The sequence below is a fragment of the Mangifera indica genome, chromosome 1 (assembly GCF_011075055.1).
Source record: "Mangifera indica cultivar Alphonso chromosome 1, CATAS_Mindica_2.1, whole genome shotgun sequence".
NCBI classification, from domain to species: domain Eukaryota; kingdom Viridiplantae; phylum Streptophyta; class Magnoliopsida; order Sapindales; family Anacardiaceae; genus Mangifera; species Mangifera indica.
This window is the reverse complement of record NC_058137.1, coordinates 3125085-3407047: the sequence shown is the minus strand read 5'-3', so window position 1 is coordinate 3407047 and position 281963 is coordinate 3125085. Positions and strand designations below refer to the sequence as shown.

The following is a 281963-nucleotide window of genomic DNA, read 5'->3' as shown; positions in this document are numbered from 1 at the left end:
ACAATACATTGCATTTTAGGGTTCTAATGCATGTGGAGGAACGTTAGGGTAGCGATAGGACTTAAGACCGTGGTCACCCTGCCGGCGATGGGGCCTGGAGAAAGCCTAAAGTCATTTGGGTGATAACATAGCTTGTAGTTTTTCACACTTTAAGCAAGTTCCTTACAAAGTTATCAAGCATGCAAGAGCGACCAATGGGGCTTTGTTGCTAATTCAGAGTGCGAAATAGATTGAGATTCTCCTTGTTTATTTCTTGAATGTATATCTTATTGACATGCATGAGATCATAGTTTGAATGACTAAAGATATTTTTAAAAAATTATAATTAATAGAGAAAAAAAACATTTCATTGGGAACATATTTAATAATTTTTCATAACAAAGAAATTCGATAATACTAACACAACGAAAAACAATTTAACATCGTAACGATAAAAAAACTTATTGAACAAATTTTTGGAAGAAACTAAATCAATACAATAAGGAGAAATCAGATATCCAACAAGAGGCAAAAATTAAGTAATTAGAATAATATTAAACTAATCATCATTGCTCAAAAGATGTTTAGAGCAATGACATGCGGTAATTAATATGTTAATTAGCTTGAACTAATTAATCATGAGCCTGTTTGTGTAGAGAGAATATGGATTGTATGTTGAGTAAAACAAGAATAACGGCCGCAAGAAGTGACATAGCGATGGATTTTACTGCATGACCACAAAACTTGTCATAAATAGGGCATACTTTTGACCATCCAACATGACCATCCCCCTTCCATCCAACATATCCCACGGCACCGGCTGCTCCTGTTGCTGAAACTACCACCCCAAAAATCAACTGCATCCAAACCCAATTTAACAGTATTAGTTAACTTCACAGTTAAATCTTAATTGTTTTCGTTTGTTGTTCCTTGTTATCAACAAATTAAGCATAACATAATTTTGGCATTTTAATTAAGTTTGTGCGATGCTTTAAAATCAAACATTTGTTTACTCTTCCGGGATTATTAATGCATATGTTTAAATTCTCTTTACAATGTTTGAAAAACAATTGTGATTCAGGGTTATAATATTTTAAGTTAGGCTTACCAAGTCCAACAATGCAAAATGTAGTAAAAAATTTTTGAGAACGTAGGCTTGAAAATCTTTAAGAACATCACAACTGTATTTATGATACTGTATAAACAAACAATCGATAAAGCTATCACGAGATATCTGCATAAAAACAAACAAAATCAGTTAATAACTAATGTTTATACTCTCATAAACATGATTAAATGTAACCCTTTTTCATTATTTTTAAATATCTTTTGTGATGCTTAGAATTATGCTGATGAGAAAATAGGCTTGTATCAAGGCATTGGTAGTATAGTTTGACCACTTTGGTCTTTACAAACTTCAGCATTTAAAAAGAAAATTCTTACTCTCTTTTTTTAAGTTTCTTCTTTATATTTCAAAAGAAAATTTGCCTCATGTGAATGTTATTATGCCTTTAAAAAGCATGCATATCATTGTAGTTAAAGGTATTGAAAAGAACATTTTGTTACTTAAACTAATATTATACTTCTTTTAAGAGAAATTAAAGTGGTTGATTATATTTTGTTTTCTTAAAAATGTAAAACATTTTATATCCAAATATTTCATGTGCACTTTTGATTATCACAACTAATTAAAACACTTCCAAGTGGTTAAATGTTTCATAATAAGCTTTAAAAAGCAATTCAAAGTAACTATTCCTAAATACAAATTTATCAGTTAGTGAGAAATTTCTCATACTGTGGTACCAAATTTTTATTCTAGATTTTCTCTTATGGGAGATCCCATTTAATTAACTGAAGGTGAAAAACTATGCAGCTAATCTTCTAATTACATGCATGTAACAAATACATGAGAAAAAAAAGTAATAACTTAAATCTATTACAGCTCACGACGTTAAAAGGGAAAAAGGGACATGGTACTCCTTTTAAAAATAAAGCTTAAAAGTACTCACACAAAGGCCGGTTCTTGATTAAACTTTGCTGTAAGTGGAATCTTCACTCCCACCGGAGCTCCTGGAACGGCCACAAGCTCTGTCTGCTTGCTGGTCACCATGAAAACAACTCCAATGACTGTTGCTGCAAATAGTGAGACCCTAAGAGCCATGTCTCCGATAAAGAACTTTACACGACATGTGCCCATCGATGGACCTTCAGATTCTAGTGAGGTAGAAAATTTGTCGGCTGAATATTCCATGGTTGTTTTTTGGGTAAAATTGTTTGTTGTAATTCTAAGAGTAAAGGTGTTGAGTGACAGATTAAGCCATGAGTGTGAGTTTATATAGAAGAATTCGGGTTGTAACCTGAAGTGAAAAACATGTTTTGCATTGGATATATATATATGTATTATTATATGCATGCTATTCTACTTGGTCAAATTTAGACATCTTCACAAGATAATTGGTTTTCAAATGGCTCGTAGTGTTCTAAACAACCAACAAATGCAAAATGTGTATAGAATGTGTTAGAGTATATAAAAAACATAATGCAAGATTCTTAAAGGTGACAATAGTTTACTCTGTGGGGACTTATTTGTTCTTTAAAACATTTTCTTCAATCATCAATTTGATGAAGAAACAATAAAATATCAAACTATCATGTTGACATGATCAATCCAACCACCACCATTTAACCCAGAAATTATTTCCACTCAAGTTTGTTAGTAATAAAGAAGAGCGGAAGAGCTGAATTGATTTCGATCAAATTTGCCTGACCAGATATATTATACAACGTTGTAGTTCATCAGCACAAGAAATACAAAATATGCATTAACTTTTTGTGTTTGCGATGTCTCAATGATCAGACTTGCTAATCTATTTAAGGTGACATGAAATCATTGTTTACATCTGGGTTTGTTTGTACTAAGTAAGAAGTTATGAAAAGAATGTACGGAGTTGTCATTTTCATTCTAGCAAAGCTGAATCAATGAGCTTTCGTTCCAAATCAAAATGGTTCACGTTTGGTCCCAATGGTTCACATCCATTTACAGGGACTACCGCTAGCTTTCGGATGATTTCCTACCTTCTTAAATTAACTAATCACCAATGAAGCGTCCCATGACAAGGAGCTTGCTATAGGACCTTGCGACGTTTGGGTTTTCGGTTCTTTCCATCTCTGCAGTCTCTATGGCTCAAGACTATGGTAGTCGGCCTTCTCTTCTCAAGTGGACTCTGCTGGAAATCTCAATATTTAGAGGTTGATTAGTCACCTGATTTGGCTTCAATCAATCGGTACAGTATGCAGTTCATGGGCCCATATCATAAAATGCACCCAAAACAGAAATCCATTGTTTTTCTTCTTTCAGTATCTTATAATACTGATTAATTTTGATAAAAATGACGCCTAAAGACTTATTCCCACCCGAGGTATCCCAAACATATATTTATCAATTTTTAAAAATTTAAATATTCATTTATTACTCAATTTTTATTAAATTTTTTTATTAAAACTAAAAATAAAACTATTATTTTATTAAAAATATTTAAAAAATTATATTTTTATCACATCTTTACCCTCAAGTTTTAAAAATTGATATTGCATCTCAGTCTCAACTTTTTCAATTTTAAAAAGCAACATTTTCTCTTCAAAATCCCTAAGTTTCATTTTTCCTCTCCAATGACAATTCAACTACGACAACTCATTTTCAACAACCATCCAACTACAGTGACTCATCTCCAACAACTGTCTCTTTATCAACGGAGACAAAGAAACAACTGTTAAAGATGAGCTGCCACATATGAATGGTCACAGGAGATGAATCACCATAATTGGAGTGTCACCAAAGAGAAAAAAACGAAACTAAAGTATTTGAAGAAAAAAATATCACTTTTCAAAATTGAAAAAATTAAAATTGGGATGAAATATTAATTCTTAAAACTCGAGGGAGAAAATAAAATAAAATTAAATATTTTTAATATTTTGTTATAAAATAACGATTTTACCTCTAACTTCAACATAAATAATAGTGAATAAATATTTAAGTTTTAAAAATTAACGAATATAAATTTGGGATTTCACTATACCTTTGGTGGGAATTAGGGTTGGATTCGAGCCGAGCAGAGCTCGGGCTCGACTCGGTTTTTTAATGGCCGGCTCGAGGAATTCGGCTCAGCTCGTTTTCAGCTCAGTTACGGCTCGACTCGACTCGTTTTTCATATCAAAACGACACCGTTTTGTATATATATATGGATCAAAACGATGTCGTTTTGTATAAAAAAAATTTTAAAAAAATATACCGAGGCAGCTCGAGCTCGATCGAGCCGAGCAGAGCCCGGCTCGTTTCGGGCTCGAGTCCAGCCCTAGTGGGAATAGTCTTTTGGCCTAAAAATTATCATGCGTCTGCAAGGCCCGTTGGTTAAGATCTGAATATGGAACAGAAAAATGGGCAATAATGTTTAAAATATTGCTAGAAAGTTGAAACTTAAAAAGAGACCAAAATGCAAGAAAGATACTAAGATTAGTGACTATATTCACTTAGAGGTAAATAAATTCTACAAAAAAAATTGCAGCTCTGTCCTGCATATGCAGAGTTAGGAGACCATTGGACAGGTCAATTAACTAGAAAGAGAAAAATAATTAAATGAAATACGAAAGGAACATGCAAGAGCTATGAAGAAGTCTCAGGTTGGAGTATTGACGATCTGCCTTGTTTTCTTTGATATGAGTACTGTGATACGGTAACATGTTGCAAAGGAGGATGTCACATACCATGATACAGTAACAGATTGCTCAGCAGAGAGACTAAACAGTAAACTAACTGGCCTATTCACAGTGAACCACACACATCGATGAAAATTTACTCATACTGTAGCATAAAACCGAGCTTGCCACGGCGACAAATGCAAGCTACAGAATCTCAGCATTCTGGGGTTATCCCAACCAGCAATAGTGCTTATTTAGAATCAATAAATCTGTTAGCTAAAATATATAAACATCACAGCTAGAACATTGAGCAGGGGCAGCAGAAAAGCAAGAATCAACATGTCTGAAATCTCCTCTGACATGTGCATTGTTCAACCTATCCCAATGTTAAATGCTCTCTCAATCATGGAAGAAAGAAGAGGTAATGAAATCACAGCTAAAACAACTTCCATTCAGTCATCAAAGTTCCACATCTCAAAGAAGTTATAAGCACAGAACAAAACAAGAATATACTACGTTGGATCCATCATTCCTGACACTAAACAGCAGCTCCTCACAATAATAAAAAACTGGAATCGACAGACTAGTTGTGATCATTAATCAAGGCAGCAAAGGTAAAACCATGTTTCAGTACCGTTCAAAAGAAGGACGACCCCCACCTCTAGGACGGTCATAGGGGCCAGGCCTATCCCTATTGCTGCCCCTGTCATAGTGTGCTGGCCCACCACTTCCATACCTGTCACCACCAGCTCTAGGACCTCCATCCCTGTAATAACCTCTTTCTTTACCATAACCAATCTGAGATTCCTGGTCCACGTATCTATCACCTACAAAGCGATCACCACGAGGCTGATACCTATCATCATTATAATGATCACGATTCCCATACCTGCTGTGTCTGCTATCCAAATGCTCCCTGCCTCCAAAGCGCCCCCCATCAAAACGATCAACATAACGGTCTACATCAAAGCGATCTCCAAAGCCACCACCTCCACCAAACCTAGAATGTGAAGAAAATCTGCCTCCACCACGACCACCACCATCAGCAGAAGGACATTCTCGAGCAAAATGTCCAGGATGGCCACACTTGAAGCAGTCAGATCGCCCTATCGACCTATCTCCTCTATAACTGTCCCTGCCACCTGGTATATGATCCCTACCATATCCAAAACCGAAATCTTCACCACCCAATTTTGGCTGAGCCTTGTTTACTGAGATGACCCGACCATCTAACTCTCGGTGATGCATATCCCTAATTGCATCATCCATTGCCCAACTATCAGCAAAGGTTATAAATCCAAAGCCACGAGGCCAACCAGTATCCCGATCCACCACAACCTACATAGATGCTAAATGTCATAGCATTGAAAAGCTACATAATCTCATTAAATTAGTACCATGAAAATGGACATATTCAGCCTGGAAGAGTGTGCTAGAGATTTATGTATTAAACTTAGGGAAATATGTATTTTGCTCCACTCAAATAATAATCACATCCATATCTATTATATTGATAACATAAAAAGTAAGATCTCACTAGGAGCTTAATCTAAGAACAAAGAAGTTATAATATTTTATTAACTCCTAGTTACAAGGTTTAAAAGCAATTCAAACAAGTAGGACATGCTTCCCCATCATACAGTTAAAGAAAGAAAATTGTATTAGCTCAACTTAATCTCACATGACAAGCAAATTATTGCATTCCCAGCTACACCAAAAATGACTGATGATCAAATGACAACCTAGCTCAATAGCACTCCAGTAAAACAGTACATGTACCATAAAAAATGCAAAAGCACCAGTCCATTCACCATAAGGCACAAATCAGGCTCTCTTTCAGATACCTAAATAACTCAGAAGCAAACTATATATCACTGTGGGTTTTAATTACAAGACAAAATAAATAATTAAAAAGTCTGAAGCATCCATTAGTTTATAACATCCCTACACCCCCACCTCCCCTTTCTTTCTTTTTCTCTTAAGTTTGTAGGTGTCCCACACTGTAGCATCATAAACCATCATCTCATCTCATCCTCACATTTACCACAGCTATTTGAATCCTGTGTCTAGTGGTAGCAGCAGTGGTTATATAAGATTTCAAAACGTATGATAAACAAAGATCTGTAAATAATCAAGTCAGAAGCCTCAACCATAAGAAAAATATCAGTAGACCCAGTTGGTATACTCTGAGGAAGAACACGGACAAAACAAATATAAGATATAAAATGCAAGGCCTCTAAAAAATGCAGACATGAACAATGATAAAAATACATGCATACTGTTGCAGCAGTAGTCAGTGCACAATTACTGAAAGAACTTTGCATGTTTATACAAAATACTGCATAATTTTCTTAAAAACCACCAACAGTAAATCATCACTGCAACAAATATCTCATGGGGGATAAAATTGTGCTGATAATCATTTTCCCATAGACAACTAAACTTGTTCTAAAGTCCATATCTCAACACAAGAAGACACAAGTGACAAGTGAACTGCATGCTGGAGTGGACCTACCCTTGTCAGGGGTAGGCTCAGGCCTCACCTCAAATTTAAAAAATTTTGAAAGATAGGTAGACTAGACCTAACCTCAATTTAGAAAAAAAATTATTACCACTTCCCAATTTAATGTATAATGCAGTCCAAAACAGTGCAACCCAAATTCTCTAAAATCCCTCGTTCACTCCTCACCTCCAAATTGTCAATCTTGCTTGCTAAAGTCTATTTTCAAAGTGGAAAATGTCAGACTCCCGCTGCTATATTGCTTTGTTTCACAAACAGTGTTTTCATTTTAAATTTTCTACAGTGGATTCATAAATTAATAAGTGATTTATGCATTTTTTTTATGTCTTTATTTATGTTTCCCCTATTTTATAGAATGTTATACAAATATGTATATCTTGATTATCCAATTTATAAGAGTTGCTTGCAATTGTGCTCCATCATTGATCGTTTTCTTTATCTTTTCAAATTACAAAAGTCATATTCAAAATAAGAATTAAGATTTTGGATACATCTCTTCATGTGAGAAAGACATATGAGATTTTGTCAAGAGACTTTTTAAATAAAATTTAGTTGCAAGTGATTGACCATTTGACAGAAAGCATATCAATTTTGTGAAAATTTGGATTAGCAATTTGTAAAATGTCTATGTGAATTGGAGTATCATGAAATATAGATAATATTTTTAGTTTGGTGGTGTGCATGCAGCATAAGAAGTGGAATTGTGGTTATAATGGGGGATGTCAGCCACCATCTCATCTCTTCTCTTAAAACTTATACATTTTTTTTTTTTGAAGAATCAATCACTCACCTTAGATGTACCATATTATTTCTTTTTTCATTTAAAAACTATGATATCTAATTATTTCATGAGAATAAGTTAAACTGCTTCTATGGTAATTTTGATCCATCTAAGTTGTGATTGATCTCCAAATTTGTGTGAAATCTTTTTGGTGGATTGTGGCTGCTTTAAACATTTTTTATTATATTAGATTTAAGTGGACTATTAGATCCTTGTAGTTTTTTGCTCTCTTCTCATTGAAGAGGTTTTTCCACAAAAAATTACTTGTGTTAGTGCATTTTTTACTTTCAGCACTTTGATATCGTATTATTTCTTTTGCTTACGAATTGAAGATTTTTTAAAAGTTTTCGTTAGTTGACTGACAAACAATGGCAGCCCCCAATGGCAAAATTCCTAGATCCGCCACTGACTGCATGCCCTAAAAATGCATTACCTACACCGTGGAACAAAGTCTCCATTAACTGACAAGGCTTACTTTGACTAATGACAATAGAATTCCTAAAATTTGTACTAATGCAAATAAATTCTCTAAATCGAGCACTGACACAAGTTCTTGAAATACAAACGTTGTTCTCAGCTTTTACAACTTTGAATTCCTTTATTTTACAATATTTTTTCCTTTAACAAGAACATCTTAAAAATACCCAAGAGTGAAAACAGAGTGTCATCAACATCATTCAGTGAGGTCTTACTCTTTGTTATCATTCCAATTTCACATCAGATTCAACTCCGCACAAGAAAAATACTAAAATTACTAACCCACAAACATTATTCAAAACGAATAATAAAACAGTTACAGACAAACATTGAATAAAAAGAAAACGAACCGAAGATTGAAGAATTTTGCCATATCGACAGAAAGCATCTTCAAGGTGTCTCTCCGTGGTAGTGAACGCCAGCCCACCTATAAATATACGATTCTCGTCTCTCCCAGCCATCTATACATTAAATTCATTAGAAATTATAGCATGTAATTGAACCCAGAAATAGAAAATAAAAAATAAAAAATTAAGTGGTGACGAAGACAAACCAAGAAGAGACAAGCGAGAGGAAGTGAGTGAGTGTTGAAGATTAAACCCTAGATAAATTTTAGATAGAACTGAGAAGCTTCAAGGGAGGGATTCAGCGCATTTCATTAAGATTTTTTTCCCAGATTTGCTTGGGCCGTGTTCGGTTGCATCAGGCTTTCTGCATGCGTTTACCTTTTTATTCTAATTTTATTTAAAAATAAGTTTATTTGTAGATATTTTTTTATATAATTTAAATATACACTTAATATGCTATAAATAAATTCTGATTAAAAAGGGTTTTAATTTAAGGTTTAAAATATGCATATTATATTTTTCAAATATAATATTATTCAAAATTAAATTAAGGGTTAAAATAAAAAATACTTTCTAGAAAGGACATTATTCTTCGACCCGCCCCCCCCCCCCTGGATATTAATACAATAATAATGCTCCTCTTTAATGACGTCATCGTCCTAGCCCTTTGATGACCTCATCAACTTTTAATAATGTCAGATATTTATCCTTAAAAATTAGAAAATGATAAACTTTTAACTTCCCTCATGTTTTATTTCATAAATTCAGGTTCTGTTCCTCTTTGACCTCTTCTTTCCATACTCTTTTATTTTTTTTTTCTTTTTTAGTAATAGAAATTCAATTAATTTCTTTTAAATTTTCTTTCTATCCAAACAATTGTCACCATCAACAAGCTCAGAACAATTCATCACCAACAACAAGCTCCGCCAAAATCTTAATTCAAATCAGATTAATTTAATTTTAAACTGAAAAAAGAGGAAAAATTGGTAAAGGTTGAATGTTGGTTGGAGTTCAGTAAGTTTCTGGTCAGATGCACGACCACCACTACTTTCAGTAGCAACAACACAATCTAGTTTTACGGTTGAGCTGATTAGGTTGTTAAGATGGAAATTTATATTATATAAAATTATTGACATTATAAATATAAAAATTTATATTTATATTATATAAAATTAAATTAAATATAAAAATTAAAATTAATATTACATTAAATTAATTAGATTATATTAAAATTTTTATTTAATGTAAGATTTTATAATCTTTAAATAAAACTATCATAAACTGTTTGATTATAGTATCCTTTATAAGTTAGCCCTACCCACCCATTTGATGGATGGAAGTATTTAAGATTAAGTTAAGGTATCTACGATCAAGTTAAATTGTTAGGCCCACCCAAACAATATAGATGGGTGGGGCTATCCAAGATTGAGTTAGGGTATTTATGATCAAATTAAATTGTGAAAACCACCCAAAAAATATAAATGGGTGGGGGTATCCAAGATTAAGTTAGATTATTTAGGATCAAGTTAAATTGTTAAGTCTACTCAAAAAATATATTAAACTTATAAATATAGAAAAACTCATATTATATAAAATTAATTAATTTATATTAAGGTCTAATATATTATATTTATATATTACTTATTTATATTATTTTTATTTAATGCAAGACTCTTTACTCTCTGCCACTAACCACTGTTTAGCTATATTGATCCACTAAATAGTGATAACCGGCTTGGCCCATAGGGCTTATGAAAACTAGCCCCTGCTTCTATTTTCAATACTAGCATGTGTTTTCAATGTTATGAAAACTATAGGGGTTTGTGTGGAAACCCTTAAACTAATCAGTATTTGAGAAAGCCAGTCCTATCTTGTCTTCAAGCCTTTGGCAGTTAACATAATGAATGGCCACAAAAGTATTGCGTAAATTTATATTATTAGTAATATTTTTTTGGCCCATGACCATATGAATTCGTTTTTTGCAGGCACTTTGAATAGTAAGCATGGCATATGGGTGACTTGCAGGCCAATATCACTTCTATACTGAGTCGTCTTCCCTCTTCGACACCAGTTGTAATTAAAACTACTGAAAATGTTGGGTGACTTGCAGGCCGAAGTCTTTATTCTATATATAAATTGCTTCTCATATTCTCTTGGATTCCAGCTTGACTCTGAGTTCACCCAAGAGTTACCGGCATCCTCTTGTCAGATTTTTTACTTTCATTTTTTTGTTTTTAAGTTGATATAGTATGACAAAAATTAGATTTTTTTTTTTATACAAATTTTGTTTAGGTTAACCCAATATAATTTTAAACTAAATCGATTGTGTTAAGATTAATATGAAAATAACTTAAATTAATTTAAATTAACCTAAATATATAAAAAATATTAATATAGTAAAATCAGTTAGTGATAAATTAAAAAAAATATTGAAGTATAAATTTCCATAATAATTAAAACACTTATATATTGGATGCAATTGTAATTATTTAGATTATTTTTATTTCTATCTAAAATTTGATTTTATTTTTTTGATAATAAGTATAATATTTTATTTTTAAACGATTTATTATGTAATTTTTTAGATTATTTATAAATAAAATAAAATAGTATATTAATTTTTTGTTAATAATAGGTAGAGATAATTAGGTGAAGAAATTAAAATATTAAAAATGTTTAGTAAAAATATTAAACAATTTTGAAATAATTCAAATTATATCAGTTTAATTTAGACATAGTTTAGATTGGATTATAGTTAAAATTTTTGTTACAACTTTATAAGGATCTGAGTTAAAATTTGGAATTTTTGAGCTAAATTTAAACAAATACCAAATTGTCAGCAATGAGTAATCATGGATTAATCAGCTGATTCATTAAATATCTAATATAATTAAAGGCTGTCTGTTTGATTGATTTTATGTCTCGTTTTGACCTTTGATTTGTCCGATTACTATCACAGGTTTGTCTCACTTTCACACCACGGAAGCCAGATGCCCAATAATGCCGGCCGTCTCATTTTAATTTGCGTGTCTTATCAAAGCACCACTATTAGTATTATCATCTCACCACAAGCCATCTAGCTTATCTGAGAGTTTGGCAAGGAGGGAGAAAGGTTTGAACATGGCTGATCCCAGGAGAGTGGAAGAAGGGCTAGGCCATGAAGATGATAGTAAAAAAGATGATAAAAGTAACTTCGAAGATGGCATAAAGAAGGAGAAAGAGATAGAGAGGAGTATCGTTATACAGGATGAAGCTGTTGAGCAGAAAGAGGAGCAACCGCTGAAGCAGAAGAGCAAGAGAGTTGCAACCTTGGACGCATTTAGAGGTCTTACTATAGTGGTAAGTTTTCTAATTATCCATGCATGTTAGTGGGGTTTAACCGAGACAGTCTTATTACCTTCTATATAAGTTGTTTCTTTCGAATGCATACTTGTATATGTTTTTGAATGTGTATAGACATATTAAAAGAGTATAGAGTTGATATAGTGTTTGGGTCTATATATACCGAACGAATGTAAAATAATGTTTTACATACACAATATTGAATATCAATTTAATATATAAATGATATGTTATTCTATAATTGAATTGTGTCGTACATAATTTTATTGACAAGTAATGATGTTGTATAAATAAATGTATGTAGGTGATGATATTGGTGGACGATGCTGGGGGAGCATATGAGAGGATCGATCACTCACCATGGAATGGATGCACATTGGCCGACTTTGTCATGCCTTTTTTTCTCTTCATTGTTGGGGTGGCAATCGCCCTCGCTCTCAAGGTCAACATTTTTTCAACCTCATTATTAACTCTTACGTGAATATTTTAATTAATTTATTCTAAATTCGGTTCATAATATTCAATATCTAGACAAATAGTATCTGACAGATGGTAAGTAGAAATAGATTCAAAACTTCCATCCTCCTCACCTGTTTGTTGCCAATTGACACAATCCTTTAATTAATCCAAGTCATGTCTGTTTTGGGTTTAAAACATATGTATCTTAATCTTTCAGAGAGTTCCGAAGATCGGTGATGCAATAAAGAAGATAATTTTGAGGACACTGAAGCTTCTATTTTGGGGAATTCTATTGCAAGGTAAGGATAATCTGAAGTTTTTAATATGATAATCTGAAGTGAACTCTCATGTTAATGGATATCAAGAGCTTGTTAATTACCTTGGTGCGTGTATAATAATACACTCAGATGGACAAAACAGAGAAGATAATCACATAAACAAAATGACTAACTACATGAATTTTTTGTGGGTGTGTGTGGTGTATATTCTCACATAAATGCAGGGGGTTACTCTCACGCCCCTGATTATCTCTCTTATGGAGTTGACATGAAGTTCATCAGATGGTGTGGGATTCTACAGGTCTTTACTTAACCGCAATATTTCCATTAATAGCTCAAAATATTCTTCAAATATGTGATCAATAATAGAGGTCTACACGTTGGGATAGGTCCAGTTAATTAAAATTTGAATTTGTCTCCTGATTTTGGCTATGTAATTGTGTGTTACAAGCAGAGAATAGCAGTGGTGTACTGTTTTGTAGCAGTAATAGAGGCTTTGACCACCAAGCGGAGACCAACTGTACAGGAACCTGTACATTTCTCTATTTTCACAGCATATAAATGGCAATGGTAAAAAAATCTTGATCAACTGCTTAAAACAAAGTAAATTAATTCAAAAGAATTTGTATCTCTAGTAAGTTATCAATCAATTTGCCTATCTGGAATTTAGGCTCGGAGGGTTTGTCGCATTCCTTGTTTACATGATCACTACATATTCCTTATATGTTCCGGACTGGAGCTTTGTAGTGCGCAGCGATCATGAAGCAAAGAGATACACAGTATGTGCTAAAGCTTGCTGCAAGACAAATATTATAACCGCCATAGCTCATGTACTTATAATTGCTTATGAAATTATACAGAAATTTCATTTCTTGCTTATTACAGGTCAAATGTGGGATGAGAGGACACTTAGGACCTGCCTGTAATGCTGTTGGTTATGTGGACAGAGAAGTTTGGGGCATAAATCATTTGTACTCCATTCCAGTTTGGTTGCGCTTAAAGGTTAGTCCTGATTAAAATGCTAATTGCACAAATTATCATTGATTTAATTTTGCTATTGATCTTCTTATAAACTTGTAGGCTTGCACTCTTAGTTCTCCAAATTCTGGCCCTCTTCGCGAGGACGCTCCAGCTTGGTGTCGTGCTCCATTTGAACCAGAAGGCCTGTTGAGGTTTGTTGAATAATCATTTGCACAAATGAATTTAATTCTTGTAAAATAAAATATTGATAATTTCAAGAAAATATAGAACAAATTTGGGGTTTTTTTTTTCAGTACAATTTCAGCTATCCTCTCTGGTACAATTGGCATCCATTATGGACATGTTCTGATTCATTTCAAGGTTAGAAATCCCATGATGTTGCATAGTTCTTATGAGTTGGATATGAAGTTCTGCCATTTTGAAGGAAACTGAAAGTGGGATCTCTTGCAGGGTCACTCTGAGAGGCTGAAGCAGTGGATCTCCACGGGGATTGTCTTATTTATCATAGCCATAATTCTTCATTTTACAGATGGTGAGCTTCCTTGATTAAGTTTCTGATCTCTGTTACTGAAATCAAAAATGTTAGGAAGTTTCTTTTCTTCAATGCTTTGCAGCCATTCCTATTAACAAGCAGCTCTACAGCATCAGCTATGTCTGTTTCACAGCCGGTGCAGCTGGAATTGTGTTTTCTGGATTCTACATTCTGGTAAAACATCTAAGTGCAGTCAAAATTATACAGTGAGCCATTGTCAATCTAAGTTCTCATTAATCCAAGGAGTTTTTCAACTCTAATATATCTGTTATGTATGAATTGAACAGATTGATGTTTTGGGATGGAGGACTCCATTTTTATTCCTGGAGTGGATAGGGATGAATGCTATGCTAGTTTTCGTACTCGGAGCACAAGGAATCCTTGCAGGATTTGTGAATGGATGGTATTACAAGAACCCTGATAACACACTTGTAAGTAACTCTTTCTTCTTTATGGTCAAAAATCTTATCATACAGATCATTTTGTTTTTAATTTGTTGCAATATCATCTAACTAGTTTGCAAAATTGAAAATGATTGCAGGTTAACTGGATTCAGACACATGTATTCATCAATGTTTGGAAATCAGAGCGACTAGGAACCCTTTTGTATGTGATATTTGCTGAAATTACATTCTGGGGAGTTGTAGCAGGCATCTTGCACAAATTGGGTATATACTGGAAGTTATAAGAAGCACATACTGCTCTAAGTATACAGAGGAATGGCGTGTTGATATATTAGAATATTCACACATTAATCTTAAGAATTCAAAATGCTATTAGTATTTCTCTGTGTTGTCTTTTAGAGTACCCAAAATATTACAGTGGCTTTGTTTAAAATATTGTGAGAGTTCAAAGGAAGTTTTGGGCACAAGTTTGCAAAAGATCATATAAAACTCTTTTCATTTTAAGTCCAAGTGGGCAGTTGAATGACAAAAAATTCATTGGCTTCAATCCAATTGTCTTGAGAATTCACTAGAAAATATATTCTTGGCAATTTATTTTTCACTAAGCGAAGCATACTGTTGTATGTTCACACTATAACAAATTAACAAGGAACCCTATTACTCATCCGTCCTTGGTATATCGAAAATTTCTCTTATACGTGTAATCAGAACCTGTTATCAAAACATATAATCCCAAGTTCCAACCTTCTCTTTCTTTTTCATTGCATTATTAATACAATGTTGTGTCGAAAATCATCTGCGTTTTCTGTATTTTGCTAATGGCATAACTGGAGAGTAAGCAACAAAGTTTCTCTAGTAACTCAAAAATATCAGAAAGCTTTTGGTAAAATCTGTGTCAGCAGTTGAAGTAGCTTGAAGTTCAGATAATATCTTGAATGATTAAGATCTCCAATTATGTAGTTGGTCCCCATAGTTCAATCAAACTCAAACCACCCCTGATAGAGATTAAATATGCATAATCTTCATTTGCAAAATGACAATTCGCAGACCAGTACATATCACAGGAAAAATCATTCAGAATAGACATGACTGATGTGATCGCAGATTTTTATATGGGGATATCTACTTTGTGTATAATAGATGACACCCAGAAAAGAATCTACCTCTCCTGTATATATGTTCATCTATACCAATGATTGCAAAGTGGAAACAACAAATATGGATATACGATAAAGATTCTTAACACAACAATACACAAGGCTTTCTATTACTGATAACATTGGCAAGCCATATTCTTTTCACATGTACCATGTACTAAATTTATAAACAATTAAAACTGAAGTCAGTAGAATCTATTCTTGAGTAGGAAGATGTTAACCCAAATGCCCCACAACTGCCTAATAGTAGCGTTCACTAATATATTTATCAGAACATAAAGGAAACAACTCCATATTTACCTCTGTGCTCGATCTTTCAAGTGTACAATGCCACAGTGCGCTTCACTATTAATTTCTGTATCTCCTCACTACTAACTTCTCATTCTTATAATACAAAGTTAGTCTCACAGATGCATAAAGATGGGAAACCTGGCATTTTAACAGCATAGCTTGTAATTTACATCAAAGTAATACTACTCATAAACTTGTTGAATATAGTTTCATTACAAACTAATGTGGTAACAGGAGTATCAGTAACTTGTTAACACATTAGTTTATAGACAAGGTTAGCAACAGGTTTGTGAGAAAAGTATTACTTTTTACATCTAAGTGGCAAATCATGGTAGGAGAAGGAGACCATAGAATAGGCATAGCCATCTAAAGGAAGTTATACATAATCATAATCGCTCCCAGCCCATCAACATCTTCCATACTCCTTTCTCGATCTTGTTTCTTGGGACAGACAATCCATCCCCTTCATCCAGAAGGACTCTATAAACTTCATATTCACGGTCACCAATCATGTGCCTCCCAATCTCAGCCTGAAAAATTAAAAAAGCACCAAACATGATATTTACCATTTCAGAAAAATGTTTTGAAAAATTTACAAAACAAATGAAAATAGCAATGTCCTATTCAATCACACAATATTCACAATACATAGAAGAGTATGTTTAACAAGGCAATATTTACTTCTTGAAGCAGGCATTGTACCATTTCTCTTAGGGAACTGATAATGTACATTTATATATCATACCAGTGAACCAAAGAGTTAGGACTCAGTTACTAAATTGTAACCTATCAGCATAATGATTTTTACATAGCTTATGAAAATCATGCATAGAAAACATGCAATTTATAATGTCATTAACCTGTAAGGCATTGTCAATTCTATAATTCCAGCAATGCAATCTTGTTTTAAATGACAAAAAAGTAACTAGGATCCAGGGAAACCAAACATATGTAAGAAGTTTTTCAGTTGATAGGGTAAGCAAAAAAGTGCATACCGAAAAGATGCAAGTATCAAGCATCTTCAGGGCACGGGTAATATCATGAAAAACAAGAGGCCGGCCCTTGCCAGATAACTCTACAGGGTTTGCAACCAAAAGCTCAGTATCAGGACCCCTGCTGACCACTGCTACTCCGAGAGGCTGAAGCAGTTCCATCCGCAAACGAGACAATAATGAATTCTGCCTGCTCGGGTCAACTATCTTTTTCCCATCAGATTGCATAACAAACAAGTCAATCTCACAATTTTCTTTTTGTCTTGTGGAGAAGCGTCCATACGAAATCTGCATAAATGATAAGATTTTGGGACGAATATTATGGAAGCAGACATCTTCTGTCAATCTATTTCTTCCTCGGTATTTGCTTTAAGTAGAACATGCTTCTACCTTTTCTAGAAAGAAGCATGAAAACAGAATGCGAATACTACATGTCACAATTAGGACTCTCAATATTTATACAAAGAACAAATCCTACAACTCAGACTCAGCAGGTTTATGGTTTTACAAAAAAATTAAAAGTCCTCGGAAAAATAATGGACTCCAAAATACTGAAAATGCAAATGCCAACATTATAAATATTTTAAGAAAGAATGAAATGAAATCTAATGAAGACATCCACACATGAAACTATAAATTACATAAAACAGCTGCACAATGTTTTCAAAAAAATCCCCACATTTTAAGAGAATCATATTAGTAGTTCATCTACCTGAATATTGTAGTCTTTTAAAGTTCTCATTATGTCATAAAGAAGACCTTTGTGATCTTGGCAATGGATTTGGACAAGAGTATGACCAGGACTCAGCATGTTGTCGATTGTGACAGAAACACTGTTGGAAGTGAAGGATCCGCTCGGAAGTTCATTAGGCATTTCCAAGTGGAACATGTCATCAGTGATTACAGATGGAAGAAATGAAGATGCCTGAGAGCAGGCAGTAATTCCAGTGCCTACCATCTCAATATCACAGCTTATCATGTCATCCCCCATGATAACTTTTAAGTGCTCATGTGTATCCTCCTGTCTCTTTCTTGTGTGCAGAAGTTCCCTGATAAAGACATTATTGAGAAAGTAATATCAGCATAGAACAAAATATTATCAACAACAGGAACTCTTTTACATAAGAAAATCTCTATGGATTTTATAAAGGGACATCCCTACAACCTTCACATCTGGGTTAATTTCCATTAATTTAAAAAAAAAAAAAAAAAATCTGTCCTTCTACAGCCAAAAGGGGCATACAGATGTTTATGGAACTCTAATTATTCAACTGCAAATAAACTCAATTCTGAAGCACCCTTTCCAGCCCTCTTATATGAAAAAAATAAAATAAATAAACACGCACAAGCAAAAGGAAAACAAGAGTGTCTGTTGTGGTAATTTAAAAGTTAAGGCGCTTACTTTAAGGCTAACAAACCAAACTTCAAAATTCTAAGTTGGTAAAAATCTAAGTATTTAATTGGCCTAGTTCTTTTATAGATTGCTTGCACTCCATGATTAACTCTTTCCCAAACAAAGCACTTGACCAGGGAGAATATTCATTAGCATCAAGCAGGCGCTGCTAAACATTAGTCAATTGGACTGTGGTCAGTCAACATTAGATCATTTTATATTTGGAAAGAGAAATTGAGTGATAGAGAAACATATCAAACTCATATATGGAATATGACGTTACATAGTTTTAGACATTCAAAAGCATCAATGAAACATGGTAAAATATATTAAGAATGCAAAACCTGGTGTCCGTGACGAAGAACAGGTCTATCACTCTCCCATCTGGGGTGGTAGATACCTTCACTTTCTTTATGGTGAGCTCAAGCTCACAAAGAACCCTCGTCACATCTGCCCATAAAAAAGAAAAATCACTCCTCCAAAACTCAATGATCGGCATAGTTCTCAAAATGTCCTAGCATCCAAATTCTCCACAAAACCACACCAAAGGCAGAAAATCAGATAATTTCACATCCAATTTGACATAAAGGAGAGGAAAAGGAAGATCTCTTCATTTTAGTCGTTTAAAAAAGATAAGACGCATTCAAAATTTTGGGATCCATTTAAAACTAAAGGGTTTAAGTGGCTACTGAGAAATTCCAATTTCTCTTTTCTTTTCCCCTCTTCTCCAACAATCAAAATATATGAATAAAGTATACAATAAAAACACACCACCAAAGTTATTATCGGCAACCAAAACACGCATTCAAGATCAGATTATTCTACACAGAAGAAAAAAAATAAAAAAGGAAATTATCGAATATAAATCATCAAGACAAATATGTCGAGTAAGATAGCCATACACATGGAATTTAATCTAAACCAGAAATTAATTGAAAGAACCAAAAAAAGTACCATGTAAAAGCCCTTTTCGATCAAGACAACAAAGCTTCAAAAGAAACACATCAGGAGGCTTTGGTGACTGTAGTTCTGTGCCGTAATATGAAATCCCAGAAGCTGACGAACAAGAAGGGCATGCACCCAGTAGTCTCTTCTTCAATAAACTCCATCTAGTATTTGAATTCCCAATCACCCAAAACACTATGTAGCACCATTTTCCATCCGTACTCACATCTTCACCACACAAATTCAAGCAAACATACATCAAATATCCCAAAAAAAAAAAAAAAACCCAAAAAGTTAAGTCAGTTTTGAACCTTCACACGGGAAATTCCTAAAATTAAAAAATTCTTGTACTTTCTGAAGAACCAAACAGGGAGAGAAATAGTTAAAGAAAAGCTTACCGCCTCTAACAATGCTAAGACCAAAGAAGAGAATGATGCGGCACAAGTCACAACCAAGACCCGTTTTATCAGGGCAGTTAATGGTTATAACAGTTTGGCTTTCGTCTTTCTCAGATTGGCTGATGACCACAACGTCGTCGTACAGAAAACCCATGTCTCTCTCTACCTGTATCTACTTGCTCTGGCACAAACTGAGAGAGCCTGACACCTCACTCTTTCTTTATTTGTTCCTTGATTTGCTCTGCTCTGCTCTGCTCTGCTGTTGGTGGACACAGAAACACAGATGAATTTATCACAGGTAAAAAAGAAGACACAAAGTGTCAGCTTCTTCGCTTCTGCTTCACTTATTGTTGTTGTTGTTGTAGTCGTTTGTTGGTCAATTTTAAATATTTTTTCAGGGTGTAAATGTTAAAATTTAAAATCACATCGACGATATGTTGGAAATTTATCAGAGATTTTTTAGCACGTTTCTTTTAAAAATCAAATGTTATTTGTAAATTAATTTCTATCATTTTTATATTTTTAAATACATATTTAATTAAAATATAAAAATTCTGTTAAATAAATTCAAAAAAGTCCGTTTATTAAAAAATTTTCAATTAATTATCATCATTCACTATTTGAATGTGTCAGTAATTTGTTAATTAGAAAAATTAATCTATGATAATCAACAAATTATTTTGTTAAATGCAAATGATTAGCATGTTAACAAATTAAATAATCCCACCTTAGCTATAATTAATTAATACTGTTTTAATTAATTAATAACATGCGTATCTTCCTTCCTTCTTATCTGCAATGCGGAACAGTATGACGTGGCTGTTAAAAAATCCAACATTATTGGACATTCTTTAATCAAAATTGTCGGTCCGAATTTCAATTTGTTTATCTCGTATACGGACACTTTGGAACAACCTTATATCGTGATAAATTGGCTAGACGAAACACAAAACGTAGTTTGATGTGTCGCCGGCCGCCAACACGTGTGTGATCTGAGAATGGTTCCCACACGTGAGGAAATGAAAGGACATTTGAAGAGAAGTTGGCCCCCCAGCAATTACCTTTTTGCGGTTGAATATTATTAATTATCTAAATTTAACGCAAATAACGAACCATCAGATCTAAGAGTAATACTATGTATACCGATTTTAGGTACATAAATATATACACACTCATATATGTCATCATATGATTGGTTATTGTTTTATTCTTAATTCAAAATCATCCAATCACATGATGACATATATAAATGTGTATATATTTGTGTGCCCAAAATAGATACACATAATTTTATTGCAGATCTAATTCAGATCTACAAACATCAAGAATTATTTCTTGTTGACTGTAAGATCTGAATGGTCATTTATAATTAAAAATAATTATTCAATATTTTTGAAATAATTTATAAATTTAAAAGGTTGTAATGTGCAAATAATGATTGATAAAATAATGAAAGTTAATAAATATGATAATTTCGCTGTAAAGTTAGAGTTTTTAGTCTTATCAGGGAGGAGATTTCAAATAAAAATGAGAAATGAGACAAAAAATATTCTCATAATCAGAGATAAAAATACATGTGTCTTTGTCTCTGTCTCTATTCTTATCTCTTTTATATTAATATTTTTGTTTAAAATATTAATATATTCTTATAGTTTTAGGTTATTAATATTTTTAAATTTATTTATATTTTTATTACGTATATAAAATAATTAATATATAATAATTGTAATATTTGAAATAATAATTAGTCTTAATTTTAATTAATTTTATTATTTAATACATTTAAGTTATGTTTAAAAGATGCAAAAAAATGATTTTTTTTTCCCTACCAAAATGAAGACGGAGATAAGAAAGAGGTTTTTTTTAACGAAAAGAGGATAACAAATTTTTATTATCCTCATAATAAAAACAACCAAAAATTGATATCCCCTGTGTAGTCCTCATCCTCGTCGCTCCTCATTGCCACCCCTATAAGTTATATGGGATACTCTTGTCAACTGTGGAGAGTAAACATGAAAGGGATAAAATGATAAATAAAAGTCATGTTGAGAGGTAGTGAGGTGTATGTCCCTTTAATTTGAAGGCATTTTGCATAGTGCACACCGTTCACACCATGCCTGCCTATAATTAAATATAATATTGAAGGCGCATGGCATTTCCTCTTATAATCTTCTACGTAGATTACATTACCCCCTTCCCTTTCCCCCCACTCCACTTACGCCTCTACTTTCGAATAGCTTAAGAGGTAAAAGATGAAATATTCAAATATAAAAATATGAATTCGAAATCCGTCAATAATATATTAAGATCAAACATTTGATTTGATTGTTATTAATAAATTTATGAATGAATACTTACTAATATCGCACGAGAAAAATATAACTACAGGGCACTATCAACAATAATTATGCTAATGCATTACTAAACCTAAATTTAAGTCATTGGACATTAGATTTACTTATGTATCTCACACAAGCAACTTTTTACCTAGAAATTATAAGTAAACATAAACCTTTACTCAACATAATGTTATAAGTAAAAAAAGGTAAAATTATTTGCCATGTAACTCTTAAATAGGAATTGCGTGCTCACCTAATAGTTTCCCTGCTATTAGGCTTTTCTTAATGAGTATTTTTCTATACATTTATATTATATGTATACAAATAATAACATATCATCATATAATTAGATAATTTTAAATTAGAGATAAAATAACATTTAATTACGTAATGATATATTATCATTTGCATACATTGTTTGTATATATAATATTATTTGTAAAGAAAAAATAATATTTAATCACATAAACATATATCAATTATAATATCTCTGGTCCAATAACTTGATTCACTGTTAAAATATTGTCTATTTTGGACACATAGTTCATCATAGTTTGTCGACAAATCTCACATTAACAAAGCACGGGAGAGATGTTCGGTGTAACATCCTTGGTCCAATAACCTAACCCACTGTTAAGATATTGCCACTTTAGACACACAGTCATCATGGTTTTGTTTTTAGGGTTTACAACCCAAAATGTGTCGTAATAGTTTAAAGAGCTCACGGGGTATTTAACCAGTCAAATTCTTCCACCACTAACCAATGTGGGATACATAAATAGAATACAAACAGACCCAGTGTGATACTCTTAAGCAAATCTCATATCGACAAAACACATGAGAGATTATGGGTCTATTTGTATTCTGTCTATGTATCCAACATCGGTTAGTGGTGGGAGAATTTGATTGGTTAAATAGTTTGTGAGATTTTTAAATTGTTAAGACGCGTTTTGGTGGTAAAGCCTAAAAGCAAAATCATGATAGACTATGTGTCTAAAATAGACAATATCTTGACAGTGGGTCGAGCTATTGGACCAAAGATGTTACAAATGGTATCAGAGCGGTTTTGCGTGTCCTTTTGAACAATGATGAGACAAAACTCAAAGAGGACGTTGAGTCCCGTAAGGGGGGTGTTTGTGATACTCTTAGACAAATTTCATATCTATAAAACATGAAAAAAAATATTAGGTCTATCTGTACTCTGTTTATGTATCTCACATTGGTTAGTGATAGGAGAATTTAACTGGTTAAATAGTCTGTGAGCTCTTTAAGCTGTTAAGATGTGTTTTTGGTTATAAAACCTAAAAACAAAACTATGATGAATTATATATCTAAAGTGGATAATATTTTAATAATAAACTAGAGTATTGAATCAAGGGTGTTATATTAACATTAATATCTTGACCGATAGTTATAAGTATACACACAATATTATCCTAATTTAATAATGAGTAAAAAAATAAAACAAAGTTTTTGGGTAATGGCCTTTTGTTAACGTCCACTATAAAAAAGATGGATTGTGACAATCAACCAGCAAATGAAAACGAAGAATAGCGGTTGTTTCCTTTCTTCGTCAAATCATCCCACTTTTTTATTTTTTATTTATGACGTCACCTTGTGACCTCATGTTTTCGTAATCTTTAATTTAACCCTCCACTGATACATAACCCACAGTTACTTTCCAACTTCAAGGATTGTGGCAATCCCTCACAGAGCATTTGTCACGGCCCTATGTTTCTGTTCAGTATCAATTTAGGACATTTATTTTAAATATTATCACTTTAGCCCTTAAATTCGTTGAAGTTAGTTAACTTTTAATTAACTTGAAAATTAACCTTGTAGAGAATAATAAGAAAAAAGGATTGTACAAACAATACTAGTGTGTAATCTGCCCCTTTCAGAATTGTGATTTTTAGGTTAATTTTTCAGTCAATCACCGATCAAAGCCAAACCCAAAGATAAAATATGTTATTATTTGAAAGTAGTAGACCTCAAAGACATGGGCAAAAATGGAAATTCACTACAATCCTTAAATTTAATTCTTTGAACAAATCAACTTCAATGGGACAACTTAAAAATTAGAAACAAAATAGTGAAAAGGATGGAATCCAGTTGTTAAAGTTACAAGGGTTGTGACTAGTGATGGTTGTAGTTTCATAGTTTTTTTTTTTTTTTTTTAAATCTTGATAATAGGAAACTTTATTCAAATTACTTTTTTTTTTTTATTATAACTTGAATCGAACAAACCAATTAAGCGAAATCTTAAATTTAATGATGGATTGATATCTCCAATTAAGTAAAACTTTAGATTTAATGATCAATTGTAATATTTTTAGTTCGATAGTCTAATCAATTATCAATATATTAACCGTTTTAAAGGTATAATTTATCATAATTTTATTTCTGAGTTTTGTAAAGTTTATAAACTATTTAACCAATTTAATCTTCTTTAACTCTAAATTATGTAAGATATATAGACAAATCCAATATTTTTTTTATATTTTATTTATATGGGATTCACCTAAAAATTTTACATCGATCTTATAAGTATTATAATCACTAAATTAAAAATTTAATATTAATATATAGTTAATAGATTTGAAACTTGTATCCTTTTGGTGAATGTCTTCCAAACTTTAACACTGAAACTACTTTTTACAGGGTTAAAATAAAATTAATTCTAGATATCACCTTCAATGGTTGAATTAAAAAATGAGAAATGAAGGAATCCAGTTGTTAAAGTTATGGCTGTTTTAAAGTGAAACTCCAGCCAAGTTGGAAAAATAATAAGCGAAAAGTCCGAAAGAAGGGCCACAAATCCGCTGCTGATTCGGCCGGTCGTCTTGTCTTTGTCACTAGTCACGCACGCCATGGGCCCTCAGCCTAACAACTGCTGCCGCAAGTTGGACTGTGACTCGGCCTCCTGGCAGCTGGCTTTTGCTTTGTATTTACTTTCTTTCTACAATTTGTATTCAAATTTATTTTTTGCAAATTTAAATTGAATTTCAAAAGAATTTTTTTAATCAATTTCAGAAGGGCCTTTTATAGTAAACCTCATATGTTTGTCCTTTGTTTTTTGTAATGGGTATTAGTTGGTTTAAGAAATGTCATTAATTCAACTTTAAAATTTATAAATAATTTTAACAATTTAAAAAACTGTCATTTTCTTACAAACCTCATAAAAATATAGAGCTTAGGGGGGCAACATTTCTGAAACCACTAGGCATTCACCGCCAAAAAAAGTCAAACACATAATCTGGGGATAGCAATTTTGACCCTTCAACCTAGGGCCCCAGGAGGGTTTCCTAATAAAAAAAAGATAAAATCAATGAAATCTTCGCCGTAAAAAATAAGAAGGGAATGAATATATTATTAACTTTTATCTGCTTTTATATATCTCATAAATCTTTAAATTTAGAATTATCTTTACAAATTTTAAATTATTATAATTATATTTTATTATTTTTTTAACAAGAAAGAAAAGGAAAATGAGAAAAGAAATTTTCTCACGAGGATGGGCAGGAGATCACATGAATTCTCTGTTATCCCCATTTTAAGAACAAGGTGTAGATAAGAATAAGGAATACGGTATTCATCTCCTATACAATTCATTGCCATTACTAACACAATGGTTAGAGATTCAGGAGACGTTTGATTTAGACAATTTTTTATTATCAAAATTGAAAAATTAAAAAATTACTTTTAAAATATATTATTTAGAAAATTGTTAAGTATAAAAAATTACTATATTTGATAAATTTAGGTAAGTATAAATAATTATTGTGTTTAATTAGAGATAATAAAAGAATATTAGTAAATTATTTTACTTAAATACCTTTAAGTAAAATTATTCTAATATATATTTTTATATTACTTATTACATTAATTAAAAATAAGACTATTTTTTCCTAAAAATTAATAAATTATAATATAATTATAATAAAATTAAGATTACTTTAATAATTTTTTAATATCTAAGATAAATATGATAATTAGAATATTACATTTATTACCTACTGTAGAAGATTATTATAATCTTTATTATTGTCAAACCAAACAAGATAATATAAGTAATAAAATATAGATTATTAAAGTAATATTTATTCTTTATAAATCAAACAATCCCTTAGAGTGGAGTAGTATTTTTGAAACGACTACATGTCCACTACAAAAAGTCTTAACACATGGAATTGACTTAAATAACCTTTCAAAAAGTTTGGTAGAGATTTCAAAAAACATGAAATAATAACAAAACGTGAAATTTAATATAAGATTGTGTGAAAGTGGCAGAGATTCTAAGTTGAATGTTGGAAAGAGAGCATTAGCCAAGTTGGCAAATAAAGAATTGTGAGGCTTTGAAAATTAGTGGGTTGGAGGTGGAATTCAGGGACCTCAGAGGTTGATGAGTGGCCAAGGATTCTATGTATGGATGGATAGATACCATGCATATTCTTATTTTATTTGTCTTTTTCTCCTCATTTGTTAAAAGTTAAATTTTATTTTTTCAAAGTTGTCACTCTCTTTGCAATGACAAAGAAATATATGATAGAATATTTTTATTAAGTTGTTTGCCTAGTCAAATCCCCGACTGTTTGGAATTTAGGTGAACAAATTTGTTTGACTTGAGTGATAGGATTTTTATCTAATCAATTTCTGTAACTGATGTTGATTTAATTATAATTTTATATTTTTTTCTTTTATTATTCAATAATAGCAATAAAAGAAAAAAAAAATATTTGCCTGAAAATTCATTGAATTGTGTTAAAATGAATTATATAATACTTTCCAAGTAGTTGAGGGTAAACTGCATATTGACGTTTGACAGAATCATAAATCTTAGGCAGAGGAGTTGAATGAGCTGTTAAAATTTAGGTGATCTAATTTTCAACATCCTCAGGTAAACCATCCCATGTAGCTCTCAAATTTTTTTTTTTTAAACAGGGTAATCTTACTTGAGTTAAACTGTTCATTCAAGACCGGCCATCCACATCAAACAGGTAAAACATCGAATCTAATGCACTTATTTAAGTCTCATCATGTTTCATAAATCTACCACTGCAATTTCACCATAATTGAAACTGAAACTGTCATGTTCTGGCAACATTAAGCTAATATGAGACATGGGCTTCCCTCACATTTTGTTCTTTCTTCATTCTGTAGAAAACTCGATATCAACATATACATCAACCTATCCTTTTTCAATGTACATCGAGTTCTATACAAGGAGATTTAGCCTAACAAACTTGGTAGTTGGGGAACTTATAAGAACTCTTACCTGTACAAAGCATTTCTTATCATGAAAAGCAATTTTGAGACAAGTTCCTGACGCTGAATTTTAACTGTGAATGCCGAAGCAGATGGGAAACCTTACATCTGTCCATTTTCCCTTTGAACAGAATATCATTGCCCCAGGGGAACTGACACAATTGCTTATCAAATACCAGAACATAAATTAATAATTGACTTCCAAATTAAAGAATGAAAACAAGAGCAATAGAATTATGAGGTAGCATGTGAAGTGCTGCAATGCTGCAACTGGCATATTCTTTTTCACGCAGAATGTTCTTTTCAAAAGTGATGTTAATTTTAAATATTCCAAAACATGGTCTAATTTTTGGATTTTGAACATAAAATCAGGTCCCAGAGAATCCTTATGACAAAAAGACCTCACGACATTTACATTTATTTGTCTTCAAGAACGTAATTGAACTTCAATCCTGCTTGTCATCAGTCGAGCCTGCCTGCTTAGAAACAGATTCATGTGAACCAGGTTTTGTTTCTGTCACCACCTGCATCAACATGGGACTTTAGTACCATTCAAGATGGCTTGAAAAACAAACATGCCCAGCAACTATGAGGAAGAATAACAGACATAAAAAGCTAGCAAGCCCAAGAGTCAACACCATCGCCAACCGAAAACAGGTGAACTATGAGCAGTTTAGCAAACAGCTGTGCAAGAACGTAAAATTGGGACAGTAGGAATCTCCAAATTCATGCCATAAAACAATATGAAGTTAATAAAAAGTCAAAAACTAAAAATCAAATATAAACACAACAATAATCATATCCTAGAATAATTAAACATATAATAATAATAAGATGAGGGACCAAGACATTCAACTCATGGAGGGATAACAACGCTAAAACATGAAGAGAAATGATTTCAAAAGAAGATTCAAAGTAAGAGGAAGGTTGGATAGAAAAGACAAATGACGAGAAGAAAGAATCATAGTAAGAGGATGGTAAGGTGGAAGATATTAACAATATTGAAAACTCACGACAAGAGGGAGGAAGGGTGGATGATGTGTACGACATAGCTAATGTGGCGTGATGGCATGGCATAACATGGCAAGGTGATATGGCATGATAATGTAAAGTCATGTACCTATGGAATTTCTAAACTTTGTGGGAAATTTTTAGTTAGAGTTTTAATTTAAGTTTTTTATTTTTATTTTTTAAGTTTTTCCAGTTAAAGTGAAAATTATATTGTTATGGAGTTAATTAATAAATCTTAAGAGTCCAATTTTAATTTTCTTATTACAATAAAAGAACTTTTAAGAGTCTTTATATTTTTAGGAAAGCTCTATTTAATTTAATTAATGTTATTTACGTAAAGTTTAAGTTTCCTAGAGTTGGAATTAATTAATGAGCAATGTAATGTGTACATACTTTTAAATACACAATTGGTATATAAATGATGTATCATCATATAATTGAGTGTTTAATTAATATTTTTAATTTAGTTAAACTAATGTCTTAGTTTATTAAGTTATCCTAGTCTAGTTAAGAAAAACTACGCCTATTTATAAGGGGTCAATCATTGTAATTCAATCATCAATTGATAAAAATAAGAATTAAGTTTATTTTCTTAAGATTTTAATGCATATTGGCATTGTTATCTTTTTTTTTTTTAAATCTAATTGAACAATATCAACAATTCGTATCCTTGTGAACGAAATCACAAACAATGACAATAATGATCAAGTTCACTTCTGTCATTTGCATCCTTAAATGAGGAGCATTGGAATTAGCCAGAATGTAGATTTCACATGCATAGAACACTTGCAATAGAAATTATGAAAACATGCACAATAAGTATGATTCCTCACCCCAAAAAAAAAAAGAGGGAAAATTCTACTACTTCCGTGAAATCACAATTTCCATCTTTTAATTGCTTTTGGATTATACAACTTGCCTTGCTGATTTCAAGACTTGTCACTATACATTTTTAAGTAATAAAATAATAGTGATATTGAATAAAGGCAAGTAATTACCAATCGAACAAGGCATGGGATTTATTGCAACTTATAACCATGCAAGAAACGTAGTATATTACAATCTCCATAGGAATAACAAATTCATTTTGGCTTCCTAATGATTTTAAGAAAAATATAAAAACATAATAAGCTTATGTTAATGTGTGTTGTATGGCACGTGTTAAAGAATGTATCTAACAAAAAACAGACTTCAAAAGGACAGGGATCTGATAGACACTCACTAAATCTAAAAAGGTTAAACATTACTAACATTTTTAATCTATTTTTCGCCAAAAAGAACTCTCAAATGGACATAGATACACAAAAAAGCTTATTTATTTTAACATTTTAGTTGAATATCAGATAAACACATCTACATATACTTTGAATCATGATACAAAGCATAATACCATAAAAGATCAGCTCAACTCTTCTCATAAGGAACAACGATTAAATGATTCTGATATAGCCATGACAACCTCCACGTTGCACTCTAGCTGGCTTCAGGTAACCATATCCTAAATCACCATATCAAATGACAAACATTCAAGTCTCTTTCTCACTAGTCCCAGTCCCTCTTCATGAGAAGCTATTATGAGCTACAAACCATTGTACTAAGTCGCTGGTGACCCTATTCACAAGTCACACAATTTACTAACTCAGTGAACAACAACACCATTGAATCAAATTAAGGTCACTAAATGCACATCAAACCATAGCCTGGTTTGCACAAACACCATGCCTGGTATGCAGATATGTGCTTGGCTCAATCAAATTCACATGGTCACACATGTTTGAATTCAAATTGTCTTTGAGTGAGTTGTAATGTCCTTTTGGATGCAAGTGATTTGATGCACACACCCAATAATGGTTTCATGATCAATTCATAAAACTGGGTTTGAGCCACTTAGTTTGTGCACATGAGAGCCCAATAGGTTTCTTTGTTTCAGCAATCTTAGAGAGATTTTGTTCATATAAACTTTCAAACTTATTCTTTTCCAATGTGAAATCTGAATATTTGAACTACAAACTTGCATCCAAACATAATAAACTTTCTCAAATAACATGTTTAACAAAGAATGGCCATAGTTCAACATTTCAAATATAATAAACTTTCATGCAACAATCCATTGCCATTGAACTATTTATACACTTATTAAACTACATCCAAAATGTCGTAATAGTCTTAAAAAAGAATAAACCAAAGTGAACATTACTTGAATAAACACAGAATCAAAAGTATAAAATAGCCTATAAAGATAATCTGAATTTTTCCATAATCAATCGGAGGGTCAAGCATCAATATTCTTCCTAGAAAAGAAAATTAAGCACATAAAAGAATAAACCATAAAATCAAGCATACTCACTTTGTGAGTGTCATTATCTGGTTTGGCTGCAGGCTTATAGGGACACGCGGGAGGAGCCCTTTCAGGTTTCCTGTACTCCCATCCCAACATTCCATAAATTTTGCCCTGAAAAATCAACCATCAGTTCAACATTCAATTAAATTACTAAAAGAACAAATAAATGAAAAAGGAAAAACTAGCAATCTCACTCTCTAGCTTACCATGATATAATGAAAGAGTAGGGGCAGCAAGTTGACGATTGGGACCAAGAAAAGCGGCAATAAACAAGCAAGGCAAACCTAATTACAAGAAATCAGAAAAAAAAATGGATCAAATATGGACAGAGAAACAAACAGCATGAACAGATGGGATCGTTGGAGCAATTACTTACCATTTTCGAATTGCAAATCGATTGGTTTGGCGCAAACGATCTGTTGAGAACAGTGGACTCGGCTTTCTATTGAAAATTTACGCGAGGTATCGCTTGTTTAGAACAGCACAGTATGACGTGGCACGATCTTATTGAATGGTTGTGAAGAGTAAATATCAGAGCCATTGTTAAAAGTTACAAATAACCATGTTAATGCGGATAATTTTTATATTGATAATTTTATATATAAATAATAATATATCATTATATAATAATATATTATTATTTATATATAAAATTATCAATATTATTTTTATTGATAATTATAAAATCAAAAAAATTATTCTTATTTAAGGTTTGATTCAATTTTAAACTATTATTTGTATAATTTTAAAAACTTAAATACTCATATTTATATTAACATTTTTATTATAATTAAGATTAAAAATATTATTTAATTAACAATATTTAAAAAAATCAAAATTTTATTATATTTTTTATTAGTATAAAAAATTATTCATTTTTTATATCTAAAATTAAAAAATTAATCAATTTCTCTTTAAGATTTTTTTCTCTTTTTCTATTATCACCATTATTATTCTGATGGTAGATCAACTTTTTTTACATTTCTTCTTTTCTTGTTAAAATCTGAAAATCAATGACGATTTTTATCAAATAAAGATGATTTAATCGGAGAAATATGATTAACCTTTGTTGGACCGAAAATCAGCAAATTAATCTTGATTAAACCTATTAGAGTTAACTTTTTTTAACTCTTTTATAATTACGAAAAGGTAAGCACCAAATAATAAAGATTAAATTTGCAACACTGCCTGCTAGACCTGGCCACGGTTCATGAACCGCCGGTTTCGGTTCGGAACCGCCGGTTCACGGTTCAAAAATATAAGGACCCTGAACCGAAACCGTAATAGGACGGTTCGTCCACGGTTCGGAACCGTCGGTTCCGGTTCATGGCCCCGGTTCGGAACCGACGGTTTCGGTTCGAAACCGATATTGAACCATCAATTCTAATACATTCTATAATTTTCACTACTTGTCATTTTTTGATAATAAATAAAATTAATTATATAAATAAATTATATGATTAATTATAAAAGATAATAAATAAATAATAAATAAAATTAATTATAGAAATAAATTCTATAATTAATTATGAATTGTATAAAAAAAATTGAAATTGAAATTAATAAAAAATTAAGAAAGAATTTAATTAAATTTAAGAAAATTTGATTGAATTGAAAGATTGAGAGAATATTAAGAGTTTAAAGAATGAGAATGAGAGTTTGAAGGATTGAGTGAGAGAGTAGAGAGATTGAGATTTGAGAGAATAGAATTTAAAGGGATATATATAGAAAAAAAACTTTTTTGAAAAAAATTAGAAATAGGGGGGTGAATTGGAATGCCAAAAATTGCAGGGGACGTCCCTGAACTTCACTGAAAATTGCAGGGGACCGTTGGTCCCCTGCAATTTTCCTTCAAAAGGCAACGGTTCCCTGCGCAGGGAACCGTTGCCTTTTTAAATAAAATTTAAAAAAAAATCAAAACAATTTCAAAAAAATTTCAAATTTTTTCTGATTAAGCACAGTAAACCTCCGGTTCATAAACCGGTGTGAACCGGCGGTTCCACGGTTCCAATTTATGTGAACCGGAACCGAACCGTAGAGCTACGGTTTCGGTTCCGGTTCAGTCCGGTTCCGGGTCTGCCGGTTCCGGTTCCGGGTTTATCCGGGCCGGTTTCGGTCCGGTTCACGGGCCAAACCGGCCCGTGGCCAGGTCTACTGCCTGCCTCATGACGCGCAAACTGAAGGCCCACTCAGTCAATAAAGCCGTGTCAGTGTTGGAATTAAAGACTTCAGGAAACTAACTTTTCCGATAATGCCCTCATTCCGTTTTCAGCAAGTAATCCTTGACCTTTTTCTGGTATTGCCCCGATATAATTAAGTTTACACATTGCGTAATTTGCATTGCTCAATCACCTTGTTTAACGCTTCAATTGTCACACCAAAGTTCAAGGTATCAAATTCTCCAACTTATTTGTTTTTTTCTTTTTTTCCTAGATGTGTCTTTTTCTTTCATCTATTTTTGTAAATTTCTGAAACTTATTTTAGTTCTTTCTTTTTCTTTCACTTTGATAATTAACTTCTTCCCCTCTATATATTTATGGTTTCTTAAGCACAAAGTAGGGTTAATCAATTGTTAAATTAAATTAATTTCGAATTCCATTCTCAATTATGGATAGCTTTAGGTTTGATATATAGGATTTGATTTATAGCAATAATCCTTTGATATAATTTAATACAAAAATCCCACTATATTTATAATAATAAAAAAATTTCCCATGTTGTTAAATAATCATGAGAAATTAGTTTCCTATTTGCAATTCAAAAAAATAATTAGAACATAATAGAAAGTTGAATTTGGGATTAAAAGCCATATAAAAAAAACTAAAAATTGTAAATAAATTAGCCTTCAAACAAGAAGTTGACTTGAAAAAAATAATACTCTTGAATGATTCGATGATGACATTATCCCAAGTTTTACTTATTCAGTTTGATTAGTCAAGCCTCAATATGGATGCATTGACTCGGATATGATTCTTCGTCGTAAAATAAATAAATGAAGTCTTACTAACTTAATTCCTTGGGTCTATAGTCAGTCTCATTTGCATATGCCAATTCTGTAAAAGCTATTATCATCCGAAGACTTGTCTAACAATAATTTATGCTTTTGCAGATGAATCCAGCTGGTTCTGAGATTACGGAATGTTATTTTGAATGTATTTGTGAGCCGAAACATAGAGAAAAAGGAAGCAATATGTTCAAGCAACAAGATGATTATCAGGCTGAATCGCCAGTTCTTTCGTTGAAAAAAAGAACACAACTTCTCCGAGAAATAACCTTAAAACTACCGGAAGATTTGATGAATAAAGTAAAAGAAATGGCAGCAAACACTCATGAAAAGGATCTCATGTTGCCAAGCATGGAACAATACTTATGGTGGAGCAATGGATATCCAACATTTGAATGCCCTTCTTATGTTTTCGAACCCGAATGGATCGATGGAGGTCTCATTTCAATGCAAAGATTAGAGTGCCGAAATCCTGAACAACTGAAACATTTACCCGGAATTGTAACGTATGCAATCTCATGTCTAGACTATTACGCTCCAAAATACCTAACAACATACATTTCATCAACATTGCTAGAAAGATCAAGAGACGATCCTTTAAAAGTTTATTATCCTTATCAAGTGTGGGAATTTCGGCCTTCTTGTAATGTGGGTTCAGGATTTGGTATCAGGTTACCTGATCCGTGTAATGATAATGCGGAGAGGTGGCAGAATTACTGGTCTGCTCCTTTGGATTCAAGAATTCAGAGAGCTTGTGCATTTGTGGATCAACTGAGAGAAAGTTTAAGGAAAACAGATAGAGCATGGCTGCTTTTTGATGGAAGAAGAATAGTCGTGCTGCCTAAAGAATGGGTAGTTTCCATTGACAGGAGGAGGACCAGGATTAAAGGCTGCAAAATGTTGTTGAGACAATTTCAAGAAGAACCCCGGAGTTTGAATTTACCCCCATATGTCATAGATGAATACATAAAAAGGACAAAAATACATACATGAGAGAAACTAGCGTTTTTCTTTTTAATACTGGCAACTCATATACATTTTGTACTAATTTTTAATTACCTTTTCCATCTAATAACATAAACTCTTTTCATCTTCAGTCAGCTTCATATTCATTCTATCTTTACCATATCTCTCCATTTTCATTTGATCTCCTTTCGAGTTAACAGAAGATTTTCAAATGAAATTACCCTTATTGACTGCAAAATTTCCTTCACCAATTGCTGAATACAATTGTACGAACACATAATCTGAAGTCTTATAACACATATTTACAGTTGGTTGATCAAGCCAGATATGACTACAACCGCATGGGTTCCAGAAACGAGTTCATCTTCAACAAAGGGGATGGTTTTCCACACCCTCAATTTCATTGGGACACTCATTTTAACTGCAAATGAAGAACATAAATTTTAACAAATTATGCATGCATTTACATTAATCTTAATTTAATTACATTAGAATTTGTATCATACCTTCACTGGATTTATCCTCTTCCACACAAATGGCAGCATAATGAGAACAATCCAAGTCCAAGAGTGCAAATTGCCAATTGCTTGTGAGGGTCTCAGGGTTGTCAGAGGATTCAAGGATAATTTCAGATGCCTGAAAGCATGATTAAGAAAATGGATTGTGATCAGCACTCGAAATGTTCAGTATTGTAATCCACTCAAACAATTTTTGCAAATAAAAGAAATACATAATCATGTACGTTATGACAAATAGGGATATACCATAATAAGATCCTGCTGTTAATAGATATAAGTTCCCCATCATTGATAGTCAAATTGCTTCCTCATTTCGACATCATTTTAATTTAGTAGTTGAAATTGATAAAAACTGATTAAAAAAGAAAATGAGACATTATAACGCTTAAGCAAGCAATCAGGATGGTTTTCAGGATTGTTGAGAAAACGGCATGCTTTTGATGCCTAAGATTCTAGTATTCTGACTTCTCTATGTCAAGCTTGTCTCCGGTAAGCTAAAGTTTTTCTAATTTTATGGGCATTTTTTAGATAATCTAAACATTTTTAAATGATATGAACAGACACACACACAATGATAAATACACAAAATTATAATCTGACTTGAGTTTGACATCCATAAAAGTCAAGTTAAGAAATATACATACGGTAAAACATCTTCAACTTCATTTTTATATTCCCTTCTTATTATGAGAACATTTTTGACATTATGTTTTTGTTAATACCAAGCAGAACTTGATATGAACGTAAAAATAAAAAACCTAAGTTTTGAAGGCCACTGAAAATAGGTCACCGTTACCTCAACATGCCCTGTGAACTGTTATACTTTTTATCACATGCTACACTAGACACTCACTAGAAATTTGGTACAAACCTCAGAATCTAAAGTCTTTGAAAGATGAAACCCTCCTATAGTTGCGGTCCTAGACCCAAGGGTAAAGGTCTTGAAGGGTGCAGCTGAGAAACCCCTTCCCAATGCTTTCACATAAGCCTCCTGAAAAGGAAATTTATCTTAATGAAAGACAAAGAAAAGCATAAATTGCAATCGGATAATCTGACTTTTATGATCCGGCCATAAAAATCTTTTCACTTTTTAGTAGTTCAGAAAACCTTGCTTACCTTGAGAGTCCATAACTTGATAAACTCCTGACGCTGAATTTCAGGGTCTGACATTGCAGTTAAAAATTTCACTTCCTCCAGAGAAAAGTACCGTTTTGCAAAAGCTAAAATATTGCTCTTAGTTCTTCGTTGTTTCTCTTCTACATCAATACCAATCTAGAATAAGAAGCATACACAACAAAGTTTAAAAAGTGTTCCCATTACATTATTCACTTATTTAGTAAGCATATTTAGCCATTATTTAACCATCACATAAATTGATCTCTGTAACTCCTAAAGAAGAGGATACTTACTGGTACATCCAAAGTCACTCCACAGGCTACTAGAGAAGATGCGTGTGAGATATTAAAATGCAATGGCAGCATACACCAATCATTATCTTGCAAGTCTACCTATTACCTCATAATATAAAAATAAAGCAATAAGTGTATCAAGATAACAAAATGCACTTAAAAAATACAAATTGGAAGGAAAAGCAAGTAAGCTCAACAAAAAACAGATAGCTAAGCCATCCAAAATAGAACTAACCTCAGGCTTCCCATAGATGTTCTTCCGGAACTTCAAATCTCTTGGACTTACTTGACAATGTGTTTGATCTAGTAGTAACAAGTATTGCTCAATGCTAAGTATACAATATACTATATCATTCAAAGAAGTATATATAACATATATACATATATAAAAGTTAAAAAATAAAAAAGGGTTTCTTTTCCTAGTGGCTCCTTGACAGAAATAAATTTTCAAACAAATATATAAATAAATAAAAGTTAGATGAATCAAGATAAGATCTGGAACTTTTACTTACTAAACTTTTGCAAGACTACTGCTCCTTTTATACAACCATGAAGTGTATTACAACTAATTCCCTGAATAATTGAATCACACAAATTGTAACTAAGACTTATTAAATAATAATGCTAACTAAGCAACTTACTATACTGCACAGCTTGTTACTGTAACATCTTCCCACCATTTATTTCAACATCTTTACTTTCTAATAGTCAGTGAGACTTTTGTTTTCCATAAGCTTTAACTTTCTCTTGAGTGATGAGATTCTATGGAGTTTTCATTTGAATGGAAGGTGTCAACATATCCAAAATTATCAAATGGTTTTATATTCTAACATTTTAACTCAAACTTTCTACATCACATACCTCTATAACTTTAAAAACTTAGAGCAATTGCAGTGCACTAACATATATTCTCTGACTAACTGATATGCATGTTAATCATAAATAAATTATTGATATAACAATTCATAAGAAAATTCTCCAACTAAAAATCTAGTGCTGACACAGTGTCCATATATAACAAGAATATCAAGTTTAGTGACATATCGTGAGCTTGATTTCTGTGTCCAATAATAAATGTAATGAAAAATGAGGAGTGTTTCATTAGAAACATCAAGTACCTACATCTGGCAATGGTTGTGCGAACTAAGGCCCGAGCTAGCAGGGCAGTTTTCTTGTGCTGATCTCCACGCAGTCGATAAATATTTTCCTTCTCCCTTGGTGAAAGAAGTTCTAAGTAATGATTTAGGAGAGATGTACTCTTCACCTCATCAGGTACAATATACCAAAGGTGGGTCTCCCTGCAGGCCAAAACATAAGATAGAAACAAGAAAAAAATTCATCATTGATACAGATCGCAAAGCTTCAAACACATATATCTACAATAAAAAATCATATCAATGCTAATAACCCAAATGTTATGAAATGCGTAGATGGATTACAAAAATAATGTAAAAAATAGGATGGCTGATACCTTTGAGATGGTAGTTGGACAGGCGGCAAAGCAGCTGAGAAATTCCTCTGAAAGCAATATATATTCATTGCGAATTTGAGAGTTTTGTGTAGAGGCGAGAACATTCATACATAGAACAGCTGAACATATCTAATACTCACATACACAAACCTTAAAGAAAAGCAACTGCCTTCATTAATAAACAATTAGCAGAAACATAAATTTGAATGAAATTTGAACCCAAAGCACAAGGCATTCACAAAATATCCAAGATTCTATGTTACTTTGACTAAAACAGTGTTATTAACAAGATGAAAAGGGCAAAAATTGAAAGGGTTCGTAAATCCGAAGAATAGAGAGAAGAGAGAATGCCTTCGCGTAGGAAGAAACAAGAACTTCTGCGTTTGGTTTGGTGGGTGGGTAATCCAAGGCCGCCTTCAAGTTAACCCAAAAAAAATGACCTCCTTTTCCTTATTTTATTTTATTTTATTTTTTCTTAAACCTTGAAATTATCATATAAATATTTGGGAAATTAATTAATTTAATTTTTCATAAAATTATATAATTTTAATTTACTTTTTATACACATTATAAGCATATAAGTAAGACCCTAATTTAGTACGCAACTTTCATCCTTAAACTTGAGAACTTTATTCTCTCAAATAATATAATTAAGGGAAATTATAATAAATGCCTAAAACTAAAGAGTGTTAAGTGAAATTGTCCAAAACTCTAAAAATTAAGCAAAAGTGTCTTTAATTTGAGAAATGACTAAACTGCTCTTATATATAAACTCTACATTTTCTATGGATTTACTGTTTAAATTCAAAGAAAAATTGGAATCTCCCATGGGTATTCCACAGCACAACGGGTTTCGGTCTTTTTGACAATTTTTCGTATTTTTTAACAACCAAAAATGATAAATAAGGATAGTACATCATTCCACTTCTTATTTGAATCAATTTATTATTAGAAGTATTGAAATTTGAGAGAGATTTTGAGGTTTGAATGTTCAGGGTTTCGATTTTGAACAATACATAAAATGTTTTGATTCTTGATTATTTTACTTAAATTTCTTGAGGTGTTTTGTGTTATTAGATGTGTAGATTGGATTTGTGTTGAAATGAAAAATAAGGATAGTATATCATTCCACTTCTTGTTTGAATCAATTTATTATTAGGAGTATTGAGATTTGAGGAAGATTTTGAGGTTTGAATGTTTAAGGTTTCGATTTTGAACAATACATAAAATGTTTTGATTCTTAATTGTTTTACTTAAATTTCTTGAGGTGTTTTGTGTTATTGGATATGTAGATTGGATTTGTGTTGAAATTAGAGGCTAAAATGACAAGTTTTGACCGAAAAATAGGTTAGATCTATCGGTACTACGTTAATCTCCCACAGGCGCCCATGGGGTAGAGGGAATTTAGAGTTTTCAAAATTTTAGGGGGAGGGGGAAGAGGAGGAGATCCACGGGGGTCCATGGGAAATTTTACACTGAACCGTGAAAACCGTGGGTAGGGTGGAAATTGATTTTTTTTTAACTATAGAGTCTATAGGTGATAAACTTTGAACAGTTATAACTTTTGATCCGGGAGGAGTTACAGGGCTTATAATATTTCAACGTAAAGCTCGTTTCAAGCTCTACAATGACAACTAGCTTTTCTAGTTGCATCCAATTTGGAGGCCCAAATAAAATTATTTCAGTGTGTATTATATAGTTTTTTTGTTTTACTAAATTTAGGATTTTCGATTTTTATGATTTTGAGCTTGTTCATGACTGGGCTAGACTTTTTTGATATATAGTTTTTAAATTTGACATCTGTTTCTTTAGTTTTATGTTTTTTGATACACGTTTTATGATGTAATTACAAAATTTCAGATCGATTTTTTGGTTTTCTCATTCTTAAGCTATTCGAACGTGTAATTTTCAAAATTTAGATATGTTTTTTCAGATTTTCGAGTGATTTTTTTATTGTTGACATTCTAAAGTATTTCAATATATCTATTTATTCTTAACATGTTATTTAAATTTTTTATATATTGTGTAATATCAAAATGTCCTCCATGTTTTTCTAACATTTATTTAACCATTAAATTATTATCAAATATCCAAATGCCCATTTTATATGACATATAAACTAGATTTAACAAATAAAATTAAGTTTTGAGTTAAAATTCATATAAATATTTTTTTTTCACGAATTGATTTTTTCGACTCAAATTCAGAAATACGAACTTCTTCCTTTCGAACGAACCCATAATAATTGATATTAAGTAAAAATGAGAGTGAAAGTGAGTGTTTAAGTGATATAAAAAATGTATATAATGAGAGTGAGAGTGAGAGTGAGAGAGTTTATATAGATGTGGTGAAGGGTAGTTTCGATATTTAAAAAAAAAAATTAGGGTATTTTTGCTTAGGAATAGGAAAAATTGATATTTTTGCTTAGGAATTAGAGAAATGGGCATTTTTGCTTAATAAAAGGGTAAAATGGATATTTAATATAATTTTCCTATAATCAAATCCTAATTACTGGTATTATGATAATTTTAATATAAGATTTTTTTTAATTTTTAGATAACAATATAAATAAAAATTGTTTGAAAGTTTTAATAATAAAAATAAAACGGTATTAAATTAGAGTTTTAATTATATTCTTACAATGAATTAAAAAAGTTAAAATTATATAAAATTAATTAATTCCCCTAAAATATTTTCTCAACCTCAAGTAAAGATGTTCCTGTAATTTTGTGTAAATTTTCTGAAGAGAAATTAAGATCCCACCTATTTTTTGAATTAAAAATTGAATATTATTATATATATATTTATATGTATAAATAATATATTATCATATAATTTAATATTATTTTATTTTTAATTCAATTATTCAATCGCATGATGATACTTCATTTGTATACTCTAACTTAAATTAGAGTACTTGTCAGATTTACTTATTAAAAAGACAATACTTCTTTTCATATTTTTCAGGTATCCAATTTTCACTTATTAGACAATTACGTTCTTGAATGTTTAAGCAGTGTGACTCTAAAATGGCTGTCTCATCTTCTTAATTCATGAAGCTGGCAAAAGAACACTCAGGCAGAGCCCAAATCACAAACATATAACACATTCTAAAACATCCGGTAGTAAATACCATTGTCCAAAATACATTCTATAAGTGATGATGTTGTATAAATTATGATAGATGTCATCACATAACAATGTTGTTTTTTTCACTTTTAATCAAATTATCATTTTGAACTCTCTCCCTTGCAGGGGGCATCAGTGCAGTGACAAACAGGTTTACCCGAAGCTTCCCAGCCATTGAATCCACGTTCAAGGATGAAAATGTTCTTGATTCCAGTATCTTCCACCTTTTCATCCAGATAATTAGCCAGCCTCCTCGCACAAGTTGGTCCCCGAACCTACAAAGTCATCCACAACATTTTTAACCCGTAAACCTTCAAAAAGTCAAGTATCTTAGTTTGTCATTGAACAGAAACAGAGAAAATTGCAACACAACATTTCTTAAGTTGAAAAAATTATAGCATTTATAACTAAGGAACAATAAAAGAAAAACTGTTATTAAAGGAACAAGTCTGTTAATGAAGACTAATCAAAATTCCAGACTAATGCTGGATTCGAACTGAGCTCGTTCGAATTCGAGTTTGAACTCAGCTCAAACGAGCCCGAAATAAGCTAACCTCCAACGAGCTTGAGCTCAAGCTCAATTACATGTAAATTGAGTCAAACTCAAGCTCAATTCAACTCAAATCCAACCCTGTTCCAAACCACTAAGCTCAAGACCTCGTGAAGAGTCATGATATAATTTTGCAGGTTATCAAAAGCTCATGATCAAGTATTTTGCTAAGAAGTTTAGGAGGCGTCGCATTATGGGAATTAGACAAATCAAAGACTAAGTTTCAAAAAATATACTTTGCAGACCCAATAATTTGACTGTCTATAAAAGACAAAAAATCTCCTCCTAGAATGGCATCTTTCAAAAACTGCTTTCACAAACCATTCATAAGGGTGCCACTTCTGAAAGGAAACAAGAGCTTGCAGAGCACCACTGAATCATTGCTCATAAAATTTTTGTTAGGTTCACTGGATGCTTTACAGATACGGGATAACAATGCTATATAAGCTCTACCTAACTTGCTAGCATGGTTGATTTCCTTAAGTGATGGTGGGCAAGTTTTCCTTACCAGATGCATGAGCAAGTTTGACAAAGGTATTTAAGTTGAATAAATATGTTCTATTTATAACTAATTCCCCAAACATTCAAAGGAATGACATTAAAGTTCACAACAAAATCCAATATTCAGACAAACAATTGAAAATATAGATCTAATGATTCAAATAACAGACAGATGGGAGATGTTTATTAACCAGAAAAGTATGCATATACACCAAAATAATAATCTCATAAAAGCTCCAGCATAGGCCTCCAAACCCAAAGTCTAACCGTCCATGCAAACCACAAACAATATTCCAAACACAAAGGAGCAGCTCTTCAAAGAAGATACTACTCATAAGCAGAGAGCCGTGACAGTTTACAATTGAGGTAAACAAGACAGCAGAGCAATACCATGGTTTGAGCAGTACAGATATTAACATATCTTTTACATTAGTTCAAAAGTGATCCTCTGAAAATTTGAGCAGTACAGATATTAACATATCTTTTACATTAGTTCAAAGGTGATCCTCTGAAAATTTGAGTTATCTATAGTTAATAATAAAATACCTAATTTCTTCAGCATTTTGACTTGCTTTTGAAAAATACTTGAAAGGAATTAAAGATTTTAAACAGTCAAAATATGTGGGTACTTAGAGTTAGTGGATGGGTGATCTCTAAAGAAGTTTTCTAGGCTTTGATGCTGTAAGTTTGCTTTTGAAGTAGTCAAGAGGTTAGTAAATCGAGACAGTCTTAGAATCATGACAAATATAAATACATGTTCTCTTATGAAATTTGAATATTTCTTTTAAAGTATATATGCTTATATGCCATAATCATGAACATTTAATAAGTATACCTTTTGTTAGCCTGGTTATGTGATGTGCTTTACTGCTAATTAAGAAGTGCATTTAGAAACATGATCTCTCCATGTGCATATTATTTGTGTGTCTCTAGGGAACTTGAATATGTTGCATGCTTAATAACCAACCTATATCATGAGTAGAACCAGAGGTGGTATTTTAATGTTATGTTTTCTCTACAATGAGAAGTGTTCATTAGGTACCTTTAGGACTAAATCTTCACATGTGAGCCAACACAATGGTCCTTGTAAGAGGACATAGTGAATATTAAAATGAATGATTGAGGGTCAAACTATAAAATTCAAATATGAATGTATTTTTGTTAACAAAAAACCCGGCTTATACTTGTCTCATGTATGGTAAATCAGCAATGTGCTCGTCTAATTTGTGATAAGTAAGTCTCTCTAAGTAATAACTGAATGAAGAAAATCCTACTGATGTTTTGATGGAGAACAAAAATTAGCACCATGCTTAAATGATTAACTTAAATAACTCTATATTTCACATACTAAATAGTGTACAGTACAGAGCTTTCACCCAACAATTCTTCCAATCCATACTTTGATGTACATGTGTAGCAGATTATGTACTTCTTTGGGTTCCCTGAAAGCATCTTTCTAACAAAATGGCTTTTTTTACTCATTAGTGAAACCCAGCTGAACTTTAAACCTAATCAATAAACACAGTAAACATAAAATTGAATCGAGAGAGCCATTATATATATACACACAAATATAGTCAAACAGATCAACAGAAAGAGCAGAAAATTAAAAAAATAAAAATCCTCAAACAATTAATATCCTCAAAAATAAGCAAGGGTTAAAAAAAAAAAAGAAAAAGAGGAAAAGCAGAAAAACCTGGCTTAAAGCGCAATGGAAAACGAGGGTATCTTTGCCCTTGACCTGTTGAATTAGATTTGAGATGTTATCGGTAAAATTGCTGCTGGCGTAGTGCAGAGAGCCGGTAATATGGCCATCGTAACTCCTCTCATCGTCCCTTCACAAAAATACCATCAACAAATTAAATAACGAATCTTAGCTACTTAAATTCGTATTGCAACGAGTGTGGTTGTACCTGACATCGATGACGGCGATATTTGGGCGCGGTTTCAAAGAGAGTAGCTGAGAGCTGGTTATGTAGGAGATAGTTCGAGCCATTGCTTTCTCCTCAATTGTTCCCCTTCTTCCAGCTTCCAAATTCCAATAACTCAAAATTTTAAAAATAATAATAATAATAATAATAACCCTCAACTCGCAAGGGCATTAAAAAAAAATAACAATAGAATCCTCCACGTCTCTATTTGAAAATATTTCAAACTCTCAAAACTTACCATTTTTCATATATGTTTCTATCATATTTTTTTTAAATATATATCAATTTATATTAATAATATATATATCACATTATACAATATATTAATTAGATCATATTATATCACGTTAATTTAATATATTTTATTATACATATCATTTTTTATTTATATTGTATCGTATTTTAAAAAATATATCATATATAGTAAGATATAATAACTATGTCTACCGCATTTCATTTATTGCAAGTATATACACATATTTGTGAGATGCAATACAACATTTTCATTCTATACAATTTTGACATAAATAATGAATCATTATATTTAGGTATGTGTTTCGTAGATTATTTTGAAGAGTATTATATATAAATTACTATTGTATTTGATAAAATTAACATATATATAAATAATTATTATATTTAATGATTAGTAAAAAAAAATACCAGAGATATATTCTTTTACTTAAATGTATTCAAATATGTTAAATTAAAACAAAAAGATGAAAATGGAGAGAACTTATAACAAATTAAAGGTGGGAGGTTGGAAAAGAAATATATAAGGAAAATGGTAATAACTCAGAAGGTGAGGGTTTTGTGAGAGTTTGGTCGATGTTGGTGCTATAGACAATCCATGGTGTGTGATAATGAGTCACAACCGATGGTGGGTTGAGTGACTTGTAATTTTAATTGAATATATTAGGGTATGGGTAAAATAGTCACAATCGAATTTTAGGTTTGGTTTTTATTTTAATTTAATACGAAGAAGATTTTATCCTATAAATTAAATAAGGATCTAAGTGTAACAAAATTAAGATTATATTAATTTTCTTTAAATTTAAAATGAAAATAGTAATTATATTATCTCTTATAGTATATGTCATATTACTTTAAAATATTTTATTATCTAATTAATTAAACAAAATAATATTAATAATAAAATATAAATTATTAAGGTAAACGAAAAATCTTTTGAATCATCCTAAAAAACATTAACATATTCTTTGAATATACACTTTGTACAAAGATATTATATGTAAAGATGACAATGCGGAAAAGTGAGGAAGGAATTTCAATCCTCGTCCTTATTTTCATCTCCATCCCTATTGCAAGATGAAACTGAATCCTCGTCCGCTTTTCATAAAGAAAAATCTTGTTCGTATTTTCATCTCTATGAGAAAAAATCATTTTCTTGTATTCTCTAAATATAATATAAATATATTAAATAATAAAATCAACTAAAATTAAAATCAGAACACTATTTTAAATATCATATATTAATCATTTTAATATACATTTAAAAAAGATAAAAAGAAGAGGAAGTGAGAACGCTTGTATCTAAGTTTCTAATTGCTAGTAATTGTCATCTCTAATTTCATGTCCATATCACAAAAAGCGTCCGACCTGCCGGATTCGAACCAGCGACCTAAGGATTTTTCTGCTATCAACTACAGTCCTCCGCTCTACCAACTGAGCTAAGGTCGGTTTGTGGAAATTTAACACAACGTTCTCCACAATTTCATAATTGGGTTAATTTGTCCCCCTACCCCATGAAAAAAAACACTTAAAATCAAACATCTCAACTACTACTAAAAATTATTAAAGACATCCTTGATCAAGAGTTTTATGTTTATTGGTAATTTTAAAAGATTTTGGGGGAGCGAATTATATAAACCCTTTATATTTTGTAACTTTGTAATTGTGAAACAAATTCCTTTTCTTCTATCTTTTTACAATTCATCACATCAAAGTTTTGCTAACTACCATTCAAACCATAAATACCTTAGAAGTCTCTCTCGCAACCATTAATATGTATACACATTTTTTTTTATATATAAATTGAATCATAAATAATATTTCATTATATAACTAGATATTATTTTATCTTTAATTTAAAATTATCGAACCACATGATAATATATTATTTGTGTATATAAATTGTCTATAAAAAATGTATATGTATAGTTTTATATATATATATATATCATTAAATCTACCTTGTCTTTTAGTTGAATGTATTTAATCAAATGGTGAATATGTATGAACTTTACCAAATTTATATTAGGACATTAAACAATTATTAATATTTTTTTTTTTTATCATCACACTACATTATCATTTTTAGAAATTTTATTGTTTATAATGAATCAATTTGCCTTTTTCTATCTTTGATTGATGTTATGTTTGTGAAAAGTGATCAACAGACAATGTCCTGTCCATGTCAATGTGTCCCAACTTACCCGGTGCCTCAATTTCCTGATGAACAAAAACTTATGCTTTATTTAGATATGCCAAGAGCAAACACCAAGGCTAATGGCCCAATCTTCCTCTTTTTGCGTGGGCCAGTGAACCCATTTCTGCTTAGGTTGTATTCTTTCCCCTCGTGATTTTACCTTATAACAAAAAAAATTTATTTGAGTATTATATTTTTGAAGTTAAATCAATTATATTAAATAGGTAAAATCTTATATTCAGTCTCAGAATAACTTTATCTCATGATTTCCTTTTCTCTCATTCATTACTCTCTCCCTCTCACAATTTTTTAGTTTTCTCTTATCTATTTGTACACCAATACTTCCATAACAAGAATAAAAATTTCAATCCATTTCAGGACACCCTTTTTCAAATATCCAAAACAAAAATAGAGAGAGAAATACAATCAAAGAAAAAAAACAACAATTATTAAGTTTACTTTAATTTCCAACACTCTGGTGTTAAATAATGGTCTCTTTTGGGATCCTTACAATAGTCATATACCATATGATGAGTTTGAGCCCATCTCATTGCCCAATATTGTTGCCGACTTAGCTTGCCGGATAGGTATGGAGAGGCGGAGACAGGGTGACACCGGGCAGATGCATAAGCGGTGCAACCCTCTGCTTTGAAATTGGTATATTTAGCTACAAATGGTTGGTATCTATAATCAGCTTTGTATTTTCCATCTTCTGTTGCCCAAGATGAGGCATCCCAAATTGAACCATATACCCACATTGGCCTCATGGGAAATGTTGCTGCACTCTTCCTTGGATACCTCCTTATGGGCACATCGTCAACAAAAAATCTGAAAATTATTTGCATTATGGGTTTTGCCACTGATGCTTGGTATAAAATACATCACATCAAATAGTTATATTAATAATGCATCGAACAATTATTGCCCATGTCAGGTCCCCTGCCCCTTGAAAGATTATTATACACTTTGGTCAAATTATTAATAATTAAAGTTTAATATGATACTAGAGTTCCCAACCAAAGAGAATAAAACAAGTGAACAAGTTCAAGCACATTATGATATATTTTCATGCCAAAAATAACTTTAATGTGCTCATATTTCAAGAAAAGTAATATTATGTCTATTTGTTTTCAGTATACAAATAAATAAATATTTATATATATTATTATATAATTAAATATTATATTATCTTTAATTCAAAATTATTTAATGATATAATAATATATATCAAATATACATCTATTTATGCATATAAAATGGATTTGAATATAGAAAGAGTATATATCTTAGTTTCATGTGATGTACATTCTATTTATTTTTACCATGCCAAATCACTTGTCTAACCTTTTTCATATGATTAATAACTTTCAATTGGGTACAGATGTAACACTTAATTAACACAATTTTTTTTTCTAGATTAAGTATTAAATCGGTGTAACCAAAGAAAGATCTACCCCATTTTAGCCTTAAAAAATTATTTCGTGACTTTTTTGATCACATGATATGCTGAAAATGAAGTAAACTAAAACTTACATGAGATCTTTAGGACTCCATAGAATTGCATAATGGTGAAAATTTTTGGTGGGATCAAACCATAAATGGAACTTCATTTCTCTCCCAATGATTTTTCCATCTCCACTTCCTCTGATGTAAACATTTGTTTGTAATGTATAAGGCTTCCCAAATGTTGTTCCCAAAAACTCAATATCCACTTCATCATGTTGCCCTGGATGAGCCTCACTATTTGAAAGCTGCAAAAAGATTATATTAAAGTTTCATGTCATATTAAAGCATATAATAAGAGTACAAAAAATAAATGTTTCCAGGTTAGTGAAATTAATCTCACATAAAAGGCTGTAATAACTCCTGCTGTATAACCAGGTTGAAGCTTAATGGAAGCTCCAAAATAGCCTGACCTGAAAGGCTTAATTGACTTGAACCCACTTCCTGCAATCAAAAATCAAGAAATGGGATTAAAGAAAAGGAAAAGAAATAGATTTCTGAAGTAAATAAATTTTGAGTTGAGATTAAATTACCTGAAGTACTGTCAAGCCAGATTGTTAATGCATTATTGTCAACATATTGGTGTTGAGGACCCCAGAGATTTCTGAAGCCTTTGTGGAAGCTCATGGACCTGATTTTGGAGCTTGGCCAGTAGCCTGGAGAGGGGGGCCAATAGGCATTGGTGAAACGAAGAAGAAGAAGGAAAAGAAAGAGAAAGAGGTGATGAGCCATGAAGAAGAAGAAGAAGAAGAAGATTGAGCAAAGGGAAGTAGGAAGATTATGTGAATATAAATGCAAAATGAGACAGTTAGTGAATGATCAAAAGAGTATGGCCGTATAGATGCTGTAAATAAAAATATTAGTGGACCCTCCTTGGAATAGTAAAGAAGCTGTTGATGAATAGTTAATAGGCTAAAAATTATTTGCTGAATTGAAGGGCCATACAGGTGCAGAATAATTATAGACCTGCAAAATGTAGAAAGTACTTAATATGAGGTTTTCCCACCTTGGAAGTTCACAACTACTTCCATTCCCTTTCTTTATGAGAATCATGTTCACTTGCAGAAAACAAGGATTAAAAAAAAAAAAGTGACATGTAGAATATGTAGATGGGCATATTTTATATCTTTTTTTTTTTTTTTGAACATCTCATGCATTTTATCCAAAATAATAATTTAAGTGATAAAAAAAGAAAGATTGTAAGTACGAGAGCAAGGGTTGATATGAAAATATGAACCACTCTATTAAGTTTTCACATTACTGTGAAGTTCAAAAACCTTTTTCCCATTTTAAGCTAGGAGAGTCTTGGATACTCGGTGCTTCTTGGATCCTGGTTGTCATTTGTGACTTTGTGTGGACTTCCTGAAATTTGTGTCAAGTTTTCTTTCCTCGTTTAAGGCTCTATCCAGATGTGTCTAGTTCTTAAAAGCAAACAATGTTTGATTACTCTCAAATACTGTGCATTTAACCATTACATTTTCCTCTGAGTATGTCAGGTTTCCAGGCCATGGACGGAGGATCAATATGGTCAGATTCTGACACAGTCAATTCTTTGTGAGTAATAATGTGTATGTCAATCTCTGAGCTTCATTACCAAAGTGGGTCATCATGTATCTATCTGGGCCCTTGTGTTTGATTTCATTATTAGCCATTGATTCCCTCAACAAATGGAATAATTTTGTTCTAATGATCGTAAAAGTTACATGTGGTGTGAGATTTAGTAACCTTATCTCCGTTATAATTCTTTCCTATTCATTCATTATGATATCATTCTTGTACTAGACAATGGCAATTTTCTTTTCACAAGATAAACAACCACAGATCCATTTGCCTTTTTCTCTGACATTGAAACAACCCTATGTGAAATATTAATGATACATTAACATATTCAATGGAGGCCTCTCTAATGGCCGTCAAACTGTTCATGATATTTTTTGTCTCTGATAGATATATATAATTTAGAATTTTATGCCAAATAGGTTATGATAAGGACAATAAGGATTTGTTATTAATCTCAATATCCATTATAGTAAAAAATAAAAAAAACATAATGAAAATTTGACATAAAATGATTTTTAATATAATTCAGTTCATTAATTAAGAGTCTATGTCTATGAGTATATTATTAATAACTTTAGAAAAATATTCAAACAGGGTGTAAATAGAGATTATAAAATTTATGTTTAATAAATAACTAAATTTTGGACCTGGGTTTTAAAAAGAGTTCTTAGATTTTGATAAAAACCTCTTAGTTTATCTTAGAATAATCATCTTAAATGTTATATGTTAATTAAATGAAGTTATATATCCAATTTAGCATTCGGTTTTTCTCTCTCTTTACCTTTTCTCTTAAACTATTATTTATATCTCTATAACAAATGAAAGAATTACAATTTCATTGGTTACATTCAAATTTTAGGTTTAAAATTAGAGATAGGATCATGACAAAATTGATATTTTAACGTTAAAAAAATATTAATTGATAGATCAAATTATTTTCGATTAATCACTTTTAATAGTTATTCTCCGAATTGGAGTTTATGTTGTAACAAAATGTGTTGATAATCATAAAAAAATCTGTGGGCTGAGCCTAGTGACCTGTCTCTTTGTAATTCTCTCCTATTCATTCATTATGAGATCATTCTTGGCACTAAGACAATGCCATAAACAATCTTCACAAGTTAAGCATTTAATCAAAGGAGGGGAAAAAGGGTAATCAAAGTTTGTTACTTTCACTGTTTGTTTTTTAGAAGCATTTAATTTAGGGGACAAGTAAAGATTCCAAATTGTGGCCAAAAATCCATGAGATTGAATTTTACAGTAGTACTGATAAGACGTACAATGATGGACTGAAAATGAAAATTAACCAATCAAACCGACACCTTCTTCGCTCCCCTCTCTGTCTGACGCAACAACAGCATGGGGCTAAATTTTATCAAAGATTGAGCCTGCTTTTCAGTTATAAAAAATTTAACTATTGTGTCGGCCAAGCAGAAATTGACATGGCATTGGGGCCTTTTCACCGACAAAATACTGATTTTGTTATCATATTCTCTTTTTTTTTAATTAATTATCATATTATTATTTTTAATTAATTTTAGGAGTCATGCCAATTGAATCAAATGGAACAAAAACCTGACCCAAAATATGAATTTAAAATTTAGTCTAATAAGGTCTAATAAGATATTATAGTATATCAGACTTAGTCTATAAACTTTTTAGGGTAGAGTATGAATTTTAATATTATACCTATAAACCAACCCAATTTGGTCTATTGTTATATAAAAGAACAAAAATTAAAAAAATAAGACCACAAAAAGGTTTCTACCCTTCTATCAAAGCTAGATTCTGTCATAAAGGTAGAAGTTTTTAAGTTTTATTTATTTATTTTTTATATAAACCAATGTAGCTCTTCATTAATTTTAATTTCTCTCCATCGCAATTCTTTTATTATATTTTTAATCTTATTTTTTCTCATCAATTTTTTTTTAAATTATCTGAGTTCACAAATAATAATTATTTGTATTTATAATTTTATTTTTATTTCAATTTTATCATTATAAAATGTTACAAATAGATTCAATATCAAAAAAATTCAGAGATTTGAATGTTAAAAATGAGTAGATAAATAATATAGTATATTTTATTTATGTTTGTAATTTATACAGTATATAAATCAATTTATTTGTACTATATTATGAACTTATAATATTTTTTCTTATATAACTACAATATTTTTTCACCACAAACAAGAGATTATAAATAAATCAACTGATCTATTTAAGGTTAGGGTTGACCCATTTATATATAAGGTTAGACTTTGGGCTTTTAAAAATATATAGGCTAATCCAGCCCAAAGATCTATTATTGTATGGGCCTTAGGCCTGACACGGCCCATTACCATATCTAATTGTTAGATTGGGTTAAAATACATTATTTAATTAGATAATTCAAAATTTCATCTAAATATATCCAAAAAAAAAAAAAAAAAACTTAAACTTATATTTTTTTTATATATAAAATCTTATATTTTATTATTCAAATTATTTCATCGGTCAATCATATTGTTGTTTATTCGAAATTAATGGATGAGAATGGTGTGGATTTATGATCTAATTCTTGCATCAATTTCATGACAAGGAAATTAGAAAGAAAAAAGTATTTTTATTTTAGAAAAATGAATTAATTTAACATTTTAAAAATCATAATATATAATTTTAAGTATATTTAAGACCCCAACTTAATAGATGTTTTATCCTCAGTTTTTAACTTTGGGATCTTGGCCTCTCAAATTTATTTATATTCATACATCATATTATTTATTATTTTGTTTGAAAATTTAAAATTAAGAAATTGAGATTGTTTTATGTAATAATCAATCTTACTTTATCAATTTGTAGTTTTATAATTAATTATAAAAATATCTTATTACATCAAATTTACATTAAAATAAAATAATGTTTAGTTTTTGAAATATTTTATGATCAATAAAATTATATATATCTATTTTGAATAGATAAATATATATATATTATTATATAATTGAGTGATTTTGAATTAAAAATAAAATAATACTCAATCATATGATGACATATAAAGATATGTATATATTTATGTATTTAAAGTGAATACATAAAATATTACTTATTATTTGATAGAAAAAAAATAATTTATATTTGATTTAAATAAGTGTATTTAAAGTGAATACACTTATTTGGGCATACAAATAAGTTTATATTTGATTTGTGTTTTATATGATTGGAGGATTATGAATTAACAATAAAGTAATACCTAATTAAATAATAACACAAATAAGTGTATATTTATTTGTATATCCAAAATGGATATGTATAGTATTTTTCATTTGAAAATAATAAAAATATATGTATCTACTTTGGATACATAAATAAGTATACACTTGATATATGTTATTATATGATTGAATGATTTTAAATTAAAGATAAAGTAATGTTTAATCATATAATTATATATATAAGTATATATCTAAAATAGATACACATAATATTACGTATTTGAATAAGGCACTGGAGGATTGGTGTGAATTGAGAAATCAATCGAATGAAGAATGAATTCAATGGTAGAAAATTGAGAATAAATAGACACTGCAATTGGATCAACCCTATTGGGCTTCACTGTTCTAAATTGGACTATATTTGGGCTGCCTGTAGATGGGCCTTGATAGGGAAAATCAAATTTAAATCTTATCACTGTGGAATTTTTACGATACGACGGAGCTTTCACTGTCGGTGAAATGGGCCGACAGATTGTGAAATCCAAATTGGATAGTAGTCCTTTTGGCATTAAAAAATTGCTCCCTGTTAACTTTGCTCTCTAACATTTATAAAGATCCAAAAAGGGACCTAATGCTATTTTCCATCCGAAATTAATGAAATAATATTTATCACCTTTTATGCTTGAAAATCTATTTACTCACCTATTATTATTTTTTCTTGATTCGATGTCATTGAAAAGCTTGCTCTCAAATGTAACATGTAAAATGAATATCAACAATTTGATTGTTGATTTTATTACTCTCTTGATTCGAGATTTTGTTATGTTAATAAAACTTACCTTAAAAATTAATGGAAGGAAATTATAATGATCAAATGCCCTAAAATGAAGAAAAAAGAAAAAAATTTGAGGCAATTAATCCTTTGTTCAATTTTGGCGTGGATGGACTCTTACGACAAAAGGAACAATGGGAATGGAGGCAAGTATTATGGATTGGTATTATAATTAATAGGAAGGAGGCTCACTTTTTACTATGTTCATTGTTTTATTGTGTAACTTTAAGCTCCCGTTTGGGTGATGAGTGTAGAAGTGTGAGTTTTTGTTTTTGTTGTCCTTGTTTTATTTGTTTATATGGAACCTCTATTAGCTATTGAACTTGCACTTATGTCGATACCTACTAAGCTCTTCTTTGTCTACTTGTTTATAGGTCTATCTTAGAGGATTTCACTTGTTTATATAATGGATTGTGTATAGAATGAAAAAAAAAACTATATAATTAGATTACTTTCCTCCATCTTGACCAACTCACTATTTGTCTTTGCTATATCAAAGTTTGAACACTAGATAATAAAACTCTGAGAAATAGCATGACCCATCATCTAGGCCAACAATGATTGGGACTAGTGACAAAAATCTTGAATAAAGGGATAAATATTTATAGGCCTCAAGTATAGATTATGAAAAAGTACTTAACAAAGAGAAAGAGAAAGAGAATAAAAAAAAATGATATTGACATCAAGAGTGGTGTGAAAATCAAATCAACACTAAAGATGAATCACCAGAAGTGAGAATGACAACTAGGGTTTGGTGAACACCCAAATTGAAGAAGATAAGGGGTGAAAGGAAAAATGAAGAAAAAGATGCTAATAAAAAATTGATTATTTTTTATCTATAGGGTGAAGATGGCAAGATCAACATTAGGAGTGGTGTGGAAATTAAATCAACACTGGAGATGAGTCATATGAAGTAAGAATGATGGTTATTGTTAGGTGGACACTTAAAAAGAAGATGATGAATGTGAAAGGAAATAAAAAGAAAGAATGTTAATACAAATTTGATATCTATAACGATTTTTTAATTTTTGTTGGTTTCAAGTAATAAAATAATATTGATAATCATAAAAAGTGAAATAATTAGGGATAATATGGTAATTTAAACTTTATACACTATGTAAGGGTTCTATGATTAAATACTTTGATTATGGGTGTGAAAGTGTTTGATTTATGCCATGAAGGGGTTATAAAGTTTCAGCCCAAACCTTAGGTGGGAACATGTAGTTTACTCAATTTACTATTTTTATACGCAGGGGACCAACCCCACAACGAAGTCATGGTAGTTAAGTTTACTGTAGTGTTTGATCATCAAATTCTTGCATTAGCCGCTGAAGATTCAAGATCTTTTCCCTCGAGAATCTTCTTTTCCCTTTTCGCTTATCAATTTCTGGAATCTTAAAAATGATGTCTTTAAGCCCTTTCCAATATGCTTAAGCAAACTATCTTGTTTATTTGTTTTTCTGTCTTTTTAACTCATTACGTCATCATCTTTCGTCTCAAACTGGAAGCCAAAAGGTAGAGTCTTTTGCTCTTCTTCTTCTCTTTTAATTTGAAAAGTTTAATTTCTGCATATGGGTTTTCGTTTTAGAGGAGTTTTTGTGATTATGGTGTTTACATTTTTTGGTAATGCCGCTGAGATTGTTAGGTTTCTGTGTTTTGTTGTTTACTATTTGTAAACAGTTGGGTTTGGACAATAAATTCTACCAAGAAGTTTACTGCTGCATAATCATTAACACTCATGAATAGTGATATACTAAGCAACTTGTGTTAACAGATATTTAGAATCTGGCTCTGATATTTTTATATAATTAGACTTGCAGAAAGAAAAATAGCTAATAGGTAAGGAGCCTTTGTATAGAATAAATAGTATATCATAAGTGACCTTAACTTATGTGGAGTAACAGTATTGAAATTTGTTGTTGATTGTGAGATTGTCATGTCCATTGAAATTTTATATGAGTTGCCGGCACAGAGGCTCTCATGATACTATATTTTCTTGCTTTCATGTTTTTGCTGTGTGAATTTAGAAAAAGGTTATGTAAAGAATTGTATAGGAGTTTAGGATCATTAAGGAGGATATAGTCTTGATTGTTTGGCTAGATTTTGGATACTAAAGAATGGGGACATGATATGTTGGTTTAATTTAAAAAATGTGGAAGGTTAGTTGTTGCTGATATTGAGTTAATCTTCTATGGAGCTTTAGTTGGCAGTTACCATTCAAGGGCAGAATTGTTAGGTTTTTGTTTTATGTAATTATTTATCTTTACAAAGGCACAGTATTTTCCTATGAAGAATACATGGTCCCAGTTGGTGCAGAATTACATGAAAAATTTTAGCTAAATCATGAATTGGTAAATTAAGGCTTTTAGGATTTTACAGTTGAGTTGTTCATTCCAATGATCTCCATGTTGATTATGAAAGAAATTTCTAGTTTGGAATGATTGATCATATCTGTGGGTTTATTTTTCAGGGAAATTATGTCCCAGAATATGTGACAGCAAAAATCTTTTGCAAATTGAGCCTTGATTGAGGTAATAAGGTGCTGCAAGCATTGAATTTATTGTTGTTATATCATGCGTAATTGATGAGTTTGAGGCTATTAATATTTTAAGTTTGAGAAATAATCATGTTTAATCTCCAATTATAGCTCTTCTAAGAAGATGTTTAATTTTGTTGTGTGAAACACTCCTTAACTGCCTTATCAGATTTGATCATGCTTTATTTTCTGGGTTTATGAATTGACTGTCAGATGGTCTCTTCCTCTATACTGTTTGCTTTTGTACAGAACCATAGTTTAGAAGGTGATTTTTGTACATTCTGGAGACAATGGAAACCAATGGTAGTAATTCTCATTCCCATGAAAATCAAACTTCAGAGGCTAATAATGATGCTAGCAAAGACGGTTCAAATGAGAAAGTGGTCTTTGTAAATCATGGTAGGTTGCTTTCCAAAAACTAAAGATTGCCCTCAACAGTGTTTGTATTCAGTGATGAGTACTATTCTTGGATTAATTCTAAAGGCAAGCCATCATATGCTTTAAAAGACTCTAGAGATGGTCTAAATTAGGTTAACTGAATAACCTTTAACATGATCAAACTTTTTTCCTGAGCTTAGCTTTTCTTTGTGCACAATGATTTCACTTAAAGTATTTAAATAATTTTCCTGATTAAATGTTGGTACCACGGACATTTTAACAGATTTTTGTGGTATACTATCACAAAGCCACCTTTAAGGACAATTTTTTGTTACTGTTTCTCTTCTTAAGAGACTTTTGATTGTGCTCTTGTTCATTGAATTGATTTGAATGATTATACTTTTCAGCTGAGATAGCTTGGCATGAGGGGAGAAAGCAGTGGGTTGGTGTTCAGTCGCAAAAGTCAAAGAGATTGCATAGAGAACCAATTATGAGGTATATTGCTTGTTCTTTAAGCTTGTATTATACAAGTGGACATATTCATGATCCAGATCATAGGAATCATGCAGTCTTATGATCACACACTGAATAACGTCTTTGCTTGCCTCAAAAAAATTGCATCTGTGTATCATAGGATTAGATCACTGAATCTAGTGGTTAAATTTTTATTTGCTCTTCTGTAATCTGTATGTTAGCACCAGTTATGAGAGATTTAATTTAATGTACATCTCTCAATATGTTAGGTGAAAGGAATGTTCTTGAAATGATTGTATTGATCTTATTAATCATTTTGTCTGTAAATTTGAGGTTTATTCTATAAAATATTGTTAAATTTTTAATATCATCAGTTGTTATCTTTGATCTGATCTGAGAAGTACAGTCATTTCAAGGGAGTTTATGTGAGTGTCAAGTGGGTTGCATATGTATTTTTCCAGGGATAGGAGGATAGGCTATTTCTACATTTGCTTAGTAAATCACTCTGAAGCCTGGGGAAAATGAAAATTAAAAAAAATAATTTCAATGGAGGAAACTCATGATGTAAAAATTATTTAGAAACAGCTTATGAAACTGTTCTCAGGTTGACAATTATTTGTCACTGTGACACTGATAATTTTCATCTTTAAGTAGTATTTAATCCAAATGCTCTCTTGTGAAAAATCCGAATTATTTGCAGAAACCTTAGTTTGGACGGGGTGGAAGCATACTTCAGGGAATGGGAATGTTTCCAATGATCAATTAAGTTTAATATACTTGTAAAGGGCATGAAGTCTGCTTCCTGTGAAAATAATTGTTAAATCTTTGTGTGCAGCTGGACTGCGACATACGAGGACCTGCTTTGTTCTACTGAACCTTTTCAACAGCCTATCCCACTAGCTGTAAGTTTTCTTTAGGTAGTGTATTCTAACTTCTCACTGGTAGAAATATGTTGGATTTACAAACTCCCATTCGGTGGAATTGCAGGAGATGGTGGATTTCTTAGTTGACATCTGGCATGAAGAAGGCCTCTATGATTAGCTAAAGTTTCTTGAGGTGATTGCACAGTTTTGTTTGTGCAGATTGACGAAACGATCTCATAGGTTATACAGATCTTTAATCCTGAAAAACTGTTCAAGAACATTTGTGGTAGTTTACAGTGACTTTTGGAGAATCATGATTTTTGGATGATTCCTTTTATATTACCAAACAATTGTGTAGTCATCTAATTTTCTTAAATGAGATTGTTTCTGTTATGGATGTATGGAGGGGTTTGATTTTTAACCTAAATATGAACTTACAGCATAATCTGAAAGATTTTCCTTTTAAAGGGTTAATAAGGCTACTGACGCTTAACTTAACGCCAGTAATGCTGGACTGTAATTTGATATGTGAAGCTGAATGAAATCTCCCTACTCTAGCTGAGTTTAAATTTTAAAGGTTGAATCTAAATTTGATAGATGATGAAATGGGCTTCAATCAAAGGAGCTTGAACCAGCTGAGAGTAGTATATCAAGAACCCTAAAGTGTCAGTTATCTTAAAAATGGAGAATTCGGAGTCGATAGTGGCCTGCATTTCTTGAAAATGCATTGCACGAAAGGGCTTTCTGTGGGAAACTCATCACTACTGGTTCTTTTAGAATCATGCGAATCCCTCAAGCAAGCCCTTCAGATTCAGGCTCAAATCATTATCCATGGTTTTCACCATGACATTTTTCCCATTAGCAGACTTATCTCCACTTTTGCCTTGTGGGGTTCTAAAGATGGTCTTCTTCATTCTCGAAAACTTTTCTCACAACTTGATAAGCCAAATATTTTTATCTGGAACACCATGATCAGAGGCTACTCTCACAGTGATACACCTCTTCAATCACTTGTCCTCTATATGTCCTTGCTTTATAGAGGAATTGAGTCCCCAAATAACTTTACATTTCCATTTCTTCTTAACTCCTGCGCGAGGCTGTCAAGCCTCAGGCCGGGTTTTCAGATTCATTGTCATATAACTAAGTTTGGGTTTGAGTGGGACCTCTTTGTAAGGAACGCTTTGATTCATTTTTACTCATTTTTTAGGTGTACAAACCATGCCCAGAAAGTTTTTGATGAAAGTCTTGTTAGGGATATTGTATCATATAACACCATGATAAACGGGTATGCTCAAGCTCAGCAACCTTGTGCTGCATTGCAGTTGTATAGAAAGATGAAAGACTCTGATATACAGCCAGATACGTTCACTTTTGTAGCTTTGTTCTCTGCTTGTTCAGTGTTGAATGATCCTAGGATTGTAAAGCGGATTCATGCTTTGGTGTACAAGAATTTGATTTGTGTTGATTCTAATATGTTGCTTAAGACAGCTGTTATTGATATGTATGCTAAATGTGGGTTGATGAATGCCGCTGAGAGGGTTTTTGGTACAATGAGGACAAGTGAAAATATTGCAGCGTGGAGTTCTATGGTATCCGGATATAGTCAAGCAGGGGAAGTTGAGACTGCTAGAAGGCTGTTTGATCAGATGGATCAGAGAGACATAGTTTCTTGGACAGCCATGATAAGTGGTTACTCTCAAGCAGGGCAGTTTAGGGAAGCACTTGAACTTTTTGGAGAGATGGAATCTCTGAACATACAACCGGATGAAGTAACAATCGTTGCCATTCTTTCAGCCTGTGCAGGGCTTGGTGCATTGGATTTTGGTAGGAGGATTCATGGACAGTTCATAGGAAATGAGTTATTTGGTAGAAATATCTTTGTTACTACTGCAGTAATAGATATGTATGCAAAATGTGGTAGTATTGATACTGCTCTAGATATTTTCTATAGAATACCGAAGAATTTGAAGACTGTTTCCCTCTTCAATTCCATGATTTCTGGTCTTGCTCAGCATGGTTTTGGTAAGAATGCTGTAGATGTTTTCAGAGAAATGGAATTGATGAGGTTAAAACCCGATAGAGTTACATTTGTGGCAACATTGTGTGCTTGTAGCCATTGTGGCTTAGTTGAAGATGGTAAGGAGCTGTTTGAGTCAATGCTGAATGTCTATGGTATCAAACCAGAGATGGAACATTACGGTTGCATGGTTGATCTTCTTGGAAGAAATGGTCGCTTGGATGAAGCTTTTAGTTTGATTCAGAGTATGCCATATGAGGCTAACTCTATAATATGGCGAGCGCTCTTGGGTGCTTGCAGGCTACATGGTTACACAGAAATAGGTAAAATTGCGGGGTGTAAACTCCTTGAAGTGGAGCCTAATCATGGAGCTCACTATGTCTTGTTGTCTAATTTGCTTGCCAATACCAATCAATGGGAAGAAGCTAGAAAAGTGAGGAAACTGATGGACAGTAAAGGCATCCAAAAGCCGGCAGGGTGGAGCTATATTGAGTTTAATGGAGCTCTTCATCGGTTCCTGGCGAGCGAGAAATCTCACCCAAAAGCAAAAGAGATTGAGTTGATGCTCAAGGAAATGACTATGAGACTGAGAACTGCTGGTTATGTCCCAAACACAGCACAAGTGGTGTTTGATGTAGACGAGGAAGAGAAGGAAACAGTAGTTTCATATCACAGTGAGAAATTAGCACTAGCTTTTGGGTTGATGAATTTCAGACCAGAAGAAACAATAAGAATCATAAAGAATCTTCGCATTTGTGTTGACTGTCACTCGGCCTTTAAGCTCCTTTCAGAAATTTATGAAAGGGAAATCATGGTTAGAGATGCAATCAGGTTTCATCATTTCAAGAATGGAACTTGCTCTTGCATGGATTTCTGGTAAATTTTTAATCAATACAATGGCATACCTTGTTCTTGACAATTGACTTCAGTTCTGTCTCCGAACATTCTCTGGTTTCCTTCTATGTTTTTTTTTTTGGATGTGTTAAACTAATTCACCTTGTTCCGGGTCGATAATGTTTCTCTGGAAGTGTTTGATAAATCAAGGAAAGATTTTATTTCCTCCCAATATGTGAGTCATACATCGTTCATCTGTGAAGTGTTTAATAGAAGAGGAAGGTGTGTGGCACATAGAAGGCAATGCAATTTTTCTAGTGGCGCAAAAGAGCATGTACATTGTCTAATCATGGAGTGATCATTATTGTTTGAACTTGCCGTGATGAGAAAAAACATGTGATCTAATATGGAGTACCAAAGAACAAGATGATTGTAAATAATAGTGTAATTTGACAAGAAAAAAGACATAAAATACCCAAATAGTAGAAAAAATGGTTATTAAAAAAAAAATCATTAACTATTCATAACGACTTTGGTACCAAATGGGAATATAAAAAAAATAAAAATTAAGAGAGTAATATTTATGTATTGTTTCAATAAAAATGATAAGTTGAAAAAACTAAGAAAGAAAAATAAATTCATGATATAATCAATACAATTATAGGGTTTGACTATACTCATAATTTTGAAGTTAAGCTTTCTGAAACAAGTAATGGGGGATTTTTAAATTGTTTAGGAAAAGAAAAAAAAAAATCTTTATAAAGAGTTTGAATCTATAGAATTTCTAAGCAAAACCCAATTTAATTTGTCTAAGCATTTTAGTTTTCAAATTGTATTTGTAGACTTTAATCTAAGCACTAAAGTGCTTTTGAAAATGTTCCAAAATTTTTTGTTTTGTTTTTAAGGTAACTTAAGATAGACAAGACAAGGTCAAGGATAAGGAAGAATTGCTTTGGATCATCTTGGTCTTCCTTTTGATTTTCTTCTCATTGAAACTGTGAAGTTTCTTCTCCGTTTCATAATTTTCTTTTTCTTTTTTTAATTTTTTAATAACAGAAAAAATAATTTTAGAAGAAACATATCATTTTGGATGTAAAAACATATTAAAAAAACAAATATTAGTATCTTCAATTTCCCATTGAAAATTGTCTTATTCGGAGATCATGCCAATCATTCGGCAGCAACGGAGGGATAAAAGAATATTCCTAAAAATAAATATTATATGAATTTATCCACTGCATTCATTCTCACAACCGAGGGTTTTTTGATTTGTAAAATATTTTATTATTAAAATTAAGAAATTATAAGAAATATTATTGAATATCAATTATTATTATATTTTATTAAGTATAATAAAAAAATATTAATATATTATTTTATTTAAATATTTTAAGTATAATTATTTTAAAATATTTTTATATTATTTATTACATTAATTAAAAATATAATTATTTTTTTAAATTAATAAATAAAGATATAGTTATGATAAAATTAATATTTTTTTAGTAATATTTTAATATCTAAGGAGAAAGTGGTAATCAGAATATCTCTTATAGTATCTATCATATCTCTATTGATAATAGAATATTATTAAAATCTTTTATTACTTATAAACTGAATAAAATAATAAAAATAATAAACGAATAAATTATCAAAATAATCTTTAATACGTTTAACCAAATGTTTCCTAAAAGTATAGTGTTAAACTTTACAAATCCTCTTGTAGTCTCTCTAAAGTATGATTTAGATGATAAAGGGGTAAATTTTCAGGATGAAGTGTTTAAGTTTAAATCTCTCTAACGATATTCTAAGACTTAGTTGATGTAAGTGATTTGATTTTGAAAAAGTGATTCATTTTTTTTTAATATTATAATGTGATAATATTTTTATTTTTATTTTTGACACAATAAATAAATGAACCAAATTCTGCAAGATAGAGGCCACAATAAAGACGTCCTTTTTTGTTTTGAAAGATAAAACTACCCTGTGGCACCAAGAGCGCAACTTCGGTTATATATATAAAATCCATTATATCTTAAATTTTTCATTCTTCAAAGAAAGTTTTTGCATTTACTTGAGGTTTCATTGCAGTTTCCTATTTTTAAAGTTGCGACGAGTCCACGAGAGTCAGCCTATTAAAAGGTATATTATTAACTCGAGAAGCTATTGAAATCTTATCGATTTGAGACTTCCCATTTGCTTAATTTGGTTAAATATCCGATCTTTGGGGGAATATAAGGGTGGTTTTAGGCAAAAGAGTGAGCTTTTTTGAATTTAAGAAATCTCATTTGGTTTTAATTTGGTGTTGAATCTTGATTTGTGAGATTTTGTGTATCAAGGTCTATGGAGATCGATAAAGCAATTAGAGAAAGTGATGACCAGAGGCTCAAGACCAAATATAACAACGCCATATATGTTATACGAAGAGCTCTTGCTTTGTACTCGTGAGTTTTCCATTTTGGTTTATTTGTTTGATTTTTATTTTTGTATTTCTTGCAGTTATCTTATCTATAAATTTAATGTAAAGGGTTTGGATTTGAGCATTCATCTGGATGAGTATAGAGTTTCTGAATTGAATATGGAATTCTGAATATTATGATTAATTTTATTTGGATTTTGAGCAAAGCAATGTGGCTTGTTGGTTCCAAATGGTTCTCTTGAGATAGATTTATATTCAAGAAAATATTTTTTTTTGGCTTTACACTCAAGTTTTAACGGTCAGTAGACAAATTGGGATCGATTAAAGGATCAAATCTTACCTTGCAAACATTACACTCCTACCATCTATGCAATTGTTAACACTTATGTCTTCCTGGGTTTGCAATTCTATGATATCATCTTTGTTAACCGCCCATTATTCAAATGTTTCGAAGAGGCAGAATTATTCTTTCTACACCATATTTAATGAGAAACAGCCACCGGCTTCTAGCCAGTTAACAATTCTTCAGTTAATGTAATGAAAAAAATCTGTTGTCTCCGTCAAGTGCCGGAAAATTAAGAATTTTGATATAAATTACTGATGCCTGGGGCATTCCTAATATCTTTTCTCAATCAGTTGATAGCTCTCATTGCCTTTGTGAAGCCGTTTTAATCCTTGGATTGCTGCAGAATGAAGTATCAAAGTCTGAGACTGAGTTTTCCATACAACTACCAGTTTTTTTTTCTGAAACATAATTATTATGTAGTGGTGATCCGAGTTCACAAATGGGCTGCTCGAATCAATGGTTAGGCTTCTTGCTACAGTTAAAGTGTCTGTGCTTAGTCTAACAAATTGGGTGTGGTGTGACCTGTAGTAGAGCAGGTACAACCGTTTGTGTCAATGTGACCTATTAGTAGGCAAGATTTAGTGCAACCATATAAGATCAGTCGAGTAAGAGGTACATGACACGCATCAAGTATCTATGACTAGGGTTTGCATATAACAGTTGTACTAAAGTGCGAGAAAATCTGTGCTACAAAAGAGTGAGCTAAGAAATTAGATCATAGATATAGAGAACAAATAGTCTTTCCTTCACCTTGTAATTTTCTTCATTATATTAAAACTTTTCTCCAGTTACTGCTTGTGGTTTTTCCCAGGTTTTTGTTAGGATTATATTAATTACAAAAATAAAATCAATAATTAAGTTAATATTAATTGATATAATATTAATATATAAATTAGGGAGATAATATTAGACTTCAATCAAGAAGATAATATTTGATTTAGGTAATGTTTGATGTGATTATATTTGGTATTGGATTGATCAGGATTGGTGTGAGATTATATTATTATAAAGGAGGGGTTGATAGAAAAAAGGGAAAAAAAAATTATTGTTATTTGGGGTTTTTGGGCAGCCTTTGACTGATCGGGAACAAGGGCACCTTTATTTTCCTTGGAGGAGTTGATACCTCTTGTTGCCAACTTTATTTAGGTCCCTAACAGTTTTCCACGTAAAATCTTGTGTTCTTTTGTTGCTTATTTTGTGCTCTGTTTGTCATTTATTCTCTAGGTTTTATAAATAAAATTTTGCAGCAATATGATCCGCTTATTCTTCATTTTCAACTTTGTATTGCTCGATTATGCCTGTGTTGTTTTTCACTGAAAGAGGAAATAAATGTGAAAGTTAAGTGCTATAAAAGTTATCGTGTTCTCTGTACTGCATGATGATAAGCATTGTTTGTAATAATCCTTTGGTATTGGTGAGTTTACTAATTTCTTGACAAGTACTGAATTTGTTCCCACAACAGCATTGAAGAGGTTGCCTTCAGCTTCAATGGAGGAAAGGATTCAACTGTAAGTTCTCATATGTATAATTTTCTTGAGCATAACCTGAGGTTTCTTTTGTTTCCACTGATAGTGACGGTGACCTTTTATTGCTTAGGTTCTGTTCCATCTACTTAGAGCTGGCTGGTTTCTGCATAAAGGAGAGCAGAGTTGTTCTAATGGGACTCTTAATAACTTTCCAATCGGGACAATATATTTTGAAAGTTCATGTGCATTCCCTGAAATCAATTCATTTACCTATGATACGGCAAAACTGTAAGAGAATCTCTTCCCCCTACACCTGTAAAAATAATAATTTTAGGCAAGAATAAGGTATTTCTGTTTGAAGCCTATTGTATGGGAAAACATCTAGTAGCTTATTGATTTTCTTATACGAGCAGATATGGTTTACAGCTGGATATCATTCGCTCAGATTTCAAGTCTGGTTTGGAGGCTTTACTAAAGGCTAAACCAATCAGAGCTATTTTCCTTGGTGTCCGAATTGGTGATCCTACTGCGGTATTTTCCATGTTCCGTTATGAAAAGACAATTATAACTTGTTTATAAAATATTCTATGGATCATAAAATTTTTTTTTTTTTTTTTTTTTTTTTTTTTTAATCTTGCAGGTAGGCCAAGAACAGTTCTCCCCTAGTTCACCTGGATGGCCAGCTTTCATGAGAGTGAATCCTATATTGGACTGGTCATACAGGTGCCTTGATCAACTATAAGCTCTTTGGTTGCCATGGCTACTGAATCTAATGATTATAATAAGTTCATATCAAGTAGCTGATGGTTGACATTTTCATTTTATTCTAAATAGTTGCTGTTAGTGAGATGAGAAACACAAAGAGTCTTGGATACAACACTAGAAATATGTTACTTCTTTGTGTTTGCTTTTGTTTTCTAACGAATGTTATTATTTGATAGGATTTATTCATGAAAAATTTTAATAAACCACTAGTTGCCAACTTGCTGGCTAGAAAACATAGAAGTTGTATTTTAAGCAGTCAAAGGAAAGCTTCATGCTATCATTTTGTGTAAATTTACGTAATGTTGGGAAATACGTTCATTACTTGATTTTAGTAAAAAAATTGATGAATTTGGAGTATGACTTCTTTTGGCATGCTAAGATTGGCATATTTGTGGTACATCAGAAAATATTGTCATTGTTAAAAGTTTTCTTCACGCATGCTTGTTATCATGATCATGCAGTGTGCAGAAGTTCCTTTTATCATTCATTTTCAACTTAGGATGAATTTCAAGGTCTTGACTTATCAATGTTTCTTTGACAGAGATGTGTGGGCCTTCATTTTAACTTGCAAAGTGCCGTATTGCAGTCTCTATGATCAAGGGTAATGAGATTTCTCTATTAGTCTTGAAATATAAACCGTGTTTCTCATTTTTGTAAGTTCAGGCCATGACTCTTGAAGTTATTCCATCATCAATTTGCAACATGCTTGTATAAATCAACTAACTTTCTACTTCATCATTTTCAACAAATTTAATTTTGAGTAATATCTTCATTTTCACAGGTATACTTCAATTGGAAGCATATATGACACAGTTCCAAATGCACTATTGTGTGTCAACAACTCAGCCAGTAACAAAGAAAAATTCAAACCTGCATATTTGCTTGCTGATGGAAGATGTGAGAGAGCAGGTAGAGCAAAAAGGTTATCTCAACCAGTTTGTGATCACCATCCAGCAATAGCAAATGGCGTTGAGAATGTTGATTCACATAGAAGCGGCATGTTCACAGCATCAATCATTGCTGTGGGCGATGAGATTCTGTAAGTCCCTTGTTGGCATTATCTGTTGTTATTGGAGATGTCTGCAGGCTGGAAAATGCTTTTAGCACTTAAAAGTTGGTTATTTGTGATATGTGCTTTATCCCAGCTCTAAAGTTTCTCTAATGCTGAAATGAAATTGACATGTCTGTTTAATGCCTTTTGATATCGGTCAGGCATAGACCATTTTTGTGTATCATAACCTTCATTTCTCTCCCTGGTTTCCCTCTATCAGTTGCTTTTGCTGAAGCTTCTAGTATTCTTTTTATGTGTTCCATAGCTCAGGTTTGGCACTGTTGAGGATCAGTTGGGACCTTTGTTGTATAAAAAGCTACATAGCATTGGTTGGAAAGTAAAACAAACCGCTGTTGTCCAGAATGATGTGAGTTACTATTTTTGAAATTCATCTCGGTAAACAATTGTTTTTTGTAGGAAAATTGTTTAGCAGTATATTTGCTTGTGCAATGCAGACAAGGCAGGACCCTTCAGTGATTTCTGTACTTTTTGCAGTGAAATATCTTTATAGTTTAAAGAGTTTTGAAAAGTAAAAGAAATAATTAAAGTTTCGGAAGTGGCAAAGGATTAATTTCCCTAAAAAAGTGGCAAAGAAATAAACAAATGGATCATCAAAAGCATTTGATTTGTGAAAGAAAGATTTAAATAAAAGTTTCAAATAGATTGAGAAAAATAGGGGACTTGGTGAAGCTAAAAAAGATTTGATAATCAGTTTTATTGGGTTATGTCTGTGGATTCATTTCTGGAACTCTACAATCTGTAATTGTTAATATACTCTTACTTTATTTTTTGTGACTTTCTTTTGGATCAGGTAGATTCTGTGGCTGAAGAGGTTGACCGACAAAAGTCTGCTAATGATATGGTAAAATTTGCATTCTGTTAAAGAGCTCTTTGATAATTATTGTAGTCAAGGGTTTTGTCTTCCTAATTTATGATTTTTCTTCATTGTCCATATTTTGCTTGATCCTCTTAGGTTTTTATATATGGAGGTGTAGGCCCATTGCATTCAGATGTTACATTAGCTGGTGTTGCGAAGGCTTTTGGGGTTCGCCTGGTGAGTTATTTTCTTTATGTTGAATTTTGTTTACAATTTTTTATTTGCTTTTTTAATAAATTTTCTGGTTTTGTTGCCTTGTTCTATTGTATTCTTTGATAGAGTATGGCACTCTATAGAAAGGAACTTTCTAACCACTTTTTCTGCTGGTGGGAAGATAAAAGACTATCAACTGGTTTTGTTATTTATTTAATCCACTAACTCTATGCTGGTTAATTGTCTTTAATTTAAGGCTCCTGATGAAGAATTTGAAGAATATCTAAGGCATCTTATTGGTGAACACTGCACTGGTGATCGAAATGAGGTAATTTGATGTCAAGCATTGATTGTTTCTGCATTGTGATAATTTGCTACTATAGTGCATCTTGTTAGGAATGAGTAGGGAAATTCATTTGATAATATAATTATTGAAACCGGTAGCCAACAGTATTATGGATTGACTGGTTCAACCGTAGGCATGATGTTTTGGAGACTTGGCAACTGTAAAACCACTTAAATCCAACGCTGCTTCTTTATAACATGAGCCTAGATCATGGCCACCCCATCACACACTTGTCTTGTTTTGGGGAAAATAGGATTTCTTACGCGATTGTGTTTATACTTTGTTCACAGCATGACTCAATTAATGCTTTGCCTTTTTGTTGGAGGGAGTTTCATGCCCCCATCTTACAGTATTTAGGTGGTTCATTTGTAGTTCCAGGAAAATCATACACGTCTCCCATCTGCTGTTGTTCATTACTTTCCTGGAATATGCAGCTCCATCAGCTTTTATGTTATTTTCAGATGGCATGAATATACTAGTATGCAAGCCTTTGAAGCTTGAATTTGATGTTATTCTTGGGTTTTCTGTTCAGATGGCTCTGTTGCCCGAAGGTATCACTGAACTACTGCATCATGAAGAGTTGCCTGTACCTTTGGTATGTGTTTCAAAGGCTTACTTGTAATGAAAATACTTCTTCATTTACAATGTCAAGTAGGGCTTCAATTTCATATTGAAGAATGATATTGAAGCTTTGATTGACAAATTAGGCCACGATATTAATCCTCTCCGCTTGATAATCTCTCTCATTTTCACATAGCTATTATAGTGCTAGTCTGAGTTGCTCATTATCCACTGAACTTTATTTGTTTATCTGTTTTTGTAGATCAAGTGTCAAAATGTAATCATCCTTGCTGCAACAAATGTCACTGAACTGGATAAGGAGTGGAAGTGTTTGATTGAAAAATTAAAATTTAGTGGCTTGTCAGTGATGGAACCATATACATCAAAGTGCTTGTCAACAAATCTATCAGATGTATGTGAAACTATGCCTCCTTAAAGATTACTGTTACTTATTGCCGTTAATACATTGACCTCCTTAAACTTTGGCTACAGTTGCTGGAGTTCCTGCTAACATTGAAGATTTTGTTTGCCTACTTACCGCCCACACGATTTCCACATTACTAAATTATGCCTTAATATTTTTGGAGCAAGCTTTTTTTCCTTATCCTTATGTGCCAATGGCAGTATTCTGTGTCATCAAGCAGAGCATACCTCCATTTTCTCTGCTTCCAAATGTTGCTGCTTCCATTCGAAGTTGTGAAATTATCACTTACATATAAAACGTCATGTCCTGGACTAAACTGTTATTGAATTTACCCTTTTCAATTTTTATTTCGTATATTGTCCCTACAGCTAGTTGACATATTGATGATTTGCCCATTGTTAGTGCCTAGACACCGAGGAGCTATGTCAAGAATTTATTTACTGGATCAACCTGTGGAGAGGATATTGTATTTTTCATAATGTTGTCTCTGATGTACATCGCCTTTTTCCTTATTGCAGGTAGAAGTCGCTCAACCTCTGTCGAAACTTTGTCTTGAATTCCCAGACCTTTGTATTGGTAAGATTATTTGTCATTTCTATAAGTTGTCTTGAGAATATATTACCCTTTTTTGTCTCCTAATTCTCTTATTCCCTGTTGTGCAAATATTAAGCATGCTATCGCAAATCAAGACAAGGGCCACTTATAATTCGATTTGAAGGCAAGGTATAAGATATCTCCTCATGGATATCAAGCTTTTTCTAGAAATCTTGTAAAGTTTCCTTGCGATATTGATTATATCAAAAAAATCATTTCAGGATGAAGCACGAATTGAATCAGCTATTGAATCGTTGGGCAAGAAGTTCCATCCCGGGACATTCTCAGAAGTTGCTTAAATTGGCCAATTGACCCATCTTGAAGTATCGTCTGTCAAGTTTCAGGGGCCTGGGAGCTTTTATTCGGCATCTGCCTTTCATCTACTTATGCAAGTTAGAAGCACAATTCTCTCTGGATTCAGATGGGACTTCAACTGGAAAGGGAAAAGGCATAAAGTTCTGATGAAGATTGCCGAACATGCTGCATAACCGAGCAAAGCCCCTTACAATTACATAATAAATAAAAATAATATAAGCTCTCGTGATGAATTAACAGATTAAGGGAAAAAGGATCAATGATTTGTATTGGTTCTTAGCTAAGATGGAATGAATCTAACGGCCTTTTTCATAATTTTCATATTTTTTTTAATGGTAGAATTATTAAACAATTTCTCTTTCAATCATATGTGTTCATCTTTGCTTTATTTAGAAAAGTAGATAGAGTTGATAATTTTGAGAACGACACATAAAAAAAGGAATTAGGGTTGAGATTTTTTTTTCATGAAATATAGTTTGAGTCATGTTCAGGTTAATCTGAAACTGAATTGGGTTTTGTTCGGATTGACATGAAACTATCTTGAACACTCGCCAGCACAAACTTTTTTTTTAACTCATTGCTGACTTTAAGGTAATCAGTTCATTTCTTTTCTAACTCATTTCTTGGATTTTTTGTTCTCTCTCACTGGAAAATTCTCACTTTTGCAACCAGTCTCAAACTTTTCTTTCTTTCCTTTTATTTTTTTTTGGGTTTCAACTGTTGAATTGAATTGATCATCCTGTGATTGCCTGGAATTTCATTTGATTGCATTTTTGGGATGGCTTTATGGTTAAGTTGTATGTTGGATTTCTTAGTATGTTTTCTTTGAATTTGGTTGCGAACGGATCTACTGGATGAAGATTTGTTTCTGACTGATTGTTTATATTTTATTGAAAAGGGACTGTATTTTTGTTGTAAAAATTATCTGGAGAGTGAAAGGGTTATTGATGCAATGAGATTTGCGGTTCAAATCAGGAAAGTTATGTATTTTCCAATAAGAAGTTACATATAAATTTCTAATCATCCGTTCCTTGTGGGTTTTGTGATGCTTCTGTATAGATCATCTCCTTTTTATCTTTTCCCTTTTGGTTTTTGCGTCTCTTGTTTTGGTTTGTACTGCAATGTTGCTTAGTTCTCCTTTGAGTTTTGGTAAACCAAACATACCAGAAATTGAGAAGGAATAGAAAGTTACCAGTCATGAGGTTGTTTCTTTTAAGACTGGGTTTGTAGAAGAGAGTAATGTTGTTCAGGGAGATCTGAAGAAAGTAATGAAAGAGAAACCACCTCGAACAAGTGCAGCACAATTGAGCTTAAGTTTGAAAGTTCAACATTTTTGAATTCAAGCGTAAATTTGAACTTTAAAAATGTTAAACTCGTCAAATTTGCAAAGTTCAAAAATCTTATATAAAAAGATGTTATTTTGATTAACATATATATTAATAACATTGTTTTAGCACTGAATCAAGTTTAAAACTTGATTCAAGTTTGATTTTGATTTTATATGAAATGGGTCGAGCTTAAATTTAATTTAATTCGATTTGAATTTAACTCTAATTGTATTAATTCAAATATGGTTGAGCTTAAATTAGAGTTAATAAACTTTGACATAATTTTGATCAGTTGAAGGTCTTTTGCGCCGGACCGGGTAGCTTTTGATAATTAGCTAATTGTCCTTTTCAAGACAGGTGTGAGCACTGCAAAATTTCCCTCCTTATCAAGTAAGGACTAGATTTGCAGAAGTGACTCAAATTGGCAATGGAGGGCAACGAAGAGAATAAAAAGAAAGGCTTGGAGGGCACTGGCCTTGATCTTCCAGCGAATCGTCATGGCAATTTGAAAAGTGCTTCCACCGACCAAAACCTCACCGATATTCTTTACCATATTAAGTCTTCCAAAACCTCTGTAACCCACCATTCTTTTCCGCTTTTTCTTTCCTTATTCACCTTCTTTCATTTATTGATTATTATTTCTTTCGATTTTGCTGTTGCAGGCAGTTATTAATTACGGTGCATCATGGTACTTTACTTACTGGCTATACAATTCACATAATTTTTCTCTGTTTCATGTGTTGTGAGAATCATATATGCTCACAAGGTGTTCGATGAAAAACTTATTTACAGTTTCTTTTTTTCTTTTTCAATTCAAAGCGTAATAATATCAAGAAATGGTGATACTTTTTGGGATATGTTTCTGGGTTGATTTCTTTTTAATATGGCCCATTGAAACTACTTAGTAGTAGATAAGAAGAAGCTGTTGAAGTGGTTTCTCTTTCATATTCATGATCAGTGTACAGGTAGATTGCATGGATTTTAGGGTTATTGATAGCAATAAAATCATGCGGATATATTTTGAGTAAACAAAATGAGTATATCGATGATGATGTAATATTATGTGATTGAGTAATTTTGAATTAAAAGTAAAATAATATTCAATTATATATAGATACATTATCTATATACTATTTTGTGTATTAAAAAATATGTATATATAATGTTATACTAGGATAAAGAAAAAAAGAGAGTAAAACATTATATCGATCGAGTTTGTTTCAAGCTTCTGTTGAAAATGCCCATTCATCTTTTCCAATGGAGAAATTATATTGTGAAATTGTTATGATTTGCAGGTGCAGAGTGTGCAGCCAGATTCTGCCAGCATTTTGTAAGCTGAGTAACAGCTTCCCTAAGCTTTCCTTCGTCTATGCAGATATTGATGAATGCCTAGAAACAACTCAACATATTCGCTACACACCCACATTTCATTTCTACCGCGATGGTGAAAAAGTCGATGAGATGTTTGGTGCCGGAGATGAAAGACTTCATGATCGGCTGTGGCTGCACTCCTGAATAAGAATCTTTAGCTTAACATTGCACTTCTGAATACATATCTTTTGCTTAACTTTGTAAACCATTTGATGTCAATGATTTACCTTTTCAGGCTATGAACCTTCTGACATTATAAATCCAAATTTTGATGAAATCAAACGAACCAGATAATATTCTGGGTGAACAAACTGTATGGCTCATTGGCTCCTGAAACAATAACTAGCTACAATAAATAAAATGGAATCGAAAGACAAATGACAAATATAACATGTCCCCAAAATTTGCTAATATCTCAGACTTAAGCCTTTTCTTTATTTCTTCCCAATGATGGCTACCATTTTAACCATTTGCCAAAAAATACTTATGCCTTGGCCTTTGGCTGAAGAGGCTCAACAGTCTCCCAGGTGAAGTCTGGGTCATCCCGACCAAAGTGACCATAAGCGGCAGTTTTCTGGTAACCTGAAGTTGCCTCCTCTTTTCAAATCAAGATTGATAGCAATCATTCTGGGCCGGAAGTAAAAATTCTCCTTTAATTAAAGCCAGAATGTTGCTGTCTGGAATTTTTCCTGTCTTGTTAAGCGTCAACAAACCCTGAAAGTGGCACTGGTATGCCAATTGCGTATGATACCTGCACAATACAACGACGTGCAAGCCCTGAAGACACCACACTCTTTCCTGCCTGCCTAGCAATGTATGCTCCAATCCTTTCCACCCTGGTGGGATCTTTTCCTGAGAAGGCACCTCCACCGTAGGCACCCCACCCACTGTATGTATCGACAATAATTTTCCAGCCAGTGAGTCCAGCATCTCCATGGGGACCACCAATAATAACCGGCCTGAAGGAATGAGGTGGAAGATGGTGTTGTCATCAAGATACTGAGCAGGGATAACAGGCTTAATCACATGCTCTTTCAAGTCTTGAGCAATCTTCTCGTTGGTAACACTCTCATCATGTTGTGTCGAAATGATAATGGTATGAACTCGAACTGGGACCATGGCTCCGCCTTTGTTGCAATACTCAATAGTCACCTAGGTCTTACCATCTGGCCACAACCATGGGCAAGTTATGTTTCTTTCAGACCTCAGTGAGTTTAGCGCCAAGCTTAGTAGCAAGGACATGAGTTAGTGGCATGAGCTCAGGCATTTCATCAGTGGCATAGCCAAACATGTGCCCTTGATCGCCAGCTCCAATTTCCTCAGGTTTCTTGCTGAGATTCCCATGAACTCCTTGGGCAATATCAGGGCTCTGTTGCTCATTATTGACAAGAACCCTGCATTTATCAGCATTAAGGCCAACTTCAGCCAATGTGAACCCAATAGCTCTGCAAGTATCGTGAACTATTTTCTCATAGTCTATTTTAGCCTTGGTTGTGATTTCACCAAACACCATAACCATATCAGTCTTAGCACAGGTCTCACAAGCAACTTTGCTCTCAGGATCCTGCTCTAAACAGGCATGGAGGATAGCATCTGATACCTGGCCACAAAGCTTGCCTGGCCACAAAGCTTGTCAGGATGACCATCATTGACAGATTCAGAAGTGAACAGAAAAGTTTCCATTCCTTAACTGAGAGATCATTAAAATGTTAGCAAAAAGTTCTTAAATTGCCAACACTCCCGTTCAAGATCAATCAGTCAAATTAATACTCAAAACCGATAGATTAACACTATCAAACAAATAATATTCTTTTAATCAAAACATCAAGCATTTCTACACTCAGAATGTAGATCATGCGACGCTCAATCAATACGCCATTGATTCACAATGCAACAAAGATCAAGTTATAATATCTGAAAACAAACACATAAAGGCTAAAACTTTCAATAAACCCAGATGCCAAAACATTTGTATTAAAGAATCTGACAGTCTATCTCAAGCACCCAATTGAAAATACTAGTCAAAGAATATGTAAATGATCTCGAAGAAGGTACCTTCAACTGAAAAGTGAGTTCAGTTCAGTAGATAGATCTGTGAAGCGAAGAAAAGGGTTGTTGAGAGAGAGAGAAAATGATTTATAGAAAGAGCAGTTTCGAATGACTCGCTCTCGTTCCCTCACTTCCTGAATTTACTTTCCCCGCTCTTTTCGCATTCTTCTACTCCTGCTTTTCCAATTTTAATGGGCAAACAGCAGCTTATTCTTTACGACTTGGAGTAGGTTTTCGGTTGACCTGGACGGTTGGATTTTGCTGGGTTTTGTAAAATGGAAAGCCTACGGTGATGATGAAGTGAATAGACGAGCGTGATTCCAGGTGATAGAGGCTTGAAAACTGCCCACCAGTGCCGTTGGTTGGTAAGAGAGTCCTGTTCGCACCAGCTTGGAAGATCGGAGGAGCTTTTCAACCAATCAACTGCTCAGATCTTGCTACATCTCCTCAGGGCCCTCCACGTGATTTTGTATTCTTACAGAAAGAACTAAGTTGATGGGCATTATCAAGACTCAGTTTGATCCAATAATCCTATTAATACTTGATTTAAACGGAGTAAAACTTAATCCAACTTCAAGTTAATCAATCGCAGCTTGTCAAATTGGTTTCTGTGTAATCTGTTTAACAAGTAAAAGCTATTTTCCCTGCAATAGCAGGCTTGTTGGGAGGTTCAGTTTTTGCATTCAGGCTCTCTGACAGTGATTTCTGGATTATAAAAAATAATAATAAATGCCGTTTGCTGCAACAAGGAAAAAACCATTCATTTTGTAAATCACTTCATTCAGTTGAACAACATTGAATTGATTGCAGCTTCTGTAAAAAATAGCCACTTGCATTTGGCTCTTTATGCATCTCTATTACATGGTTTTGTATGAGGCCTTCAGGACAGAAATATCAATCACAGATATATAGTAGCATCATTGCCCTGTGAATTTTTCTGGAAAATCATCATAGGTTGTGTACCATCTCTTTTGCCCATGTTCATTATGTGTAGGAATGGGAAAACAAAAAATCACAAGGTCGTAGGCGCTAGTAGCTGAAGCCAAGTTGAAGTCCGAAGGCAGCATGGACCAGAAAAAGCGTCATGATACCGCTACCTAAGATCCCATGAACATTTCTTAATCCAGGATTCCCCTGCACCATGATTGTAATTGAAGAAGAAGAAGAATTGAATATAAGAATCATCTTTTTTTGGAAGAAAATGAAGGTCCACTAAATTATCAGAACTTCTATTATTTTTAGTTTTTGGAGCAAAGACTTCAACTATTACCTCAAATAATGTGGGCAAAATTGTTTGTATGGTCAAGAGAGCAAGGCCAGTGAAGCCTGTTACTGCATGAGGACTACAAACAAACATATGAGGCTATCAGCTAGTTTGTGACCAAATAGAAAGAAAAAATTCTCTTCATTGCCTGGGGAAAATGTACCTTTCGAAGATGGGTTTGTCTGAAGTAAGAAGTGATGTAATCCCACCAGTTGCACCAAGAGCAAAGAAGAAAAACATGCCACCGAGAAGTTTTGGGTGCAAGTCTTTGGCATTGGCCTTCTCTTCCTGAAGTGATCCAAAGTATACTATGTTAATTGTGATAATGAAAAGGCTGCTGCTAACTGTTAAGAATATTTTACGATGAACTCTCTTACCACATCATCAGAAAAACGTATGCGGAAACCCAGATACGTTCCATAACCACCCATGGCTAAGAGCACAACAGCCTAAGAATTTAGAACACATGAATATATATAAGAAACTGTTAGGACTTAATAATAATAATAATAATAATTAAAGATAATATTATATTAGGATAAAATATATGATTAAGATAAAATATTTAATATTATGATAAGATTAGGATATTAGAATAATATTTAAAAAGATCTTATTAAGATACTATTTAATGAGTTATATAAAGGGGAGTGAAGAATGTAATAGGAAAGGAAAAATATTTGTTATTTGGGCAGCTATTGGCTGATAGGGAGGCGACGACCTTAGAGAAGGAGCTCACATCTTTTATTTGTTATCAATATTTTTTTTTTATGTAATATATATATTAGGTCTTCATCAAAGTAATATTAGAGCAATACGATTCTAAGAATAAGGGTAGTTGATATGATGCAAGATGAAAATGGAAGATGGAGGTTGTTTGACAATTAACGCAGTTGGAGATCCGAACAATGCGGGCGAATGGAATTTGTCTTCGTTGTTAAATAATAGAAAAACTCAATCACAACTGTGAATGTAGGTCATAGGTGGTTATTATGGTGGAAAATGATGAATTAGATGAAGATGACATCGTAATTGTATTTGACAAGAAACAAGAAGAAAGAAAAACCCATTTGGTTAAAAAGGAAAATTCCAACAAGGAAATTAAGGGAGATAATGAGATTGAAGCTTTACCACCATCACTGCTGTCTAAGGAGGAGGAAGGTGAGGAAGTCATAAAAAATTTTGTTCAACCATCATTGTCGCTATCTGAGAAGATTTGAATTATATGTGGTTGTACTTAAGACAAACGATATCAGAATAGTGTTTTTGACAATGGCGAATATGAAGCTGACTTTTCTGACCACTAACAACAATTGGATTGGTAAAATGGGAAATTTTTTTTCAAATTGGGTAGAAAGAGATGTAAAAAAAAAGAAAACCTCAAAATAATCCCCACCCCAAGGTGATTTTTTAAGGGCAGATAATGTTAGAACTTAATTATAATAATAATAATAATAATTAAAGATAATATTAGATTAAAATAATAATATTATTATTAATTGATTAAGATAATATTAAATTATGATAGAATATATGATTAAGATAAAATATTTAAATTATGATAAGACTGAGATATTAGGATAATATTTAAAAAGATATTATTAGGATAATATTTAATGAGTTATATAAAGGGAAGTGAGGATTATAATAGGGGAGGAAAAATATTTGTTATTTGGGTATTTGGGCAGCCATTAGCTGATAGGGAGGCTATGGACTTAGAAGAGTAGCTGGCACCTTTTATTTAATATAATATATCTATTGAGTCTCCATCTGAAACTTTCTGTATACAGCATATTCTATTAATGAACATGATTAGATGAAATGAAGGGAAGCTGAAAGAAGGAATATACCATGTTGCCAGGGTGACCCCAGTGCACAAGCCAGTCAGGAAGATTCCAAGACTTCACAAGCTCAACAAAAGGCCCAAAGAGAGACCTAACAGCCCCAGCTGTTCAGATGATTTGAGTGATAATGAGTACTTGAGTGTAAAAGTTATATTAGAGATCAGATTAAGTTGGAATCAAGTTAATGTCTGCCTAATTATGCAACATGAGGTTAAAGCTTTACAAGCAGAAGCACAGTGTACTGAGCCAGTAAATGATTTCCAATACTCGATACTTACATTGATCAAATCAAACTCAACAAATCACACTCAAAGCTTGTATTAGCAATTAATTCTGGATTTAAATTTGTAACTGTAACTGATACCTCATCTGAAATTTACAACAGACTCTCTTTAATCCCTCTAGGCTCTGCAAAGAAGGCTACAATAGATTTGTTTGTTCCGGAAATCAGTAATGAGTAAGCAGTAGTTCAATTAGCATACCCTATTCAAGATTGGATTACTTTGATTTATAGTAAGCAGTATGAACAAATACTGGCAAATCACTGCTAAGATGATTAATTGAGCTGCCCTGGATCAACATAAAGCTCAAAACGCACAACGAGACTTTGCATTGACCAGAACACAGTAAATTCATCTCCAGAACAAAGACAGATATTAAGAGGTGCCCTAAATAAAGAAAATCTATTATACTTAAATAGAAATTACTGAAAATCTGATAAATGAGAATATAAAAAAACAGAATAATATGTGAAACCTCCAGGAAGTGCAGCCACACATAGCAACGGTAGAGGAGAGAGAGAGTATAACACTGTCTCATTAGGCTCTTGCAGTTCTTCTTCTACTGTTTCAGCTACTTCATTAGCTTGAACAATCTCATTCTTCAATGCAAGAGACTGACTGAAGATATCCCTTCTTTGTCTTGAAGCAGACCATGCAAGAGGCAAAACCCCAGTTGAGATTCCATAAGAAGTTGGTGGAGAAATGGGAAATGAAGGGGTGGGAAAATGAGAAGAGGTCTTCAAGTTCAGACTGGCAGCTCCAAAAGCACTTACCACTGCCATATCTGAAAAAACTGCAGGAACCTAGAATTGTAAACTAAAGTAACTCAACTTCTAGTAAGTTTTCCACTCACTCGTTCCTCGTGTGGCGGATGATGTTTGGCAGTGAGTGTTAATTGTAGACAGGCAGGAGAAGAAGCGAGAGAGGCGAGGAAAGAGACACGCCAAGACACTAAATTAAATACCTTTCCACGTGGCCTCTAGTCTCTCAACAGTCTCTCCTATCAATCGGTCAACCCTTTTGGTGCTTTACCATAGTATGCATTTAACATTCGAAAGCTTTCTCTTCCATCAATGTTGCCTGCTGCTTCATGAAAAAAAGACCAAGATGATCCGAACCCATCATCCACTGGCTACCAATGCACAATTAATTTCCATCTCAGAGTAATTTGAGAAATAAAAAAGTAGCACTATATATATAAATTTAAAAATTTTTTGAATACATTTCAAAGTCAAAATCTTAACTAATATAATGATTAAAAATCTGATCAATAAACTCGAAGTTTTTGTTACTCGATATAATTGGTCCGTTCAAAAGATTAAAAAGAACAATATTCTATGTCCAACGAGATAATGACACTAGGTAGCTGATTCTAGAGTTCTATGCAATAATAGAGAACTTTAGAGAGAAAAAAGTTCATTCTTTTTTTTTCTTTATAACTCGATTCCTCTTGATAAATTCAAGATTGGAACTGAAGTACCACTAGAAAGTAGGTGTAAATTTTTATAATGTAAATTATCCTAAAATGCCGAAAACTGAAATCTTTGAGATGCAGAAAAATCATTGTCCACCAGAAGTTATCTGCAAAAACTCGAAGCTATAGAAGAATATAGACAAAGTACTACAATTAAGCAGAACTACATTTTATGTTTCTTATTAACAGATGCCGTCTGGCTCAAATGTAACATGTGAAGTTTGGCAACTCATTCTGCATTATGATTTCCTACTCTTCACATAACAGTTAGACTAAGAGTTCTTGTTATTGTGGCAGTGGAAGGAGCAATAAAATTGACAACAAGTATAAACATTTGACAGAAACACTTCCTAGAAACTAATCTAACTTCTGTACATTGGCAGCGCAACAGAATAAGTGCTAAAATTTGAACTCTAGTCTCCTCTTCATCAAAAAGTCTCATAATTCTTGAAGCAGAAAATGCAGAAAAATATAAACCTAAAAGTACATATATTCATACATTGTGTACAATAAGCTAAATCCCTTTTGCGTTTTGTACAAAATAGCAGGCATCGCTCCAAAATCTGTGTAGATCAGGATACGTCAGCCCCCTTTTTACCATGTGGAGAGCAAGCTTAAGTGTTTCTAATTCAATGGCACTGAACATTAAACTGATCCATCTCTGCTTGCAGTACTCCGAACTTGATAACTGTAAGTGCTGTTTGTTGTGCACCTCAGCAGTCTAGAACTTCACAAAAACATACATAAACAAGATATTACAGAGATATGAAAACCAACATTATAGATATTTGGTGACGGTGATAATTTTGAAAAGCCATTTCAATCAAGGAAAAGTTGACGTTTGAAATTTTATTACAACAAATACTACACTTCTCCATTTTAATACGAATTGTGATGTAGCAAATGACTCATGGATTTGGGAGTTATCATTAGTGAACTTAAGCCATCACACCAGAATTCATCAAACACATACCTGATTCCACTGCATTGGTTTGCAATTTAAAATCAAATTTTTTATATAGTGATTCTTTTTCTTTGTTCATTTTTATACCTAGAAATCAATTGACATTCCTAAGTGTTCACTAATTTCTAGACTACAACCTACAACCTGATCCTGCATAACCTTAGTCATCAAGAAGTTATTAGATTGAATATCCAAGTGGAAATCATCAGGAGAGTTCAAGCACATGATTATATACTATCATAGTTGACAAACATAAAAAAGGAGAAGAAATGTTAAAAACTACCTATAGCAGTTTATACAAACTTTTATGCATAATTCTTGTAATCAAGACTCTTCTTAAGACAACAGAATCCATTATCGGTGCCTCAACTTAAGACTAATCTGCAATACAATACCTTTGCTAAAGAATGATACATTCACCATTCGTGAACTGAAATTTGGAATCAATAATTAGGATTAGGAGCTTTGAGAGGTAAATGATTAAGTTACCTTGCAGATAAGGATCACACCAAAAACTCCTCCCACCCAAAATCATGTCATCTGTTCACACGGAGAATATTGTTCAATATGCCACCCCGGGTAACTGACTCTCTCTGGGGATCAGTTTTCCATTCACCATCAACAACAAACTTAATCTACGGTCAAATGTCAAAACAAAATATTACATTTTATGTCATAATAAGCACAGAAAATCTTTATAACAATACAACTCATCTCTAGAAGATGTTTTTATATGTTTAAAATTACAAAAATATTGAATTAGAGAGTAGGAAGTTAAAAAAAAGAACAGATATATTAAAGTCCTTTCTCCACAATGACAGCACCACATTCAGAAACATGCAAGCACTACACTCCTTTGCCTATATTTCCTGTCTACCCTCCAATAGGAACTCAAGTATCCTAATAATGAATTAATCATAAACAAGGATTTCCCTTTCATTGTAATATGTTACTAAGAATAAATGCAAAGTACTCAAAAAGTGCCAGATGGATAAATGCCCTAAATCTAAAATGTAAGCGTCTGGAAGCAAATTTCAAAGACTGATGGCTATTGATCACCAGTGGACACAATCTGTAGTTGCAATATTCTTTCCCTTTTAAATAACATTTGCTTTTACTGCTTATAGAACGAATGACAGACAGCTGAAAGGAAAAAACACTAAAAGAATGGCTGAAAAAATTTAATCGTCTCAAGTTGAACTAGTATAAGTCAATGCCCCAACACCAGTTGTACTCCATCTTTTGACAATTCTGGTACTAGACCTTGAAACAGCTGCATCACAGCCAAACTTAGCACTTGGCAGTGCTTGGACAAACGTTTTAAAATAGTATCAGTAAAGCACACTCATCTTTCAGTCCTTCCACTTTCTCAGACCCCCCAGTGTCAGGACCAGCACTAAATGAAAGCTTCTTTCAGAACTGCATACCCATTGAAGCAACATACAGAAAAAAAATAAACCATGGCCAGAACAAGAGGAACTCATAGCTGATGTTTATTCAACCCCCTTTCTTTCACCTGGCATCTGGATTTATTTTCATAGGAAAAAAATGGCATAATATGGTAATCCGGCCAATAAATATGCAACAACATCAACAGGAAGAGTCAATATTGATCATGGTTACTGTTGTCAGTAAGACAAACTCCTAGTTGCATTACATACAAAGAAGACTACTCTTATCAACTGTTAAACCTCTGAGATGGACCAATTTGATTCAATTTGAGCAGCAATTAGAATTTTTTAACAATCCTCACTTGCACAGGCATAATAATTATTATTTGAATGCAAATGCTCACAAATATAATATAAACAGAAAGTAATTCTCACTTCATATTGGTTGCAAAATAATTGAAAAGATAAATGGAAAATAAAATCTTTACAATATGGCAGTAGATTTCCACACCTCATACATCCCAGGATAGAGCCACAGGACAGTTGACCAAGTTCTGGATTTCCTGGAACGTTCAAGAAGAGAACATGCATAACCCATGAAAGGCATAAAATATTATAAATACTTTCAAAGTAAAAACACCACGGACTAAAACAATCACAGAACTTACAGTTGACATTTTTTGCACATTGATGATTGACAGACAACAACTTACAAAATATCCAGACATCAACATCCATGACGCTGAGTATCCTGTTCTACAGATCATATCATAGAACAGTTCAAACTTTAGAGCCCTTGATTGTAGGAAAAAGGCAAACAGGCATAGTGATAGAAACTAAGGAGCACAAGAAGGCAAGACGAGGGATTAGTGTTGTGTGGTGAGGTGGAGCGGACAGCCGTAAGAGAAGCAAAAAATTGGGGCACTGAACAGAAAAAAGGAGCAGTATATAAAGGAGGGAGGAGAATGAAGGGCAGCTGATTTGTGGAGAATATCTGGGAGAAGGCTTCTGCCTGGGGGAGGATTGGCACCTCAAATTGCCAGATTTCTTTTCTTTTATTTCTGTTTATTTCCATTTCACCTTGATTTGGTTGTTAGTCTGCGACTTGTTGCTTCTAGAATATACAAATATCAATATATTGTTAGTTCAGTTCATTTTCTCTCGTGCTCTGTTGTGTTGTTTGCTGTGTCAGAATCATTAGAATGTGCAGTCATCTAACACACAGACTTTAGACTCATTTACACTGTATTTGATTAGATTGATTTGCTTTTTATTTGTGATGTTTTGAGATGCATCATATAGGTCGTAATCAGCATCACATTCCAAAACAAACCATGCCTACATTAATACCAAAAAGAAAAAGTTGACAGAACAAAAGTACTATCTAAATTGAGCGCTATCTCTCTGCATGGTTTACTAATTCCTTGATGGGATTTGGGAAAGACAAATGCCAATTTACATCACACTCAAATTCCGCATGCATGGAATATCCTAAGACTGCCAAATTTGACAGAGTTCTACCAGAAAAGCCAAATGAGCAAAAGCACCCAGAATTTTGGGCAGAAGATAGATGGAACTGCTGCTGAAATACAACTACTAGCAACTTCAATGCTTCAATTGAAGGAGGGAATAATTGACCAATAGCCAGACACATCTGACTAGAATCAACAGATTAAATATCTATGCTAAAACAGTCAAAAAAGTTGTATATAAAAGGAATATTATAAATTTAGGTACTTTTTCATGAAATGCTTAAAAAAAAGACACAAGATCCAATTTGTTCAATTTAGGGACACTAAAACAGTAACTATGTTTAATTTAGAGACAAAACCATTAGAAGTTCCAATATGTTCAATTCAGGGAGACTTATAGGAATTTTGTTTAATCTAGGAACAATCGTTATTAATTGCAATTACATTTAATAAGAAACGAGGGCGAATCAAGCCACCACTATGGTGTAGCCAATAATATTGCCCTCTACCTGCTCTGTCATTGGCATGAGGAAAAGCCAATGACTTTTCTTTTCTTTTTTTCTTTTTTTATTTATTTTTAGTTTTAAATTTAAAAATAAAAATATTTGCACTTTATTTAATGCAAAATTTTGTCGATTCTTTTTTAAAATTTAAAAAAGGTTTTCGTTTTCTATTTAAATTATTTTATTATACAATAAAATTATATGTACACAATTTGATACATAGATGATACGTTATCATATTATTTAGTGATTTTAAATTAAGAATAAAGTAACATCCAATCACATAATGATATGTCATTTGTGTATCTAATTGTGTACTCAAAAATACGTACGTGTTGCATTGCTCTTTATTATATTTAGTGTTTCTCATTTTATTATTATTACTTTCATATTTAAACTTTGAAATCAAGCAAATTTTCTAAATCTTTATATCTTATTGTTTTCTTTAGTTTGTAACTATAAAATTGGAAGACTAAAACCAACAACTAAGGGATATCTAAGTCTTTCTATTGTTTTCTTTTAAAATCAACATCAAGTGTTCCTAATGCAAACAAAGTTACTGATTAGTATCTCTAAATTGTACAAATTGGATTAGTGTCTATTTTTTTTCCCTAAATTGAACAAACTTATCATTTAGTATTCCTAAATTGAGACTTGTGTCCCTTTTATAGCGTTTCACAAAAAAGTTGTACCTAAATCAATAATATCCTTGCATGAAATATCAAGTGTGGTCCTCGAAGGACAGTAATATGAAAAAAGAGAGAATGATGAACACCTTGATCCAATGTTTTCAATGATGCTAGAAGATGGCTTAGGATCCATTTTGATTAGTTGATGCCAACCATTGAAGCTGCCAGCAACCTCAACAATTTCACCATCTCCAGAGTATTGGATCTCAACCTGATGAAATCAATCAATCCCTGTTAGTTTGCATTGGCAAAACAGTAAAGCCAAAACGTGAATGTCAATCAACTCTATCTGTCAATCTAAGTCTCAGTTACATTACTCATAACCATTTGCTCTGAGATCTCTAACTTTGTTATCATTCCCAGACATAAATATGACAACTCAAAAATGTCATTTAGCTGTGAGATCTCAGAGCAAACTTTCAAAGTTGAAAGTAGACTTCAAAGAAAAGTTATTCATATATAACTTGACAGTTATTAAAAAGATACATGAATATATCTACAACACCTAAAGTTGACCTCCAGACATTGCTCGATGCAGGGAAGCACCTCACTCACCTCCAAGATGGCCAAGCTAAGTAAATTAGACATTTAACAATTTAACATGAAAAGATTCTTACAAAAAGACAGAAGTCATACCTCCTCTAATCCTGAGAAGCTTTCTTCAACAGCATTTAGTTCAGCATCTTTTGCAGAGATAAGTTGCTGAGCTTTAGTGATTTCTGTCTCAGCTTTGGTTTGCAAAACAGACAAAGCATGCTGAAGTGAAAAGGAAAACAGCAATTAAGAAATTTAGTAGTTAATGCCAATAGGAATTGCAGTTGTGCCATTCAAAATTACACATCTATGATCAAGCAGTAATATTCAAAATATGCAATTAGGCAATGTCCATGTGTACGACAACAAGATTCAGGAAACAGTCACATAACACTACCAAGAAACTAAAAGTAAAGTGGAAGTCACATAACATGAATTTTCAGGGGATTTTCAAGATGTCCTCGTGGTTTTACACAAATTTATGCAAAAAGACACATTGAGACATGGTGGGAGGCCTGGTCTTCAAAAAAGTATTCAGAATTCTAATTCAACAGACATTCCAAACTTTCATCATTCTTACAAGTTCTGTTTTCCAGAGCAATGCTCAAATTAGATAACACAGAAAAAAAATCTGCTTTCAGCATTCCCAATGGAGACCATCCTCTGGTGAATTGGCAAGTTTAAAGCTCAATCATTCAAAACCTTAACTTATATGCCCTAAACAACTGGTTGACACAATAAATTTGTGAACATTCGTGATTGAACGATTCTTATATGCTTGATTTCATGTCCTCATCAATAAATGGAAGGAAACTTTGTTCATCAGAATATCTGAATGACAAAGGGAAGATAAATGGTGAATAATCTAGATGTTTTGAGCATGCTGGACCGTGAGAAAACTTTAATGCAAGCCCCCTAACAACACATGCATTAAAAAATAGCACATACTTGCTCCTTCTCAATCTGTTCCTTCAATCGAGACAATTCGAACTCCTTTTGTTGCTAAGCACACCAAGAAACAAAGAAAATATAACTAGTTTATCCATTTAACAAAGCTTAGCACTAAGAAGAACATTAAACTACCAGGCCACAAAGATATAAATATTTAATACCAGCATAGATTTTAGATTATCAATCTCGAGTTGATTCTCAATTCTGCCAGTCTGTCTCATAGAAATATGACGGTCAAGATATTACATACACAAAAAAATATCACTAAGTAGAAATTACAATGAACTAACACAGAACATGCAATGACCTCAATATCCAAATCCTTGTCAAAATCAGCACTAATTAGTTCTTCAGCTGCCAAACCATCATCCCTGCAAATATTTAAAAATACCTAGTCAACAAATGGAGCCACCAAAAATTAAAAAAAAATGAAGTGTATAACTACTGCTTTAAGGTAGATTGAAATCCAGCAGCATCAGACCAAAAAAGTGTTCAATTCCCTAACAGAATAACCAAGACAAAATATATTGTAATTTTGGACTGAGACTAGTTAGAAATCCAGTAGAAAGGCCAAAGTTTTTTGTTCTTTTCTCCTCCTTAGTGAATGTGTACAATAAGGAGTTACAGACATTAATGCACCTGAGCTTTGATCAAATAACAAAAATTCCCACAAGGTTTCCAAAATAATAGAAATCAAAATCTCCTATTGTTAAGTTTTAGATGCTACTATAAGCAGCAGGAGGGTTATTCAGAGTTGACTAACTCATAATCATACAAGTTCTAAGGACTTACTAATGGTTCACTAACAGCAAGGTACTTTTGTTCTTTCAAAAACCTCAGGGGCTATTTGTTATTCTATCATACCTCAAGGGGGTCAATGTCTATTAACACTAACCAGAAAAAATGATTTCAAACATCAGAATCATCTCAATATATATCCATACTACATGCCAAATATTCAGCCATATGATAACAATTTCATGTGACAAGAGAGATGCAGATAATAGAGCAAGCAATCAAGAAGTACGAATATTGCAGAATTCATTTACAACTATATGAAAAGATTCATGTTGATTCTAACAAGAAGTTTAAATGCAGACTATAGAGCAATCAATCAAGAAGTAGGAATATTGCAGAAATCATTTACAATTACATTAAAAGGTTCATGTTGATTCTAAGAAGTTTAAATGCAACTAGATCACTAAGTTCATAAGATAATATCAAGGCAAACAAAAGCAGAAAAAACTAATTTTAACAGTTTCATTTTTCAAGCAAATAACCAACAAATATATATGAGTTGATCCACCAAACACTAACCTAAGAGGGTGATTTACAGTCTCAGAAGAAGCAAGTTTGTTGGATGTCAATGCACTCCCATTCAATGCCACACCACCAACTGCTGTGTGTTTATAAACACGGTGTAAATGCTCTGCACCAGGTATCCCTGACTTGTTCCCTCCTTCAGCGACTTCCTTACTTACTTTAGCATCCCTTTCATCGAAAATGCCATACACATCATCTGACCATCAAGCAAAGTTGGGTAACAGATGAGTGCCATCAGAGACAGAGAAATCATTCCACAAAGATACATGTACAGTTTGCCAAATACTATATAAGAGTAGGAAAAATCAAAAGCACATGTTTACACCTCCCAAAAAGGAAAATGAAAAAGTGAGGCCCAAAATTAGAGTAAAAACAAAAGAAAGAATATGGAGCTTTAAATGAAATCATATAATGGTCAAATGCAATAACATAATCTATGATACTAAAAAATACATATAAACAATTTACTAAAAATTATATCATGAAGTAATTTAGAAAGTTTATTATAAAATAAGCATGTGTTTGGAGTGTTCTGATACATATGGGAGACAGAAGAGGATAAGGATGCAGTATAAAAATTGCTTTTAGACATGATTTTACAGAAGTTGCATCAAAGTAAAATTTTATTTTACACCAGCACCTAAAATTACACTGAAATTAACATTATAAACAAGGGTTCCAACTGATTTTCTATCCAAAACACATTTTAATCAGTTTCAGTTAAAAATTAAAGGAAAAAATATATTTGAGAGCATCTAATATGGATCCCAAAGCACTCCTAAATGTGCCCTATCAAAAAACTCATAAATTTTATACGGTCCCAAAGTTTTTTAATAACACAACCACAGAAGCATCAAACATGTGTGTCTACAATAGATAATTCATCAACATATCCTTACTACAAGATAATATTACAAGCACATTGAAGCTTAATATAATCATATTTACACTAGAAACATGCCAGCGTATTAGTAAGAATGTAACTCCGACAAACTTCTTTTCTAGGTTTAGTTCTATTCTCAGCGCTAGATGCAACAGTATAACCCAAACACACAACTACAGCCAACCCCAATTTAAAACATCTATAAAAACTACTGAAATGTATTAGTCAAGCACCATTTAGCACAAGTATTTGTTCCGTAAGACTCACAACAACAATTGATAAAGCAAAAGAATTAAGAAACCATCATTTATCTTACCCAAATCTCCATTCTGAACAAAGTTTGAAACCTTTTCCTCCAAGGTTAGATTGGGTGAAGCTTTTGGGGACGTGTAATGATATTGAAAAAAGTTGGGGGACAGTTCAACATTTGAACTACTGGGATAACTTTCCACAATGGAGACATCATTTGATGAGGAGATATTTTCAGCTATATTCTTCTCCTCATGCTGACCTTCTATATTGAATGAGGTTGAGGCTTTCTCCTCCACGCCTGAACAGGATGGGGATTCTATAGGTGGCAAACCAGTTTCATCAGTTATGAGATCTGTATTATTACATGATCCACCAGAATGGTTATTCACAACAGACATATCACATAATAAGAAAATACCTTCAACTATATTGTTCATATTCTCATTCTGACTATTAAATTTGTAAGGATCATTTTCCTTTAATGATGAATTGGCTGAAGATTCTATTGGCAACCTACTATTCTAATCAGAGTTGAGATTTGAATCTGTATTCGTGCTTCCAAAATAGTTTCTTATACTAGGTTCCTCAACTAATAATAAAACATCTTCAACCTCATTGTCCACCTTCTCACCCTGACCTTTTAAATTATATAAGAGAATCAACAACAGCAGAATAATCAAAATATGAGAATCCATGATGACAAAAAGGAATGCATATTGACCTGGTAAGCCCTCCTCTGCAATGAAATCATCAGAGTCTGTTTTTGTTGACTTCGCAAGAAGCTCTCCAACAAATTTATAGCCTCTCCGTCTTACAATATTTGCCAGGTCATTTCTGAAAAGGGGTGTGTGTGTGTATATATATATCTCAAACTTCCAAAGTATTTGATGGAGAAAAAAAAATGCATAGCATATAAAGTAAATAAATATTTCCCATGTCAAATTAAACCACAACTCCATATATAATTTTTCTTTGAACTGTTTAAACAAAAATTTAGAACTTCATGATAACTTTCTAAAAGAAAAAGATTATAGGTATTGCAACTAATCTCTAGATTATATTCCAAAGTATTTGATGGAGAAAAAAATTGCATAGCATATAATGTAAATAAATATTTCCCATGTCAAATTAAACCATAACTCCGTATATAATTTTTCTTTGAACTGTTTAAACAAAAATTTAGAACTTCATGATAACTTCCTAAAAGAAAAAGATTATAGGTATTGCAACTAATCTCTAGATTATATCTTGTAACCAGTGATGGACCAAAAGTGGCGAAAATAGCAAGAGCATATTAAAAACCAATAACTAAAACATATAAAACCAGTTCTCCTAAAGCCGACTTCAAAAGGGCTAACCAGTGTGAGATATAATTTTATTTCCAATAAATGCAATGAAAAATATACAGTTCGCGACCATCACTAGTTTCTAATGAAGTTTAAAAGAAAAAAATTATAGTGACAAAGAGGAATGGTTGAAAATAAGAGTTATGACATTTTCATATGTTCATTAGGTACAATAGTTAAACTTAATAACAAATATCTTAAAACTAATTTATAATAAAAGGAAATGAGACAAATCTTGATTGTAAGAATGGATAATCTTGAAGTCTTGATTTAAGGAGATGGATAATCTTAAATGAGTAATACTGATTTTAGGAATTTCCTTTATCAGTTTCCACATGAACAAAATAAAAAAAAGGAAACAGAAGACATCAATAAAAAAATAACTGAAGAAAGAACAACCTTCCATGCTCTAAAAGCTCCTTCATGGTAGGCACATGATCATTGGGAAGTCCAACCCCAGACAAGAACTCCCTTAAATCATTTCGCAATTCTTCATTGCTCTTCACCTTTCTCCTAGACCTGAACCACCAACCACAAACCCAGTTAAACCTTCAATTGATATATTTTTTTTTTAATAGAAAGGAGAAATTTTAAACAATCGAACCTCGAAGATTTGTTAAGTGAAGAAGCACAGAGAGTGAATGTGAGATGTTTCCGAAGTGGGTATTGAAAATTGTTAAAGCTGAGGTGGGGGGAGTAGTCGTGGTGTAGGGATAAGAAGAGTTTATAAGAAGAAGGCAGAGGAAGAAAGGTTGAAGAAGAAAGAAAGAAGGATGCCATGGGTAAGTTCCTGCAGCATTGAGAGGATGACAAAATCAGTGATAGAAACACTGCTCAAATGAACATGTGATGTGACTATGCTTTGGTACATTGTTTTGTTCAATTTGGTTGGGCTTTTAAATCTAAATCCTTGGACCAGGTCATTCTCTTTCAATCTATTTTCAAGTTTCAGATCCCTTCCTATTCAGTTTCAAATATTTTCACGTGCAATGCTAGGAGTAATGTTATCTGTCAAAAAAGTGTACATTTCATCAAATCCAGATATTATCGATAAGGCCAGACGACTATTCCCCACCCAAGGTATGTTGTAATGATAAGTTTTCACCTTTTAATTATAGAAACACTAAATACCCACCCATGACCGGTTAAATTTAACGAAACTCTAACCCCTGAAAATTTAATCTCATTTTCCTCTCTAAAAGTTTAAAAACTAATATTTTTTCCTTAAGCTAAGTTTGAAAAAATTGCATTTCCCCCCTAGGGTTTAGTTTCCGAACCCTTTCACTTTCTCCGACGCCATCGCCGACCATCTCCCCCTTCCGATGGTTTTTCTTCCACCGATGGCCTCCCTCAACTCCACCCCAACCCACCAACCCAGATGAAGATGACTCGTCTTCCCAGACGACGATTGGGACTTCATCTTCCTCGACGATGTTTTTCGTCTTCCATGGCTTCTTCGATGCCGATCAGGCATCCAAATAGGAGGAAAGAGATCGCAGGAAGGAAAGGATGTTTCGGGAGGGAGAGGTCGTCGGCAATAGAGTTGGAGATGTCGCCGGAGATTTCAAAACGAAACCCTAGGGTAAAACTGCGATTTTTTAAAACTTAGGCTGAGGGAAAATTGTAGTTTTTAAAATTTAGGGGGACAAAAGTTGATTTTATTTTAGTTTATTTTTAATATTATAGAGAAAATGACGATTTTACCCTTACTACTGTTAGAGTTTTGTTAAATTTAACCAGTCATGGGTGGGTGTTTGTTATTTTCATAGTTAAAAGATGAAAACTTGTCATTACAGCATACATTGGGTGAGAAATAGTCGTTTGGCCTATTGATAAAAGGAAAAACACCAAAGGGAGAGATGTCACTTGGAGTAAAAAAAAATTGGCCATCATTCTTAAAAATTTCGCTAGTAAAATTTGAAACTCTAGGTAATGGGAAAATGTTACTTTTCAAAAGTTTAATTTAAAAAAATTATCAGTTTTTCAAATCAAAGAAGTAAAATGATATAAATTTTTATTTTTTTAAATATTATTGTTAAATAAAAATTTTACTCTTAACTGTTATTAAAAATTTTAATAGATTTTAACTTATCAATGGGATTTTGAAATTTCACTATACCTTAGATAAAAATAAATTTTTTTTCATAATTTAAATATATAAATTATATATCAATTATATAATTAAATATTATTTTAATTTTAATTTAAAATCACCGAATCATGAAATAAAATATTTTATTTTCAATGAGACATGTAACGTTTTTGCACCGTTGGGCCACAACAACTAATCCAACCCATGACATATTATAATCCCCTCACATCTAATTCGCACTATGACTGAATATCAGTTTGGGCTTGGGAACAGCCCAACACTTCCATCTAAAGAACACAACCTTTCAGACCTTAATTATAATTTATTACTTGATATATTCTCCTGTACGTGCTTGATTAAGTAATCAAACATTATATTAGTAATTTATGTTTTATTATTAATATTATTTTTTAATTTATTATTTAATAAAAAATTTAATAATCTTTTAATATTAATATTAAAATGATAAAAATAATCATATCACTATATCAACTTAAAAATTAAAAAATAATCAAAATAATCTTATTTTTATAATAATTTTATTTTAGATATTAATTTTTTGAAATAAATACATTTTCATTTCAATTAATATAATAAGTAATATAAAATATATTTTAAAATAAATATACTTAATAATATTTAAGACATATAATACTAAAATAAGATTTTAGTATTATTTTATTACATCAAACAAAATATAATAATTATTTATATATACCAAATTTTATCACATACAATAATATTTTATATGTAGTAGTCTTATAAATAATTATTTTTATGATAATTTTTTATTTTTTTATAATAAAATATTATTCCATTATTAACTAATTTTATTGACAAAACAATTTTTAATTCTCTCACTTTTCTTTTCTTTCAACCTACTACTTTCATGCAACAAAAACTCTACAACACACTAATTTTAAAAAAGATAATATTTGATAAGATTGACTTTTGTGATTTTGGGTTTTTTTTTTTTTTTTTGGGTGATTCTCTTGAATTCAAGGTTTCATTTGTATCAAATGTAGATTCTTTTAAATTTTATATTTTTCACATAAAATTATAAAATAATAGGCAAACTAAACAAAGAATGTTTGGCGGGTTCATATTTTTTGTTTTTTTAAATTTAGAAATGTTGAACCTTTTCCAATTTTCTACCTTTTTGGGCAACTAAATTGAATAGAAAAATGAAAACAATCATTTTCAATTAAGACATTATGGAGACCAAAAAACCCAAAAAAAGAAAAAGAAAATCAGAAGTGTCACTTGTAAATACTATGCTGTGGCCAAAAAAGTTAGTTGAATCCATGTTTTAACAAGAAAAAAAAAAGGTTGAATTCATGTTTGGATCAAAAGAAAAAATGGTTGAATAAGGGGTTATTAGACTTTTTCTTTAATCTAAGAGAGATATATGAATTTTTTTTGCTAACAAGGGTTTTGTAAATTTACTTGGCCAACACTCCTCTTTGAACAGCATAAAATTATCCTTTATAAAAATGGTCAAATATAGGGAGTAAAATACCCACATTGAAATCCAAATTGTTGGGCATTTGACTTTCAATTATAGTTCTTATGTGAAACCGAATTATCTAAAATAGATTGCAATTCTAATTTTTGTAGAATAATCGGTTTCAATTCTAATTCTAGTTTCACCTATTAAAAAGTCGGAATCGATTTAAAAACTAGATCCTAAAATCATCTCAAATATATATTCTTCTTCATTCTCATCCTTCATTTTTTTTTCAATATGCTCACGGATAATAAAGTGTTGAAAATCAGTTTTGATACAAATCATATATTTCCAACATCAAAACTTAAATCTCTTCTCTTTGAATCATCGATAAATCAATATTCAAACAAATTTGTAAAATAGAAAAAGAATACTCTAATAGATGTGGAGTGAATATGGAAATATATGAAAATGAGTTAGAGGTATAATTTCCCAGAGAAAAAATAAAATGTATTTATTTTCAATTCCAACTTTTAAAAATAGAAATTTAATATAATTTATCTTAAAATATAGAATTTACATATATATATTATTTTGATTTAAAATTCATAATTTAATACGCAAACGCAATACGGCCAACTTTACCGACACCGTAGAAAGGGCTTGGTCAATGGTGCCGGAATCAACCACCGTTACGCTACCAACCCCACACAAGTGTAAACGTCTACTTCTTCCAAGCACAAAAATCAAGATCGTACATGATTTCATTGACTGATCGATAGATAGGATTGACGGTCCCAAACTTCCTCTTTGGTCCCACCTTTTACGGGCTCCCCATGCCCATCTGATCACCACGACATCATCCACATGGTTGTCTTGTCCGCTTCAGCTTCTTCCAGGTATAAATATAGTCAGCACTACAGCAGCAACGTTTCGCAATTTCATACGCACACCTGACATCACTGATAACGTGGAACTTTTTTTATTATTGTCTTATCGTATCCCAGTTATGGGAAATTGGGCCTATGCTTTCAAAATATTACAAGATTGCCACCTTCACGCATTATCATTATTTGATTTTCTCTACTTAAATATTACTATTTCGTTAAAATTAATGAATTGAAATTTTAATTATTTAATTATTATGCCTCCTGATAAATTAAAGAAATAAATGTTAAAAGCTTATACGTAGAGTTTTTTAAATTGAATCAAATCAATTGAATTATAAATCAATTTATAATCTGATTTGATTCTATAATTCGTTAAACTAAAAAAATTATTTAAATTTAATAATTTATAATTAATTTTTTATTTATATAATGAAGTGTTAATTATTTAATTAATATATTTAAAATTATATTTTATATATTAAATATGTTTTATATTTAAAAAATATAATAAATATTCGATACCATTCAAAAAATTTATAATAATTTGATAATAAATTAAACCGATTAAGTCATAAATTAGTAAGATAATTTATTTGATCACTAATCAAATTTAAAAAATATTGTTTATATGTGGAGGTTGCGCAAACACTAGATAACACTTAGAAGAATTAAATCTTATCATTACCATATTTATTATTTCATAGGAAATTGAAGAACATGGTAGGAATATAGGTTTAACAACTCTAATTATAACAAGTTATAATAAAATTATAAATATTTTTAACATGTAATTATATATATAAATAATAATTAAATAATTTTATATTAAAAATAAATTAATATCTTACTATATAATCACATATTATAATTCAATTATTAATTTTTAAATTAAAAAAAAAAACCCAGCCAATTATCAAGACAGGGTTTGGTTTACCTACTTTTAATAATGATTTTGGTAGATATAAAGGACAACTTAGTTTAACTAACCAAGGCATAAGAATATTAATTTGGGTCAATGCAGGCAAAGACGTTTGTCTTCTTGTTGTAGCTTTTAGGTGCTTCTCCCATTGTCAAACTTGCCAGGGGATGCTTTAATGAGAGTAAAACTATCAAATTACTAACGAATATCTTTTCTCCTTTGATTTGTTGGATATCGGGTTTCCCACATTTGTTTGTCTTGTAGAGTTTGAGAATGTTTTTATATAATTATAAGAGTTGGTTTATAATTAATTACTTGGCCAAACGGAAAAATAAAAATTTTCCTCTAATGCGGTAATGAAATTCATTACGGAAATTCAATTTTTGGAAAGAATTTTACTCTACACAATGCCGGAAAATGAGATGATTTATCTTTGTTATTGAAAGAGTAAAAAATGTTTTAAATTTATTGAAATAAGAGGATGTATTGTCTAGAGTGGTTGGCGACAATGAAGATAAAGAGTTGACATAATTAATTTCAAAATTATATAATTTGATAGTTTTATTAGAAAAAAGATAAAATAATAATTTAAAATCAAATCAAATAATTTTTTTTAATGGGCGTGGATGTCAACCAAACACGGACTTTTTAAATTCTATGAATAAAAATTGTTATTTGATCAAAGTTGGTGTGGGAAAGTGGTTTGTTCTAAAAAAATTATTTTATTGAAACAAACAAATTATTTGACCAAATCTTTACAGATTAATCATTTTATCCCATTAAAATCCATTCAATAAAATTGTACAAATAAACAGTATGTATTATTTTGTACATCCAACATTAAATATTTAATTAAGTTTTTAGATTAAGTATTATAATATAATTAAATATTATTTTATTATTTATTTAAAATTATTTAATTATATTACTATATATTATTTAAATATTTAATTGAAAAATCAAATCAAGATGCACAAATTATAATGTGCCATTATTTACATTATCTTCTCCACTGAAACAGCTGGCTTTCGCTTCCCCTCTTTTCTCCCGCATCTCTAAAGTTCAATTATAATTTGTCTTTCAATTACATGCATCACCTTCGGTAACATGCAAATCATAGTAACCACTTTTATTTTAGGCCAAAGTTTTTGTTTCCACCTAAGGTTTAACCCAATCTCAAATACACATTATGAGATTTTAAAAATTAAAATATTCACCCATAAATTATTAAATTTAACTAAAATTATTAATTGTGAGGATAAAATCATTATTTTATTACTAAATTTTAAATATCTAAAAATTTATATCTTTTTTTTTTGGTTTAGAAACCTAATAATTTTTTTCCCATGGTTTGAAAATTTTATTTTTTCCCTCATAAAGTTTTTTTCTTTTTTCTCTCACAATTGGAATTTGTTTTCGTCGTTAGTCAACCTTCCCATCGTCTTTTTCTTCTTCTTCTATCAACCTTTTAATCGTAGCAATTTCATCAAACAAAAACAAAGTTATCTTCATCTATTTTATTGGATGAAGATAATTTGTCTTTATCCAACTAATGAATTGGTTTCAAAAGATTTTTTAAAAAATTATATATTCAAATTAAGGGCTATGTGCTCTTTTGAACATTTTCTTTTTTATCAAAAACCTTTGAAAATGACTTTTGCAAGAGTAACCAAGTCAAAAGTCTATTAAATTCGGCAATTTAAATATATATATATATATATATATATATATATATATAATATTTTAAAATACCACGTTTTCCTTGTCTTTGAACTTATATTACACATTATTGAAATTAATGTAAAACGAATCTTCTAAGGGATCATTTAATGTCATAATTCAACAACAATTTTCAACATTAATTAAGAAAAAGAAAGAAGATGATAGGGTTGACAAAGGTCAAAATTATCTCCTGTAAATGGTGCTGTGGTTGGGCAAGAAACAAGGACATCGAAGCAACATGCATTAAATTTCAATAACTTATAAAATAAAATATAAACATAAGTTGTTGAAAATTTCAAGCAAGATTGTGACACAAATTTTTATTTACTGCAAAAATGTCCACACTATGGACCACAATAAATTATCTTTGTGAAAACTCTCTCCATATAATAGCTCAAATGACTATTTCTCATCCAAGGTTATACCAAATGAAAAAAATATATTAAAATAATAAAATTATATATACCAAATTTGGATACATAAATATATATACACTTATATATATCATCATGTGATTAGATAATTTTAAATTAAAAATAAAATAATACCCAATCGTGTGATGATATGTATAGATGTGTATATATTTGCTTGTCATTACACCTCCATCTATTTAAATGTTTGAGGAAAACAATAATTTTTTAAAAATATTAGGGGTGTCAATGAAAATTTTAAGAGCTTTTTTATTTGAAAAAGTTTGAGGAGTTTTTTTTTTTTATATTTTTAAAATGCTAATATGTCCCTCAATAGTTTTAAAAATGATTATTATACCTAAAAGAATTAAATAATAATACAATAAATAAGAGACATAACTATCGCATCACAAACTATTGGAGTTATGGTATATTTTAAATTATATGAAAGTAAATATGATAATTTTCGAAATAAGATTAAAAAATAAACTTAACGGGTTGAAACAGTCATTTCATCAAACTTTGAGTGGGACATAGTTATTTGACCTATATAATAATATAATATACATTTATACAAATGGCAAAAAATACCCATTTTAGTGTCAGCAATGACATAACTTTTTGTTTTTACGTGGGGTGGAGTGTATATAAATATAATACACGTGGACCAATCATGTTTAATTTATTTTACTATTGACATTTGTATTGATTATAATTTTTGGAGATAAATAAAATAATAATTAAGTTTAGTAAATAATTAAACACGCAAATATTGTGGCAGTAAATGGAATAAATGATTAGTTTAGTCTTATCTGGTGTGCCGTTCCATGTTTAGCTTTATCTTTATTAAATTTGAAGCGACAATAATGCAATGTCAGTAGACCAATTGTGGAGATAGATTTATTTATTGCTTATTAAATTGTGTCATTATCAATTATGTGTATGTTTCTACTGAAAAAGAAATATGTATAAGCCCTGCATCATGACCAAACACTGGACTTACTGTTTAAGCTTAGACCAAATGTCTATGTTCCAACCAATGTTCTATGAAATGATGGATACATTATTATCTTTTAATTTAAAAAAAAAAACCCCATTTTTTTGTTTATTTGCTAAAGTTAATTGTTAAATTTAATAGTTAAAGGATCATTATGTTATTTTTATTAGACAAATTAATATTAATTGAGAGTGTAAATGTCATTTTTTAAAAATTTATTAGTATTTTGTTTTAAAAATTATTATATTCACCACATATATTTTAAAAAGATAATATAACTCTAATAATTTATATTATGATATTTATATCCTTAATTTCTTGTGGTTTTGTTTAATTCTTTTGAAGTATATTGGTAACTTTTGAAATTATTAAAGGGTAAATTAAAATTTTAAAAATATAAAAAATATCTCAAACTTTTTTCAAATTATAAAAAATCTTTTAAATTTATTAATATCTCTAATATTTTAAATAATTATCGTTTACTCTAAATATATGATCATACATTATTAACACTCATACCTAGATTTGTACTAGTAATTTTTTATTAATTTTAATTGAAATTAATATAAATTAAGGTAAAAAAATATTTGGTAAAATTTTAAGGATGAAGTATTTCTTAGATTAAGGTTTTTTTTTTTTTTTTTTATTTTCTCAATAATTTTTATAAAATTTTTTACAAATATAGTAAAAAAATTTAACACAAGATGAGAAATTAGATTTTTTCAAATTTAAAATAATTTCATCAAATCTTGGGTGGGAAGGAATAGTTTAGCGTTAAGCTTATTATTGGGTCCTCTCTTTTCAAAAGTATTTGGTTCTATTTTTTCTACACATTGACTGTTAACAAAAAGACTTAATCCACCATAAGATTTTGAAAAAATGTCAACATCTTGATATTTCGAATCCTGTAATTTAAACCCCTTTAACTAATAACAGCCAACGATAAAATCATAATTACAAGACAAGAATTACAAGTAAAAAATTACTTGTCTTGTTCTCACTTTTCTATTTTTAACATATCTTGATCAACTATTGAATTTTGCAATGTAAATTCGTATAAATTTCGTATTTCAATGGAATAAAATTACCAAATACGTAGCAATTTTAACAACAATGACAAAGTTGTCAGTGGTTGAGAGGGACGCTGCTGATTCTATTAAATCAGATCAGACTACTCTGAGGAAGCCAATTAGAACACGCAGGCTCGGCTAGAACTTCCGTGATTAGACTTCTATTCAAAGGGGATAGTCATTAGTGATTGATTTATGGCCAAAAAAGACTTTGCCTTTGTGCCACGAAGCATACAATACAAAGTTTCAAATCAACCATGCAGATTTAGTCATTTATAATTAATGAATATCAAACGAAGATTAAACATTTTCTTGTCGCTGCCCGAAATTTCCAAAGGTTCCTTAATTGGAATTAATCTTTGGTTTGAAAATGGCTTGTTCGGTTAAAGGATTTGGAAATTATGCTACATCTTTTTGACAATTTGGTAAGATACTGCCTTGAAAACACTAATGGCACTTACAAAAAATATTATTAGAGATGGCATCGAATTGTCAGAGTTTTCTTATATTGAACAAATAAAACTTTAAATGAAAGATCAAGTTTATTTTTAAAATATTATTAAAAAAATTTAAATTTATTTTTTAACATATAAAATATCTTTCTATTACTATCCAAACTATTATCTAGGATAAATTAATTTCATTGTTTGAGAAGATGATATTTTTTTGGCTTAATTTTGTTTAAAACTAGAGAGGGTAAAAGTAACGTCCTTGATGCTAGGTCTGGATATGATCCGAACTAATTTAGTCTCGAAAGCTGATTTAGCTTAATTCAGTCGAATTCAAATTCATTTAATTTGAATTCAAGCTAAATTCGTTTAATTTGAATTTGAGCTAAAATATTTGACTCATTTTTTAAACCAAACCGAATTCGAGTTAAGAGATATTCGGTTTGAATTTATAGTTCAAATAAGTAGTTTGAATTCGTGGCTCGATTCTATTCGAATTTATAGTTCAAATTGGTAGTTCAAATTTATGACTCGGTTTGATTTGAATTTATGACTTGAATAAGTAATTTTGAATATTATTTAGATAAAATGATATCGTTTTATCAATTAACTACAAATTCGAACTATAAAATTAAATTGAACTCAAATCAAATTAAATTAAATCACTTATTATTTGAATCAAACTTAATTTTAGCTTGATAAATTTGAATCAGATAATTTTCTATTTGAACCGAATTCAAAACAAAAGATGTTCAAACCCAGGCCGGTGCTTATCCAACCCTAACTGCTGGCTAGCATGCCGATATAATTAATATAATATTGTTATGTTGGAAACTTCTCTACAATCTGATAATCAAATTATTATATAAAAGAGTTGTGCTTGAAATTTGAAGAAGCCTGCTCTTTGACTTGTATTAGATTTCCACTTTATTCTATTTTCCCTTCTGTCCAAACACCAAGTTTTTTTGGTTCCACAGACACAATAAAACACAACCCATCGGGTCTTTCCAGGAAGAAGCTCGTCTCTCTTGCTTTCTCAGCGAAAATACCTAAGATCATGGGTAGAGCTCCTTGTTGTGACAAGGCGAATGTGAAGAAAGGGCCATGGTCACCTGAAGAAGATGCCAAGTTGAAGGAGTATATAGAGAAACATGGCACTGGAGGAAACTGGATTGCTTTCCCACAGAAAGCTGGTATTGTTTCATCTGTTTAAACGAAAGATGTTTAGGGTCGCTTGCTTTCTGTATTGATCTATGAGTTTTAATTTGTTTGTGCTGATGATCTGCAGGTTTAAAGAGATGTGGGAAAAGTTGCAGGCTGAGATGGCTTAACTATCTCAGACCCAACATTAAGCATGGAGAATTCTCTGATGATGAAGATAGGATAATTTACACTCTCTTTCGTAACATTGGGAGCAGGTATTAATTTACTCTATATATTATTCATCATCTTTCTTACACGAACAAGGTTTGTCTTTCTCTACGGAAATTGATCTGAAAGTTGTAATTTTTTATAGTTGTAACTTTTCATGCATGACTAGTTTAGATTTTTGTATTCATGAGTTACAGCTTCTTATTTTGAGTACACAAATGTAACATCCAATTAAATGATAGTATCCATAAATGTGTAATTATTTGTATATTCAGAATGGATAAGCATAATATTGTTTTTCCAGAAAAAGCTGAGTTAGATTTCTTCTCATGGAACATGTTCTTCTTCACACGAAATTGCAGGTGGTCAATAATAGCATCTCAGTTGCCTGGGAGGACTGATAATGATATAAAAAACTACTGGAACACCAAGCTGAAGAAGAAGCTCATGGGCATGGCTAATCAATCTCAAAGAAATTTACCTCATCATCAACAAGCTGCTACCTTTTCATCTCTTCTTCAAACATCATCATCCCCATCAGCGTCTCCATCACCACAACTTTCACCACCATCATCAACAATATCATATGCCAACAACAACTCTTATTACACCACCCAGGCCACAAGGTTCACCGTTCTTGATCAACCAAATTCATTCTCAAACAGTCTATTGAGCAGCAATTCTTGCATCACTGCCGGCTCAAACATTCTCCAGGCTCCCCAAGAGAGTAATTTGTTGAGTCCTATCCAGCATTATCAAGTGAAAGATAGCGGCTTGATGTTTGGAAACGATCAAGTGGCCGCCAGTTGCAGCTCTTCAGATGCCACCAAAGAATTAGAGTATGATTATGGCTGTAGAGGGAATGGTGATACCGTTCAAATGGGTTTGCAGAATTGTTTTTATAACACAAATGGGAGTTGGAGTCATGAGCAGAAGCCGAATATTAATGGGGGTTGGGATGAAACGCCACTTATGGACTATGGACTTGAGGAGATCAAGCAACTTGTCAGTACTAGTAGTTGCAACAATAATAGCATTTTGTTTTGCAGTTAAATCTGTACGGCTGAACGACTGATGGATGGTGATGATGGTGCTGGCTGTGGGTAAAATCACAGAGATCGTTGAATTTAAGTTTCAAATTTAGATTCAGATTGTATGTATGACTTTGGTGTTCTCGACGAAACAACATTTTTTTTTTCTGACAGTAAATGGCCAAAAAATATTGTTTTATTTTGTGCATTTCTTTTTGGGAAATGATGTATGAATTTGCCTGTTACAAATTTAAGCTCACTAAATCCGTTTTATCAATGATTTTTTTTTTCAGTTTTTTTTAGTAGTTTTCCTCCTTTTGACAATTTTTTTTTTCCTTCTTTAATGAAAGAAAATATTATTCACAAATCAAACTAATCAAATTAGATCTTAAACTAATTATTTTAAATTCGAGTCAAACTTAAATTAACTTTTATTTAAAATCGATTTATCTCGAATCCACCCTGATTTCAAAATCCAAATTAAAACTTGAAAGCCAAGTATGCACTTTTCCATAAAATCTAAATACTATTTGAGTCATTATTTATTATTGTTTTCCCATTAATCAATTTTGAATTTGGTCAAGCTGCCTAAGGGGGGATCTTTGTGTCGATATTATCATACACAGGAATATTAAAATTGGTCGATGCAAATCCTAATCTCAGTCTTCTTAAACAATTGTATAAATTTAATGAATTATTAACTCCAGTCATATAATATAATTTAAGCTTACATGATATGCAATGAAGTATATGTATTAAGGCTTATTTGGTGTATTTCTTTGTCCAATAATGTTGTGCTACATGAGATTATTTCCATGGCTTTAATTTGATGAGAACATAGGTATGGTTTAATTTTTGGCTAAATTATATTTAACACTTTATGGTTGGATTCTAACTTAACTAAACTTGTACTCAGCTTAACTTGATTAGAGTCCAGATTGAGCTCGAGCTCGTTAAAAAATTGTTTGAGTTTGACTTTCTTAAGGGGAGTCGAGCGTGGTACTGTAACTGAGAAAAAATGATTAAAACAATGTCATTTTGATGAATATTAGTTAAAACAAAGTTATTTACAAGTTTGATGAATCGAATATCTTTAAAACTCGAGTTTGAGCTAAAAAATATTTAACACTTTGTTTAAGCTCGAGTTTGTTTAAGTCGAGCTTGTTTCAAATTCATTCGAATTAAATTTGTTTTTGAATTTGAATAAACTCAATTCGAATCTAATATTAATTTAGACTGCAATTTCAAGGCTCTTTAGCACATGCGAGGATGGCTTGAATTATTGATAACCCTTTGATTAGGACTAGAGGAGTATAGAGAGGCAAGACAATTAATTAGACAAAATGCGTTAACTAATTAATTAACATAATAAACAAATCCAACTAGGGCAACAAGACAGATTTAAAAACGAATACAAAAATGAAGTCCTTATAAATAATAATTAATTAATCAGAATGCAAAAGGGATTGAGAATCCTCATGGGGAAGCAGTCCAAAAGCTTCAAAATTATATGATCTCAGGATAATGATGCATTGGTAATGTAATTGGTTGATGGGTCTTTGCCCTTTTGTTTAGGCAAATTAAACAATAAATTATTAAATTTTTCCTTGAAGGACAGTAATGCATGGACCTCTTCACCAGTTTGTTTGTTTCTTCTACAGTATGCTTAGTTTGAATAACGGGGTTTGCCATAGGCTTTATTTAGGAATCCTAGTCAAATTTGTCTTGAAGCTCGATGGGAAATGCTTTGTAGGAATGTCTTTTCTTGCGAACTGCAAAAGGTCAAAAGGTGGCAGCTGCTACTGAAAGCGTGAAAATTTTTGTTTTAACCATTTTCTACTTTTGATTTTGTTTCAATGGCTCCGCCATCTGATATCTTAGCTTCGCAGCTTTACCCAGAAGTAGTTTAAATATAAACCTTGAGTCACTCATATAATATTAGCATTAAAGATTTAAATTTTTTTAATAATATTTTAAGATTAAATTTTTAATTTATTTAATACGAGTTTCACTTATTTTGATTAATTGATTCAGCCTGACTCAGCAATATTAAAATTATCACTTCTTGATGTATGTCCAAAATGGGGCATGGCTTATTTTGATTGAATTAGTCCAGTCTTCCATTCATATTTTTGTGTTAGAGGAGACAGGAATTTTCTAATAGTGAATGAGTGGCAATATTATGTATAAAACTAAAAAAAAAAACCCAAAATGATTGTGAAATTCAAAGTATACACAGAAAGAACTGATGACCAATTGCAACATAAGTTGGACTTCTGGATGCTTTCTTTGGGGCTTCTTCTTTTAATGAGTCCCCGTCAACTTGAAATTGTCAGAGCACATAGATTTCATAAAGATAGTATTGATTTTAGAGGCTAAGAAGGCAAGGAAGAAGCTGATTGTTGAAACTACAAATTCAAACTTGGCTTTCTTCGCACAAATGCCATGTCGCAGAAGTCTCATATTTATAATTACTAAAGTCTTAAAGGTGAATTATAAAATATTGAGTCACTTCATCTGACTTCATTAACTAATTTTTCCAACTAGTAACCCAGATTTTCTAGAATCAAAAAGGCAAGCTTCCTGTAATGGTTTCAACAAGGATAATAATTTAACCGTTTTCTAAAAATATTAGGGTTTGACAGAGTTCTAATGTTGAACTCAGACTTGCATGGTGATTCTTAAAAAGGGTTTAGAATTTTATCTGAAAACCAGAGAAGGACTTCTTTCTTCTTCCTTTTTTGGTTTTTAATTTAAATGCTATTAATTAGGCAGTTGAAGCTATTTGAATGCCATTAATACATCAGTTGAATTTTCCTTGAAAATGAAGTAGAATAATAAAGTTAGGAACTCAATCTTCCAAGTAAATTTCTTGCCAATTATTTCTCCAGAAGCATATCTATATACGACTTGCAGATGACGTTGATGCATACGCAGATGCATGCATGTTACTAATTTGTTCTTCGTCTATCATTTTCATAATAAAAAGCCGCCATTGGTTGATGTTTTTATCACCATATGAAATGGAGAAAATAACGAGATCATTAATTCATGTAATCCAAAGGAAAAATGGTAGCCCAGGTGCCTAACTTTTACCAGTTACAGCAAATTAACTAATGGCTGGAGAAAACAACTCAGTCAAACGAGAATATTGGTCAAATTCAATTACGTATAATATTCAACCATTTCTCTGTGGGCTTCTGTGACCAAGTTTAATTATTCAAAACTTTGATCTTCAAGCTTCCAACAATTTCAAGTGCTATAAGCCTATTCGTGCAGCTAAAATCTAAACTAAGACAAGTTTTTCTGGAAGGTGATAAAGCATTCACAATCATTCAATGTAGAACATTTATCTCAAGTGAACATATTCAAGGAATTTAATGACAAAACTTTATTTAAATGATCATATTAAACAAATAAAACCTTTGATATGTTGTCGGTAGGTTTCGAATGTATGCTCATATTTGAACACTCCTTACCTTTACCACTTGGGGTGTTTTAGGATGATCTTATTGAACTCTCTTATAATTAATTTATTAAAAATCATTTCATTTTTGCAATTCATTATAAACATGTTTAGGACTTTGTAGTAGTAGTTATAAGAAACTTGCTTCAGAGTGATGGAAAGAAGATAGACTTTGGTAATGTTGGAAAAGAAATCAATTTAATTCACATCAAAGTGGCATCTAAGTCATGAAGATTTTGGCATATGTGTATATATATAAAAACAATGAATTTACATGTGAATCAGAGGGGAGATTTAATTTTGATACATGTGAATGGATCTGCAAATCATGTGAGTCATGTGTAATTAATCTGTATGGTTGTCTGGCATGATGTTATGCTGATATATTAACTATTGAAATTTTAATTTATTTGTAGAACTTTTAGTCTTCACCATTGACATTAACAGAGTTCATATGATTCATGCGATGCACTGCACAAACTAATGGGTGCTAATAATTGAGAGAAGCATTCTTATGCTTCTCAGTTACATAGTTGGATTTGTCGCCCTGAAAAAGTAATTTGAGTGGTAAAGAACATAAAATCCCCAAGTGAAAGGACTTGAGTTTGAGACTCATAAATGATATATCAAAATTAAACCTTCGAGTTATTTGGTACAATGATTGTGAACTAATTGCTAAACCTAGAGTTTCACCTGTTTGGTAAAATTGATTTAGCTAGGAAGTGGCACTGTGACTTAAATAATGTTTTCTTGTTGCCAAAGAAAAAAAGTTGGATCTGACAGGAGTTCTACTTAAAAGGAGCAACATAATCTATGTATCGGAAGAACATGACTCGCCCACAACATGAAATTAGCATCAAGCAACTATGAATTCTCTTCTTATCCATGGTAGAAACACTGCAGATATAAGACTTCCCAGTTAACTATGCAAAGTTGGATATATACAAACATAGAGCAATACAGTTGCAAAGTTTTAAACAAGCTTAACCAAGTAAAATAAAAGAGATGAATTTTATACATTGAATTGGAGTACAACAGTTTATGTACAGAATGCACAGTTGAGGGTCATCAATAGAATTTGACAATTTATTTACAAAAAATCCCATTGCCAATAAATTTTCTCCACAATCCCTCCCCCACTCTGAACAGCTAGATGAAGTGTTTCAGAAGCAGGAGGAACACCCCACAGGTATGGCACTGCAACAGTCATGGTTAACTTTTCGTGCAAACCACCTTTGCTTGCCTTCTCCGCAGCAACTATCTAAACATACAAGATGTACATATTTTAATAATATTGTAATTTCAAGCAAGCTCAACCTTAAAAGCATGTGCGTTAATATACATTAAAAGGAAGCACTGTTATTGGTACAAAAAAAATTTGAAAACGTGGAGATGAAAAATGTGCTGAAACAGAACCCAAGGTTGCCATTAACGTGGATAAAATTTTACTTTCACCTCTAAAATGGCTTCAATATGACATTCCATGATCATATCCAACTTGTATAGCCACCCACTTTTAAACCAAAATGGTGCATTAAAGCAACAAGAGTAAACCAGGTTGGTTTTGCCAGACAGCTGTCAGCATTATTAAACTCAGAGACTTTGTCCGCTTCAGATTTTTTTCAAACAAGAAAATCACTTGACACTAGTGAGAACTTACGGGATGCCTAGCTATAGGAACATTATTTAATTAAATCATAGACAGTAACAAATTGGGAAATGCACTTAAAGAACAAGGAGTAAAACCCGCAATCAAGCACCAAAAAATACAAGGCCAGATCTGGCTACCAATACCAACAGCCTAATCTGCCTCTCAGAATATCAATGGCAATTCCCTTTGCTGACAAGAGAAATGATCCAAGCATATCATCCAAACCAAGATTTTTAGATTAAATTAAAATTCCATGGTCTCTAATGATACTAAAACCATTACATGCATGTAATGATAAATCAGAGCTGAACCTAAAGGAATTAATCGACCACAACCATGAGCACAGTGTGGCTGCTGTTGGAATGGAAACTATGAGATGATTTCATTGTCAGAACAAGAAACTGAGAGCAGCTGTTCTATTGTTGTGCTTTAAAAGTTTAAAAGACTAAGCGGACAGAAACAACAGCCACAAACAATCATAGTAATGTATAGCTATAATGGAAGATAAATAAAAACAAGATGGCATACCTCGCCACCATGCTCCAAAACTGTATCTTCCACAACATCACTTAGCATTTCAATGGATCGGCAAAAACCAAAGATACAAAGCCGTCTGCCAGTATTAAGTCCCTATCATGACCAACACCAAATGCATAAGACAAAAGACTTATATTCTCAAACATTAGCTTTAATTAGCAGCATAAAAATAGCTTACATTTGTTGCCGCAATATCGAAGAGCGCACCTAGGCACAGACTCTGGTTTGGATCCATGTAATCACTCTCTTGAAAACGCTGAAAATTTTGGGAGGCTTTTGATCTCCCCTGATTCTTCTGTAAGTATATGGAAATCTTTTTAGCCAGTTAACAATCTAGATATTAAAAATTAAACGAATCTAAATGCAAGTTCTAAAGCATTAAACATTTCACACAGAGCCCAAATGCATATTTCCACTTGAAATGAAAACAGAAACAAAAAATGACAGGAGATTTCAGTTTTGGTTGCAACTGGAATTCAACATATAAGCCTATTCCATTTTGAAAACAAACACAATTGAAATTGAAATAATAAACTCAAATCTCTTAAAAGAAAACATAGCATATTTCAAAACAGTTTTTGGATATCCATAAAACATTTCCAACCGAGTTAATACTTAAAAAGTTGATCTTGACAAAAAAAAATATATATATTGAAACGATAAAAATAGCGTACATCAGAAGTGACACGTCGAGGGACCATTGAGCCTCCAATCTGAATGAGCCCGTCAGCAGTAAACAGCGTTACTCTCTCCTCTTGCACCCATTGAATTCCTGCAACAGATTAAACCCAGAAATTTCACAAATTCTCCCAAAAAAAAAAAACCTCTAAACCATCCAAATCAAAGATACACTACCGCCGTGACCGTCAGCCCAAGGGAAAAAATTAAAAGAATCATCGCCGAGGAAGCCGGAAGAAGAATCAGAAGAAGCTTTGGGGGATGTGAATCGAAGAAAACGAGAGTGGGGCCGAGAAAGAAAAGACGGAGAAATGAAGGAAATAGGTTCCATTCTTTGACAGCGAGAAATAGAAGGAAGTGAAGACAAAGAAGAGAAACACAAAGCAGAGACTTCAGCCATCATCACAAAAGAATTGAATTGGGGAAGAAGAAATCGGAAATGAAAAGGAGAGCAAATGGAGGGAAAGGAAGAATAGTAAACGAAAGAGTTTTGTCGCCACACGTGGAGGATTGCCACGTTCTGCTACAGAACAGAATACTTTTTCTACATCGAACCAGACACAAATGCTTGGTTCTCGGAATTTCAGTAAAATTATGTTTTGTTAGAAGAATGAATTAAAAAAAAAAAAAGGATAATAAATATGTCAAATTAATTTCTGGTTCACATATTTTTGGAATTTTTTTTCTGAATTAAAGTAATAGACTGATTTAAATTGCAATTTTTTTGTTGCTTTCCAAGTGTGGAATATTCAGTTTCACATGCATGTCCGAAAATTTTTATGAAAAAAAATGAGATTTATTTTTTTATTCATTTTATATAAAACAATATTAAATAAGTTTAAATTAAAAATTAAATAACACTCAATTACATGATGATATTTTATTATTTAAGTATAAAATTATATATATTATTTTTACACATCATTTTATTATTTGTAAATCAATAAAACTATATTAATAAACTTTTAAATATACAATTAAACACACATATGATATATCAATATACAATTAAATAATTTTTAATTAAAAGATAAATTAATATTAAATCACATAATAATATATTATATATATCTAATTATATATTTTAAAATATATACATAAAATATTATTCATATTTATATATTTTTATATATTGATTTTCATAAGTAACAGATTATACTTTAATATTATTAGTGAAATTTAAATTTCTAAAAGAGAGAAGTATTATTTTCCAACCATTTTTATCTTGAAAGTTAAAACTTAAAAAAAAAATTTTGTTGACTTTTTTTTTCTTGAGGTATAAATGTAATTTTCTGTTTTTCCATACAAAAATGTCATTTAATATAATTTTTATAATTACGTTTATCAAATTATTTTATTTTTTCAGTCGTTTCCTCTATTTTTTATTATTTCTTTCCTATTTTCTTTTTTTTTTCTCATCATTCTCCTAGGGCTTTTTTAGGTTGATTGGAATCAATTTTGCCAAGAAGAAAATGAAGAGGAAGATAAAAAGGCTATGAAGAATATTATGTGAATGGGTAAATAAAAGGGTTTTTGTCATTATAATGTTTATCATATTGTTACAAAAGTAATTTAATTTAATAAAACAATATAAAAACTTCTAGTCAAATATTAAAAATATTCTTGCCTTTTTAATATTTTTATTCTAAAATTTAATGTATTTTAATTATAGTATCTGACATAAGGTAGAAAAGTATGTTTTTACATTTTGAGAGTAAAAATATTATTTAGACAAAAAAATAAAAGGGTGGAAAAAAAAGTCTTCTCCCTTTCTAAAATGTAACATTTAAGTAATCTCTAAATTTGAAAGACAATGGGTTTACCCATTATCCATATAATAAAATTATATATATATTTTTTGATACATAATTTGAATATACATATTATATATTATTATATGATTAAATGATTTTAAATTAAAAATAAAATAACATTTAATCACATAATAATATATAATCTGTGTATCTAAATATATACATATAATATTGTTTTTATCTATATTTCATATTTCATAAATATATGTTATAAAACCACCCACAAATGAAATGAAACTTCCAAATTAATAAATAAGTGAATTACATTTTCCAACACAAAAATACTTTTTCACTGTCGTTAATTATTTTCATTTCTTAAAATTAAAAATTAAAAAAAAAAATTATTCATTTCCTAAAATCCTCCCTTCGTGACTGATTTTGTGCACCGCATTCTACCAGGGGCTGCAGTGCATCAGCTCCCATACGAGGCCCATTTCACTTTTTCCAGACACTTTGGAGCCCCTCAAGGTCCACTTAATAATGCCTTAGAAACCGTAGTAGGTCAAACTCTTATTGAAGTTGATGAAGAGGAATAGGAAAAGGCTAACCTTGGTGATGATTCTTCCATGGACTGGAGTTATCTCTTTTCTTCCATGCGATAGAAATTATGATGTGTATAGCACCAGCCTGCTTCCCTCTGGAACAAAAACATGGGATGATATCTTTCTGTTTTCAGGCTCATTTCAGCACATCTTGGTGGATTGGTTTTTTTTTATCGAATCAACTTTATTTAAGTTAGACAACCCATTTGTAGTTGAATCGATCATACAAAATATATAAAACCTCTACTCCAATGACCAACCCTTTAATCACTATATCAGATAAGTTAAATATTTGATCTTAATATGTCATTGATGAGATTTGAATCTTTGTTCTCATGTTTAAAATCTCTATTTTTTATCACTCAAACTTATTTTTAAAGATAGGTGGGTTTAAAAGAAAGTGTTGTCGAGAGTAGAAAATATACAGCAAAAGTTGGCTATTTGGTTATTAATAGTTCACCATCAAGTTGACGGCTTGACATAACCGCATTTTGCATTCTTGTTCCAACATTTAGCTCATTTAACTTCCTGTTCACATTTTATTATTGTTGAAACGATTAGCAGTTCATGGTAAAATATAACTTTCAAAAGCCATGGAAAAGTTTTAGATGGATACGGTGTGGAAAAGTGCCAGCCGGAAGGTAAACGTAATAAACGTAAAGCTCAAACAAAGCTCAGCAGCCCATCCAAACAAATAGCCTTGGGCCATGTAATTCCCATCTTTCTGTCTGCGCCAGCCCCTTTGTTATGGACTACATTTCTGTTTTTAAATCAGCCCAACCCATTTCAGTGATGCCTATTCTAATGGAGTTGATCAATGTTTTTCTCTTTTCATTCAAATAAGGTTGTTGCTTTGCCACTTCCCTTCCTGTTATATATAATATCAACTTTAGTTCATGTTTCTTTCTTTCTTTTATACTAGGATTTAGTTTAATGCAATTTAATCCTATAATCTAAGGCATTACGTTATTAAGAGAAACAAATTTATTTACACGATGTTACGTTATTAACCAACGTTTTATGAATTATATAGATATGGTTAAAATCTTAAATTAATATTTGTTTAACTTTCATTTTTAACTTTAAGAATCTTAGTCTTTTAAATATTTTTTAATCCAAAGTTTCATCTAAATTCAATTAAAATGAAAAATAAATTAACAATAAAAGTGATTGTTATTTGATGGAAATTGCTTATTAATTTTACTAGGGTATGATTCAAGTATAAAAAATGTTTATTTTGTTGGAAAATGATATATTTTCATTGGTAGGAAGTTTGGAAACTAGGGTAAAATTTTTTAACTTTGATATATAGAATGATTTTTTAAGTAAAAATTGGTTGCTAGATAATGAAAAATTGTTTCTTATTAATTCAGTTAATTGATTAAGTTAAACGATGATTTTGTTTGAAATTGAGATGATTTTCCCATCATCAGACATGCAAAACCTTGTGGACGTGATCATATCGTTTTGTCATAATTTATCACACAAATTTACCATTTATCACATATTTTAGAGTTGGTCATTTTTGGTCAAAATATATTTTTTTGATTATATTTGTACATGTTATATTGGCTAATACTGTTTAACCCAATAAAATTATGGTATTTTAATTAATTTTCGTATTGGGGCATATGTAATTTCTTTAAAAATAACCCTCTGTCATATATGTGTGTGTGTGTATTGTGGGCCAGGTATAATTCAGAGTGAACACAAAGCTGGTGAATGTTGAAGAGTAAAAACTAGAACCGCAAAGCAATCAACGATAGTAGCTAGCTAGCGAAGAGTAGTCTGACAAATGAATGGATGCCTCTCTTTTAGCAAGCAATGGCATTATAATCTGAAACTTTCGCAACCTCATGGCCTGAAAGTTTCAGCAATAAGCCAGGCAATTTCAACACAGTGGCAGTGGCAGATGCAGCAGAAGATTCATAGACAAACCTGCAGACTCATCATCAGGCCCCATAAGAAACCCACATTGTATTTGGAATATTGGCTCTTGTCCTCCCAAATTTTGACTTTATATTTGCTTGCTTGCTTGCTTCTGTACTGTCTTCTGCACTTTTCTAATTCGCCAGTTGTGTCTCCATTTAAAGTGCTTGTCAGCTATATGCATCTGCAAAAGAAAAGTGCTTCTCCAACACTCCAAAATTCCACCACTTCTTTTTATTTTTTATTTTTTGACTTTCTCCTTCAGTGAACAACCCAAGAAGAATATTTCAAAAAGTGTAATATTCACACTTACACTAAAGATAAAATAATTCTGTATTCAACAAAAGGATAACATAAATAGTAAAAGAGTAGAAATTTAAAGAAAATTCAAATAATAAATGAGTAAAATCTCAAGTATAGAAGCAAATACTATTTTGATCATTAGATTCAAAATTTTATTTGTTTATTATAATCCATTTAATTCTAAAAAGGTGATCTGACTTAAATAAGATTTCTTAGTTAACATTTAAGAACTTAACCATTTTACACTTTCGTTAATATTTTATGTGTTCGTTTTAGCATTCCAATTTACCTTAGAGTGTGTCTTCTATTGGTTTCGGCTCCTGGTCCATTTTAGAGTGGTTTATCATAAGGTTGGGCTTCCTAATCAGGGTGCCAAGACCCAATCGCAGAGTCTAAAGGATGATGCCTTACTAATACAAAATTCTATCATCTGTTTCTCCAATCCTTCTGGAGACCCAAACCCGCTAGATACATCTCCATTCTCCCAATTTCGGATAGAATATAGATATGGATTTATTTCATGAGAAAATTAATATTTATTTAGACGATAAAAACGAAATTAATTGACCCCACTTTACTCAGTCAGGATGCATGAATTTTCTTTTTAATTCACAGGTCAAATCCAAGCCACATTTTTTCTACCATTAGTCATGGTCGCTGCACGACCTTGAAGGCCTACCTCTTGTTGTAACAACTATTATTGCACACTGAAACTGAAACTCTTTTTCTCTTTCAAGGAGAAATATATAAATTCTGATACATGCAAGCAATAAGAAAGTTGAGAAACACATTGGTTAGGTATAAAGTTGGATTCCCGAGGGAAGAAATGGGTCCGAAAGAATTTTAATTCAGAGTGGACAATTCGCTTTCCCTCTAGGATTTTGACATGAAATGCTGTAGCTATGGCTTATGAGTCAATAATTCAGTGGCACATGCAACCCAGCTAGCTAGCTATTTATCTATAACTTGCCTTCAACGTTCTCTTTTTCTTCTTCAATGAGTCCTAGAAACGTTGCCATCTACTACTCTTTGCCCTAATTATGTTTCAACTTTTGAATTGTCATGGCCGCATGGCCCCTTCTGTTTAATCAGAGACATTGTAACTAACTTGTTTTACGTCCTTTCATTACTTCATTTCCATTGGTTTTTTGTTTTTGCTAATTATTTGATTAAAGGGCGTTTGTCTTTGATTAAGATGTTTGTCTTATGTCCTAATCACTTTAAAAACTAGTCAAAAATTTCTACATTGTGAGTTCATATGTCACACCCTTAATAAAGTTTATAAAAAATGTTAAGTTTGATTATATATTTCACATCAACAAAATGTTAAAATAAATTGATTAAATAACTTATAAATCAAGATATATTTTCAATTATAAAACTAAAAAATAAAATTATAATGAAACTATATATTTAAAATCAATAATATATAGTTTGTATCCCATCATTTTTAACGCCTAAGAACTTCTGATTCAAGGATTGGAACTGTTGAAGATCAATTCTCTGGTAGACAAAAAGGACTTATCGTACAATTTATGCTTTTTTAAAATCTTTTTCTTAGAATTTAAATAACACAATTAAATAATCAAAATCAATATAAATGCATTCCTTGACAACCCATATTTAAAATCATTAAATTGACTTGTTTCTCACGATTGTAATCAGAGAACAAAAAACCCCATTAAAAATGGCTAATCCAACGCAATAATGTCAGAACCCTTCTCATTAAAAAGTTGAAAATTATCTAAAATATTGTGGCCATTGAAGATGACGTAGTACAGGGGTACCTAAATTATAAGACAATACAAATTCAGAATTATTAAGATATGTTTCCGGCAATGGATGTGGTCTTGTTTTGGCATTTTCAGAACATCGTTTTCTCGGACAAGTTCTGGTTGCAGTGAGATCGACAATCTCAGAAACTTTTTTTTTTTCCTTATATTTTTAGGTTTTCACTGTGCATGATCTTTCATCCATCTTCTTCAAGCTAACCCTCACATGTGTTGCATATGCTGAGGGCCATCCTTGTTTCTTTATCATTACATTCTTTCCCATCAATAAAATTATTGCTTGTTCTTTCTGCAATTTTAGTTTTTTACGTTTTACTTGTTTTAGTTGATTTACTTCAGTTTCCCTATCTATGTAGCTTGTGATTTCATCTTGAAGAAAGCAGTAAGATTCGATCAAATCAAACTCTACAAGCTGCGCTGCAATAAAATTAAAAAAAAAAAAACACAATAGGTAACCCGATTCAAATTATAAAATCAGACTTAATTATTTAAAAATTATAGTTTAATTTGGTTTAAGTTGACAGTTTTCAGTTTGAGTTACAATTTAAACGATTTTCAAACTGTAAATCATGTTTTTTAAAAATATATATAACAACAGTTGATATAATTTTTTCATAAACAATTAACTGTATAATTTGTTTTTTTCATATTTATTTTGTCATTTTTTTTACATGTATATTGTATATATATATTTATATTATGTTCTAAAAAATTATAATTTTATTAATTTTATTAATTTTATTAAATAATATATATTTAAAAGTAAATGATTTTAATAAATTTAAGTCATAATCTAAATTGGTCCAAACTATATTGTTAATATTGTATACTATTGATAGAATGAACAAGTACAAGAATAGTTGTGTTGTGTGGCATGATTTCTTAATTTATGTTTTTCATTCTTCTAGCTTAAGAATCGAGTTAATTTGCTGGCTTGATTTTTGAGCAATGTCTTAATCATTTTACAACTCTCACCAAGAAAATCTGAAAACATCATTCAGCCTGTTTTCAACGTTTTTAGGGAACATTTGTCAGCAAATTTATTAATTTTTTTTATCTTTTTATATTTTGGGAATCTTTTAAATACATTTATTATTCATATTCTATTATTTTCAAAATAAAAAATCTATATGAATGAATTGAAATTTGCAGAGTTATGTGTCAGAAGGCGAGGATGAGAGGAAAGGCCTTGCTGAGGCAATAAGATGCTCATGTTTTGAAAACACAGCTAGATCAGGCCTCAGCTAAACAGTGGCCCACCCGCCCACATTTCTAACAAATTTTGTTTGCATACCAAATATCTCATCAATTCTCTTATCTTGCCCGTACAATCAAATTTGGGTTGTCTGTGCTGTGCATGATGCTTTCACAGTAACATCAACCATGAAGAAAACAAAAAAAGTTAATATCATTCATGTCCCTGTTCTTTTCCTTGTATTTCTCAGCCCTACAAGGTTAAGTTTTAGGCCAAATGACTATTTCCCATCCAAGGTTTGATGTTTTCTCAAGTTTCCACCATTTAACTATGGAAACACCAAACACCCACCCATGACCTGTTAGATTTAACAAAACCCTAACGGTGATAAGGGTAAAATCGTTATTTTTGTTATAATATTAAAAATAAACTAAAATAGAATTTAATTTTACCCCCCTAAACTTTAAAAACTAAAATTTTCCCCCAGCCTAAGTTTTAAAAAATGGCAGTTTCACCCTAGGGTTTGGTTTTGCCATTTTTTAAAACTTAGGGTGAGGAAAAATTTTAGTTTTTAAAGTTTAGGGGGGCAAAAAGAGATAAAATTTCCAGGCGTTAGAGTTTTGTTAAATCTAACCGGTTATGAGTGGGTATTTGATGTTTCCATAGTTAAAGGGGGGACATTTGAGAAAATATCAAACCTTGGATGGGAAATAGTCGTTTGGCCTAAGTTTTACCACAATCTCCTTTGCGTAGGGGTTTTGTTCCTTATAAATGTTACTTCCATATCATTTGCCTCCTTGCCTTGTAGCTTAAGAATACTGTTTTTATATGCTTTTATTTGAATGATACACCATACATCGTGGAGACTTACGGTGGTTGAAGCCTTGTGACATTCAAAGTTGTCAATATTTGGCATGAGAAATTAAGTTGATATTCTGAAGTTATATTTGAAAATTTTGATCAAGATGAAGAAATTGACAAAAAATAAATGGAGACATACGTGATCAAGATATTGGTTGTCAATACAAATCCACATGCTTGATTCATGAAGGACTATTGTAGAGAAATGAGGGCTAGAAATATCACAAATACCAAACAAGTCCTATCATAGAAATTGAACTTTTATGATTGAACTTTCACACAATTTTTCATATAAGTTGTTTGAAGTCTTATCATGTAGACAAAGAAGATCATAAGAGAAACAAGCCTCAACAAATATCATTTGATACCATTTTTGCCACTAACAAGAATATAGAGGTCATTCTCAACGTAAGATTAGTTCATCTGAGTATCTTGTGAAGTGAAAAACGCTTAGTTGATATTGAAAAGAGTAAGAGACTTTTGCATGTATTTTGATAGTTTGAAAATAAGATCTTGGAGTTTCAAAATGTAGCTTCGCGATGAGAGAATCGCATTATTAGGTGGGAGAGAATATCACGTTTGGCCTAAACTTAAATTCGTATAAGACCCAATTTGTGATTCAGATGTTTAACCTAGATTTGACCCAAAAACAACAAAATATGTTAAAGACTATTTTTAGAAGTTTATAGAATATTCCAATCTGAAAAGGAATGTAGAATTTCTTAAAAAGTAAAAACTCAAAAAGACAATTAAAATTGTATTATTTTAGTGACAAATATGAGAGGTTTTGATGATATCATGGTTACTAGTATCTTTCTATATACGATACAATACATGAAAAAAAATATATATATTATGAAGTATATCGAATTAGTACGATACGAGATATATATTACTGATACAGATTAATACACTTTTTAGATAAATAATCATGTGAGAGGAGTGTATTTATGAAAATTTAAATTTTCATAGGAAGTTTATAATATTTTTTTAAATGATAATATTACAATTATAAGTTTTATCATTTAATTTTTAAAAATATATATTATAATACGATACAATATAAATATAAAAAATTAAAATTTTGATATATATTACCATGAATTATACACACACACATATATATATTAAAAGTATTGAATGATAAAATAAAAAGAAAGAAAAATAAGGAAAAAAGATCGTACAGAGAGGAAGGGATGGGCCCAAAGGCAAAGGCAAAGGCAAAGCATGGAAGATCACAGAGTGGTGAGAGACACGCAGGCCTATCATCACCAACATGCATTTCCAATTCCATTTCTTCTATGGAACAAACAATCATTCATCTTCATCATCTGTTATAATTATCCATCTCAAATTTTTTTGTCATTTCCCGTTAACGGTCAACTTTCATCAATTCTCCTATTCTATTTTCACTCTTCCATATATGCTATGCCATACTTTATAGTTGGTTCAAATTATTTTGTCTCTCATTTCACTTCAAAAAAAATTACACGCCTTAAAAGTTTACTTGTCTGTTGCTTTTATTCAAATTTTAAGCCTTCCTTTTCTTATTTTCATCCTTCCAAACATGTTGCTTTTACATATTTTGTACTTACGGAAGCTTTAATTCACCACCAAAATACAAAGAAGAGACACTGAAACAATGCCCACCAAGAGATATGTTAATAAATGAAGTTTTGTTGCTTCTTGGCGTGGGAACACCAATCTGTGTCTCTATATATATCAAACATGTTCTCTGTAGATCTTGACTCTCAGCTCTACCATCAATAATACTCTCACATAGATAAACCAAAATAAATGAGTCTTCCTGGTGTCCTTGCTTGTCGGATCCTGGATATCCATTGAAGATTTCATTTCATCTCCACCATAAAATTATCTTATCAGGATAAGGATAAACTTGGTGATTCTAAGTGTATAGAATTGCTACTCCATCAAGAGAAGTGAAGAACTTTGTTTATGACACCACAAGAAAAGTGCATTAAACCAACATAAAGAAGGGTCTTCCCTATATATTTATTATGAACTTCAGGAAGATGTTGTATTCCATTATATTACTGATAATAGATAGTAATTAACGTACTAAATATCAATTAGATTGGATGGTTTTAAATTAAAAATAAAGTAATATATGCTATTAGGTTTGTGATATAATTTGGGCATAATTCAGCATTTTGATTTTGATAATATAGCTTTTACAAGAATTTTCTGCTGTTAAAGGTTTTTTTTTTTTAAAGCTGATTATTCCTGGAATAAGGTATATGTTACATACCAAGCTTTTTGCGATCATAAGTTATTCTGTCACTGCCAGATTAGTTGTTTAAGCACTACATATATGAACCCTTTAATTAATATTCAACTCTTTAAAAATATTTTTTGCCCAATAATTGAAAAGCGATACACACTGTACAGCTAAATGAGAAACAAACTACAAGTTTCCCATTGAAAAATGATACAATTGTGCTACATATTCTGTACGAAACAACCCACTTAATTTTCATCGCATTAATTAAGAAGAATCGCAAAAGATTTGATCATCAAGAAGATGCCCAAATCATGTGCCAAGGACAATATTTTCTACCTTTTAATTATGATTAATTCATATATAATTAAGATAAACCTGAAGCTGATTTTTTGGGTGGAGTAGTTGCTACCGTTAAAGCAAGAGCTTTTCCTGATACTTCCAAGTTGGATCCCCACTTCACCAAACAACCAATTTATAATGCAAAAAATGCCTAACAGTGAAGGTTTGAGGAAGAAAATCGAATAGAAAATTAAGAATCGTACACTGCATTATTAGTTAAGCAACCTGTAGCAGCTGTCGTTTTTGGCATCGGCAGGCATGAAAATGAATGACTTTGACACGAAAAATTTTCTAACTGTTGGCATTATTGAATGTGGGTGGTGGTGGTGGTGATCGTGGCAGCATAGTTAATATATATGGCTAAGTTTTAATTATAAAAACCTTGAGGTGTCCAACTAAGATGATATAATATTTTGTTTCTTTGTGTTAAGTTAAGCAATGGTGGTGGGGCTTGAGGCTCTGGCATAGCTGCTAACTGGAAAAAAATTAGAATATTCGTCGTGCTTGTTCGGAATATAAGTTTTCCTGGAAGCAACTTCAAAAGGGTATTTTTCTTGAGAAAAAGATTATGTGTAATGGGGCTGCTTTTTAAGTTAAACAAATAGAAGTTGAGGTGAAGATTTGATGATTCTTTACTAGTAACAATCAAACCCAGCATTATGATAAGATAACCTTCAAGGGTGGAAAAAGGCCATGTTCAAAGTTCAAGGTTGAAACTTGTCATTCGGGCAAAAATGGGGTAATAAATGAACTTTCTCCCTTTTGCAAACAATACTACTTTTTATTTAAATCGATGTCACAAAATATATGAACCCTTTTTGAGATGCTAATCTAATCATATAATTGTGAAAGGGCCAATAATATTACTCACAAATAAGATAAACTAAAGCACCATAGAAAATTCATGGGGCCAAAGGGAAGTTTTCTTTTTTATTTTTAAATATTTTTTAATTATATAATTTATCTCATTCGGGATCCTAGGAAAAACACTTTCATTTTCTATCTTGACTTCAAACCCTCTGTTTATTATCATCTATGAAGTTTCTAATACAATTTTGTCGGTAGATTTCTCTTTTAAATCCCATTTATGATGCTTAATTGCTGGCTAATTCTATAGGGTGTCAAAGTTTGGTGGTAGAATTTCTGCCAACAAATCCATATCTTGCTGCCAAGATTTGCCACTTCCTAGTGTTAGGTTAGGATTTTGACATTATTTCACGGTATATATTGATGCCCACATGCCCACATATTCCTGATAAATGAATCATTAATTAAAGCTAAAAAGTTTGGCAGCATAAATTATTTAATTAATAAAAATATATAGAATAAGTTACCATGGCCAACCAAAATTTTCAAAATTACAACAAATAATTAAGTTGAAGACTTTGATGAGACAAGATGTTGTGCATTGGTCGGGCTAGGACAATCAAGCTACTCTATGTCCAATTGTCACTCAAATCTTTATGGATTTTGGGTTTGGTTGAAACTCGCACATTACAATTTTTATTCCATATTAGACATTAGTGGTATAATAATAAATGTTACAAATTAGAACATCTATTATTTTTATTATATTGGTATTATGAATCAACCTCGTTGTTGTTGATAATGTCAAATTCCTACATTATAATATATGCAAAATGGTTGAATTTAGTAATAAGAATTTGATTAAAAGACTTAAACAAATAAATCTAAGGGATGAAGCATAATTATAGAGTGATAGAGTAGGAGCCTTGACATGAACCCAAATGGGTCCAATGCCATAGAAAATAATGGTCATGAGTAGGCCACAATTCCAATGTTTTTATTTATTTAATTATTTATTTATAATAAAATTAAATTAACAATAAAATCATACATTGAAATCGAGTCTAAGGTAGATTAAATGGGCTCTTCATATTTAGCTAGGCTATTTTTCATTTCACACTTTTTCATGGCCCCAATCATGCTAGTTTTGATCTTTTGTTATTATGAAAAATTATTAAATCAATTGTTCACCTTTTTCATCACATGTCTAACAATTGCCATACCGTGTCTCAAATCAATCAAACCAAAGTTCAATTTAGTAGCTCGAGAGATGGAAACTTTAATAGAATTATGAACAAAATCAAGGTTGAGCTAAAATTGTACAAAAATGAAGATTTTTTAAATTAAAGAAAAATATTTTTTTCTTTGATTAGGTGAAAAACCATGATGATAATTGGGCTTATTAAAGGAAAAAAAAAAATCCAATATCAATAAGACAATGAAGAAATCTTCATGAATACTACTTTGTTTCACAAATATTTGATGGGGCCAAAATATTGTATATTAGAGAAGTATCAATTAAGAAAAATAATGTATCAAAATAGAAAGGAGAAGTACTTTTGACACTTGGGTAAGCAGTAAATGCCGACAACACATTTGTTTGTAGAAGCATTTGGTTCCACAGCTAGGGCATGGAATCATATTTGCTTAGAAATTAAGATAGATTACAGGTCATGTAATAAAATAGAAGAAAGAAGATTGCACTAAAAATTAAAATAGTGAATTATTAACCACAAGAAAGACAATGAAATGGTGTAATGAGGCTCACATGCATCACTTTTGGGAAGTATTTGAGTGGGCATTTGAGTGTTTTGGGGTCTTTTATTTTTACATTTTATTATTGTTAATCCTCTATTTCTTTTCCCATTGGAACAAGATTAGACTAATGAAATAGACCACCATGACCCATTATTATAACATAAATAATAGCACATCCTATCAATGGGAAAGAAAGAGACAGGGAAATTGGCAATTGGGTCTCCTTTTTGACTTCTTGAAAGCCACTTCTCTCTCTCTCTCTCCCTTGATAATCCATAAATTTATGAAACTTAATTCAAATTATTTAAGAAAGTTTGAAGGCAATTAAGTCCCGAATGATATTTAAAAAATTATTTTATTTTAAATTTAAATTTAAATCTTTTTTGAAGTTATTTTAATATTAAATTATTAACTTATATGATATACTAATTGTGAGAGGTTTCATTATTATCTAAAAAAAAAATTTAACATAATTATCTTAGTGATAATTTGAATGATAAAAAAATGATTTTAAACATAAAAAAATAAAGATTTTAATTTTTTTACTATATTTTAATATTAAATAATTAATTTACTTAATAATGGTCACAGCAGATTTCATTGTTATCCAAAATATATATATATATTTATATTGAACACAATTACACCAACCCTTGACCACTTTATTGGATCTTAACCTGATAATCTCATTAGCCATTGTGAATCAATAATACAATATTTATGTCTCTATTACAGATGTATTGGTGATTATCACTAACCAACCTAATTAATATTAATTATATTATTATGAGATCAACCATTCCCATTTTAAATTAAAAATTGTCCTACTCTGATCCTACTACTGTGGAATTAATATTGAATTTAAGAAGTGGGGTCAACCTTAATTACAATTAGAGATGTATATAAATATAGTTAAGAGGAAATGGAAATAGGTTAATGTGATTTCATCATTATACATCATGGTATTAGTGCTATTGTAGTGGTAGTCCTTATTCTGCCTCTTAACACTTGTTGCATTTATATAAGGTGGTCAAACTTATGAATTTCATACCATATATTATGCAGTATTATAATGTATTTACAATTGTAAGGGATGAATCAATATTTTAACTAAACCCATTAAAATATGTTTAAGATTATTGTGAGGGTGCAGTGACAAAAGGTGAATTTCCATTTAGGGAGTTGGATGCATGATCTGTCATCTAGATATATAATGTCTTAAAAGACAAATGATAAGATATTGATCAATGTGTGATAAGCAGAACAATTCTCCTCAAACAGAAAGAAAATTTGATCGTTTGATATAAGTCACAAAACCCCAATTAAATGAGGCAAAAACTTGATCATTTGAGCAAGGTCACATAATTTCCCTTATATGAGGTACTTATATAAGTTACTAGCGTAACACATATCAAAGAAAAATCATCCTCATAACAATTTGGTGATTTATATCATATTAAATATGAAATGGCAATACCCCTCCTAAACTAAAGATGCGTGTCATTCATACTAGCAAACATTTAAGTCCTTTATGTTTCAACAATTACAATAATGTTATTCTCTCCTTACTCAATAAGTGAAGGGTTGCACATTGAAAAAAATGTTGATCAATCTCAACTATATAAAAAACAAAAAAAAGAGAGAGTCGTTTCACTCTATCTTTCAGAAAAAGGTTCACGGTTTACCCATCTAGCTAGCAATTAGTTAAAATGATCTTTCTCTTTTTTTCAAACTCACTAAACTACTAAAAACTAGTATATTCTCTACAATTGTTCTTTGAAACATACTTAAAAGAGACCAATTCTCTATGTTTATATTTAGTTGCTTAGTATTTCAGTTCAGTACACTTTCATTTCTATAAAATTTTACACATAATATCTCTGGATTGTTACATCTCATTGGTGTAAAATGATCATGAATCTTTTTGGCTTGTTTAATGATAAAATGAACTTTTGCTGTCTTATAAATTTAAATGTTCCAAATACATATGTTTGATTTGTGTACATTTGTTGTGATTAATGGCATATTTTTCCGTTCAACAGAGAAACAGTGTGGCTTTCTCAACTGCCAATGATCAAAAGAAATATCAAATATAGAAAATATAATTGCATCCTAATAAATATGAGACGGAAATTTCTTTGGAAAGAACATACTGTTCAATTAAATTTATCCATTATGCTTACATAAAATTAGGGATAAATTCAAGTAAAACCAAACCAAATAGAGGTTAATTTGAACTTGATTCCAATCTAAAATATCTAAAATCGAATTGGTAATGAGATTGTTGGAGAAGCCAACAAAAAGCGTTAGAAAATACAAAAAGAAAAATAGTCATCAAAGATAAAGATAATAACGAAAGAGAATTATCGGTGAAAAAAATTGTTGAAAAAAATAAATTTGTCGGCAATGTTTCTACAATTTACTGGATTCAAGTTAGTTTGATTCAAATTCGAATCAGGATAATCTTAACTTAAATTTGACTTATTTAAACTAAAAAATTGAACTTAAATTAAGCTCTTATCCACTCCCAACAAAATGTACCCATATGTAATGCCCAACACATTTAAAATTTAGTCAAGGTAATTCACGATATAAAAATACCTCATGCAATTTATATGCTACACGTTTAAATTTTTATTTTCATAATTCAGGAGATGAGTCATCCTGGGTAATCATGTTGGCAACCAAAGAAATGTAAATAGAAAACTAATTTCATCCATTTCAACGGAAGCGACAGATGTTGCTGTAAAAAATAATTTTTATCCCTTATCCAACCTTGGACTAAATGCACCCCTAGCATAATATTCCAAGACTTTCTGCAGAAATATTTGCTCATTTCCATCTGTACTACCCCATATAAATATATTTTTTGCTTGTTTCGTCAATGGAGTAGGTGAAGCCTGTAGTCTGAAACCTTCTCAATCAGTACTCAAAAGTCTTGATGCTCTCTTAACCCAATAAACAAGCCATTTCTTATTGATTTATAACCTTTCTTTATCTCCTTTGACATTTTCTCATTGATTTTTCATCTTTCTATCTTACACACTACACTTGAAATTTATAGTTCAGTCGTGTCTTTCATTCAGTCCTTTCCTTTGATATGCCATATTTCACGCAAACCAAGTAGAAATTGTCTTGAGTTGAGATGTCAATCATGAAAGGTGTCATTATTTTTACTCTAAACAAGTAAAAAGTATTTGAGGTATCAATCGTCCGACATGTCATATTCTGGCAATCAAAGAAGTGGAAATTGTTAGTCTGATTCCAACCAGTAAATATTATCCAAAGTATTGTGTTTACCATAAGTTTTAAGCAAACTTCTTCACAAAAAAAGTCTTTTAGTGAGAACCTCAGCCTAACCTTGTGAACTATGTATGGTGTCGTCTTCTGGTACCCAAGTAGAAATATTCTGGGTCTACCCAAATGGAAATTATAACCAAAGTATTTTATGTCATGTCTAACACAAGTTTTTTGGTTTTTTGTAAGTATCTTGTGCTTAATTAAGTACTTAAAACACTCATTAAGAAAACTAAAACCTTATAATTGAATCATATGGGAGGTGAATGAGACAAAGATTAACAAACTTTAGGTTTTATATATATGGAAAGTTCAGAGCGTACGTTGAGAAGTAGACAAATGCCCGTGGATGCAAGCAAGGCAAGTCTGATTCTTGCAAAGAGGGAGAGGCAGAGAGAGAGAGAAGGGTTCAGCCTGAGAAGAGAGACAGATCTCTACCCACTTAATTCTCTGTTTTTATTTATTTTTTGCTTAGCCTAAAGAAAAATTTGCAAGTTCGGGGAATTTGCAGTGACAGAACTCAGTGGACTTTATTGTATTTTAAGCCAAAAATAGCCAGAGCTGAATCACTAGAGTAATTAAATGGAAACGCGTGATTAAAGCAGTTTCAGTCTCCTCCTTTAAAAATTACATGAACTTGACAGTGTACTACTCTGATCTTGAATTATCAAAACCACTCATTTTAGACAAAGTGAAAGATGGTTGTTTTCTACCAACGGGAGCTTAAAGAGTTTACATGTACAAGTGGGTTTAAGTTTAAATATTTTTTTAATTATTTAGTTTATTCATCATAAGATTGGTTATCAAATCTGAAATTTGATAGGCTTAATAAGATTAATTTAATTATAAAAAATAATTTAATTTGGGTGAGGATTCTCATTAAACAAAAAAGAAAAAATTTGTATTCACTTTATATATATATATATATATATGACTGCATAATTTGCTGTCCTTGTTCTATAAAGAATCAAAATTTACAGGGATCCCTGATTTGTTTATGATTTTCTGACAAATTTTCCCGGAATCCCACTAATATTTTCTTTATTTATTTCAAGAATTTGAGGTACATACGTAACATTTTACATGTGTATTTAAGTGGGTATACGTCAAATTAGCTGTTTTTCCTGACATAAGTGAAATTCAACTTTAAGATTTACTTCAACTACAATGTTGGAAGCCTAACCGCTCAATGACAAAACACTTGTGTTCATGTTCATTAGCTACAGTTTTGACCAAAACAGCTAAAGTTTACATTCACACTTTAACGATCACTTTTATTATAAAAATTTCATTTTTAAAGTCAATAATGAAACAAGATATCATGATTATTTACATTGTAAACTTTAGTTGTTATGTTTAGCTACAGTTTTTTTACTAGTAAACCTAGAAAGACATACTTTAGGGACGGGCAGTTTGGCTGGAGGTGAAAATATTAACACTTTTTGTTGTGTGGAAGAAAGGACGCCGGATTTGAAGGAGATGGACAGAGAGAGAGTCAGAGTGGTGAAGAAATTGAAGTTTGTGCATTAAGTATAATTTCGCACGAAGCTTTCACTATAATCTAACTTGGAGAAGAAGTAAAACCTGAAACAAGAAATAAAAAAGGAACAAGAAAAAATGAAAATCAACTGCTTCTGCCCATGCGTTAAGGGGAAAAAAAAAAACAGCTTTTAAATTCTTTATAGGTTTGGAGTTACGAATATTAAATCTGTTTTGTTGAAAATCTTCTCTACTCTTTAAGTTTTCACACTGTTGTTTCTCGGGTGGAAAAAAATTCAGCTGTTTCTCTTTCTTTCTCGCATATTATCTATATCATTTTGTATGTCTTTTATAGAAGGACGGGAAAAGCATTTAATTTAGTAAGTTTTAAGTTTAATGGAGTAAAAATTAAAACTTGACAAAAGGATTAAAGAAAAGGGTAAAGGAAAAAAGAAAAAGTTAGCAAGAAAAAACATAGCATGAGCTCAAAAGCCAGATAGTGTGATAATAAAGAGAGAGAAGGAGGGTTTGTTCATAAAGTTAGCTAGGAATTTTGCAAATGTCACAAGATTCTCAGGAGATAAAGACGATTGAGCAGTGGAGATGGTCCGAAATGCAAGGCCTTGAACTTGTTTCCCCCCCTCCTTTAGACCCTTTTAAAACCAACCCATCTCCACCTCCCACAAACACAACACCAACTAAAGAAACACAAGAAGAAGAACAGGGAGAACAAAAAGAACAAGTGGGAGCATCGACTTCTTATCAAGAAAGTGTTGTAGAAGAGAGAGCAAGAGAAATGGATAGCTCTTCTTCTGAGCCAAAGAAAGATGGTGGAAATGGAGAGAAGCCGAGTGATGTGCCAGGAGTTCCGTTCGGAGAGCTCTTTAGATTTGCTGATGGTTTAGATTACGTTTTGATGGGAATTGGGTCACTTGGTGCTTTTGTACATGGCTGTTCTCTGCCTCTCTTTCTTCGGTTCTTTGCCGATCTTGTTAACTCATTTGGTTCTAATGCCAATGACATGGATAAGATGATGCAAGAAGTTTTGAAGGTGGTTTCATAATTCACAATTCACAATTCATTATCAAATTTTTGTATTACATTATCACTAACAATGAGCTTTATACTAAAGTTCTTTGCTTTGTCATTGTTTGTGTTTTCTGCAGTATGCATTTTACTTTCTTGTGGTTGGCGCTGCAATCTGGGCATCTTCATGGGCTGGTCCGTTAAAGCTCTGTTTAAAAATACTAATTGGTTTCGATGTTTGTCTTTGTTCATTAAATTTACAGGATAACTTTGAATTTGGTTGCAGAAATATCATGTTGGATGTGGACTGGAGAGAGACAAACAACCAGGATGAGGATAAAGTACTTGGAAGCAGCTTTGAATCAAGACATTCAGTTTTTCGACACCGAGGTGCGGACCAGCGACGTCGTATTTGCCATTAACACTGATGCTGTGATGGTCCAAGATGCCATAAGCGAGAAGGTGAAACAGAAATCTCTATCTTCTTCAGATTTCTCATAATTTCCTTTCTCGGATGCTCTGTTTCTAATTAGGCCGAATGATGAACTTTTTTTATTTGCAGCTGGGTAATTTCATTCACTATATGGCAACATTCGTGTCTGGATTTGTGGTGGGTTTCACTGCTGTTTGGCAATTAGCTTTGGTTACACTTGCAGTGGTTCCTCTCATAGCTGTCATAGGAGTTATCCACACCACCACTTTGGCGAAGCTCTCTGGCAAGAGTCAAGAAGCCTTATCACAAGCCGGAAATATTGTCGAACAGGTACCTAACTGCAAATTTCAAAGCTTTTTGAGTTTTCCCTGAGTCTCTATTTGATTTCTGGTGAATATTCTGTGTTTTTGCATCTGGGTATGGCTGATTTTAAGCAAAATTGCAGACGGTGGTTCAAATTCGGGTGGTTTTCGCATTTGTTGGTGAATCTAGGGCCTTAGATGCCTACTCATCCGCATTGAAGGTTGCTCAAAGGCTCGGTTACAAGAGCGGATTTGCAAAGGGGATGGGACTGGGCGCAACTTACTTTGTGGTGTTTTGTTCTTATGCGCTTCTTTTGTGGTATGGTGGATATCTTGTCAGGCACCACTTCACCAATGGTGGACTTGCAATAGCCACTATGTTTGCAGTAATGATTGGCGGATTGTAAGTAGTACTAAAGTCTTTCTGTTCAAACATATATTGTATTTCTTCACTCAAGATTTGTTTGCTTATAAGTTCCCCTGATTTGCAGGGCTTTGGGACAATCAGCCCCAAGCATGTCTGCATTTGCAAAGGCAAAAGTTGCAGCTGCAAAAATTTACCGTATAATCGACCATAAACCAGGTATCGATAGAGACGCTGAATCAGGTTTGGAGCTGGACTCAGTTACAGGACTTGTAGAGCTGAAAAATGTCGATTTCACATACCCTTCAAGGCCTGATGTACGGGTACTTAACAAATTTTCCCTTAGTGTACCAGCTGGAAAGACCATTGCTTTAGTTGGCAGCAGTGGCTCTGGTAAAAGTACAGTGGTTTCGTTAATTGAAAGATTCTACGATCCCAGCTCAGGTAAATTATGCGCAACGACTTCCATCAGTTTGTTCAAAATAAGCAAAGTCTGTCATCTGAAATAAATTTTGATAGGATGTTTCTATTAGCTTTACTGGTTTTAATTGTTATAGTTCATGAATGAAATTGTGCAGGGGAAGTGCTCCTAGATGGACATGACATAAAGTCATTGAAGCTGAGATGGTTGAGGCAGCAAATAGGCCTCGTGAGCCAAGAGCCTGCACTTTTTGCTACCACCATTAAAGAGAACATACTATTGGGTAGGCCTGATGCCGACCTTGGCGAGATTGAAGAGGCTGCCAGAGTTGCCAATGCTCATTCATTTATCATCAAATTACCAGAGGGCTTTGACACTCAGGTTAGCTAATAGTTCGCATAAATCATAAAATCATTGCATATTACATCACAAAATTAGATGAATTAAAGGTTAGGACTTCTTGTTTCACGTAATAAATACTGTTCTAATTAGGCACAAAACAGTACTATCAAATGGGTTATTGTCTTTATGGCAGTTGGAAGAGGTGGGGGAGTGGGGTAAAGTTTTGGTGATATTGGAAGGTGAAATCAATAATGGATCTTGACCAATAGGCTCAAGTTTGGTTAGATATTCAATGACATATAATTATTCATTTTTATAATATGAAAGATTGAATGGATAATTTGGTCAACAAACATAACCTAACTTAATTTATTAGTTTTTAAAATAAAGTCAATGTGAGTCCGTCATGCGTGTATGTGTAGGAAGGTAACATGGTTCAGTCAACAGTGCATGTGCAGGCGTGAGACCAAAAACACCAGTGACGGTGGGTTCACCAGTAGAGAGAGAAGGATGAAGATAATAGAAAATGAAGCTCACTAACTGTTAAGGGTCTTATGGGATTTAAATATTTGATGGAAAGAAATGTTCTGGGGTAGTGAGAATGGACCAAGTTCAATTATGAGCTTATAAAAATGAGAAGAAAGTTTGACCAAATTGTAATGAGAAAAGATGACGATTTTGAAGACATTTTGGAAGAATAATTAGTTTGAAAATTATATTCATTCAAGGCTTTAAGTAACAGGGATCAAATTTTATCTTTTGATTTTGAGTTTGGAGTACCAGCACCGACCCTTGTGGTCTAAACTATGCCATGGATGGGAAACGTCATCTGACCATTAATCAGTACAAAAAAAAAAGGATAAGGGTTAGAGAAGGAAGAAGTTTTTAAAGCTATGAAACAAATTCCTATATCATTCACTTAATAATATGTTATTAACTTCAACCTATGATCTATTTTACTAGGAAATCAAATGGATTATTGTAGAACTTGGAGGCTGAAAGCATAAACGTAATTATAACAGAAGTAAAGTGTGAAATGACAGGTAGGGGAGAGGGGACTGCAGCTTTCAGGAGGCCAGAAGCAGCGGATAGCTATAGCTCGGGCAATGCTGAAAAATCCAGCAATCCTGTTACTGGATGAGGCAACAAGTGCGCTGGACTCGGAGTCAGAAAAACTAGTGCAGGAGGCTCTTGACCGGTTCATGATTGGAAGGACTACTCTTGTCATTGCTCATCGGCTTTCTACCATTCGCAAGGCTGACCTTGTAGCCGTGCTGCAGCAAGGGAGTGTCACAGAAATTGGAACACATGATGAATTGATTTCCAAGGGAGAAAATGGTGTTTATGCCAAGCTCATTAGAATGCAGGAGATGGCACATGAAACTGCTCTCAACAATGCCAGAAAGAGTAGTGCCAGGTTAATATCACCATCTGTACATATTTTTATTAAGTTCTTGGTACAACATATTTTTTATTCAGGCTGTTCAAAATGTCTGGTGTGCTGCTAAGTATTGACCTGAAAACTTAATTTATTAATTGTTTCTACATTTGCAGGCCTTCAAGTGCCAGGAATTCAGTTAGCTCACCAATAATTGCCCGAAACTCCTCCTATGGCCGGTCACCATACTCTCGCAGGCTATCTGACTTCTCTACTTCTGATTTTAGTCTATCCCTTGATGCCACACATCCCAGTTACCGGCTTGAAAAACTAGCCTTCAAGGAGCAAGCCAGTTCTTTTTGGCGTCTTGCAAAAATGAATTCTCCTGAATGGGTTTATGCTTTAGTTGGTTCTATAGGCTCTGTTGTCTGTGGCTCCCTAAGCGCCTTCTTTGCATATGTTCTAAGTGCTGTCCTTAGCGTCTACTATAATCCAGATCATGCGTACATGATCAGACAAATTGAAAAGTATTGCTACCTGTTAATTGGCCTTTCATCAGCTGCACTTCTGTTCAACACACTCCAGCATTCCTTCTGGGACATTGTGGGAGAAAACCTAACAAAACGTGTGAGGGAAAAAATGCTAACAGCAGTGCTGAAAAATGAAATGGCATGGTTTGATCAAGAGGAAAATGAGAGTGCTAGGATTGCCGCAAGGCTGGCCCTCGATGCCAACAATGTTAGATCAGCCATTGGAGATAGGATTTCAGTGATTGTGCAGAACACGGCACTTATGCTAGTTGCATGCACTGCAGGTTTTGTTTTGCAATGGCGCCTTGCACTCGTACTCATTGCTGTCTTCCCTGTTGTTGTTGCAGCAACTGTTTTGCAGGTTTGTATTTACATTATCAGTTCCTCATTCTTCTATGGTAACAAGTTTTGACTGCTGACAATATATAGTAGAATCATCAAATGATTATTGGGATTGATGATTTTATCGATAATCCAAAAATCAGTATTTTTCACTATATCTAACGTAGAAGTTTCAAACTGCATTCTTAAAGTCTTTGTTTTGATTTTCGACAGAAAATGTTCATGCAAGGATTCTCAGGAGACCTGGAAGCTGCTCATGCCAAGTCAACTCAACTAGCAGCAGAAGCAATCGCCAATGTAAGGACTGTTGCTGCCTTCAATTCAGAGTCGAAGATTGTTGGCCTGTTCTGCTCCAACCTTGAAATTCCATTAAGACGATGCTTTTGGAAAGGACAGATTGCTGGAAGTGGATTTGGGGTTGCTCAATTTTCTCTTTATGCTTCCTATGCTGTTGGCCTCTGGTATGCTTCATGGCTTGTGAAGCATGGGATCTCTGATTTCTCCAAGACAATCCGAGTCTTCATGGTCCTCATGGTCTCCGCCAATGGTGCTGCTGAAACACTGACCCTGGCTCCTGACTTCATCAAAGGCGGGCGAGCAATGCGGTCAGTCTTTGAACTTCTTGACCGCAAAACAGAAATTGAGCCTGATGATCCGGATGCTACTGTAGTATCAGACCGTCTTCGTGGAGAAGTTGAATTAAAGCATGTGGACTTTTCTTACCCATCTCGCCCTGATGTTCCAATCTTCCGTGATCTTTCTCTTCGTGCTCGAGCGGGCAGAACTCTTGCTCTCGTAGGTCCTAGTGGATGCGGGAAAAGTTCAGTCATTGCACTTATACAGCGATTCTACGAAACCTCATCTGGACGGGTTGTGATTGATGGGAAGGACATTAGAAAATACAATCTCAAGTCCCTGCGAAAGCATATGGCAATTGTTCCTCAGGAACCATGCCTCTTTGCTACTACTATTTATGAGAACATTGCTTATGGACACGAGTCAGCAAGAGAGTCTGAGATCATTGAAGCAGCTACAGCGGCCAATGCTCACAAGTTCATATCGGGATTGCCAGATGGCTACAAGACATTCGTTGGAGAGAGAGGAGTTCAACTTTCTGGGGGACAAAAACAAAGAATTGCAATAGCTAGGGCTCTTCTTAGGAAGGCAGAGCTTATGTTGCTAGATGAGGCAACAAGTGCACTTGATGCTGAATCTGAGCGGTCAGTTCAAGAGACTCTAGACCGTGCCTGTGCAGGAAAGACTACAATTGTTGTTGCTCATCGATTATCAACTATCCGGAATGCCCATGTCATTGCAGTCATTGATGATGGGAAAGTTGCAGAACAAGGTTCCCATTCACATCTGTTAAAAAATTATCCTGACGGGTGTTATGCCCGCATGATACAGTTACAGAGGTTCACACATAGCCAAGTTATTGGAATGGCATCAGGTTCAAGTTCCTCAGCAAGACCCAAAGAGGATGAGGAGAGAGAAGCCTACTAAGCTCATAATAATACCTAGTGAAAAAAGAGTATTTCCCTTATACCCCTTAATGATTTTTTGGGTTTTGATTTTCCTTTTAATGTTTTGGTATAGTATAGTATGTGTATTACCTAATTTGATATTTTGTCTCTATGAATATTTCTAAGGAAATGATAATGACCAACACTTCCTTCTCATCCCCAAAGGTTATGACACATCCATCAAAATGAATTCACAAAGGCAGCCTTTATGTATTTTCCTTGGAGCCTTTGCTTTCAAGCAAGCATAGTATGTTAAAAAGGCAGACATTGCTGAAAATAATTGTGACAATTCCTAATTCAGTTCACTTTGCTAAGAAATGGTTTGGCGCGGGTTAATAATCTCTAAAACACCATTTCCTTACAAGCTTATTTTTTGGTATTACAATAAGATCATCTACTAAATAAATCTTGTATGTAAGGTCTCTGATCTAATAATTTAATTTATTGTTAAAATATTATTTACTTTAGATATATAATTTATCATGGTTTTACAAAACCAACATCTTTTCTGTATTTTGTTAATATAAGATTTACTTAAATGAGTCATATTAGAAGTAAACCCTAATGGGATTTTCTGCCATGGGCAACCCAAGGCTTTTAAGTCTGACTAGTAGGGCATCTCTCAACCCACTGTGGACCTTGATTCCAAAGGTGTGACTTGAGACACTAAGGAATGGCTTTATTATAATAATTGAGAAAGAATGGTGTCAAAGTATTGCCTATACATGCTGTAAAGTTTGACTAGTACTACTCACTGTAACCAAACTTTGATTGTCTAGCAAATGGTGAAAGGAATCCTAGAGACGGTTGGCTATAATGACAAATAGGTTTAAAATAAAAAGAGAGTTAGAATTCAATCACTTTCCCCACACAGATGACATAGTAAAGGACCAAATGGGTGTAGATGTAGACTTAAAACGAAAAACATATAGAACAAATAAACATCACAATGCAAACTTTAAGATATGGGAAATTTTGATATTATTTGATCATGATCTCAACTGGCTGTATGTATGTATTTATGAAACCTCTTGTGGGGAACAAAATTATTGAAATCAAGGTCACATGGTGGTGGCACATATGCACACCTCTAAAGAGAGAGATAACAACATAGCAAAGAAAACAGAAAGAGGAAGAATCAGGACAAGTAACCTAAAAAGAGGTAGTGGGAAATAATGCAGATCCAATTAGAAATTAGTTAGTGGACAAGCATGAGGGGAGAGAGAAGGAAACTGGGTTGAAAAAGACAGGATGATAATGGTGTTTAAAAGTGAAAGGGCTCTTTGATTGTCAAAGATTTCTAAGGATTTGAGTACCCAAATAAGAGATTTTTTCATCTATTTGGTATCATTGGTTTATTTGTTAAATATGATTGATTACAAAAGCAAAATGACCCAATTGAGTTGAGATATTTTTTTATCTTCTTATCTTGTTTGCAAGTGTTTTAGAGCTTTTCTTCAATAGATATTGAGAGATAAACACTACATAATAGGGGTATATATAATTCGATTTAAACCATAAAATCAGAATCGCTTAAAAATTACACTCTAATTTAGTTTGTAAAATAACTGAATTTGAATAAATAAATTTTTTTAAAATAGTTTAAACATATATATATTACATTCTGAAAAATTATAATTCAATTAATTTTATTAAATAATATATATATATAGAAATACAAGTTCAAACTGTAATCTAAATTAGAGCAAACTATATATTTTCAACTTATTTTAGTTTGGTTCAAAAAAATTTCAAACTTTTTTTCTCAATTTAATTTAAAAAAACTCTTAAATAACGTTAAATCAGATCGTGTACACCCTTACTGCACAATGCTAAGTAATAACATATTAACTCAAGCCCCCCGTCTGGATATTAAAAGGACAGGACTAAAATACAATAAGATTGAAAGGAATACCAGAAAAAATTGTCTAAAGGGTTTCAAATTCGAGGGACCAATAAATCGGTTTGATGAAGATTACAGGCCAACAATAAATTGTTGTTTTCGAAAAGTAAAATCAAACGCAGCTGGCATTCCCAGCCTTTTATTCTTTGTAAAACAAAAGGCAAATGAAATGAAGAAACCCGGCAGAGCTGTGCCTACCGAACACCACAAAGCCTAGAGAAAAGCACTGTAATTTTCCTCATCACCCAAAAAGTTAAATGTTTTTAAATTTTACTTTTGATAAAAAGCGACAAGACTTTCTTCTCCCATGCGAAAGAGACTGTTAATCAATTTTCTTTCAAACTCTAGCACGGTTACCGACTTTCAAAAAAGACAGGAAAAAATGTTGAGACAAAAGTGGTAACAGGCACAAAAGCATCGTCTTTTGTGTCCAAATTCACACACCATTTGACTAACACCTAATGATGCGTATGCCACACCAAATGCCTTATAATCTACATTATAACACATCCTTCAGTTTTCAGGTTTCTTTCCTAACATCATTCCACAACTTAACGACTGAAACTTATTTTAGTTCTTGCCACTGGGGAAAGAAGGAATCCATGCAATTAGTTCTTTTCTTCAGAATTGTCCATATCAGAAAGACATGCCTCAAAGCAAACCTCGGGGCAGTAACCTTCAGTTTCAATCCCATGTAGAAAGTCGGGCTCTATCAAAACCGGCCTAGAGCAGGTATTTGTTCCTTGAAAACCCTCATGTTGATATTAGCAGATAAAAAAAGAGTTTCTGACTTGAATAAAATGCTTCATGTTACAATCATTAAAAACAACCCAAGGACCATTAGATGCATCACATAGCAGATTTGGAAATCAACGGAATGCTCTCTAAATTGATTATAAGAACAAACCACTTTAATACAAATGTCCGTACCCAAGTGCACAAACAGTTTCAAAAGACCAAAAACAGTTAAATGATAAACATTGCCTTCATTTTCTCCAGATACAAAATATAATCAGTTGCAAATTCACTAAGGAGGCGTTTGGTTTGAATAATGTTTTATTACTAAAATAAAAAGATTACCTTTAAGATAGATTACTTATAAGATTACTGGGTATAAATGATTACTATGTTTGATAAAATTTGATAGGTATAAATAATTATTGTGTTTGGTTAAAGGTAATAAAAGATTACTAGTAAATTATTTTACTTAAATACCCTTGAATATAATTATTTTTAAATATTTTTTATATTATTTGTCATATTAATTAAAAATAAATTTATTTTTATCTCAAAAAATTAATAAATAATAATATAATTATAATAAACTCAAGATTACCTCAGTAATCTTTAAATACCTAAGGTGAAAGTGGTAATCAGATTACCATCTATATTACCTGTCACGTTAACATTGGTAATAGAAGATTACTGTAATATTTTATTACTGACAAACCAAACAAGAGAATAAAAGATAGATTACCAAGGTAATAATAAATTCCCCCAACCAAACGCACCCTAAGTGAAAAGTAAATATCCAACATGAAAAATTAATGTGATTCATGTCGGATGCCTGATTTGAAAACTGCATATAATGAAGCACCATGCTCAATGAAAATATCATAAAGGAAGCAGGCAAGAAGAAAAGATAATCCAATTAGGGAATCATGTTCCAGAAAAGAGATCCAAAATAACAGGACAGCAGAATGAATTCAAAACAGAATGATAAGCACAGAGTTACAACTCAGTAGACGATCGAAATAATTGAATTCAAGTGTGAGCACTCAGTATTAAACTGCTTAATCAATCTTAAGACATCACATCACAAACACTGCAATATAAACTTAGTTTACTGTAACATTAAACTATACTTTATCAGCAATGCTAGCAACTATCCCGGTAGAAAAGAACAACTGTCATACTAAAACAACATTTTTACAAAAAGAGAGAGTATATCTTTCAATACTAGAAGGACCAACTTAACTCACTTATAATCTTACCATACATAAAAGAATCATAAAAAAAGAAAGCTCACATAGACATGAGCTTTGGACCATTATCTGGCATCCCCATCCCAGCAGCTAAGTCAGCATCAAGTTGAGTATGTGGTTTAGTCCCCATCATTTCTTTAACACTGCATAAGTAATATTTATGTCAAATGATATATCCTCTTTGATTATTGAAGATATTTAAAGTGCAAGAAAATGTTTCATCCACTAGTATCTGAAGATGGGAGGCTGAAACCCAGATTTGGGGTATCACTCCAGACTTCCTCCAACAAAATGCAGACAATTTTCTTCTTGAAATATATGAATATAAATATCACTAAGATAAATTGTTTAAGTAATAAAAGTATTGGCATACAACAGGTCGGAGGAACATTACAAAATTCATGAGCAAAATCAAGCACTCCACTCAATTACCAAAAAAGAACTGAAAAAAAAAAAGCACTCCAATCAGACATATTAGTACAATGATGATCCTTAAACTCTTATAACTACAACAGGATATTCTCAAATTTCCTTCTATGCTTAATTGCCCTGGGCCCGTCGGGCAGGGTGGGGGGTGTGGTGGTGTTTGCTACACAAATTGCTTATGTCAAAGAAAGTTTAAAAATATCTTGGTGATTGAAGGAAATCTCAGTTGACTAAAAGCCACTTTTCTTCAGCATATTGTAATATTTGCCCTATTAGAAACAAATAAAATATAATGTTTCAAGACAATAGAAGGTTTTAATAAAATTTGAAAGTGTTTATGACAAAAGAAAGGAAATAAAGTTTATTTTAAATAAGATTTGTACTAAACTTCATAGTTCAATGGAAAAGAAACAATGAATAATACCTTTCCTTATAAAACAGGCTCTATATATTTTCCTTGGAAGATTTGAGTATAAAAGTAATACCTTTAACTAGAATGCACAATTATCTATTCTCTGTACAAATTTTGTTCAAAACAATAATCCATTGATTGTGCATCCATCTTTAGACTCAACAATGATAAATCATTAAATCCAAAAAATTTCACAAGGATCAATTGTACAATTCAATAGTAAGATAAATGAACTTATAGAAAGAACAAACTACCAAAGACAATCACCTCAATGAAAAGTCCAATCCTCTTTTGACTCATGTTTCTTTTCCCCACTCAAACTCTTATTCCCAGGAAAGAACATGAACAGACAATCAAAGGGTTAAAAGGAATAAAACTTAGGTTTGGGAAAAGAAAATCATATACTTGTACTTCTACCTCAAAGGAAAACTAATTAACCTCATTGTATAAGGACTTATATTATTCTGTGTTTCTTACTTCCATTCAAATTCCAAAAGTAGAGCAATTCTTTCTTATAAAATCATTTCTTACTTACTGCTTTTTCAAAAAAGATCTTCTAGTTTCATTAAAATCCAAAAGTATGCAACAATCTAGGCTACTAAGTTTTATCTTTGCAGTAGATATAATTCCATTTTGCAACCTAATTGCTGAATTTAAGGAAAATCTTCTACATTCTTTTGAGATTAAAAAGTTTGATGAGGTTCACATATATTTAATATTCTCTGATCATGGCAAATTTTCAAATAAGTGAACACCTAAATGAGAAATTATAAAATACAAGAGATTAAGGCTTGCTAACTGTTTCTTGTGACGTTTGGTCTTAAAATGTTCATCCCTCGTCGCCATGTCTGCAAAGTATCGACTGTGAACAAGAAGCCAAAATGCCTTAGGCAAAAATATGCATATATTAAAAAGCGTAATAAACCACAACCCATGTCAAAACATAGCATCAAAACAATTATAAGTAAATGTCAATTAAAATACAGGATTAGATTCTAAACAACACAAAATTTCAACCAAGAATAGGACACAAACTGTGTCATCTAAATAGATCTTTGGTTAACAATGTTGGATGTTAATTTATGAATTCAATCGAATTAAGTAGATGGATGATTAAAAAAGAGTATCTCATCTTTGTTCCAAAAACTACAATACTATAATTAAAATACTGAAACTAGTTGTACCAAGCTGGGTTATAGTTCAGCATAAATTATGTAATATTCCGTTATCAATCAAAAAGAAACTAAACTACAGTTAATTTTTTCCTTCACTTTCTCAGTAACCTAACAAAGCTTCGATAAAACAACGCTAATCAAAATTAAAAAGAAAAAGAAACACACTCGCAGTGTAAACAATAATATTGGCCCATCCCAGGCAAATCCTCGTCAAAAGGCAAGGGGTTCCTCTCGGAATCAGGCTTTTGAAGCTCTTCATAAACGGCGTCGTCGCGTGAACACAAAATTTTCAGTCAAGAAAACACAAACACAATTGAAAATCCTTGAATGTAATAAGAATAAAAACATTTAAATGAAAGAAAATAAATAATTAAATAAAAAGGATATCTTTGCGAAGGAATTTGGTGAGGCGAGCTGTCTTGTGAGAGTATCTTCTCTTCTTCACCTTCCTGTTGTGCGGGCACTTACCCATTCTGTAATGGAATTTAGCTTTTTTTTTTTTTTTTTTTTTTTTTCAGCTTCTGTTTTGTCAAAGCTGGGGTTTTTAGTTTTAGTTGCCAAACCCTAGTTGATTGATCGAGTAAAAGGAAAGACGGAGGCAAATGGTTCAACATATTTATTTTAGAGAAAACGCCGTCGTCTCAATTTTTTGGGTTTAAACGGTGACGTATTCGTGAATGTGTTGGCCGATTATGCTCATTGCCACAAGGTCTCCCTAAACACTCAAATTAATTTTTTAAGGAAATAGGAATATTAAATTTTCTATCTAAAAATTATACAAATATTAATTTCTATCTAATATAAAAATAATATTTAAATAGAGCATATTCTTGGGAACACATGGCTGTAATTAGACATTTAAATATTTCTAAATATAAAATATTTACACACTCACATTGTGATATTTTAAAAATCAATTTTTATCATCAATTTGAAAATATATTTTCATGATAATTTTTTGTTTAATTAGGTATTAATATGTTGGAATCATGAAAATATTTTAAACAAATATTAATTTTCTCGGGTTTAAAAGAAATTTTTTATTTTTATTTTTTTCATAGATAACCACTTATTTTTAATTCTTGAAATTCTAGTCTGGACATCTATTTCTAAATGTACTTATTTAATAATAATTTTATTAAAAATTAGAATTTTTTCACTTTTTACTTGGCTTGTTTAATTTAACTTCATAATATATACATTTTCTATATTAATTCAACTATTATGATATGAATAATACTACATTTATAAAATGTGTACAATGAAATGAAATATTATCATATTTTTTAATTTCTAAACTTTATGACTCTAACATATATTGTATATATATTAATGAATCTTAATTACATAATGGAAATATATAAATATTTTTTTTTTTCAAATAACATTAAGGCGAAACGATATTTTCTAACTTGAATTTTGATAAAATGACGATTTTTTATTTTTTAAGTTTGAAATTTTTTTTCATTTACCCATCAAAGTTGTCATTTATAAATTAGTTTTAACAATCAAATTATACAATACATAGTAAAGTCAATATAAGTACAAACAATTAATATTTTCTCTCTAATTATTATAATTTTTTCCTCCCGTTTTTCTTTTTTATTAAGCTACTCGAGTTAAGCTTAAGTTTCATGTTAATTGATTTATAAGCATACAATTCATTTTGGACAAAATTTCAAATCTTGCATAAATACTATTTTTCTTTTTTACTTTAATTATAGAGATATTTGATAAACACACGAGTTATAAAATTTTGAATGAAACATTTAAAAATTTTAGGAGTTAAAATAAATCTTTGAACTCGAATAAATTATTTTTATCTTGAGCTCAAGCATAGATTTCATCGGCTCAATGAATTCAACCTCTACATATGCATTTGAGTCGAAATTGACTAACACTTTTTTTTGACTCAACATGCACCCTTAATGTAACAAAGTTTGGTAAAAGCACTGAATAAAGGCTATGTCAGTTTGAAATTTTTAGTTCGGTCAATCTACCGACCATTTTTACATTTACTAATTATAAAAAGGTAAAATATTTTGCAAAAGAAAAAGTGTCTAAAGATGAAAATATTAAAGTAATTTTCAAAAAATAGAAAGTGTTTTCCAGCCCAACTAGCGTAAACCCTTTTAAGTTTGCTGCACAATTTCTGCAACGGTTCATAGCTGATTGCTTCTCCTACCGCTCTTGGACTGAAATTCATGAAGTTGTTTCCTTTGATGTAAAGAATCCTCTATATGGCCTTTACAATGGAGTCTAAATATGATTTATAATTGTTGTACTCTTTTTTAACTGTATTATTTTAAAAACTTTGATAAGTTCTCAAGAGAGATCGATAGTAAATTGATTTAATAATTAAAGTGAAAATTAAGTCAATTTGTAGTTTTCGCTTGTTATTTTAGTTTATTAGATAAAATGAACTTAAATTGTTTTTGAGGCTCGTATGTAGACACATTGTTTTTTTTTTTTGGTTTAATATATCTTTACTTACCCAAAAAAAAATTTTCTGCAACTCATCAAGCATCTTTGCAACTCTACAAATGAAAAATAGCCCCACAATACAATCTCTCTCTGTATATATAGGCGTTTGTATACGTATATATATAGCTTTAGAAGTAATCATAAGAGGGATTATAAGGATAGAAATCTCAGTTGATATTCAGATAAAATACAGGGAAAGTAGAAGGGTATATAAGAAGACTGATATATTTCATTTTGCTCAATAAACTAAAAGGACAAATTCAAGCAACAACTTGCATAATATTAATTACAGAGAAACAAGACGATCAGGGACAAAATTACAAGCACATAAATGTTCTTACCTTGATTAGAAAAGCTGCATGCATGCTATGTTCATAAAAAAAACCAAGATGGCATTTGTCTGCTGCGCCTGCACCGGCACCTCTCTAAACCCATCTAGGATTAACTCAATTCTGAAACATGGAAATGGAGTGGAGAGGTGCAGGTGCAAATGCAGATAAGTGCAATTAGCATGGCTGAGGCTGAGGCCGAGGCACAATTACGTCCTAAGTTTCATAACTTAGATATATGGAAAGTAGAAGGGGAAGAGAAAGAAACAACAAACAAAATATAGCGTGAGAATGAGTGTTTTGTTGTTGAGTAAGCTAAGGTTACATGTGGAAATCAAGAGGATGGCCAATTAGAGAACAAGCAAAGATTTTCGAGTATTGGTTCCTCAAATTTCTGATATCAACTCATGGGTCAGTTTATCATGTGGTTGGTTTTGTTTGGTTGGTTGAGTAATTCGACATATCTACAAACAAATTATATAAACTTATTCATATAATCTATTATAATAATATCTGATAAGATGATTTTGACAAAAATAAATAAATAAATAATCATACCATTCTCTCATAAACTATTACCTTAATTTAAACAAATTATTTTATACCATTTGATTGTACATATAATTTTTTTCTTTTACAAAACCAACCATCTCCAAATTGATCACATTTTTTGTGCAATGATTGAATCGAAAATAATGCTTTCTTACCACTGTCTCCCTCCCAAGTTTAACTTTGATTCTGGCCCCAAAAGCAATTTCACGACTCTCCAAATGATGCTCAAATTGTTTAGCCAAAACTGATGTATTACAGCTTCGGCTGATGGCCTATAGAACATGACAACGCCTAGAAATCATCATGCTCAGCTCAATACTTGTGGCAGTTCATGTTAAGTTAATTCTGATCATGAAAGTCGTTTAAAGAACAGAAATAGATGAGACAATGAAAAGTAAATGATCCAACAAACATCGGAATCATTTGTGTATGACCATCCCTTGCCAGAGAGAGAGAAAGAAGCAATTACCAGAAATTTTCAATCCGAAAACTGAAGTAAAACTAATCTGCTAGTTCTTTAATCTACAGCCAAAAGTTGACAAATGGTGAATATTCTTGACAATTATAAGGATGGTATAGCAAAGTAATGAAATAGATGTAAAGTACTGCAGATGTCAAACTGTGAAAATTAATTCTATGATTCTGTATGCAGCTGGAAACTCCTCTACCGTTCAGTACAAATAAATTCGTTTCTCCTACAATGGAAATGAAATGGCAATAAAAAATATGCTAGAACAATTACAATGGCTATGGATATTTAAAGCACAGAATTTGCCAGAGCCAAAACCCCTAGGATGTCCAAAAACAGTGAGAATGATCTGCTAGTTACCTAATATTTCCTCCCATTGGGGGCAAAATCTAATGACGTGCAGATAGCCATAACTGGGCTACCAGCTCCCTGGCAAATTACTTTACACAATATACATGTATGCAGAGAGAATTGCCTGCGGTAAGATGATCAAGTGCTGTAAGTTGCTGATCAATGCTCATGCTTCACGCGTGCTTTTAATATACCAGGGATCGGTGGTGAGGTTGGAGGCCTACTTGAGATGTTAGATGGTGAAGGAAGGAGTTGTGACTGGTACATACCTGCCATGCTAGATCCTTCACCACCATCTACAGGGAAACTAACTGCCATATTATCGCTTTGTGGTCTCTCACAAAACTTCATTGCCTTAAGAACATAATTGTCATCATGAAGCTCAAAAGGGGTGCTGCAAATAGAATAATGAAAATTTAAGGATGAATAAAAAAATAATTTGAGAATAGAAAAAAAATGATTAAGTTGTCAAACAAGGGGTTATGGCAATGTGAACAAGAGGCCTTGACCACCACAACTCTCCAACCCTTCCTTTTGCAGCATTTCTTTTCAGCTTTTAACCACGTGCTACGACATTGCACTCTTCACTACATTAACTTTAAATGAGAATCACTCAACACCACTCTTTAAAAGCAGAAGAATGAAACTCTTACCTATTAAAGTCAAAATGCACCAGCTGCATATCTTCTGATATTTCCACTTCAACAGTTGCATGAGGGCGTGTCTATGGTTTCCACATGTCAACAGAGAAAAGGAAAAATGAGAGATAAATGCAACTTAACATCTGAGAGATAGCTAAGATCATGATTGTAATAGTCATAATATATAGCATATAAATGTACAAATGAGCCAAAAATTCTAGTTATATGCAATAAACATCAATAAAGTGATATTTTATCCCTCATTTCATTTTAAATTGACTCATCTAAAATTTATCTAAGTATGCTCTATAACAGGGACATGAACTGAGACATAGTCTCCATGGAAAAGAAGGTAAGGAAAAAAGAACTGAATTAGGAAGATGGATGTGCATATATACAAACTGATGTCTTTGCAGAACAGTAATTAACTGGCACTAGATTGAATATAAGTTTTGGGACAACCATAATCCTTAGTTTATCACATGCTAAAAATCAATTCACAAATATGTTTTTCTCTGTCTTTATTAATAAAATAATGTGAAACAAATGATGCTTCCCCAGTTCAGCTTATAGCAATCCTTATTTCAGCTTAAACTACAAGAGACATAAATCTACACCGACTACGCATTCATCTCAGCTTTCCTATCCCAATTCCAGCTATGAACGTTGCTCTGGGTAACAACGCAAACTCTTGTGCAAATATATTATTTGTTATGCAAGTCACAGCTTCAAAAAGTTAGGCCAAAGTTGACAATAACTATATGATTGAGGGCAAATTGCAAATCAGCTAATCCACAAGTGTATACAACAAAATCAATTCAAATTATTAAGTAGTTGAACTTAAATTTTCTTTATCATAGAAAAAGAATTATATTTTGAATGCTCAACTATCTTTTCTACATCAAAAAAATCTCATTCCCCACTAAGAAAGAAAAATACATGGTATGCAATAACATCTGATATTAAAAAATTCCAAGATCCACAAATTTTACATCCTTATGCTTTTGGTCTAACAAAGCTATACTAGGTGGAATCAAAATCTTAATTCATTTGAATTATAGAACTCTGGGGTATAACTACTGGAGTAGAACTCAAAATTACATAATTAAGCATTTTGCTACACTACATAATTGTACACTACAAGAAGAAGAAAACCAAAAGTAACAGAATGAATGTACAGGTCAAACATCAGTACATCATGTTATTCTCCCTGATGAGGGACAAAGATGTGTAGATACAACCTATTTATTCTACTAATACAACTGAACCAACAAAAGCAAGAAAGAAAGATATATTAAAATGAAGAAATTGATCATCTTGAATACCATCCAGGAAAATTTCAGCGAGAAACAGTAGTATAAAAAGAGAAGAGAATTGCACAAACAGACCAAAAACTATTAGATAAGAAAAAGTGCAAAGCATCAAGGAAAGAAAATATATTTAAAACAAAACTTTGGTTCAATAAACATAGTGAGCAGTTACAGCAGTAATCAGGAAGGAGTAGTTAAAAAGCTAATAGCACTTTCATGAAAAACAACAGAACTTTCATAAAACAGAGGATGTAATCCAAACTTGTAATACATCTGACAAACAAGATTGAAATCTATCAAATGACTATACTCAGGTTCAGACTCACTTCTTTAGTATCTCTTCAATACATCTCACATCATGAGTCAAATACTATTCAAATTCAGCATTCAGGCTAAGCAACTGTAGACTGAAGACCAGCTAAATTATACTAATAAGTTGCATACAAATTACTTTAAAAATTCTGGAAACTCATTCATGGCTAAACTTCAGTAACTGTATTTCTGACAATTCACTAATGAATGGAACCATGAGACAAGAAACATTAAGCAAACCTACCTGCACCAGAATAAAAGGTAAAGCCACACCACCGCTGGGAGCATCACCAGAACTGTATAACTGCTCATTTCGTTGTATAAGGTTTTGAAGTCCTACAAACTTTGATGAAGAAGGCAGATAAGTCAGACCACAGAACCCAAAATTAAATAACAGAAAATTAAAACAGAAGTCCTCAATCTAACTGCATTCAGCGAACAAGCTCATGCCAGGATTAAAATATAGTAACAGAGAGAGGAACTAAATAGCAGCTCTTACTTGCTCCTCTAGTTCCTGGAGATAAGCAGCTTTCTTTTCAATTCTATTTCTTAATACAAGACGCTCAGTCTGCATATAATACATGCTGGAATTGATAAGTTCATATCTTATTCAGAATATGCTACTCAATTTTTTATTAAAAATACAAGACATACAAAATAACTACATTCACACCTTTAATTCTTCGATATCATTCAGGCTCATACGAGGGAGACCCTTCCACTGTATTTCCTTTTTATCCTTTGATATAATATCCATTGCCATGAGTACATTTAGAGCATCATATACCCTTCGTCGAATGTTTTTCTCATCATATTGTTGCTGTTAAGAAAGATATATTACAACATAAGAACACTCACACGGTTAATGCCAATAAACACAAGAAAATGGCATTAATATCTTTCAGCTTGGTTGAAGAATATAAACCTGATCTGGGATGCTGAACTATTGCTAGGATCAGCAAATTCAGCTACAAGTTCATCTGCAACCTGAAAGCACTTTCAACTCTCAGGTATAGGCACGTATTATACAATATAAGGGGTCTCAAGTAATTAGAAAACAAGGAACATAGATCATAAGAAAGATCACAACTCAGAAATACTAACTCAGATATACATATAAAAAATTAATCCCCAAAAACTTAAGAAAATAATAATAATAATTTTAGAGCATAACTTCTTTGAGGTATTGTGTGCAGAGATAAGAAGTAAAAAGTTCAGATAAAACCTTAGATTTGACTAAGTTACTGGAATTATGCTTAAAATATGGATGACTAAGGTTAGCCTGCATTGATTGCTACGCTAATCACATAAATATTAACTAATAGAGGTACAAACATGATTTGTATCATCATGGAGCTTAATTGATGAAATGTAAATGCTAATTAAGCATAGATGATAGGCATAGTTCTAACCCCTACAAGGCCCACACCACCCTTACCCGCAGAACTAACACACAAAGGAATAGGGGGTCCAAGAACAATGAAAACAAGCAATAAAATTAAAGGCATGAAGAAAGACATGAGAAATTTTCAAAATTATAACTACCCAATATTGTTACTAGGTCATTGACTTTGAAAAGACTACTCCTGTGTTAACAGAGAGTTGCAACTATGACATGAATCGAAGCCTATTTCCTACCATGAGACTCTTTTAAATCAGAACAAAGGAAGAAATGAAAACAATATAAACCAAACCAGGTTCCATAATAATAACAATAATTCAAATGCAGAAGAAGCCCTTGGAAACACCAATCCTTATCCATGGGACTAAGCGATTCAGATTTTCATCATACTTTAATAATATAACAATTAAATACAGGAAAAACCACTCATAGAATGATTGTTAAACGAATCATTACAAACAGTGAATGCATATAAATTAATCAACTTCAAGAAACCACCTGACCTCATTGTATGTGGTTCTTCCCTTGCTTTCTACTTTCTCACACACTGGAAACAACCAAAGGGAGTTAACAAAATCAGCAAGAAAAGTTATAATTACTCATCTCCTCAACAATAAACCCCATCTTAGGAAGAAAAGCATGAAAAAATCCTCTACGAATAAGCTTCTCAAAAACTAGCACAATTTAATGCATATTTTACCTTTAGTTTTCTACACTGCAACCCCAGCGTGTCAGAACAATTTTTTATTTTGAATATAATAAATATAGAAAAAATGAATAGGCAGAAAAGGTTAATCAAGCACCTTTCATGCTAAATTGGCGAAGTCCTCTACCACTCTTATCTCCTCCGACTGCCCGTTGCCCTCGCTTTTTCTTCTTGCTACTATTTTTAAACCAAAAATCAGCTAGAATACATAAAGGAAATTAAAACTAGAGCTTCCGAAAGGAAAAAAGTTCCACATTATAGTGCTGTGATAATGGCGCGGTAACTTCAAAGAATTATAACTGACTTTAATCAAACTTGAAAACAATGCAAGGTCATTCAAAGGGAACTCTCACAATTCACAATTCACAAACACTTTAACAATTTTTGCGAGCAAACTCAAACTATAATAAATAGAAAACTTTGTTCAGAAAATAATTCACAATTTACCTCAACAGTTAACCATTCAATCATAATAAACACCATGTAAAGAAAAAACATCAAACTCAAACTACAGCAAACAATTAGCCTATATCCATACTCATTGCAACAATTCACAACCCAAAATTCCCAATAACCCTCAGACACAAAACCCCAATCAAACCAACAACCCAATTCACCAGTCAGACACTAAAACGCCAATCTCTAACATTTGAAAAAAAATATACTCAATTACTCACCCTACAGCTCCTTGAGAGCCAGCATCATCCCCATGAATGTCAAGATGGTTCAGCCTCAAAAAAGTATTGTCACTCGCCGGCGTGGCCATATTCTGCGACGGCGACCCCACGCTGCCACTTGTGGACACTGATTGGCCGGAGACGGTAGTTCCCCAAGACCGCGTAGCCCCTCCCCCGCCTCTGGAAGCGGCGTTTGCAGGTGGGTTTCGGTCTCCATCGTCTTTGTGAGTAGTATTCCCAGAAACCATAAATACCCAAAAAGGAAAAAATAAAACAAGTAATTAAATAATTAACTAAAGCAAATTGTGGGTAATTGGGGATGGCGGATTATGAACGTAACAGAGGTTTCGTTACTTTGTGAGAGTGTGAGGGTTTTGTGATAGAATGAAGATTGGAGCGAAAGCGAGGAGATGGAATTGGACGAGAAAAAGAGGGAAAATATGGTAAGAGTTGGTTTTATTATTTAATATTTAGTGGGAAATTTTATTTTTAATTTATAATTAGTTTTTTTTTTTTTATTAGATATAATTAAAGATAGATTTAGAAATTGTTAATATTTCTTAACCATATTTCCCAAAATCGGAATGGACATCCAATTGGTGGTGAGGTTAATTATTTATTTAAAAATAATATTTAAAATAATTTTATATAATTTATTATAAATATATAATTTAAAATTACTTTAATTTGATATTTAATATCTTAAAATCGAGAGATGAGATTCTAGGTTTAAATTTTAATATTAAATTTTTTAAGAAATTTTGATTTTAGTCGAAAACATTTTTATTAATGGGTGATTTAATCAATTATATGCGTTCGATTTAATTCTTAAAATCATGTTTCTAATTAATAATAATATTTTAACAATTATTTAATCCAACAATAATTTATAAATGAGAAGGGACAAATAAAAAAATGAATAAGATATTATACCTTTGGCAGAGAAAGATGTAAAATTAACAAGTATGAAATTGCCCTACCAATTTCAGAATGATAACTATTCATACATGTAGGTACAAAGAAAGTCGGATTGAGATTCCATTCATTTTCATTTTCCCAGGAAGCTTCAGTTTCACAAAAGCTGAGGGATTTCACTGATTAAGCATCATTAAAAAGTGCGAAAAAGATTGATTAATGTCAATCATTTTCTTAGTTAATAGCAAATTATCACTCTATTTGTCTACATCCATTTTCAAAGTTGATCTGATTCTCTACTACCCTCTTGACTGACCAGACACAACAACAGATGAAAGAAAATCTAAAGCTTGTAAAAGAAATTATACCAGAGTGTCGGTGACATTATTAATTGCTTATCAGCTAGTAATTAAACAGAAATCATTAGACTGATATTTTTTTTCCTATCTTTTCTGTTACAGGCTCTCCATTGGGGCTGCATGTGGGCTCTCATGGCCTTCTAAGCGTCTGATAGTTTAAGTTCTTGATGATTCAACCATTGGAAATTAAAGGGTATCTTTTCTGTTACTGCCAGAGTGATGTTTTTAGCAGAATTCTCTTAAGAGTCCACATTTTGGTTAACAAAGAAAACCATATCAATAATCTAACCTCGAATACAATACCAGTGTATAGGAAAGGCCTCGAACAACAGATGCATCAAACTGAATCCAATCAGAATAACCACATTTTTCTGCAAGCAAAAAATAGTAGTTTCAAACCAGCGACAGCTTCCCCTGCACCTCCAAGCATCTCTGCAATCACATAGATATGACATGCAAAACTAGAGTAAGCATTACCGTCACAATGCATCTTTATGCTGGAACTCAAACATCTAAGTATCTACGGAAGATTGTTATGACCTCAAGAAAAGTATAAACATGAAAAAAATTGTTAAGAGGACACTATATATATATATATATATATATATATCACTTCAACTCATAATAGATTGTACAGTAGGGCTAACATCCTATACCAACTTCCAGTACTCAAAAGATGAATAGAATGGTGAAAACTTTGACGTAATTTAAACAAATTTTCTGCAATATAAAAAGAGAATCCACTCATACAATATATGTGTCAGATATCCTACAATATATACCCACATTAATTTTCCAAGAGCAACATTTCAGGAAGAACTAATCATTGCTAAAACCCAGAGAAAATTCAAAATTATTGCACTGGGAGTAAGGTGATGACATGATTTAATACAGACAATAAATGTAAAAACAAATAATACTTGCAGAAAGCAAGCCAACAAAAACAAAATCAGAGCAGTATATAGATTCGGCTGCCTTGCAACAAGTGCCAACTTTCACCCCAAGTTTCTGACTTGTAAGACGTCATTCTCAATCCCTTATTTCAGCTTTCTCTACACATCAAATAATAACTTTGCACCTTTACATCTTGTGCAAGTATTATTAGAAAAGCATATGATGTATTAAAGTCAATATTGCATATAAGAATCTTCTACATTAGAAATATGCCAATAGCTTTTGGCTGACAAAGTAAACGGAAGAGAAATGCCAATGGTTATAAGCCAGACAATATTGGGGCAGATATTTTTTTAATTCAACTCCAAATGTTTGGTCTAACACAATATTAGATTCACTTTTTACCATAAAACTTGTCCCTTCAGGAAAGAAAAATGCAGATTCCACATTGTTTGCGTAAACAATAATAACATATGACTTTTCAATCAATATGTTGTTAAAATCAACCTTCCAGCTCTGTTAAGGACTTTATAGAGAGGACCTTTAATAGCTCCTCAATAGCATCTTCAGAGATCCCAGCAGACTTCAGATCGTGAACTATTACATCAAGCGGTAGTTTCTCCATCTGTTTCCCAAATAAAACCAACCACTCAGATTTTATAATATAATACTAAACCAGAATGTGATGACATTTTTACAAAATACATTCAAAGTTATGCAAAATGAGCAGCCACCTTGGTTTTCAATCAAACTAATGTGTAGAAAACAATCAAGTAATAAAAATGTTTTATGATTCACAACAGTATTGCCTCCATGAGGAAAACAAAGAACTCAGTGGCTAGTAATAGTGCCTCACATCTTGAAATATGTAATGCAACCTTAAACAACCTTGTCTATGATGATACAAACCTTGCCAAACAAGTTTTCAGGTATGGAGTAGCGCCTAAAAACTTCTTGCAAAACCTGTATTGAAAAAGTTAACACTAAAAAAAGGGCAGGAAGAAGAAAATTCTAAAATAAAGTAAATATTAACCAGTATAAAAATATTCGACGGCATGCAAAAGAAGAACTTGGAGCAAGACTGAGCCACAAAAACAAGTTAATTTAAAGGCATCCAAAGTGTAAGGAAGAAATGTTTGCATCTTTCGACTAGAAACCCAAAATCCAACATCCGATTCAGTGATTCTAATTCACTTGAAAAAAGTGACAATAGAAGAAATTAGTTCGGCTTCAGTCTACAAAGAATTACAAGCTTCAGGATGAATGATTATAAAGACTACAATTCAAAAAACATATGAAATGCACAGAGCAAACCAGCTCAAAAATTAAAATAAACAGTGAGTTTTTGAAAGAGTAGAAGAGGAGGGTGTGCAAACCTGTGTGTGTGCACATGGAATATCCTCATGTGAATGATATTGCCATCAAGTTATTATTACTACTATCACAAGTGCTAAAATTTCGTGCAGAAATATTAGCATAATATTGCTGTAACTGAAAAAGTGTTAATTCTAGATAAGTACTAAAAATTGTAAAATTTGAGAAACCTTAAGTGGTGTTAAAGTTAAGTGTATATGTGTGTCAAGAAAGAAGAAGAAAAGTACCTTAGAAAATTAATTCTTAAATGAAACTTCGAATGTTACAGCAAAATTGCTAAGGAAAAATATTACATTCAAAATTATGCAAAAGGAGCATTTAAGACCTATGACCATTCAAATTGGTAAAACAAACTATACTCATAATGGCTTCTAAGAAAAAATGGAATTGGCAGCACACACCATCACTTCAGGTACACCGATAATATCCATATTCCATTGGTAGTGCTCACAACGCTGTCCCCTTGTCATTCTCTCATATCTCCAGCACTGTCCAACAGCAAACCAATTCAACGGCAGAGGCACTGATTTTCTGGACCCAAAAAAAAAAAAATGTAGATCAAATTCTGGCACCCGGACCTGGAAACAAAAATTATAAGTAAATAATTTATTTATAAACCTAAACTTTCACACATTCAGTAAAAAAATAATAAATAACGATACAAAAGATACCCCGCAAACATTAAAACACTGCACAATCAGAATTTTTAATAGCCCTTCTGTATCACCAGCCTTGCCAAAGAAGGTGTAAGCTACGGCCTCAATGCAACACGACGATTTCCCCTATCTTCAAAACTATAAAGCTGCCAGAAAGAATCTTTAAAGAGTTCACAACCACATTATGGTATGCATAAAGGACAACCCGTTACGAACGTTTTCATTCATCATACACACAAACTTAACTTAAACAATAAAGAAGAAAAATGGAATGAACCTGGTCTCGAATCTCCTCCCCTGCTTTTATAATAAACAAAGCCTCTGACTATAACACTGGAAAATCAACTTCTTCAAATCCAAACAAACGTGAAACCTAAATAAAAAGATTAGTTTAATCAGAAAAACGAAAATGCATATATGTTACCCGCTGTTTCAGAAACCTCACCTCTCGGAAATTGTGAAAGAGCCAATTGCGAAGTCGCATGTCCTCGGGAGGAAAGTCTCTGGTCCCTTTGGGAGGATTGACGTCGATTCTCTGCACCTCCTCCGTTATCGGAGGCGAAGAGAGCGCACCTAACCTACCTCCATGGTGGCTGGCAGTGGACTCGGCGGAAGCTACAGCACAGAGGTTCCTAGAGTTGAGTACCTGTTTAGTGATTGCGAATTTGCTAAAGGAGATAGAGGAGTGAGATAAAATTAACTGTTTGAGGCAAAAGTTGAGTGAAGACTGAATTACAGGCATTTCGTTGCGTGCCGCGGACAATGAAGAGCTCGTGTAATGAACGCAGCACACTGGAGCTTTGGTTTCTCTGTTTCCGGTTCGAAGCCAGAAGAAGAAAGCGTTAAGTTGGGCCGTAGGCTTTTATTTAGATCAGTCGGGATTCTATTTTGGGCTTGGTGTAAACCAAATTGGCCTTAACTATGTACATGGGCCGAGAAAGCCCAATTTTATATTGTTAAATAAGACGTGAAAAACATTGAAAATTTTTAAGTAAAATTAAAAAACCTTTTTATTATTCCAAAATTTTGTAGTTTTTTTTTTTTTTAATTCATGAACTATCCATTATTTTTTATCCTGATGTACATAAGAAGATATGTGTATTTTTATGATAATAGTCAAATTTACATTTAAAGGGTTATGTAAAAGTTTTTTTTTTTAATGATCAGAGAACCCTACCCGACTTTACCAGATAGGTAAAATCTGGAAAACCATGTGCTTGTGTAATTTAAGGTTTCATTAGTCGGGGGATTAATATAATTCAAACATAAACCTTTTTTTTAGAGAATATTGTAGTCCTATCATTTTTGCTAACCCCTGAAATCAAATTGTGTAACAGTTGATAGACCAATAATTCATAATCCCATCATAACCAAAGAAAATATGACCCCTTAACAATATTTTATAAATTAAAATTATATAATTAATGGGAGATAATTTTACAACCCACGGTAACGTTACCAAACTAACAACATTTTGAGATTATTAACCCTAAGTGGAAATAGATGTTTGCTTTATCAATAGAGAAGAAAGTGGAAGGCTAGAGAGTCAAAGAAACATTATTATGGTTAATTATGATAGTCAATTAAAACATTATAATTGCGGAGAAATTGTAGGCAATATAGTCAAAAAAAAAATTATAGATAAGAAAAATAAATTTAAATAATATTTTTTAAAGATATTTGATTCTTCATGACGTAATGTATGATCTAAATTTCAATTATTTTTGTACAAAGGCAATTGCAAATAGAGATAGAAAGTAGAGGATGGTAGGGGTGGGAGGGCAAGAGGAAGGTTCCAGCTGGTCAAAAATTAGCATGTGAAAAACACTTGAGCAGGTTCCAGTTTCAACTAGGAATGGTGACAAACGTGGTTCATGAGCTTCACATGGAGTGATTTCGGCCGACAGTCGTAGGAACCTATCTCGAATGCACATGCTTGCTCTTTTTGGTTCAGTCGTTCAGCTTTTCAAAGCTGAAAATTTTTCCAAGATTATAAGATATTAACAATTGGGTCTTACCTACCTTAGAAATATTCTATCAGGTGCAAAGGATTGTTTCCCACCCATGTTTTTGTATAATTTCAAAAGTATACTATGATAGTTGAAAAGCTTTAATATTCACCTATAAACTAACTTTTATTAAAAAATTTTATTAGAGAAAAAGGTTAAATCATCATTTTTTTAAACCATAAACTCTGAAAATTTATAATATTTTCCCCCTTAGTTTACAAAACTAATATTTTCCCTGTAAGATTAAATTTTGAAAAATGACAACATCCCTTATTTCAAATTTCCCTACAATTTTTCGTTGAATGATAGTTGCTCTTTCCCTCTCAACAATGGCTCTCCCTCCAACACCTTCTCTCCATACCAAGCCCTCTCTCTTCAATTGGATTTTGTCTTAATTCAAGACAAAACTCTTCATCTGGATGACGAATGAATCATTTATACAAAATGCAACCAAAGGGAAAGGGATTTAAATGGAGAGAAAAAGCCGAAGGGAAAGCTATCACCGGGAGGGAGAGAGCGGTTGTTGTTCGTAGGGAAATTCAATAGGGGAAAATCATTTTTCAAAACTTAATCCTATGGAGAGAAATAGTTATAAATTTCTAGGGTTTAAGGGCGAATGATGATTTTACCTTTCATTCTAACAAACAATTTCAATAGAAGTTGGCGTATGAATATTTAAATTTTTTAACTATCACAAGTGTGTTTTTGAGATTAGGGTAAAACTTGAGTGGGAAATAATCATTTGCTTATTCTTTCAACAACTTCATTTCATGAATATAATTAGATTTAGTCCAATAATAATCAAATGCAATATGAATTTAATTGGGGAAATATTTTATTGTCAAATATGAAATATCACCATATTTATAGATTATTTCGAATATTATTAAGTATAAATAAATGTGTATGGGTAAATTGACTTGGTTGTTAATAATAAAAAGATTATGAAATAACTATTTTATTTCAATATGTTTAAATATGTTAAACAAAATTAAATATGTGATAATAGGAGAAATTTATAAAAAATTAAAGGTGGGAGGATTGATGAGATATGGTAGAAAAAAAAAATCTAATATTTACTTCTAGTTTTATCTTGATTTGACATGGACACAATCGCTCTATTGTGGTGGGTAAAGATAGTGTGAATAGTTTTTTGTATATCAATCGCTTAATTGTCAGATTCAACTGATGGAAAGAATGATATTGATAGGTTATGGTGGGTGGTGGTGTGGAAATGGAAATGTAGTGGTCGTGTGGATGATAGTATATGGTGGCATCAATATAAGTGGTGGTGATGTCCACAATTGGTGGGTGGTAGCGGTCGATGGTGATGCGGTTGGTGATAAGTTTAATTTAGATTAAGAGTATTCCTATTTTAATAATTATTTGAATAAGAGCAAAGTAATTATAATGACGGATGGAACATTGATACTTAAAAAAAAGTTATCTCAATTCAAATCTCTATCATATTTATAAAATTTTAAATTATTTAATATAATAATTATAAATTTGACTATTGTGTTCCAAATTTATCTATTCGCACTGTTTGAGTTACTTGGCTTATTTTTCTTCGTCCACTTTTGATCCATAAATTTGTCATTTTATGTTAATCATCTAATATTTATAATCCAAGCCTTTTGTCCCGACGTTCGTTTAGTGTAACTTTGAGAAGGCCAAAGAACTTATTTCCACCAAAAGTATCTTCTAATATCAAGTTTTCACCTCTTAATTATAAAAATCTTAAACACCTACTTATTAGGGGTTAAGTTTATTAGTTTTAAAGACAAAATCGTCATTTTATTTATAATATTACAATAAAATTAAAATTTAATCTTCTTTCCCCCAAAACCCTAAAAACTATAAGTTTACCCCCAGACCAAGTTTTAAAAAATAACATTTCTCTCCTAGGGTTTAGTTTTCAATCCCCAACGTTAAATCCGATGTCATCATTGGCAATAAAGATTTTTCAATGCATTACTATGCTCTAATTGTCTCTCTCCCCTCCTTTACAATGTCAACCAATGCAGATCTGGTTTGAAAAGACAAAGATTTCATCTTCGTTTAGGAAGACGATCCTCTTTCTAGACATTTTCTTCCTCTTTTTAAATCAGATCTACGTCAATCGATATTCCAAAGGAGAGGAGAAGACCGTTAGAGCATAGTGATATATTAGGGAATCTTTGTCATCGATAATAGCGATAGATTTGATATCGAAGATTGAAAACTAAACTCTATGACAGGAATGTTGTTTTTTAATACTTGGACTATAAAAGAAATGGTTAATTTTTATTGCTTAGAGGGGGAAAAAGAGATACAATTTTAAGGGATTAGAGTTTCATTAATTTTAATCGCTCATAGATAGGTAATTAAGATTTTTAAAGTTAAAGGTATGAACTTAAAATTAGAGGATACTTTGGGTGGGAAAAAATCTTTTGCCTTCTGAGAAAGAAGTTTTGTCGTTTTGCTTGATGCTCGAAGGCATCGAAAATTACATAAATCTCCTCGTAGTTGGAATTTATGATATGATGGGTCCATACAAATCTAATTAATTACCCATTTTTAATAGTTGATTTGACGACTATTATCAATTAAAAAACAATATTTGTAAACATTCCGTGCAAGCACAAAAGTTATAATATATTCCATTAGAGGACACCTAACAATTATTTTTTTGCTATTGATATCAATGGAAATTGATCAAATGATTTAGATGTCCTTTTTTTTTTTTTTCTTCCCCTTTTTCTTACATGCGAATTTATCTTTAAAACCGATATTTATAAGAACTACAAAAAAGGACCAAAACCATTTTTCTGAAGAAATATAAAAAAATAATTTAAGAAGCTTAGTAAAATTAAAAAACAAAAATATTATTTATTTTGAAAAAGGGAAACTTTAATCTTTTATATAGTTTTTAAAATTTTAATTTGATGATTTATGTTGTAAAAAAATAAATTTAATGAATTATACCTTTGCCCTTTGCTCTTATATAAAGTTAAATATAACCCTAAGTAATGGTTCATTATCCCTTAATTAAACAATTTGTAACATTTATCCTTGTGTTGACAAAAGTTCAGAATTTTTGCATCATAATTTATGATTGTTAAACGGTATTTTTTTAGCTCTAAGCTTTCTATCCAATACATTAAGAGTCCAACAAAATAAGCAACCATGAATGGACTAGCAATTGGACAATATATTAGCTCTCTCTTATCCATTATCCTGTAATTGGCATGGGTAAAACTTTCAACTTGAGACAATGAAAAGACATCCGACCAATAAGGGATTTGCACAAAATTTTTTACAAATATTCTTATATTTTGTATATAAACTCGAAAACATAAACATACTTTAGTCTAATCGTGATACTTTTAACATTGTTAACATTATATTTAGTTTAATTGAAAACAGAAACATATTATTAAAATCATATTAAGATCATAAATCCCAAATTATCATAATTTGAATATAATACCTCTTTAATAGTCATATAAGTATAAAAAACTAAAAAAAAAAAATGAAGAGAGATACAAGACACGACTCTAAAAATAAAAAATATTGTATAAAATATATATAGGCTAATATCTATACTGTAAACATAGATCACGTGTTTTTTACAATATTGTTATTTTTATTTATTTTACGCAAAATTCTGAATTACATATTCAATTGGGAGAAATTGTGTAGGAAGAGGGAGATTTATGTTATTAATATATTCATGGAAGGTTTTTTTATGAGGAGATTTTAAAAAAAAATTTATTTAGTTATAAATTGAGATGGAATATGATTGTATATTTGTCATCCTTTAGCTAGTGTTCAAAGTAATATTGATTATCTTTAGGAAAACAGCTTCCTAACTAACAAATCAAAACCTTGGAAAGTGGAATCTTGAAATTCAAGTAAGAAAGCAGAGAAGGCCACATTATGAAAGTGACTCAACATCTTCCATCCCAAGGACTCACCTTCCCCCTTGGCCGCCTACCCGCTTTTCTTTACCAGTCTGTAGCTTTTGAGGGTGATTTAGATTCGGATGGAAAGTCAAATTGAACACAGGAGTGTTTTGATTAGAAAGTCATACTTCACCGCTTGCCTCAGAAGGGGGTTGAAACTGAAGAAGGAAGCATGGCTTTTAAAATTGACCTGGAATAACTCTTTCCCTGTAGGACAAGGCTTTTTTCTATATCGATAATAGAAAGAAGTAGAAGGATTACTATTCAAACATATTCTATAAACTTCCATCTAATAAAATAAAAAATAATAATCATAATATTCCCATGAATCTTAGCTTTGAATATAGAAATAGCCAAACCAATATTTTGCGTTGAACTTTGATGAAATAATGATTTTCTATTTATCATATTTGGAAAAAGTTATTTTCCATTTATCCGTTAAAACCAAATTTAGTTTAATCTGTTAAAAAAATATTTTTATTACTTTGTATAAAATATAATATGGTTGATATCAATCACACTCTTAATATTAAAAAAACTTCAAAGAATAAGATTGATTTGAATATGATTTGGGCTTATGCATATGACGAGACATTTTAAAGTTAGTGAAAACATTGAAATCCTATCAATAATTGTATTCGTTAAGAACAAATCTAAAGAAGAAGTGATAAATTTGAGCAAAATTTGACTACCTATATTGGATTGATAATTGCTTAGCTTAATGTTTATTTTTTGAAAAAGATTTAATTTGTCAATATTATTATTATTTTATTTTATTTTTAAACAACATTGATTTTTGTAAATGGTATTATTCATAGTAAGAATGAGTTTTAATAAAAAATTATAAAAAATAATATTATATATTTATATTTTTAATATATAAATAAATAATAAAATGTTAATATATATTATTATATAATTAAATATTATATTATTTTTAATTTAAAAATATTTAATATAAAATTATATGTATTAAAATAAGTATGCCTAATTTTACTCAATTATAAATCAAGATGAGTCTGTGGTGGTGGGCTAAGGTTCGGTTGCAGTCCACCTTATGCAGCGATGAGGCTTACGAGGGAAACTCGAGAACGATTACAGTTAAAAAATTAACAATATAAAATATAAATTTAGTCGACAAAAAGTGTAGGAGGAGGAGGTTGAACTGATAGGACAGTAAGTAGCCTTCCACGAAGGAATGCAATGGGGTTTAGATTATAGGGTAGGATGGACCTAACCCAGACTGTCATAGGTAAAATCAGATTGGGATCGCATTGAGCTATCACTGCACATAATGTGACATGACATCCCAACGTAACTCACTCTGATTCCTTAGTCATGCAGAAAAATTTTTAGTTTGTTCACGCAACTTTGCCGCTTTTAAGTGCCATAATTAATGTGTCATAACTTAAGCTATTGCGCTAACCAACTTCATCGGGTGGATAATGCTTCCACCAAATATTTCATTCCCCAATTCCCAAACAAACTCTCATGTATTTATTACAAGTTAATTATTAAACGGTCATTTTCCGTCGGCCCTTGTTTTTTAAAAAATTTCAGTTTCACCCTCTCAATTTTCAGAACTTTATCTTTGATAACCATTTGTCATCTTGGACCATCATCACTCTCCCTCTTGCCTTCTCTCTCTCTCTCTCTCTCCCGACACTCTCCCTTCCCTCTCTAACTGTTTTCATCTTTGTCTTCTATAAAAATGACTAAAGAGAAAAAAAAAGTAATCGAAAGAAAGAGAAAATACGAGAGAGAGAGCCAACGATAGAAGACAACGAATAGTTATCGGAGAGAAAAAAAAAACTAAGGGAAAATGATAATTTTTTAAATTTTAGGTTAAAAAAATTATGAAAATTTTAAACTAAGAGAAAAAAATATGATAAATTTTTATATATTTTTAGTTAAATGGTAATTTTACCCCTAAAAGTAACAATAAAATTTAACAGATAGATAAATATTTAAACTTTCAAAAATAAACAAATGTGAGTTTGAATTTACACTAAACCTTGGGTGAAAATAAGTCTTTTGGCCTAAAAATTATTCTACAAACTACCAAACATTATATCATCATCAACCTTTGGTCTAATTATAATAATATAATTTATCTTAGTATGAACATAGAAATGAAAAAATGATTATTTTTCACTTGAACTTTGATGTAACAATAATTTTTCACTTTTCATATTTGAAAAGAAAATATTTTTCACACATTACTTAAAACCAACAATTAAAAAGTATTTTTATCACTTCATATAAAATATAATATAGTTAATATCAGCCAAACCCTTAATAATAAAAACTTATTAAAAGTTAATGGAAATGATAAAATCTAATTAAAAATTATGTTTGTCAATAGCAAAATTAGAGGAGAAGTGTTAATTTGTCAAATTTGAGCTAAATCTAACATATTTAGATCGAATTGACAATAAACAAGCATATGACAACATTGAGAAATTGTGCATAAAGATGAAAACACAATGATGTGGATGGATTTAATCACACAAAAAGTTGAAAGGTTAGTTGACAATGATATAAAGGTGGCAATAATTAAAAAAAAAACAAGTCTTATAAGCAATTTTTATTATTTATAATAAGGATTGGATAAAAAATTTATAATTTTTTTTGGGACAAACTATTGTTTGCTTAAACATTTTTTCCTTTTTTATATGATACTTAATAAATTTGAATGGTAAACCCTTACTATTTTTTAATTCCCAATATTGTGACAAGATAATTTTGAATTAAAATTTTAACCTAATTTATTTATTCATAGATATTATTTAGATTGTCGGGGAAATTGTTTGTTTGTTTTCTTTTTTTTTTTTACAAAAATATAAATTCAGTCGACATAAACTCTATCAGGATAAGATTGAACCGGTAGGACGGAAGCATTCCACGAAGGAATGCAATTGGGATTAGACTATAGGGTAGGATGGACCTAACAGAGACAGGTATAGGTAAAATCAGATTGGCATCGCACATCGGTTCACATGTGTATAGAGTTATACCTAAACAAAATGTGACATGACATGCCACCATAACTCACACTGCTACTGTAATCATGCAGAAAAATTTTACTTTCTTACGCAACTTGACCGCTTTTAAGTGCCATAATTAATGTGTCCTAACTTAAGTTACCGCTCTACCCAACTTCATCAGGTGAATAATGCTTCTACCGAATCACCAATCCCCCAAATCCCAATTAACCTTAATTAATTAATTATTAATTAATTTTTAGAATTAAGATTTTATGTTTTTTATCATATTTTTAATTAATTAATTAATTAACAGAGTACCCCTCTCACTGTTACTAGTTTGGTGAGACATAAACATGCACATAAATCCAAAGCATCAAATAAAAAAATCCTAAATCATGAGAGTACTTAATAAAATTCTCATTCTATAATATTATTATATTATATAAAAATAATTACATAATATCCATAAATATTAATAAAAAATTAATTTTGCTTATATTAAAATTCACATTTCACACTTCTCTATACCGAATCAGCTGCTTTAAATTTCTGTGGGCACGCACTCAATCTCCTCAACCAGTTTAAATTTTTACCTGGCTGCAACGGGAATTGTGATGCAAAACTACAGTACTACCCTCCTTGGTTGTCAAAGAAGTAGAAGTTTCTAGAGGGCCAGTTTAGTAATTGTGTACGAAGGGTCATGGTCAAGTCAAACTTGGATTGGTTGCTTATTCTATGGCCGTAGCACTGACACGCTGACGTCGTCACATTCGTTACAATCATCATACATGCCTTACACCATTCATACATACATACATACATGGACATAAGAGCAACCTATACGCATGACAACAAAGCGTAATAAACAATTTGCAATTGGCCATTTGAAACGCAACGACCTGCCTTATAAATATACGCCTCTGCCTCAGTTTCCTCTCTTCACAAACAATCCCCACAACACAAAACCAATCCAGACACCACCACAAAAAGGAAAATATAAACAATTATCCTATAGTCAAATGGGCGAGGTTAGTATCTCGGTGGTGTTTACTCTTTTGAGAGTTGGAACTTTTTATTCTCTTTCGATTAGTCGGTGATTTATCTTGCCTTGTGTTTTGTGGTTGTGCAGCAAAAAGAAGCCCCCAAGAATGACGGTGCGAAGAAAGATGACGGAGTTGTCACCGTTGTTTTGAAGATGGAGTTGCATTGTGAAGGCTGCGCTAAGAAAGTCAGACGTGCGGTGAGACATTACGAAGGTAGTATAATTATTAATTCTTTAATTAATTGTTTGGATAATGTTGTTGTTATATTTGATTCTTTAAGTTGTTGATATTGTTTTGTTAATCTGCATAGGCGTTCAGTCGGTGAAGACAGATTTTGATGCTAATAAGGTTACGGTGGTCGGCAAAGTGGACCCTGTGAAAATGAAGGAGAGATTGGAAGAAAAAATGAAAAAGAAAGTGGGGCTAATTTCTCCTCAGCCGAAGAAAGAGGCGGCCGCCGGTGGCGGAGATAAGAAACCGGAGGAGAAAAAACCGGAGGAAAAGAAGCCCGAGGAAAAGAAACCACCGAAAGAGGTAATTCATTTCTCGATTTAACACGCCATTTGCCAAGTTGAGAAATTATTTTCAATAATTCATTTTTGAATTGATTTATTTATTTCTAAGATTTTGACCTCCTCGTTAATTACGAAGTGGCCCTGGCCTGGCTGGTTAAAATTCATTTTCGAATTTTAATATTAGTTCAATTAACTAATTTAATTAATATTTTGGGTCATTTCCAGAGCACCGTCGTTTTGAAGATCAGGTTGCACTGTGATGGTTGCATCAGCAAAATCAAGAGGATTATCAAAAAGATCAGCGGTAAGAATAATACTTAATTTGACAGAGCGTCTGTGGCAAATTTGTAATTTAATCAACTGACGATAATCCTACGTGGCATAACAACCAGGAGTCGTTAATGTAATGGTGGACAATAGCAAAGATCTTGTCACGGTGAAGGGAACTATGGATGTAAAGGAACTGGTGCCTTATCTGAAAGATAAATTAAAACGGAACGTTGAGATTGTTCCCGCCAAAAAGGATGACGGAGGTGAGAAGAAAGATGCCAAAGCGGAAGGAGGTGAGAAGAAAGATGCCAAAGCGGATGGAGGGGAGAAGAAAGATGCCAAAGCAGACGGAGGAGCCGGCGGAGCCGGCGGAGGAGAGAAGAAAGATAAAGAAGCAGCTGACAAAGGCGGAGAAAAGAAGGAAAAAGAAGCTGCTGCTGCGGGTGGCGGTGGCGGTGGCGGTGACGCCCCGAAGATGGAAGTGAGCAAGATGGAGTACTTCGGTTACCCTTACCCGCCACCTCCTACTTATTGGTACGATGCACCGGTGTACAGCCACCAGAGCTACCCCATGGACCCTCAGTATCATCAAATTGCGTACATGAACCAAGGCTACGCAATGGACCACCACAACCCTCGCTTGCACGCGCCGCAGATGTTCAGTGATGAGAATCCGAACGCCTGCTCCATCATGTGAATGAAAAGGTTCAACAATCGAGAGACTAAACGGCGGATAATGGGAAAACATTACTAATAAAGGCCAAAAATGTAAATAATGAAATGAACCAGGGAGAGAACCGTAATTAAACACCCAGATTTAACTAGAAATTTGGAAATACGGGGTTTAGAATGTAGTTACGTAGTTGAGTAATATCCACTGGCGCCGGCTAGTTTAGCTTTGGCGATCTAGTTGGTATAGTGGTTGTTGGATGTTGTATTTTGTTTGTTCTTTAAGTACGAAATATTAAAATTTTGTGTTCTTCAATTTTTTTTGTTTTTGGATGGTGCAGAAGAGGCCACCTGGTGGGATGATATGATTTATTTGGTGAAATTTGTCCTGATTTAGTGGCATGATTAGTGTGGTTGTAGTTTTGATTGCTGAGGAAGCCAGCCTTTGTGGTTGTAGGCTTGTAGCTGACAAGTATTTCGTATTTCATCAGTAGTGCAAATAACGGCATTTTCAAAGTATAAAAGATTATTCATTTGAAGTTTGAATCTAATTTCCCAAAATTGAGGGAAAATGTAATTCGATACATTGGATTGGATTGGGTGCATTTTAAGTATTTTTAATCTATTTTGAAAAATAATTTCAAAAAATTTTAAATTCCATTAAATCGTTTTTCTTTTTTAATTAATTAAACTAAATTATAAAAATACAATTTTGATTACAATTTTAATATATTAAAAATAATTTATTTATAAATATTTAATGTTTAATAAATAATAATTAAATCATAATTATTGAGAATATGAAATAAACATGTAAAAATAAATATGAAATATATAAAAATATGACAAGATATATATTAAGAAACAAGTGATTTATCTAATTGTTTGTTGAATAAGGTTTTATATGTATGTATATATATAAAAAAAAATACATATTATAATTTTATTTAAAAATCATTCAAATTATAACCTAAACAAAAAACTATTTATTTTTTAATTTATCAATAAAAACTGAACTGTTTTTATAAATTAAATTAAAATTTTTAAATAATTTAATTTAATTTTCCAATTTGAGTCAAATTATACATATGTTTACATCAATTCATAGAAACAAAAATCAAAGAAAAGTTAATAAAATATTTTGTCATTATAAATGATTTCCAACTTTTTAATAAGTTTTTAAAAGTTTACATTGAAAGCATGTAATTGGCTTTGTAAAGAGATAATGCAAGCCTTCGTTTTCTTGAGCAAGCCTTCAGCTTTTCAAATATTTTGTCACCCATCCACAGTAATAGAACAAATGCACCCACCGGAAGGAACTACAGCCAGTTTTATTACTGGGTACGGATAATGTTTTCTTTGAATTAAAATATAAATATTTTTTTATTTTATTCGGAAAATAAATTGTATAATTGATTGGATCAAAAAATAAGTCTTATCTATAGATTTTTTTAATATATTTTTTAACGTTTATCCAATTCTTAAGAGATACTAAAACATGATTTTAAAAAAACGTCAACCCCTCCTTAATTTATTTTATTTTTTTCCTCTTCTGTTTTATCCAAAAAAAGTACATAGATTTTATTAAATTAATAAAATTATATGTATAATTTTATACATAAATAATAATCTATTACTATAAGATTAGATATTATTTTATTTTTATTTTTAATTATTTAATTACATGATGATATATCATTATTTATATATAAAATTGTAAATAAAAGTTATACGTATAACATTACTCTTTATAAAATAGCAGAAAACAATACTATATATACCTATTTTGAATATCTAAATATGTATATATTTATATATATTATCATATGATTAAATATATATAAATATGTATCTATTTATATATTCAAAACAAATAAATATAATTTTACTGAATAGTGGGAACAGTAGTGTAGCTTCCATATATATCCATGATCCATCCATGCATGCAAAGCAAAGAGGTTACTTAGTCAATGGCTTTGGAGAATTAATGTATTATTTATAAATTAAATTAAAGCTGCCTTGGTTAGATAACCACAAACAACAACTGGGGCAATGCAATGGAAGCTATCAATCAAAATCCAATTAAAGGGGCCACGAAAGCCATGCCTTGTCATGGCAATAGAGGCCGGTTAACCAAGTATTTGCATCTTGATGAATAAATTTATGCTAATGAATATTTAATTGCATATGAAAGTGAAAGAACTTGATACAGCTGAAACTTGAAGGCAAAAAAAGTAAGGCTTTTTAAAGATTCATGTTTAAGATTTTTACTTGTTCTTTCGGCTTTTACGTGATTTGTGTTGCATTTGACTCCATGTAAAAATTAATAAATGAATTATTCAAGAGAGTTGAAGGTTTAAGATTGACTTGTTCTTTGCATTCTCCTCGGGACAAAGCTTTTTGAAATCTTAAAATTACTTCCCATCCAAGGTTTGACCAAACTTTTAAAAAAGTCATATTCTCACCCGTCTTTCACTTCTATTAATAAATTTAATGAAGTGAAACGATAAGAAAGTTATTTTGTGTAATTTTTTATTCCCTTTCTCTCTATTTTTTTATATTTTCTTTATATATATATATATATATTATTATCCCGTTATTTTTTATATTTTCCTTTAAAAAAATTGGGAACAAATTATAATTTTTAAAAATGTTAATGGTAATAATAAAATATGTTAACAAGTTTATGAAAATTCAAAAAAATTTAGTGGCCCCTCGACCGTTTAAAAAATAACAATTACACCTCAAATAAATTATTAAAATGTAATATTTTAAAAATAATTAAAATTTTGATTTTTTTTATATCATTTCTAAGAAAAACTAAATTGATTCACTAAATGAGGTAAGAATTTAACTTTTAAAAATTTAAATGACAAAAGTTTTTCATTTCATTAAACTCGGGTGAGAAATATTCATTTAATATTTTTTCTTAACGAAAAAGTCTATCCAGATTAGACTATCAGCTCACAACTAATAGATAAAATCTCAAATTTATAAAAATAAAATTCATCAAAATATATTTAAATTCATATTATTTTCCATCTCTTAAGCCATTTGGCCACATATTTTGAACCCACAAAAAGAAGCCAAACCTGTGATTCACTGCACATAAAAATTTCTTTGACACAAACTTACGCAAGTCACGGCGCAGACGCAGATGTGATGCATCAACAGAGTGCAAAACAAAACGCCAAGATCCGAACCCCTGAAAGAGACGACATTTATTACTGTTGAAAAAATGAAGCTTTCCTTACCTTGACAAACCGGCAACACTCTCAATAAGAGAAACAGCCAATCCAAAAGGACCCAATTTTATCGTTTATTCTTTTTTTTTTTTTTTAAATGCCCACATGAATGAACGTGAAATCAACCATGTCTGTATTAAAAATATCAAAGATTCCTTTTAATAATTTAATTTGTATAGTGATGTAAGGTTACGTATTTGTCCCAAATTCTACTGGGTTGAAAAAAAAAAAAAAGTAGCCAATCATTTTGACGATAAGACAATGACGCACAAATGCCCTTTATTTTGTTATTAGACATTTTGATTATGATGGGGATAAGATTTTTTTTATTCCTTAATTAATTTTTTGAAAATATCACCACCTCCAAAATTTTTGTTCTAATTTCTTCAAGACATATAAATACTTCCAAAATTTTCTTAATTTTTATGTTAAGACTAAAATGAGTCACGGGTTTGTCTTTTTAATTACAAGATAAAAAGAAAAATAGATATATAGATACAGATGTTTTATATGTTTCGAAAAATTTTAAGAAAATAAAGTCTTATAAAATGTTAAAATATGAGGATAAATTAAAATCTTGTTTTAATTTTTACAAGACATATAAAATCTTCCAAAGTTGCTTAATTTTGACTTTTTTTTAAATAAAAAATCTTATTTTAATGGGAGGGTCTATTTGATATAAAAACTCTTTAATTTTTTAATTTTGATGTCCAGACTGAAAATGAGTCATGAACATCTCTTGTTAATTATAAAATATAAATAAAATGTCATATAGATAGATATAAACGTTTCGATTAATTTTAAGAAAATAACAACAAAGTCATGTGGGTTAAAATATTAGTATAAATTCTAGGTAGTAGTTTAAATTAATATATACAATGTCCTAGAAATTAGTCGTAACAAGAATTGACCAATTCTTATTAATTAGATAATATTTATGCTCATGTATAGGAATTGACTCTGTAATTTCTGTCAAAAAAAAAAAAAATTAGGAGGAGATGAAAATGAGATGTAAATAACAAGAAAGTGAAGATTGGGCGACGTTGGGTGAAGGCAATTATGAAGAATGATTCAAAAGAAAATCTAGGAAATTTCAAGGCACTTTCCTTTTGTTTCTTCCCAACTCAACTCTGGTAGCAGATCCCATCAGAAAATGGCTCCACTGCAATTAAATAATGAAGCTCACTGGAATGGTAGCCTAGCCATGAACCTTCATTCATGTCTCCTTTGTGGAGCCTGTAATTCTCCACTGCAGAAACTTCCTTTAAGCACGTGGGGCTGCCCACACCCAGAGGAAGTAACATTTTATAACCCATTTTAAAAATATCTGGTATTGATATGGGAGTTTTTCTATTTAATGACACGGATTTTTTACCATATTCTCTTAGGATTCCATATATACTAATTATATGTAGGAATATTTTCAAAGGATTTATCAACCATGAGACACTCTTTCCTTAGAATATAATTATGAATAGTAATAATGTATACATTTTTGTTTAGACGGGATGGATGAACAGTAAATAGATGTAATACACAATAAAAAGGTGTGATTAGTCAAGATAAATAATGATTTAGTAGAATGAATAATGCTAAATGACTATTTCTCACCCAAAATTTGGTGTAAATTTAATTTTTTATTTGTTAACTATAAAAAATTTAAATATTTATCTGTCTGTTAAATTTTACTGTTATTATTAAAGATAAAATTATTATTTATAAAAATATTTTAAAAAATAAAAATTTATTATATTTTCACTCACAATATTTGAAAACGAACAAATTTCCCACTATCAAATATTTGAAAAATTAGCTTTTTCCTCAAAGGTTTTTTCAAGATGCCATCAACGGTTAGAAATGATGATGACGACAACGACGTTCTCTCTCTCTCTATGCTCCTCCGTCAACCCTCTTCCTTTCTCAACCAATCTCGATTGACAAGAATTGGAGATGAAGGTGTTCCTTCATTTCTGACGAAGACGAATAGTATCTTCATCTGGAGATGACTGATTTGTTTTTGTAGGTTGGTTTTGTCAGCTAATAATGGTCGATAATAAAACGCCACTAAGAGAGAAGCTGAGAGGGAGAGAGGGAGGGAGAAAGATATCGTCTCTAACCCTAAACCAGAGCCATATCTTAATGCTATTGAGTCGAATTTGAGTGCAATGATAATCATCTGTTATCAACTGCAACTATAAGTGTGGTGTGCACCAACAAAACGGTCTTAAAAAGTTATACCCCTGGATTGTCACACTCACACCATCACTTGTAATTATATTTAAAAAGCTAGGAGTAGTATGAGAAATTTGATGGAGATGACACCACCATTATCATTTCTAAAAAGCTTGGATTTGAGACGACACCTAACCACAGTGGAAACCAAATTTCATTTGCTGTTCGTAGTGGACTCCACCTCATCTCTTATGTCATGGGTAGATCATGGCTGATGCATATGCATGGTTCACGAATGACTGATAAAAAGGCATCAAATATATGTTGGATTTTAGCACTTAACACTTACAGCAACTCAAGGGGTGGATGATCACATATTTTTATACATTAATTAATTAATTAATTAAATCAATAACCCACCTAACTTGTTAGCTCAAGAGTAAAACCAACACATATAATTTGATCAATTATGCATACAAAATTGGCCACATGTATGTCTTCTGTCTTGTATATGACCTAACAGTTTATTTTTAATTAAAATTATGAAGCAAAGATAATGTTATTAACAAAAACTAGGGGTGTGCACGGTCGGTTTGATGGGATTTAAAAGATTTTTTTTAAACTAAGCTGAAAAAAACTTATTTTAAAAATTTCCAACCAAACAAAACAATTTAAAACTATTTTAAATTTCAAACCAAATTGAAAAAATATAGTTTGGTCTGATTTGAATTATAATTTAAATTAATTAAAATTATTCACTTTTAAATATATATAATTTAATAAAATTAATTGAATTATAATTTTCATAAACATATAAAATATATAGACAATATACATGTAAAAAACTAATAAAATAAATATGAAAAAAATAAAGTGCATACATAATTATTTATTAAAAAATTCTGTCAAATTTAGTTTTATATATATATATATATATAGACAATTTACAATTTGTATAGGTTTGAAAATCGTTCAAACAGTAACATAAACAAAAAAAAAAAAACAATTTAAAAAATTTTCAACCAAAATCATAATTTTTAAATAATTTGATTTGATTTTATGGTTTGAATTAAATTATACATACTTGTAACTAAAACGACTACTTCTATTTGATTATCTACTAATCACCATGCTAATGATAGGTTAACCAACATAGTACAAACTTAATTGTTGTTAATCACCGACACTAAATGGCTTCCTCACTCTTACTTGACAAATGCTCGTCTCACTCTTAGCTAATTAATTAGTTAACAAATCCCTAATAAAACAAAAATCACGAATATTAATAAAAAAGAATGTTGTCACATTCTTATGGATCGGGGTCACCACTCCATCACAATGTTAATATAATGTTTAATCGATTTAGAGCAGAATTGAAACTTCCTTCGGGATTCCAATTTTGAAATGGTTAAATCATGCATTGAGTAGTATAATTAAACAATTCAGTGTTTAACATAATTAATTATGTTATTAATTTTGAGTTATTTATGTTTAGTGGTTGATAAGAGGCCAATTGTCTTGTGCTTAAGCTAAGAGCAATTTACCATTAACATACTGAATAATATATATATTTTTTATTAGCCAGAAAACTCCTCGTTATTGAATGGGTGGGTAACTCTTAAACTACATATTAGGATAATTTATTATTCTTAATCCTAATAAGATTTCAATTGAAAAATGGAATATTAACCGTATCAAAAGTATGCAAATTAGGAAGATGAGGATATCTTTGCATAACTAATATGGAGCAGAATAAGAAAATATTTGTAAAAGGTTTTGGATATATAGAACCCTTGTTACTCAGATGGATGCCTTCTACTTGTCTCAAGCTAAAAAGTTTACCGGTGTCCATTGGTGGATATAAGATAGGAGATGGTTTAAGTGCATTTGACTAATTTCGGCAATAGATTGATATTCGAATTTTCACGATCATTGCATACGATAAATAAATAGTTTAGTTTTGAAATATTACTGAGATTTGAATTTATACCTTTTTATATATAGAATTCATTCCATTGTCAATTAAGTTAGCCTATAAAGACAAATTTTTTTTGGTAATGAGAAATCTTATTTAAATTGAATTATCATATTAGAATTAAATAAATCGTACTGAGTAAGATAAACTTTATACTAATGAATAATCTCATAATTATTAAATTAGGTAGATCAAAAGTTTGATCTTAATATATTATTAGAAGGGATTGAACTTATGTTTTATTATATATAAAAAATTTTCTTTTGTTACTTAAATAATTTTTTTATAATATGATTTAAAATTCAATCAAAAGAGTGCATTAGAAAAGGCTTTAATTTCAATTTTCAATATTAGACAGCCGGCACGTTTTCTTCATTTTGACAAGGCAAAGAAAATCAGAAAGACCAAAATTTGAATTTACTTGTCTAGATCTGTCGAACATCTAGTAAAATTTAAAAAAAAAAAAGAATAAGGTTAGGTAGCTAAAATTCGAAAAAGGTGACACAGTAATTTGTCTTAGGATTTATTAAAAAAAAATTAATAATTCTTTATAGTAACCTAATTCAGCAATAACTACGAGAAAACGATTAAATTAGATCTGGGAATTAATTTGTCGCCATCATTATACTTAAAGAGACAACACCATTTCAAGCAAAGGTGAAGCTGAGTCATGAACGAGGTCCCAATCCCTGACTCAGCTCCGACTATGACTCTATAATTTCAACATTATTTTAAACTTGAAGGATTCCCTTGTGATTTGTCATGTGATGATTGATGAATGGATGTATGTGGGATGCATACATACATAAGCATGGATGCGGCGGATGTTGGGGTTTGAAAACGGTTTGGCTTTGGGAATCTTGAGAGAAGCCACCAGAATGGATGGTCTACGGTGGGACCAATCCACGTCATGACACATGGCGCCGCACGATTTTCAAATACGTCTCTTCAAAAATCAAAATTCAATTTTCTTCGTCCTCTAATTTCAACTTGTGTTATCCTTTCAGTATGACATTTTGTTTTCAACATAATTATATATTATAAAAATAATAAAATTGTAAATATATATTTATGTGACACAATTTAAATATATATAATATACTATCATATAATTAAATAATTTTAAATTAAATAAAATATATATACAATAAACAATACTCTTATAAAAATTTAAAAAAAAAAACTTTTTAAAACCCTTTCTACGTTAAAAAGATATTTTATTTAAGAGAAATTATTAAAATTATATTATTAAATTATTAAAAATTTCTTAATCAGTGTAACTATGTTGTACTATTTATAGGTCATTGTGAAGAGGAAAGTGCTATTGGCACCCACGTGCACCTTCATTTTCTGACAATTATTATAAACCTAAAATTCAACATCTCCTTTGAACACGACTCTGTTGATTTTTTTTTTTGTTTGTTTTCTTTTTTTTCTTTTTTGACTTAACAACCTGTATACATATTTTAAGTATATAATTAAATATATAAATAATAGATTATTATATAATTAAAAAAATTTTGAATTAAAAATAAAATATTATTATTATTATATAATTATATATTATATGTTTCATTATATATTAAAATATATATATATATATAATATCCCAGTTACATTGGATCAACACTAACCAAAGACTGCTATTGGGCTTTAAAATTTAAAAAACAAACAGTTTTTTGAAGGGAAAGACAAGAGCTTGGGCTTGTGGAATGAGCCTGAAAATCTTATGAAATGGGTCGTGACTGAATGAGCTTGAGCTTGTGGGAAGTTGACATGAATTCATATTTCAGTGGACAAGGGAAGTTTTCTAAATATAATGCTACGTTATTTAAGCTCCACATGTCATTGAAATAGCCAAATTAAATACGAATTATAAAAAAAATAATTAAAAATCAAACTCAACTTATCTAATTTATATTCTTCCTCTCTCGAAATTTTTATCTGCAGATTACTTGTCATTGAGGGTGGATTCAGTGAAGATAATTTACTTGAATTTGATTCGATTTGAGAAAGTTTGAGTTCGGGCTCAATAAACTTTGAAGAGACCAAGTTGGGATCTTGGGTGTAAAAAAGGAAATTTCTTTTTCTAATAACACCACACTGCCAAATTTTGATGCAAAAACTTTTATACAGAGGCAGCTCAATCAACATGTCCATATCATATGCTACGTCATCTTAATCTAACTAATTTTTTCTTTATAATTGATAGAAATTTGATATTAATAAGAGATATTTTGTTTTAAAGTTAGAGCAAGTAAATGGGAATAAAGAAAACTAAAAGTGGGAATGTAATTTTAAAAATATTATTAGATTTTTTATAATATATAATATGTAATCATATATTAATATATTATTTATTGTTTGTGGATACAAGATTATATACTTAAACCATATGTCCCCACAGCTTTATCAATTATTATTATTGTTGTTGTCATCAAATTCTCTTTCTCTTGTCAAGGGCATCGCTGCATCTACACAAAAGAAAAGGCAATCAAAACTGAGTCAGCCACGTTAGACCGAAGAAATCCCAAAAAGTTCGGCCGAAAACTTTTGGCATTTTGCCTTTTTTAACCAAATTGGTAGCACCATTGCAAGAATGGATGGCGGGCCACTGAAATGGTAATGGTGAGTGGAGGGCGATGGCAACCAACGTGCCGCCAGCAGGCTCGTTGATGACGATGGTAATCATCATAAGTGGTATTTGGGTGGTGATTTCGTGTCCGTTTTCCCCTCTTTTTATTATTTCAATTTTATAAATCATACTAATAAAATAAATTTAATTTGGAGTATTATTGTAATTGACTCTTGTAAAAAGCGGTTTTCTAACGTCTTTCAATAAAAATAGAATATGCAACAACCCAAGTTACCAACCAACCTCTTCTATAATCATTTTGAATTGTGTTTACCCCAAAATGTAAAGTCCTATGAAGTTAGACTTACAATCCAATTCATCATGATGTAGAGATTAGGAGTGGATACAAATCAAACTAAGTCTAAATATCTCTTAGTTCGAATTCAGTTCAAATAAAAAATAGTTTAGTTCAAATTCATTGAGCTAATATTAGGGGGGTTCAAATTCGGTTTGAATAAAAATAATTTATTTTAAATTTGGTTCAAATTTAACTCTAATTTATGGTTTAGATACGTGACTCAAATTAATGGCCCATTGATAAAATGACATTGTAGCCAAAAGCAAAGTTAGAATCGAATCAAACCATTTATCCAATTCATAAATCGAACTCTCTATAGTTTGAGTTTTATTCGGTTTTAAAACGAATCGAACCTCTTAACTCAAACTTAGTTCATATTTAAAGTAAACGAATTCAAACAAAATCGAATTGAGTTGAACTGATTTTTAAACCTGAGTTAACTTAGTTCGGGTCCAGGCCTAGTGGAGATTGATAAACACTTTCATCAAAGACAAGTTAGAAAAAGAAATATTTGCATGATCATATGTTAGATCCAATAATGAACATGCTGACATATTAACTAAAGGGCTATGAAGTCCAATGGTACAATCTATCGTTGGCAAGTTTGGTACGGAGCAAATTTTGATAGGAGACCATATAAAATTTGTAAATTTGACAAGACCATGGTTTCTCTGTTGACATATATTATGTGAAAAAATTCCACATAAAGGCAACTGATATGGTCTGATTGGGCACAAAACTATTGAATGCTGACAAAACACATTTTAAATATATAATTGAGTATATAGATGATTTATTATTATGTATTTAAATAATTTTAAATTAAAGATAATATCTAATTATATAATTACATGTTAGCTATATGTTCACTTGTATACTAAAAAATGTATATATGTAACATTTTTCTTTGTATTTTGGATCAACACTAACCAAAGACTGTTGTTGGGCTTCCAAAATTAAAAAACAAAAACTTGTTTGAAGGGAAATTCGGCCTAAAGACAAGAGCTTGGACTTATGGAATGGGCCCAAAAATCTTATGAAATAATATTCAATTATATAATTATATACTTACATTGGATCAACACTAACCAACGACTGCTATTGGGCTTTCAAATTTTAAAAACAAACAGTTTTTTGAAGGGAAAGACAAGAGCTTGGGCTTGTGGAATGAGCCTGAAAATCTTATGAAATGGGTCGTGACTGAATGAGCTTGAGTTTGTGGGAAGTTGACATGAATTCATATTTCAGTGGACAGGGGAAGTTTTCTAAATATAATGTTAATATTAGCATTACCAACCAACCTCTTCTATAATCATTTTGAATTGTGTTTGCCCCAAAATGTAAAGGTCTTATGAAGTTAGACTTACAATCCAATTCATCATGATGTGGAGATTAGGGGTAAATACGAACCAAATCAAGTTCGAATATCTTTTGGTTTAAATTCAATTTGAATAAAAAATAGTTTAATTCGAGTTTAGTTTAAATTCATTGAGCTAATATTAACGGTAGTTCGAATCTAATTAAAATGAAAACAGTTCAATTTGAATTTGATTCGAGTTTGACTCGAATTTATGGTTTAAATTCATATTTGAATATGTGACATAAATCAGTGACTCATAGATAAAACGACGTCGTTTATTCGAATTAAGTCACAAGTCAAATTCGAATTGAATCGAACTATCTATCTAATTTGCGAGCCAAACTCTTTATAGCTCAGGTTTTACTCTGTTTTAAAATGAGTTAAACTTTTTAACTCAAACTCGATTCATATTCTAAATAAACGAATTCAAACTAAATCGAATTGAATCAAAATAACTTTTGAACTTGAGCCAACTCGGTTTGAGTGCAGCCCTAATATAAACACTTTCATCAAAGACAAGTTGAAAAAAGAAATATTTGCATGATCATATAATAGACTGTATGAAATTTGTAAAATTGTCGAGACCATGGTTTCACTATTGACATATTATGTGAAAAAATTCCACATATGGTCTCATTGGGCACAAAACTATTGAACGTAGACAAAACACATTTTAAATATATAATTGAGTATATAGATAATGTGTTATTATGTAATTAGATAATTTTAAATTAAAAATAAAATAATACTTAATCATATAATTATATATTATCTATATGTTTAATTATATATTAAAAAATATGCATACGTAGTACAGTTCCTTCTATTTTGGATCAACACTAACCAAAGACTACTATTGGGCTTTCGAAGGGAAATTCGGCCTAAAGACAAGAGCTTGGGGCTTATGGAATGGGCCTGAAAATCTTGTGATATGGTCTCTGACTGAATGTGCTTAAGTTTATGGGAAGTTGACATGAATTCATACTTTCAATGGACAGGGGAAGTTTTCTAAAGAAATTGCTATGTCATTTAAGCTCCACATGCCTTTGAAATCACCAAATTAAATTTGAATTATAAAAAATAAAAAAACAAATTAGAAATCAAACTTAGCTTATTTAATTTATATTCTTCCTCTCTCGAATTTTTTATCTGCAGATTTTTTGTTATTGAGGGTGGATTCAGTCAGTCAAGATAAAGTTAATGGGAATAAAGAGAACTAAAGGTCGGGATGTAATTTTAAAAATATTATATGTTTTTTTTTATAATATATAATATATAATAATAATAGGTAATAGTAATAATCTTTAAAAAAATTTCAGATAACTAGGCTAGGCTGCAACCCCACATAGCCCATTGTATGCTGCTTACAATTCCATTAATAAAAAACAATGAGCTTTGGGTGTTCTCAACTCCACCTCAACCCTTCTAACACTGAGAGAAGTCGTCTGGAAAGAGAAATTGTCTTCTTAGACGATGAAGATGAGATCGATCGATCTCGTCTTCGTCCTCTGGGAAGATGACTCATCTTTCTAGAGGATGACGAGTCATCTCGTCTTCATCTAGGACGATGAGTCGTCTCGTCTTCCCAGACGAAGAAGATGAGATCGATCGATCTCGTCTTTATCGTTTGGAAAGACGATTTCTCTTCTCAGACAACTTTTCTCAACGTCAGATGGGTTGGGGTGAAGTTAAGGAGGGTCGTCAGTGGAAAAGAAACAGTCGGGAGGGAGAGACGGTCAGCAATGGTGCTGGAGAAAGTGAAGAGGTTTGGAAATTAAACCCTGGGGGGGAAATGTGATCTTTTCAAACTTAGCCTAGGGAAGAAAAGTTAGTTTTTTAAATTTAGGGGGGGGGGGGAATGAAATTATATTTAAGTTTATTTTTAATATTAAATATAAAATAACGATTATACCCTCACTACCGTTAATTTTAACTACTGATGGGTGGGTAAACGATATTTCTATAGTTAATGAGAGGAATTTTGAAAATGCAACATAGTTTAGGTGGAAAATAGTCGATTGGCCTTCTGTTTACCCCAAAATGTAAAGGTCTTATGAAGTTAAACATACAATCCAAGTCATTATGATGTGGAGATTAAGGGTAAATACGAACCAAATCAAGTTCGAATATCTTTAGATTTAAATTAATTTGAATAAAAAATAGTTTAATTCGAGTTTGGTTTAAATTCGTTGAGCTAATATTAATGATAATTTAAATTTGATTCGAGTTTGACTTGAATTTATGGTTCAAATTCATACTCGAATATGTGACTTAAATTAGTAACTTATTGATAAAACGATGTCGTTTATTCGAATTGAATCATAAGTCAAATTTGAACTGAATCAACCTATCTATCTAGCTTGTGAGTCAAACTCTTTATAGCTCAAGTTTCATTTTGTTTTAAAACGAGCCAAACTTTTTAACTCAAACTCGACTCATATTTTAAGTAAACAAATTCAAATTGAATCAATTTTTGAGCTTGAGCTAACTCGGTTTGAGTCTAACCCTAATATAAACACTTTCATCAAAGACAAGTTGAGAAAAGAAATATTTGCATGATCATATAATAGATCCAATAGTCAACATGCTGACATATTAACTAAAGGGCTATAAAGTCCGGTGTTTCAATCTATCGCTGGCAAGTTTGGTACGGAAATTGACAAGACCATGGTTTCACTATTGACATATTATGTGAAAAAAATCCACACGTGGTCTCCTTGGGCACAAAAAGACAAAACATATTTTAAGTATATAATTGAGTATATAAATGATGTATTATTATGTAATTAAATAATTTTAAATTAAAAATAAAATAATACTTAATAATATAATTATATATTATCTATATGTTTAATTATATATTAAAAAATATACATGGTAGTACAGTTCCTTTTATTTTGGATCAACACTAACCAAAGACTACTATTGGGCTTTCGAAGGGAAATTCGGCCTAAAGACAAGAGCTTGGGGCTTATGGAATGGGCCTGAAAATGTTGTGATATGGGTTCTGACTGAATATGCTTAAGTTTATGGGAAGTTGACATGAATACATACTTCAATGGACAAGGGAAGTTTTCTAAAGAAATTGCTACGTCATTTAAGCTCCACATGCCTTTGAAATCACCAAATTAAATTTGAATTATAAAAAAATAAAAAAACAAATTAGAAATCAAACTTAGCTTATTTAATTTATATTCTTCCTCTCTCGAATTTTTTATCTGCAGATTTTTTGTTATTGAGGGTGGATTCAGTCAGTCAAGATAAAGTTAATGGGAATAAGGAGAACTAAAGGTCGGGATGTAATTTTAAAAATATTATATGTTTTTTTTATAATATATAATATATAATAATAATAGGTAATAGTAATAATCTTTAAAAAAATTTCAGAAAACTAGGCTAGGCTGCAACCCCACATAGCCCACCCTAAGCTTCGCGTTGTATGCTTACAATTCGATTAATCCAAAACAATGAGCTCCGGGTGTTTTTGTGAGTTGGAGTAAGAGGCCCACTCCTTTGGACGTTTTTGTTTCAATTCATTGCACAGAACCACATCATTTTGTGACTCAAAGGCCACGTTAGACCTTTGAAAGCCGAAAAAGTCTGGCTGAAACATTTTTTACTTTTTGCCTTCTTAACCAAGTTGTAGGACCGATATCAACCGACATGCCAACAGCAGTTTCAATAGAAGTTCAAATTTGATTTTACTTCCTTCATAATTTTGAGCTTTCAGTGGTAGGAAAATTGCTTCTAATAAGGTCAGGGTGGCCTGAAAAGTATATATAATATGTCCGTTAATTTAAATAAAAAATAATTTTTTTATATTATAAATATTAATTATTTATTTAATTTTTTAAATAATTATATAAACACTAATATATTGACTCAGAGATTTAGTGTCCAAGTCTAAGATCCGACCTTGAAGGTTTACAAGCTTGACTTAACCCACTGATTCATTATATAATAATATTAACAGAAATTAACTAATATAAATTTATTTTTGAGTCTATCTAAATTACAAATAGAAGAATCTGAGAGAAAAATATTTTAGTGTAACATTTAGTCCAACTGACCATAATATTCTTGGTATTAACAAAACTAGTTTTGTCACCTGGGATTATTATGAAAACAAAAAATTTTATTTTGATTTATTAGAATTTGAAAACCTGTTAGGATTGTTTTTTAAATTAAATAATATAATTAAAAAAATTATATTAAAAAATTAACTGAGTAATTGTGTTAACATCTACCAATTTAAGGAAAATGTGTATCATAATAAAAACCCTTATTTTTTTTCATTGTTTTTTTGGTTGTGACATTTATTAAATAAAGATGAGATGGATTATTGTTTTCGTCAATTCATTTGAATAAAGATAAGTTAGAAAAAAAACAGAGTTATCCCTATAGACACTGTGACATGACATGACATGACAGCTACCATAACACACATTGATTCTGTAATCATGCAGAAAAATTTTAGTTTGTTACGCAACTTTACCGGTTTTACGTGCCATAACTTAAGTTACTGGTCTACCCAACTTCATCAGGTGGATGGTGCTTCTACCAAATCATCAATCCCCCAAAATCCTAATTAACCTTGCATATATTTATTACAAATTAATTATTTTTATGATCCAAATCTTCTCTCACAAGAAAACTTTAACACCGTATTATAACAAAAAAATTATAATTTATGCGCCATCATCTTAAAAATATTATAAAATATTTTTAAAATTTTAAAATTATCAATATAATTTTATTATATATATATATATTTTAATATATTAATTTATGTTAATAATAAGTATTGTAACATAATATATCTATTGTATCAATAATTTTTAATATATCTGGATCATATTAATATGTATATTTTTTATATTTATTATATTTTATGATAAAATATATAATATTAATAATTATTTTAATATTATGAAGATATTACATCGTACAACCATAAAATTACATATAAGAAATGAAAATGAAAAACCCTCACATAAATCCAAATTTGCCTTCTAAATCTACGCCTCTGCCTCAGTTCCCCTTTGCGAAAACAATCCCCACAACGCAAAACCAATCCAGACCACCACAAAAAGGACAATATTGTTATGTACGGTGGATTATCTGCCACGTATACCAAGGTTGAAAAATGGGTGGGAATGCAAGAAGAAGATGAAATTTAGTCAATAAAGGCGGCAGTTTATTTTTTTATATGAGGCCCTCAACTTCATTTCTGTATACTTTCATCCAGAGGGATTCTTTCTTCTTGCTTCTTCTCTTCGCAGCCTGGGCTTCTGTTCCTTTAATTAAATAAGTTTATATTTCTCATTTTTCAATTCATTCAATTACATAAACAATTTTCCTATAGTCAAATGGGCCAGGTTAGTTTCTCGGTGACGTTTACTCTTTTGAGAGTTGGAATTTTATTCTCTTAGGATTAGTGGGTGATTTATCTTCCCTTGTGTTTTGTGGTTGTGCAGCAAAAAGAACCCCCCAAGAGTGACGATGCGAAGAAAGATGAGGGAGTTGTCACCGTCGTTTTGGAGATGGATTGTGAAGGCTGCGCTGAGAAACTCAAAAAGGCGGTGAAACGTTGCGAAGGTAATATAATTATTAATTGTTTGGATAATTTAGTTGTTATATTTGATTCTTGAAGTTATTGATATTGTTTTGTTAATCTGCATAGGCGTTCAGTCGGTGAAGACAGGTTGTGATGCTAATAAAGTTACGGTGGTCGGCAAAGTGAACCCTGTGAAAATGAAGGAGAGATTGGAAGAAAAAATGAAAAAGAAAGTGGGGCTAATTTATCCTCAGCTGAAGAAAGACCTGGCTGCCGGTGGCAGAGATAAGAAACCGTCGGAAAAGAAACCACCGAAAGAGGTAATTCATTTCTCGATTTAACATGCTATTTGCCAAGTTGAGAAATTATTTTCAATAATTCAGACACCACCAAAAAAACGAAAATATAAACAATTTTCCTATAGTCAAATGGGCGAGGTTAGTATCTCGGTGAGGCTTACCCTTTTGAGAGTTGGGATTTTTTATTCTCTTTGGATTAATGGGTGATTTATCTTGCCTTGTGTTTTGTGGTTGTGAAGCAAAAAGAAGCCCCCAAGAATGACGGTGCGAAGAAAGATGAGGGAGTTGTCACCGTCGTTTTGGAGATGGATTGTGAAGGCTGCGCTGAGAAACTCAAAGATGCGGTGAAAGGTTACCAAGGTAATATAATTATTAATTGTTTAATTAATTGTTTGGATAATATTGTTGTTATATTTGATTCTTGAAGTTATTGATATTGTTTTGTTAATCTGCATAGGCGTTCAGTCGGTGAAGACAGGTTGTGATGCTAATAAAGTTACGGTGGTCGGCAAAGTGAACCCTGTGAAAATGAAGGAGAGATTGGAAGAAAAAATGAAAAAGAAAGTGGGGCTAATTTATCCTCAGCTGAAGAAAGACCTGGCTGCCGGTGGCAGAGATAAGAAACCGTCGGAAAAGAAACCACCGAAAGAGGTAATTCATTTCTCGATTTAACATGCTATTTGCCAAGTTGAGAAATTATTTTCAATAATTCAGACACCACCAAAAAAACGAAAATATAAACAATTTTCCTATAGTCAAATGGGCGAGGTTAGTATCTCGGTGAGGCTTACCCTTTTGAGAGTTGGGATTTTTTATTCTCTTTGGATTAATGGGTGATTTATCTTGCCTTGTGTTTTGTGGTTGTGAAGCAAAAAGAAGCCCCCAAGAATGACGGTGCGAAGAAAGATGAGGGAGTTGTCACCGTCGTTTTGGAGATGGATTGTGAAGGCTGCGCTGAGAAACTCAAAGATGCGGTGAAAGGTTACCAAGGTAATATAATTATTAATTGTTTAATTAATTGTTTGGATAATATTGTTGTTATATTTGATTCTTGAAGTTATTGATATTGTTTTGTTAATCTGCATAGGCGTTCAGTCGGTGAAGACAGGTTGTGATGCTAATAAAGTTACGGTGGTCGGTAAAGTGAACCCTGTGAAAATGGAGGAGAGATTGGAAGAAAAAATGAAAAAGAAAGTGGGGCTAATTTATCCTCAGCCGAAGAAAGACCTGGCTGCCGGTGGCAGAGATAAGAAACCGTCGGAAAAGAAACCACCGAAAGAGGTAATTCATTTCTCGATTTAACATGCTATTTGCCAAGTTGAGAAATTATTTTCAATCATTCAGACACCACCAAAAAAACGAAAATATAAACAATTTTCCTATAGTCAAATGGGCGAGGTTAGTATCTCGGTGATGTTTACTCTTTTGAGAGTTGGAACTTTTTATTCTCTTCGGATTAGTGGGTGATTTATCTTGCCTTGTGTTTTGTGGTTGTGCAGCAAAAAGAAGCCCCCAAGAATGACGGTGCGAAGAAAGATAACTTCGTTTTGAAGATGGAATTGCATTGTGAAGGCTGCCCTAAGGAAGTCCAGGTTAAGGTGAAATTTTAGGAAGGTAATATATTTTTAATTTTTTAACTAATTGTTTGGAGAATGTTGTTGTTATATTTGATTCTTGAAGTTATTGATATTGTTTTGTTAATCTGTATAGGCGTTCAGTCGTTGAAGACAGATTGTGATGCTAATAAAGTTACGGTGGTCGGCAAAGTGGACCCTGTGAAAATGAAGGAGAGATTGGAAGAAAAAAACGAAAAAGAAAGTGTTTCTCCTCGGCAGTAATTGAGCGCACATACTTTTTTGTTTGCTCTATTCATGAACTCTTTTTTTCATCAAGTTTTTACAGTGGCTGGCCTACACTTGCAGCATCAGTGAACCGATGCTTATTACGTTGAAATTTACCTCATCCATACTATATAGAGATGAAATTTAATAATTCTGCTACGGTGTGTGGTGTTTTTAACAGTTGAGGATGATATGCCCATGCATGAATTCTTCATGATTTGTGGATTTAGTAGTATATTAGATGTGTCGTTTCCTTTTGAATTGTCCCTTTAATTAGCTTTGTTATGTTTTCTGCCTGCCCTTGAGTATTTGAATGTGCACTTTAAGCTCTTTTTACAAATGCAATAGTAATTTAGCAATGGGATGACTGGTGCAGGAAAACATTACTAATAAATGGTGCCGGCTAAACAGTGGGTAGCGGGAAAACATTACTAATAAAGGCCAAAAACCCAAACAATGAAATGAACCAGGGTGAGAACAGAAATTAAACACCCAAATTTAACTAGAAATTTGGAATTATGGGGTTCAGAATGTTGTTACGTGGTAGAGTATTATCCGACTGGCGCCGGCTATTTAGCTTTGGCGATTCAGTCGGTATATTGGTTGTTGGATGTTGTCTTTTGTTTGTTCCTTCCTTTAATATGAAATATTGAAAATTTTGTGTTCTACTTCAATATATTTTTTTTTAGTTTTTGGATGGTGCAGAAGAAGCCACCTGGTGGGTTGATATGATTTTTTTGGTGACAAAAATTTGTCTTGATTTAGTGGCATGCTTAGTGTGGTTCCCGCTTTGATTGTTAAGGAAGCCCTTGTGGTTGTAGGCTTGTGGCTAACGAGCACTTCGTATTTCATCGTTACAACAAATAGCCAGCACATTCAAAGTATAAAAGATTATTCATTTGAAGTTTGAATCTAATTTCCTTTTTGTTGAGGGAAAATGTAATTCGATATATAGGATTCGGTGGTTTGAAAAAATTTTAAATCTGATTAAGCCATTTTAATTTTTAAATTAATTAAATTAAACTGTAATAATATGATTTATATAATTACAAATGTTTCTTATGCTTCAATAAATTTTAAGAAAATAACAACAAAGTCTTATAAATTGTTAAAATATAAAGATAAATTAAAGTTAGTAATTTAAATTGATTTTACAATGCTCTAAAAATTAAGAATAATTTTATGTGAATATATTTTTGGTAGAATATGTTATTATGTGATTAAAGATAAGATAATGATGCACATATACCTTTATTTATTATTAGACATATTTGATTATGATGAAGATGAGAATTTTTGTATTCCTTAATTAATTTTTAAAAATTTCTTCAATTGCATAAATTTATTATTAATTTTAAACTCCAATTTTGTTTCAATGTCTACAAGACATATAAAATCTTCCAAAATTTCTTAATTTTGAAATTTTTTTTTTTTTATAATGAGCAATCCAATCCAAATTAGATTGTCCCTTTGGTATAAAAACTTCTTAATTTTGATGTTATAACTAAAGAAAAATCACAGATTTCTCTCATTAATTATAAAATAAAAATAAAATATATCATATGAATATATATAGATGTTTCTTATGTTTCGACCAATTTTAAGGAAATAACAACAAAATCTTATAGGTTAAAATATTAGTATAAATTCTAGCTAATATTTTAAACTAATTTATACAATGTCCTATAAATTAGTCATAATAAGAATTTATCAATTCTTATTAATTAGATAATATTTATGCTCATGTATAGGATTTGATTGTGTAATTTTCCGTTAAAAAAAAAAGGCCAAACGACTATTTTCCACCCAAGGTTTGATGCTTTCTCAAGTTTCCACCATTTAATTATGGAAACATTAAATACCCACCCATGACCGGTTAGATTTAACAAAACTCTAACGGTGGTAAGGATAAAATCGTTATTTTTATTATAATATTAAAAATAAACTAAAATAGAATCCAATTTTACCCCCCAAACTTTAAAAACTAAAATTTTCTCCCAGCCTAAGTTTTAAAAAATGGCAGTTTCACCCTAGAGTTTGATTTTGAAATCTTCGGCGATCGTTCCGGCTTCATTGCCGACAGCCTCTCCCTCTCGAAGCAACCTCTCCTTCCGACAAATGTTTTCCTCCTATTTGGAGGCTCGATCAGCTTTGTCTTCGCCTTGAGAGACGAAGAACTTTGTCAGGGTGGAAAGGTGACCGTCTTCCCAGACGAAGAACTTCGTCTTCCTCGACGAAGTTCTTCGTCTCCCAAGGCGTCTCTGACGTCGATCGAGCTTTCAAATGGGAGGAAATCATTCGTTGGAAGGAGAGGCTACTTCGGGAGGGAGAGGTCGTCGGCAATGGAGCCGGAACGGTCGTCGGAGATTTCAAAACCAAACCCTAGGGTGAAACTGCTATTTTTTAAAACTTAGGCTGAGGGAAAATTTTTAGTTTTTAAAGTTTAAGGGGGCAAAAAGAGATAAAATTTTCAAACGTTAGAGTTTTGTTAAATCTAACTGCCATGGGTGAGTATTTGATGTTTTCATAGTTAAAGAGGGGACTTTTGAGAAAACATCAAACCTTGGGTGGAAAATGGTCGTTTGGCCTTTTGCCTTCTTAACCAAGTTGATAGGACCGACATCAGCCAACATGCCAACAACAGGTTCAATAGAAGCTCAAATTTGATTTTACTTCCTCCATAAATTTGAGCTTTTAGTAGGAGAAAAATTGCTTTTAATAAGGCCATTTTAAAACTATGTATTAGAAATAGAGTCGAAGATGTTATCGGAGATTTTAAAATGAAACCTTAAAGTGAAACTGCTATTTTAAAACTTAGATTGAAGGAAAATTTTAGTTTTTAAAGTTTGGAAGGGTAAAAAAAAATAAAATTTTTAGACATTAGGATTCTATTAAATTTAACCGGCTATAAATAGGTGTGTAATATTTTTATAATTAAAAGATAAAAATTTGACATTACAGGATACTTTGGGTGGAAATAGTCTTTGGCCTTGTTTTTTTTTTTTAAGTCTATCTAAACTTCAGATAGAAGAATCCGTGGAAAAGATATTTGAACATTCAGTCAAACCGACCGCGATATTCTGGAAATTAATATTATTTTTAAATTTTTTTTTTACTTGCATTGGAGTCGGACGATTGCTTGGACAGTTGTCGGGTCGGGTGGCGTTGGAATTCTATTTAAAAGCGGTGTAGTTCTCTGAAATCTCACTACTAGTTTCTCACTTCGCATACCTATTCTGTTTCAACGCAAGATGATAGTTGTTATTGTCTTCTTATTGGCTTGCGTTAGCTCTGTCCTTGGGCTCTTCTACCCATCTCAGGTAACAATCATTCCTACCCGTTTCTTTATTTTTTTCATCTGCTTGTTCGTGGCTGTTGTTTAATCACCCAAAAAGGAAAATATAAACAATTTTCCTATAGTTAAATGGGCGAGGTTATTATCTCGGTGATGTTTACTCTTTTGAGAGTTGGAATTTTTTATTCTCTTTGGATTAGTTGGGGATTTATCTTGCCTTGTGTTTTGTGGTTGTGCAGGAAAAAGAAGCCCCCAAGAATGACGATGCGAAGAAAGATGACGGAGTTGTCACCGTCGTTTTGAAGATGGAGTTGCGCTGTGAAAGGTGCGCTAAGGAAGTCAAAGATGCGGTGAAAGGTTACAAAGGTAATATAATTATTAATTCTTTAATTAATTGTTTGGATAATGTTGTTATATTTTATTCTTGAAGTTATTGATATTGTTTTGTTAATCTGCATAGGCGTTCAGTTGGTGAAGACAGATTGTGATGCTAACAAAGTTACGGTGGTCGGCGAAGTGGACCCTGCGAATATAAAGGAGATATTGGAAGAAAAAACGAAAAAGGAAGTGGAGCTAATTTCTCCTAAGCCGAAGAAAGATGACGGAGTTGTCACCGTCGTTTTGGAGATGCATTGTGAAGGCTGCGCTATGATAGTCAAACGTGCGGTGAGATCTTACAAAGGTAATATAATTATTAAATCTTTAATTAATTGTTTGGACAATGTTGTTATATTTGATTCTTGAAGTTATTGATATTGTTTTGTTAATCTGCGCAGACGTTCAGCCGGTGAATACAGATTGTGATGCTAATAAAGTAACAGTGGTCGGCAAAGTGGACCCTGTGGAATTGAAGAAGAGATTGCAAAAAGAAACGAAAAAGAAAGTGGAGCTAATTTCTACTCAGCCGAAGAAAGACGCGGCCACCGGTGGCGGAGATAAGAACCCGGAGGAGAAAAAACCGGAGAAAAAGAAGGCCGAGGAAAAGAAACCACCGAAAGAGGTAATTAATTTCTCGATTCAACATGCTATTTGCCAAGTTGAGAAATTATTTTCAATAATTTAGTTTTTGAATTGATTGATTCATTTCCAAGATTTTGACTTCCTCGTTAATTACGAGGTGGCCTTGGCCTGGCTGGTTAAAATTCATTTTCGAATTTTAATATTAGTTCAATTAACTGATTTGATTAATATTTTGGGTCATTTGCAGAGAACCGACGTTTTGAAGATCAGGTTGCATCCTGATGATTGCATCTGGGGAATCATGGACATTATCAGAAAGTTTGACGGTAAGAATAATACTTAATTTGATGAAGTTAATTATTATTTAATATTAAGAGCGTTTGTGGCAAATTAGTAAATTAATCAACTGACGATGATCATACGTGGCATAACAACCAGGAGTCGATAAGGTAACGGCGGACCGTGGCAAAAATCTTGTCACGGTGAAGGGAACTGTGGATATAAAGCAAGTGCGTGATCTGAAAGATAAATTAAAAGGGAACGTTGAGATTGTTCCCGCCAAAGGCGGAGGAAAGAAGAAAGATAAAAAGGCAGCTGACAAGGCGAAGAAAAGAAGGACAAGGAAGCTCCTGCTGCACGGCCTGTGGCGGGTGGCGGTGGCGGTGGCGGTGGTGGTGGCCCACTTCCTATGATATTCTCGCCATTCTCCAGTTATTTTACTAAATTCCATGAAGTGAAAGGACGAAAAAGAATTATTTTGTATAAGATTTTTTATTCCCCTTTTTCTCTAATTTTTTTATATTTTCTTTTTATATATTGTTTATTGTCTCATTATTTTTTCTATTTTTCTTTAAAAAATTAGGGATGAATTATATAATTTTTGAAAATGTTAATGGTAATAAAATTTGTTAACAAATTTATGAAGATTCAAAATATTTTAGAGGTTCTTTAAAAAAATTAGGGATGAATTATAATTTTCGAAAATGTTAATGGTAATAAAATTTGTTAACAAATTTATGAAAATTAAAAAAAAAAATTGAACCATTTAAAAAATAACAATTACACTTTAAATAAATTATAAAAATATAATATTTAAAAAATAATTAAAATTTCGATTTTTTTATTAACTTAATTGATAAATTATTAAATTATTAAGAATATATCAATAATATAACATTTATATTAAATATTAATAATAGTTTTATAATTTAAATAGAATAGCAAAATTATCATTTCTAGGAAAAATTAAATTGATTCACCAAGTGATGCAAGAATTTTGTTTCTAAACACTTAAAACGATGAGAATTTTTCATTCTATTAAACCTTGGGTAAGGAATATTTATATACTGTTTATTTTAAATGAGAAAGACTATTATTTTATTTTTTAATTAATTTTTTTAAAATATCACAACCTCAAAAATTTTTGTTTTAATTTCTTCAAGACGTATAAATACTTTCATAATTTTTTTAATTTTTATGTTATGGTTGAAAATGAGTCACAAGTTTGTCCTTTTAATTACAAAATAAAAAGAAAAATAGATATATGAAAACGGATGATTTTTATGTTTCAATAAATTTTAAAAGAATTATAACAAAGTCTTATAGGATGTTAAAATGTGAGGATAAATTAAAGTTAGTATTTTAAATTGATTTTAGAATACTCTACAAATTAATAGTATTATGTTTATATATTTTTTATATATAATTTAAATATAAAGGTGATGTGTATAACAAAGGTGAGATATTTTTTATTCTTAAATTATATTTTAAAAATATCTTCAATTGCATAAATATATTATTAATTTTAAACTCGAATTTTGTTTCAATTTCTATAAGATGTTTAAAATCTTCCAAATTTTCTTAATTTTGATATTTTAAATAAAAAATCTATCTGATTCAGATAATCTATTTGGTATAAAAACTCTTTAATTTCTTAATTTTGATGTTAAAAATTTTGATGTTATGACTGAAAATGAGTCATAGGCATCTCTTGTTAATTACAAAATACAAATAAAATATGTCATATAGATCATAGATGTATAAATTCTAACTAGTATTTTAAATTAATATATATAATGTCTTAGAAATTAGTCATAAGAAGAATTGATCAATTCTTATTAATTAGATAATATTTATGCTCATGTATAGGAATTGATTGTGTAATTTTCTGTGAAAAAAAAAAATTAGGAGGAGTTGAAAATGAGATGTAAATAACCAGTGAAGATTGGGCGAAGTTGGGTGAAGGCAATTTTGAAGAATGACTCAAAAGAAAATCTAGGAAATTTCAAGGTGCTTTCCTTCTGTTTCTTCCCAACTCAACTCTGGCAGCGGATCTCATCAGAAAATTGCTCCACTGCGATTAAATGATGAAGCTCCACTGGATTGGTAGCCATGTATCTTCATTCATGTCTCCCTTGTGGAGCCTGTGTAGTTCTCCTTCGCAGAAGCTTCCTTTAGGCACGTGGGGCTGCCCACAATACTCTGAGGAAGAAACATTTCATAACCCATTTATAAAATATCTGATATTGATATGGTATAAACGAATCGATCATGATAATAAATATTAGCACAGAACCATCATTTTGTGAGTCAGCGACGCTAGACCGTATAAAGCCCAAAAAGTTTGGGTAAAACATTTTTGACTTTTTGCCTTTTTTAACCAAATTGGCAGCACCAACATCAATTGACATGTCAGCGGCAGTTTCAATGGAAGTTCAAATTTGATTTTACTTCCTTTATAATTTTGAGCTTTCAGTGGGAGGAAAATTGTTTCTAATAAGGTCAGGTCGGCCTGAAAAGTTTATATAATATGTCCGTTAATTTAAAATTAAAAATAATTTTTTATATTATAAATATTAATTAATTAATTATTTATTTAAATAATTATATAAACAATAATAGATTGGCTCATAGATTTAGTGCTCAAGTCTAAGATCGGACCTTGAAGGTTTATGAGCTTGACTTGACCCACTGACTCATTGTATAATAATATTAAAAAAAATTAATTAATATAAAACTTTTTTTGATAAATATATTACTCATTGCTTCTAATGTTTTATTTTTGATTTATTTAAGTTGAAATGACTATACTATTCTTAATAGAGATAATATATTTAACTTCCAAGTATAGATTATTTGTGAGGTTGTACGATATATTTATAAGTATGAATTATACTATTGTATGAGATTTTTGTGGTTAAGTATTTGGTTTGAATCTTTTATCATATGTGAATGGAAGATATTAGGTTTAGATATACCTATAATAGATTGATTTGATTCGGTTTACTTTAACTGTCAAAGACAGTTGGTGTAGAAGAGTTATTGACAGTTGGATATCTATTTAAATATTCAAACTGCCTCCCTAAAGAAAAGTGAACACAATATTTTATAAAAGAAGTTTTCTCTTCTTCTTCTCCACACGCAAAACCGAAAACATAGAGAGATAAAGTCTCCTTAAAGGAATGCAATACGTTGGTAAATAGAGTTGTGGAAATAACTCACGTCAACATCTTATACCGTATTCAAATGAACTTCGTTGTAAACTTTAAGCTGGATACGCAAATTTATATTTACTGTAATTTATAGAATTCGATTTGATATGTTTAATTGTTTTCAATACTGAATAAACTCCGGTAAGTGATTTTTTTTTTTTAAATTTAAGTTCAGGGAAATAGTTTTCACAATATAAAGCATGCTTTAGTTTTTGGTTTTCGGTTTTGATTGCTTGCTTGTTTTCAGTAGCACTTACTGGACAATCAGCTAATCTTTATTTGTTTCCACATGCGGAAATTCCAGTTTTCTTGGAATTCCTTTTTCTGTTTAATCATTTATGTTAGTCTATGAAGATATGAATACTCGAATTTTACTGTTTAAAGAATGTGGATTATTGGGTCGGCATATGCAAATCCCTTTAAGGCGTTTTGTGGCCACTGAAAAAAATAACAATCTTGTTGCAATTTGTCTCATTCTTGCTAAAACATTGCCCATTTTAGGTTGCGTTTTGTCTGCTTTTATTATATTGTATCTGGATTGTCTTTAACTTATCAACTGCACTCGGATTTAATAGTGCTGAAAACAAATCTAGAACAATTACTCAAATTTTTTTCAATTACCATTTTAGGTTGACTTCTTCTTTCTTTTAACAATTCTTGAGCAATCAGAGTTATCTTCAACTTCATGAAAAAAGAAATAATTTATGTTTCTTTTATCATTGCAGAACAATGCCCAAAAAAGTGAAGGCCAGAAGGTGAATGGCAGCGACAGAGCCAATCAAATAATCAGTTTCATATTGATTATGAATAGCTCTGTCTATGCCAATGAATTGGAACAATTTGTTAAACAAATTGATGGTAAGTGACACTGACCAAGAGGCAATCAACTTTTTGAATAAAAATGATCTGCTATCTAAACTGAATTATTTTTTTGAGTTCCAAAGCAGTAATTGAGCACACATTCTTTTTTGTTTGCTTCATCCATGAACTCTTTTTTCACCAAGTTTTACAGCAGCTGGCCTAGACTTGCAGCATTAGTTTACTGATACTTAGTACGTTGAAATTTGCCGCAACCATACTGTATAGAGATGAAATTTAATAGTTCTGCTGCAGTGTGTGGTGTTTCTAACAGTTGAGGATGATGTGCCCATGTATGAATGCTACATGAATTGTGGATTTACTAGTATATGGATGTAAATTTTAAGTCAAATATTACTATATAACAAATATAATATTAGTAATAAAATATTGTTTTTATATAATAATAAAAATCTGCATTATTATCATTATTTTTAAAGTAATTGGTTTAGTTTGTATTACAAAATTTAATATGATTTGTATTCATTGATAGGAAATATAATATTACTATTTAAATGAAATTTCAATTTTTATTTTACTTCTTCCATAATTCTGAGCTTTCTAATATTAGAAAAATTAGATAAATAATGCTAAAAATATTGATTTAAACCGCTAGTCAAACCGACCACAATATCCTTGAAATTAATATTAATTTTTAAAAAAAATTTGTTACTTGCATTGCAAGATTGCTTGGGCGGGCCTAGGAATGGCGTTGGAAAGTTATGTCATCAATACAACGTGTGTACAAATGATTTTTTTTATATATATTATAATTATGTATTTTAAATTAAAAATAAAATAATATTTAATTATATAAAATATGTAAATAGGTATACATATTTTAAATTATACTTATAATATTACTCTTATTTAATTTACGCGGTGTAGCTTTTTTAACAAATTTCTGAGAAATTTCTGTTACTCTCACTTCGCTCTTCTCTCTGTTCCTAAGTCTTCTCTGTTGAAAGTCTATTCTGTTTCAAGCACGCCAAAAGCTTGTTTTTCAGGTATAAGAGGAAAAAAAATCACAGTTTATTTCAAAACCCTTAGATTGTTTTAAGTTTTCTTATTTGCATTTGCAGTGATCATGGTGTTACGTTGCAAAGGATTCTCACAAGAACCCCAAGATTGGGTCTTGAAAGGGGTCACTCAAGAAGAGGTTGAAATGCCCTTAAACTCCAAGAAAAACAAAAACCCTTCTCAGGTAACAATCATTCCTACCCGTTTCTTCTTTATTTTTTAATCTGCTTGTTTGTGGTTGTTGTTTAATCACCCAAACAACGCATCCAGATAAGAAAAATCACAGGTTCTCAGGGATTTTAGGTTTGTATTTTTTTCCTCAACTGATTGAGGTCGACTGGTCAATTCGTAAATAAACTCCGGTAAGTGATTTTATCATTTAAATTTAAGGGAAATAGTTTTCACAACATAAAGCATGCTTAGTTTTTGATTTTCAGTTTTGATTGCTTGTTTTCAGTAGCACTTACTGGGCAATCAGCTAGTCTTTATTTGTTTCCACATGCAGAAATTCTAGTTTTCTTGGAAATCCTATTTCTGCATAATCATTTATGTATACAAGTACTATGAATACTCGATTTTCACAATTTAAAGAATCTGGATTATGTGGTCAGCGCATGCAAATCCACTTAAGGCGTTTTGTGGCTACCAAAAAAAACAACAATCTTGTTGTGATTTGCCTTGTTCTTGCCAAAACATTGCCCATTTGGGTTGCATTTTGTCTACTTTTATTATGTTGTATTTGGATTGTCTTTGACTTAGCAACTGCACTTGGATTTAATAGTGCAGAAAGCAAATCTAGAACAATTGCTCAAATCTTTTTCAATTACCCAGTTGACTTCTGCTTTCTTTTAACAATTCTTGGAGTAATCAGAGTTATCTTCAACTTTATGAAAAAAGAAATAATTTATGTTTCTTTTATCATTGCAGAACAATGCCCAAAAAAGTGAAGGCCAGAAGGTGAATGGCAGCAACAGAGCCAATCAAATAATCAGTTTCATATTGATTATGAATAGCTCTGTCTATGTCAATGAATTGGAACAATTTGTTAAACAAATTGATGGTAAGTGACACTGACCAAGAGGGATTCAACTTTTTGAATAAAAATGATGTGCTATCTAAACTGAATTATTCTTTGAGTTCCAGAGCAGTAATTGAGCACACATTCATTTTTGTTTGCTTTATTCATGAACTCCCTTTTTCATCAAGTTTTACAGTAGCTGGCCTTGACTTGCAGCATTAGTTTACCAATACTTAGTACGTTGAAATTTGCCTCGACCATACTGTATAGAGATGAAATTTAATAGTTCTGCTACAGTGTGTGGTGTTCTTAACAGTTGAGGATGATATGCCTGTTCATGAATTCTTCATGAATTGTGGATTTAGTAGTATATGGATGTAACATATGCTCTTAGATGTCTCGTTTCCTTTTGAATTCTCCCTTTAATTAGCTTTGTTATGTTTTTTGCCTGCCCTTGAGTATTTGAATGTGCACTTTAAGCTCTTTTTACAAATGCAATAGTAATTGAGCAATGGGATGACTGGTGCAGGAGTAGACAAGGTAAAGGGAGATTGTAACTCTGTGAGACTAGAGGTGACGGGAAAGGTAGATCCCTTCAAAGTTAAAGAGACGGTTGAGCGTGAAACGAAGAAGAAAGTAAAACTTATCCTCCCTTTAGCTGAGACAGAAGGTGATAGAGATGAGAATAAGGGCACTGAAGCAAAATTGAAGAAGCAAACAAAGAGAGTACATAAGAATGATATAGTCAACAAAAAAACTGAAGAGGTAATAAAACTTGAGTTGAGTCTTGCTAGCTTGTGTGTAAAGTTAGCCATTATCTGATATGCCCTATTCTTGCTTCTTGTCATCTGTTATTCTTTCATATCAATTCGAGTTCACTTGATTATCTTATTTACTTCTATGGAAATTGTTAAGAGTATATTGTATCCCTTAAGCTAAGTGAAAAAGAACGTACTGTTGCTGATGCAGCAGTGTTTTATGTTATCATTGTCTCTTTTGCTAGCCAGAGTAACTCAGGATAGTACCATTTGTTTTATTTCTCGGGGATTTTAGCTCCTGTTACTGCCATAGATATGAACACCAAATTAGATTTGATCTTCTCTGTGTACCTCTCTCCCCTGTTGAGTCAGACAATTGAACCTAATGGACACGATGCATCAAGCGTAACATGGCTTTGTTAACTTTAAGATCTTGTTCAATTAGATAGGATTTTTGGACTAATTATATTTTTATTATTGGTGGTTTAGAGGGTAACAGTTTTGAAGATCAAATTGTGCTGTGATTCTTGCAATCAGAAACTTTGCAAGAACTTGAAGACCAAAGGTGAGATATGAAACTACAAGAAAATTTATTACTTTGTATGAATGTTAAAATGCTGATGAGATTGCGTTGCAGGGGAAAAAAATTATTTTATCAAATGGCATATTAGTATAAGATTAGCTAAGAATAATTTAATGTACAGGATTAGACATTGTGGCTATTAATGTAGACAAGGATCTGGTGGAAGTAAAGGGCAAGGTGGACTTGACAGAACTCAGATCTTATATCAAAACTGAGCTCAATAAGGATGTAGAGATAGTGATTCCCACTGAGGTCAAGGTTCCGGTCAAGAAAGGCAATGGCACGACCAAAAAGAAAGAGAATCATGCCGGCGACATTGACAAGAAGGACAAAGATGCTGCTCCTATCAACAAGAGAAACCAAGGCACTGCAGTCAGTGAGAAACACCAAGATACTGGCACTGCCAATGAGAAAATTGGAAGCATCGCTGGTATTAATGAGAAACACATAGGCAGTGCTAGTATCAATGAACCAGATAAGGATAAAAATGGTGACGTCAAAAATAGGAAAAACAGAGACAGTAAGGCAGAGATGGAATCCAAAACATCTAATGCTATTGGTGGTAAAAGATACGGGGATGGAGGTGGCAACAGAGAGGAGAATGGTAGTTCAATAATCAAGTTAAATCCAGGAATGTACTATACAGTTGATGATGATGCGTATGGTTATTGGCGCGGGGCTCCTTCTGTGAGATACTCAAACGATTCTCTTCAAATGTTCAGTGATGAGAATCCTCATTCATGTTCTATCATCTGAATCAGGGAAGAAGCTCTACACTTCACAAGTAATCTCGAATTTTTTTTATTGTGTATTTTCTTTGCAAGACTTTATTGAATATATAGGATACATAGACTGCAATTCAAGAAATTAAATTTTGTATCATCCTGATACAAGGAAAAGCTGAGGTTTTAACTGTTAATCATTCTTAGTTTGGATTAAGGTTTTCAAAGTTGGCTTGTGGTGAATAGATCAACAATTTGAATAAAAAAGAGCGTCTAGATCAAAACAAGTCGTCTAGATCAAAAAAAGAATTATTATTTATTTTCTTATAAATATAATTCACTTCAGAAATATTCTAATAAATATGTGGTATCGCCGCCCTTTAATCAGTGATTACAATTGATTTAAATAAAGATGATTGACTTCCACAAGCTTTCACAATCTCACCCAAATAAGAAAATACTCAAATTAATGATTATTAGTTTTGATTTTGATTATTTAATTTACAATTCAGATATCATTATTTATCTCTAAATTTTTTTTTAAAGTTTCCTAGAAATTGACTCAATAAAGTGTTTTCTTATATTAAATCCAAAACATTTTCATAAAGGTTTAAATTTTTGGGTCATCCTTCTTCTGTGGAAATTACTCGTTCCATACAAAGTAGAAAACGATCAAAGATTTCTGATTTTAAGCAGTCTCTCCGAAGTTGCCTGTCCAGTCTTTTTTATTATGTTTTTGACACTTCCATGCAAGTCTCTCACGACAAAAGTCACATAAACGACATAATAAAAGCCAACGAAATTACGCAATTCACCCAAGTGCTGCTACAACGAAGCTGGCTCCAACTTATTGCATGATGTATATATGTAGCTCGCAAGTATCTCGGTCTCTCTGTTTCGTATATGTGACCATTTTGTTCTTCCCTTGTATGCTTCTGAATATAGCGACAATGGTTTTACGTTTTAAGAGATTTTCGCAGGACACGGAAGAGGAAAGGGCTGATGAGGTAAATTAAGTCAGTGAAAATCTTCTTCTTCTTCTTCCCTATGCATATATTATCTGATCTGAAAGCTCTGCCGATGAGTTTTCTTTCTTGTTTTATATGATCTGATGAAAGCTGGTGAAATTTTGAGTATGAACAAAATTTTTCATGTGATTGCTCCTAAATTGATTATTCCATTTTCAGTACGTATGGTTTTATTTGATTTTATTTTCTTATTCTCTTAATCATTGAATGGGCACAGAGCACGTAGTTGTTGTAGTCAGTTAAGAAGAAATGGAAATTAGTTAGTATTATATTTCTGTCAACTTAATTTTTTAAGATGAGGAAGACATGTTCAACAACATACGACCAGCTAAAATTATTATTTTTTTATTATTGTATATGCAGATTACAGTTGATTTGAAAATGGACCTGCACTGTCTTGGTTGCAGTAAAAAGATCAAGAAGTTCATCCTGAAGTTCAAAGGTTAGACTTCCGAAACATGAATTATTAAGCTTAATTGAGATTCTTAAAATTAACCCAGTTAATAAATAAATAATTAAAACTGTTTTTGTCAACCTACAGGTGTTAATAGTGTCTCAGCAAATATAGATAATCATTTAATTACTGTGAAGGGAACAATGAATGTGCAAGAACTCATATGCCATCTTAGAGAAAAGCTAAAGAGGAAAGTGGTAAAGACCCAAATGGCTCCTCTCAGAATAGGTAACACTGATAAAGATGTTATCAGCAATGGTAAGAAGGACAAAGAATCCTCCCAAGTAGGCGATGCAGACGAAAAAGACAAAGAAGTCATTGGTGGTGGTGGTGTTATTGTCAATTATGGCGATAAGGATGGTAACAAAGAAAAGGAGGGTGGTGATACCAATGGTTGTGATGGCAGTAACGACAACAACAATGGTGATGCCAAGATGGAGTTATATGATGGATATGCGTATTATATATATCCAGAGAATTCTGAAGGATATATGCCATTTATGAATGCTAATATAATGCGTGGTCCGCAGTTGTTCAATGATGAGAACCCTAATGCTTATTGCTCTATTGTGTAAGTATGACAAATTCAAATATTGAAAGAACTAAAAATTATTTAGAGATTTCAGAAGTTGCCTGTAAATAAAATGTTGTAAATTTGCTCAAATTTAAGCTAATTAGTTATTGAGGGCAAAACATTCTTAATGCCTTCTTTAATTGAATATAAGATTATTATTATTATTATTATTATTATTGTTTTTGTGTTAGAGAACTCCTTAGGATTGAATTGGCTTGAGATTGGTGAAAACTTGTATACTTGGTAATTTAGAGGAGGTAACTTACTATCACTTTTATTCAAAGTTTTCCTTATTTTTTATTAAAGGTATTCGATATTGCATAACTTATAACAATACTAAATAAAAATAACATGGTAATTTTTATTTTTTGTTAAAAATATTGACATGATCATTTTGGTGTATTAATGTGTACAATTTGTATATTGACGTGGATATTTACATTTCTTAAAAGTTTCAAATTATACTTTTTGAGCAATATTATGTGTACCCACTTTGGGTACATAAATATATACACACTTATATGTGTCATCATATGATTGATTATTGTTTTATTCTTAATTCAAAATCATTCAATCATATGATGACACATATAAATGTGTATATATTTATGTACTCGAAGTGGGTACACATAATTTTATTGATAATTTTTTCCTAATTTTATGTCTATAAAATTATGAAATACATTTAAAATAACTAAAATTTATCTGGAATAAGTAAAAACTATTCAAATAGATTTGTTTTTATAGTGGACATTTCTAAGTGGAAAGTTTAAATTTATTATACGGGTTAAGTAAGGAACTCATGGACAAATTTTCTTTATTATTTAGTATTTTTAAGTTGAAAGTTTTGCTTATTCTAAATGGTTTATTTCCCATTTGGAGAAAGAGTTTAATTTGAATTTTATTATGGATTGTAATTATCTAAGTTAGGTCTAAAATTGACCATGACAACCCAGTAAATTGTACATATTAGATAAGAATTATTTAAGTAATTATTTTTTAATTAAAACAGAAATTTATCTCATTAATTTTTAATAATATTAAAGATAAGACTCATTTTGATGTGATTAAATATAAATTTATTTTTTCAATAAAAATTTATAAGTTTTGGTCCCTTCAAGCATCAAACAAAGTTTGATTCTTTAGATTAAAAAAATAAAGACAAACCCAAAAACCTCCCTGACCACATTTATTTTTAGGCCAAAGGTTCCCACCCAAGGTTTGGTGACTTATCAAATTCACACCCATTAATTTTTTTAAATTTCAAATATCTATTATATTATTAAGATTAAAAATAAAAATATTTAAAAAATTAAAATTTTATCACATTTTTTATTTAAAATTTAAAAAGTGATTATTTTTTATTAGAGTTTTTTTTTAATCACTAGAATGACAAATTTTGCTATCTTCAATCACGTTTTCTCTCTTTTAACTTCTCTCTCCATCTTTTTATTATTCATTTCTGTCAAAAATAAAAAAAAATCGTCTTTGTCGCAAAGAAAGATGAAGACAAAGACAATTTATCCTTCGTCAAACAGAGATAACCAAGAAAAAGATCAAAAGAGAGAGAGAGAGATTGTGATTGGAGAGGATAAAGTTCACTGTCTTTAGTGATAAAAAAAGCTGTAAGGTAAAATATTCACTTTTCAAATTTTAAACAAAAGAAATTATTAGATTTTTAAATTATAAAAAAATATGATAAATTTTTAATTTTTTAAAAATATTTTTAGTTAAATAATATTTTTATTTATATTAGTAAATTTTTAAAAAATAATTGATATTTAGATTTTTAAAAATTAATATATGTATATAAATTTAAAATTTTACCAAACTTTACGTGGGAGTAAGTCTTTTGGCCTTATTTTTAAAGTAACCAATGTTAATCCTGTTTGTTGCCCGCCCATATGTGCTCTTCACCAGACTTGCCACAAGGGAATTCCTGCTCTAATAGCTAGCTGATTAATGAAACCTTTTAAATAGAAGGGATGCCAACACCAGATAAGACTTAAGGATAGGAAGTGCTTTGTGATGCATCAAATCAGTGGATTGACAGCGATAATAGTTTGAAGCCACTAGAAGGTTGTAGAAATCCATGGAAGAGTATGAATTTTGTGATAAATAGAGTCTATCAGTCGAGAAAGTGATGCAATGGCTATGAAAAAGCCAAAATGCTAATCTGCGAATCTCGCTCTCCTTTCTTCATCTTCCAAACTATCATAGCTCTGATTCTCTTCATCTTACTCTTTCGAGTAGCCCTTGTTTTCTTCTTTCTCATCCTCCTTTTTGCCTTTTGTTCAGACTTTGTTCACCTCCTCTTCGATCTTCTTTGCCCTGCATGAATTAAACCACGATTATAACATAATCAGCACCCCAATTCCACCAGCAAAACGGTACGTTAATTTCCATCTCAAAAACTTCTCTACCAACTTATTTATATCGGTTATTTGCTTGTCAAATTGCTGTAATTTTGGACCCAAAACCCTTTTTTTTTTTTTTTTACATTTCATCAGCCTAAGAATTTTAGCTCTTTCATTATCGCTCCTATATTATATTATTTATTAACCTTTCGTTTTCAGCTTTAGTTATACTTTCGTTTTCAAATACTGTTTCTTCATAAATTATGTCAAACTTGGGACCCTAATAAATCTTGTGTTGTTTATTTTGTTTTAATTTATTTTATGCTATATGTTTCTTCTTTAAACGTAATCTTCTGAGGCATAAATAGCTACAATTTTTTTTTTTTTTAAAAGAAATTATTGGTAGGTATTGAGAGTAGATTATTATTATCTTGTTTGAGAAGACTGTGAACAGTAAAGAGAAACAGAATCCATCTAGAAAAGCCGAGTCAAAATAATGAAATCGAATGGCATTAACAATCCCACAACAGAGATTAACTAGAATCCTGATATCCGGTAACAAGTGCAGCATAAGAGATGCTTTTTGTTCTAATAGACTCACCGTTTTCCCTTGTTATTACTCTTATTCTCTTCATCGTCCTCATTCGCTTCGCCTTACCAATTTTCTTTCTCATCCTTCTCTTTATTCTGTGCTCAGACTTCATTCTCCTCCTTTCCGCTCCATGACAACTCCACGTTCAGACCCACCTCAATCTCCACCCGCTAAAACGGTGCGTATCCATTTTTCTACTTTTCCATATGATTTTAGTCATTTCAATTCTTCTATTGCTGTCTGTGGCTTTGTTTTCTAATTTTATCAATAGATAGGGATTAAACGCTAAATTTAATCTTAGATTAGTTGAATTGCTAAACTTTTGGTTTTAGTCTGTGCAATTTTGGATAATCGATAGTATCTCTTGTCCTTTGTAGTTATATAATTCTTTTATACCTAAATTCTATGTAAGTGGTGTATTTACAGTTTTTGGTCTTTTTGGGGATGTGCAGGTGAGGGTTGTGGTGAAAGGGAGGGTTCAGGGTGTGTTTTATAGGAACTGGACTATTGAGAACGCCACACAATTAGGGTTGAAAGGTTGGGTGAGGAACAGAAGGGATGGTTCTGTAGAAGCTCTGTTTTCAGGCAAACCTGATTCTGTTCAGGAGATGGAGCAAAGGTGCCGCTGTGGCCCACCCGATGCACTTGTTACAGCGCTTGAGGTGTTTCCAAGCGGTGATGATCCTGGCACTGGGTTTGAGCGTAAACCAACTGTTTGATCAATCTATGTGAAGAGATTATTACCTATTTCTAATTTAGTCATGTATCTTTTTTATATCTATATAAGTTATCCTTTAATCACTATTGAGGATTGAGTTATATCTGATGTACTTTTGATCACTATTCTACTACTGGATATTTAGTTACATAAATGGTATAAAACCCAGTTCTTGAATATGATTGCAATGTTGTTTTCTTCGCGAACACTTTTTCAATTAAGCTTCCAAATAGCTAGAAATGAATTCAAGTCAGAGATTTTCTTACCAAATGCAACTCTAGTGAACCAACGTAACGATTTTTCTATAAGTATACGGAGACATTGGATGAGGATTTGAAGAATATGCAAAATATATAACTCTTTTGGTTATCTGACTGAGTTAAGTTTATGCTCATGTGCAATGTTATTAATTCCAGCCTAGGGACTTATTTTTGTATGAGATTATTTTACCACTAGAAAATTTGAAGAATTTTTAGTTATTAGCACTTGGTGAATGAGGCAATGATTTTACCTCTAGAAGCTTACTAGGGGAAGCTTAGTTGAAATTTGTCTTTTACTCTCCGTAATACATCAATAATTGGGCGAAAAGTTAAGCAGATTTTGGGGCTTGGATATTTGGAGTTAAATGAAGTGATATGTAGGTTTTTTATTTTTGAGACAATGTGGATCAAATAGTGAGTTTCTTTGGCTTAATTAGTTTATGGAATCGGTTAAAGATTAAAGTTTAGCAGTATCTGGATTTCACCCTGTTAAAGATTGCTATGTTTTTAAAATATGCATCACCTAATTCTTCATTGTTGACGGTGCAACTCAATTATTTTTAGATCCTACTTCAGATACATGCACACACTTGCACTCTGTATGTGTGTCTAATATCTTGGTTTTGGCAATTATGATTCATCCAATAGCATGATTTAGTTGCTTATCAACCAGTGCCAGTAATGATGCAAGCTCCTTGAACTCCTAAGAGGTGTTGAATCATATACGGTTTCTGATTTCTTTTATCAGCTTTTGTGTTCATCGTGGTTCATCAACACGGCTCTTCTTTTTCAGTTTTTGCTTCTGTTTGACATCAACAGGTACGGGCTAATATCTAGTTATTAGTTCTAACCAATTGAGGGGACATGGCCTCTACAAATTATGCTTTTTCTCTATTTTGAGGTTGAAGGTAGCAGTTCAGGACTCACATCATCAGCCCTTGAATTGCTTTGCTGTACGGAAAGTGGGCCTGAAGGATGGGCATTTGTTAATTCTTTACCTGGCTGTTGCATGTGCTTCTTCAACTCACTGTCTGTAGAAAAAATTGGTATGCATTTGGCCCACCTCATTGATTGGAAGATGCTGGGGTTAGTTCATTATAGGAATAGTAACTTATTTCCCTGGATTGTTGAGCGATTTGAAATAAACCTAACGGTCAATCTATTCTTGGGATGAGTATTGTGGTGTATCGTGATTGTTTCTTAGTTTGTTTGGACCTAAAAGGTATTTATATGGACTACGTATTGTCAACCATAAGCTCCATAAAATAACTGATTTTATCCAGGTCTTGCCTGTTGGTTTCCCCTTATGCTGATTACTTTATAATCTTATGGTAGTGGCAACATGAGTGGTTCTTGCTTTTTAGTTAAGCTTTGCAGAGAATATTCGGTGTTTATGTTTAGTGTAAGTCTTGTGATTTTTGATCAAATGCCTCTTTTTATGTTGGGCATTGTTATGGTCTGTGCTTTAATATTTCTTGTCCTATAACTTGCTATCTTCCTTTCAAATTTAATTATCCATGCATACATCTTTCTAATTTACCCATGAAACACTGCTAAATATTTTGCGCAACCAGCTATGTCTATTCAAATATGAGAAATTGGAGATATAGGTACCATGTTACTATGGCTTTTTCTTCATTTTTCTTGCATAGTTAGCACTCGGCCAAATTCTGAGGTTCTTCATTATCTGCTGGCTTGTTAGTCCTTTCCTCTCTTGTGCTATTATTGTAGCACTGCATGAAGCATACATGCATAATCAGTGGAATGGATGTCTGCTAGTACCTCAGTAATCTATGGGCGACCACATGGAGGAGAGGTATATTTTTTTTTAGTTGTCCAATGGGCATGTGAGTTGGAACCCTTCTGATAATTGACATTACAGTGAAGGTGCAGCTCTTATGATGTGCCAAGGTGAAGGTGTTGACATGAATCACTAGACTGAGATAGAAACTTTGAAAGTGATGCATCTGAGTAGAATATCGTGCAAACACATGCAGGAGTCTGATTTGCTTCTTTCAAAAATCTGGTCATGCCTTTTCTTCTTTAACATCTTTCAATTTCCAAATAAATTAGAGTCTGCAGGGCGATTTAAGCAAGAAAAAACTTAGCAGTCTCTTATTGAGCTTATCTATTTGTTGCCTAACCTAAGATAATGAGAATAAGTAGAGCTTTGATGATTCTGAGGTTTGCTAGGAAGATACTGGTTAATGAGAATAAGTAGAGCTTTGATGATTCTGAGGTTTGCTAGGAAGATACTAGTGAGAGTTATCCCGAAATTACTAAGGAGATCAAAATATTTTGTGAATGCTGTTGCTGTTGATGATGATTTTGGTTCATCATTGGAGGCTTTTCCGGAGGACATGAAGGAATGACATTTTGTTGTTCTTGATGTTATTAAAGCAGGCTAAGGAGGAATTCATGTTTAAACAGGCAGGAGTTCATGCCATTTCTTGTGGACTCAGTGAGCTCCACAGGATTCTTGAAAACAAGGGCTGCTTTAATGTTGTTTACCCCAAATGATTTGCAATTTATTTTAACCTTCAGTATGTTAAGTTGTGCTAGCTTCTTCATAGTTAGTTGAAGTGTTGCTATTGAATATCAATCTGTCAAAAGATTTTTGTAGGATGATGATTTACAATGGTATGTAGTTGGGATTTGAAATGAAAAGTACCCAGATGGAAATGAAATTAATACCGCAATGGTAGCAATATCTGGCTTCTGTTGTCTATAGTTGTTGGTCTTTACATCTTGAGAATTTTATGAAAAACATGGTCCGCATGTAGATAATATTTTCAGCAATTAACCCCATAGAGTGGTTGTAGAGTAAAATATATCACATGTTATCAAAAACATGGTTAGATGGTAGGACAATGCATCCACATGCATGGTCCCTACTCACCAGTCCTATCACATTGTAAAATTTAAGACACCATCCATATGCAGTCTATAACGGGTAGTAATTTGTTTTTCATTTACTAAAACGATATATATGAACATGACAACAACTAATGAGTTCGGATTGATCTTAGCAATCCATATGACCTGTTTATAAATGCTTGTACCGTGCTGTCCAGTCGTCCATATAAGACACTGTGGATTTGGTTTGTTTTGTTGCAGGTGTTAGAATCAAACGAAATGTGATTTAAACCTTGTTAGGTTGTGAGACCTTCAAGGGACTGGACCATCTCTGGCAATTGCTACATTTTTTAGCATGTATGACAATCAAATCATGTGCTACTTTTCAGTATCCTGGACATTCACGTTCATTTTCTTCCTTGCCTTGATGCACTGTATCGACGTATCAGCTGGACCTGTAACTCAAGTTTATCCAGGAGGGAAGTATTACCCGCAAGCTTGTTAGAAGAGAAAAGTAAGTGTTCATCTTAACTCTAGAATCAAATCTTAAAATCCGGGGAAGGAACATGGTATTTGATGGATATTTTCTTAAGGAAGTGCTTGCATCACACTCTTTTACTCAAAAGTGTTGTTTATATGAAAATAACTTCATGGCACCAGAAACTACTGATAGTTACTGCCTTGTAAATGCGTGATGGGAGAGTAGATGTTTTATCATGTTTTTGGTCCTCTCATCCTTATAAAGTGTTTCTGTAGACCCCAGGTTTACCGATATTTGGCAAGTGCAATAACTAGATTGAGCCAGAAGAAGAGGGTACTACTGAACTGATAGTTGATGAAGAATCACATGTAGTGGAACCCACCACTAAACACTTTTTCTGTATTTTCATTTCATCTGCCATCCTGTTTCAAGCTCAAGATGTCTATATATCTACCTCCGTTTCTTGTAGAAGAGTTTGATCATAGAGGTTGTGAATTTCTTTGCAGTGTACTTGACAATGGCTAAGTCTAGGAAATTTGCAGGTTTGAGAAAAGGAAGTGTTGAAATGCTTAGGTTTTTCGCAGAAAAGGTGCTGACTAGTCTCCCACTACTCAAGGTGAAGGAAGGCCACTTTGTTGTAATTGCAACTGAAGGTTGGGAACCAAAAAGGTTTGTCATCCATTTGGGTTATCTCAACAATCCAGAATTCTTGAAGTTGCTGAAGCAAGCCGAAGAAGAATTTGGGTTTTCTCAGGAGGGGGCTCTGGCCATTCCATGTCGACCTGACGAACTGCAGAAAATTCTGAGCTAAAGGAAAATCTGATGGGCATTGACTATGTAGCGAAATACTGTTCTGAGCTAGCTTCCATTAGTAGTTTAATTTCTGCAAATTTGGTTATCATTTGCTTTTATCCATTTGTAGTTTGACATCTGCAAATTTGGTCACCATGAGCTAGCCTTTTTCATTAGTAGTTCATTGTCTAGAACAATCTGTTGCTGCTAATTCCCTATAGAGAAACATTAATCCTGGATCAGCATTGTCTCATAATTTATTTTCTCTGGGAAACAAAAATAAACAAAAAAAAGGGCAACGATCAAAGACCGGTGATCTCTGGTTCTTGAAGAACCTAAAGATGCTGACCTGAAAGAGCCTTCAGGATTGTAACTTCATGCGATGATTATAAATCTTGTAAGCGATAATGACAATGAGTCTAACTCATCCCTTTCCATTGAAGGCCTGGCAGGCCCCAAAACAGGAAATTTGACAGATCCACTTTTTACTGATAATCAAACCAACCGAGGGAACATGAGGTGAGAGGGCATGAGTTCATTCCCACTTGACTAGTTTAGGGGTTGTGTGACTGACTACTGGATTTGAGATTTTACTTGTTTGGTGCAATTAGTACAGCTCTAAAGGAGTGATCTGGCTCAAATGGGATTTTTTGTTTGAAAAAAAAGACTACTCTGGTTTTTCATGTAGTCATGGCAAAATTATGATCACAGACACTAATCACATGGATTGGCCCCAACCCTCTTAAATATGCATCTGAATTGTTGTTCAACCTATCTCACAAGCATACCAAATACGACAATGCCCTTCACCTGCAATTTGCAAAGAATGTTTCTCTCAGTTGAGAGCAAGAAAGCATCAAAAGAAAATTAAATACACAAATCTCCGCATTCTCTTCTATTAAAAATGAGTCAATAAAATCGATGCATTTGGTTCCATGGTTTTTGTACTGAGAAGGATAAGGGGCATGTTCCTCAATGATTTTTTTTTTTCCCAATAGTACTGGTGATGGCGACAAGCATATGAAGATATGGTAACAGTGTTTTTGAAATTGAAATAATGTTCTGTATAACTGGATTTTAAGACTATATTGACGATTAGAATTTCTGATAATAGTTATTGTCTTTGTTTTTGCATGCAGAAAATGAAAACAAAACCAGCTAACAGTTCCATTGTAGCGGTAGAATTAATTGAAGGGGCATGAAAGAGCTGGAGAAAGATAAACAGGGATCAAGCATGGGCGATCTAATCTTATCATGGCATTTATATCAGTGTTCTGTAGTCACTTTGATTGCGATTTATAGAAAGAAAATATCATCACTAATAAATGATAGAGATGATAAGGGAAAACAACCTTCTGCAGTTGGCCCTGTCTTATCCTTACTATATCGGAAATTTAGTTAATTTCAAGCAACACCCATCATATTTCCTCAAATAAAAAGGATTTTAATACACGGTTTAGACCATCGCAAATAAAAATGATAGAAGCTTATGCAGATGCTGAATGCGCTGGAAATCCAAGTGATAGGTGGTCAACCAGTGGCTACTATGTATTCTTTAGGAGTGATTTGGTTCAGCGGAGTTTTAGAAAACAAAGGGTAGTTGCTCTTTCTTCTGCTAAAGCAAGATACAAAGCACCAAGCCATGTATCAATTGAACTAGCTTGGCTGAAGAATTTGCTGGTTGAAATTCAAGCAAGCAGTATTTCCAAGCTATTAGATGGTGTGACAATTAGAATGCAAGATCTCTAGCTTCAAACCCACGTTACAAACCTAGCCTGAGGAAGCTTGCTCAGAAACATTGACAAGTAGTTTGATGGATATTTGATTTCTTTTCAGCAGCAAGATTGTCATTCTTGTGGTTGATAGTTGTGAAATTATAATGATTAGACATAGTTTTGTTTATCGGAGTTGTTGTTCTTGTGATTAGAACCAATTTTGGTTATATCTTATGTAATTTATTTAAAATGTTGTGTAATATCACTTTAGTATAATTGTGAGTTTCAATTATATCTTGGATATTATTTGCCTTCCTCTTTAACAAAGAAAAACTTTTTAATTATAGATGGTTTTGGTTTTCTTTTTAGGGCCAAAGGACAATTTCCCACCCAAGGTTTGAAAGTTAACGGGTGGAAATTTGTCTTTTTATTAAACGTTAGGTGGAAAATTGGTTGGGTATTTAAAATTTCAAAAGTTAACGGATAAAAATTTGTCTTTTTATTAAACCTTGGGTGAGAAATTTGATTGATATTTAGATTTTTGAAAGTTAATAGATGAAAATTTATCTTTTCATTAAACCTTGGGTGGAAAATTGTCCTTCGACCTTCTTTTTATAAAAATTTTAATGTGATGGTCCAATTCCAATGAAGTTTTTTGTTTAAAAAAAAAAAGAATACAAAGAAGACAAAACAATCCCACGATACAAAATAGCAACAATTCTGTAACTCATTTATAGTTAATGAAATTTAGGTATTATTCATAAAATTCCATATTGTTCTTTGTTTTTCTAATTGACTTGTTTCTTATCAATTGTTTATCTCTTTCTGTTCAACAACCAAACTAGCAAGAAATTTCAAATCAAGTCTTGAGTGTGCCTTATATGCTGTTTTCCATTCTTGACATGAAAGGCTTTTAATTGAAAGTCCTGGATGGTTCTCCCAGGTCATCTTCAGCTCATAATCCAACGGTTGCTCTCCAGAAAACCTAAAGTCTAAAAATTTTGAGATAATTGATTTTGTCTCATGATTCATTATTACTTTTTAATTATTTCAAATTTATCTTTAATTTTAATAATTACAAATATAAACTTTTAAAATAAAAATATAAAAAAATATTATAATTATGTCAACAATTAAACTTAAAAAAGGAAAAGATAATGAAACTAAAAGATCACTCTCCTATGAAGTATCTTGGAGAGTTTCCCGGAAACAGGCTTCAGAAAAATACTCTTAGCTAACAAGTCAAGGACAGAGTGGGGAATCCCTTGTAGCTATCAATTTATTAAGCTTCAACTCCTCTTCACTGTTACACCCTTCGGCCTTCAATGCCTCCAACTGCACCTTGACTTCTTAACAAACAATGACTTACAAGTAGCACGGAAACTTATAATAGGATGCGTTTCTACGTTTCGAAAATGTTTCTGTTTTCGAAACTTCCCAAAACTTGTAGAAAATGTTTCGGGTCATTTCAAAATTTTCGAAAATGTTTCTGTTTTCGAAACTTTCCGAAACTTATAGAAAATGTTTCGGGTCATTTCAAAATTTTTGAAAAATTTTAAAACATATTTATTTTAGGAGAAAAATCGTAAAATCAATTAAACACATATCTTTTATATTTTCAAACCGAAAATGTCTTTAAATCTTATATTGAATTCATCTTCTCTCTACTTTTTTATGTGTTACTCATATTTTTCCCGACATATCATATAGATTGGTGTATATTGTTATTTTTTTCTTAAATATCTATGTGTGTTTGTTTAAGAACAATTTACAATAAATTTTATGATTCTATTTTATAGTATTTTTTTTCTTCATTCTTTTTTTATTATTTATTTTTATATTATACAAGTTTATATATTTTTATTATTAAAAATTTTGTATTTATAAAAAAAAACCTTATATTTTTCATATTTATAAGTTTTCCTATGTTTCCGTTTCCCATATTTTTTAAAAAATGCGTTTTTACGTTTCTGTTTTCGCGTTTTCACGTTTCTCTATTTCTGTTTCCGTACTACATTACAGCATTACATCATCTTCTTTATACCATCTCCGCATTTATCAGCATCAATAATTGTTAATTCTGATCATTTTTAGTTTCCAGAAAGTCGACACGTATATCCACCGTGTTCAATAAAAAACAGTCGAAAAGAATTAAATTCGACCCATCAAATTCATTTAATGATTCGTTGTTTCCCGGAAACACATTTCTCCACCCAGTATAAATTACATCAAAGCCTCCCAGAAAAAAAGGGTAGCTTCGAAGAGATAATGTCTACAAAGATGAAGAATAATCGTGAAGGAAGTAACAGACGGCGGATGGTGAGGTTTTTGTTAGAAAGATTGCAAAAGCGTCTTCCATTCTTAGCTTCCAGAGGACCTGATCTTGTTCCTGATGATGTAAAGAAAGGTCATTTTGTTGTTTTTGCTGTTAAGGGTGAGGAAACACAAAGGTTCATGGTTGAATTAGGCTACTTAACCAACCCTGCATTCTTGAGTTTACTGGAGCAGGCCGCGGAGGAATACGGGTTCGAGAATAGGGGAGCAATTACGGTGCCGTGTTTGCCTCAGGAATTGCAAGAAATTCTTGAAAACCGATGCCAGATTAAGCCTGGTGATGGAACCTGGGCTACCTGTAATTCAAGTATCATACAGAGTTACTAGCTAGCTGGGAGAATCCATGAAGATTTTTGTTTCTATATTCTTTGTAGATCTCTTTGAAGCTTCTCTATATAGTATATAGATAGATCGTAATTTGCTATACGTTTTATGCACATTAGCACACTTGTTTCTACAATTTTATATCAAACTATAGGAAGACAAAACAATTTTCCTTAAACATAATGAATTTTAACCAAGGAATGTTACAACTCTCTTAAGAAATTGAATAGTCAGCTATGGCACTTCGTAGCCTGTTGTTTGTACGTATATGTTGCTAGAAAATTATTGATAAAAATCTAAGTCAGAAAATGGGTAATGGGCCATATGCAAATCCAATAATGGATCAGAGACAATTTCAAACAATTTTCTTTAGCAATGGGATTGATATAAGATGCGTTATAGATAGACAATCAAAATTCTGAAAGCAGATATAAATTCCTCATTAATTAATTACGCGTTTGACAACTAATGCCTGCAAAAAAAAAAAAAAAAAACATAATTCATGGGAAGTTTTAGCCAAAACTCTTCGGACGCGGTTTGCACACTGTATTATTAAATAATGAAGACAAAATTTACGCAGAAAAGTGGCTATGGACATGCCTAGTGTTCCAAGAAATTAACTTGCTTCTAGCTTGGATGATACAGAAAGAGACTCTAAGCAAATGGAGCATCGTGAGTCCAAGCTACACTATAAAGAGTAATAATTTCAACCATTTGTTTTCTGAAATGTCTCATTGTTGCTGATGTTGAGAAGCAAAGAACCCAAATGATAAAGCAGTTAAAAGTGAAATGTTATTTAACTCTTAAGATGGCGAGAAAAATGACCAAATGTTCAATGCGACTATTGAATTTAAAGATTCTTTGTTCTTTTATAATCATGGCGTAATAATTCTTCGATATGACGATTATATATAAAATCTTGGATAGTCTGTAGGAATTCTAAGGTTAATTAAGTGTTAGCTAAATAAATGATATATAACTTTATATCTGTTTACTTTTATTCTTTTTAATAAATTCACATCATTCTATGGAGGTTTCAATGAAAAAATAAATTGAAAAAACAAATATTGTTTAATTTCTCTCATTTTTTTCTTCTCATGATCATTTATGGTCGTTCCTCTCTCGTCCAAAAATACTCTTTTTGCAGGTGGAGACTGCTTGGCCTTGGCGGGTTAAATCAACAGGCTGAAGAGGAGGTGAATAAGCTGCTTTCGTAACTTTAATTAAGCGGAAAGAGGCAGATGCCAAGTTGCATATATCTTGGTTTACAGCGGCCATGAGCTGGCCATATGAGAGATGCCCCACCACCGCTATCGAAATTAATCAGGATTTGAGTCTTCCAAGGAAACTTGTTATACACTGCATGGTCATACTTATTTGGCCGAATCACCCAAACTTGGATAGAATAACATTTCTCATTTTTTAAATTTAAAAAATTTATTTATTTATCCGTTATCTACTTTTGTTAATAAAACCCATCACATGAAATGGTAGAAAAGTTCATTTGCCTAAAAAATATTTAATTTCTTTCCAAAATCAATGTTTGAACCTTCCCTAGCTCCATCCTTATCATAACCACCATCAGCCTTTCCATCATTGCCACTATTGGATTAAATTTGTCTATGTCAAACTCAAGCTAAAAAAGTTAAATTATTTCTAAAATTGAGCGAAAATCAACTTATGAAAAGTTCGATTTAATTGGTCTCATGAATCAGACAATAACTCAATTTAGTTTAAATTTAAAATGTAATTTGATTTGAATTATGTCAAACAATTATTAAAATGTTGTCTTTTTGTTAATAAGTTATAAATTTAAGTCACGAATATAAGTTATGAATTCAAATTACAAATTGAACCAAACTTTGAACTCCAAACTTAAAGACTGAATCGAACTTGAACTATTATTAACTTTGAATTAATAATCTTGAGTCATCTTATATTTCATTTTAGTCGAACTGAAGTTAGAAGATATTTGAATCTGACTCAATTCATATCCATCCCTATTCTCATGTTTTGGTAATGTGAAACCAATAACATTTGTTTAGCGGAATATTTAGAAGAGGATGGAGATGGGAAGGTTCACAATGGTTTGGGAAGAAATTACAGGATTCAGTAAAATGACTTTGCTTCCCTTTCACATACCAGGTTTTCATTAATAGAATTAGATGATGAATGGATAAACAAATTTTTTAAATTTAAATGATGAAACAAACAGTTCCATCAAAGTTCGGGTGGGAAATCATCGTTCAGCTTATTCATTTGCATTATCTTTATCTATGCACAGTTTAGGACCCTTGCCAGGGCAGTATTTAGTACTTAAACCACATCATCGGATAAGTAAACACACCAAATCACTCGCCTTACAAAGGTACCTTGTTATTCAAAGTTAGGTGGTGTCAGTCTTGACCAAGTAAGAATTCAAATGTGCCACTGCCACAGAACACCTACAGTTTGGACACGATGAATAAATAATATTTCAAAGAGAGTACGAAGAAACCCTTTATAAGTCAACTTAAATTTCTACCGTCGGTTGCAATTACTCTTTTTTTTAATTTTTTGGTACTGGGGATAACGAAAACGTGGTCGTCGCTGCTGAATTCTCCACGTACAAAATTGAAAATAAGAAAGACGTGTTTTAATTGTTCTAATATCTTATAATATTATGAAGACAAACTTTTTGGGGCATTCCAAACTAGTTTAAACATGACATGAACTTTTGTCTTCCAACCACCAAGCACAATGCATACGAATTCAGTATTACCGGCGAGGTTAGAAGTAGCATTTGTCTTGTTTATTTTGTACACTCTAAAAGAATGAATAAAATTTAACATGATATATAGAGTTTGCTTTAAATTAACCTAAAAGAATTATGAATTCCCTTTAATTCTATTTATAAGTCAATTGTGACTTCATGTCCTCGTTCTCACTCAATGTTTTTATATTAAGACCAATAATTTCACTAATTTGTAATTTGACTAATTCAATTTGTCAATTTTAATCTAAACTATTATAATTGAATGAATGATTATGAAGTATTTAATTAACATTTTATAACATTATACCATTATTCCATTAATTAATACGAGTATTATCTATAAAACATTTTCAAATTTACCACTATAAAAGATTAGTATATCTTTAAATCTCTTTATTTATATTGATAATACAATGTATAACACTAAGGTAGAAATAATTCACAAATTTGCAGTGTGGAGAAAGTTTGATCTGGTTTACATTTTAAGTTTTAATATTGAATTTTAATTTTTTATAGTTTTTAAATTTTAATATTTAATAAAGTAATATATAAACTGTCAAATTTGATTGAAACAGTCTTTTTAGATTTAAAGAATTTTTTCCAGTTAACCAGCTTTTTATTGGGTTTCATCGATTTTTACTTAATCAACAATTAAATAAAAACTAGGCTGGATTAATTACTTGTTGAACCGGGTGATCAGACGGTCCAACCGGTTTTTTATTGCATTATTCTCGCTTCATTCATTTAAATTAATAGGTAACATGAATGAATGTAACTTGGTCGTGCAAATCTAGGAAAGAGGAGGTAAAAAAACAGGCGGCATCAATTATTAGATGAGAAGAAAAGGTATTCGAGATGGGAAACAAATAAAACACCGTATCAAATCTTTTCAAAGGCCCAGAGTTGCAGAAAATATAAAAAACAGGGAGATGAATCATCAAATATGCATTAAATAATGCATGGTTACATCGACATGAAATGGCCCCAACTATTTCTAAGAAGCTTCAGCTGACTTCCCATCACCTCCACGGCTTTACTAACCAGTATAAATTTCGCTGGAGGCTCTCCAAAAAATTTAAAGGTAAAAGAAAGCACAACAAGAGTACTTCAAAGTGCGACAGTTTTTTATAGTATCAAAGAATTCCTCAGCCATAATCGATATGGATATTAAGGGAGAGAAAATCAAAGGCTTTATGAAGCTTAAGATGGCCATAACCAAGCTGCAACGACGGCGTGAGGATGGTGAAGAGGAAAGTGCAGCAAATTTGCCAAACGATGTAAAGAAAGGTCATATTGCAGTTGTTGCAGTAAAGGGCGGAGAACCAAAGAGGTTCATTGTAGAGTTGGGAATTCTGAAGAACCCAAAATTCTTGAGTTTACTGAAGCTAGCCGAAGAAGAATATGGATTTTATCAGAAGGGTGTTCTTAAAATCCCTTGCCTACCTGAGGAACTGGAAGATGTTTTACATCATATGAAACATATAAAAGTCCGTACTTAATAGTACAGTTCCCTTGGAAAGAACTCATCTCTGCATATTACTTCTTTTCAAGCTAGCTCAATCCTTCAATTCAGTGCTCAATTATTTTTTCATGAGCACATCAGTTTAGATATCATTAGCAAGCAAAATGTATATCTGTTTGAGTGTGTTGTACTTCAGGATTTTCCTTTATCGATCATCACACATTATATACTGGCTTTGTTAATTAATTGTTACATATACTGTTTATCCAAATGAAGAACCGTTAGTTGTGTGCTTTCAATGAAGATGAGATCAATGAGTTAACTCAAGAATTATTTTACTTGATGGGTTAGCTGAGTTTTTCATCTCATCATAATTCTCGTATCAATAATCATTTTAAAAACCTGTTTAATTAAGGGAAAGCAGCTTAAACCGAGGTAGGTTTGAGACGTTGAAGAAACTTTACCCATATGAACGGTTTTAATGTAAATTAATTTTTATTTGGCTATCATCTCTGCAGCATAAAATGAATTAAATATTCAGAATATTGGCTGCATTTGAATTCATGTCAAGCATTCTTGACAGATAGATTCGGTCATTCAAACAAGAAAAAGATAACTGGTCTTCATCTTGTAGTATTGTCCAAATCTTAAATTCCATGTGATGAAATTGGTATACATTAGGTGTATTTGGGAAATGGATTTTTTTTTATTTTGACCTTTAGAAACCATTTGTGCTTTCGTGCACATTTGGATCTACTGATTACGTGAAAGGCTTTTCAGGTTAAAGTAATGAACAGCCAATATTGTCAGGATGCCCCATACCGTTGAAATCGAAGAACAGATATAAGGTGCAAGAGAAATGGCGGTGGATGAATAATCTCACATGTGAAGGTCCCACTTTTAATCAGTATTTTAGTCCATCCATCTGCGATATTGCTGCGTGTGTTCATACAGGCAAGAATTTAAGGAGATTTTGATAATTCAGAACGCGGACTGTGCAAGTTGAACGCGGATTTGTGTCAGTGAATTGAAGTGTTCCAATGATTAACAAGCAATACATAAACTTTTGTCCTTGAAGCTGGAAATTGGAAAAGGGAAGTAATATTTTTCCCAATCGAGATTTTTTAATATATTTTAAGAGATTCTCTTCCCCTTCTAACGAGTTCTTCTTTTCCCATCTTAATAAGTTTAGTCTTTTCCCACTTTAATTAGGGTTAAAAGAAAACCTGCTATAGTTCAGTTATATAAAAGACTCACCATAATAGAGTAAGTTTTTCAATGAAGATCAGTACAAGAATATTAAAACTCAGAAAAAGGAGTACTGAAACTGGTTTATTATTTTGTCAAACAGATCTGTTGAATTCGCCTCATCAAATGCATTTAATGGAGTTGCTGTAACAATGTACTGTGTGTGGCTTCTCATTGCTGACTTCTCAGAAATTTCATGTTGATCAGTGATTCCCATTTCATTCGCAACCCAGCATATGGCCTTCGATCTTTTTCAACTTTTATATGCATTTTCCCTATTTCCTGCTGAATCTTAGAAATTTCATGCCAATGGTCTTATTTTTTTAACTTCAACCATGCCATCAAAAACTAAAAAGTTCACATCCTTCATTACTTTCGAACCAAAATTTAAAAAAAAAAAGCAATAAAGAAGGGGCAGTGACAGCCCCCACGTTAACTGGCTGTATGGCAAAACATTAAGAGAGAGCACTGAGAAGTATTTATTTGTGATGACTCATGACGCTTGCAGCCAACTATGAATATAAATATACAGTGAGATTTCAGGTACAACTCATGTTCCCATTCAGATTCCAGACGTTGTTGAGCTACATCCTGCAACTTGAAACAACGGGCACCTCATATTATTATGGCATTTGGGTTGCAGCAGAAGAACAGTATAATTTTTCATATCTAGATTAAATTAAAAAGAAGAAAGCAAGAGTGGCCATTATAATACTTGAGTTTCTCTTCATTTCCTCTGTGTTACATATTATGAATGGTGTAAATATAGCTACGTTAAGCTGTCTCAGTATCAACCATACAGGAAAACCCCAGCTCTGATTGAGAGCCCACGTTAACAACTACGCACCGCTGCTCCTTTGTCCTGCAGGACGCTACAGGAGATAATAATGCTTTGTCTGGGGCCTGGAAAGGGTACAAGCTTCCGTTCATCACCTCTAATTTTTTATCTTGCTACCAAGAATTAATCAAATGGCCCATCTAAACTCACGTTCATACAATAATGTTGTGAGTGAATAGTTTGAAAATTTAGAATGTGGATTTTTTATAGATATGTAACAAGGACAGAAAGGATATGCCAGGGGCTACAAGTGTACGGATTGCTGTTGATGAACAAGAACAGATATTTAAAAAAAAAAAGTGACAACATTGTTGTATAAAAAATCACTTATAATTACCAAGAAAAATATTCTAAAAATATCAAAATTGTCCTAAGAAATAAAACACTCTCTTTAGTGATAAATTTCATTTTTAAGTGATTAAACCTAAGGAAAAAACGACAATAAATAAAATAAACGCGAAGATCAAGCATTTAAGCATTATATTTAGTGGGGTATTAAAAAATTGTATATATATGAAGAATAAAGGAATAATTAACATGGTAGAGAAAAAACTATATTGGTTTCCTCTCAATGCTTGGAACGAATGTTTTACATTAACTAAAGTTTGTATTTATACAAGTTTATAAGTAGATTCAACAGTACAAATCTATATATGTTTTTTTAGATGGACAGTTAAGGATTTGCCTTATATTAGTGAGAATCTTAATACAACTCTATTTTCCTTTTAGGTCTATTTGCTCTTTTGGCATTGAGGTAATGAGGTATTCTAAAAACTTCAAATATGATTATTTGGTATATTCCTTTTTGCTTCTACTCAAGTTAGCTTGCGGATTATTTGTTGAGTCTCACACGAACTTGATTTTAGACAAGATGTGACAAAAGGGACTCTTTGCCTGTAATTGATATTATTTTCTCCCAAATGTTATTCCACCGAAACCATGCAACTTGATTAGATAACACATCAAGCACGTACCTCAATTTCCTTACAAAGGTACACCGATCGACAATAATTCAGAATTCAATAGTACAGCACACTGCACTGACAGTTTGAACACATTAAACAAATATTTCAACTCAAACCCACGTTAAGAAACCTTCCTTAGTCAATCTAACATAATTGTTTGTCGGTTGCAACTACTAATTTAGGTAGTTTGGATGATGAAAAATATATATATTGGTCTTTCTACCCAGCAGGCGTTATGTAATTTTATATAATACTAAAATTGAAAGATGCAAAATTCTTTTGTGTTCGCATAAAAATGAAAAACTTACACAGTGAAAAAGGCAGAAAGCGAGGAAGTAGAAGAAGAAACACCCTTTATTAAGACAGAAAAGAGGTAGTGAAGATGGGAAACAAATGAAACTGTAAACCGTGTTCTTGAAGGCCCACTATTTGCATAAAAACAGGAGAGATGAACTATTAAGCATTGCATTAAATAATCCATGGCTGCATTGGCCCCATTCTTCTAATTTCTATGAAGCTTCACCTTATTTCCTAGCTATCTCCCTTACTAACTTGTATAAATTTCATTCTATCTTCTCTCCAAAAAATTAAAGTTTCACAGAATCTATTTCTTTGTCATATAGATACAATGGATGTGAAAGAAGAGAGAATTAAAGGCTTAATGAAGCTGAAGGTGCTCATAACCAAGCTGCAACGACGCTGTTTGTTCTCAACATCGAGAGCTGGAGCTTATCTCGACCCAGTGGATGAAAATGAAGAAGAGGGATCAGGTGGAACAGTGAAGAAAGGTCATTTTGCAGTTGTTGCAGTAAAGGGTGAAAAGCCAAAGAGGTTCATTTTTGAGTTGGGTTATCTGAATGACCCGAAATTCATTAAGCTGCTGGAGCAAGCTCAAGAAGAATTTGGATTTGAGCAAAAGGGTGTTCTTGCAGTGCCTTGCCAACCTGAAGAACTACAGGATATTGTAAATTCTTCAAGAAATAGAAGAGCCAGTGCTGAATGGTAGATTTTAATTTAATGGAGTTTTATATTTAGCTTTAGCTTTGGATCACTTATATATTGACAAATGTGTATATGTCTGTGTTATTTTACTGAAGAATTCAATTAAACAGTTTAAATCTACCTCCATAAATTAAGCATCTCTGCAACAGGCTTGGTGTTCTTTCAGTCATTATCAGATCTTAGGCCGCCATGCATACAAGACAAAAGTAGCATTTTATCATTTTTTTTTCCCTTATTTTTACAAACATTTCTGATCTCTCTCTCTCTCTCTCTCGACGTTATAAGAAGTAATAATAATGGTGATAAATGTTCTTACTAAATGATTGTAATTAAATTTTTCTTATATGTTCAGCAACTCCATCGTCTATCCTATTTCTCAAGCAATTCAAGAGACTGCTTATAACAAATTTATTTTTTTGGGCCTATTGAATATCACAAAGCTCCTTCAGTCCTGTCTTTAGACGACAAAACTCTGTTAAAGTTCATAAGACAAAGTTGTGCATGTGTTTTGCTTTTGGATGATTATGAAAATGAAATCAAGATTATAACTTTATCAAAATAGAATTCAAAGTCACTAAAATTGATAGAGTACGAAAATTTTCAAAGTAAAAGAATTGAATTCAAATCTTTATTACATTTGTGAAACTTTGAAAAATATTACTTTTGAAATGAAATTAATGGAGAAATCAAATCTTTGATTAACGATTGGTATTTTAATAATGAAAGTGAAATGTATGTTACTTTGTTTAAAAAATTACTATATATTACTCTCAACTTCAATATTATACTTATAAAGTGATAACTCTCTCTTCTTTTATTTATGATTTCTTAAATTCATCATTAAGACGATGAACAATTTAATTCTAAAAAAAGTAATATTATATAAATATATTTTTAAATATATAATTAGATAGATAAATAATATGTTATTGTATGATTAAATGATTTTAATTATATTATAATATATTATTTATATACTCAATTATATATTCAAAAGCCTATGTATATAGTTTTACCTTTATGAAAATTGCACAAGACATTGGAAACAACTGCTATTTTTTTTCATATGTATACACAGCAGCAATTACTCATAAGATGGTTAAAAAAGGACTGTCGATTTTTTTAGTGTTTGGAGAGGGTTTGGCCCAAATCATTATGGGGTCATCGAACTATAGGATTTTCCTTCAAGTATTTGGAGCAATTATAAGGAATAAAAAAATTTAAAAAACCTTTGTATAACATTATAAGGTAATTTCGTAAAATTGATAGAGTATTAAAATTTTTTAAAAAAGATCTAAATTTATATTTATGAAATCTTAACTTATTTAGTATAATAATTGCGTATAAATTTAATTTTTTATAACTAATATATATATATTTTTTCAGTAGAGTAAGAGAGATAAGGTCAAGTTAGAGGAAAGTAAAATGGATACGGCTTTGGAATATGCCTCTCAAGTGCTTTGAAATTGGTACTCTTCCTCATGCCAACGAATTCATTCATCACACAGATATTGCTATGTAAAAGACCACTTCTTTCACAAGAAGAATGAGATTTTAAGTGATTAAAGGGGATGAAAGATCTATGAAGACTTCTGTGTTCTTTTGCGAAATATATAGATCAATAGTGCTTTAGGGCTTAGATGTGTTCAACAACATTAAACAAGGGCACACAAGGCACAAAATAATAATAATAATTTTTCAAGGTATTTGAGATTTTTTTTTTTTTTGTGTAACGAGAAAACTTTACCTGAGTTTGATTGTTCATTTAAAATTAAACTGATTAGCCCAAGTAGATGAAATCTTGGGTCAGTCTAGCCCTACAACCATCGTATCAGATAATTCAAGAGTTTGATATTAATATATCTTAAACCCAAGCCCTCTCACTCGGGAATTCCAACTACTTTGTCATTCAAACTGCCTCTCGAACGTGACATCCTTAATATTGTTACTAAACCCTTTAAGTGGTCTGAAAGTATGACCCTACACTGCAGTGCAGCCTGCATACCAAAGATGTAAGCTGGCACTGACACGGAGTCATGAACAATAATATCATGCATTGAACATCAAGAGGATTTAGCTTGAAGTTGAATACACACTCAAATATCCCAAAAAAATACTAGTAGTGTATAGCTCATTTCCTTCAACAAATTCCAGTAGATGCTCTTAATAGGTTTGTTTCAACAATCAGGCAACCGTGTCATTTTCTTCTCAGATTTGATTGAGGAAAAAAGACATGACTCCTTGGATTTAACCAAGTATCACCCCATACCCTCCTATATATGCAACCATAGAAAGAATTACATGGTATCTACAGGTTGTCACCAAGCAAAATTGAAGTAAATCTTGCCTGTATAAGCGTGTTGGCGTTATTTCACCTCAGAGCAATTATTTGGACCCACTGGCTCTCTCAAGCAATTAGTTATTGCCATTACAGCAGCTTCAATAGATGCATCTTCTCCCTGTTTCATCCATGACACAATATAAATCTCCCATCTAATAAATTCTGCATTAACCGGCTGCAACAACCTTTTGAAGAAAATAAAGTTCTCCAGGCAGCAAAGAAACTTCACCTTCTCTTTCCAGTAGAACATGTTCCCATATTTCCCAGCCAAGCGGCTCCAGAAGCTACGTGGAACATCAATATCAACAGAAGCCCCGACATTGAAATTTAATATATTGCCTGGTCAAAGAAACCTGCAACTGTAAGTCCTCCATGGCTGAGCCAGAGTAGTCAAAAAAGGATAGCATGTCTGCCTTTCTTACCAAAGGTAGGATCAGCGACAAAGACAATAGTTCGATCATCCACTTGCCAAAATTCTTTAATTGCCAGCCCTACAAAGCATTTAAACAAACAACTTAAATAATTCTATCAATAATTGGGAATGCAGACCAATTCAAATTTTGAAAAAGGATAGCAAAAGTTCTGTAAAGATAAATATACCAAACTCTCAGGTCACAAGGGCTCAAAATATAAAGCAGACCTGGTGTATCAGGATAATTTTGAGCTAAAACTCTTAACTTGAATCCGGTATCCTTTTCAAGATCAGCAATCTCCTGAGCAAGTCTTCTCTCCTGCGAAGTGGCCATACCAGGTTCAGCAATTTAGCCTATTTTTCTTCAATTAATCTCAAGTTCGAACAGATATAATATGCAATAAAAAAGTCACTGAGTGTTGTCTGCATACAAATTTGATTTGATTCTAGGACACCATCAATTCCTTGCTTGGCGAAAATTAAAAGAAATATGCAAATTTTGTGGCTAATACATGTACGAGTACGACTGATGTGAACCAACTGTATCACTAACTAAGATACAACCTCGGGCCATTTACGTATTCAGTGTTTTGAACTATGCCAGAACTACTGAAAAATGTAATCTGTTGACTATAAATCATAAACCAAATTAATTACATGGTAACATGGATAAACAACTTTCAATTATATTTAGTCAACTGACAAATTTAACTTACCACAAACTGTATCAATCCTTTCCATTTTGAGCACTGGACTTACAGTAACAACTGAGCTCAAAATACTAAAACTTCTGTACAACCGTCTTTATGTCAAATATACAACTGTTGTAAGTACATTAACTCATCCACTCTTCGAGTTCCTTCAATATCTTAACCAATCAACCAGACTCAATGCTTAAGCATTGGCACAAGTTTTATGAACATATGGGATTCTTAAGTACAAAGAATCCAATATGCCTAAGAAGCCATCCTCTTAGTCTTACACTTGTAACTAGTATAAATTAACCTAAAAAACTTAAACAACCAGAGGGAAACCAACAAGAAGGTAAGTGACAATGAAAAGCATATTGACAAAGACACTAGCAATGTATATCTACAAACATAAATGGACAACAACATGAAAAGAGAGGAAACAGTTAATAAAAAAAGTGCCTCTATCTGAAAATCTTTGATTCAGACTTCAGCATATTCTACTTGATTTGGTTCAGTAATACAGTATTACCATTTACCTCCAATAAGATGCATACTTAGTAGACAAATAAAGTTCCATACACCCAGCAAGCTCGTAGAGCTTGTCAAAAGTAAATAAATAATTCAAATCAGAAATGAGACAAAGCAACCAGACCTGCCCGTCGGATAGGAAGCCAGCCACATCAATCACAGGAGTGAAGACTTCAGGAAGCAATTCTGGCTTGTTAACCCCAACTTTTGCCTCTGAAATTCCAACTCCTACAATGTTCGTTTATTCTATTTTCAGTTTGTCGTATTATATATCCAGGGGACAAAGAGAAAAAAAATAGCAATATCAATATAGATCGACTAATTAAGATGAAGAAATTAAAATATACCGAAACCAGAACAAATGTTAGGAACGCATAAACGGCATAAAACCCATGGTTTTTTTCTCACGGTATTTGAAGTTAACAATTTACAGTCGATAACCCACGTATATCAAATGAGCAGAACAATAAAACGAAAATAACTTTTTTTTTTCCAAATTTAATCCATATTAACCACCCCAAGAAAATGTAAATTCTTGGCAAAGATTCTGGAGAAGACAAAAACTACTTGCCTGTAAGAGATAAACCAAGCGAAAGAGCCACAGAGAGGGAGAAGCTCAAAGATTTGGAGTGAAAGTTTGCGACCGAGTTGCTAAATTTGGTCGTTTTAAGTTTTGAAGAGATTGGCAAAGACAAATTAGATGATGCTTTGATGGGTGATGCTGTAAACACAGAACATGAAGTGGTTCTAAGAGTTAGAGGAGAACAAGGAAGTTGCACAAACGCCATTATTTCCCTTTCTTCTGGGGCCGTATAACTAATACATGAAAGTGAGTTTCACTTTTTTTTTTTTTTCCTATTCTTAATTTCAAATTCTGGATAAGATGACACGTTTTGTGTACCAGGAAGTGCCAAGAAATGCAAACTCTTGCATCAATACAACATTTTCAGGAAGACTAATTTGATGTTTCTATATTTATGCAATCTAGTTAGACCATGGAGTTTTGTGAGAATCTCATTTAAGTGTATTGTTAAATATTACTAATTTCCTTCCTTCGTGATTACCTGACAATAAACAAAAATATTTGCCAGTCAAAATGCAGAAAGACGCATGTCATACTTAGAGAAAATTTTCATCTGTATCACTCGAAGTTCGATTTCAATTCGATTCCGCCGCATATTTTTGAACAGATAAAATTCTCGAGCAAAATCAACAAACAAGGTAATCTTTCGTACGAGGCATATTGTTGAAACACTTTCCTACAAGTCAAGCAAGTATCAGCAAAAGGAGAACAGCTCAGATGCCTTCAACTCACAAGAAAATCCACATTCCAGTGTCAAGGAATCAAATTTTCTGCGTCTATAGACTCCTTGACAGAAATATTATTCCATCTTGTACTCTCAGTTTTATCAAAATAAGATTCATCTTTCAGAAATACTTATCTTTTATTGGAATCTCAAAAAATCTAAACCATGAATAGAGCATCCAACTCTATCAACTCAGTTTAACTATTACTAATGGCATAAGATGGACACCTTGCTCACCAAAATCATTAGAAACAGTAACAAATAAAAGATCCTGATATTAATTAATAAGCTTTCAACCCAGCTGAATGTGGCTCAGAAGATGGGCGAAAGGGGAGAAAGAAGTTAAAAACACAAACTTGTCTTCGGCATACAGTCTCATTGTTTGAAATACCAATAACAAAAGTTGAAAAAGCCTAAGCGAAATAGACAGGCCAGTCGTGAGAATAAAAATCTCGGAGCTCTTTGTCCTGCTGGTTCCACTGGAAGCCAAAAGAGAAAGAAAAAAAGATATTATGAGAATACAGATTTTCCACTAGGCATAAAAAAGAGCAAACTATAAGGATATAAAATTCAAGAAATTTTAGCATCAAAGATGTAATATAACATAAGATAATAATTTCAAACCCAACCCAATAGTCATCAATGCCTACTAAAAGAACTTATTAAAAGCAAAAAATAATGATTTTTCCGAGTTCAGAGAGAAGATAAAGGGATATGAAATGACTCGTACTTCTTTCAAATGCGAAGACAAGACATTCATTTTTTATCTGAGAATTACAAGAAAATTTTAATTCAAAAACCAGGAGAAGAGAGAAGCTCAAGATTATTTTCAGGAGTGTTAAGATGTAATTAGAAGTTCTATTGGCAAAGAAAGAGACAATATATTGCGAGGTGTATTGAAGTTTTATGAAGTGCAGGCGAGAAATAGGTTTAAAAAGACATGAAATTTCTTTTTTCTCAGTTTAAATTTTTAACTTCTTGGTTAGACCAAGCTCTGGTAGGCAAGAGATTTACAGACATATCTGAATTGATTAGGTATGACTTGCCAAGGTGTGGGTGGACTTTACATAAAACATTTTTATTACATGTTTTTATTAAAGATCATGATCTTTTTTTATTTTAAATTTCTACAAGAACTAATTAGTTTCAACTTTTAGTGATAGACAAGAAAGTTTAAAAAAAAAAAAAATAGGTAGGTTGACAGAAAGAAATCAAATATGATACTAAACCAATTGTTTCTGTTAATAACGAAAAGAACTTTTCATATCTTGCTACAGCTTCCAAATTTCTCTCTCTCCTTTTTTTTTAATTTTTACAAACTACTTGTTATCACATCCAGCAACTTCCCATAAATAGTTATATTGTAAAAAATTCCTAAGCTTCTATTTTGTCTTGGTTTCTAAATTTGAAATTTTCTATTATTCTCTAATTAAAAGTTAAACATGCCATTACCGTCCTTTGAAAGAAATTAGACATTGTTATCACCTAGCTTTAAAAGAAATTTACATATGATTACCACATTCTTCTGTCTACTTTCAAAACTTGGAACATTTCATAAATTCCTGTTCCAGAGATTTCCCAACCACATTCTCCCTTCTTTTTCTTTATTTTTTCCCTTCTTTTAATTTTTTTTTTTCATGTGGGCTGTGCTAATGGACTTTGATAACTACTGGGCTGCATCAATAAAACTAGCTTAAGAGGTGTTACAGGAGAAGTCAATCAACTTACCAGAAATTTATAAGGCTGATTCTTTTCCTTGGCTTTCTTCCAGTGGTACTGCTCAAACAGCATTGCCTTGTCATGCCAACTGCCAATTTAAGTATTTCAGTAGCACAAGAAAATGAATAATTAGCTCTTACTCCAACAGCAGGAGAAGAAACAGGAAACAGAGGAAGATGCAAGAACATTGAAACACATATTCTAACAGGACAAAAGCAGCAAAAGCAAAGCACAATCATCATGCCACACAGAATATAAACAATTAAGTGCTTGCACACAGAGAATCTAAAGAATAAGAATAAAGCAGAACTGAAAAACAAATAATCTTACAAGCCATAGTAACAAAATGCAGAAACAATATACACAAAAGAACTCATAATTGGACACATGTAATCATAGAAAATATTAAAATGTAAAAACTCTATGACCAGGCATTGGCTCAATTATGTCTAGAATAATGTAAGTGCCTTTCTTGAATTCAGCAATTCCATCACTTTGAAAGCCACATCTAAAGTATTAGTTAAGCACTCTCAGATCTCCAGCACGGATTCATTTTTAGAGAAATTCTGTGATAATACTACCACATTTCAAGCATCACCAAAGACAAGCTTCTATTAACAAAAGTTTAGCATTTTACTGATGCTAAATAAAATCCCAGGAAGCTAAAGACCAAATGAGGGGTACCATAAATAAATGATGTAAAGAATCCATGCCCATCAGTTCTTGATATTTTTAAAACTCACTCTTTTAAGCTTATGCCTGACACATGCCAAGATGCTGAAAATAAATTCAGTATGTCATATAAGAAGCCAGCTTTCTCTTTGAAATGTTAAGAAAATAGAATTGACATGCAACACAAAAATCTCAATCGCCTATCACTTTTCCCTGGAATGAATATATGAGATGCCACAAAATCCATGTCATTAGAAACTAATTCAAGAAATAAATAACATATAAATTAGACAAAATCATAATTCCTTCTATTCAAAAGATAAAATTCATTGAAGGTAGGGTCTCCACTTATTTACCAAGGGCAAAGAATTCACCCTTAATTATAAAGCTCAGGAAAGGTCACTGAAATTATTCACGATTGAGAAACAGCACACCCATTAAGTTAATCAAACGCAATGAAAATAATGGGAATTACAGATCATATGCTCTGATCTATATCACTCAAACGAAACCCCACAATTAAACTCAACCCCTAAACAAAACAAGAGCCATTAAACAAATAATCCTTACATGTAAGCTAGCCAAACAAAGGCCAAGATTAAATAAATGAAAAATCAACGATCAAATAGAATTGATTGGGATAACCAGTAATATTTTAGAAAGGAAATAGGCATATAAAGAGAGTGAAGAAGAAGAATATACTTGTATTGATTGGAAAGCTGCCATATGTAAGGACTGTTCCAAGTGCAAACAGAGAAACCAAGGGCTCCGAGCCATATATTGACGAATCGATCCGGGTCGGAGTGCGGGACACCGGGGTCACCCCTGTATGCTTTTCCAAAGTACTTCTCCATTTTCTCACTACCAGCTGCGTTTGTGTCGCTCTCTCTTCTGCATCGACCTTTATCGGCTTAGCCAGAGATAAAAAACACATTGCCCCCCTATTATTTTCGAAATTCATAAATTTCAGGTAACTGTCGACTTTTATCGCAAACCCCCACATTTTGTTAAAGACACCATTTTTGTTAAAGACACAACGGTAATATTGTTTTCCATTCCCCTTTTTTAATTTTAATTTTTCTTTGTATCCCTCATTTTCCCTTTCTCCACCGTCTGGTCTCCTCCCTAACACAAAATTTTAGATTTGCAAAGCCTCTTATAGGTAGACTTGGCATTTTGTGTTTTCAAATTGAGTTTGTATCATATTTTTTTGGGTTTAAGTTAAAAGATACATTTAAATCAATTCGAATTAGAATCATGTCAAAAATACTCAATCTAAATATAACTCAAATTATGAACGGATTGATGTGATATGATCCGAATTAACCTATTTAAGAAATAGATAGTGTTATATCAAAACATGACTCATTTCAACATAAAACTAAGGTAAATTCAAATCGAATGGAGCCAAAAAATGAGTTGACTTGAGTACAATTTAAATTTATTGTAACGTTTGAGTTGAATTTGAATTGATCAAAAATATTATCAAGGAAACAACGATAAAATAAATAGTATTATTAAGGATATAAATAATGTTATTAACAGAATAAATATAAATATCGACGAGATTAATAATATTATTGAAAATGATTCGAGTTGGGATAGATAGTAGACTAAGTTAAAGAGTTCACCAAGTTTATGTTGTAAATTATTGAAATGAGTGAGAATAACAAACTTTTCAATTTCATGGATGAACTCCAAAATTGGGTGAAATAAGAAATGCAAGGACATATGGCATAAATATGGTCAAATCTATGAGCATTTTGGCTATTTATGATTAAAAAAAAAGTTGTGTGCACATGGTTGCATTGTGTGAATGCATCTGAACTAAGTTATTTGTCTATAGACATTCAATACCCTAATTTGTCCTTGTTCGAATTAGTTATTAATAGTTTAAATATATTATTGAAATATGTAATATGTGTAGTCATTGTCTTTACTCTTGTTTGGTATTTAAACCAACATTTTTCTTCAAGTCACTGATTTGATGTTCTTCATGTTTAGGTACTGATTTTAGTGCTATCTATTGGGTATTTATGTGATAGATGTTTGTTTCTTTTATTCATCTTGTAGGTTAGTTTAATTGATCGGATCATGAGATTAATATTATTGGAGCTTGAAAAAGATTTCAAGGCTAGGGGTGGAAAGAGATTTCAATCACAAAGTTAAGGAGGGGTGTCGGTGTAAGTGTAACAAGACAACTATAAAAAAATAAAGATTAATAATTGGAGGTTCGAATCAATAATGAGAAAAAAAACTTCTTTATATTAATGAGGTATGAAATGACAAAGATTGATAAATATAATGGGAATATTTGATTAGAGTAATTGATAAGTTTATTATGAGATTGATTAAAATGATATTATTTTGAGAATGCTTAAAATAATATCGTTTTAATTATTCTAAAATAATATTGTTTCAATTAATAATTTATTATTAACTCAATATTTGCTTAGATCAAAATACCATCCACCATTTCCTTAGCTCGGATGTAATAGATATGAACCTAACCCATAGATCAAGCTCGATCCAAGCTGAGACCTGAGCCAGATCCAGGTCAGCTCGGATCCAGCTCCAGTATCAAAGAGTTAAAGTGATATTTTTTGAAAGAAATATCCTTAACTGTTATAAACTAAAAATACAAGGATGAGAAAGATATCTCGCGCTAGATACGTACGATGCCATTTTCGCATCTACGCATCTAGCCCACGATACTTGGCCCATAGTCATGCTTGGATGCTCCCAGCTGTAGCGCGTACAAAATCACATGTACTCGCGCATGTGGCCATGACGAGATTTTTGCTGTGATTGGGCAAATAAATTTATAAATAAACCTTAGGAGGTCGCTTCTTCGGCCTCACGCAACACCCAATTTTTCACTTTCTCTCGATCCACTTCCTTCTTTTTATGGTGTGATAAGGGTTTTTCAGTTTCACAAAATTCCCTCTATATCCCCTTAAACCCTTTACTCAGAAACTCTCCGTTCATTTCTTTTAGGGTTTTCTTCGTTTAAAAGGAAAAAGAATTCTGCTATTAGTTCCATGTTCTGTTTCCTTTTCAATTTGAAGAATCTTTTCTGTGTTCTTGAATTGCAATTCAGCCTCTGAGGGATTTTTGTTTGTTTTGAGTTACTATTCTTTCGTTTTATTTCAGCTGTTACAGTTGCAAGATTTTCAAGATTTAGAGTATTCTAGGGTTTGGCGGAATCTTGTTCGGTTCTTTTATTCTGTTTTTTTAGCTGAGAAAACGTAGGAGAGGGGGATTCAAAGCGGTTGTTTTAATGGGCGTGTAATGGTTTAAGTTGGGGTTTTTGCGAGGACGAGTGCATTGTCATTGGGATTAATGATGAGAGAGTTGAGATAAAACCCTAATTTTGATTATGAGGTTTTGAATATGAGCCATGTAGGTGGAGAGAGCCACAAAAACAGTAAACCAAGTGCTACGTTATCATCAAGAGCTGGAGCTGAAGATTATGGTCGAGCAATTGCAAGAATCGCGGCGGCACAAATATGTGGAAGCGTTGGATTTGAAGGCTGCAAAGATTCGGCTTTGGATGCCCTTGCAGACTTTGCTATCAGATTCATTCGTGACTTAGGTAAAAACTCTAGTGTTCATGCTAACTTAGCCGGTAGAACTCAATGCAATTTATTCGATACAATTTGTGGATTAGAAGAATTAGGAGCTGTAAATGGGTTTTTTGGCGCGTCAGAGATTGGTCAATGTCTTGTAGGGTCAGGCATTGTAAGGGAAATAATTCAGTTTGTGGAGTCTAATGAGGAAGTCCCTTTTGCGCATCCAATCCCACAGTTTCCTGTTGTTAGGAGTAGGAGATTGATACCGAGTTTTGAACAAGTGGGCGAAACACCGCCAGGTAAACATATTCCATCTTGGTTGCCGGCTTTTCCTGATCCTCATACCTACATTCATACACCTATGTGGAATGAGAGGAAATCTGATCCTCGTGCTGATAAGATTGAGCAAGCAAGGCAGAGGACGAAGGCAGAGATGGCTTTGTTGAGTTTGCAACAGAGGTTGGTGTCGAGTGTTGAATCAGGACCTTCAACCTCTGGGAAGCCAAATTCTGAGGTGGATGATTCAGAAGAAGCTGGAAGTAATCCATATCTTGCTAAGCCCTTGCAATCCAAAGAGAAAGATGTTTCCCCAGTGGTTTTGCCTGCTAAGCTAAAAAGTGAACTGTCCAGGGGGAATACTTTTTCTGTGATGGATGCATTTGGTCCTGCCATTGAAGCAGTGAAAGGTAGTGTGCTTTCTGATGATGGAGATGGTGATAGGAAGAGTCTTCCTGACAAGCGGCCTGCTGTTCATTTTAAATTTAGAAGTGGAAAGAAATTTCTGGGTGAATTTCTGGATACAAGTCTTCAGAAGAAGGGTGGCGGAAGAAGTGCACCATTTGGGCGGGATGATGAGAAGGATGACAAGAAGAGAAGAGCTGAGTATATTCTTAGACAATCTATAGAAAACCCCCAAGAACTCACTCAGCTGTAACATAGTTTGTGACTGGTATGTTTGGTAGAAATCTTCTTAGTTTAGAAATTGGTGCCAGAAGTGATGGGCTATGGTTGCTCTTAAGCTAGAGGCATACTATTGCTCTGGCATTGATATTAAGGGAACTCTATTTGGATTCCCTTGGCATCCCACTCTAACAGTTGTCATAGGTATCTGAGTGTTTGTTATTACGCTTCTCCGGCTGCAGTGTAGACCGATTCTTTGAAAATCAAAGGTTTTGCTCTTTTCACCACCTGATGTTGTAATTTTTCGGTGACCTTTGATAGTAGTATGGATATAATTCAACTCTGTGCTTTCTGATACTCACAACTATTATATCTTTTTGATATGTGTGATGGATGGATATACCAAGCAATTCTTTTAAGCTGTAAGTGTTTATAAATTGACCATTAGTTTCATTTGGCAACTTTTGCTCCTAATATTTTAAGGGTCCAAAATGAACAAAGAATAAGGCATTTATCATGCTACAAAAAAATTATTTTGAAAAAAGATTAAGCGAATATTGAAAGTAGCAAAACCTTGCTATATGTCAGATCATGAAGCCCTGATAAGGTAGGCAAGATTTGTCTCAAAGTTATATTGGAGCCATCTGTGATGCTGGTAATGGGGCTGGGAAATGGATTGCATAAGTGGACATTGACCTGACAGAACAATTATTTTTGAGATTTGTTGTTGTGTTTTGTTTGCTCAGGTCTCATTACTATGATTGACAAGGTTAAAACTTGGTGACAGGTATTGGGGTAATTTTGTATGTAATCATCTGTTCGTGTAGTTTCAGTCATTTGGAAAGCAGAAATACCACGTAAATTTGTCTCACATTATGCTCTTTCTCAGTTTGCAGTTCAGATTTTATTCTATTGTCTTTAGTTGAGGACAGGGCTGGCATTTAGCAAGTGTTTGTTGCCATTAAATGTCCCTTAGGTGAAAATGACTGCTGAAGTAGGCTGTCTTGTGGATGAATTTTCTTTTTTTTTTTATTATTTAAGTTTGACACTGTTGAATGATATAAAACTGGAGATGATAATTGAAAAAGTTCTTGCTGCGAAAATGCATGCATGCATGTAACTAATATCTAAAATCTCCTCTGCTAGCAAGTTTATTATTATTGATTCGATGCAGGAATGAAGAGCCAGCATCAATTGCACTTTCCAATTGTCTTTCTTATCCATTTGTTGATCTAATAATTGCCTGGTAGAAACTACACATGGATTCTTGAACACAACATAAATGGCATAATATTGGACCGCTAGCAGTGTAGTGCATCTAGATGTTGATTTCACAATTTGAGCCCTTCAAAAAAGTTATTTCTTATCCACAAATTCTGGAGTTTAGGATTAGCAGGAAATATCCAAGGGGCCGCCCGGCTCGCACAGAAAGAACCTGGCCTCTGAGGGCAGGGACTACAATTTTGCAGGTTGCATTAGGGTCTTATGAATTGAGTCGATATGACCCAAGAAAAAATAAATATAGCAAAAAATTATATAATATGACAAGTCCGCCTGCAAAGTTTTGAATGTACTGAATCACTGCAAACCTGAAAATTTAAGTTTAAAATCCAAATGCTATACGTAATAGTGTACTGTCCAGAAGAAAATTATGATCAGAAGTTGCCAACCAGCTGAGAGCATAGAAACCAAAAAAGCCTAAGCATTTTAGTGCAGTTTAAGCTGTTTGTCCATTCAATGTATTTCACTCATTGGGCTTGAAGGTGATTACTTTCTAAACAGGTTTCCAGTAATTTTCCAGCAAAAAGAAGATACTTTGAAATTTTGCCACAAAATGGGAAACTGCTAAACAAATGCAAAGTTCAGATATATGTCAAGATATCTGATAGTTTCAATTGTTTATCCTCTGCTTCATCTTTTCAACTACAAGTTTCTGAAAAATAAAGCACTCCTTAAATCTCTGGAAAATTTCTTAAATCCGAATGAAACCACCTCAATGCTTCAGCTTTAAATTCAAATCTGTAAGAAAAACTTTCCCACGATGATTGAAGATCATGTATTCCAAGCTGCCTGGTAAAGAAACCATCCTGCATTTAAGGGCGCAGAGATCCTCAAGTCATTGATTGAAATAATGCTTCTACAAAAACTTACAAAAATTCACAAGAGCTGTCATTTTACAATTCTGACTGCCAAGTTAAATAAATAGAAAAGACAGAAAATTAAAGGGATTCTTTAGAACATAAAGCCCATAAAAATCAATAATTCCCACAAAACCCTTCATGCCAACATCAAACTATTGCTCACTTCAGAATATTAAAATTAAAGGATGGCAACTTAGTTATTTGACTTACATTTGCAACAGTAATTTATAGCCATCAATCCATTTTAATTTTTAATTTAATATTTTAAAAAGTTACTAAGGCGGCACAGTATCTTCAACTTTCCTCTCAAATTTATTGGTTGAAATTTTGGTCAACAAAAAATTAGTGTCACAAAATTAAGTTACTATAACTTGAACCATAATCAGATCAGGGCCAAAATGGAGCCTAAAGAGAGCTTAATATTTGCTACCTTACACATCCAGAATCTTCTTTTTTGAACATTAAATCAATGCAACTGTAAACTAAATTTAATAATATATAAAAAGGAGACATGTGGCTAGCATATGGAAAACTAACAAAGTGCACAAAAAAGACGTCACTAGCTGGTGGCAAGAGGAGATCTATAGCGAGCAGGCTATGAAGTTCATACAAGAGCTATGCAAAAAAACAAAGAGGTATCCAAAAATAAGGGCAGTAGCCTCATTTCAAAACAACAGGTTTGCTTATGAAGAGATAAAGAGTGATCTATTTGATGCTGTCGAAGTGTTACATACATAGAAAAGATAAACCCAAAACTATACATAAAACTTCTAGGGCATCCCAGTCTTTTGCAAATGTCTGTGATTTGTTCCTATATCTGGAGACACACTCAAATCTGTCAATACAAGGTACACATATCCACATCCAGATGGGCAATATGCATCCTTGACAGGAATTAATAAAAAGATAATATTAATGGACCATCAATCTGCTGGTACAAGGTAGAGGCAATAAGTTAGCTAGTTTTTGCTCCATAGGAAATAGTTTCTCATATGTTTCATAATAATTAAGAACAACCATCTCAGTATGAAAAAATAGGACGTTCCTATTCCAGTTGCTAGGGATCTCGATATCATAATGTCACTACTGCATATCTTGAAGTGCTATGGTAGTGCTTACAACAGTCTCTCAATGGTATCAATACTGAAACAACAAGTGAAATAATTCCAAAGAGAACGTACTCCACCATGTATAATATGCATGAGTAACACAATGAAGAAACTCAACTAAAAGGATGCATTTCAAAATTTAATTCAAGGACTAGTTCCTGGTATTATGAGAAACTGAATTGAATCTAGAATGTGCAATGGAAAGAGACAACAGCATGAACAAACTCCATAAAAGGATGTACTTCAGATCTCAAAACTGCAAAAAGGCTCTGAAGCTCACAACTTGAACAAGCACAGATCAGATAACAGTACAATTCTTCAATATCAATCCTCTAACCTAATTTTCTAATGACAGAATGCATTAAGAAATTTGATTCCACTGCCCTAAAATTTCAAAAATAAAAAATCAACTGTAAGAATCTAAACCAACATACCTATTATCATCAGAATCGGGATGAATTGACAGAAACTTCCCCGGCACCGTTAGTGCTGCCCACATACACAACAATAACCCTAGAAGCAACTCAATCACCACCTATATTCCCAAAAGATTAAAATTAAAAAACTAAATAATCAATATGACACAATAACACCAGAAACGCATCAACAGATTATAAAACCCCCTAAAATAAAATCAACAACACTGACATTGAAAGGAGGTCCAGAGAACTCCTCTTCCATAATTTTTAGCAAACCCCTATCTGAAACCAGATCAAACGAGAATAAAGCAATCAGAAAAAAGAATCAGAGAGAGATAGATGGATGTTTAGTAATAAGTATAAAGATTACATTGAACGGTTGAATAAGCCGCGTGAGCGAGAATTAAAACTCCAAGTACACCGAAAAAGAAGCCTAAACTCATTGCTTCAACTCTCTGATCAATGAATTTGCAAAGATTGGTTGGTTTAATCCGTCGATTGATACACCGAAGCCAGAGATCGTGCTGGTATTTCACTAGACTGGACCAAAGCAGATCAGTTTGTTCTTGCTCGTTTGCTTCTTTGAAAACGGCGTCGCATAAGTTTATCATTAATTTTTTTAAGAAACTAGAGGTTACGCCTTTTTTTGGTACCACACTACAGAGCCCCTATGCTGACACTGGCTGATTGTGCATTATACAGTAGAGATAGAGAGATACAATGACAGCTCTAATATTAAATTATGTGAATCTTTAAAAAATTACATCTCAAAAATTAATTATTAAAAATTAATTATTAAGATTAAAGAGATTAAAATCATATAAACCTTCACTAAAAACTCATATTTTTTAATATAAGATTTTAAATTTCTTACTTTATATTTGGGTCCTAATACATGTGACACTGAAAAAAAGCCCTTATCTGTATGCTTAAAAACTAATTTCTTTATAACAATATAGTCCTAATTCTACTAAAACAATGAAAGAAGCCTTAAAAATTAATTCCTCTTACATCACATACATATTGTTTTTTCACAACAGCAGCAACAAAGAAATCAAATGAAATAACTTTGCTGTTTTCAACCATATAACAATGACATAGCCATCTTAATGGAGTACTTTTATCCTTCTTATTTTCCTCTTGGTAAAAATTGATCCTAAGATGAAAACCTAAGTTCCATTTATCAAGAAAAGGTAGTTTGAAAATCCACAGGATGACAAAGTCTGCAATCACTGTTTCCTTATATTTGGAATGTCACCGGTAGAGAATGGACTTTTTATACTTAAAAAGTCTAGAAAGAGGAAGGACTTAACTTTTCTGGGCTTGGAGATTAATGCAAGGGTATTATGCTCACTTTTAGTTTTCTATTTATCCCAGCTGCTTCCTCAAGTTTAAGTTCATCGTTTCTTAACACTCAATTATTTAGCTTGTAAGACGTCGTCTAGATTCTGTTCATGAATCAGGCATAAAAAATGGGTATGAACTGTTGCCTTTTATCATTTTACTGAAGTTATGCATCCAGGGCAAAATATAGTTTGCAAGACTAACTGGACTTCTATATTAGGTTCAGTGTAACCAGAGTTTGTTAGTGCCTCTTCATTGCAACAAATGGTTTATCAACATTTCGTTCAACAGTTTCTATATTCCCCAGGAAAGTTAATTCTTGTCTCATTACAGGTAAAAACTTCCTTCATTCTTTATTATCCGCCTCTGTTAAGTAGTTCTAATTCTTTTTTATGTGCTCATAATGAAAACTACCTAGATCTTTCTGAATTAATTAAATTGTGTTAATTAATGCATCACAAAAATTTAATACACTTTACAGACCATCATTGTCACCATCATAACAACACAACCCAATTGTCACTGATTTGCTTCTCAGGCTACAATATCACCATTCTTTAGTGGACATTACCATCACTTGTTAACATTGCAGCATCACTTAATTGTTACCTATCTTCAATGCTTCCTGACTTCCATCTCAGTCTCCTACACAATTGCCACTGCTGCTTCTATTGTCACCTTCATCACCACTATAAGAAACAGCCAAGTATGGACAATTTTTAATTACGCTGGAAATAATACTTGTGAGTTCTCAAAGTTATTGGAAACTAAAAAGAAAGTACTTTCAAGTAAATGTCCTGCCAGAACAGCTTTCAATTTCTCAGTTTAAGTGAGGCTAAAGCCTGAAAGTTGGTCAGCAGTATCAATCTAATAACAATTCAGCATTAATTTTATGAGTATATTATTTGTAAGTGAACTTACTCTTGCTTTTTGGAGGCATGCAGTTTCCAAACATCGATTTCAATAGACCAGAACGTAGATGGAGAATGCTGCGAAGATCATTAGTTGAAGCAGTGGCAGATCTCAGATATGAGGAGAAGGTACACTTTCATTGTGGACTGCTCTTTCAAATGATCTAATTCTAACTCTGGATTAGTCATCAAATTTCTGCAAATTTTTGTGATAACATATTGATTTTGGGTTGGAATATGTAACTGTTAAAAGGTTAGATCCCAATTTTGCTCAGGTTATTTACTGATAGGTTTGCATTTGCTAGGTGTTTTTGCAATCTGACATAGAAGAAGTTGCTACGAGGATAAAAGAACAATTTTTAAAATTTGGCTGAGGTAAATTTTCTCTTATGCTAGACCACTGTGATACAAAATTTAATCAAGTAGCATGGCTTGAGGAGAACCCATCAGATTGGGAACAACATGTTATAGATTGTGGAGACCCAATGTACAGATTAATGCTTCTACATTGTCCAGAGTTAGATCAAGTGAGTAATTGGGCCTAAAGCTAATTAATATCCATCAAATGGGCTAATCTGTGCCTCTTGAAGATTATTAGCTGAGAGATTCAATGTTGAGTCCAAAAGATGCAGCCTTTTTGGAGGCAAGTTTTTCTCCCAATCCATCTTTTCTTTTATCATTAGGGTATTAGAAATTGTCTTGCATTAAGCTTAAACCAACTGACTAGGAGTTTTTGTGGGCATTGGAAATAAAGCAGGCATGAAGTGTTACTTTTCGTAAACATTCTTCACATCATTTCCCAAGCATCGGAAGCAATAAGACAGACAATTGAAGATGATATACTTTGACCAACTGTAAGGCTTTGATGGACGAACAATGCATATGAAGGTCAAGATAAAGTTGGATGCAGGTTCAAAAGAGAGTAAAACGAGTAACAAATCACTTTGTTAAAATTATCTTGACAAAGTTACCCAGCTGTTCTAAAAGGAAAGTAAAAAATGACCTAAAATTTATAAAGGTTACTGCCTTTCAGCATTTTGTGAGGTGTGTATTGTTTAAATTTTTGCTAGATAGTTACTTCAAGTGGAATTCAAAGGTCCCCAAAAAACAAGTGGCCCTTCATGTCTATGAGTGGACGGCACCACTTACCGGGTTTGTCAAACAATTTCTTGGTCAGAGGGGAAAATTCCTGTGGAATAGTCGTATACTTTCTTGATTGTGAAGAAACTTTGACTTGTAAAAAGACCTTTATAGGAGCACCCATCATCCCTCGTTTGGTTAGAATTGACATTTCATCTAAGGCGGATAGCTCATGTGCTTCTTTTGGTGTACTCAATGCACCAACTTTTTTATTTATTTTTGTTTGTACAGTTTATGACGTGGAAATGGGTCGGACCGACCTTATCCTAGAAAATAAAAAACAAAAACAGGGAGAAAATGGTCAACCCACCGCCCGAAAACCTTTTAAAAGAATATAACCAAAAAATAATAATAATAATAAATGAAAGATAAGGAGAAATAGAGATCGATGGCAATGGGGCTGATATGAACATACAGGAGTCCTTTTCGGACTGAAAGAAAAACAAATACCATTCTGTGTACCACAACATAACTAAATCCATCCAGATTTTACGAGGAAGTTTTGTACAATTAAAAAAAAATTACAGCTCTTTAACAATTAGGTCAACAAGGTTACCCTCTGCGTTTATTTATTTATTAATTAAGGATTTTTTATTTATTAATTAAGCATTATTGCTTTTACAAGACTCAATGCCAGTAATTCGATTCTCGTTATTATTATTTTTTAATCTTTGAAATTAACTAACAAGTAATAACGACCCTTTTTTCTATTTTCTTTTCAGCTAAGTAAAAAAGAAAAAAAGGAAAAAGAAAAATAATAAGTAAAAAATTCCTTCTCTCTTTGTCTCCTTACTGTAGAGACATCTGTCGGAAGATTCAATCCGGTTTCGATTTCGGTTTTTCAACTCATAACAGGCTCCTGCGTACAATTCCAGGGTTGCCTCTCCCAGTCAGGTTTCTGTTTCGTGTTAATTCGAATTTTTTTCTGATACACTTTTTATTTAAATTTCATGTAAAATGAAAATGATCAGATTGAACAGAATTGTTTGACTCGAAACCCTAGGTCTTGTTTGGTTGATTAGAAGATGTGATAAAACAGTAAACCGTAATTCCTTTTGACTCTATGGATTTATGTGTTAATTCTGACAAAACTATGGGATTCTTTCATGTAGTTGTGTTGCGGAATTATATTTGAATTTCGCTCTTTGGGATCTGGTAAAGCGATGAGCTCTCAGATTATTTTTTTGTTTAAAAAAAATTCGTTAATACAATCTTGTGTTCTTTAGTTTGGTGAATTTGATGTTTTAACGTCATTTTGTACATGCTATGGATGTGGAATATGTTGTACTTAGGGATTTCGTAATGAAATTTTGGATTGGAAAATTTCATTTCATGCCAATTGAGAAAATTGTTTTCCTTTTATTGTTGTAAGATTGTTTATAGGATGAATTCGTTTTTAGAGTTGACTTGTCTTGATTTTATAGAATTAAAGCTTAATTTCCATTTTCCCAACCAGGGTTGCTACAATTGTGCTTGCCAAATTGAAGGTCAGAAGGAGTCATATTTTGTGTCATTAAAAGCTGAAGAGAAAGAGTGCATACTTGTTTTTGTTATTGTGATGTCTACAACATGCAGATAGTGTCACAGTTGTCCTTGGAGTCTGAGGTACACCTTCATCCTGAGAATAATCCAACTCAGGATGCAGGTCTTGTAGTAGCCTCATCCACCCTTAACAATGCTGTCCTTCAGCAGTCTGGTATGTTATTCTGTTTGTTATTTTCATAATTAGGTTTTCTTATTTTCTGTTCTTGAGTGAATGTGCTACTTGATAAATAAATTTTCTGTGAATATCAAATGCAGCTAAACGGCAATGGGCTGCGTGGACGCGGCAAGAGGAAGAAAGTTTCTTCACTGCATTACGACAAGTTGGCAAGGCATGTTATTGCTAGCATGTATTTTCAACATTTTGTTTGCTCATAATTTATATTCCTAACTTTGTTATGCATTGCTTCTAGAATTTCGAGAAGATCACTCATAAAGTACAAAGTAAAAACAAGGACCAGGTGATTTGCTATGAGATCTCACTGCCGCTGTTTGGTGATTGCTTACCTTGACTGTTCTCTTTTCTTGTCGATATTTTAATGTTTTTTTTTTTTTTTTTGGTTTTGGTTACTTTCAGGTCCGGCATTATTACTATCGTCTTGTTAGGCGTATGAACAAGCTGCTGGGTCCAGGATTATGTCTGGATGCAAAAAACTCCAAGGATACCAATGCTGCAATGCTTCGATGGTAATTATATTTTAAATAGGTCAACCTCTTTTATTTAGGTAGATTCTTTGTATACACCAAGTACAGTGGTAGCAGAACGATCTTGAAACTGAATGTTGCTTGTATACTCCAAGATGTTTACATAATTATCCAATTTCAGTGAACTGCAAAATTTTATATCTGGTAGTGGTGTTTTTGTTAAAAAGAATATTTGTTTTTCCCAGGTGGTCTTTACTGGAAAAGTATAGCTGCAAAGCATCAAAGCTTCACCTAAAGCCTCGAAGGTTTAAGATATTTGTAGAAGCCTTGGTTAGTCAACATTTTCAATTACTCATCCTTCAATGTTTTCCCATGTTTAAAACTTTGCCTCTTCTGCTTATGCTGAAACTGATGATGGATATATCTTTGCTACAAAGGAGCACCAACTCTTGAAAGACAGGAGGAGGAGTGTTAAAAGAAGATCTTCCCAAGGGGAAAACTGTTCACCTACAGCTTCCAGTAATGTCTCGAGTCAGAATAGGCCTTCAGGACAGGATACTTGCACAGTTAAACTGGTCCTGGTTGACAGTCAAAACATACAAAAATTAGGACCTGCAAAAGGATCATTCAAGCGCAATGTTAACATAGGTGTTAATCGTAGTAGCAAGGGAGAAATGACAACTTTGAAACCTGCAAGGCAACAAAGGAAACCAGGTGATTCTTTTTTATTTGTTTGTTCTTATGGTCTTTAGGAAAATCAGCATTAGTAAATGACATTATGGTCTTTTAATTCTTGTCTTTGCATGTTGATATTTTTCTCTGGGACATTAAGATTTCTTTTATTTGCATGCATGTAACTTGATTCTCAGCAGGGACTGCCTTCTCAGCTGCATATAAAAAGTGGGAAAAGGCTGCAATTGCTGGGGTTTCTTTAGTTGCTGATGCTGCTGAGCATTTGGAGCGGACAGCTACTGATAAAGATGGCGAACTTGACCAAGGTACACCCCATAAGATTGAATTTTGACAATATATTTTGTTTTGTAAAATAAAATTAAACCTAATCATGATTCTTTTCTTTCCAGGGCCAAATGCACTTGGATCTGTTGATAAAGTTCCCCTTCCTTTGCCTGCTATTTCACAAAATCTTTTCATAGAGAACATCACACACACCTCTGTGAAACTTAAGCTGCAGCTGTATCCAATTGATGATGGTACTAGAAGAGCCCTGGAAATGGTAAGAGATTTTGATGGTGTAGAAAAAAGTTTTAGCAGCTGAGCAATGTCGGGGGAGTAATTGTATCTTCATGTCTTCACAGGATAACCATAATCCACATCTAGAGCTCACGCTTAGTACTCGCAAGAAGATATCATCAGTAGTGGAACATCTCAGTCGCAAATGGGGTAATTCCAGTGTAGCATCCGGACAGCTAATGCTTTTCCCCTACAGTGTTCAAAGAGAAAACCTAGTGGGTTATCAGAGATGGACACAGGACTCAGTTGTTAGTGCAGCAGATGTGTATGCAATTATTGGGAGCCCTCCACTGTTCCGCTTAAGGTTCCTTTCTCATTTTCATGAACTAAGATGTGCTTGCATAAAAGATTAGTAATAAACTGACTGATTGATGAATTATGTATGAAGGTATGGGTGGTTTTCCGGTTCTGAACTTGTGCAAGCTCTGTCAGCATCTTGCTATATTCCTGTTGTGTATAATGAAAATGTCAAAAATGGGAAGGACCAATCCATGCCATCAACTAGTGATCAATCTGAGAAGCTTGTGGATCCTTGTAATGGTACTTCTGTGAATGAAAACCTTGTAATTGCATCTTCCTTAAGTGATATGCCCCATGAGATGAGTAGGTGCATTAGCACTTCAAAAAGTAATTTTGTGGAGTCAGATCCTGCAGTTAAAATCTCATGGCACAGGGAGCCTGATGGCAAGCCTATCAGTAGACAATTGGAAGATGAGGTAATATCTTCTTACCTTGTGCACTACTTACTACGAAGGACCTTAAATATATGTCATTATGCTATTGCTTAAAACCGTGGATACTTGTTTTGGAATTTATTAATAAAGTTTACTTGTCATAAGTTCTATGATAAGGATGAATGATTAATTTCTCTGCCACTAATGGGAGATAATTTCTCCTTGGACAGTCTTAACCACCTGTTACTTTATCAAATTTGGTCTTGCTGGAGTGGATTTTATTTTACTTTTTGCTTGCTAGCATTTTTCTTTATTATGCCCCAAAGGGTAATAAGTTAATAACATATTAGTTTTGCCAGTGACGAATTAGAATTTTGCTTGGTTGTAATTGAGTTGGCAGATTTGCCATATTTTTGTTAGATAGATAAGAGGAAATTTTTCTTGTTATGTTTGAAGAAAGTACCATGTAAGAGGAAAGATAATCTATAAAATAGTGAAATATAATGTTCTCTTCAAAATGAGAACTTCATGAAGATTAGACTAGTTGAGATTTGATTTATATCAGTTAAAAATACTGCATTCCATTGTTTAAGGCATAGTAGCTTCTATGATTGAAAAACAGTTAGTAGTGATACCAGATCTACTAGCCGTTTTGTAATCTTGAATTTTCTGTGTATGCTTCAGGGTAATGTGAAATTAAGCAATGGTACTGCATTATCAGCTGGGGAGTGGGCGGACAGTCTCACCAATATAAGCGTTGGAGATCTACTTTCAGAAGTGCCTCATGGTGTTGATGCATCACCTGAAACTCCTCAATGTCTTCAGCAGATCCCATTCAGCTCTGATTCATTTGATGCAGCCATTGCTGCCCATATATCTAAACATCAAAACAGGATGGAGCATGTATCCACCTTGACATCCCATACTACTTCCATCTGGGATGCTGAAGAAACACGTGATGCTTTCTCATTTCAAAAGAATCCTACTATATATCAAGAAGCTTTTAGAATGCCTGACATTGATCCTGCAGTAGACTGCATACTTTTCACAAAAATAAGTTCAATGGGTTCTGGGGGACTTATTGAGGTATCATTTCATAAACAAATTTTATTTATTAGGAAAAGAGGTTACAAAGTGGAGTAGATATAATTTATTCCTTTCCCTGTAGGAATTACCAGCTGATAAAGCAGCTGTGGAATATATTGCCGGAGAAGACCCCATGGATGAGAAACCAACTGATTTTCATATCCTGGAAAATATGGAGAAGGATTTCAGTGGGCTAACAGACATGTTTTGGGTATCATAAATCACTGACAACATCTGTTATTTTTTTACCTGATAAATTTTCTTGTGAGAAGCTAGGCTGTTTTGCTGATATGTGGTTTAGACAATGCTTGTTAGTAGGAATAGGGAAGTAATAGTTGATATTTATTCTTTTTATATTTATACTCTTTGAGCAGAGTTTTCTTCATAGCTGACCTTATCCTTGTTGTCTACGTGTGCAGCCTGACTCTTTAGGACCATTAGAATTGGACATACCATCCTCTAAATATCCTTGCGAAGATTTAATTCTTGGTGATAGCCTTGGAGGTTTAAACAGACTGATAGCCAGCAGTCTGGATGCATTTCAAAATTGCTCTTTCTTTGGGTTGGATAAGAAAGAACTGACAACAACAGTTGAAACACGAGAAACTGCCACCCTTTCTGATTTTAAAGTTGGCAGTCAGGGTTAAGAAATCCACCAAGTTGGGTCTCAGGCAAGCTTTCCAGAATTCAGAAAACTGTATTGTCATTACCATGCAGCTAGCTACAATCACTTCCTAGTTTAGCTGATCGGAAGGGCAGTTGATAAAGCAAGAGAATGCTTTGATTTGTGAGGTAAAGTTTCTCCGACCAAACAAAACGCCTCCTTCATCTCTACAAGAATAGACATGGAAAAAGGTTTATGCTCCATTTCCAACTTTTTCTTGTATTTCTGTGTATACTGTTTTGTGGAACTGATGTGAGGAACTCTGCACAACCCCAATAGACAAGAATAACTTCATCTGACATCCTTTGTATGTTTTAGTTGGATAACCATATCTATAAATATCTTCACAGCTTTCTGATTGCCTATATGGAACAATTTCTTTCACATAAATCCTATAATTTTCTGTTATGATTATAAGTTCTAAGCGTACATGCTGATGCTGTATTACTGAAAATGCATTAGTTTTCATTAAGGTGAAAACTTTGCTATAGTCCCAACATCAACAACACTTCACCAGTCCCTTATGCCTGTTGGAGGTGCTGTTCCGGTGCCGCCTACAGATTTGGCGATGAGTGATTGTGGTGTGTACTAAATGGGTTTGAGAGGGTCTTGTTTTTCTTTTTTCAGTGAGTGATTGTACCTACATGTCTCTGCATTAAACCAACTGACAAGCAGCTTTTGCGGCATTGGAAATTGAGCAGGCATGAAGTGTTACTTTTCGGGAGTGTTTGCTTTGGGTAATGTTTTATTACCAAAATAGAAAGATTACCTTGAAGATAGATTATTTAAAAAATTACTGGGTATAAATGATTACTATGTTTGATAAAATTTGGTAGGTATAAATAATTATTGTGTTTGGTTAAAAGTAATAAAAGATTACTAGTAAATTATTTTACTTAAATGCCATTGAATATAATTATTTTAAAATATTTTTTATATTATTTGTCATATTAATTAAAAATAAATTTATTTTTGTCTCAAAAAATTAATAAATACTAATATACTTATAATAAAATCAAGATTACCTTGATAATCTTTAAATATCTAAAGTGAAGGTAGTAATCAGATTATCACCTATATTATTTGTCACGTCAGTATTGATAATAAAAGATTACTGTAATCTTCTATTACTGATAAACCAAACAAGGGAATAAAAGATAGATTATCAAGATAATCTTTAAAAACCATAACCATACGCCCTTCGTAAACATTCTGCACATCTTTCCCAAAGCATTTGCAAGCAATAGGAGAGACAATTAGATTATAATAAAACTATCCCTACAAGTAAGTCCTATTGGCTTTTGTGTATAATCTAATTAGATAATTTTTGATTAAATAATATAATTATTATTTTTATTTTAAAATTATCAAACTAAATGCTATTATACTAAATTATGTAAATATTATATAGTTTATTAGTACAAATAATATTATGATAGTTTAAGATGATATACTTTAACAATATGGAGATTGACAATTTATTTTCATTCTCAAATTTCTTAAAAAAAAAAAAAATTATTCCCACGCAAGGTTTGGTTTATTTCCAAATTCCTACTCTCTAAGTTTCAAAAATTTAAATATTTATATTTTTGTTAAAATTTTTTGTTATAGTTAAGAATAAAATTGTTATTTAATAAAAAAATAATTACAAAATTAAAATTTTATCATATTTTTCTCTTTTAGTTTAAAAAATTAATAATTTTTTTTCACCTAAAGTTTAAAAACCCATTGAAATTACTAGAAGATGTTGATCTACATGAATTTTTCAAATTTTAAGTAAGAGAAATTATTAATTTTTAAAACTAAAAAAGAAAAAATGATAAAATTTTAATTTTTAAAATATCTTTTATTAAATGACAGTTTTATTATTTTAATAGAATAATAGATATTTAAATTTTTAAAATTTGACAAACAAAAATTTGAAAAGGACCAAACTTTGGGTTCCTATAAACTCAATTCTTTCCTTAACCCAAATTTTCTAAGTCTAATGCCATTCATTTCTACCATTATAAATAACATTACTTTTTATTTTTCTCAATACCATTCAACTTTTCTATAATAATTTGTTAAAATTAAATTTTCTCACATTTTTATTTTATTAAAGAATATAAAATTTTAAAAATAGTTATTGTTAAATTCAAAACTAGAGATTGCAATTTGGACCCGATTTTAGGGGCCCCGACCCTAACGGGGAGGGGATTCTCCGATAAAAACAGGGAAAGGGGCGGGGATGGGGATGAAAAAAATCCCCGTAGTTGGGGACGGGGATACATATTTCCCCGCCCCGCCCCGCCCCTCCCTTCCCCTCCCCTCCCCTCCCCGCCCCGTCCGGGCCCGGCCCGGCCCATCCCCTCCCCACCCCACCCCTTCCCATCCCTTAAATCTAATATATTAATATAATAATTTCTAAACTATTAAGTTCTAGAAATTTTTACATTATGATTTATTAAAACTATAACTTTAATTTTACTAATTTTTGAATTATCAATTATCAGTTTTTACTAATTTCTGAACTATTAATCTAATATATTAAAAAGACCCCAGAATCTCATTATCATAAAATGCAAATACATCAAATTAATTTTATTTCAACTTCAAAACTTAGTTAGTCAATCCACCAGGTTTTACACAAAAAAAAAAATTATAAACTTGATAAAATCAATTGAAGTGAATGAAAAGTGTTAAATTTAATTTTATTATAAAATTACCCTAAATCACATACATGAAGAGCTACTAATGAAGAGATTGATTATTGCATATTGTTAGATTTTATGAAAACTTTGTATTTGAACAAAAATAATAATGAATATTTTATAGCTCTTGTAGCAAGTGATATTTTGGGAGAATATGATTTATTTTATTTATTGAAATACATAAAAGAATTAAAATTTATATTTACGGGTATTCGGAGGGGATTTTTCCCCGCGGGGATGGGGAGGGGATTTTTCCCCGTGGGGACGGGGCGAGGATGGAGAGGGGATTTTTCCCCGCGGGGACGGAGAGGGGATAGAGAGGAGATTTTCTTTCGCGGGGAGGGGACGGGGATTATTTTTTATCCCCGTAACAGGGACGGCGCGGGGATGGGGGTTGATATCCCTTACGGGGACGGGGACGGGGATTGATATCTCCTCCCCGCCCCTCCCCATTGCCATCCCTATTCAAAACATTAAAAAATAAGTAAAAATTTGCATGAAGTTTTAAAGAATACTAGAGAAGAGAGAATAAAAAAATAAGGAAATTTTCTTAAAAAATTAAAATTAATATATTAAAATTATAATTATTGGAGAAATTTTAATAAAAAATTATTGTGTCAAGTTGTGTTTAGCTTGCTATTATAGTCAACATCAAGTCAAATTCAAATTTAGTTTCTCTCAAACCAAACTGAATTCAAACTTAGTCTGAGTGAAACTCATTAAAAATTGAAAATGATAGAAGAAAAAAGAAAAAAAGGAAAAATATTTTTCAGAAAAATAAATTTAATAAATTATAATTATAATTATTGAGAGATAAATTAGTAAATTAAATATTATTAGATAATAATTAATTAATTAAATTTTAATTTTTTATTAGAATTTTTTTATGATTTTAATAAAATTAAGGATAATAATAATTAAAATTTGTATTAAATAGTGAAAGTATTTTTATTATTATATTAACTATGGATATGATTTACCTTAAAATTAAATGAAATTTATCAATGAAAGTGGCAGGTGACGATTAAAATTAGACTTTTCAAACTTTAACGGTAGGTAAGTAATTTCATCCAACTTTGGGGTGGAAAAGAATGGCCTAAAATTAATTCAAAACTTCCATCTGACTCTAGAAGACCAAAACCCAAAATTCTTTCTCTACAAACAAGAAAGGCAGCTATTCTTCTCTATAAATTACTCAACAACACTTGTTTCAGATCTCGTTCAACTCAAATTACTCAAGTCACCATGTCCAATCAAGCTGAATCCTCCGATTCGTACGTTTTAGATATCAATTTTATTCCATTTTTCATTTTGTTTTTATGTTTTCGCAACTTGTGTTTTCAATTTCGTTTCAACGTTTCGTTTGATTTCATCTTGTAGTAAGGGGACGAAGAGGGATTTTAGCACGGCAATTTTGGAGCGGAAGAAGGCGCCGAATCGTCTCGTTGTAGATGAAGCTGTAAACGACGATAACTCTGTGGTTGCGCTTCACCCGGATACCATGGAGAAGCTCCAGCTCTTTCGCGGTGACACGATCTTGATCAAGGTTTTATTTTTTTCTTGGGTTTTTGTTTGCTTTGTTGTATGATGATGATTCGGTTGTTCTATATAAGTGTTTTATTATGTCTTTGCGTTGACTATGATTGGGATATGTTTAATTGTTTCCGCAATGAGGGTTTCAGGCTAATCTACTTTCGTTTTTTCATATGTTTCTTTTGGAGTTATGTTATAATGTGGAACGAAATTTTGTCCTAGTGAATTGTGATTGAAATTGTGTTAGGGAATGTATTATCTATGCAATTCGTTATTTTAATTTTGGAATATTTGTCGTCATATGGTAATATTATTTATGTAATTACAAACTTTGATATCAGTTGGAGATCATAGGTTTCAATTCAGTTGGAACCATTTACCTGAAATATGCAGTTTCTTATCCGGTAACGTTATAGTGTGTTGAGTGCTATTATTGTAAATTGCTAGATTATGAAACAAACTCCCAGAGCTTTGAGTTTGAGGTTTTATCTATATATTTCGTATTTTTGGCCTTATGCCAAGACTACTCTATCTGTTTTCGGGCCATGGTAGTGGTTTAGTGTCAGTCATGAGACTCTTTTTTGTTTCAATAGTATTGAGATCCCATGTTATTGGTAAAACAATTGTAAATTATATTCAAATATCTTATTTCCTGCTTTTGGTTTTCAGGGAAAGAAAAGGAAAGACACTATCTGTATTGCTCTTGCTGATGATACGTGTGATGAACCAAAGATAAGGATGAACAAGGTGGTGAGGTCAAACTTGAGGGTTAGGCTTGGAGATGTTGTTTCTGTTCACCAGTGTCCTGATGTTAAATACGGAAAGCGTGTGCACATATTACCTGTCGATGACACAATTGAAGGGGTTACTGGAAATCTCTTTGATGCATATTTGAAACGTGAGTTTTGTTTCTACAAAAATTTATGGTTTCCTTAGTAGGCCTGTTAATAGATAACCAATCTGTATATAATACCATTGGTTTTTGGTTTTGTAATAGAAATTTTAGGAACACTCTTTTGATAGTCAAGATTGACTTGTATGAAGTTGTTATTTGGATTGGTTTTGTGCACTCTGATGAGGCTGGTTCAAGCTTCAGTTGTGGAGTTTAATTTCTTAAATCTTATGGTTGTTTGATTCCTATTTTGCTCTGTCTACAGAAGCTATACTTTTATGTGTAATTAGTCTTTCAAGCCTTTAGTTAAGCCTTTTCTATCTAGATATTTACATATGTTACAGGTTTTGTCTTTTACCCGCCCGTGGTTTGTAGAGGAACCCAACCTTCCTTGAATTCCTTTTAATCCTACTGTTTCACTCATTTTTAGCTCTATAATTGCTTTGCAAATAATAAAAATTAATTGTACTACCATAAATTGTTCAAGAATATTAGGGTATCCATCAAGTATCTAAAATTCTTGTAATAGCAATGTTTAGTTTTTGGTTTGCAAAATTAAGTTCTAAGGGCAGGTTTGCTAGTTTGCTGAATGTGTAAAATTTTCACCTCTTCTAGTAATAATATACTTTGCTTTTTGGTATATAAAAAAACAGAAAAATTTATCGCCATGTCTGTCTAGTATGTACAGACACTTAATTCTTTGCCTTCTTCCTTTTCTAATTTGCAGAGTTCATAATTCAGTAGATAACCTACATGTTGTTGGCAGTGAACTTCTAGTTTTCCTTAATTTCTTTTAGTTTGGCATTGCTTTTCTATGGTGATTGGATCCATTTCTGAATATTGAAACGGCACTTTGCAATTTGTGATCAATTTAATGATTTTTTTGGCAAAATTTCACCTTTTTATTTTTACACTAAGATTGTTTTTGAAAACTCTAAAGCTATTTCTGGAATTTGTTAGAACCGACTATTCTAAATTTTCTTTGATATAGATTTGTTTTACTCTTGTATGATAAAACATTGGCTTTATCATGGTGTTTGGTTATCATTAGTTTTGGCCAAATATAATAGATTTGACTTATTGTTGATATATTTTTGGTGGATTTTATTATTTCTGAGTCTATTGCCTAAATGATTGCAGCTTATTTTCTGGAGGCATATCGTCCGGTGAGGAAAGGTGATCTATTCCTTGTGAGAGGAGGAATGAGAAGTGTGGAGTTCAAGGTTATTGAGACTGACCCTGCTGAGTACTGTGTGGTTGCCCCTGATACTGAGATCTTCTGTGAAGGAGAGCCAGTTAGAAGGGAGGATGAGGATAGATTAGATGAAGTTGGTTATGATGATGTTGGTGGTGTCAGAAAGCAGATGGCTCAGATTCGAGAATTAGTGGAGCTTCCATTGAGGCATCCACAGCTCTTCAAGTCAATTGGTGTGAAGCCACCAAAAGGAATTTTGCTTTATGGACCTCCTGGATCTGGGAAAACACTGATTGCCCGTGCCGTTGCTAATGAAACTGGTGCTTTCTTCTTCTGTATCAATGGACCAGAGATTATGTCAAAATTGGCTGGAGAGAGTGAAAGTAATCTTAGGAAAGCGTTTGAGGAGGCAGAAAAAAATGCTCCTTCAATTATTTTTATTGATGAGATAGATTCAATTGCTCCCAAACGAGAGAAAACTCATGGGGAAGTTGAAAGGAGGATTGTCTCCCAGCTCTTGACACTCATGGATGGACTGAAATCCCGTGCACATGTGATCGTTATTGGAGCTACAAATCGTCCCAACAGCGTTGACCCAGCTCTGAGAAGGTTTGGTAGATTCGATAGAGAAATAGACATTGGAGTGCCGGATGAAGTTGGGCGTCTTGAAGTTCTCCGTATCCACACAAAGAACATGAAGCTTTCTGATGATGTACTGTTCAAATCCTATTTTATTTTTTGTTGTTCGATATTCTACTTTCCGAAAGAAATCTCACGTAATTTTGTGGAATTTTCTGTTTTGTACTGTGCAGGTAGATTTGGAAAGAATTGCAAAGGACACACATGGTTATGTTGGTGCTGATCTAGCAGCGCTTTGTACTGAGGCTGCTCTTCAGTGCATCAGGGAGAAGATGGATGTGATTGACCTAGAAGATGAGACAATAGATGCTGAGATACTCAATTCTATGGCAGTTACAGATGAACACTTCAAGACTGCCCTTGGAACTAGCAACCCATCTGCTCTACGAGAAACTGTGAGTATTATCAAGATATTTCTAGTTGGAACTTCATTACTATTATTATTTTTTTCATTGGTTGAGTATCTCATTAAGAATTTTGTAATCAGGTGGTTGAAGTGCCCAATGTCAGTTGGGAGGATATTGGAGGACTTGAGAATGTTAAGAGGGAGCTCCAAGAGGTAACTACAGTTGATTCATGGGTTACTTAATCCTTCATCTATGTAAAATAAAAAATTTGATAAATTTGTATTTTTGTGCACAGACTGTTCAATATCCAGTGGAGCATCCTGAGAAATTTGAGAAATTTGGAATGTCACCCTCAAAGGGAGTCCTTTTTTATGGTCCTCCTGGATGTGGGAAAACCCTTCTGGCCAAAGCTATTGCCAATGAATGTCAAGCTAATTTCATCAGTGTCAAGGGTCCTGAACTGCTTACAATGTGGTTTGGAGAGAGTGAGGCCAATGTAAGGGAAATCTTTGACAAGGCTCGACAGTCAGCTCCTTGTGTCCTGTTCTTTGATGAACTCGACTCAATTGCTACCCAGGTTTGTTTTGCTCTTTCCCTTAATGATTTCAACTTATTTTAGATCGCATTGACTATTTTTGGATGTGGTAAATGTCTACAATTACACAAGCTAGGGGATTATGACTTTCATGATTGACAACAGCGCTACCTGAAAAAGTTCTGTTGCAATTTTAATTTAAAATTAATACTGCTGAAATTTTAAAAATTTTGTTAAAGACGAGAATCACTTATTATATTTGTTTAGTTTGACCATGGAAATACGTCTGGATTGTTCTTAGCTCACCTATCCTTCTGTTGGAGAATTGTGATGATTTATTCCATATTTTGCTTCTGGCTTTTACTTGCATTTGCTACTTGCAGAGAGGAAGCAGTGTAGGAGATGCTGGTGGTGCAGCTGATAGGGTTTTAAACCAGCTCCTGACTGAGATGGATGGTATGTCTGCAAAGAAAACTGTCTTCATTATCGGGGCCACAAACAGACCAGACATCATTGATCCTGCACTTCTGCGTCCTGGTCGTCTTGACCAGTTGATTTATATTCCTCTCCCTGACGAGGATTCTCGTCATCAAATTTTTAAGGCTTGCTTGAGGAAATCACCAGTTTCCAAAGATGTTGACCTCAGAGCACTTGCTAAGTATACTCAAGGCTTCAGCGGTGCAGATATTACAGAAATATGCCAACGGGCATGCAAATATGCCATTAGAGAGAATATTGAGAAAGTAAGTTCCACTGATTATGTGATATTAACATTTTCCTTCCTGAGCTATGTTATAGAGACCAAGAATAATATAATGATGGGATTCTTGTTTATTTCAGGATATTGAGAGGGAGAGGAGGAGAAGGGAGAACCCGGAGGCAATGGAAGAGGATGTGGAAGATGAAGTGGCAGAGATCAAAGCAGCCCATTTTGAAGAATCAATGAAATATGCTCGAAGGAGTGTCAGTGATGCTGACATACGGAAATACCAGGCATTTGCACAAACTTTGCAGCAGTCGAGAGGGTTCGGATCTGAATTTAGGTTTCCAGAAGCTGGAACAGGTGCTGCTGCATCAGATCCTTTTGCTGCAACTGCTGGTGGTGCGGATGATGATGACCTTTACAGTTAAATAATGTTTAATGTTGTGTCTGTTTAACTTATGCTTATGTCAACTTCTATGCTTGTTTATTTGATGATATGCATTACTCGTGATGGATAGTGAAAGCTTCAACATTACTATCTCAGACCCAAAGAAGCCCTTTGGGATGATTACTTGTGGTGACCTTTTGAAGTTGGAAGAGAACAGAAAATCTCTATTTTGATAATGGATGGGGCATGAAACTTTGACAAAAAGTGAATATTAGTTGTTAAGAGTTCTCATATAATGATTGGATGCCAATTGCCAAGGGCTATATATATATATATATGTATATATATAGTTAGGTATTGATTAGACTAAGCTACTTTATGGGGGACAATCCCACATGAAAAAATTTGAAAAAGAAAATTGACTTGGTGTATATTATTGTCCTTGCATACTGCTTAGCCTTCGATCTTTTCACCCTTTCATCTTTTCCTCTCGTCCACCCTGTCTTCATCTCTAGTCTCGATAATATCATATTGAACATAATATCATTTCATTTTTTATATACACTTCAATCATGTCCTCTTTGGGGGGCATAGCCTCTCCCCTCTCAAACCAACAATTTTTCTTTTTCTGGTGTTTTATGAACATATAGTAATTCGTAGGCAAACTTAAATTGGGTCTCTTTCTTACTCTCAACCAAAACTTTCAATATGCTAAGGTCTCCATGTCTATGCTCTTGCCAAAATAAAATCCTACAAACAACATATTTCATTTTGGTATCGATCTCATACGCAAGTGCAGTCTATAGAGAACTATCAGCATTCCTTTGTCCCATTTTGCCTGCTTCAAAGGAATATTGATATAAATTTTATATAATCGTTATAATTGAGGGTTAATTACTATCAATAATGTATGTATCTCTATAATTACATTAATAACATGAAATCAAAGTATAGATGTGAAAGTATAATTGAGAAGAGAAAGTTAAATGGCTTATTACAAATTTTGTTTCTAGGAAAGAACACTGATAAAAAAATATTAACTTCTTTCATAGATCAACGGCTTAAGGTATTCTATTTATAATAATAATCTATAAGACAGCATCGCGATTTTTGTTTCTTAAATTTGTTAATGTCGTGAGAATGAGATCCAATCAGGCTATTGCAGGGAGAATCTAATCAAAGTTTAATCCCAAACAATATATAATAAGAGTAAATAAATTTAATTTTCACCCTATATTTGAACTCAAGTCTTTTTCCTAAAAATTCTAATACTCAAACAAACCGTTTTGCTAATTTTTAATGTTTTATCTTCTTTTTATTTTCTTTTTTTTCTACTTTCTCATTTCTTGGATATTAGATAATACCGAGATGGAAATTGGAGGGTCTAAAAGTAATGATTTCCAAATTCAAAAGATGTGTATCATAGTTGTTTTTCTTAATTCTGATGTTGTTCTTCTATTTCAATGCCTCCAGATGGTTTTTTCCAATATTGTCTTCTAACTTCTAACACTATTTTTGCAGTTTTTCAAGATTATTCTCTTGTTTTCAATGTGTTCTTCAGTGTTTTCAACTTCAAATAACTGTTTTAGTCACGCTCTAACATTGTTCTTTTGTTTTCAATATCTTGTTGTGGCTTTATGACTTCATCCTTTCTTTAACTTTAGATACTGTTTTGATGACTCTTCAACTCTATTTTTTGGTTTCCTATATTATTCTCTCTAATTTAGGTGTTATTCTTTTATGTTTCCCAACCCTAATCATTTTTATAGCTAGACTATTATTTAACTTCAGTAAAGATGGATGGCATCTTTTGTCTTTTTACTAATTTAGTTTTAAAAAAGAAACTAAATTTAATATATATGAGAAGTTTCATCAAAGTAGGGTGGAAAATAGTGACTGAGCCAAAAATTTCTGCGACTACTGACAAGTGGTTGAAGAAGATAACCTAAAAAGAAAGGGAGAGAAGGGATTTCCACTGTCTATCAATCCTTTATTATTATTATTATTTACTACTTTACTCATCAGTGGTCCTTTTCCTTTAACCCACACGTGCGTTTCAACGTGGAAAGTCTTCAATTTCTCCTACATGAAAACACTGCCAGTAATTACTACATTTCAATTGTTCATGTCTGCTACAATTCAAAACCCTTGTCAGAATTTCACGTGTTTGGCGGGCCATCTTTCTTCACACTCTCAAATTTTCATTTCTCACCCCATCAATCGCCATCAACCCAACTGTAATTTTCCGTTGAAATGCTTGCAATTTGATGCTTAGAACAGTTTATCATGTGAAAGAAAATTAAATCAAGGGAATTGTGGGTTGAAGAACTTGCCAAAGTTATGAAAATTTTTCATGGTGATATATGAGGGAGAAGGACGATGAAAGGTCAAACTGGAAAAGGAAGAGATGATGGAGTACGTAAAGCTAGTGGCCGCACGAGCGGCACTGAGAATGGGAGAAAGGATACACACTCCTTTCCTCTATAAGGAATCTCGCTGTCGGCTGACATTTTCCATGCATCAATGGCCCTGCATCTACAACCCACAACTCTTTTTCTTTCAATTTCCTCACTTTTTTATATATTGAGCAACTTTACTCCTAATAACTATAAAATTTTAAATTTGATGATCAATTTCATAATTATTATATTAAATAAATCAAAATTTTAATTTTAAAATACTCTCAAAAAGAATTTAAACCCTTGCTGCTTGGATGCTTAGAACCCACTCCTTTGCAAATTTTAATCACTTTTTTCTTTTCTTGTATTTTCTTTTTTCACCCTAATTATTTCCTTACCGCAATTGTCTTTTTAATTATTCAAACAGTATTTTCATTTTCATAGCATCTCTCATGTCAATTTACATCATGGTCAAAATTAAAAGGTTATAAAACTAATTTTTTTTTAAATTACTAAGTATAAATTATTTTATATTTAATAAAAGATTACTAGATATAAATAATTAATATATTTAATAAATTTTTATAAATATAAATAAATATCGTATTTGATTAGAGAGGTAATAAATAAATATTAGTATATTATTTTACTTAAATAACTTAAAATATTTTCTTATGTTACTTATTATATTAACTAAAAATGAGGTTATTTTTATCCTAAAAAAATTTTAGTGATTTTTCAGTACCTTAAGTGAAAATAATAATAAAATTATCTCTTATATTATTTGATATATTACGATGGGTATATATATATATATATATATATATATATATATATATATATATATATATATATATATATATATATATATATATATATATATATATATATATATATATATATATATATATAAAATCATTTTTATCTATCTCCAACCAAACACCTCCAAAGGAGTTTGTATGTATATAATCCTTTTGCATTATGCTTTTCACCTTTAGATTTTAATATTTGATTTTCTTTTTCACTTTTACTGTGCATGATCAGGCTACTATATTGTATTACTTGTATCTAAAGATAACAATTTTGATCTGAATTTAGGAGCCTCAACTTTAATAAAAAGAAGATTTCTTGATAAAAATGGGGAAATAGATTAGGATAGAGACAAAAAAAATCCTTAGAATCGGAGATGAAGATACATAAGTCCTGTCCTTGTCCCACCTCGTTCTCGCCCTGCCCCGTCCTACTTTTGTCCCCATCATTTTATATTAATATATTTATTTAAAATACTAATATATCTTTATAGTTTTAAATTATTTATGTTTTTCAAATTTATTTAGATTTTTATTGTGTATATTAAAATGGTTAATATATGATATTTGTGATATTTAAAATAGTGAATTGATTTTGATTTTACTTAATTTTGTTATTTAATATATTTATGTTGTGTTTAAAAGGTTTGAAGAATAGATTTTTTCTCACAGATACAAGAAATAAATTTTTTCTTCACAAAGACAAAGAAGGGATGAGAAAAAAATTTTTCTTTATGGGGAAGAGATAAGAAATCTTTATCATTTATGTAATAGAAATAGGGACAGGGATAGGAATGGGGATTAAGATCTCCTCCCTGTTGTCATCCCTACTTGTTTCTTTTCCCAAAGCAATCAAAGTTAGGTCATGCTTCTTTGAAGAACAGGCATGTACAAATAGTATCCCAAATAGTGACTGTGTTGAGTTTCACAAAGGGAATGGGCTCACTTGCCATTAACATTTTGCCTTAGCACCCATATATATCATAAGTTCGGAAGGTGTCAATTTGACTCAAATTAATTTAAACTTAGGGTTAACTTGATTTCAAACCGAAATTATAATGTTTAATTTGAATTAGATTGTCAATAAAGTAACACGTCATTTAATGGACAAATAGTATCACGGATTATGTCATTAGATAAACAAAAGAATCAATTCAAAACCTAATTGAAGTTCCACTCAAACTTCTCATTCAAGTCAAGTCATAGATTTAATAGGAATCAGCTCAAATCCACACCTACAAAAGAACTAATGCTTTTTAATTTATGATAGATTTAACTTTGATTCTCTGTATTATTGAAAAATACATAAATTTTTGCATCATGTGGTGTTCAAAGTATGGCCAGCCACTCCATTTGATCTTGACCATTGGATTTTGTTCCACTATTTAGAAACAATAACTAGAACTTGGTGGGATTTGAGGACACAAGACTAGAAATTGAAGGCTGCCCATGGCCCGATCGAGCAACACAATTCTAAATTTTTTTTCTCTTGTCTGATGTTCCCTAAGCATCAGCCCTTATGCTTATATTGTCTTTGAAATTCACAAATCATATCCCCAACAATATCAACTCCACATGTCTTCATGCTTTTATCATAATGCTTTCATGTTTAATCAGTGAAAGCTGTTTAATTGTATATCCCATTTGAGTTACAGGAAGAAGAAACTGCGTGTGAAAAATAATTAGAAGTTTTTTCCTTAGTTTCTTTTTTAGTAATGATAATGTCAAATGAAGAGAAGAATCTTGTTAAATTTTTATGTTAATAAAACTTTGCTTTTAATCTAAATTTGCTTGAAGAATTCAACATAAAAAACTTTATCTTCAACCCAGAATTATGTTGAAACTCTGGTCCTTTAACAGTGGCTACAATCTCGAAGAAGAAGAGAGATGAAGGAGAAATGAAGAATTTGTGACATCCATTGTGCCTTTAAAACCTCAGCCTGAACTTCATTCAGAGAAAGGAGAAGAGGAAAAAAGGAGAAATTAAGTTGCATAAATTATAGAAACATGGACAGATCTACCATTAATTTATTTGAGAAGCTAATAATTTCATCAAGCTCTCTACTGAGTTATCCTAAAATATAAGCTACAATTACAAAAAGTATGTAATTCTATTATCACACTATATATAGCAAAGTCAAGTAAACAAAGCTGCAATCTGAAGTATCAATCAAGACTCGCCACGCTCGCGCCAGCAGACGAGCATTGCTATGCAACGGCGGAGGATGTAGAATTTCGCTCGTTGCTTCTTCAAAAGATGACTGCACTTCTGCCCAAAGGATCTGCAACGGTCACAGGCGTGCTGATTATTAAAGCTGTTTGTGTATATTTCCTTGCCTGCTGCCATGGATAAGTTTCCTCAGCTGCTGGTATCACTGCTGCTAGTGTAAGCAGTAAAATTATGAAAGGTAGAGAGAAGTGGGCAAGACTGGTGTATGTATATATAGAAAGAGGATTGAGAGACAATGGTGGGATGGGCTAATTATGCCAGTTCTCTAAATTTGGCTATAATATATTTAAAAAAAAAAAAAACCAGTATGGACCAATGTTCTTCCTGCCTAATTTTCACCTGAAATTAATATTATCAACTCTTCTAAACCCTAACCCACTAAACGAGGCAGCATTTTGAATTGCTATATAGTAAGAGAAGGCAGCCAATAGGCTTATGAATAATGCAAGTACTGATATTAGAAAATTTTCCGCAAGCGCGTTTGAATTGCTGTAGGGTCACGCGGGTGTCCTATTTTTCTTGTATGATTAACAGGATCCTGGAGAAAGAAAGATAAAAGTTAAGGAAGTGGCGATCACTGAACACGCTCAAACAATAATAGAGAAAATGTCTTTTCCTTGGTCCAAATTAGAACTTTTTGTAATTAATTCTTTGAATAACCAATAATTTAACGACACAATCACCATTAAAATTATGCTTAATTAGTTAGGCTTATCTGAGGCTTAGCAGAGAAGAGGAGGAAGAAGTAGAGGGTTTCAATTAAGTTAAAAAGAAAAAAAGGGGTTGATGATTGAGAATTGTACGATCCAACAAAGAGTGTCAGAGATTCTGGAGATGGGGCCTGCCATGTGCTGCTAAGCCGGTTTCAATTAACCTTTTTTTATCTTAGGAGGTCTCTTAATTGATGGGTCGCCATCTCTCATTATCAGCCAGAAGGCCCACGCTTAAGCTTTTTATCATCTTCAAATTCCGTCTGCATCTTTGGCAATCTTTCATTAATTATTTCATTTAAAGTTTAGCCTTCTTCACTTATCACTGTTGCCTTCTCTTGGCTAACATCCATGGCTCTTTTCTGGGTCACTGTAACTACTTAAACTCACTTAATCTTTAATTCACCTTAAAAGAAATTTTATATATTTTGATACAAAATTTATTTGAAAATTCATCAAAATGTGACATGTTATTCTTTGGAAAGTTTCAATTATTTGACACAAAATATACACTAAAAAGCCATCCATATGACTGCACGAAAATAACCAAATATGGAAAAATTTGTCATATCATATATCTATTTAGTGTTATTAGAAGTTAAATAATAGTTTAATGCATTCAATAATAAACCCAAGGGGAGAGATGATTATCGTCATTTTCGTCTCAAATGAAAGCTCATTATCTTCATCTCATACAAAATAGAGGAAGAGAGACTAGAAGGGAGAGAGAATACAGTTAGAGATGACAAAGTTCATAAAAAAGTAATTACGGAAAAAAACTCTAGAAAAAAAATAATCACTTCTTAAATTTTGAGTGAAAAAATTATTAAATTTTTAAACTAATAAAGAAAAATATGATAAATTTTTAATTTTTTAAAATATTTTTAACTGAATCCCTAACAGTAAATTTTAAAGTATTTAAGATTATGAAAATTATTGAACGAGAGTTGAAGATTCCATGAAACCTTGAGTGGGAACAAGTCTTTTGGTTTTTTTTTTTTTTCAATAGTGACTCCATTGACAAGGTCTTGTAACACGTCCTCCTTCAAGCTTACTGTGTTTGTCCTCGCCATTAGTGATTAGCCATTACAAGTACTCATCTGAAGAAAGTGACAATCAGTAAGAGTTAAATGCATGCAATGACTTACAAGTGTAGCAGATCTCTCATGACCCTCCAAAGAAACGAAGTAAGAATGACATATGTAACACGCATTTCAGCATCTTTTTTTCATTTTACACTTATTTAATCTCCACTCAATTTAAAGATTTTAATTCAAATAATTTTACCATGATCGATGAAGACGAAATGGTCGTCAGAATTGAGGGCAGAAAGTTGGTTCCTGACATCTCACTCCCTTGGTCCGCAACTGTTCTTGATTTGAAAGAACACATCCAATTCCTTCTAGATGTGAAGATAGAAAGACAAACTCTCAAGGCTAATGGCGAAGTGCTAGTGAGTGATCAAATTGTTGGCGAGGAATATATTCATACCGTTTTTCTCGAGGTTTCGCCCCTCGCCGGAGACCCGGAATTCGAGATTGTGCTGGATTACGAGGGTGAGGAAATTAAAGTGAGGGTGAAAGAAACGACTTTGGTGGGTGAATTGAAAGGGAAAATAGAAAGGCGTTGGGGCAGTCCAAGTAAACACAGGTCTCTCCATCGCCTGTCACTGGTTGGAGACCAAAGTTTTCTTCTTTATCGTCTGTCCTCACAAATGGAAGATCATCTCCCGCTTTCTGCTTACTATGTTTGTGAGGGTTCTCTTATTGAAGTGAAGACTAGATGAACCAAATCAGATTTAAATTATACACTTAACAACTGTAGTTAATTGAGTTTGTTGATTGCAAATTTAGTTATCGAATAAATTAATAAAATTAAAGCCTTTTTAATTTAAAAAATATATACATGAATAGGTTATGTAGCAATTAAGCCATAGCACCTTCACTCACTAGTAGGAGTGAACAGGTCTAAATACTCTATTGAAAAAATAGACATTAAAAATGAAGTTAAAAGCAATTATAAATCAATACTTATACGGACAAATTAAGAGAAATCAATTTCGTCTAGATTTGTTGTTTGAATCTTTTGTCATCCAAGTAAAATATTTGTCAATCGAAAGAGAGTGTCAAAGAGGGAGACATCATTAAGAGAGAGAGTGGTTATCAATCTAGATTCATTGTTTGAATCTTTCGTCATCCAGACAAAAGATTTGTCGATTAGAAGAGAGTGTTGAAGAGGGAAACATCATTAAGAGAGAGAGTAGTTATCATTTGTTAACGAAAAAATATAATTTTTTAAAATTTAATTTTAAGCAAAATAGTTAGTTTTTTATACTAAAGAAAAAATAATGTAAAATTTTATATATTTTTTAATATTATTATAAAATAACGCTTTTATTCTTAATTTTGATAAAAAATTTTAAAAGAAATTAGATAATAGAAGAAAATTTAAATTTTTAAAATTTTATGTATAAAAATTTAAAAATACTCTAAACCTTGCGTGGGGATAAGTCTTTTGGCCAATTTAAATTTGTTGGAGTCGACGTAGATTATGGTTATAACCGGAATATGTAAAAATCAATGTATCGCCTTTACATCTTAAGACTTGATTTTTTATTAAGTTTCTTTAAAATCATTGACCATAACAATTAATACAGGGAAAATTTCATCATCAGTAATCGGATGTTTCCCGTTTCTGTGATAATCTTTTCTCCCTTTGATTCGAAAGATCGTCTATCAAAAGGCCGATGTTCCTATAAGAAGAGCCGCCTTTGCTTGTCGCCATTCTCGCCGATTCCCTGAGTTGATTTACTCTTTTTCTAATACCTACCACCTCATCATCGCCACCGTTCATCAACCGACTCACCACCTCCTCAACTTGCTCTTTCCTAACCAAAACACCAATCTCCTCCTCCTCTCCCCAAGTCAACCCCCTCTCCACCCCGATCGGAACTCCGATTTTCAATTGATTTATCACTAAATTCTCATTATAAAACTGCTCAGCAAAGAGTGGCCAAGTTATCATCGGCACACCCGAACACACCGATTCAAGAACCGAGTTCCACCCGCAGTGAGTCATGAACCCGCCAATTGCAGGATGGTTCAGTATTAGAACTTGCGGCGCCCAACCCTTTATCACCAGTCCTCTATCCTTTTCAAAATCCTCCATCAAAGAATCATCTTTGATCACCCATATGAAACTCTTTTTTGAAGCTTCAAGGCCTAAAGCAATCTCCACAAGCTGTGACTTTGCGAATTTGCATAAACTCCCAAAACAAACGTAAATCACCGAGTTGGGTTCCTTCGAGTCTAGCCATGACATGCAATCATCTTTCCCAATAGAAGCCCTGTTTCCTCGCTCCACCATGTCAACTGCCTTTGTGTTGAATAAAGAAACCGGTCCAATCGGAAACACCACTTTCCGGGTGACTTTCTCGTAATGTTTTACATATTCCGGTTCAATCTCAAAAAAAGTATTAGCCACAACACCATACGTGTTCCGATCAGCTTCAATCATCTTCACAAAGAATTCCTGTAAACCCAAGTTGTTAAAGAACCGGTCCGGCATTTGATTCATGGTGATGAAAACCGGCTGAGGTAAATCGGGAACCAAGAATGGTTCAGAATCACTGCTGACTTGCACGTTTGACTTATGTTGACTGGCTGCCATTGATAAACAGAGAGCGAAGAAATTAGATCCATGAAAAACTAGACGAGGAATGCCATACTTTACCGCAATTTCAGCCGTCCATGGGATGTTGAGATCGGATATGATGGCATCAGGTTGATATCGATGGACGAGATCATCGGCTTGAGGTTGCATCAACATGATTGCTTTGCTTAAGTTATACGACAAGTCTCTGGATGGCAGTGAGTCAAGGTTTTCACAGTTCGGCGGCAGGTTTGCGGCTGCGAAAGGGAAGTCTAAAGTGAGTATTTTGATGGTTTGATTTTGGTCAACGACGTCACGGTTGATTATGGAGTGGAAGCGAGACTTGTTTAGTGGGGTAGTGATGATTGTTGCTTTGACGCCATGGGCGGCCAAGAGTCTGGCCATGTCTATCATCGGAATCTGGTGGCCCGGTGACATGAAGGGAAAGAAGAATACATGGAGCTGGTAAGGGGATTTCGTCATGGATGACATTGATTTCAGATAAATGGTGCTAACTAATATGAGCTTCAAATGATGAATTGAGCACTGTTTATGTACCAAGCACAGAAATGAAATTTTCTGCAGAAAATAATATAGTTTTTTCTCTTATAAGAATTTTTACGAAGACTTCTGATTAAAAAAGACATGTTTATGTTAATTGACTGCTTCATTCAAAGCGACTGGCCGGAATTAAAGAATTTTTTTCATAAAGAAGCGTGTCAGGCTAGAACTTCTGTAAGTAAATAAAATCTATTCGGTGCCGCCAGTACAGGAATTACACGTTATTTCGTACTTTACTATATTTAGAATAAAATTACGCAGAGAATCGATTTATACAAATTTATTAATATAAATTAAAATGTTAGTTTGTGATTAAATTATGTAATTGTTTTTTTAATTTTAAAATTATTAATCAGATATTATTATATTAATTTATATAGATTAGTTTATATAATTTATTTATATACCTAATGTTACTATTATGTTTAATTATAAAAAATTAATTATGAAATTAATCAAAATAAATTTTTATTCAATTTTTAATTAATGTGGCATGAAGATTGAAGAAGAAACATCACATGAAAAAAATTGTAAAGTGAATAGTGTTCAATGCCTAAAACCAAAACTAAACAAGTGGGTTTTGACTAAGAGCCTTTTCGAATAGGTTTTGGATAAGAATATATTTGTCCATGTCTCAGTTTTAGATTTTTAAAAACTGGTTGATTTTAGTTCATACATTTTTCAATAAAATATCCAGATCTATTCACCCTATCGACAAGTATGTGTGCTTTGTTGTTGAGTTAATCCTCAATATATCCAAATAAATAAATAAATATATATATATTATGTTTTGTTCAATTATTTAAAAATGTAATTGTCATTTTTAATAAACCTAAAATATATTAAAATTTCAAAAATACCCTCAAACTTTTTTCAAATTAAAAAAAACTCTTAAAAAATATTTTTTAACACCTCTAATATTTTAAAAAACTATATACGATTATATATCATTAACATTTCTTTTTATACTTGTACTAACATAATAAAATGTGTAAAAAAATTTTAAGTAAAGTTTTATTTAGTTTGAGACCTTTTTTTATATTTTTAATAATTTAATAAAAATTTTAATAAATTTTTTTATACAAATTCAATAAATGGGTAAAAAAATAGTTTTTTGAATTTTAAAAGTGAGAATTTATCGTACTATCAAACCTAAACCTTGGCATGGCTTTTAAACAATCCCCCTGTTTTCAAGACTGCCTCAAAGCCAATAACATTTTCTACTAGCAGGATATATGCCTTCTTTTATAATCAAAACCATATGCATGAAAATAATAAAAATTTTACCATAGCCTTTTTATGTTCATGATAGACAAAACATTGGCGTCATATAAGGCTTTTAATAATTACTTAGTAATTTCTGTAGTGAGGAAAATTAAAATTTTAAGGCCCAAAACTTATATGGCTTAAATTCAGGCCCAAGGGGCAAAACTATTTCGGAAGCCACTCTATATCAGAGCCAGGTTTCGATCCTGGGACCTGTGGGTTATGGGCCCACCACGCTTCCGCTGCGCCACTCTGATTGTTGAAAATTGTTCGCAAAACATCTTATATAATCATTCTATTATCTTAATCTCAAAGATGAATTTTCAGAAAATTTCCCGTTCAAAAGCCTCGTCCGAGCCGTTTCAGCAACATTTAAACACACCGAGAGATGCTCCGTAGCAAATAAAGCTCCGAACTCGGTCACCGAGTGATAATACAGTAGCTTATGCAAGCTCAACTCATTAATCAACAATGTCTACTCGAAAGCTACTGCAAGCCTTCAATGAAACCCATTTAACAAATCTAACTTCAATTGCCCACCGAAATATCGCTTCAAAGATCGCTAAAACCCTCTTCAAATCCGGTCTTCAACCCTTCGAAACGACCCCGCTTTTACTCGCAAATTTCAACTCTCATATTGCCAACCTTGTTTTATCGGACTCAAGTCTCCCTCCCCAATATTGTTTGAGTTTCTTCAACTTTCTCCGCAGAAACCCGTCTCCCATTGCGTTTAAGCCCGATCTTCAAGTCCACCTAACCCTGATCTGTAGATTATACAAAGCGAAAAAGTTTGCTGAAATGAAAAATGTATTGAATTATATTGCAACCGATATCATTCTTAGGCGCCCAGTTGTAAATTTAGTTTCTTTGGTTGAAAATGAAACTAATGATGCTAAATTTGTTGAAAAGTTTTGTGACATGCTGTTTAGAGTTTATGCTGATAATAGATTGTTCGATGATGCTATTGCGGTTTTCGACTATATGGAGAATAGCAGTTTGAAGATTGATGAGAGGTCTTGTATGGTGTATTTGCTTGCTTTGAAGAGAAGTGATCGAATGAATATGTGTTTTGGTTTTTTTCAAAGAATGGTTAAGGCTAATGTCGATATTACGGTTTATACGATGACGATTGCGATTGATGGACTTTGTAAGACAGGAGATGTTGAAAGGGCTAGGGATTTGATGGATGAAATGCTTGGTAAAGGGATTAAAGCTAATGTTTTTACTTATAATACGCTTATAAATGGGTATATTAAAAGAAAGGATTTCGTGGGTGTAAATGAGATATTGAGCTTGATGGAGAGCGATCAAGTGGCCTATAATGCCGCCACGTATACGCTATTGATGGAGTGGCATGCTTGTTCAGGCAGGATTGATGAAGTCCAGAGAGTGTTTGATGAAATGCGTGAAAGAGGGTTGGAAGGTGATGTTCATGTGTATACTTCAGTTATTAGTTGGAATTGTAGGGTTGGAAATATGAAAAGAGCATTTGCCCTATTTGATGAGTTGACCGAGAGAGGCCTTGTTCCAAATTCTCACACTTATGGGGTTTTGATTGATGGGGTTTGCAAGGTTGGACAGATGGAGGCGGCTATAATGTTGCTAAAAGACATGCAAAGCCAAGGAGTTAATCCAAATAAAGTGATATTCAATACAATTATGAATGGTTACTGTATGAAGGGTATGATAGATGAAGCTTTAGAAGTGCAGGCTATCATGGAAAACAAAGGTTTTGAGATTGATGTGATTTCTTACAATACTATTGCTAGTGGTCTGTGTAAATTGAAACGGTTTGAGGAAGCAAAAAAGTGGTTGTTCACTATGATAGAAAAGGGTTTGGCTCTTAATGCGGTGAACTTCACTACTTTGATTGACATCTTTTGCAAGCAAGGGAACTTAGTGGAAGCAAAGAGGCTATTTGAAGAGATGAAATTGCAGGGAGAGAAACCTAATACTGTTACTTACAATGCTTTGATTGATGGATATATGAAGAAGGGGAAGATGAAGGAAGCTCATAGCCTAAGAGTTGAGATGGAAGCAGTTGGGATGATGCCAGATGAATATACATATGCATCACTTATACATGGTGAAAGCATATTTGGGAAGTTAGATGAAGCACTAAGACTGTTTAATGAAATGAAACAGAAGGGTTTAACACAGAATGTAGTCACATACACAGTGATGATTTTGGGTCTGTCTAAGGAAGGGAGATCGGATGAAGCTTTCAGACTTTATGATGAGATGATTGAGACTGGCCTTACACCTGACCATAGAGTGTATACTTCCCTTGTTGGTAGCCTTCATCCAGCGAGGTCTTTGTATTAGAGGGTACTCAATGTCGGTGAATGTGCTATAAAAGAATTGGATATGTTATCCCTAATCATCTGATGACATGTCAAACCTATGGTCACCATTTGTAATCTATTTATGGTGACAACAGTTTGAAATCATGTCTTAGTGTACCTAAAAACATTGATGCCTGGTGAGGTAGGAAGTGTCTGTGACCTTTGGTGTATGGATTTGATGCGAAAAGGAATTCACATTGATAATTTATCAACACCCCAAATTTTGCAGAATTGTTAATTGGTTGTCATTGCAGATTGTACAGCTTCAAATTTGTGAAAAACTACAGGATCCTGCAAACTTGGGCAGTCTCAGTTTCTTTTAGGCTGAAGAAGTCTGCTTCTCTAAGAATAAATTATAGGTTTATTTTTGTTATTACTCTTTTTTTTTTTTTTTTTTGGGTTAGGTCGGGGACTGCTTTTGACTGCAATCTTTTGATAATAAATAAAAATAAAATTGACGAGGGGGAAAAACTATAATGTTAAATAGCTCAACCATAATGTTAAATATACCTTGAGCTTATTATTTGTTTGATTTCATTAATTCTCATTACCATTATTTATGTCGTAATTGCTTTTAATGATTGCTGACATGTTTACATTTTGCTTTTATCTCATTAGGGATTCAGATCATTTCCAGAAAGAATTTATGTTGCACCGGCAACGTTCTTTATGAGCTTCTTGTGGCAATGCTTACATGGATATCTAGAGTCACAAGAGCTTCTGAATATTAGCTTATTGTCCGGGTTTGTTCAACTAGTGTCCACTGTATGTTCAAGCCCATCAGCATAAAACAACTTAGCGGATTCATCAATGCATGCTTCTGCTGACTATTGAATGATTCACTTTCTTGTATTGCAGTACAGAAATCTGTTACATAAGGGCCAACATTAGATAACTAGTGAAAAAAAGCTAAAAGTTCGTTGCAATATATTCTAGACAATTTACAACCTCTTGCATTGTTGGCCTTTTCAGTGGATCCTCACTGGTGCACTGCAGACCCAGATGAAGCAGCTTAAGTATTTGGGGTGTTGCTGCACTCTCCTTGCAAAGTTTTGCATCTAAACACTCAGTTTCTTTTTCCTTCCCCAACATCGCTCTCACCCAACCAACCAAATTTCCACCTTCCAAATCCTTAAATTCCAAACCAGTTGGCTCCTTCCCTGAGACAAGCTCTAGCATTATTACTCCAAAACTATACACGTCACCCTTTGTCGTGGATCTCCAGTTTTGACCATATTCAGGTGCAATATATCCTAATGTACCTGCAATTTCAGTTGTTACATGGGTTTCACGGACACTCAGGGTCCTAGCTAATCCAAAATCACCAATCCGCGGTTCAAAATTATGATCCAGAAGAATGTTACTGGCCTTAACATCCCGATGAATTACAGGAGGAATGATACTGTGATGCAAAAAGGAAAGACCCCTTGCTGCTCCTAAAGCAATTTTTAACCTGATTTCCCAGTCCAGTGTTCCAAGTGTCCCAGGTTTGTTCCCCAACCACAAGTCAAGACTTCCATTCACCATGAATTCATATATTAAAAGCTTTTCACCTCTGAATGAACAAGACCCAAGTAATGAAACTAAGTTGTTATGTTTCACTTTCCCAATTGCTTCCATCTCAGCTAGAAATTCCCTGCTTCCTTGGTCTCTTGCTTTTCCAAGCTTCTTGACTGCAACCAACTGCCCACTGGGAAGGATGCCACTGTAAACTGTACCGGAACCTCCATCACCAATCACATTGGATTTTGAGAAATTGTTTGTGAAGCGGACAACATCTGAGAATGTTAGCTGCAGCAAGGATTGCTTTAACATAGTACCTCTATTTTCATTAAAGTTATCTTGACTTCTTGAAAGATACTTCACACCACCCAACTTTTGGGTGTTCCTTTTAAGGAAAACAAGAAATAACCATAAAATGGAAATTGCTGTGCAGACGGCCAAAATCAAGAGCACTAGAATTTCAAGTAAGTAGCATTTCCAACTATGTCTAGTTTTGCAGTGTTCTTTTCTTGAAGATCTGTGATCATCTCTAGTATGTGGAGAACTTCCTCGGAATTTTATGCATTCTAAGACCTGGCCTTGTAACAGATTGCTTGAAAGATTCAAGTATCTTAATTCTGTGAGGTCACATAACTCATGAGGAATTGACCCATGGAAGAAGTTATCAGAAATGTCGAGGTACTGAAGCTGAGAGAGACTGCTGAGATTTCTAGTTATAGTGCCTGATAGTCTGTTATTGTGGAGATCTATGGCAGTCAGGTAAGGAAGATTTGCAATCGAGCTTGGAATTTCTCCATTTAACTTGTTTACACTCAAGTTCAAGGTACCAATTTGGTGCCATGATGAGCTCTTCCTTAGTAGCTGACTAAGATTCCCTGACAGTTTGTTTTCTTGCAAGTAAAGGCCAACAATGTTTTCCAACTTTGAAAGAGAAAATGGTATCTCACCAGAGAGACAGTTTTTGCTAAGGTCCAGGTCAGAAATGCCTTTTAGATTGCCAGTGGATGGAGGAATTTCACCCTTAAGTTGATTCCCTGAGAGGTTAAGCTTAACCAGGTGTTCAAGCTTTCCGATTTCTGAAGGAATCTGTCCACTTAGGTTGTTCCACGCCAGATTCATACCTTGAAGATTCTCTGCATCTCCTACCTCAGTTGGTATCTTGCCCTCCAATCTATTTGAGGAAACATCAATGGAAATAAGTTGTGGGAGTTGAAAAATCGATGCTGGAATCCTCCCAGTGAAGTTATTGTTTGCAAGCAGTAAAGTTACAATCACAGAGCAGTTTCCAAGTTGTTCAGGTATTGAGCCAGAGAACCTGTTCATAGAGAGATCTAAAACTCCCCTATGCTGTTGATAACTCATACTAGGAATCCGAGCTTGCTGGAAGCCCTCTGTTATCCCAATTGGGAGTGGACCTGATAATTGGTTGTGTGAAAGAATCAGGCATTCCAATTCTTTCAAATCCTGAATATTCTCAGGAATATTTCCTGTGAAGTTGTTAAACCCAAGATCTAAGCTTGTTAAAGACTTCAATGTAAATAGTTCACTGGGTATTTCTCCAGCTAGAATGTTCTGGTTAAGAGAAAGTACTAATAATCCCTGCAAATTTCTGATTTCTTTTGGGACTCTGCCTTGCAGCCTGTTATTATTCAAGACAAGACGTTGAAGACTAACAAGACTGCCGATCTTTGCTGATAATATTCCTCCAAGGAAATTGAAACTTGCACTGAACTCCAATAGGGTTTTTGAACTCCATATCTCCTCAGGAATTCCTCCTGAGAAATTGTTATAATCAAGCTCTAGACTCAGAAGTGGAAGATGAGCTAGATATGCAGGGATGGTACCAATAAGTAGATTTTGGACAAGAACAAGTTGGGAGAGATTTTTACAGTTTTGAAATGTTTCTTTAATTGATCCACTGAGGTAATTGTTCTCAAGATCAAGATCAGACAAGAATTTGCATTTGCAAAGCTCTGAAGGGATTATACCTGATAATTGGTTATGGCTTAGGCTGAGATAAGTTAGTGATGAACAGTTTCCAATTTCTCTGGGTATCCTTCCATGGAAATTATTTGATGCCAACAAAATAGATTCAGCAGATTGCCATTTTCCCAACCAAGCTGGAACCACTCCTCCAATCTGATTCTTTTCAATGCTGAAAGAGATTATAGATTCTGACAGACTTGCTAGACTTTCTGGCAACGATCCAGAAAGATCATTAAAGCTCAAGATAGCAGTTTTTAGCTTGTGGCAGTTACCAAGCTCTGATGGAATTGTTCCATTTATTTCTGCGTTACTGATGAAGAGATACGTGAGGTTCAGCAAATTCCCAATATCTGGGGGTATTGGTGATTGAAACTGATTTCCAGAGAGGTCAAGTTTTGTCAAACCTCTTAGATTGCCAATTTCTTTGGGAATAGGTCCCTCTAGAGAGCAAGAAGGGGCTTCTAGGTTGATAAGGTTTATGAGATTGCCAATTGCTTGGGGCAACGAACCAGAAATCTTGTTATTTCCAATTTGAAGGTACTGTAGTGCCACATTCTCCCCAATGCTGGAAGGGATAGGCCCTGTTAGGGAGTTGTTTGAGATATCAAAGGTCTGTAATCTTGTTAGTTGTCCAATACTGGTGGGTATGCTGCCAGAAAGGAGGCCATTACTGAGATCCAGAACTTGAAGGTCAGAAAGATTTCCAATGGTTGACGGAATTGCACCAGAAAATGCATTTGTTCCCAAATCTAACACTTGCAAGTTGGATAGTTGGGATAATTGCTCAGGAATATTTCCTGTGAACCAGTTTGAATTCAGATTCAGGTTCCAAAGGCTTGAACAGGAGGAGATTGCAGGGGTTAATCTGCCTGATATTCTGTTGGAGGCAAGGTTCATAATTTCCAAGTTTGTGAGGTTCTGGACATCTGAAGACAGAGTTCCATAAATAAAGTTGAAGCTCAGATCAAGGATTTTGAGTTTTTTGAGTTTCCATAACTGTGATGGGATCGGACCTGAAAATTCATTATCTGCAAGGTCTAGAACTTCAAGATTTGATAAGGATCCCAGCAATGAAGGAAGCTGCCCTTGCAGACCAAGATGGGGTAGAGAAAGAGCAACAACAGTAGCATTTATGCAAGCAATCCCGGTCCATGAGCAGGGTGATGATTCCGTACCCCAATCAGCAATCCCCTCCGTGTTGGTGAGACCAGATTTGAATGCCATTAGTCTTTCAAATTCGGAAGCTTCCGCATATGGGCCTGAAGAACATAACAATATGACCAAGAACAACCTCAACTTGGAACAACTTGAAGAAGTCATCTGGAAACTTAAATGATCCACCTGCAGGAAACCATGGTAAGTAATATGATATGGGAAAAAATTAAAACAAAGACTTCCAATCTGTTTAAAAATAACATCACCGCGGTGATGGAATTATTCATCTGCAATTGTTTTACCTTAAATGAAATTACTAAGTGGTGAATTTACCTGCTATATCACCCGTAAAACTAGCAGAAAGGGGTACTCAATGGTGTGATACCTTTGTTATTTTTTCTACAGATTTGGAGGATATTAAGCAATGGGTAAGTAAAAGCAAAGCTCTCAGAATGATTACAAAGTGTTTCACCGCACAACAGAGTTTCAGAACTTCTATGCCATAAAACAAATATTCGTTTCAGGCGAAGGTAATTCACAGTATATACAAAGATTAGTGAAGACTCGAGAATAAGGTACTAGATTAAATAATTGAACTCATCCTATATATATTTGAATGATTAGAGCATTTTTTTAAAATTATTATTCCTTACTTTCTCCAGATTTGGAGGGAGTTAAATACGCATAAAGCATGAAAAGGAAACACAATGACTGAATATATTATTGTCGAACCAGAAAAAGAAATATTCAAATGCACATACTAGTTTAAACTCAGACGTGTGGATGCTCAAATGCATTCAGTAAAGGGCTTCAACGAGAGCATAGAAGAAAACTCATACGTATCAGCTTCAAATCGACTACTTATTCAAGGAACACGAAGATTACCAGAAAAGAGAGAGAGCAGAAGAAATATTGACATAATGTTCACCATTTCATCACGCTAGAGACTTGTGTATTGTGTATTGTCAGTTCAAAACTGCAAAAGTGAGATTTTACAAGAAACTGAGCCAGGTAGAGTGGGAGAAATTCACCATCCTCCATGCCTTTCTCAGTAGAGTTGGTAAGAGTGTCAGTGACAGTACTCCAAAGTCAAAATAAATGTGACCCGCCTACATATCTCTCAAGGCATTAAAAGACTAAACAGAGTTTAATTATCCAGCCGAAGTGATTGTGCGTGAACAGCAGAAACATCAAAGTGAGCACTTGCAATAAAGATTTATGCGTTTAATTTCATTTCATTAGCGAGCTCTACTCTGCAATTTCAAAATGCAGCTGGCATGACAGGCATAGTGACAAACGTTACGATCTCGTAGGCCCCTCCATTTTCAAGGAAATTACTGGGTTCAGATTCAGTTTTTGTTTTTAACTTTTTGCCAGCTATGGTTTGGTTTAGATTTCTTGAACACGAAATGGGCCATCTGTGAACTTTGTAATCTCCGTCTGATCAGAACATGGCAGAGTGATGAGTCCTTTCTCATGCGATTTGCAAGTAAGCTGTGTATTTATAGAAGCTCTTTTGTATAAACCGACACGCGACCCATATGGGGTTTTTATTTTCCTTTTCTTTTCCCGAGAAAGATCATCTTTTCCATTTGCTTGTATAATGAAATCAAACCCTTCTATTTGTCTTTCACCAAAGTAAATACTGCAGAGTCTCAGCTTTGCCTTTATTAGAATCTGTCTTGAAGCAAGCTATGATTACTGATCACAGATTTCTCTTTTTCAATTTCATGCATGGAAAAACTGTTCCAATGTTTCAACCCCGTAGCATTTGAAACCTGGGTTAGGCTAATTCATATGCAGAATACAAGGCCTTCAAACCTAAGGTCACTTTACAAAAAAAATGTAGAATATAACTTAGATTCTATGTCTAAACAAGTAAATCTACATATCCACCAAGTGCTTCACTACCAAGGGACTGTCTAAGCCTGTATAAAGCTCGGTTCTCCAGCTGCCGGACTCTCTCCTTGGATAATCCAAACATGTTCCCGATTTCAGACAGTGACTTCGGTTTCCCATCTTCAATGCCAAATCTCAGCCTGATTACACGTCTTTCTCTGGGGTTTAGAACGTTTAGAAGGTTGCGCACATGCCGCCTCATCAATTGCTTTGCCACACTAACGTCTGGGATCTCAATCCCAGTGTCTGCTGTTATCTCCTGCAAGAGTATCAAGGACAGTTTAAAACCTCTACATATTACAAAAGTTTGTTGTGATACTGATTTATTGAGACCAATGTTATACGCACTCAATTTTAAGTATTACTTTATCCTTAATTTAAAATCACTCAATCACAGAATTACACATCATCCAGATACCCAATTGGGTATTTAAAATTGGGTACACAAAGTTTTATGGATTTATTTTACCTAAAAAGAAGTAGAACATTTATGCAAACTTTAAGAAAGGATATCATAAACCAAAATTGGCCAAATCTCCATCTGTAATAACTTTGATATTCCAGTAACTAGTCTCAGCAGAACAAGAATTCATATATAGAAGAAAAGCTATTGGAGCATATACATACCAGCACATGAATCGTTGCCCAATCCAAACATATATACATATATATAGTAGAATCGTGATCCTTTTAGACTGAATTAAATGAGTTTGAAACAGTCCTCTGAATCAAATAACAGAACTCCTAATGATAGCTATGAGCTTTCCGTTTCAAGATATATTTGAGAAAAGTTTTTTAATAAACTTCTTCAAGTCTTGATCATTAAGAGGCTGCATTTGGTTTCTCAAACATTACAGAACATTTTGCAAATATATGCGAATCTACAGTGATTTTCCAAATACCCTAGCACGTATTTACTATTAAGTACAGATCATCAGACTCCTATCTTGTTTACTCACAAAATCAGCTGCAAATACTATGTAATGGAAACAGAAGATGTAAGGATCATGGAAAGAAGACTTTTCTTTTTCATAAACCGTCTTCTATAGTTTGGTGCTACCTAATGGAAATTTTGGCAAGCAGCATTACCTGAAAAGTAGTATCTTGGTCTGCCCATACAGGCTGTTGCATGGAAAGTGGCCTTCTAGTGAGAAATAACAATCTCTCCAACTTCTCAACTGTAATTCCTGCACGTGTCGCCAATTCTTCTTTATTCGGATCATGATTTCCTTTTTGAATGCATAATCTTTTTGCTTCCAGTACCTTGCTTAGGAGGGTATATACATTATCCTGCAAATAATAAAAAAATTCTGTCAAATATATGCCCAACTTCAATGGATTTGAAGCCACCCAGAGGAAAACTAATAGACACAAACACATATCCATGAATTAAGGAGCAAAGGCAATTGTCATTACCGGCAACCGGATTGTCCTAGAATGTTGAAATATTGCCTTTCTAATAGATTGCCTTATCCACCAGTATGCATAACTGGGAAATCGGCAACCTGCTTGGGGTTTGAACTTCTCAACACTCTTCATAAGACCCATACTCCCCTCCTACAAGAGTTTTAACAAAAGAAACAGAATTATATTAGTTAACTTCCGAACAAAATAATTTTCTCTTTTGTATCCAGAGATGTCTCTGATAGAAATTTCTTTTTGATGGTCAAGAAGTTCACAAAAAATAATAAGCTAGCTTCAATTTCCTTTCCTGTTCTTTGCAATTAAACAAGAACAAAAATGTTAATGTGGCAAATTAATAATTGAAGATATGATCATTTGGTTTGCTAAGAACAAAATATAATGGTACTGCAATTTGTAGGAAAACTAATGCAACAGACAACTCAGATATCCAAAACAACCCCTTTCATCAATTACATATGTATATACACTAGGATCAGAAGCCCCACTTTTTTCACACAAGCTTTGACACAAATTTAGAGTTGTTAATGATTAAGAGTGTATTTAAATTTCCATATCCTAGGTGCTTTAATTATGCAAGTTACTTAGACTCTCAACTATTCAATGTGCCTTGATCCTAAGACTCCAACTTTCATATTTTATGTCAACAAAAATATTGCTTACACACACACACACACACACATATAACAAACCACAGGGCTCTAAACCCTTTTGCTTCTACTCTTTCAGGACCTGCTAGCAGCCATCAAACTTTAAGCTTTCTACAATAATGTTCCTCATTCACATGCTTACTCTGATCAATGATATTGAAATAAACTTAAAAAACCATGAGGCTCCAAACATTCTATCTACTTTTCTTCAGGATCTGCCAGCAGCCATCAAATTTTAAGCTTTCTACTAAAGTGACCCAGGGTCACAGGCTTACTCCGATCAATGATATTGAACATAAATGAAGGCAATTTGCAATATTAAATGTTTTGTTATTAACCTGCAATAAGTCCTGAAGGTTGAGACCACGGCCTTGATATTGTTTGGCAACATGAACAACCAAGCGTAAATTTGCATTGATCAACTTCTCTCTGCTGATGTTACCAGACTGAAGTTCTGACTGCAAGTCCCGACAATTAAGCTCAACAGCTTCAGCCCATTCAATCAAGGTGGGTTCACGACCAAACTGTGTTTCAAGCTTACTCTTCACCTTCTCCAATCTCATCAAATTCTGTTACATTTCTCATGGATAAGACCATCTGGAAATTAATCATTTTCTACAAAGAAACAAGAAGCTAGAAAACACCTGTATTTGAACAATGCATTCAGATTCTTCTTTCACTGTCAAAAGTTGTCTTGTTTCAGGACCCCACAAGAACAATCGAAGAGGATCATGAGGATTAAACCCTTCATTTAACTTTCTCTGCGTATCAGACTTTCTAGGCCTACAAGTTTCAGAAACCATAACTTGTGGTTTAGAAGACCTCCTTTTCTTAGACTGTCTCTCGAAAAGCCGGGTTGACCGAACGATCTTCACCTCATCAAGAGGAAAATTTGATGAACTAGTAGTGCCAAAATTAAGAAGATTAGTCCTCAGAGAACTTGGACACAAAATGACAGCAGAGTAACAGAGAAACATGCCCATAAACACTTAATAACAGGTACCTGGTTGAAATTATATCATCAGATTCATCTCCATATAACTTGGGGTTCTCAGCTAATGAGGCTGCTTCTGTCGATGCTGACAAAGCCTTCTTAGCAAGGGCGACTGCATTAAATAGTTCTACCTCCTCAGTATTATTTGTCCTAGACTGCATAGTTGAGAAGGAATGATTTACCCCTGCTTGTCCAGGTGGCAATCTGAAGGAGAAATTATAGAACCACATAACATCCAGTCCAGAGACTAAAATAAAATAAGCAATGAGATCCAATACAGAAAAGTATACATATTTCTATTCATCTTACAAATTCCATAAATCAGGCAAGTGAAGCAACTGGTGCTCAAAGTCCTGCACTAGTTGATCCAAGTTGTTTGAGTTCTCTTCAAGAAGTGAGGCCTCAGTCTCCAACTCCCTCCTATCCGTAGTTGCCTACAATGGAGCAGAAGTAAGGCAAAGAATGATGATACAAAAAGTAGAATGAAAAAGTAGTTGTCAACCATGTAGAGGAAAAGAAAAGATGCATTGCTACACCTAAATATATCTAACTCAAATGCATTTATGTATAGACAAGATGTCTAACCAGAGATGTTTTGTCTTCCTTAGACATGTGTAAGAGAGACCTGTATTCATCACGCTGCTCTTGTAAAAGAACTGATGTAGGAAAATGTCGAGCTACCATTAAAGTTGGAACAGAAGATACTGCAGGGGCAGCTCGCTCATGAGGCTTTAGAACTGCCATATTATGCACACAACCATGCAGGGTGTTATTTATAAAATAAATGCATTTACGAAATAAAACAGAATAGATCACCAAAAATCTTTAACAAACTGAGTGAAAATCAAATATTTATCCAAGAGTAAAGAATTAACAGCAAATAACCAGATACTAGCATTTCCTTCTAATTTCAAGCATTAAACAAAGATGAAGTAGCACAAGAACTTGAAGCCTCTGAATCACCGATAAAAGGATATGAGTGTTTCTATACCTCCATATATAACTTTACTTCATATTCTCCAAATGTAAGTCCTAAGGAAGATTCTGAAAATTGAAGTTTCAAAACAATTACTCGATGCTTGTTTCAATGCATCAACGGCAAAAACCTGTCTTTAATGACTTGACACTGAAACCTTAAATGTTTCCCTAACATTGGCTGCTTAGGTGAACGTTCAACAGAATCCCCTAATCTTACACCAACAAATACCCAAACAAAAACAAGATAATTCAAGAAATTAATCAACAAGGAAAACATCTAACAGAAAGGTGAACTGTGTAAATCCAATTTTAAGAATGAAATGCTCCACCATGCTTCGAGTAAATCCATCATCACACAATGTAACAACAAAACTAAATGTAACTTTGTCTTGTAACTCGTGCGAACATCATATCATTAACCCCCTAAACACAATAACTCAAACATCACATCCCCATTGCCTTTTTAACTCCCGCCTTTTTTCCAGGTAAAAACCTTTAGTTGTAAAGAGCACATAAAGCCGCTAAAAAATGAATTGGCAAACACAAAATTACACTACTTTATAGAACAACTAAAATGAGGCAGCAAGGAAACAAGAAGCCCCTGTTACCTGAAAAAGAATAAGAGGTGTTTTTAGGGTGGTTTCTTGAAGGAAATGATGGAGGTGAAGATAGAAAATTTCGTCCAGCTTCCATTGAACATTAGTTTCAAAGAATCTCTAAGTAACTAGCCGAGTATAACTACTGAGAATTCATTACTAATGTAGAAGTGCTGTGTAGTGTAATCTATTTGAAGATTCAGAAGTAGAGAAAGATGGAAAATTTTGTGAAGAGAAAGCCTACCGCTTTCAGAGGGCTATTTCACACCTCAAAAATCATTAAAACAATCCATCGAAGGATAAGGTTGGACTTGGGCTTTCTCTATTTTGTGTTTTATATTTAACTTCTTTTTCTAGTGGACTTTTCACTACTGGAACGAGTGGCGTGTTAACAAGCTTTTTCGGATAGCTCTATATATATATACAAACATATATATATATATATATATATATATATATATATATATATATATATATATATAGGACAAAGGATTATTTTCTACTCAAGAATATATGCGATTTCAAAATTATATCAACGATATTTAAAAATTTTAAAATTTCATTCATTAATCAATTGAGGTTAAAATTTTCTATTAAAAATAAAAGTAAAATCGTTATTTCATTAATAATATTAAAATAAATATAAAATTTATTATATTTTTCTTTCCTAAGTTTTAAAACTAATATGTCATTCATTCTAAAGTTTTTTAACTATAAAAAATCACATTCCTTCCCCCAAAATCCTAAAAAAATTTTTTTCCCTTTCAACCACTTTCTCCAACAATCTAAAAATAACGACGACGAAGTTTTTTTGTTGACGAAGAAATCTAGATTTCTTTGTCGGTGAATAGATCTACGTTTCAAATCTTTTCATCAACGAAAAGATCTAGAATCTCTTAGCCCAAATCTCATCGGAGACAAAGAGATCATTTTCAGATTTGTTTATGTGCGTCGACCAATAGTTTAGAGTGAAGACAAGAGATCGTTAGTGTCGGAAATGGTGATCTGAGAGGTGAAGAAAAAATTTTGAGAGAAAATGTAACTTTTCAAAATTATAAAACTTTAGAAATTGGTGAAGTTGTTAGTTTTTAAAAGTTATTGAAAAAAATTAATAAATTTTATATTTTTTTAATATTATTAATAAAATAACAATTTTATCTTTATCTTTAAAAGAAAATTTTAATGACAATTATGTCATAAATAAAATTTTAGATTTTTTAAATCTCATAAGTGTGACTTTAAAATCACACCTAAACTTAGAGGGAAAATAGCTTATTTGATCTCTCTCTCTCTCTCTCTCTCTCTCTCTCTCTCTCTCTCTCTCTCTCTCTCTCTCTCGTGTATATATATATATGACAAGGTAATAAGCCACGTTGAACCGAATTTGACACGATTTGTCATGCCTTGAAATTATATCATGCTTGGGCTCACCGATTGATGGGTTTAGTAAATTGAGTTGACCTCTAAGTTTTGAAAGACTCGCGTAAATGCCCTCAAGTTATGTCTCTTTTAGCTTTTCACAAGTTTGTATTAATCGATTCACCGTATAATTTTTTTTTTTTTTTAATTAATAGTAAATTTTTATTACTTATAATCATATTTAAATTAAAGAAAACTTTAAAATTTTAATAAAAATACTTTACTTTCAACAGAAAAAATTGTTATTACATAATAGAAAAATAAAATAAATCATACATAAAAAATAAACTAAATTATAAAATTTTACAAGTATCAACATTTCATTTCCTATCAAATCATATTCTAAAAATACTTTACAAGTATATCGAGTTTAACAAGCTTTGTTGTTTTCTTCAACCATTGTATGAAAAAATTGGAAGAAAGTAAGCAAAACATATTGCTTTAGGGTTTTTGATGCAAAATGTCAAAGATTAAAGAAAATTTTGAGAAGATATCAACTATTACTATTACTACCAATCTTTGAAAGTGCATAAAATATTGAGTATACAATTATTACTTTGTACTAGGTAAACTAGTCGTGTGTATTAAATGAAGGCCAAAGGATTATTTCCCACCCAAAGTATATTGATTTTCCCAAACTCTTTTCGTTAATTTTGAAAATCTCATTTATCCACTCATAGTGGATTAAAATTAACAGAACTCTAAGCCCTAAAAAATTTATCTCATTTTCCCCCCTAAAAGTTTAAAAACTAACATTTTTTCCTAAGTCAGATTTGAAAAAATCACATTTTTTCCTTCAGGGTTTAGTTTTAATATGTCATCACTCTCTCCGGCATCATCGTTGACCTTCTCTCCCTCCCAACGGTTCCTCTTTCTCCAACAGTATGCCTCAACGCCATCTCAACCCCTCCGATGCCTAGAGATGTCATCTGAGAAGAAGAATCATCTTCCTAGACAAATAAAGACAAGATCAATCGATCTTGTCTAGGAAGACAATCATCTTCCTAAACGAAGATGAGACGACTCATCTTCTCTTGGGAAGATGACTCGTCTTCATCGTCTTCCCAGGCGACGAATACAAGATTGATCAATCTCATCTTCGTCATTTAGAAAGATGATTTCTCTTCCTAGATAACGTCTCTCAGTTGTCAGAGGGGTTGGGATGAAGTTGAGGTAGACCATCGGAGAAAAGGGAACTACCAAGAGAGAGAGAGAGACGGCCAATGATAGCATCGGAGAGTGACTGGATATTGAAACTAAACCCTAGGGGAAAAATGTGATTTTTTTAAAACTTGGTTTAGTGGAGAAAAGTTAGTTTTTTAAATTTAGAGAGGAAAAATGAAATCATATTTAAGTTTATTTTTAATATTAAATATAAAATAATAATAATTTTATCTTTAAAATTAATATATTTAACTATCATAGACAGATAAATAAGATTTTTAAAATTAACAAGAGAAATTTTGAAAAATCAGTATACTTTGGGTGAGACATAGTCCTTCGGCCTTAAATAAACAAATTATCAATTCTGTCCACTTACATTCCTAAAAAGAGGGGTAAACATTGCACAATGTGTAGATGTTTAAACGATCGGTGGCTTCATAATTAAATAAATTTAACTTTATCAACTTTTTATAACAACTTTATTTGTGTAATTTTATCATGTATAATTTAATAAAACTTAATTAATTATGTTGACATGTGTATAGTATCATAATGGACAATACTAGCACTAATGATAATTGCATATTTA

The 281963-nt window shown here is 32.3% G+C and overlaps 39 protein-coding genes, 2 long non-coding RNA genes, 2 other non-coding genes and 1 pseudogene across 61 annotated transcripts; 21 read left to right on the top strand and 23 right to left on the bottom strand.

Moving 5' to 3' along the window:
• Window positions 1–611: 611 nt before the first annotated feature.
• On the bottom strand, window positions 612–2230 carry LOC123225738 (CASP-like protein 1D1). Its single transcript, XM_044649879.1, has 3 exons — window positions 1989–2230; window positions 1189–1213; window positions 612–836 (listed from the first exon to the last, which is right to left on the bottom strand). Exons 1-3 carry the CDS (start codon window positions 2228–2230, stop codon window positions 612–614), a joined length of 492 nt encoding a protein of 163 aa, XP_044505814.1.
• Window positions 2231–5096: 2866 nt separating this feature from the next.
• On the bottom strand, window positions 5097–9180 carry LOC123193368 (glycine-rich RNA-binding protein RZ1B-like). Its single transcript, XM_044606313.1, has 3 exons — window positions 9007–9180; window positions 8804–8914; window positions 5097–6012 (listed from the first exon to the last, which is right to left on the bottom strand). Exons 2-3 carry the CDS (start codon window positions 8912–8914, stop codon window positions 5302–5304), a joined length of 822 nt encoding a protein of 273 aa, XP_044462248.1. The 5' UTR covers window positions 9007–9180; the 3' UTR covers window positions 5097–5301.
• Window positions 9181–11787: 2607 nt separating this feature from the next.
• LOC123214221 (heparan-alpha-glucosaminide N-acetyltransferase-like) lies at window positions 11788–15343 on the top strand. The gene is made up of 13 exons (XM_044634003.1): window positions 11788–12139; window positions 12447–12584; window positions 12819–12900; window positions 13104–13180; window positions 13334–13449; window positions 13550–13658; window positions 13765–13881; window positions 13960–14051; window positions 14154–14220; window positions 14311–14392; window positions 14475–14566; window positions 14680–14823; window positions 14934–15343. The coding sequence occupies exons 1-13, from the start codon at window positions 11921–11923 to the stop codon at window positions 15078–15080; spliced, it is 1482 nt and encodes a 493-aa protein (XP_044489938.1). The 5' UTR covers window positions 11788–11920; the 3' UTR covers window positions 15081–15343.
• Window positions 15344–16035: 692 nt separating this feature from the next.
• LOC123211538 (ACT domain-containing protein ACR10-like) lies at window positions 16036–20336 on the bottom strand. Its single transcript, XM_044630334.1, has 6 exons — window positions 19973–20336; window positions 19584–19802; window positions 18974–19079; window positions 17949–18285; window positions 17240–17524; window positions 16036–16774 (listed from the first exon to the last, which is right to left on the bottom strand). The coding sequence occupies exons 1-6, from the start codon at window positions 20124–20126 to the stop codon at window positions 16631–16633; spliced, it is 1245 nt and encodes a 414-aa protein (XP_044486269.1). The 5' UTR covers window positions 20127–20336; the 3' UTR covers window positions 16036–16630.
• A 7482-nt stretch (window positions 20337–27818) lies between these two features.
• Window positions 27819–31459, bottom strand: LOC123213748. Of its 2 annotated transcripts, none has more exons than XM_044633264.1 (4): window positions 31305–31457; window positions 31135–31212; window positions 30935–31039; window positions 27819–28100 (listed from the first exon to the last, which is right to left on the bottom strand). In XM_044633264.1, exons 1-4 carry the CDS (start codon window positions 31305–31307, stop codon window positions 28023–28025), a joined length of 264 nt encoding a protein of 87 aa, XP_044489199.1. In that variant the 5' UTR covers window positions 31308–31457; the 3' UTR covers window positions 27819–28022. The 2 variants fall into 2 exon arrangements, with proteins under 2 accessions (XP_044489199.1, XP_044489207.1); XM_044633272.1 differs by lacking the exon at window positions 27819–28100 and adding an exon at window positions 29869–30198 and having other exon boundaries at window positions 31305–31459.
• A 1812-nt stretch (window positions 31460–33271) lies between these two features.
• Window positions 33272–34925, top strand: LOC123209683. Its single transcript, XM_044627816.1, has 2 exons — window positions 33272–33317; window positions 34038–34925. The coding sequence occupies exon 2, from the start codon at window positions 34038–34040 to the stop codon at window positions 34923–34925; it is 888 nt and encodes a 295-aa protein (XP_044483751.1). The 5' UTR covers window positions 33272–33317.
• Window positions 34919–38751, bottom strand: LOC123209666 (4'-phosphopantetheinyl transferase HetI-like). 2 transcript variants are annotated; one of them, XM_044627800.1, is made up of 9 exons: window positions 38648–38751; window positions 38297–38446; window positions 37948–38123; window positions 37061–37128; window positions 36826–36924; window positions 36533–36688; window positions 36288–36407; window positions 35405–35534; window positions 34919–35319 (listed from the first exon to the last, which is right to left on the bottom strand). In XM_044627800.1, the coding sequence occupies exons 2-9, from the start codon at window positions 38398–38400 to the stop codon at window positions 35201–35203; spliced, it is 972 nt and encodes a 323-aa protein (XP_044483735.1). In that variant the 5' UTR covers window positions 38401–38446; window positions 38648–38751; the 3' UTR covers window positions 34919–35200. The 2 variants fall into 2 exon arrangements, with proteins under 2 accessions (XP_044483735.1, XP_044483742.1); XM_044627807.1 differs by lacking the exon at window positions 36826–36924 and having other exon boundaries at window positions 38297–38726.
• Window positions 38752–41377: 2626 nt separating this feature from the next.
• LOC123209746 (dual specificity phosphatase Cdc25) lies at window positions 41378–44551 on the bottom strand. The gene is made up of 3 exons (XM_044627885.1): window positions 44390–44551; window positions 44173–44311; window positions 41378–41700 (listed from the first exon to the last, which is right to left on the bottom strand). The coding sequence occupies exons 1-3, from the start codon at window positions 44470–44472 to the stop codon at window positions 41527–41529; spliced, it is 396 nt and encodes a 131-aa protein (XP_044483820.1). The 5' UTR covers window positions 44473–44551; the 3' UTR covers window positions 41378–41526.
• A 1470-nt stretch (window positions 44552–46021) lies between these two features.
• TRNAY-GUA lies at window positions 46022–46108 on the bottom strand. Its single transcript is given in 2 exon segments — window positions 46022–46057; window positions 46072–46108. It is a non-coding gene; the product is annotated as a tRNA-Tyr (tRNA).
• Window positions 46109–47198: 1090 nt separating this feature from the next.
• On the bottom strand, window positions 47199–49175 carry LOC123216579 (probable xyloglucan endotransglucosylase/hydrolase protein 32). Its single transcript, XM_044637035.1, has 4 exons — window positions 48893–49175; window positions 48703–48803; window positions 48390–48607; window positions 47199–47684 (listed from the first exon to the last, which is right to left on the bottom strand). The coding sequence occupies exons 1-4, from the start codon at window positions 49089–49091 to the stop codon at window positions 47312–47314; spliced, it is 891 nt and encodes a 296-aa protein (XP_044492970.1). The 5' UTR covers window positions 49092–49175; the 3' UTR covers window positions 47199–47311.
• Window positions 49176–55199: 6024 nt separating this feature from the next.
• LOC123192222 lies at window positions 55200–58596 on the top strand. 2 transcript variants are annotated; one of them, XM_044604711.1, is made up of 6 exons: window positions 55200–55459; window positions 56415–56483; window positions 56730–56879; window positions 57266–57353; window positions 58168–58234; window positions 58320–58596. In XM_044604711.1, exons 3-6 carry the CDS (start codon window positions 56771–56773, stop codon window positions 58371–58373), a joined length of 318 nt encoding a protein of 105 aa, XP_044460646.1. In that variant the 5' UTR covers window positions 55200–55459; window positions 56415–56483; window positions 56730–56770; the 3' UTR covers window positions 58374–58596. The 2 variants fall into 2 exon arrangements, with proteins under 2 accessions (XP_044460646.1, XP_044460637.1); XM_044604702.1 differs by having other exon boundaries at window positions 55201–55459; window positions 56415–56475.
• A 276-nt stretch (window positions 58597–58872) lies between these two features.
• On the top strand, window positions 58873–61166 carry LOC123192213 (pentatricopeptide repeat-containing protein At2g29760, chloroplastic-like). The gene has a single exon (XM_044604690.1). It carries the CDS (start codon window positions 58918–58920, stop codon window positions 61090–61092), a length of 2175 nt encoding a protein of 724 aa, XP_044460625.1. The 5' UTR covers window positions 58873–58917; the 3' UTR covers window positions 61093–61166.
• A 1835-nt stretch (window positions 61167–63001) lies between these two features.
• On the top strand, window positions 63002–70727 carry LOC123203088 (FAD synthase). Its single transcript, XM_044619289.1, has 17 exons — window positions 63002–63188; window positions 63386–63490; window positions 65274–65319; window positions 65408–65565; window positions 65691–65808; window positions 65918–66000; window positions 66584–66643; window positions 66824–67081; window positions 67364–67460; window positions 67905–67955; window positions 68067–68147; window positions 68380–68451; window positions 69002–69064; window positions 69293–69442; window positions 69973–70030; window positions 70125–70177; window positions 70270–70727. Exons 2-17 carry the CDS (start codon window positions 63390–63392, stop codon window positions 70345–70347), a joined length of 1527 nt encoding a protein of 508 aa, XP_044475224.1. The 5' UTR covers window positions 63002–63188; window positions 63386–63389; the 3' UTR covers window positions 70348–70727.
• A 151-nt stretch (window positions 70728–70878) lies between these two features.
• On the top strand, window positions 70879–73301 carry LOC123203281 (thioredoxin-like 3-3). Its single transcript, XM_044619628.1, has 4 exons — window positions 70879–71708; window positions 72049–72265; window positions 72354–72379; window positions 72987–73301. The coding sequence occupies exons 2-4, from the start codon at window positions 72119–72121 to the stop codon at window positions 73204–73206; spliced, it is 393 nt and encodes a 130-aa protein (XP_044475563.1). The 5' UTR covers window positions 70879–71708; window positions 72049–72118; the 3' UTR covers window positions 73207–73301.
• A 9-nt stretch (window positions 73302–73310) lies between these two features.
• Window positions 73311–75709, bottom strand: LOC123203161 (S-adenosylmethionine synthase 3). The gene is given in 7 exon segments (XM_044619398.1): window positions 73311–73642; window positions 73644–73715; window positions 73717–73761; window positions 73763–74016; window positions 74019–74262; window positions 74264–74692; window positions 74695–75709. Coding segments are annotated over 7 exon segments (1191 nt in total). The 5' UTR covers window positions 74746–75709; the 3' UTR covers window positions 73311–73546.
• Window positions 75710–75851: 142 nt separating this feature from the next.
• Window positions 75852–79561, bottom strand: LOC123203214. Its single transcript, XM_044619516.1, has 6 exons — window positions 78976–79561; window positions 78226–78323; window positions 76753–76824; window positions 76539–76663; window positions 76382–76454; window positions 75852–76245 (listed from the first exon to the last, which is right to left on the bottom strand). Exons 1-6 carry the CDS (start codon window positions 79280–79282, stop codon window positions 76141–76143), a joined length of 780 nt encoding a protein of 259 aa, XP_044475451.1. The 5' UTR covers window positions 79283–79561; the 3' UTR covers window positions 75852–76140.
• Window positions 79562–80112: 551 nt separating this feature from the next.
• LOC123223097 (protein PTST homolog 3, chloroplastic) lies at window positions 80113–91163 on the bottom strand. 7 transcript variants are annotated; one of them, XR_006503756.1, is made up of 14 exons: window positions 90887–91163; window positions 90682–90801; window positions 89658–89770; window positions 89001–89288; window positions 87796–87997; window positions 86786–86849; window positions 86640–86690; window positions 86476–86529; window positions 85630–85749; window positions 85080–85204; window positions 82998–83085; window positions 82841–82892; window positions 81428–81573; window positions 80113–80701 (listed from the first exon to the last, which is right to left on the bottom strand). XR_006503756.1 is itself a non-coding variant. In XM_044646169.1 (13 exons), exons 1-12 carry the CDS (start codon window positions 91060–91062, stop codon window positions 81475–81477), a joined length of 1464 nt encoding a protein of 487 aa, XP_044502104.1. In that variant the 5' UTR covers window positions 91063–91160; the 3' UTR covers window positions 80113–80701; window positions 81428–81474. The 7 variants fall into 7 exon arrangements, 6 of the variants coding, with proteins under 6 accessions (XP_044502104.1, XP_044502113.1, XP_044502124.1 ...); XM_044646169.1 differs by lacking the exon at window positions 82998–83085 and having other exon boundaries at window positions 90887–91160; XM_044646178.1 differs by lacking the exon at window positions 82998–83085 and having other exon boundaries at window positions 80113–80695; window positions 90887–91160.
• A 9985-nt stretch (window positions 91164–101148) lies between these two features.
• On the top strand, window positions 101149–102957 carry LOC123217441 (transcription factor RAX2). The gene is made up of 3 exons (XM_044638478.1): window positions 101149–101471; window positions 101567–101696; window positions 102012–102957. The coding sequence occupies exons 1-3, from the start codon at window positions 101336–101338 to the stop codon at window positions 102700–102702; spliced, it is 957 nt and encodes a 318-aa protein (XP_044494413.1). The 5' UTR covers window positions 101149–101335; the 3' UTR covers window positions 102703–102957.
• Window positions 102958–107138: 4181 nt separating this feature from the next.
• Window positions 107139–109598, bottom strand: LOC123214629. Its single transcript, XM_044634517.1, has 5 exons — window positions 109190–109598; window positions 109009–109106; window positions 108513–108629; window positions 108326–108427; window positions 107139–107407 (listed from the first exon to the last, which is right to left on the bottom strand). Exons 1-5 carry the CDS (start codon window positions 109413–109415, stop codon window positions 107237–107239), a joined length of 714 nt encoding a protein of 237 aa, XP_044490452.1. The 5' UTR covers window positions 109416–109598; the 3' UTR covers window positions 107139–107236.
• An 18219-nt stretch (window positions 109599–127817) lies between these two features.
• LOC123223951 (ABC transporter B family member 1) lies at window positions 127818–134185 on the top strand. The gene is made up of 10 exons (XM_044647449.1): window positions 127818–128419; window positions 128535–128589; window positions 128681–128856; window positions 128957–129157; window positions 129273–129532; window positions 129621–129937; window positions 130072–130295; window positions 131300–131673; window positions 131811–132525; window positions 132720–134185. The coding sequence occupies exons 1-10, from the start codon at window positions 127928–127930 to the stop codon at window positions 134007–134009; spliced, it is 4104 nt and encodes a 1367-aa protein (XP_044503384.1). The 5' UTR covers window positions 127818–127927; the 3' UTR covers window positions 134010–134185.
• Window positions 134186–137687: 3502 nt separating this feature from the next.
• On the bottom strand, window positions 137688–140522 carry LOC123208631 (zinc finger protein 593). 2 transcript variants are annotated; one of them, XM_044626161.1, is made up of 4 exons: window positions 140318–140520; window positions 140096–140204; window positions 139555–139617; window positions 137688–138060 (listed from the first exon to the last, which is right to left on the bottom strand). In XM_044626161.1, the coding sequence occupies exons 1-4, from the start codon at window positions 140400–140402 to the stop codon at window positions 137958–137960; spliced, it is 360 nt and encodes a 119-aa protein (XP_044482096.1). In that variant the 5' UTR covers window positions 140403–140520; the 3' UTR covers window positions 137688–137957. The 2 variants fall into 2 exon arrangements, with proteins under 2 accessions (XP_044482096.1, XP_044482101.1); XM_044626166.1 differs by lacking the exon at window positions 139555–139617 and having other exon boundaries at window positions 140318–140522.
• Window positions 140523–143907: 3385 nt separating this feature from the next.
• Window positions 143908–149743, bottom strand: LOC123228047 (transcription factor-like protein DPB). The gene is given in 10 exon segments (XM_044653248.1): window positions 143908–144509; window positions 144769–144839; window positions 146623–146721; window positions 146878–146946; window positions 147052–147198; window positions 147304–147320; window positions 147323–147365; window positions 148284–148327; window positions 148584–148663; window positions 149164–149743. Coding segments are annotated over 10 exon segments (1053 nt in total). The 5' UTR covers window positions 149412–149743; the 3' UTR covers window positions 143908–144274.
• Window positions 149744–150177: 434 nt separating this feature from the next.
• Window positions 150178–154206, bottom strand: LOC123210838 (annotated as a pseudogene).
• Window positions 154207–163175: 8969 nt separating this feature from the next.
• Window positions 163176–189222, top strand: LOC123225723. Its single transcript, XM_044649842.1, has 15 exons — window positions 163176–163332; window positions 163434–163560; window positions 182170–182363; window positions 182582–182702; window positions 182800–182993; window positions 183212–183332; window positions 183430–183623; window positions 183842–183950; window positions 184053–184176; window positions 187386–187503; window positions 187718–187844; window positions 187939–188160; window positions 188255–188478; window positions 188686–188764; window positions 188877–189222. The coding sequence occupies exons 1-15, from the start codon at window positions 163324–163326 to the stop codon at window positions 189128–189130; spliced, it is 2217 nt and encodes a 738-aa protein (XP_044505777.1). The 5' UTR covers window positions 163176–163323; the 3' UTR covers window positions 189131–189222.
• Window positions 189223–192717: 3495 nt separating this feature from the next.
• LOC123228156 (heavy metal-associated isoprenylated plant protein 5-like) lies at window positions 192718–197085 on the top strand. 2 transcript variants are annotated; one of them, XM_044653438.1, is made up of 6 exons: window positions 193659–193794; window positions 193870–193991; window positions 194735–194867; window positions 195355–195590; window positions 196073–196148; window positions 196288–197085. In XM_044653438.1, exons 2-6 carry the CDS (start codon window positions 193875–193877, stop codon window positions 196920–196922), a joined length of 1197 nt encoding a protein of 398 aa, XP_044509373.1. In that variant the 5' UTR covers window positions 193659–193794; window positions 193870–193874; the 3' UTR covers window positions 196923–197085. The 2 variants fall into 2 exon arrangements, with proteins under 2 accessions (XP_044509381.1, XP_044509373.1); XM_044653446.1 differs by lacking the exons at window positions 193659–193794; window positions 193870–193991; window positions 194735–194867 and adding an exon at window positions 192718–192787.
• A 132-nt stretch (window positions 197086–197217) lies between these two features.
• LOC123228167 (heavy metal-associated isoprenylated plant protein 5-like) lies at window positions 197218–198990 on the top strand. 3 transcript variants are annotated; one of them, XM_044653464.1, is made up of 4 exons: window positions 197218–197895; window positions 198134–198175; window positions 198280–198358; window positions 198458–198990. In XM_044653464.1, the coding sequence occupies exons 3-4, from the start codon at window positions 198298–198300 to the stop codon at window positions 198943–198945; spliced, it is 549 nt and encodes a 182-aa protein (XP_044509399.1). In that variant the 5' UTR covers window positions 197218–197895; window positions 198134–198175; window positions 198280–198297; the 3' UTR covers window positions 198946–198990. The 3 variants fall into 3 exon arrangements, with proteins under 3 accessions (XP_044509399.1, XP_044509394.1, XP_044509403.1); XM_044653459.1 differs by lacking the exon at window positions 198134–198175; XM_044653468.1 differs by lacking the exon at window positions 198134–198175 and having other exon boundaries at window positions 197218–197904.
• Window positions 198991–200996: 2006 nt separating this feature from the next.
• LOC123218508 (acylphosphatase) lies at window positions 200997–202788 on the top strand. 2 transcript variants are annotated; one of them, XM_044639982.1, is made up of 3 exons: window positions 200997–201334; window positions 201999–202071; window positions 202346–202788. In XM_044639982.1, exons 2-3 carry the CDS (start codon window positions 202024–202026, stop codon window positions 202610–202612), a joined length of 315 nt encoding a protein of 104 aa, XP_044495917.1. In that variant the 5' UTR covers window positions 200997–201334; window positions 201999–202023; the 3' UTR covers window positions 202613–202788. The 2 variants fall into 2 exon arrangements, with proteins under 2 accessions (XP_044495917.1, XP_044495923.1); XM_044639988.1 differs by lacking the exon at window positions 200997–201334 and adding an exon at window positions 201696–201856.
• A 4300-nt stretch (window positions 202789–207088) lies between these two features.
• On the top strand, window positions 207089–208375 carry LOC123218525. Its single transcript, XR_006502707.1, has 2 exons — window positions 207089–208031; window positions 208140–208375. It is a non-coding gene; the product is annotated as an uncharacterized LOC123218525 (long non-coding RNA).
• A 2423-nt stretch (window positions 208376–210798) lies between these two features.
• Window positions 210799–211475, top strand: LOC123192168 (protein SMALL AUXIN UP-REGULATED RNA 10-like). The gene has a single exon (XM_044604623.1). The coding sequence runs from the start codon at window positions 210894–210896 to the stop codon at window positions 211374–211376; it is 483 nt and encodes a 160-aa protein (XP_044460558.1). The 5' UTR covers window positions 210799–210893; the 3' UTR covers window positions 211377–211475.
• A 3545-nt stretch (window positions 211476–215020) lies between these two features.
• LOC123195943 (auxin-induced protein 6B-like) lies at window positions 215021–215842 on the top strand. Its single transcript, XM_044609817.1, has one exon. It carries the CDS (start codon window positions 215289–215291, stop codon window positions 215625–215627), a length of 339 nt encoding a protein of 112 aa, XP_044465752.1. The 5' UTR covers window positions 215021–215288; the 3' UTR covers window positions 215628–215842.
• A 3318-nt stretch (window positions 215843–219160) lies between these two features.
• On the top strand, window positions 219161–219763 carry LOC123195331 (auxin-induced protein 6B-like). Its single transcript, XM_044609026.1, has one exon. The coding sequence runs from the start codon at window positions 219270–219272 to the stop codon at window positions 219645–219647; it is 378 nt and encodes a 125-aa protein (XP_044464961.1). The 5' UTR covers window positions 219161–219269; the 3' UTR covers window positions 219648–219763.
• A 1917-nt stretch (window positions 219764–221680) lies between these two features.
• LOC123223688 (thylakoid lumenal 15.0 kDa protein 2, chloroplastic) lies at window positions 221681–225035 on the bottom strand. Of its 2 annotated transcripts, XM_044647016.1 has the most exons (7): window positions 224188–225035; window positions 223741–223844; window positions 222625–222715; window positions 222407–222475; window positions 222214–222323; window positions 221991–222102; window positions 221681–221916 (listed from the first exon to the last, which is right to left on the bottom strand). In XM_044647016.1, exons 1-6 carry the CDS (start codon window positions 224402–224404, stop codon window positions 222010–222012), a joined length of 684 nt encoding a protein of 227 aa, XP_044502951.1. In that variant the 5' UTR covers window positions 224405–225035; the 3' UTR covers window positions 221681–221916; window positions 221991–222009. The 2 variants fall into 2 exon arrangements, with proteins under 2 accessions (XP_044502951.1, XP_044502942.1); XM_044647007.1 differs by having other exon boundaries at window positions 221681–222102.
• A 142-nt stretch (window positions 225036–225177) lies between these two features.
• Window positions 225178–228269, bottom strand: LOC123223700. Its single transcript, XM_044647028.1, has 3 exons — window positions 228017–228269; window positions 226652–226730; window positions 225178–225402 (listed from the first exon to the last, which is right to left on the bottom strand). Exons 1-3 carry the CDS (start codon window positions 228166–228168, stop codon window positions 225337–225339), a joined length of 297 nt encoding a protein of 98 aa, XP_044502963.1. The 5' UTR covers window positions 228169–228269; the 3' UTR covers window positions 225178–225336.
• Window positions 228270–230148: 1879 nt separating this feature from the next.
• Window positions 230149–232150, top strand: LOC123213991 (transcription initiation factor TFIID subunit 8-like). Its single transcript, XM_044633695.1, has one exon. The coding sequence runs from the start codon at window positions 230708–230710 to the stop codon at window positions 231818–231820; it is 1113 nt and encodes a 370-aa protein (XP_044489630.1). The 5' UTR covers window positions 230149–230707; the 3' UTR covers window positions 231821–232150.
• A 1322-nt stretch (window positions 232151–233472) lies between these two features.
• On the bottom strand, window positions 233473–236130 carry LOC123213003 (membrane magnesium transporter-like). Of its 2 annotated transcripts, none has more exons than XM_044632317.1 (4): window positions 235826–236130; window positions 235685–235737; window positions 235471–235571; window positions 233473–233932 (listed from the first exon to the last, which is right to left on the bottom strand). In XM_044632317.1, exons 1-4 carry the CDS (start codon window positions 236064–236066, stop codon window positions 233839–233841), a joined length of 489 nt encoding a protein of 162 aa, XP_044488252.1. In that variant the 5' UTR covers window positions 236067–236130; the 3' UTR covers window positions 233473–233838. The 2 variants fall into 2 exon arrangements, with proteins under 2 accessions (XP_044488252.1, XP_044488243.1); XM_044632308.1 differs by having other exon boundaries at window positions 233473–233873; window positions 235826–236116.
• Window positions 236131–239521: 3391 nt separating this feature from the next.
• LOC123227852 (TSL-kinase interacting protein 1) lies at window positions 239522–245079 on the top strand. Of its 2 annotated transcripts, none has more exons than XM_044652981.1 (14): window positions 239522–239744; window positions 240307–240546; window positions 240651–240724; window positions 240806–240853; window positions 240970–241079; window positions 241283–241367; window positions 241475–241751; window positions 241910–242035; window positions 242120–242271; window positions 242354–242592; window positions 242677–243004; window positions 243647–244048; window positions 244131–244259; window positions 244468–245079. In XM_044652981.1, exons 2-14 carry the CDS (start codon window positions 240420–240422, stop codon window positions 244693–244695), a joined length of 2325 nt encoding a protein of 774 aa, XP_044508916.1. In that variant the 5' UTR covers window positions 239522–239744; window positions 240307–240419; the 3' UTR covers window positions 244696–245079. The 2 variants fall into 2 exon arrangements, with proteins under 2 accessions (XP_044508916.1, XP_044508909.1); XM_044652974.1 differs by having other exon boundaries at window positions 241907–242035.
• A 3442-nt stretch (window positions 245080–248521) lies between these two features.
• LOC123222423 (cell division cycle protein 48 homolog) lies at window positions 248522–253906 on the top strand. The gene is made up of 9 exons (XM_044645188.1): window positions 248522–248679; window positions 248786–248951; window positions 249608–249836; window positions 250971–251737; window positions 251838–252059; window positions 252152–252223; window positions 252307–252588; window positions 252930–253289; window positions 253387–253906. The coding sequence occupies exons 1-9, from the start codon at window positions 248651–248653 to the stop codon at window positions 253675–253677; spliced, it is 2418 nt and encodes an 805-aa protein (XP_044501123.1). The 5' UTR covers window positions 248522–248650; the 3' UTR covers window positions 253678–253906.
• Window positions 253907–258813: 4907 nt separating this feature from the next.
• On the bottom strand, window positions 258814–259578 carry LOC123192907 (small polypeptide DEVIL 16). The gene has a single exon (XM_044605614.1). It carries the CDS (start codon window positions 259190–259192, stop codon window positions 259016–259018), a length of 177 nt encoding a protein of 58 aa, XP_044461549.1. The 5' UTR covers window positions 259193–259578; the 3' UTR covers window positions 258814–259015.
• A 2877-nt stretch (window positions 259579–262455) lies between these two features.
• On the bottom strand, window positions 262456–263841 carry LOC123225513 (scopoletin glucosyltransferase-like). The gene has a single exon (XM_044649494.1). The coding sequence runs from the start codon at window positions 263839–263841 to the stop codon at window positions 262456–262458; it is 1386 nt and encodes a 461-aa protein (XP_044505429.1).
• A 1607-nt stretch (window positions 263842–265448) lies between these two features.
• On the bottom strand, window positions 265449–265520 carry TRNAM-CAU. Its single transcript has one exon. It is a non-coding gene; the product is annotated as a tRNA-Met (tRNA).
• A 74-nt stretch (window positions 265521–265594) lies between these two features.
• On the top strand, window positions 265595–267822 carry LOC123216989 (pentatricopeptide repeat-containing protein At2g32630). Its single transcript, XM_044637713.1, has one exon. The coding sequence runs from the start codon at window positions 265735–265737 to the stop codon at window positions 267586–267588; it is 1854 nt and encodes a 617-aa protein (XP_044493648.1). The 5' UTR covers window positions 265595–265734; the 3' UTR covers window positions 267589–267822.
• A 416-nt stretch (window positions 267823–268238) lies between these two features.
• Window positions 268239–273801, bottom strand: LOC123216981 (leucine-rich repeat receptor protein kinase MSP1-like). Its single transcript, XM_044637702.1, has 3 exons — window positions 273014–273801; window positions 268557–272438; window positions 268239–268475 (listed from the first exon to the last, which is right to left on the bottom strand). The coding sequence occupies exons 1-3, from the start codon at window positions 273047–273049 to the stop codon at window positions 268416–268418; spliced, it is 3978 nt and encodes a 1325-aa protein (XP_044493637.1). The 5' UTR covers window positions 273050–273801; the 3' UTR covers window positions 268239–268415.
• On the top strand, window positions 272312–273811 carry LOC123217007. Its single transcript, XR_006502402.1, has 3 exons — window positions 272312–272453; window positions 272658–272827; window positions 272915–273811. It is a non-coding gene; the product is annotated as an uncharacterized LOC123217007 (long non-coding RNA).
• A 139-nt stretch (window positions 273812–273950) lies between these two features.
• Window positions 273951–279135, bottom strand: LOC123216993 (RNA polymerase sigma factor sigF, chloroplastic). 2 transcript variants are annotated; one of them, XM_044637726.1, is made up of 9 exons: window positions 279036–279135; window positions 277803–277954; window positions 277527–277651; window positions 277227–277421; window positions 276868–277123; window positions 276562–276792; window positions 275568–275708; window positions 275241–275441; window positions 273951–274410 (listed from the first exon to the last, which is right to left on the bottom strand). In XM_044637726.1, exons 2-9 carry the CDS (start codon window positions 277899–277901, stop codon window positions 274123–274125), a joined length of 1536 nt encoding a protein of 511 aa, XP_044493661.1. In that variant the 5' UTR covers window positions 277902–277954; window positions 279036–279135; the 3' UTR covers window positions 273951–274122. The 2 variants fall into 2 exon arrangements, with proteins under 2 accessions (XP_044493661.1, XP_044493655.1); XM_044637720.1 differs by having other exon boundaries at window positions 278804–279091.
• Between the last annotated feature and the right edge of the window lie 2828 nt (window positions 279136–281963).

Bases quoted from the DNA above. Each gene is read 5' to 3' on its own strand.
- LOC123209683 (XM_044627816.1), top strand. From the start codon at position 34,038: ATGAATCCAGCTGGTTCTGAGATTACGGAATGTTATTTTGAATGTATT.
- LOC123214221 (XM_044634003.1), top strand. From the start codon at position 11,921: ATGGCTGATCCCAGGAGAGTGGAAGAAGGGCTAGGCCATGAAGATGAT. The intron at 12,901-13,103 runs GTAAGGATAATC...ACATAAATGCAG, and splicing joins TTGGGGAATTCTATTGCAAG to GGGGTTACTCTCACGCCCCT. The intron at 13,882-13,959 runs GTTAGTCCTGAT...ATAAACTTGTAG, and splicing joins CAGTTTGGTTGCGCTTAAAG to GCTTGCACTCTTAGTTCTCC.
- LOC123213003 (XM_044632317.1), bottom strand. From the start codon at position 236,066: ATGATAAACTTATGCGACGCCGTTTTCAAAGAAGCAAACGAGCAAGAA. The intron at 235,572-235,684 runs GTCAGTGTTGTT...TTGGGAATATAG, and splicing joins TCTCTGGACCTCCTTTCAAT to GTGGTGATTGAGTTGCTTCT. The intron at 233,933-235,470 runs GTATGTTGGTTT...AATTTTTGTAAG, and splicing joins CCCGATTCTGATGATAATAG to TTTTTGTAGAAGCATTATTT.
- LOC123209666 (XM_044627800.1), bottom strand. From the start codon at position 38,400: ATGTTCTCGCCTCTACACAAAACTCTCAAATTCGCAATGAATATATAT. The intron at 36,925-37,060 runs GTTAGTTCTATT...ATGAGGTAATAG, and splicing joins ACATCTATGGGAAGCCTGAG to GTAGACTTGCAAGATAATGA. The intron at 35,535-36,287 runs GTTTGTACCAAA...TCATGCTTTCAG, and splicing joins CAAAGACTTTAGATTCTGAG to GCATCTGAAATTATCCTTGA.
- LOC123217441 (XM_044638478.1), top strand. From the start codon at position 101,336: ATGGGTAGAGCTCCTTGTTGTGACAAGGCGAATGTGAAGAAAGGGCCA. The intron at 101,472-101,566 runs GTATTGTTTCAT...GATGATCTGCAG, and splicing joins TGCTTTCCCACAGAAAGCTG to GTTTAAAGAGATGTGGGAAA. The intron at 101,697-102,011 runs GTATTAATTTAC...ACGAAATTGCAG, and splicing joins TTTCGTAACATTGGGAGCAG to GTGGTCAATAATAGCATCTC.
- LOC123228167 (XM_044653459.1), top strand. From the start codon at position 197,743: ATGATGTATATATGTAGCTCGCAAGTATCTCGGTCTCTCTGTTTCGTA. The intron at 197,896-198,279 runs GTAAATTAAGTC...TTGTATATGCAG, and splicing joins AAGAGGAAAGGGCTGATGAG to ATTACAGTTGATTTGAAAAT. The intron at 198,359-198,457 runs GTTAGACTTCCG...GTCAACCTACAG, and splicing joins GTTCATCCTGAAGTTCAAAG to GTGTTAATAGTGTCTCAGCA.
- LOC123195943 (XM_044609817.1), top strand. From the start codon at position 215,289: ATGGATATTAAGGGAGAGAAAATCAAAGGCTTTATGAAGCTTAAGATG.
- LOC123228156 (XM_044653438.1), top strand. From the start codon at position 193,875: ATGGTGTTACGTTGCAAAGGATTCTCACAAGAACCCCAAGATTGGGTC. The intron at 193,992-194,734 runs GTAACAATCATT...TTATCATTGCAG, and splicing joins AAAACAAAAACCCTTCTCAG to AACAATGCCCAAAAAAGTGA. The intron at 196,149-196,287 runs GTGAGATATGAA...TTTAATGTACAG, and splicing joins CAAGAACTTGAAGACCAAAG to GATTAGACATTGTGGCTATT.
- LOC123216989 (XM_044637713.1), top strand. From the start codon at position 265,735: ATGTCTACTCGAAAGCTACTGCAAGCCTTCAATGAAACCCATTTAACA.
- LOC123203281 (XM_044619628.1), top strand. From the start codon at position 72,119: ATGGAGGGCAACGAAGAGAATAAAAAGAAAGGCTTGGAGGGCACTGGC. The intron at 72,266-72,353 runs GTAACCCACCAT...TTGCTGTTGCAG, and splicing joins TTAAGTCTTCCAAAACCTCT to GCAGTTATTAATTACGGTGC. The intron at 72,380-72,986 runs GTACTTTACTTA...TATGATTTGCAG, and splicing joins ATTAATTACGGTGCATCATG to GTGCAGAGTGTGCAGCCAGA.
- LOC123192222 (XM_044604711.1), top strand. From the start codon at position 56,771: ATGGAAACCAATGGTAGTAATTCTCATTCCCATGAAAATCAAACTTCA. The intron at 56,880-57,265 runs GTAGGTTGCTTT...TATACTTTTCAG, and splicing joins AGTGGTCTTTGTAAATCATG to CTGAGATAGCTTGGCATGAG. The intron at 58,235-58,319 runs GTAAGTTTTCTT...GTGGAATTGCAG, and splicing joins AACAGCCTATCCCACTAGCT to GAGATGGTGGATTTCTTAGT.
- LOC123227852 (XM_044652974.1), top strand. From the start codon at position 240,420: ATGCAGATAGTGTCACAGTTGTCCTTGGAGTCTGAGGTACACCTTCAT. The intron at 242,272-242,353 runs GTAAGAGATTTT...ATGTCTTCACAG, and splicing joins CTAGAAGAGCCCTGGAAATG to GATAACCATAATCCACATCT. The intron at 244,049-244,130 runs GTATCATTTCAT...CTTTCCCTGTAG, and splicing joins GTTCTGGGGGACTTATTGAG to GAATTACCAGCTGATAAAGC.
- LOC123192213 (XM_044604690.1), top strand. From the start codon at position 58,918: ATGCATTGCACGAAAGGGCTTTCTGTGGGAAACTCATCACTACTGGTT.
- LOC123203214 (XM_044619516.1), bottom strand. From the start codon at position 79,282: ATGGCAGTGGTAAGTGCTTTTGGAGCTGCCAGTCTGAACTTGAAGACC. The intron at 76,825-78,225 runs GTATATTCCTTC...CTAAATTCTTAG, and splicing joins GGGGTCACCCTGGCAACATG to GCTGTTGTGCTCTTAGCCAT. The intron at 76,455-76,538 runs GTACATTTTCCC...GTTTGTTTGTAG, and splicing joins GACAAACCCATCTTCGAAAG to TCCTCATGCAGTAACAGGCT.
- LOC123218508 (XM_044639982.1), top strand. From the start codon at position 202,024: ATGACAACTCCACGTTCAGACCCACCTCAATCTCCACCCGCTAAAACG. The intron at 202,072-202,345 runs GTGCGTATCCAT...GGGGATGTGCAG, and splicing joins AATCTCCACCCGCTAAAACG to GTGAGGGTTGTGGTGAAAGG.
- LOC123225738 (XM_044649879.1), bottom strand. From the start codon at position 2,230: ATGGAATATTCAGCCGACAAATTTTCTACCTCACTAGAATCTGAAGGT. The intron at 1,214-1,988 runs GTGAGTACTTTT...GTTTTTATGCAG, and splicing joins AATCAAGAACCGGCCTTTGT to ATATCTCGTGATAGCTTTAT. The intron at 837-1,188 runs GTTTGTTTATAC...GTTTGGATGCAG, and splicing joins TCGTGATAGCTTTATCGATT to TTGATTTTTGGGGTGGTAGT.
- LOC123222423 (XM_044645188.1), top strand. From the start codon at position 248,651: ATGTCCAATCAAGCTGAATCCTCCGATTC. The intron at 248,680-248,785 runs GTACGTTTTAGA...TTCATCTTGTAG, and splicing joins CAAGCTGAATCCTCCGATTC to TAAGGGGACGAAGAGGGATT. The intron at 251,738-251,837 runs GTACTGTTCAAA...TGTACTGTGCAG, and splicing joins ACATGAAGCTTTCTGATGAT to GTAGATTTGGAAAGAATTGC.
- LOC123203088 (XM_044619289.1), top strand. From the start codon at position 63,390: ATGGAGATCGATAAAGCAATTAGAGAAAGTGATGACCAGAGGCTCAAG. The intron at 65,566-65,690 runs GTAAGAGAATCT...TTATACGAGCAG, and splicing joins ACCTATGATACGGCAAAACT to ATATGGTTTACAGCTGGATA. The intron at 68,452-69,001 runs GTAATTTGATGT...TTTTCTGTTCAG, and splicing joins GCACTGGTGATCGAAATGAG to ATGGCTCTGTTGCCCGAAGG.
- LOC123223097 (XM_044646169.1), bottom strand. From the start codon at position 91,062: ATGGCATCCTTCTTTCTTTCTTCTTCAACCTTTCTTCCTCTGCCTTCT. The intron at 89,289-89,657 runs GTCAATATGCAT...GTAATAATACAG, and splicing joins TGCAGAGGAGGGCTTACCAG to ATCTCATAACTGATGAAACT. The intron at 86,850-87,795 runs GTTAGTGTTTGG...AAATATTTGCAG, and splicing joins ACTGTAAATCACCCTCTTAG to GGATGATGGTTTGGCAGCTG.
- LOC123192168 (XM_044604623.1), top strand. From the start codon at position 210,894: ATGATTCGTTGTTTCCCGGAAACACATTTCTCCACCCAGTATAAATTA.
- LOC123211538 (XM_044630334.1), bottom strand. From the start codon at position 20,126: ATGGGTTTTCTGTACGACGACGTTGTGGTCATCAGCCAATCTGAGAAA. The intron at 18,286-18,973 runs GTTTTGCATTCT...TGTCTTTATCAG, and splicing joins TTCTTCGTCACGGACACCAG to GGAACTTCTGCACACAAGAA. The intron at 16,775-17,239 runs GTATGCACTTTT...TTAATTTTTCAG, and splicing joins TTGATACTTGCATCTTTTCG to GCTGAGATTGGGAGGCACAT.
- LOC123208631 (XM_044626161.1), bottom strand. From the start codon at position 140,402: ATGGGTAAGTGCCCGCACAACAGGAAGGTGAAGAAGAGAAGATACTCT. The intron at 140,205-140,317 runs ATATCCTTTTTA...TTTTGTGTTCAC, and splicing joins CACCAAATTCCTTCGCAAAG to GCGACGACGCCGTTTATGAA. The intron at 139,618-140,095 runs GTGTGTTTCTTT...TCTTGTTCACAG, and splicing joins TATTATTGTTTACACTGCGA to TCGATACTTTGCAGACATGG.
- LOC123223951 (XM_044647449.1), top strand. From the start codon at position 127,928: ATGTCACAAGATTCTCAGGAGATAAAGACGATTGAGCAGTGGAGATGG. The intron at 128,857-128,956 runs GTGAAACAGAAA...TTTTATTTGCAG, and splicing joins AAGATGCCATAAGCGAGAAG to CTGGGTAATTTCATTCACTA. The intron at 132,526-132,719 runs GTTTGTATTTAC...GATTTTCGACAG, and splicing joins TTGCAGCAACTGTTTTGCAG to AAAATGTTCATGCAAGGATT.
- LOC123213748 (XM_044633264.1), bottom strand. The intron at 31,040-31,134 runs GTAAGCTAGAGA...TTGATTTTTCAG, and splicing joins TACTCTTTCATTATATCATG to GGCAAAATTTATGGAATGTT. The intron at 28,101-30,934 runs GTGAGTATGCTT...ATGTTGATGCAG, and splicing joins CAGATAATGACACTCACAAA to GTGGTGACAGAAACAAAACC.
- LOC123195331 (XM_044609026.1), top strand. From the start codon at position 219,270: ATGGATGTGAAAGAAGAGAGAATTAAAGGCTTAATGAAGCTGAAGGTG.
- LOC123225513 (XM_044649494.1), bottom strand. From the start codon at position 263,841: ATGGCCAGACTCTTGGCCGCCCATGGCGTCAAAGCAACAATCATCACT.
- LOC123216993 (XM_044637720.1), bottom strand. From the start codon at position 278,888: ATGGAAGCTGGACGAAATTTTCTATCTTCACCTCCATCATTTCCTTCA. The intron at 276,793-276,867 runs GTGTTTTCTAGC...GAAATGTAACAG, and splicing joins AATGCATTGTTCAAATACAG to AATTTGATGAGATTGGAGAA. The intron at 275,709-276,561 runs GTTAATAACAAA...AAACTCTTGTAG, and splicing joins ACCTTCAGGACTTATTGCAG to GAGGGGAGTATGGGTCTTAT.
- LOC123216981 (XM_044637702.1), bottom strand. From the start codon at position 273,049: ATGCATTTGAGCATCCACACGTCTGAGTTTAAACTA. The intron at 272,439-273,013 runs GTATGTGCATTT...GGTTTCCTGCAG, and splicing joins ACACGTCTGAGTTTAAACTA to GTGGATCATTTAAGTTTCCA. The intron at 268,476-268,556 runs GTTGTAAATTGT...CTTATGTAACAG, and splicing joins AAAGGCCAACAATGCAAGAG to ATTTCTGTACTGCAATACAA.
- LOC123223700 (XM_044647028.1), bottom strand. From the start codon at position 228,168: ATGGAGAAGTACTTTGGAAAAGCATACAGGGGTGACCCCGGTGTCCCG. The intron at 226,731-228,016 runs GTATATTCTTCT...TTAAATTGGCAG, and splicing joins CAGCTTTCCAATCAATACAA to TTGGCATGACAAGGCAATGC. The intron at 225,403-226,651 runs GTAAGTTGATTG...TTTGGCTTCCAG, and splicing joins ATCAGCCTTATAAATTTCTG to TGGAACCAGCAGGACAAAGA.
- LOC123225723 (XM_044649842.1), top strand. The intron at 182,364-182,581 runs GTAATTCATTTC...GTGGTTGTGAAG, and splicing joins AAAAGAAACCACCGAAAGAG to CAAAAAGAAGCCCCCAAGAA. The intron at 187,504-187,717 runs GTAACAATCATT...GTGGTTGTGCAG, and splicing joins GGCTCTTCTACCCATCTCAG to GAAAAAGAAGCCCCCAAGAA.
- LOC123192907 (XM_044605614.1), bottom strand. From the start codon at position 259,192: ATGGCAGCAGGCAAGGAAATATACACAAACAGCTTTAATAATCAGCAC.
- LOC123193368 (XM_044606313.1), bottom strand. From the start codon at position 8,914: ATGGCTGGGAGAGACGAGAATCGTATATTTATAGGTGGGCTGGCGTTC. The intron at 6,013-8,803 runs GTTCGTTTTCTT...GCATCTATGTAG, and splicing joins GCAAAATTCTTCAATCTTCG to GTTGTGGTGGATCGGGATAC.
- LOC123216579 (XM_044637035.1), bottom strand. From the start codon at position 49,091: ATGGCTCATCACCTCTTTCTCTTTCTTTTCCTTCTTCTTCTTCGTTTC. The intron at 48,804-48,892 runs GTAATTTAATCT...TTTTGATTGCAG, and splicing joins CTGGCTTGACAGTACTTCAG to GAAGTGGGTTCAAGTCAATT. The intron at 47,685-48,389 runs GTAAGTTTTAGT...AATAATTTTCAG, and splicing joins TGGAGTCCTAAAGATCTCAT to ATTTTTTGTTGACGATGTGC.
- LOC123223688 (XM_044647007.1), bottom strand. From the start codon at position 224,404: ATGGCGTTTGTGCAACTTCCTTGTTCTCCTCTAACTCTTAGAACCACT. The intron at 223,845-224,187 runs GCAAGTAGTTTT...CGAACATTGTAG, and splicing joins GCTTGGTTTATCTCTTACAG to GAGTTGGAATTTCAGAGGCA. The intron at 222,716-223,740 runs GTCTGGTTGCTT...GCCACTTCGCAG, and splicing joins GCTTCCTATCCGACGGGCAG to GAGAGAAGACTTGCTCAGGA.
- LOC123213991 (XM_044633695.1), top strand. From the start codon at position 230,708: ATGAGCCATGTAGGTGGAGAGAGCCACAAAAACAGTAAACCAAGTGCT.
- LOC123214629 (XM_044634517.1), bottom strand. From the start codon at position 109,415: ATGATGGCTGAAGTCTCTGCTTTGTGTTTCTCTTCTTTGTCTTCACTT. The intron at 108,428-108,512 runs GTAAGCTATTTT...TGGTCATGATAG, and splicing joins TCGATATTGCGGCAACAAAT to GGACTTAATACTGGCAGACG. The intron at 107,408-108,325 runs GTATGCCATCTT...TTGTATGTTTAG, and splicing joins TTTTGGAGCATGGTGGCGAG to ATAGTTGCTGCGGAGAAGGC.
- LOC123209746 (XM_044627885.1), bottom strand. From the start codon at position 44,472: ATGGCTCGAACTATCTCCTACATAACCAGCTCTCAGCTACTCTCTTTG. The intron at 44,312-44,389 runs GTACAACCACAC...ATTTTTGTGAAG, and splicing joins ATCGCCGTCATCGATGTCAG to GGACGATGAGAGGAGTTACG. The intron at 41,701-44,172 runs GTTTTTCTGCTT...ATGACTTTGTAG, and splicing joins TCCATTGCGCTTTAAGCCAG to GTTCGGGGACCAACTTGTGC.